The following is a 288,358-nucleotide window of genomic DNA, read 5'->3' on the forward strand; positions in this document are numbered from 1 at the left end:
GTTGTACCTGGGATGCTACAAAGCATCCATGCATGTCTCTCTGTTCTTCCTGGGATGCTTTCTGTCGGGTCATCTAATGAAGGGACACTGCATTTCTGAATTATTTCAACTTGAGTAATTAGATAGCAGCTTCTAAACCTTTTTTTTAAAACACTACAGAGAGATGATAGGAAACATTCAAACACGGAATCACAGAAAAGAAATAGGTAAATAATACATACATCAAATCTTGGCAATGTTGCAGTGACTATAATATATACTTTAGGTAAGTTGACGTACCCCGATTACATCGGAGCATTATAATTTGTCTTGAGCAACAGATCAAAACCATTCTGGTTTATGGGCAACGTATCAATAATCCTCGATGTACACAGTTTTCGTTCACATTCCGCCACTATCCTTTGCCGTCTTCGAGGAGAATGTTTCTCTTCATGTGCCTGCAGAACTCTGAAATAAACATGCAGCCACTGAGATAAAGAAGGTCTGCAAAGGGACTAATCTATCACATCTAGAACCAGTGCGATTAAACCATGACAAAAGCCTAGCAGTGTTAGAACACTGTGCATGTACCCCGACTAGGCAGCCCCTTTCACTTTGCCACAGCATAGGATGGGTGTGGGTGTGGGTGTGGGTTGGAGTCCCGGCACGCCCCCCCCCCCCCCCCCCCCCCCTCTCTCTCTCTCTCTCTCTCTCTCCCTTATAAATTGCTGGATCCACCCTTGCACAGACTAAAGACAGCCGTAGCGCTAAGATCCCTTTGTGGAACTGGACCCTGTGGTAAATGGCGGTATGTTTGTTATAAGAGCCTATAACATATACAGGCGCATCGCCTGGTGAGGGAAGAGACGTTTAATTAATGTTAATATTCATGCGTTCGGTTACCTGTGTAGTCGATCTTGCCGTCCCCGTCAGTGTCCGCCTCCTTCATCAACGCCTCCACCTCCTCCGTTGACATCTTGTCTCCTGTCACAACATGTCCGCATTAAGCCCATAGTTAACCAGGATATGATGAAATCCAAGGGACCAGCACAATTAGAAAGTCAGATCTGAACTCGTTATTCAAATAAATAGACCGTAGATTTAAACTTTTCAAAGATTTGATTTTAATCGACTATTCGCTATATGCGAGTTCGTTAAAGCCATAGTTGACTATGAAATATGATTTCTTATTACCTACCAAAGTATGAAAATACAGGTCACTATATATACAAAGTTTAACTTACCTTTAAAGAAGGGTTAAGGCTCAGACCTGGGCATACCATCTACCATTTATTTATACACCCGCGCATCTTATGTAAGACTCGTCCTATAAAGTTAAACTGTATACAGTTTCTAGCACTCACCTAGATTAACCATGACTTCCTTGAATTCCTCAGCGTCGATGAAGCCGTTGCCGTCTTTGTCAAACACTTGGAAGGCCGCGGACAGGTCGTCATCCATCTCGTCCCGACACACCGTGGTCAGTTGCTCCTCAACCATGAAGCGCTCGAAGTCGGTGTAGTTGACGTACCCATCTCCTACAGCAGTAACAACGATGTCAGTCTACGTACCCATCTCCTACAGCAGTAATAACGATGCCAGCCTACGTACTCATTCACGACAACAGTAACAACGATGTCAGTCTACGTACTCATTCACTACAGCAGTAACAACGATGTCAGTCTACGTACTCATTCACTACAACAGTAACAACGATGTCAGTCTACGTACCCATCTCCTACAACACAGTAACAACTATGTCAGTCTACGTACTCATTCACGACAACAGCAACAACGATGTCAGTCTACGTACTCATTCACTACAGCAGTAACAACGATGTCAGTCTATGTACTCATTCACTACAGCAGTAACAACGATGTCAGTCTACGTACTCATTCACTACAGCAGTAACAACGATGTCAGTCTACGTACTCATTCACTACAGCAGTAACAACGATGTCAGTCTACGTACTCATTCACTACAACAGTAACAACGATGTCAGTCTACGTACTCATTCACTACAGCAGTAACAACGATGTCAGTCTACGTACTCATTCACTACAGCAGTAACAACGATGTCAGTCTACGTACTCATTCACTACAACAGCAACAACGATGTCAGTCTACGTACTCATTCACTACAGCAGTAACAACGATGTCAGTCTACGTACTCATTCACTACAGCAGTAACAACGATGTCAGTCTACGTACTCATTCACTACAGCAGTAACAACGATGTCAGTCTACATACTCATTCACTACAACAGTAACAACGATGTCAGTCTACGTACTCATTCACTACAGCAGTAACAACGATGTCAGTCTACGTACTCATTCACTACAACAGTAACAACGATGTCAGTCTACGTACTCATTCACTACAACAGCAACAACGATGTCAGTCTACGTACCAATCTCCTACAGCAGTAACAACTATGTCAGTCTACGTACTAATTCACTACAACAGCAACAACGATGTCAGTCTACGTACCCATCTCCTACAGCAGTAACAACGATGTCAGTCTACGTACTCATTCACTACAGCAGTAACAACGATGTCAGTCTACGTACTCATTCACTACAACAGCAACAACGATGTCAGTCTAAGTACTCAATCATTACAATAGTAACAACGATGTCAGTCTACGTACCCATCTCCTACAACACAGTAACAACTATGTCAGTCTACGTACTCATTCACGACAACAGCAACAACGATGTCAGTCTACGTACTCATTCACTACAGCAGTAACAACGATGTCAGTCTATGTACTCATTCACTACAGCAGTAACAACGATGTCAGTCTACGTACTCATTCACTACAGCAGTAACAACTATGTCAGTCTACGTACTCATTCACTACAACAGTAACAACGATGTCAGTCTACGTACTCATTCACTACAACAGTAACAACGATGTCAGTCTACGTACTCATTCACTACAACAGCAACAACGATGTCAGTCTACGTACTCATTCATTACAATAGTAACAACGATGTCAGTCTACGTACCCATCTCCTACAACACAGTAACAACTATGTCAGTCTACGTACTCATTCACGACAACAGCAACAACGATGTCAGTCTACGTACTCATTCACTACAGCAGTAACAACGATGTCAGTCTATGTACTCATTCACTACAGCAGTAACAACGATGTCAGTCTACGTACTCATTCACTACAGCAGTAACAACGATGTCAGTCTACGTACTCATTCACTACAACAGTAACAACGATGTCAGTCTACGTACTCATTCACTACAACAGTAACAACGATGTCAGTCTACGTACTCATTCACTACAGCAGTAACAACGATGTCAGTCTACGTACTCATTCACTACAACAGTAACAACGATGTCAGTCTACGTACTCATTCACTACAGCAGTAACAACGATGTCAGTCTACGTACTCATTCACTACAGCAGTAACAACGATGTCGGTCTACGTACTCATTCACTACAACAGCAACAACGATGTCAGTCTACGTACTCATTCACTACAACAGTAACAACGATGTCAGTCTACGTACTCATTCACTACAACAGTAACAACGATGTCAGTCTACGTACTCATTCACTACAGCAGTAACAACGATGTCAGTCTACGTACTCATTCACTACAACAGTAACAACGATGTCAGTCTACGTACTCATTCACTACAACAGTAACAACGATGTCAGTCTACGTACTCATTCACTACAGCAGTAACAACGATGTCAGTCTACGTACTCAATCATTACAATAGTAACAACGATGTCAGTCTACGTACCCATCTCCTACAACACAGTAACAACTATGTCAGTCTACGTACTCATTCACGACAACAGCAACAACGATGTCAGTCTACGTACTCATTCACTACAGCAGTAACAACGATGTCAGTCTATGTACTCATTCACTACAGCAGTAACAACGATGTCAGTCTACGTACTCATTCACTACAGCAGTAACAACTATGTCAGTCTACGTACTCATTCACTACAACAGTAACAACGATGTCAGTCTACGTACTCATTCACTACAACAGTAACAACGATGTCAGTCTACGTACTCATTCACTACAACAGCAACAACGATGTCAGTCTACGTACCAATCTCCTACAGCAGTAACAACGATGTCAGTCTACGTACTAATTCACTACAACAGCAACAACGATGTCAGTCTACGTACCCATCTCCTACAGCAGTAACAACGATGTCAGTCTACGTACTCATTCACTACAGCAGTAACAACGATGTCAGTCTACGTACTCATTCACTACAACAGCAACAACGATGTCAGTCTACGTACTCATTCATTACAATAGTAACAACGATGTCAGTCTACGTACCCATCTCCTACAACACAGTAACAACTATGTCAGTCTACGTACTCATTCACGACAACAGCAACAACGATGTCAGTCTACGTACTCATTCACTACAGCAGTAACAACGATGTCAGTCTATGTACTCATTCACTACAGCAGTAACAACGATGTCAGTCTACGTACTCATTCACTATAACAGCAACAACGATGTCAGTCTACGTACTCATTCACTACAACAGTAACAACGATGTCAGTCTACGTACTCATTCACTACAACAGTAACAACGATGTCAGTCTACGTACTCATTCACTACAGCAGTAACAACGATGTCAGTCTACGTACTCATTCACTACAACAGTAACAACGATGTCAGTCTACGTACTCATTCACTACAGCAGTAACAACGATGTCAGTCTACGTACTCATTCACTACAGCAGTAACAACGATGTCAATCTACGTACTCATTCACTACAACAGCAACAACGATGTCAGTCTACGTACTCATTCACTACAACAGTAACAACGATGTCAGTCTACGTACTCATTCACTACAACAGTAACAACGATGTCAGTCTACGTACTCATTCACTACAGCAGTAACAACGATGTCAGTCTACGTACTCATTCACTACAACAGTAACAACGATGTCAGTCTACGTACCAATCTCCTACAGCAGTAACAACGATGTCAGCCTACGTACTCATTCACTACAACAGCAACAACGATGTCAGTCTACGTACCCATCTCCTACAGCAGTAACAACGATGTCAGTCTACGTACTCATTCACTACAACAGTAACAACGATGTCAGTCTACGTACTCATTCACTACAGCAGTAACAACGATGTCAGTCTACGTACTCATTCACTATAACAGCAACAACGATGTCAGTCTACGTACTCATTCACTACAACAGTAACAACGATGCCAGTCTGCGTACTTATTCTATAAAACGGTAACGACGATTAAAGTCTGAGTACCCATCTCCTACAGCAGTAAGAACGACGTCGGTCTACGTACCCATTCACTCTAAAGGTAACAACGATGTCAGTCACGTACTCATTCTTTACAACGGTAACAACGATTGCAGTCTGCGAACCCTTCTCCTACACCTAGTAAACCTAGACCTACTCGGGCGCATAAGCCCATTTGCTATTCAACCAGACAATGGGTATTCGAAAGAATGCAACCAACACGTATTCTGTTGTTTTTGACGTATGAGAGTTACACAAATTGTTATATTAAATACAAATTGTAACATTAAATTAATCACTTATACAGTACACGTGTGACGCATGCGTAGGCCTGGTGAGTGTCTTCAATCTATTCCTTTTCCATGTGGCTATGGTACGATTATGAATACCGGTTACCATCTTGATCAAGCTTGCCGAGGAAAGCCCGCAGCTGTCCGTCATTGGCTACGATGAAGAATGCCCGGATGATGGTGCCCATCTCCTTGGTGGTCACTCTGCCGTCATGGTCAACGTCAAACAGATCAAACGTCTCCTGGATTTCTGTCAAAACCATCACATCACATAAACGGCAAAGGTCAAAGAATTTTTACAATGCAAAACCTCTATTAAATTAGTGTCAGAAATCTTGTATTTCGTCTGTCATCACATCACTGTATATCGGCAAGACACATCTCTCGCTCATGAGCTTACATCGACACCCAATCAAAATCCATTTCCGACTTCGATACAAATTAGAAGTTTTCGCCGGAAAAAGATGTTTTCCTGATTATTAATACAGAAAGAATCTGGACCAGACAATCTATTGATGGACACCATGAGCATCGATTCACGCAGGTGGGATACGATGACATGCATCAACCAAGTCAGGAGCCTGACCACCTGATCCCGTTAGTCACCTCTTACGACAAGCATAGTCGCCTGTGACGGCAAGCACGGGTTGATGAAGACCCATTCTAACCCGGATGTTCACGGGGGCCATAATCATGTGAGCACCATTGATTCCAAAGCTGTTATCCAGGCAGCCACACCACCAGCAATAGATCGCAGCGGTAATGTGGCATTTGGGCTGATTCGCCTCCACACACCATTAACTGTTCCAAAATGGCTGGACAGATAGCACATTTGGATTGACGAAGAATCGATGTCCTTATTGGTTCGTGGCGATGACATATTATCCTATGTTTTCCTATGTCAGAATGGTGGTTTATAATCTGAACGGCAGAAATAATCTTTGAACAAGTACTTTGTAAATCGATTTCCAATTTGTTAATCTGGAAGTTAAACCAATCGTCTATGTTGGGTGGATATTTGAGCCTAATTGTTTGCGAACATGCACCCGGAAGCGGATGTTTGGGAAAAGCAGCAGCTAAATGTGGTTTTCAAGCTGCCGGCGTGTCATGTCGACACTAGCGGGGTGAGCTTGTATAGCTGGGCGGGGGGAGAGAGAGAGTCCCAGATTGGTATAAGGACTGATACGTGTGTCAGTTAGCCTGTGTTAGTGGAGGTTTAGGTTGCTTGCAGTCGTGTTGTATCGCGACAGGAACACATCCACGAGGTGCATGCAGGTAGTGATAGAAGCTAGCAAAACTGACGGTACGCCTTAACCTTGGCCTACGCTGTATGCAGACAAATCATTGATTGACACTGTGAGTGTACTATGCCGTGTCACAGTTGCGTCACGCAACAGTAAACCAGATAGTCAACCATGAATAGCATCAATACACAGGAGCCAAATATAGACTCGCCGCAAAAAGAAACGCGAACCATAGAAACGTATAGAGAAGTATGCACGTTAAGAAGAGATGTTTCCAATGTGTTCCACTTAATGATAAAAGTGACAATCAGTCAAGTGTTACCACGGTGTCTTTATTCTTATCACGAAATGCTTCATATGACTTCCAAACTTTACACGCCAATCCTGTATGGGACAAATGGTGCATCTCGAGTCATGGATCTATGACGTCACGTGTGATGCGTTCATGAGCGTGGATTCACACAACAAAACAATATGTTCGTTTGTGCATCGAACCTGTCTCATATCTCTCGAATATGAGTAATTCTTCATATATTGACCAACATGCATGGTATTCGCGTTTCTTTTGTCGGTGAGTATATATTGTCGTGCGGCCCGTCTCTGCTAAAGCCACATACACTACATCTACAACCCCGACATATTGTTCACAAAATATCACCCCGACATATTTCAGACACTGTAAAACCCCGTCTCACGTCGGACACATTACAACATGGGAGCCGTGAAGATCCGGGGTAGAATAGCTCTTCGGCAAACCATGCTTGTCGCCACAGGCGATTAGGCTTGTTGTTAGAGGCGACTAACGGGATCGGGTGGTCAGGCTCGCTGAGTTGGTTGATTCATGTTATCGTATCCTAATTGCATGGATCGATGCTCATGATGTCAATCACTGGATTGTCTGGTCCAGACTGGATTAATTAAAGACCGCCTTCATATAGCTGGAATATTGCTGAGTGCGGCGTTTAAACAACAAACAAACAAGACATTACAATATGGGGACCGGTGGGTAGTTGTGAAAGAATGTTTTGCACCACAGGTGAGGTGAGGTGAGGTGAAATTGGGTTTAACGTCGTGTCCAAGATTATTGCACTTATATAGCGACGTACATGTTCGCGTATGGGTTTTTTGTGTTTGTGTGGCTGCTTGTACTAGTCCGGACTGATGCCGATTTATAGTGCTAGCTCACTGAGATACCATGCCGCAGTTTAACATGAATACCCCAGACACAGTATACTGACTCCGAGCCGACCAGTCCTTGTTTTAGCCTCTTAATGCCGAGCGTTAGACAGGGTAACAACAAGTACCATCTTTTAACGTCTTTTAGTATGACGCAGCCGGGGATCGAAACCCGGACCTTCCGCTCTCCGGGCGGACGCTCTACCACTAGACCACGGAGGCGGTTTTTTGCACCACAGGCAGTATGGCCCAGCTATATCACTGCTGCCTCTGTTGTCGACTGGACCGCCTCCGTGGTCTAGTGGTAGAGCGTCCGCCCGGAGAGCGGAAGGTCCGGGGTTCGATCCCCGGTCGCGTCATAGCAAAAGACGTTAAAAGATGGTACTTGTTGTTACCCTGTCTGGCACTCGGCATTAAGGGGCTAGAACAAGGACTGGTCGGCTCGGATTCAGTATACTGTGTCTGAGTGGGTTATTCGTGTTAAACTGCGGCATGGTATCTCAGTGAGCTAGCACTATAAATCGGCATCAGTCCGGACTATTTTTTTTAGTACAAGCAGCCACACACACACACGTGCATGCACGTCGCTATATAAGTGCAATAATCTTGGACACGACGTTAAACCCAATTTCACCTCACCTCACCTATTGTCTACTGGGAAGTCTTGGCCGCACACAGCCCACTTGGGGGTGGCGACACGCACCCTGTACAGGTGGAGGGAGCCTTAATAACACGTACCTTTCTTCTGCTGGTCTGTAACCTGGAAATTAAGAAGAAGCGTTAGAGCACATTGCGAACAAGACATCACCTCATTCATTGCTTATGGGAGGCACGGGTGGTCAAGTCGTCTAAGGCGCCGCGATTCGTTGTGCAGAGTTGAGTCTCTTGGGCACGCCAGAAACCTATGATTGTGGGTTCGAATCCCGGTTCTCCCCGATTATGTTTCTAGGTTTGTCAGCACCATACCCGTGCTCGTGGGTTTCACCGACGTGGTAAACGTCAGAGACCTGAATCACTTCGGGCTTTCCTCCCACATTAAGCTGACACGACGCGATATACTGTTAAAAGCGCCGTTAAACCCAACTCACTCACTCATTCATTGCTTGTAGTTCAGAATAGTCGCCTATTTCGGCCAGAACATTTATATCTTGTTTAGCGAAATTAGATCAAGAAACAAACGAATGGAATTACTTGTTGTGTGTGAGCTGTGCAATAACACCGGTGGGGGAGTGAGTGAGTGAGTCCTAGTAACGGCCGCCATTGTTGCAGTTGTTGCGGTCGCTGATGAATTTGTAGTGAGTGAGTGAAGTGTAGCAGTAACAGCAGCGGTTATTGCAGTTGGCGCAATAGTAACAGACGTAGTAGATGTTGTTGTAGAGCGTAAGTTATAGTAGTAGGAGTCGCCGATGTCGTTGCCGCTGTAGCAGTAGCGGGAGTACTGTAGTTGTAGAGGCGACTAACGAGATGGGTGGTCAGGCTCACTGCCTAGGTTGATGCATGTCATCGTATCCCAACTGCGTGGATCGATGCTCATGATATCAACCACAGGATTTTCAGGTCATGACTCGATTATTAACAGACCGCCGTCATATAGCTGGAATATTGATCAGTGAGGCGTCAAACAACGAACAAACAAACAAATAGTCGCCGTTGTCGTTGCCGTAGTAGCAGTAGCAGTAGTTGATGTAGTTGTAGTGAGTGAGTGAGTTATAGTTGTAACAGCCGACGTTGTCGTTGCCGTAGTAGCAATAACGGTAGAAGATGAAGGTCTTGTATTAAGTGAGTTGTAGTAGTAGCAGACGACGTTGTTGCGGCGAGTGCAGTAGTGACAGCGGTAGTAGATGTAGTTGTAGTGAGTGAGTGAGTTGTAGTAGTAACAGCCGACGTTGTTCCGGCGAGTGCAGTAGTTACAGCGGTAGTGGATGTAGTTGTAGCAACAATGGCGATTGTAGCTGCAATTATCTCCCATGATTCCACTCAGTGCTCTGGTTTATTTACCAATTAAACATTCTTCAACAATTAATCGAGTGAATCCTTGTTTTCCAATATCCACGTCCTCTTGGTGCATGTCACAGTAGCCTTTACGTCACTTCCCCCCAGCGAAGCGATCACATACATCTTCCTAACAAATACGTGCAGATGCTCCAGTTCCTAAACAATGATAGACATTGCATGTTCCTGGAACGTTTTATGCACCTCCGTAGCCCGCTGAGTCAGAATATAAACAACAGAGTTAAAAGCCCCTTTGCCACCGTTATCGATTACATGTCCTAACCGTTGAAATATCTACCCCACACGGATTCCGCGGTTTGATTGATTGGTGAAATGTAAGCGATTGATAACAATAGGTTCCTTGGTAGGTTACTTCAGGGGTAAGTGCATATCTACACTGGCTGGGAAACTATCCAACTCGGTTGTAAATTGCGTGTTGCAGCGACGTTATACTCGGTGTTCTACTGTGTCCTACAGCCAGTGACGTTATACGTGATATACCGTATAGTATAGCCAGTGACGTTATACGTGATATACCGTATAGTATAGCCAGTGACGTTATACTTAGGGATATACTGTGTACTATTACCAGTGACGATATTCTCGGTAATATACTGTATACTATAGCCATTGACGTTATACTCGGTAATATACTGTATACTATTTCAAATGACGTAATTCTCGGTAATATACTTATACTGTAGCCGGTGACGTTATACTCGGTAATATACTGTGTACTATTGCCAGTGACGTTATACTCGGTAATATACTGTATACTATTGCCAGTGACGTTATACTCGGTAATATACTGTATACTATTGCCAGTGACTTTATACTCGGTAATATACTGTATACTTAAGCCAGTGACGTTATACTTAGTGATATACTGTATACTATAGCCAGTGACGTTATATTCGTAGGTATGCTTTATACAGCAGCCAATGGTGTTACATTCGATGATGTGCTGTATATTCTTTGATGCTTCGACAGTGCTTGATCCTACGATAAAGTACTATTTCTGAGTTGCGTCATAACCGGATGACGTCATGACTCTGTTCAAATTACCTTCCCCAGCGATCTATTGTACCCCTAGTAACATTGTTCTATCATTCCTGTCAATCACGATGGCGCATCCACATCAAACATCGTTCTGGGAAAAAGTTTCTTTCACTGAGAAACTTGTCGGATAATTAAATATTATCTCCTGGGAAAAAACAGGGCAAGATGATGTCAAGCCATGCAGCGGAGTTATCCTAAACATACAAAAACACGGTATCCGTGCCAGAGCGGACACATAGCTGTCTGGTTACGGAAACAGATAAAGCAACCAACTCGGTAAGCACTGCATTTCATGGTTTGCAGTTATCTGGTAACATGGGCAGTGGAATCAGAACTTGAACGTTTACGAAATGAAACACCTCTACTTACAATAACTAGCGACACAGGCATCGGCTGTGCTTACATCGCTACTCACCCTGCTCCTCTCTACCCGTTCAGCCACCCACCATCCATCCTGCTACTCCCCACCCGCTCATCCACCCTCCACCCACCCTGTTACTCTCCACCCATCCTGCTACTCTCCAGCCGTTCAGCCACCCCCATCCCCCAACACACACATACACACATGATTTGGAGACACTAAAACCGACGTGCGTCGATGACCTGTTACACATTTACAATACCACAAAAATACATTGTTAACCAACTTCTTATATTAGCACTGGGCTCATGGCTGTCAAAGCGAGCGTGCCAAGTAGCAATAGCAATTTGTATAAAGCTCAAGTTAATCTCCTAGACCAGGTGTGTTTGATACGAGGTCGATATGGTGTCGGCTAAATGAGGCTCGGTAACCTAGGCATGGCAGGGAATAAGATGGGGCAGCCGTCCTGTTTAACATTGTAATGTGGAAACGGAATTAAGCTTTCCTTGTCACGGGAGAGTTACCCCCCTTTAAAGTTACACGTGACCTCCTGGAGAGTACAGACTGCTCCAGGTGCTTTCTGCATCGACGAAGGCCAAGCTGCCCATGCAGGATAGGCAGGGGAAAGACGAGTGCTCGTGAAGAGGGTTTGGGGGTGAAACGGGTTCAACGCTGCTTAAAGAGTATTGCAGTAATAGCACGTCGTGTCAGCTTAATGTGGCAGACAGTTTAAAGTGACGCAGGTCTTTGACGTTTACCACTTCAGTGAAACCAACAAGCACAGGTATCGACAGAACAAGAATCATAATCTGGAATTGGAACTCTAGCTGTTGTTATTGTTTGTTGTTTAAAGCCGCACTCGGCAATATTTCAGCTATATGACGGCGGTCTGTAAATAAGCGAGTCTTGACCAGACAATCCAGTGGTTGACATCATGAGCATCGATCTACGCAATTGGGATGCGATGTTTTGCATCAACCAAGTCAGTGAGCCTGACAATCCGACTCCTTTAGTCGCCTCTTGCGACAAGGATAATCGCCTCTTACGGTAAGCATGGGTTGCTGAAGACCTATTCTATCCCGGACTTAAAGGGTGGGAACTCTTGCTGTAGACTAACGAATCCTGACAGTTACGAGACGCGGCGCTACAGAGAATTGAGGTGCTCTTAGCCAGTTTGATTGTACCTGTGCGGCATTTGTCATGTGACAAGAGTGTTGCAATTGTATAAATATTCTTTTTGGTAGTTGATATTTCTGTTCTGAGTCCCTGTTCACCGAAGTGGTAAACGTCTGAGACCTGCATCACATCGGGATTTCCTCCCACATTAAGCTGACACGCCGTGATATAACTGGAATACTGTTAAAAGCGGCGTTAAACCCAACTCACTCACTCACTCACTGAATCCCTGTTACAGATTGGACTGATCCGACACCCTGGGCAGTGCCTGACCCAAGTAGGAAAATATATAGACAACTTTCGAAAACACAAGCAAAGTTATTCACTGTGTTCCAGATGATATTGTTATACATGTTTATTCTGAGTTGTCTACTTCTGGAGCTCATTGATCTTTGTTTAATATGTACAATAGTTCTTGCAACCTTACATTTATGTTTTGATGTCATATATTAAACCTTCTTATGGGTTAGTACAGAACACGAGTGGATGTGAGTGTGAATAAATGTCAATGTCTTATTTTAAAAAATCAGAGTCCATAATATACTTGTATTAGTATCAACATTCGGCTATATATATAGTCGAACCCAGTACACAGCATGACAGGTGCACGCGCTGTCAGCTGCACTATATGTTTTTCTTCGGGCGCAACTTATTAACTTAAACTTCAATATAAAAACTAAATTTGTTTAATCATCACTTTAATAATCATCACTTTAATAACAGGCACCATGCAACATGCACTTACCTCCATACTGCGGCCGGCGAATACTTTGGCCTTGAGCCCTTAACGTCACAACAGTGTATACTACTGTTTCTGTTTTCGTATATTCCACAAGTCACATTGCAATTTGGGGGACCAGTACTGAGTCTCGGATCCAAATCTCGTGGTGATACTGAATACAGCCCTCAGAAATGACTTTAGGAAATCCCACTACCATATAAACTAAGTGTTAATCCACTACCGCGCCACGCCACACTAATCCCAAGCATTACATTGTGTGCTACTTGTCATAACCCTCTCCCTGTCAGACCGATTCACTACCAGGGAGCTTATCTACTCCGCGAACTATTTTTTTGTATCTACCCTGCCGGCTCATTGATTACGTCGCGCGTATTATTAACGCTGGCCGGTTCAAGCAAACATGTCGGCTAACAACGGTCTCTGACTATTAGTTCCGCGTGGTCGAAACAGCTAGGGAATCACAGGCCTTGTTTAGAGTTTAGACACGGAGTTGGGCGTGGTTGCTTAGTAACCGTGATGATATAATCAGTTTCGATAAGAATTGATTTTAAAAAAGATGGGGAACCAAAATCTTCTCTTGCTTTTCTTTCGTGTTTGATGCGTTCCTTTGGCAAATAAAGTACTATTATCTATGGCTGACGATAATTTTGTCCATCTTATGGTAAATAACATTACATAATTACAAATCAACCCACTCGAAAACATTTGAGCACTTGCAACACTTTTTTTCAGAAGCAAATGATTTTTTTTAAGACAAAGCCACCCCACCCCCAGTAATATTCATACGCTGCACGCACGCATAGGTTTTGTTTGAAACCGGTTATTAAACATAATGCTTGCGTTTCTAAAACTATTAACCTGGTAGCCGTAAAACGAGATAAGAATGAGTGTCGTCCAAATGGCCGCTGAATGCGTCCAGGGGATGGGTGATCAACTGTAAAGATCGACTCTCGTTCACTACCTGGTGATTAAAGTGTGTCGTCCTAGCCGGGTGGCATGAATCGATTATCAGGCGTCAGGGCGGAGAGTGCAGTTTGACTGATGCAACTGGGTCCGACGTAGTTCCACATCACTCACTCACTCACTCACGATGGGTATGCAAATATGATAGAAGTTGTTATTTGTTTGTTTGTTGCTTAACTCCGCACACAGCCATATTCCAGCTACATGGCGGCGATCTGTAATTAATCAAGTGGGGCCAGACAATCTAGTGACTGACATCATGAGCATCGATCCACGCAACTTTGATACAATGACATGCATCAACCAAGTCAGCGAGCCTGACCACCCGAACCCGTTAGTCCTCTCTTACGACAAGGTTTCAAAGTTACAACGTTACCAAAAGTAGTTCCTGGCAAAATTTTGTTTCCCTAGTAAAGCTAAACGGTACAATTATATGTCATCTGTAAATTGAAAGGCCGTATTAGTGTTTTAACAACGCAGTAACACCTAACTATAGCCGAGAAAACGCTAATTTAAATGCAGTTTAAATTGATTGTAATCCCTCATTATTTCCATATAGCGGTCAACGAGTGCATCTGATGAATACGTCAACACTGTCAATGCGTTTTGCCAGGACACATATATACTGTCGGAAATGTTTCACGGACAGTTTATCGGATGTTACAATAAATATGTACGGCTCGTTTATTCGCCATATTTAGCCCAGTTAAAATCATGCTCAAATGTTTGACGGGACTGGGACGGGACGCTGCTAACCCTGCCGTGTTCCTGCTGCATGCCCGACGACGATGCCTGCAACGACCATGTATATCAACAACTATGCGAGGTAGTCTATCGTAAAGGTCTTACATACTGTGTTCAATATTCATTAAGGGCGGTCGGGTAGCCTAGTGGTTAAAGCTTTCGCTCGTCACGCCGTAGACCCGGGTACAATGTGTGAAGCCCATTTCTGGTGTCCCCCGCCCTGATATTGCTGGAATATTGTTAAAAGAGGCGTAAAACCATACTCACTCACTCACAAATGTTCATTAAAGATCATGCACACGAACACGAAACGATTAGTGAACTTGGAGCTCGGCGCTAGGGGCACGATCAAAACAATAATGTAAAAGAGCACGAGCTGTTTTTCGGTGCTCGTCAGAGCATTTGAGGGAATAAATTGTTTTTTTTAACTTTGCAGTTTTGTGATTAGAAATTTGTTTTATGCGGTTGAAGGGAAAGCGTTCTACTGTGAAGCCCCATCCCAAATTGTTCGGTCATACTGAACAATCTGCTGCATATGTGCATATTTAAATGAGATATCGTTCTTTCTGCTCAGGTACTTCAGCATTTCATTATAAAAGTACCAATTAAAATTAGTTTATTTTGTTTCCCTTTTTTTGGTTTCCCTCATGTAAACAAGAACGGTGTTCTGATCGAAATATGAACGAATGAATGTAGCGAAAGTAGTTCGTTCCGTAAAGGCCATGGTTCACAATCAACCAATCAAATGTCAGAATAACTGAAAAGCGACATGTGGACACTATGCAAATATCAGAAATATATGCAGTGGACAACTATATTACTCAAAGTATGATGAGGATTAAGTTTTGATGATATCAAAAAATCATCCTACAAATGTAGATTGAAATATTTTAGTACACAATGTTTGGGGAGTCCCTTTAGGACCCCATTTTCATGATGAAGGAACAGAGTCATGCAGTCATGGCCATGATGTGCAGGAGGTGCTTGAAAATGTGTTTGGATGTATCGTGACAATCGTTGCACATCCTTATCAGAGAGCACAACAACATTTGCAGGATTGCAACAACTGACTGCATTTGTGCATTCAAAGCCAAAGCGTCAAAGACGTTGTTTGACGATCGAGGAATTAGGTAGATGCATAGGCATGCTTGAAACTGGTTCTTTGGCGTCAGTTAAAGAGTGATCAGCAGAGCATGGCATGGATATCATACGTTTGGATCAGTTACCCACGCAGCGAAATACAGGTTGTCGAAGGCGTTCCACCACGCACCGAAAAGACAGGTTTCTCCTGATTGCAGCAAGACATCATCACTTTGTTACTGCCGCCACACTCAGAAATGACCTGCGGAACGACAGTGTCTATTCCGACAGCGCGTTATCGTCTCCATGAGGCTGGTCTCCCGGCACGGGACGGTGCGTTAGGATTAGGCTAAGGATAAGGCTCCAGCGGTTTTCGATGATGAATGGAGATACTGTCACATTGTCGTGCCGGAGTGTGGCGTAGGCAAGAAGAAATATTTCAGGATTTCTAAGAAGCCAAACACGACCGATATGGGTTATGTTGTACACGTCAGACATCTACCTAACATTAATACCACCATACAACGTAATGTTGTACACGCAGGTCGACTGCCCCACCTATCGGGTTATTACATTATATTGTACTCGTCAGACATCTGATATAGTCGTCCCTGGTTGAGTCAGCACAGATCAATGTCGACGTCAAACCCACTATGTAAATTATGGCAGTTATTGACAAGTTTGGTGCACCGTCTTGTTTATTAACGTGTTGTTTGTTTAGAGTGTATTATTGTTCTGTGCAGCGTCAGGGTGCTATTGTTGAGTCAGAAAAAGGTTTGGTCGGGAAGAAAGGGTCGAGTATACATGTCAACACAGGGCTAATGGTTCATGCATTATTTAGTTCCGACATAATGTGTTTGTGAATTCCATTTCACTCAGTGGGGGAGATTTATAACAGAACATAAGAGGCTCTCATGACAGTCCGCTTCGAGAGGGAAGTGGTCTTCATTGATATATGCATTCTTTAGACTAAGTGAGTCATGCTTTGGTAAATGTCAGTAGGAAACTAGCCATTGTATGGTTCACCAAGGATTCGTATGACAGTCGCTTCGTGTTTTGTTTCTCGAATATTTCATTAAGCAAACAGGACTCCGTTCTGAATATCAAGATTTGATTAAATAAAATTCCTACAGAAACAAACCGGTACGAGTAGTAGGGAGGATGACAGGTACATGATTGTTGTTGTTGTTGTTGTTGATATACTGGAGGAAGAATCCAGTTGCAATTTCTTAACTGATGTTTTGAAAATTACGATGATCGGAAATATGATAATGTGCGTAACAGCAATTATTCTCTGAGCGTTTAATCATAACCAGCAACGCGTAATGTCATAGTCAGTAACACCATATGTCAGAGCCAGCAACACGTAACGTCATAGCCAGCAACACCTTATGTTATAACCAGCAACACCTTATGTCATAGTCAGCAACACCTTATGTCATAACCAGCAACACCTTATGTCATAGTCAGCAACACCATATGTCACAGCCAGAAACACGTAACGTCATAGTCAGCAACACCCTATGTCATAACCAGCAACACCTTATGTCATAGTCAGCAACACCATATGTCACAGCCAGAAACACGTAACGTCATAGCCAGCAACACCTTATGTCATAACCAGCAACACCTTATGTCATAATCAGCAACACCTTATGTCATAACCAGCAACACCTTATGTCATAGTCAGCAACACCTTATTTCATAACCAGCAACACCTTATGTCATAGTCAGCAACACGTAACGTCATAGCCAGCAACACCTTATGTCATAACCAGCAACACCTTATGTCATAGTCAGCAACACCATATGCCATAGCCAGCAACACCTTATGTCATAACCAGCAACACCTTATGTCATAGTCAGCAACACCTTATGTCATAACCAGCAACACCTTATGTCATAGTCAGCAACACCTTATTTCATAACCAGCAACACCTTATGTCATAGTCAGCAACACGTAACGTCATAGCCAGCAACACCTTATGTCATAACCAGCAACACCTTATGTCATAGTCAGCAACACCATATGCCATAGCCAGCAACACCTTATGTCATAACCAGCAACACCTTATGTCATAGTCAGCAACACCTTATGTCATAACCAGCAACACCTTATGTCATAGTCAGCAACACCTTATGTCATAACCAGCAACACCTTATGTCATAGTCAGCAACACCTTATGTCATAACCAGCAACACCTTATGTCATAGTCAGCAACACCATATGCCATAGCCAGCAACTTCTTATGTCATAGCCAGCAACACCTTATGTCATAACCAGCAACACCTTATGTCATAACCAGCAACACCTTATGTCATAGTCAGCAACACCTTATGTCATAACCAGCAACACCTTATGTCATAGTCAGCAACACCATATGCCATAGCCAGCAACACCTTATGCCATAGCCAGCAACACCTTATGCCATAGCCAGCAACACCATATGTCATAACCAGCAACACCATATGTCATAGTCAGCAACACCATATGTCACAGCCAGCAACACGTAGCGTCATAGCCAGCAACACCTTATGTCATAACCAGCAACACCTTATGTCATAACCAGCAACACGTTAAGTCATATCCAGGAAAACGTTAAGCCATAGCCGGCAACACCTTACGTCATAGCCATCAACACGTTATGCCATTGCCAGCAACACGTAACGTCATAGCCACCAACATGATATGCCATTGCCAGCAACACGTAACGTCATAGCCACCAACATGATATGTCATAGCCGGCAACACGCTACGTCATAGCCAGCAACACGTAACGTCATCGCCAACAACACGTTATGTCATAGCCAGCAACACGTTATGTCATAGCCAGCAACACGTTATGTCATAGCCGGCAACACGCTACGTCATAGCCAGCAACACGTAACGTCATCGCCAGCAACACGTTATGTCATAGCCAGCAACACGTTATGTCATAACCAGCAACACGTTATGTCATAGCCGGCAACACGCTACGTCATAGCCAGCAACACGTAACGTCATCGCCAACAACACGTAACGTCATAGCCAGCAACACGTAACGTCATAGCCAGCAACACGTCATGTCGTTACGACTGAAGAATAACACACGCACATGTGTCTATATATATGTGTGTCTGTGTATGTGTGTGTGTGTGCGCGTGCGCACGCTCGCGTGTATGATTACAGAAACACGTGCGTCTACATGTGTACAGGCAGGTACGTGCGTGTATCTGAACAAGTGTATGCTTGTGCGTGTTTGCGTTCAGGCGTTTGTGTGTGTGTGTGTGTGTGTGTGTGTGTGTGTGTGTGTGTGTGTGTGTGTGTGTGTGTGTGTGTGTGTGTGTGTGTGTGTGTGTGGTGTATGTATGTGTGTGTGGTGTATGTATGTGTGTGTGTGTGTGTGTATGTGTGTGTGTGGTGTATGTATATGTGTGTGGTGTATGTGTGTGTGTGGTGTATGTATGTATGTGTGTGTGTGTGTGGTGTGTTGTGTGTGTGTGTTGTATGTATGTGTGTGTGTATGTGTGGTGTATGTATGTATGTATGTATGTATGTATGTATGTATGTATGTATGTATGTATGTATGTATGTATGTATTTGTGGTGTGTGTGTGTGTGTGTGTGTGTGTGGTGTATGTATGTGTAAGTACAGGCGCGTGTGAGTGCGTTACGAGTAGAGTGTATGCGTGTGTGTGTTGAGACGCGTGTCGAGTGCCCGTGTACAGTATGCATGTTATGTAACGCTGATGGCTTCATACAGGCTATTCTAGAGTTTCTCTCACAAAGTATAAGTACACACTGTGAGACAAGGGTAGACAGGAAGGAGACTTACCCCCATTCTATAGCTCGGGCGTCCACCCGAAGTCGAGTCTGTATTGCCGGCCCTAGTCAAGTGTAGGTTGAAATGTCAGATCCTCCCTCCAGGGGGCGCGTGTGTACGTGGGACGTCCAAGTGTTAGGGAGAAATGTTTGAAACAGGTTTCCACGCCAGGACACACACATACATGCTGAAATATACTCTGTATACAGCTGACTATTATTATTGTATTTAAGTCGGATGAGATTCCACAACTCGTAGTCAAGGTCAGGAGAAATCTCAATAAATTACAAAAGTCGGTACCGAAGATTGGATGCCAACGTCCTTATTTAGTTCACAGGTAAATGCTCAGGAGCATTTTGCATAGTGCGAAGTTTGGAGTCAAATCTTATCTTTACAATATCAAAAGATCAGAGTTCAATCTTCGTTATTTGCACGGCAAGGCCAGATACGAATACCTCGTACCTATAGCCAAATATCGAGGACAGTTTCTTTCCTATATCCAAAGAACGGAGAAAGTTCCTTTGCTGGTCCAAAGATCAATGACAGATGCTTTTCTATGTCCAAAAGAACGGAGAAAGTTCCTTTGCTGGTCCAAAGATCGATGACAGATGCTTTTCTATGACCAAAGAACGGAGAGCGTTCCTTTGCTGGTCCAAAGATCGAAAACAGTTGCGTTCCTATATCCAAAGATCGAAGACTTTTCTTTTCCTTGTCCATAGACCGAAGACGGTTAATTTCCTATGTCCATGAATAGAAGACAGTTTCATATACTATATTCAAACACCGGCATCATATAGCTGTGACAGAGACATGAACACAGAAGTGTATGAAACAACAGCTCAAGATGGACGTGATTCTGTAAACGCCTTCCACCGTACAAGCTCAGATCGGGTCGCCAGCGTCAGAGGTCCCAGGCTAGTGTTTGTCTCACGTCGGCGTTGTTGCTGTTAAAGTGCGTGTAACGTCAAAGTAGTCACCAATATGGAGCCGCCGTTGGCAACATAAACATCCCATGGAGCGTGCTGTTGCTCCTGTTAGCTGCTCATTATTCTTAAATGATTCTTGTGTGTGCAGAAGCTCATAGACACCATTCACCTGCTGTAACGATCAAGACAAACAGCCATAATGAGATTTCGTCACATCCTCGACCCGGGCCAGTATTCAGAAACACTAATCATGTTAGATGGATAAGCTTCATCTCAAGTCGGTTGGGCGGTAAAGGTGTTATGCGACAATGTAGATCAATTATTGATAAAGTTCATTATTTGCCTGGCGTCCTTCGAGTTGAGCACGTGCAGGAGGGACGGAGCGAGACCTGTGTCCACTCAACTTGGAAACTACCATGTAATATTAACGTGGACAGAGTGGTCAGGAGTGTCGTCACGAACTATACCTGCGATCAACTGATGTCTACAGCAATGTTCTTGTGTTGTTGCACGGGACGATTTGTGGCAAGTTGCTGAATTAATTGCAACGTTAGCGACATTTCCTGTTTTTAAACGTTCAGAAAGAAGTGCAAAGAAATGGTTTCAATAATAAATCTCACTATTATCGTAGGTAATTTGTTTTGAGATGAAACAGAATGTGGATACGGCAAGGCGCTTTGCAGTGACTATTCAGTCTGGTTCTCTCTTCAAATAAGGGTACTCTCACACTGAATGAGTGATATTTGGCATCTTTGGTAAATATATTTAACCTGCTTTGTAAAACGTCAATAAATGAAACACATATTACGTTTCAAAGAATATGAGAGGTATTTATTAAACATAGGCAGTAACAGTAAATAAAAGCGACAAAACCATTCTCATTATTACAGGAATTCTCTCCTCCGTTGTACGATTCCGATAATATGAATCATTAACAATTAGTGATGATACCAGGTGAACGCATCTTGCCCCACCGGTGGCATCCTTCACAAACACATGCAAAGGCAAGTAAATTGTTCAGCTGAAACAAAACACACGGGAATACACGGCACAAGTCAATATAGGGAACCACGTACTTTTTGTCACCAACTCGTCAGACTTGATTTACTTTACTTAGACCTTGAGCCTTGACCTTGAAAATCCGGGTTAGAATAGGTCTTCAGCAACCCATGCTTGTCGTAACAGGCGGCTTATGCTTGCTGTAAGAGACGACTAACGGGATCGGGTGGTCAGGCTCGCTGAGTTGGTTGATGCATGTCGTGTTATCCTAAATGCATGGATTGAGGCTCATGACATCAATCACTGTATTGTCTGGCCTAGACTCGATTATTTACAGACCGCCGCCATACAGCTGTAATATTGTTGAGTGTGGCGTTAAACGAACAAAAAACCAAGTTAAGGCCTTGAATGTTGTAACCCGAATCAAACTACTTTTGTAGACACCAAAAGGCTGGAGCCGCTGGAGATCTAAATACGAAACAGGTGAGGAGGTTTCACTGGTCTAATATTTCTAGTTCAGTTGTGTCATAAGTGGAAGGGAATTGGCTATTGACATTATTAAACGCTATGAGATCATCGGGATTCCCGACGCTTAAAGGGGCATCTGCCGTAGGAACTACCGCACTCCAGTGGGCGGAGCTTATACGAGTGATCTGACAGGTCCATATGACGTCATTATAACACACACATTTCATTGGTTAATGCGTAAACGGGTGACGTCATATAAACACCAACCCACGTGGACCGTTTGACAACAAGGACCATTCGTCACCACTCGCCCCTTTCCGATACCTGAAAGAAGCTATTCGGCTTGTCCCGGAATAACACGAGTTGGTCACGAATGAACAAGGACATAAGTTTTAATGGTAATAAATATCTTACGACTATCAAACGGTTCCAAGACGTTTCAACAAACACGATCGATTCGATTTTTTTATGATAAAATTACAGATATTTATTGACTTTTATCTAGATATGGAACCGTTTGTTTGTATCCATGGTTTGTCATTCAAGTTGATACGAAGTTTGACGGTCAATGGTGATCTTGTTCCCGTATGGTTTTCCAAAAGCTTTTTCCGACACTCGGTTGTGTTGACATTGTCAGTCATTGTTCGAAATTGAAACACCGCTATTTGCGGCTATTTATAGTCAGGGTGGGGCTTTAAGTTAACCTTCTTGGCCAAATTCCCTTGTTTCGATTTCGCCAATTCGAGCAGAAAGTTCGACACGTATGCATAAAGAAACAGATCAGCTAGGACGGGGAGCACAGTTGGTGCCAAAGGGGATGCTTAATTCTTGCCTTAGTGTCCAATCCTAGATTTCACGTACATGATTGCCATTTTCGCATTTCTACCTTTAGTTTCAATCAGTAGCTGAACGTCGGGGCATGTATTGTCACATACATGGAGGACAGTTTGGCCAACCTTTTAATTATTTGACTAAGATACTAGTTTTCCTCAAACGTCAGTGTTGAATGTGCCAACGACACCAGTCGTCACCACTGGCCATTTTCCCTGCAGGAATACATGTACACCTATCGATCAATGTCAAGTGTGAAACACCACAAACCAAGCAGAAAGTGTGTAAGACTGTGGGTACCCCACTCAAAGAATCACTCCTTAATACATTTTGGCACGACCCAGGAATTGATTGACGGCGTTGATGGAGGACAGGTAGACAATTACATTATTGTTGTATTTGTACTCTGAACCTTTCCAACAATCTTTATCATTGAACGCTTCTCTTTGTTGGATCTACCGCTGATGTAGGAAATGGCGTTCTTTTGTTCAGTTCATTAAGCGAACTGAATGAATTGCAATAAGGAAGTGTCACGTGATGGTTTAAATATAGCATAGCCCCATTTGTTTGATTGCCATTAGCACAACATATACACTCTACCGACAAAGCAACAAACCAAGTCACAATGTGGGTTATCAATATTAGGTTTGGGTGGGAAACAATACCATATTTTATCGTGTGACACAAAACGTTTTGCAAATACGTCGCCAGAACAGGAACTACAACAGAACACGTGTAGGTGCTGGCGACAGGTTAGATCGAATAAATCAGCGAGTGTATTCAACAGGCACCAGCTGTCGTGATAGCGTCCTGGGTTCTCGGGTGATGGCAGATACGGCACGATACGTCATTCGATACTCAATAGCCGACCGTGGATAGCACACCCAGATACCATGGAATCATGTTGTTAGGAAGATAGTACTGATGTGCGGGTTGAGCAGACAGTTGCTGTGAAAACAACCTTGGCACGAAGTGACGCATGGTGCGTGTGATGGTCTTAATGTATGGTGCGTGTGATGGTCTTAATGTATAGTGCGTGTGATGGTCTTAATGTATGGTGCGTGTGATGGTCTTATGTATGGTGCGTGTGATGGTCTTAATGTATGGTGCGTGTGATGGTCTTAATGTATGGTGCGTGTGATGGTCTTAATGTATGGTGCGTGTGATGGTCGTAATGTATGGTGCGTGTGATGGTCGTAATGTATGGTGCGTGTGATGGTCTTAATGTATGGTGCGCGTGATGGTCTTAATGTAGGCTGCGTGTGATGGTCTTAATGTATGGTGCGTGTGATGGTCTTAATGTATGATGGCTTTGATGTATAGTGCGTGTGATGGTCTTTATGTGTGGGTACTGTGTTGTTTATTTGGGTCCAGAGTTGCTGGAGAAACTGAAATCAGAATGTGTTCGCTACAAGTTCAGATTCATGTATTGTCATGACGCCAACATTTTACAAGATAGGACATCGAAACTGTGTTTGTGACCGCATTTCATGAAACTGTTTCGTTACCAGCATTGTTCAGGACAGAACAGCGCCAGGACTCAGCACAACCTCAGTACAATATACATGTTGTGGGTCATCAACGTTAGACTACATCATCGTTTCTCAGCGAAGGACAAACCAGCTCTGCACAGGACAACACATCATCAATCCACTCGTTAAACATGCCCTGGATCCTCCTCTGAACGAGACTGCCCAGGGCAACACACCATCACTCCACCCGGTAAACATGGCCCGGACCCACCTCTGATCCATACTGCCCGGGACAACACACCATCACCCCACCCGGTAAACATGGCCCGGACCCACCTCTGATCCACACTGCCCAGGGCAACACACCATCACCCCACCCGGTAAACATGGCCTTGATCCACCTCTGATCCACACTGCCCAGGGCAACACACCATCACCCCACCCGGTAAACATGGCCCGGACCCACCTCTGATCCACACTGCCCAGGACAACACACCATCACCCCACCCGGTAAAAATGGCCCGGACCCACCTTTGATCCACACTGCCCAGGACAACACACCATCACCCCACCCGGTAAACATGGCCTGGACCCACCTCTGAACCAAACTGCCCAGGACAACACACCATCACTCCACCCGGTAAACATGGCCTGGACCCACCTCTGATCCACACTGCCCAGGACAACACACCATCACCCCACCCGGTAAACATGGCCTGGACCCACCTCTGATCCACACTGCCCAGGACAACACACCATCACCCCACCCGGTAAACATGGCCTGGACCCACCTCTGATCCACACTGCCCAGGACAACACACCATCACCCCACCCGGTAAACATGGCCCGGACCCACCTCTGATCCACACTGCCCAGGACAACACACCATCACCCCACCCGGTAAACATGGCCTGGACCCACCTCTGATCCACACTGCCCAGGACAACACACCATCACCCCACCCGGTAAACATGGCCTGGACCCACCTCTGATCCACACTGCCCAGGGCAACACACCATCACTCCACCCGGTAAACATGGCCTTGATCTACCTCTGATCCACACTGCCCAGGACAACACACCATCACTCCACCCGGTAAACATGGCCTTGATCTACCTCTGATCCAGACTGCCCAGGACAACACACCATCACCCCACCCGGTAAACATGGCCTGGACGCACCTCTGATCCACACTGCCCAGGACAACACACCATCACCCCACCCGGTAAACATGGCCTGGACGCACCTCTGATCCACACTGCCCAGGACAACACACCATCACCCCACCCGGTAAACATGGCCTGGACCCACCTCTGATCCACACTGCCCAGGACAACACACCATCACCCCACCTGGTAAACATGGCCTGGACCCACCTCTGATCCACACTGCCTAGGGCAACACACCATCACTCCACCCGGTAAACATGGCCTGGACCCACCTCTGATCCACACTGCCCAGGGCAACACACCATCACCCCACCCGGTAAACATGGCCTGGATTTTAGTTAAGCAGAGACAGTTACATATAAAACAGTTTCGCTCTTTGTTGTCGAACGCCGCACTCAGCAATATTTCAGCTATATGACAGAGATGTGTAAATAATCGAGCCTGAACCAGATTATTCAATGACTGACATCATGAGCATCGATCTACACAATTAGGATACGATGGCATGCATCAACCAAGTCAGCGAGCCTGACCATCCGACCTCGTTTGTCGCCTCTTACGACAAGCATAGTTGCCTCTTACAAGCACAGTTGCCTCTTACGACAAGCATAGTTGCCTCTTACAACACGCATAGTTGCCTCTTACAACAAGCATAGTTGCCTCTTACAACAAGCACAGTTGCCTCTCACGCAAGGGTTGCTGAAGACCTATTTTCTATCCGTATCTCCACGGGTCGCATGATTGTTAAAAGGGGGGAGGAATAGCTAACATAGATTGTTTCCCACCGCAACGTGTGGGCTTAGTATATTGTTGTATAAACTGAGGTTGTTACTTGTAGGACCAGATGGACTGGCGGTGATAGAGTCCAATACACTGAGGCGGTTTCTTCACATTCAGGAAGGAGATGACTTGAGTCGATTGCGAGCTATCATCCTTGTGTATTAAATATTTCTCAAGATTTAAACAAATACAGTATGTTTCTATTTAACTCCCATTATTAAATATTGTGTTTTCACGTTTAAGACCATTTGCGATATTCTTAGATCAGTTTGTTTTATACATGTAACATGTAATTAATGCTCCAGCAAAGACAATAAAAACAGGTATTTTAATATTTTAGATTACGACAAGTTATAAGTAACACGAAAATACTAGTAAATGTAAGATTAACATGTTACTATCGAAAGAAGAGAAGGCTGACTCGTTTTCACGTTATTCACTGTCACATCATCGTTAAACAAGGAGTGTGATATCGTAGATGGGTTTGGCATGTTTACCAATGATAGCTTTTACTTATAGATGGAAAAGCGAGGATTGACCGACACATTCACAGAAATGGGTTGTTGCTTTTGTTATTGGAGGAGTAGAATTATATGTTTTTTATGGTTTACACCGACATAATTGTAACTTAATGCTGAGCTAATCCCAGCCTGCGCCAGTGACTGGATATTATCTGATATTGAATCGAACCCGGTCATGTACACAATGTTCTGTTAGTTTTGCGGAACAATCAATTTCTCTGTGTTTTTGTCGGGGTGCGTTTCGTCATGACTACATGTCAATGTTTGCTTGTGGTTCTATCTGTCTCCGTGTTTCTTCTGGTACAGTTTCTCCTTTGTCTGTCTGTGTGTCCGTGTTTCTTCTGGTACAGTTTCTCCTTTGTCTGTCTGTCTCTCTGTCCGTCCGTGTTTCTGCTGGTACAGTTTTTCTTTGTCTGTCTGTGTGTCCGTGTTTCTTCTGGTACAGTTTCTCCTTTGTCTGTCTGTGTGTCCGTGTTTCTTCTGGTACAGTTTCTCCTTTGTCTGTCTGTCTGTCTGTCCGTCCGTCCGTGTTTCTTCTGGTACAGTTTCTCCTTTGTCTGTCTGTCTCTCTGTCCGTCCGTGTTTCTCCTGGTACAGTTTTTCTTTGTCTGTCTGTGTGTCCGTGTTTCTTCTGGTACAGTTTCTCCTTTGTCTGTCTGTCTCTCTGTCCGTCCGTGTTTCTTCTGGTACAGTTTTTCTTTGTCTGTCTGTCTCTCTGTCCGTCCGTGTTTCTTCTGGTACAGTTTTTCTTTGTCTGTCTGTCTGTCAGCGTTTCTTCTGGTACAGTTTCTCCTTTGTCTGTCTGTCTGTGTATGTGTTAATGTTCCTGTTTGTCTTTGTTAGTCTGTTTGTCTGGCTGGCTGTGTCTCTGCCGGTGTTGATCCCTGTCTGTCTGGAACGCATCCGTGGTCTAGTGGTAGAGTGGTCGCGTCATACCAAAAGACGTTAAAATATGGTACTTGTTTGTTGTTATCCTGCGTGACGCTGGGCTAAGGGGCTAAAGAAGGCTCAGAGTCGGTATACTGTGTCTGAGTGGTGTATTCATACTAAACTGCGGCATGGTATCTCAGTGGGCTAGCACTATAAAATCGGCATTTGTCCAGACTAGTACAAGGAGCCACGCACGCACGCACGCACGCACGCACGCACGCACGCACGCACGTACTGTCCAGGTTGCAATGTCTGTGCTTCTTTTAATTTCCCTGACTGCTTCTGCAGGTAATGTTTTTGTCTGACCCTCTCTAAGCCTGACTGTGTTTCCATCCGTCTGTTTCTGTAGGGACTGTTTTTGTCTGCCTGACTGTGTTTCTCTCCATTCGTCTGTTTCTGCAGGTACTGATTTTGTCTGACTCTGTGTAAAGTTGACTGTGTTTCTCTCCACCCGTCTGTCTGTTTCAGCAGATACTGTTTTTGTCTGACTCCCTGTTAGCTTGACTGTGTTTCTGCCAGTCTGTCTGTTTCTGCAGATACCGTTTTTGCCTGACTCTCCGTAAGCTTGACTGTGTTTCTCTCCATCCGTGTGTCTGTTTCTGCAGGTATTGTTTTTGTCTGACTCTCTGTAAGCTCGACTGTGTTTCTCTCTATCCGTCTGTCTGTTTCTGCAGGTACTGTTTTTGCCTGACTCTCAATAAGCTTGACTGTGTTTCTGCCAGTCTGTCAGTTTCTGCAGGTACTGTTTTTGCCTGACTCTCTGTAAGCTTGACTGTGTTTCTGCCAGTCTGTCAGTTTCTGCAGGTACTGTTTTTGTCTGACCCTCCGTAAGCTTGACTGTGTTTCTGCCAGTCTGTCAGTTTCCGCAGGTACTGTTTTTGTCTGACCCTCCGTAAGCTTGACTGTGTTTCTGCCAGTCTGTCAGTTTCTGCAGGTACTGTTTTGTCTGACCCTCAGTAAGCTTGACTGTGTTTCTGCCAGTCTGTCAGTTTCTGCAGGTACTGTTTTTGTCTGACCCTCAGTAAGCTTGACTGTGTTTCTGCCAGTCTGTCAGTTTCTGCAGGTACTGTTTTTGTCTGACCCTCCGTAAGCTTGACTGTGTTTCTGCCAGTATGTCAGTTTCTGCAGGTACTGTTTTTGCCTGACTCTCTGTAAACTTGACTGTGTTTCTGCCAGTCTGTCTGTCAGGTTGTGTTTCTTTTGGTCCTTGCGTCTGTTGGTCTCTTTCCTCGCCTGTCTGAGTAGTATTCTGTTAGAATGTTTCTGTCGCTAATTTTTCTGTTTCTTTCTGCTTTTGTATTTCTGCTGTTTACGTGTTTGTGTGTTTTTGTCTGTCTGTCTTTGTTCTGTCTAGTGTTCTGTCTAGTGTTCTGTCTAGTATTCTGTCTAGTGTTCTGTCTAGTTGTCTGTCTAGTGTTCTGTTTGGTGTTCTGTCTAGTTCTTGCCCCGATGGCCATTCTTCTTTTCATGACCGCCTGTCTGTAATATATGTTGATCTGTATTTCTGTCTGTCAGTCTACCTATCAATTTGTTCTTTTTTCTAATTTCAGAAAGTGCTCGTGTTATGGTAACTATGCCTGTCAGTTGTTGAAATTCAGGGATATACACCGAAAATGATTTGTTGCTGACAATGCAAGATGAGAAGCATTAAGTTCTATTTTCTTAATTCAGATAGTGCTCGTGTCTTGGTAACTATACCTGTCAGTTGTTGACATTCAGGGATACACACCGAAAATGATTTGTTTCTGACAATGCAAGATCTGAAGCATTATATATTTAACTCTGTCAGCAAGATATAGTTTCACATTCACCTATAACGTTCCAAGTCAGTTTTATGAAGTGATACCGTTATGACTGACTCATCGATGGCTTGAGATAAAGATTTTACGTCAGCTGCCAGATTTTTCCAATGCTAATATATGAGTTATCTCCCTTATACTATGGTTTCTTGTTGAAATTTGATAAGCCATGCTATTTGCATGGTCGACAGTTTTAATACCGAATACTGTTTGTGTGGACATCCCAAGTAGTGAACAAACATTAAACAAACATAGCTTTACAAAAAGGCAAACATTTTCAGTTCTTACATTATTCAAGGCATATTCTCAAGTTAAACTGACTTGATGACTTACAGTAATTATAGGGGGCACGGGTGGCCAGTCGTCTAAGGCACTGCGATTCGCTGTGCAGAGTTGAGTCCCTTGGGCACGCCAGAAACCTATGATTATGGGTTCGAATACCCGATTCGCCCCGATTATGTTTCTAGGTTTGTAAGCACCATACCCGTGCTCGTGGGTTCCACCGAAGTGGTAAACGTCTGAGATCTGCATCACTTCGGGCTTTCCTCCCACATTAAGCTCACACGCCGTGATATAACTGTTATAAGTGGCGTTAAACCCAACTCATTCACTACAGTGATTATATACCACTCAAAAGTAGTTAAAGAACACCCGATTCTTTTAGATTTGCGAGATTAACAACAGTAATATGAAAGAATTTTGATTTCTTTCGTTTAGTATGCAATCGTCAACAGTCAGTAAAACACTGACATTAAATAGTCAAAAGTCAAAGTTGCTTTCACAAAATAGAACATCCTTCGAGTTGTATGCGATCCCGAGCGTGAAGACGAGTTGTATGCGATCTCGAGCGTGAAGACGAGTTGTATGTGATCAAGAACGGGAAGACGAGTTGTATGCGATCTAGAGCGTGAAGACGAGTTGTATGTGATCTTGAGCGTGAAGACTCCCAATGAACCGACCCACTTGGTCATCCTTCTTGCCACGTGGCAGATATCTATCTTATTTACGTCAATATCTCTCTTGAGCTATAAAGTATGAAGCATTACACGCTAGGTTCGTGTATACGGAGAGAGTTATTGAGGCTACAGTCTCACAGTCGCTCACTGACTACATCGCAGTGGTAGGTCAGTCTTGTATGGGTTCAGTGTACATCAAATATACTTCGGAATACGATCAAATATACTTCGGAATACGATCAGATATACTTCGGAATACGATCAAATATACTTCGGAATACGATCAGATATACTTCGGAATACGATCAAATATACTTCGGAATACGATCAGATATACTTCGGAATACGATCAAATATACTTCGGAATACGATCAGATATACTTCGGAATACGATCAAATATACTTCGGAATACGATCAGATATACTTCGGAATACGATCAGATATACTCAGGAACACGATCAGATACACTTCGGAATACGATCAAATATACTTCGGAATACGATCAGATATACTTCGGAATACGATCAGATATACTCCGGAATACGATCACGTACCTATCGGAATACGATCAGATATACATCGGTATACTATCAGATACACATAGTAATACTATTAGATACACATCAGACTTCGATCAGATACACTTCAGACTTCGATCAGATAAACATCAGACTTTGATCAGATACACAGCAGACCTCGATCAGGTACACATCAGACTTCGATCAGATACACATCAGGCTTCGATCAGTCACACATCAGACTTCGATCAGGTACACATCAGACATCGATCAGGTACACATCAGACTTCGATCAGATACACATCGGACTTTGATCAGCTACACATCAGGCTTTGACCACATACATATCGGACCTTGATCAGCTACACATCAGGATTTGATCACTTACACATCAGACTTTGATCACATACACATCGGACTTTGATCAGATACACATCAGACCTCGATCAGACACACATCAGACTTCGATCAGATACACATCAGACTTTGATCACATACACATCGGACTTTGATCACATACACATCAGGCTTTGATCACATACACATCAGGCTTTGATCACATACACATCAGGCTTTGATCACATACACATCAGGCTTTGATCACATACACATCAGACTTCGATCAGATACACATCGGACTTTGATCAGCTACACATCAGGCTTTGACCACATACATATCGGACCTTGATCAGCTACACATCAGGATTTGATCACTTACACATCAGACTTTGATCACATACACAGCAGACCTCGATCAGATACACATCAGGCTTCGATCAGTCACACATCAGACTTCGATCAGGTACACATCAGACTTCGATCAGATACACATCAGACTATGATCACATACACATCAGGCTTTGATCACATACACATCAGGCTTCGATCACATACACATCAGACTTTGATTACATACACATCAGACTTCGATCAGGTACACATCAGACTTCGATCAGATACACATCAGACTATGATCACATACACATCAGGCTTTGATCACATACACATCAGACTTCGATCAGATACACATCAGACTTTGATCAGATACACATCAGACCTCGATCAGACCAACATCAGACTTCGATCAGATACACATCAGACTTTGATCACATACACATCGGACTTTGATCAGTCACACATCAGGCTTTGATCACATACACATCAGGCTTTGATCACATACACATCAGGCTTTGATCACATACACATCAGACTACGATCACATACACCTTGAATTATGTTTAGAAATGCAACAGGTTGCTACCACATGTAGCGCATTTATACCTATAAAGCTCGACATATACCGATGGATGTTGGTTAAGTTAGATCAGATAAACATCAGACTTTGATCAGATACACAGCAGACTTCGATCAGATACACATCAGACCTTGATCAGACACACATCAGACTTCGATCAGATACACATCAGACTTTGATCACATACACATCGGACTTTGATCAGCTACACATCAGGCTTTGATCACATACACATCAGGCTTTGATCACATACACATCAGCCTTTGATCACATACACATCAGGCTTTGATCACATACACATCAGGCTTTGATCACATACACATCAGACTTCGATCAGATACACATCAGGCTTCGATCAGTCACACATCAGATTTCGATCAGGTACACATCAGACATCGATCAGGTACACATCAGACTTCGATCAGATACACATCAGGCTTCGATCAGTCACACATCAGACTTCGATCAGGTACACATCAGACATCGATCAGGTACACATCAGACTTCGATCAGATACACATCGGACTTTGATCAGCTACACATCAGGCTTTGACCACATACATATCGGACCTTGATCAGCTACACATCAGGATTTGATCACTTACACATCAGACTTTGATCACATACACATCGGACTTTGATCAGATACACATCAGACCTCGATCAGACACACATCAGACTTCGATCAGATACACATCAGACTTTGATCACATACACATCGGACTTTGATCACATACACATCAGGCTTTGATCACATACACATCAGGCTTTGATCACATACACATCAGGCTTTGATCACATACACATCAGGCTTTGATCACATACACATCAGACTTCGATCAGATACACATCGGACTTTGATCAGCTACACATCAGGCTTTGACCACATACATATCGGACCTTGATCAGCTACACATCAGGATTTGATCACTTACACATCAGACTTTGATCACATACACATCGGACTTTGATCAGATACACATCAGACCTCGATCAGACACACATCAGACTTCGATCAGATACACATCAGACTTTGATCACATACACATCGGACTTTGATCACATACACATCAGGCTTTGATCACATACACATCAGGCTTTGATCACATACACATCAGGCTTTGATCACATACACATCAGACTACGATCACATACACATCGGACTTTGATCAGCTACACATCAGGCTTTGATCACATACACATCAGACTTTGATCACATACACATCAGGCTTTGATCACATACACATCAGACTACGATCACATACACATCGGACTACGATCACGTACACATCAGACTACGATCACATACACCTTGAATTATGTTTAGAAATGCACCAGGGTGCTACCACATGTAGCGCATCCATACCTATAAAGCTTGACATATACCGATGGATGTTGGTTAAGTTTGTTGGTTATGTTTGTTGGTTATGTATGTTGGTTATATACGTTGGTTATGTCTGTTGGTTATGTATGTTGGTTATGTCTGTTGGTTATGTATGTTGGTTATGTTTGTTGGTTATGTATGTTGGTTAAGTATGTTGGTTATGTCTGTTGGTTATGTATGTTGGTTATGTATGTTGGTTAAGTCTGTTGGTTATGTATGTTGGTTATGTTTGTTGGTTATGTCTGTTGGTTATGTCTGTTGGTTATGTTTGTTGGTTATGTTTGTTGGTTATGTATGTTGGTTATGTTTGTTGGTTATGTTCTTTTGGTTATGTTTGTTGGTTATGTTTGTTGGTTATGTATGATGGTTATGTCTGTTGGTTATGTCTGTTGGTTATGTCTGTTGGTTATGTTTGTTGGTTATGTCTGTTGGTTATGTCTGGTGGTTATGTATGTTGGTTATGTTTGTTGGTTATGTTTGTTGGTTATGTTTGTTGGTTAGGTCTGTAGGTTATGTTTGTTGGTTTTGTTTGTTGGTTAAGTTTGTTGGTTATGTTTGTTGGTTATGTTTGTTGGTTATGTCTGTTGGTTATGTATTTTGGTTATGTATTTTGGTTATGTTTGTTGGTTATGTTTGTTGGTTATGTTTGTTGGTTATGTTTGTTGGTTATGTTTGTTGGTTAGGTCTGTAGGTTATGTATGTTGGTTTTGTTTGTTGGTTATGTATGTTGATAATGTTTGTTGGTTATGTTTGTCGGTTATGTTTGTTGGTTATGTTTGTTGGTTATGTTTGTTGGTTATGTCTGTTGGTTATGTTTGTTGGTTATGTCTGTTGGTTATGTATTTTGGTTATGTTTGTCGGTTATGTTTGTTGGTTATGTTTGTTGGTTATGTTTGTTGGTTATGTTTGTTGGTTATGTTTGTTGGTTATGTCTGTTGGTTATGTATTTTGGTTATGTTTGTTGGTTATGTCTGTTGGTTATGTTTGTTGGTTATGTCTGGTGGTTATGTATGTTGGTTATGTCTGTTGGTTATGTTTGTTGGTTATGTTTGTTGGTTAGGTCTGTAGGTTATGTTTGTTGGTTATGTCTGTTGGTTATGTTTGTTGGTTATGTTTGTTGGTTAGGTCTGTAGGTTATGTTTGTTGGTTTTGTTTGTTGGTTAAGTCTGTTGATAATGTTTGTTGGTTATGTTTGTTGGTTATGTTTGTTGGTTATGTTTGTTGGTTATGTCTGTTGGTTATGTATTTTGGTTATGTTTGTTGGTTATGTTTGTTGGTTATGTTTGTTGGTTATGTTTGTTGGTTATGTTTGTTGGTTATGTTTGTTGGTTAGGTCTGTAGGTTATGTATGTTGGTTTTGTTTGTTGGTTAAGTCTGTTGGTTATGTCTGTTGGTTATGTATTTTGGTTATGTTTGTTGGTTATGTCTGTTGGTTATGTTTGTTGGTTATGTCTGTTGGTTATGTCTGTTGGTTATGTTTGTTGGTTATGTTTGTTGGTTATGTTTGTTGGTTATGTTTGTTGGTTATGTTTGTTGGTTATGTATGTTGGTTATGTTTGTTGGTTATGTCTGTTGGTTATGTATGTTGGTTATGTTTGTTGGTTATGTTTGTTGGTTATGTTTGTTGGTTAGGTCTGTAGGTTATGTATGTTGGTTTTGTTTGTTGGTTAAGTCTGTTGATAATGTTTGTTGGTTTTGTTTGTCGGTTATGTCTGTTGGTTTTGCATGTTGGTCATGTTTGTCGGTTATGTTTGTTGGTTACGTCTGTTGGTTACGTCTGTTGGTTACGTCTGTTGGTTATGTATGTTGGTTGTGTTTGTTGGTGATGTTTGTACGATTCATCCTTATCTACATCGGGGTCCACATCATCCAATAGATTCAGTTATCTTTGAACTGCTTAAGCAGTTTTGTAGCTGTTTACTATCACTGTTCTCACAGGCCTACTGCGTCGATACAGGGGATACGGAAGCGGTATTAAACCCATCTCACTCACCCACTCTGATTCAATACGATCATGACTCCACAGCGAATGTCTCTAAAGTTTGAAGAGGTTGATGGCCCATCGGCTGACGCACATCCGCCCGTTTCGCAGACAATGTCTGAACCATTCTCTTTCGATATGAATATATATTGGTGGAAATGTCTCCCAGACGTAATTAAATCGTTGCAATCTCTTATCCAAACATACAATATAAGACATAACTCCATCCAATCTGTCTTTGACATTCGCGGACGATATGCTGATTGCTACCATTGCCAATATGATAAAACAGCCAAAAACAACATCGCTTCATAACGCCAGCATGTTTATATTGCATGTTAATCACATTTCCAAGAATACAAAAGAGAACCATAGTACTGCGACATGGAGAGAAGGGAGGGTAGATATCAGTCACACGGCCATCATCATCATCATCGGGAGAACACGAAGCGCGCCCATTAGGAGTTATAGAGCCTTGTCTTCCGTTACATACACAACCTAAGTGAATTGTTGTGGGTCACGTCACCTGTTAAATAGAACTGAGTACGTTTTTTGGTGATCTTGGCTGTATGCCAGTTTTCCCCGTGGTTTTGACCTGGACGTTATGTAAAATATACCTCGACACAGTAATTAGGAACCGTTATTGCAACATGGTTGTAAACTGGAACGATTGTGAGTTGCGATAGCCAGTTTACTGCACCATCACAGATTATTAGCTATAAACTTGTGTTCTGTCGGATGTGTTCGTTATGGGTGGCAACATTGTAATATCATTAATCTTATAGATTTATACCAAACAACACAATTTGCCAATTTGAAGATTAATGGCTATCCCAAATATCTCTTTATGCTTTATGCTTAGTTTTATTACAACGCGTAAACAGTATCCATGCATTACGTGAAAACAGATATGTTTGCACTGGCTTGAACTTAGTGCTGTATGGTTTATGTGATGCAGGCTGTCATTGTCAGATGTGTTTGTGTAGGACTGTAGTTGAGGAATCAGTGATGTGGGTGTGAGGTGTGTTTGTGTAGGACTGTAGTGGAGGAATCAGTGATAGACATGTGAGGTATGTTTGTGTAGGATTTTGTGGCGGAATCAGTGATAGGAATGTGAGGTGTGTTAGTGTAGGATTGTAGTGGAAGAATCAGTCATAGGAATGTGAGGTGGGTTTGTGACACGCCACCGTGACAATCCTGCCCTAGTACGGGACCTACACACCACCGTGACAATCCTGCCCTAGTACGGGACCTACACACCACCGTGACAATCCTTCCCTAGTACGGTACCTACACACCACCGTGACAATCCTGCCCTAGTGCAGTACCTACACACCACCGTGACAATCCTGCCCTAGTACCGTATCTACACACCACCGTGACAATCCTGCCCTAGTGCGGTACCTACACACCACCGTGACAATCCTGCCCTAGTACGGTACCTACACACCACCGTGACAATCCTGCCCTAGTACGGTACCCACACACCACCGTGACAATCATGTCCTAGTACGGGACCTACACACCACCGTGACAATCCTGCCCTAGTACGGTACCTACACACCACCGTGACAATCCTGCCCTAGTACGGTACCTACACACCACCGTGACAGTCCTGCCCTAGTACGCTACCTACACACCACCGTGACAATCCTGCCCTAGTACGGGACCTACACACCACCGTGACAATCCTGCCCTAGTACGGTACCTACACACCACCGTGACAATCCTGCCTTAGTACGGACCTACACACCACCGTGACAATCCTGCCCTAGTACGGTACCTACACACCACCGTGACAATCCTGCCCTAGTACGGGACCTACACACCACCGTGACAATCCTGCCCTAGTACGGACCTACACACCACCGTGACAATCCTGCCCTAGTACGGACCTACACACCACCGTGACAATCCTTCCCTAGTACGGTACCTACACACCACCGTGACAATCCTGCCCTAGTACCGTACCTACACACCACCGTGACAATCCTGCCCTAGTACGGGACCTACACACCACCGTGACAATCCTGCCCTAGTACGGTACCTACACACCACCGTGACAATCCTGCCCTAGTACGGGACCTACACACCACCGTGACAATCCTGCCCTAGTACGGGACCTACACACCACCGTGACAATCCTGTCCTAGTACGGTACCTACACACCACCGTGACAATCCTGTCCTAATACGGTAGACACAGAACCATCGTGACCCTACACCTGGTACGGTAGACACAGCATCTTGACAATCCTGTCCATGTACGGTAGACATAGAACCATCGTGACCCTACACCACCGACGTGAAAAAACCCCAGACAGCTACTACGGTGCCGCTTCCTCTAAACGTAACTACGTACTGTGTAAAGTTGTTGGTTCTAAACGATTCGTGTTACAACTATTTTTTATGAGAATCAATCACCGTGTTTACAGTTATGCTATTGTGCGGAAATACCATGCTTGAACACACCCAGTTTACTTTTACTGAAAGTTATTTACTTTTTTTTAGAAATTTACAAGTTCCTTTCTAACGAACCACATTATTGTGAAAGTTTAATGAGCGAGACAAGCCGATTCTGACCTCTAACACAGGAAGATGTATGGTGTAGCGTGCAATCAAGGCAAAAAACAGAAATGATTTATGAACAAGGGGGGTAATTATACCGAACAGTGCCAACACCAAGACGTGTTTTGTGAAGATAAGAACGTTTGGATTGATGTCATTAGCCTCATAGGGTCCTCTTTCTTTCCCACATGAAACAACACTTCTTTCATGGTTTGTCATGGATATCAGCAATCGGCTTCACGTATTGTTACATGATCGTTTTGCTGCCTTCCGAGACAGCTGCTACAAAGTCTCTGTCTTGTTTTATACCAGAGATAACAGGCTTCCATAATCGTACATGTATATGCCAGCTAAATAGGCTGCACATACAATTTATGGCTGCCTTCAATAACAAAGTAGTTTTAACAAAGATTTATACCGTACCATTTCCTTTTTGATAGATGAACGTATGTAGGTTAAGCTTTCAGTGAGCCGGTTTGAGCTTGGCACAATATATTCTTATTACACACACGGTAACACACTGTCCTTCAGGACATAGAGACACCATTACCTTCAGGACATTTAGACACCATTACCTTCAGGACATGGAGACACACTTTATTCAGGAAATATCAACAGCATAAGCTACAGGACATACGCACATCATTTCCTCCAGGACATATAGACACCATTACCTTCAGGACCTATGGAGACCATCGCCATCAGGGCTTTTAGACAACATCACCTTCGGGACATATAGACACCATTACCTTCAGGACCTATGGAGACCATCGCCGTCAGGACATTTAGACAACATCACCTTCAGGAAATAGAGACACCATTACTTTCAGGACATTTAGACTACATTACCTTCAGGACATTTAGACAACATTACCTTCAGGACATAGAGGCACCATCGCCTTCAGGGCATTTAGACAACATCACCTTCAGGACATGGAGACACCATTACTTTCAGGACATGTAGACAACTTTACTTTCAGGACATACGCACACCATTACCTACCGGACATATCGACGCAATTACCTTCAGTGCACATTGTTAATATCAAGTTCATGTCAAATTGACAACAAAACCTTTCTGTCATCATGACACCGTTACCTCCGAGTCACATGGTTAGCCTCACCATCTGGACACAACTAAGCATAGGTTTCTGTAAGTGCTTAGACGCCTTGCATAGCGTTAGAGAGGCAATGCCCTGTCAAAGCAGACTGAGTGATCCGGCCCATTGGTCGTGTCTTCATAAACTTCAGACGCCATCATCAGGTAATTCTTCAGATTCCAACGTCATAAAATTTTTATTCTGGAATTGTGTAAACGAGATGTGGGTTTAAGTGTCTTTGGGGATGGAAAACAGTGTCACATGTCCCGCATCTGTTACATAAAACACATATTAATATGATTTTCCGTTTTAGACAAAAACATTCCACCCAGCATGTGAAATGTTAGAAAACGATTTCTACAGCGAACAAAAAAAAGAGAGAAGAAGACAAATGCTTTGCCCGCTGTGAGCACGACGTTCCTGGTAATTCAATTGTTTGCTATATAACAGCCATGGTAAAGAGAGGGCCAGCGAGATCCGGCTCCGCCAAGTGCAGGGAGGAGAAAACAACGAGATCATTCCTAAAGTTAAACGCCAACTGTTTTCACATTCTCAGACGTTAAAGAGGGGCACTAGGACAGACACCTGCTTCGCGACGTCATCGCATTGTGTGTTGAGTTGCTTCTGTTCTCCGAAAGAGACATGATGGAGTAGCATCTAAAGAAGATGTGAGTTATGTCAAGATTTAATGGACTTTCCGTACGCATGGCGGCAGTCTACGACTCTAGGATGGTTTGCCTTATGAAAGTACGATGTAGGCTTAGAAGGTAAAACATTCACCCAAACACGTTTAACCCTTTCAAAGGGCTAGACATATAAACTCGCAGCGTAAATGAACATAAAACAAGGCGTAAATACATGTGGATGATCTACGATGTTTACTGTGACGTTTATAAGTGAGTGCTTTAGATAACAGTGCCTGCAGTAAGAATTAGATCAACGTCACGTTGAGTATAATACATCTTACATTTAAAAAGAAAGAAAGAATGAATTAAAAAAAAAATTGCAAGTGATCATGACACACTGGATACATAATATATACCCTTAAAGACACAAGCCATATTGAAGTCAATATTTAATTGAATGTTGATTCAGTGGCGCTTCAACTTTTACTGTTGTCACCATACTACAAGGACGAGTGACGCTATGCCACGTGAGGAAGTGAACATGGTATTTGGAAACTTACTAAATACAGTAGTCTGTTTACTTTGAAAGTCTTCCTTGCAAATGCATCAAGCGCTGAGCCTTTCAGAAAAAAATCAGACGACACTTTATCAACGACATCCGGTTGTTTCTTAAAGTCAACACGGACGTAATGATGACGTCATGGTATATAAGAAACAGTTTCTGGCATGTTGTTTTGCATGAATGTTATATCACTTTGACATCACCTGTTTCAGCGACAAGTTTAAGCTCACATGCCCCATAAAAGCACATATCAGATAGAACTTTATTTTGATTGATCCAATTTATATATCAACATCACCTATCTAATGTTTTCATAGAAATTTTAAAAATATCATTTGGCATCATTATAGGAATTATTTGTTCTTCGGAATCCCCTAAGTTTAATGTACCAGCTTAGTTTTCGACTAAATTGGCTGCCAAACATACATCTAATATTAAGTCACTACTATGGGTCCGACCTTGAAGATCCGGGGTAGAATAGGTCTTCAGCAACCCATGATTGCCGTAAAAGGCGACTACGCTTGTCGTAAGGGGTGACTAACGGGATCGGGTGGTCAGGCTCGTTGACTTGGTTGATGCATGTCATCGATCCCGATTACATGGATCGATGCTCATGATATTAATCGCTGGATTGTCTGGTCCAGGCTCGATTATTTACAGACCGCCGTCATATAGCTGGAATATTGCTGAGTGCAGCGTTAAACAACCATCCAACCAAGCAACTATAGGTCAATGGTAGGGAATACTTCCAAAACTAAAACAGTGACATTGAATCATCGATATTTTTAACTTTGAGAGTCGGTAAGAAGTAAAATAAATGAGCGAGATGAGAAACACAGCAATAAAAATAGAAAATTCTTGTCAAGTTCTTCCTTAACAGTTTTACCAAGTGCAGCCTTGTTTTATGTCCCGTGTGCTCTGGAAATAGACACGTAGTATTTGTGATGTAGTTTCCACCTCAGTAGGCCCTGCTCAGGGTACATACGGTGTTTAAAGCACGTCAGTGTTGTTTGTATGTAGGGAACATCGCTTATCTTTTTCTGCATGGGGTGTTCTCAAACCTCCATGTTAATTTATTATGTGTCTGCTGTTAAATAAGTATAACAGCCAAGTTGAACGTTGTTTTATTGTGCGGGGGAACATCTGTTGCGGGAGTGTTTGAATTAATTTACAGGTACGAAAATAAACGTTGCTTGTAAATTTAGAACGTCTAAAATTGATATAGATTCATGGTGTGCTCCTGTAAGTTTAGGTGTCCCAGTGCTTAAATACACTGCGGAGTTGCGTCCCTTAGTCGTGGCGGGATATCTGATCAATAGTTAGAAAAGCAGATTCGCCTCGATTATAATCTTCTTTCAGCACTATTCTCGTGGGTCTCATCAAGGCAGTACGGTTGGGGAGCTTGAGGATTTCATTCAATCTTAAGCCGACAATGCGTACTGTTGTTCAAGTCATTGATCATGTCAGATACAAACAGCATTGCTAGTATTATAAGTAGCATGATCTCCCAGACTAACATATGTATGACAATAGTATAAAAAGAAATTGATGACCATTATTTGTTTAATCCTATGGTTAACGTGATCATTATCAATATCATATTAAGCATATTAAATATGTATTCTTTAACACAATCGCTCAATCAACGGTTATAAGCACTTGGCCATGATTCCCTCTAACTTCTTCCACACATCTTCCCATCCACGACTTCACATCCACTTCCACACATCCTCCCATCCATGACTTCACATCTCCATTCACACATCCTCCCATCCATGACTTCACATCCACTTCCACACATCCTCCCATCCACGACTTCACATCCACTTCCACACATCCTCCCATCCTCGACTTCACATCTACTTCCACACATCTTCCCATCCATGACTTCACATCTACTTCCACACATCCTGCCATCCACGACTTCACATCCACTTCCACACATCTTCCCATCCACGACTTCACATCTACTTTCACACATCCTCCCATCCATGACTTCACATCCACTTCCACAAACCCTCCCATCCACGACTTCACATCTACTTCCACACATCCTCCCATCACCGACTCCACATCCACTTCCACACACCCTGACATCCATGACTTCACATCCACGTCCACACAACCTCCCATCCACGACTTCACATCTACTTCCACACATCCTGCAATCCACGACTTCACATCCACTTCCACACATCTTCCCATCCACGACTTCACATCTACTTCCATACATCCTCCCATCCATGACTTCACATCTACTTCCACACATCATCTCCTGAACGGCTTCACATCCACTTCCACACATCCTGCCATCCACGACTTCACATCTGCTTCCACACATCCTGCCATCCACGACTTCACATCCACTTCCACACATCTTCCCATCCATAACTTCACATCCACTTCCACACATCCTCCAATCCACGACTTCACATCCACGTCCACACATCCTGCCATCCACGACTTCACATCCACTTCCACATATCTTCCCATCCATGACTTCACATCTACTTCCACACATCTTCCCATCCATGACTTCACATCTACTTCCACACATCCTCCCATCCACGACTTCACATCTACTTCCACACATCATCTCCTGAACGACTCCACATCCACTTCCACACATCCTCCCATCAATGACTTCACATCTACTTCCACACATCCTCCCATCCACGACTTCACATCTTCTTCCACACATCATCTTCTGAACGACTTCGCATCTACTTCCACACATCATCTCCTGAACGACTTCACATCTACTTCCACACATCTTCCCATCCACGACTTCATATCTACTTCCACACATCCTCCCATCACCGACTCCACATCTACTTCCACACATAATCCCCTGAATGACTTCACATCTACTTCCACACATCATCTCCTGAACGGCCTCATATCTACTTCCACACACCATCTTCTGAACGACCTCACATCTACTTCCACACATCTTCCCATCCATGACTTCACATCTCCTTCCACACATCATCTCCTGAACGACTTCACATCTACTTCCACACATCATCTACTGAACGACTTCACATCTCCTTCCAAACATCTTCCCATCTACGACTTCACATCTGCTTCCACACGTCCTCCCTTCAACGACTTCACATCTACTTCCACACACCCTCCAATCCACAACTTAACATCTACTTCCACACATCATCTCCTGAACGACTTCACATCTCCTTCCACACATCATCTCCTGAATGACTTCACATCTACTTCCACACATCATCTCCTGAACGACATCACATCTGCTTCCACACGTCCTCCCTTCCACGACTTCACATCTACTTCACCATATCATCTCCTGAACGACTTCACATCATTCCACACATCTTCCCATCCCCCTCGTAGTTATTGCTTTAGACATGACACTCTGACACGTAAATATTGCATTAGACATGACACTCTGACACGTAGTTATAATGGCTTTAGACATGACACTCTGACACGTAGTTATTGCTTTAGACATTACACTCTGACATGTAGTTATTGCTTTAGACATTACACTCTGACATGTAGTTATTGCATTATATATGACACTCTGACACGTAGTTATAATTGCTTTAGACATGACACTCTGACACGTAGTTATTGCATTAGACATGACACTCTGACACGTAGTTATTGCATTAGACATGACTCTCTGACATGTAGTTATTGCTTTAGACATGACACTCTGACACGTAGTTATTGCTTTAGACATTACACTCTGACATGTAGTTATTGCATTATATATGACACTCTGACACGTAGTTATAATTGCTTTAGACATGACACTCTGACACGTAGTTATTGCATTAGACATGACACTCTGACACGTAGTTATTGCATTAGACATGACACTCTGACATGTAGTTATTGCAATAGATATGACACTCTGACACGTAGTTATAATTGCTTTAGACATGACACTCTGATACGTAGTTATAATTGCTTTAGACATGACACTCTGACACGTAGTTATAATTGCTTTAGACATGACACTCTGACACGTAGTTATAATTGCTTTAGACATGACACTCTGACACGTAGTTATAATTGCTTTAGACATGACACTCTGACACGTAGTTATAATTGCTTTAGACATGACACTCTGACACGTAGTTATAATTGCTTTAGACATGACATTCTGACACGTAGTTATAATTGCTTTAGACATGGCACTCTGACACGTAGTTATTGCATTAGACATGACACTTTGACATGTTGTTTAATACATTAGACATGACACTCTGACACGTAGTTATTGCATTAGACAAGACACTTTGACATATATTTATTGCTTTAGACATGACTCTCTGACACGTAGTTATTGCATTAGACATGACTCTCTGACACGTAGTTACTGCATTAGACATGACACTCTGACATGTAGTTATTGCTTTAGACATAACACTCTGACACGTAGTTATTGCTTTAGACATAACACTCTGACATGTAGTTATTGCTTTAGACATGACACTCTGACATGTAGTTATTGCTTTAGACATAACACTCTGACACGTAGTTATTGCTTTAGACATAACACTCTGACATGTAGTTATTGCTTTAGACATAACACTCTGACACGTAGTTATTGCATTAGACATGACACTCTGACATGTAGTTATTGCTTTAGACATGACACTCTGACATGTAGTTATTGCTTTAGACATAACACTCTGACATGTAGTTATTGCATTATATATGACACTCTGACACGTAGTTATAATTGCTTTAGACATGACACTCTGACACGTAGTTATTGCATTAGACATGACTCTCTGACACGTAGTTATTGCATTAGACATGACACTCTGACACGTAGTTATTGCATTAGACATGACACTCTGACACGTAGTTATTGCAATAGATATGACACTCTGACACGTAGTTATAATTGCTTTAGACATAACACTCTGACACGTAGTTATAATTGCTTTAGACATGACACTCTGACACGTAGTTATAATTGCTTTAGACATGACACTCTGACATGTAGTTATAATTGCTTTAGACATGCCAGTCTGACATGTAGTTATTGCATTAGACATGACACTTTGACATGTAGTTATTGCTTTAGATATGACACTCTGATATGTATATATTGCATTAGACATGACACTCTGACATGTAGTTATTGCTTTAGACATAACACTCTGACACGTAGTTATTGCTTTAGACATGCCACTCTGACATGTAGTTATTGATTTAGACATGACACTCTGACACGAAGTCTACATAGACATTATATATCACGTGACTCAACTTTTGCTGGCAATGCCAATATCTACACAGACGTTGTATGTGACGTGACAACTTCGTGATATTGAGTGCTCCATAGACCTACTTTGAGTAGCAAACAGACGGCGGCCATGGAAACGGATCTTTGCGCCTGGAGAGCGGAGGCGGGATGTAATTTCCTGGAAACTCATTTTAGATGCTCACACTTCAGTGCAGAGGAAAAGGGCAATACAGCCATTACATAACAATTGGCAAGTATCCAAGACATACATTTTTCCATACCGCCTCCGTGGTCTAGTGGAAAGTGCATCTGTCCGTGGAGCGGAAGGTCGGTGGTTCGATTCCCAGCCGCGTAATACAAAAAGACGGTAAAAGATGGTACGTGTTGTTACCCTGCCTGGTGCTCAACATTAAGGGACTTAAACATAGAATGTTCCGCTCGGAGTCAGTATACAGTGTCCGAGTGGGGTATGTATATTAAACAGCGGCATGATATCGCAATGGGCTAGCACCATAAAACCGGAATTTCACCATTCCATGAAACATCACCCTTTCTCCATGTGAACTGTGTCCAAGACATATTTCTCCATGGGGGCTGTGTCTATGACATCCATTTTTCCATGCAGGCTGTATCCAAGGCATACATTTCCCGTTGCGGGTTGTATCCAAGGCATACATTTCCCTTTGCGGGTTGTATCCAAGGCATACATTTCCCGTTGCGGGTTGTATCCAAGGCATACATTTCCCCTTGCTGGTTGTTTCCAAGGCATACATTTCCCGTTGCGGGTTGTATCCAAGACATACATTTCTCCATGTGGGCTGTTTCCAAGGCATACATTTCCCGTTGCGGGTTGTATCCAAGGCATACATTTCCCGTTGCGGGTTGTATCCAAGGCATACATTTCCCGTTGCGGGTTGTTTCCAAGGCATACATTTCCCGTTGCGGGTTGTATCCAAGACATACATTTCCCGTTGCGGGTTGTATCCAAGGCATACATTTCCCGTTGCGGGTTGTATCCAAGACATACATTTCCCGTTGCGGGTTGTATCCAAGGCATACATTTCCCGTTGCGGGTTGTATCCAAGGCATACATTTCCCGTTGCGGGTTGTATCCAAGGCATACATTTCCCGTTGCGGGTTGTATCCAAGACATACATTTCTCCATGCTAGCTGTTTCCAAGACATATATTTCTCCATGCTAGTTGTTTCGAAGACATATATTTCTACATGCGGGTTGTATCTAAAACAAATATTTCTCCATGTGGGCTGTATCCAAGACAAATATTTCTTTATGGGGGCCGTATCCAAGACATACATTTCTCCATGCTAGCTGTTTCCAAGACATACATTTCTCCATGCTAGCTGTTGCCAGGACATATATTTCTCCATGCTAGCTTTTTCCAAGACATACATTTCTCCATGCGGGGTGTATCCAAAACAAATATTTTTCCATGCTAGCTTTTTCCAAGACATACATTTCCCGTTGCGGGTTGTATCCAAGGCATACATTTCCCTTTGCGGGTTGTATCCAAGGCATACATTTCCCGTTGCGGGTTGTATCCAAGGCATACATTTCCCCTTGCTGGTTGTTTCCAAGGCATACATTTCCCGTTGCGGGTTGTATCCAAGACATACATTTCTCCATGTGGGCTGTTTCCAAGGCATACATTTCCCGTTGCGGGTTGTATCCAAGGCATACATTTCCCGTTGCGGGTTGTATCCAAGGCATACATTTCCCGTTGCGGGTTGTTTCCAAGGCATACATTTCGCGTTGCGGGTTGTATCCAAGACATACATTTCTCCATGCGGGTTGTATCCAAGACATACATTTCCCGTTGCGGGTTGTATCCAAGACATACATTTCCCGTTGCGGGTTGTATCCAAGGCATACATTTCTCCATGCGGGTTGTATCCAAGACATACATTTCGCGTTGCGGGTTGTATCCAAGGCATACATTTCCCGTTGCGGGTTGTATCCAAGGCATACATTTCCCGTTGCAGGTTGTATCCAAGACATACATTTCGCGTTGCGGGTTGTATCCAAGGCATACATTTCCCGTTGCGGGTTGTATCCAAGACATACATTTCCCGTTGCGGGTTGTATCAAAGGCATACATTTCCCGTTGCGGGTTGTATCCAAGGCATACATTTCCCGTTGCGGGTTGTATCCAAGGCATACATTTCTCCATGCGGGTTGTATCCAAGACATATATTTCTCCATGCTAGTTGTTTCCAAGACATATATTTCTACATGCGGGTTGTATCCAAAACAAATATTTCTCCATGTGGGCTGTATCCAAGACAAATATTTCTTTATGCGGGCCGTATCCAAGACATACATTTCGCGTTGCGGGTTGTATCCAAGGCATACATTTCCCGTTGCGGGTTGTATCTAAGACATACAATTCTCGTTGCGGGCTGTATCCAAGACATACATTTCTCCATGCTAGCTGTTTCCAAGACATATATTTCTCCATGCTAGTTGTTTCCAAGACATATATTACTACATGCGGGTTGTATCCAAAACAAATATTTCTCCATGTGGGCTGTATCCAAGACAAATATTTCTTTATGCGGGCCGTATCCAAGACATACATTTCTCCATGCCAGCTTTTTCCAAGACATACATTTCTCCATGCTAGCTGTTGCCAGGACATATAATTCTTCATGCTAGCTTTTTCCAAGACATACATTTCTCCATGCTAGCTGTTGCCAGGACATATTTTTCTTCATGCTAGCTTTTTCCAAGACATACATTTCTCCATGCGGGTTGTATCCAAAACAAATATTTTTCCATGCTAGCTGTTTCCAAGACATACATTTCCCGTTGCAGGTTGTATCCAAGGCATACATTTCCCGTTGCGGGTTGTATCCAAGACATACTGTAACATTTCCCGTTGCGGGTTGTATCCAAGACATACATTTCCCGTTGCGGGCTGTATCCAAAACAAATATTTTTCCATGCTAGCTGTTTCCAAGACAAACATTTCTCCATGCGGGTTGTAACCAAGACATATATTACTTCATGCGCGCCGTATCCAAGACATACATTTCTCCATGCGGGCTGTAACCAAGATACATATTTCTTCATGGGGGCCGTATCCAAGACATACATTTCTCCATGCTAGTTGTTTCCAAGACATACATTTTTCCATGCTAGCTGTTTCCAAGACATATGTTTCTCCATGTGGGCTGTATCCAAGACATACGTTTCTCGATGCGGGTTATATACAAAACAAATATTTCTCCATGTGGGTTGTTTCCAAGGCATACATTTCTCCATGAGGGTGGTATTCAAGACATATATTGCTCCATGCGGGCTAATATTTCATCAATATTTTTCGTACACTATTTAATAATGAAAACACAAATTTGTCATCGTTGTCATGGCAACACTCAGGAGTACACAAGGAAACGGGTCAAGAATTCGAACGTTTTCGCGAAATCAATGGTTTGAGGACCATATCAACGTTTTTCATTTGCACCGATTCATGTATTTCATTCACAAATATGACAACATTTCATCCTCATCAACTCGTATACATAATCTAGCTATTTTTCAAAAGGGCCCAGTAAACCTCGCACGTTGAGACACGAAACCCAATGTATGCCACCAAGCGATAATGTTTTCACAATTTCATCATCATAATAAATCAGACAAGGGCAGCCAAGCGAACAAACACCCCTTCTTATGAAACACAAATACGCCATGCTGCTTGCCAGTTATATTATTGATGACATTAAACTGAGTACCGTGTTTAAGTCGACGACCGGATTGCCTCCTATTGTTCGTGACTGTATATGATACAGCAGAAATCGATGCCATGGCAACAGACGCCATTCATATTTGTCAAACTGCTTAAAATTGTGACAAGATCGTTCCAGGGAGCCAATATAGAAATCTAATCGTCATGATTACCGACACCGGTCCTCGCATACCGTGATGAGGAGCTATCTTTGTGTAAATATCTTAATCCAACACACAGACTTGCTTCTTTTATAAAATTACTACTTTAACGTTCACCGTGTGTACTTGTCGGCCTAGAGATGTCGTGGGTGTGATATAATGTATTAGACTGGAGTGAGTCACGATGTTTCAGTTAAAAACAATCGCATGAATCCCTTGATGCAAGATACAAGCTACTGTACATATTGACGCGAGTGGCGTGATCCGGTTCCAGGCAGGTTTCCATTTGAATTGTCCATGTCAGCGCTGAAGGCGTAGGAGAGCGACGTGTTTTTCTGTCCGACTCTAAACTGTGTAGACGGGAAGGATGACGTGAAGGTCTGTCTCACCCTACACTGTGTAGACAGGGGCGGGGGAGAGGGATGTGTTGGTCTGTCTCACGCTACACTGTGTAGAGGGGGTGGGGGTGGGGAGGGGAGGGGGGAGGTGTAGGGAGAGGGGGGAGGGGGAGTTTTTTTTGTTAATCTGTCTCATACTACACTGTGTAGGCGGGGGAAAGGGGCGGGGGATGTGTTGGTCTGTCTCACCCTACACTGTGTAGACGGGGGAGGGTGACGTGGTGGTCTGTCTCACTCTTCACTGTGTAGACGGGGGAGGATGACGTGGCGGCCTGTCTCACCCTACACTGTGTAGGCGGGGGAGGATGACGTGGTGGTCTGTCTCACCCTACACTGTGTAGACGGGAAGGTGACGTGGCGGTCTGTCTCACCCTACACTGTGTTGGCGGGGGAGGGTGACGTGGCGGCCTGTCTCACCCTACAGTGTGTAGACGGGGGAGGGTGACGTGGTGGCCTGTCTCACCCTACACTGTGTAGACGGGGGAGGGTGACGTGGCGGCCTGTCTCACCCTACACTGTGTAGACGGGGGAGGTTGACGTGGTGGCCTGTCTCACCCTACACTGTGTAGACGGGGGAGGGTGACGTGGTGGCCTGTCTCACCCTACACTGTGTGGACGGGGGAGGGTGACGTGGCGGCCTGTCTCACTCTACACTGTGTAGACGTGGGAGGTTGACGTGGTGGCCTGTCTCACCCTACACTGTGTAGGCAGATTCCCCACTTCTGTACTATATGTGACAGCCCATTCTCAGTGTATCCTAATATGATATTCGAATTAGTTTTAGTGTGGGTTTCACTAAAGTAGTAGACGTCTTAGACATGAATTAATGGGTTTTCCTCCCACAACAAACTCTCATACCGTGATAAAACTAAAACACTGTTAAACCCACGTTAACCCGACAACATTATGTTTAAATATTAAGTACTTAATATTCATGTTATGTAATAAATCCATGCACTTTATTCATGTTGTATGATATGTCTATGTTCTAGGGAAATCCCAAAGGTGTTCAATTGGATTCAGAACAGGGGCTGTCTTTATTTTCTCGAAATTAATTTTGAATCAGGCGGTGCTCAATCAATGACCATGATCCAACGAACTTGAATTAGTGAGTGTGGTTTAAGCAAATATTCGTACAAAGACACAAGATTTGGGCTTCACACATAACACCCATGTGGGGAGTCGAACCGGGCGTGACCAGCCACCCCTGAACACGAATGGACCATAAATAGTCATGAGCAGTTCTCTTTAGAGATTTACATATCCACAAACCCATACGTTGATATGTGCTGTACAAAACTTGAGTTGACAGTGCAACTCCAGGCACCCCTGTTATCCCCAAGTGAAAAGATCAAAGGGGCGATAACCGGAATTTCAGCGGATACATTATAAGTGATGGAACGTCGAAGTTAACTCCCCAGTTACAATTAAATTGTGAACATGAATATGCAAGCGGCATCGAATTAACGTAAAACCAGGATTTTACTGGTGGGCAATTTCAAATTATGAGGACCACCTCCGTGGTCTAATGGTAGAGCGTCCGCCCGGAGAGCGGAAGGTCCGGGGTTCGATCCCCAGCCGCGTAATACCAAAAGACGTTAAAAGATGGTACTTGTTGTTACCCTGTCTGGCGCTCGGCATTAAGGGGATAAAACAAGGACTGGTCGGCTCGGAGGCAGTATACTGTGTCTGAGTGGGGTATTTATGTTAAACTGCGGCATGGTATCTCAGTGTGCTAGCACTATAAATCGGCATCAGTCGGACTAGTAGAAGCAGCCACACACACACATACACGTGCATGCACGTCACTATATAAGTGCAATGATCTTGGACGCGACGTTAAACCCCGTTTCACCTCACCTCAGATTATGATATTACCAAACTCAGATCCGAATGAAATTGAAAGGTATTGAGTCTACTGGAAACCTCCAATATGAAGGGGGTACTTGTGCCTGCAAGTGGAAACCTCCAATATGAAGGGGGGTACTTATGCCTGCAAGTGGAAAACTGATGATGACATAATGATATGTTCCATCTGAAGTTTGGATGCAGAGTCGACAGTAGGTTACAACTCCATTTTAAAGAAATATCATTCACAGATTTGACAACGGTGAAACCGGCGCCATGATTGGTTTGTTTGTTGTTTAACGCCGCACTCAGCATTATTCCAGCTATATGACGGCGGTCTGTAAATAAGCGAGTCTGGACCAGACAACCCAGTGATTGACATCATGAGCATCGATCCACGCAAATGGGATCGATGACATGCATCAACCAAGTCAGCGAGCCTGACCACCCGATCCCGTTAGTGGCCTTTTACGACAAGCATAGTCACCTTTAACGGCAAGCATGGGTTGCTGACGACCTATTCTACCCCGGATCTTCACTGGTCCAGGCGCCATGAAATAGATGGTCGGGTGGGGTGAGGTAAAATGGGATTCATTGCGGGATTCAAGTTTATTGTATTATGTATATAATGTGCGGCTGCTTGTAACAGTCCGGACGAATGCCGGATATATAATGCGAGCCAACTGATACTATGCTGCAATTTAACATTGACATCCCACTCAGACACAGTACACTGACTCCAAGCCGACCAGTCCGGGGACACAACTACCGACCTTTCGCTTTCCGAGCAGACGCTTGACTCACTTATCCACAGAGGGGGGTCGGTGCCATGAACTGACATCACCTCCGATCTGAATCAGAACCTGTTGGATCTGACCGTTCCGTGACAAACAGGATTCACAATCAGTTATTCAAGATGTTCGAGGCCCGTGAAGATCGGGGTAGAGAATATGTCTTAAGCAACCCATGCTTGCCGTAAGAGGCGACTTTTCTTGTCATAAGAGGTGAGGTGAAATGGGGTTTAACGTCGCGTCCAAGATTATTGCACATATATACCGACGTTGTCATAAGAGGCGACTAACGTGATCGGGTGGTCAGACTCGCTGACTTGGTTGATGCATGTCATCGTATTCCACTTGCGTAGATCGATGCTCATGATGTCAAACACTGGATTGTCTGGTCCAGACTCGATTATTTACCAACCGCCGTTATGTAGCTGGAATATTGCTGAGTATGGCGTTAAACAACAAACAAACAATATGTTCGACGTTTCAGTCGACATCGATTTATTTTGCACAGATTGGTAGTCGACTGTAAGTCGAACAGGAATTGTGAATAGGATTTATATCCAAAGAAAGAGTTAGTGGGTGAGTTAGATTAATGCCACTGTATTTCAGTTAAATTACGGCATGCGATGCAGATCTGAGACGTGTGCCACTTTGGTGAAACACACGAACACGGAAAAGGTGGTGACAGGGCGAACCTGGGATTCGACCCCTAGATTTCTTGCACACCCAAGGGAGGCCACTCTGAACAGCAAATTGGGCGACTCGGGCATCCGTGCCCCCCCTCCCCGTGATGAATAGCCTATAAGGAACGAAAACAAAACTCACTTGTGACAGGTCGGTAGCTCAGGAAATGTAACTTTTATTTGGACAACGACATATGTACATATTTACAGGGTGAGATATCACGAAACATTTCAAATATAAGAAAGAGATCGATAGGTGTAGGATATGACCCAGTCTGTGCACCAACATGTATTCAACCTCTTAATACTGTGTGTCCATATGTCCCCAGGCTAATGGAAAGGTACAAATACCACTGTCAATACTCAATAAGGCGAGTTTAGTTGCCTTCAGTAGTTACCTGACATGGACAAAAAAAATGAAAGCCTACCCTATTTAGGTGATATATAACACGCGTTCTGTCCGAGGTTAATACTGCTAGGAAACAAATACACACATATTTTCCAATACCAGTTAAGTCAGAAGCCAACATTTAACAACGTATTTAAAATACCATATAGTTCATGCATGCTACTCAAAAGAAGTTAAGAACACACGATTCTTTGATATAACTATATTACCATGGTAATATATATGAACCGGGTGCTCTTCATTTCTTTTGAGCAGTTGCCTTACGTATGCAGTGTTTGACATTCTGGATGTAAAGAATATGCTTATCTTTCATAGTAAATGCTTTCAGTATTGTATTCTACATGCGATCGACAGACAGTTTGCCTGAAGCGACTTGCTGATAAGCATTGTCAGTGTTGTTTGATGGGCGCGGTAGGATGTGGTCTTTGGTTTGGATGAGGGGAGGGTATGTGTCCTCTACATGGAGGAAGATAACGCCGGATTAGTGGTGTCCATGGCGAAGTGGTGTACTGACTCCAAGAGGCTACATGATACTAGGCTGATAGCGTCTTCTATGTGGATATACCTGGAGTTCATCAACAAGGAAACTGATGGATATAGAAAAAGTAACACGTGGTTGTAAAAGAATATTTTCTGTATTCTGCACAAACATCAACATGACGTATTGCCAGGTTAACCATTTGCTCCAAATTCTGCCGTTATACATGGAACTTTGTTACGGATTTGAGACATAACTGCACAGACGCAGTAATTCGTACAATATACGTTACCGGTAGATTTGACATTTTTTGCAATCCTTTGGAGACGTGCAAATTATTCAGAGTAATCCATTTAGGGTGAGTGAGTGAGTTGGGTTTAAAGCCGCTTTTAACAGTATTCCAGTTATATCACGGCGTGTCATCTTAACGTGGGAGGAAAACCCGAAGTGATGAATCCCTTTAGAAGAAGGCCCCGAAAGTGTGTCACTTTTGCCTAATTCCTTGGATTTTTCGCAATAAAATCTAATCAGTAATCTCTTTCAAAATTTCCCCCAAAAGAGCGATCGAAATCCAATGGTAAAAAGAGTGAAACTTTTGCTTGAGGTGATAAATAACTGGCAAGCGATTCCGAGCAGTAACCAAGCAATATTTCACCGATTCCGTCGAAATTATTAGTGTGTTAATGATTAAATAATCAGTGCACGTAGATATTATTTTTGACGTATTTATTTATAAGGATGGTCTTCAATATGATTTACGGCGTTATATTTCATGGAGTCATAAAGGTGACTGCCGGTGTCAGCTCTTTGCGTAAATAAGCTACGCGGATTTACACAGTATGAACACCGATGTTTCCGTCCATACCTCAATAAACGCTACAAGTAAATTCTTAAATGGATTCAGTGAACATGGTGAGGCTTTAACAATATTACATAAATACCACGGACACCAATAAAGGGCGGCATGCAGTGAACGCATATCGGGGAAATCTACCCGGGTCTTTTGTGTGGCGAACGCTGTGCCTTCTCGGCCACCCGCACCGCCCTATTTGTAGTTGGTAGAGATGGAGGCCATGTTGCTATTTACTATCCTGAATGCTATAGCCATGATAGGTGATGGACATTGTAGGATCAGTGATGAGTATTGCCAGATGTCATACAGGCTCTGAGCTAGGATGGTGTCGGGCGGCGGAGCGTGCACACACCCCAGTGATAATTACATCATTTCATATAAACGTAAACACGTTGCCATTCATTATGAAGAGGTTGAACATCATGTATATACGAAATCATAAATAATAAATAATATTTACTCTCGGGGAGGAGGGGAAGGAGGGAACGGGGAATTCATCATGATAACAAACAATATGATCACTCTTCTTAAATGTGCAAAAACAACCATCCAAAGTACGAGATTGCTAAAAAAGGTATAGTTTACAAAATTGTGAACACGAGGCGAGAAAGAAAACACATTCTATCACAATGGATAATATATCCGTCCGTCTCTCCAGAGCACTCACGAAGCAGTGGAACAATAGGGGACCCAAACATGTATAAATAATTCCGTCTTTTGCCGTCCTCAACACAAGGCGGTAGAATGTTCCTGCCGTGGCCATCTTCTCCCGCTGGTCTGGTCTAATCCGACATAAACCGTGACATGTCCTCTGATTGACCGTCATTAACTGACGGCCCCATTATACCGGATATGATATATTCACCATTTGCAATAAGGAGTTCTGGGACATCTTGTTATAGCTGCACTGTCGTTGCAGGAAGTTCTAGCTCCGTGAGTCATTGGTAAATACATCCTCTGTCGCTTAAACATAGACAACAATCCCGGAAACAATGTAAATATTCCTTTTTTGGAATTCTCTTCAGTGAAAGTGTTATCCGACTATATATAAAAAGGTGATTTGCTAAATAGTGCATCCTTTGTGCTTGACAGAGAACAACATACGGTAGATGGAATGTGAATTGTGACCTTGTCTGTTGTGCACAAGGGGCCCAATGACCTTGACCTTCTTCTTTAACCTCGACCTTGTCCCAGAAGAGAACCAGTGGTCTCTGTTTATTGCCTAAGAAGGAAGTCTTCAAGGTATCACATCATCTCAAGATTTGGCGGGACAAGGGAAAAGAACCGAAAACACTCAAATGTTTCTTTTAAGGAACGTTTCATTTCTTCTTCTTTTGACTGTCTTGACTTGAGCTATGTGCAGTTGCCTCCCCTGAACCGACATCCTTTGGAAACAATGGGAAACTAAGACCACCCATTAGTTTGTTAAATTCTGAAAAAACAAAAACAAATATGTTAATAAGTGTTTTCATAAGTGAGAGAGTGAGTTGGGTCGAACTCCGCTTTGAACAGTATTAGATGCTGTCTTTGGCGACACGCACGACATACAAGAGACATACTCAAGAAACAGGGAGTCGAACCCAGGGTGTAAGGAACGCAACTCACTCAGCGAGTGACGACTTAAACGACTGGAGCACCTGCTCCCGTCTCCCAGCACAAAAAAAAGAAAGAAAATGTCGCAGAGTATAGTGAGGGTTTGTGGTGTAGCACGGTTGGTAGGAGTTTGATTCCCAAAATGGCAACAGACTGAGACTACCAAAGTCTGAACTTAACTCCCTTCGTCACAACAACAGAGATGCTATGTTCAAGACTTCTAGACACATGCCTTAACCATGTTTGCATTTCATAATTCTACTTCCGTCGTTCTTCGAGCGCGTGAATGAAATTCCAGGAACAATCTTGGTACGGTGGTAAATAGCGTGTTGAATTTACAGTTAAATACAAACAGCCTAATAAACTCTAAAATATCAATTCAAAGAGTAAAATGTCATGTTTAAAACTGCTTCCTGTGTAAAGAAAACGAGCTCGGTGAGCTTATGTTCTCGTATAGCTTGTTGAAGAACTCCTTAATTTACAAGCGTCGCGAGCTTCTTGCCATAATGAAAGCAAGGGAAACTGTTGGAATAGACACAGCGCTGGTTTTATGGACGGCGAAACTATTAACAATGGCAAGGCACAAAATGAGTCTGACTACACACCAGACAGGTGAAAAGTAATTTTGTTTTCATCGTTATTGAGTGACTGAGCGAGTATGGTTTCACGCCGCTTTTAGCAATATTCCAGCAATATCACGGCGGGGGACACCAGAAATGGGCTTCACACAATGTACCCATGTCGGGAATCGAACCCGGTCTTCGGCGTGACGAGCGAACGCTTTAACCACTAGGCTACCCGACCGCCCCTCGTCGTTATTGAACTTACATGGGATAACCATGTTGTTTAAGCGATGGCTCTTCAAGCCGATTGCACGTGTTCCATTCCCTACGTGTACAATTAATGAAGCCATTTTTCGAAGCCAGTCGCCGTGACGTGTTCTTTCTAGGTCTGTTTTACGCAACAGTGGGCAAGTTTGAGTAATATGACCAACGTCCTTCACCTTCGGGATACCATGACACATCGACTGACCGCCTATCAATATTTCTGTCTGCTCTTACCACAACCACGAGATACTGTGGCTATAACATGAACTCACAGGACACACTTTCGCATATTTTTTTATTAGCATATTTGATAAGTATATTTTTTCGGGACTGAACGTATCCCAATTTGTTGCTACTCGTTTTGATGTTGCCATTTGGAAAGATGCATTTCTTTGTTTGACAAAATCTGTTAAATCCACATCCATGCCACCTTGTCACTGCGTATGAACTGTTTCAAACCCATTAAGTGGTAAATTTGCATGATTGGCTCGAGCTTGTGTGTCTTCCAGGGAAATTGGATTTAGAAGGTCAACTTTGATCACTTTATTGATCATTTTGGAACAAGGAGCCGACTCCTTTCAGTAAGTGGGCCCCTGTGGATCCGTGGTAAAACATAATTAGGTCGGGAATGGGCCGTATGGGGACGTTTTTGCCCGCTTATCTCCCTTTACGCAGACAGTAATTTCGCTATTTCGACATCAGTGGTTGGCGAGTGAGTGAATTGGGTTTAACGCCGCTTTTAACATTATTCCAGTTATATCACGGCGTGCCAGCTTAATGTGGGAGAAAAGCCCGAAGTGATGCAGATCTCAGACGTTTAACAAATCTAGAAACATAATCGGGGCGAATCGGGATTCGAACCCACAATCATAGGTTCCTGGCGTGACCAAGGGACGCAACTCTGCACAGGCCTTAGACGACTGGGCCTCCAGTGCCCCCTCATCAGTGATGGTGTCACTGTGTCAGGATCGACATCACACCATTCAGTGACAGACTGTCTGAGTCATTTAAAGCATGAAAATACGCATACATTAATAGTTCGCTTGTTTCCGGGGTCTGGTAGACTTGGTTGAGCAATTAGTAAACATGTTCTACGGGGATTGCGGTTGGGGTAAAAACACAGTTTAGTAGTCTAAACCTCTCTTGAAACAAAACTGATTATAGTGGCTAATGCGGAAATCGTGTCATTAGATAATCACTTGGGGGCAGTGAGATTCTCTTGCTTCTCCCTACTTGGCGGAAGATGGGCGGCAGGGGTCTATAGACAAGAAACCCCTAACAAGCAACATAACAGTCCCATCATGCACCGTCCTGGGCCCGTGTTCGAAATCAATCGTGCTATTTTCTTCGATGCTACAAGCGAAGAAACCTCAAATTAATGGTTGGGTTTCGCTGTTGAGAACAAGCTCCACCAATTTACAATGAGCCGAAGTATAATGTTGAAAGAAGATTCGAAAAAACATAAGTGTCCAATTGGGCGAGTTTTACTGTTTCTGCAAACGGTATTATGGTTTAGGAACTTTTTTAAAACCATAAACCAACATGGTCGAGCATCCATGGAAGGTTATGAAGGAGTATGAAATTAGGAAACGTAATATTGTCATGAAACATAACCAATGCAGGCAACCAATTTCATGTAGCTTTCTTCGGGCTCAGCATGTCTCGCGGGCTGCAGCGTTGCAGTGTAGCACTACGTATTGAAAGAGGTGTGTCCAATCTCGCCTTTCATCTACTGGAATATCAGGGTTATTTCCACAGATGGTCAGATAATTCTTCAGTAGCTACACATCACATGTAACACCCACTGTACACGACAAGCTACTGTTCTGATGCATTGTCAGACAGTTGAGTTTTGTCCCTGAAATGGATATTACATCTTCGACTATCACAGGTCTGTGTTAATATGAGTTTCCTGCTTAACGTCGTCACCAGGATTTAGCGTCGTCGTGTACCACGGCATAACGTCGCCATGTACCAGAGTTTACCATAGTCAGGAACCATGGCTTGTCATCGGCATAACGCGTTCATGTAACAGGGTTAACGTCCTCATGTCCCATGGCTTAAAGCCGTCACGCACATCGGCTTAACGTCATGTACCACGGCTTAACGTCATGTACCACGGCTTAACGTCATGTACCACGGCTTAACGCCATCATGTACCACGGCTTAACGCCATCATGTACCACGGCTTAACGCCATCATGTACCACGGCTAAACGCTATCGTGTACCACGGCCTAACGACATCATGTCCCACGGCTCAACGTCGCATGTAGCACGGCTTAACGCCATCATGTACCACGGCTTAACGCCATCATGTACCACGGCTTAACGCCATCATGTAACACGGCTCAACGTCGCATATACCACGGCTTAACGCCATCATGTACCACGGCTTAACGCCATCGGGTACCACGGCTTAACGTCATCATGTACCACGGCTCAACGTCGCATGTACCACGGCTTAACGTCATCATGTACCACGGCTCAACGTCGCATGTAGCACGGCTTAACGCCATCATGTACCACGGCTTAACGCCATCATGTACCACGGCCTAACGCCATCATGTACCACGGCTAAACTCCGTCATGTGTCACTGCTTTACGCCACCAAGTACAACTATGATTATAGCCGTCGGGTCAGCATGACATACCATCATCAAGGTCACGCACGGAACATGCGAACACCCTACCCACCGAGCTACTTCGTAAACAACAACCATGTAATATTAGACTACTCAATACAAGTTAACTGGAAGGTGTGTGCTGCAATGCCAACCCAATTATAGTCATGTGACAAAAATCACGTGTTCTTTATTTCACTTTCTTTGTGTAATATGATTGGGTTGTATAGCTCAGTTTTAACACATTCTAAATGATACACCTTATCATCGAATGAGTGAGTGAGTGTTGCCTTTAGCCTCATCAGAAAAAGCAGCATACATTGTACCCAAGTTTAAAATCAACCAAGGACCAATCTTGAACAACTGCGCTTCACCACCGCCACCTCCTCATCTATCACGTGATTTAGTCTTGTTTGTCTGTTTGTTTGTTTGCTACTTAACGCCGTACTCAGGAATATTTCAGCTACATGACGGCGGTCTGTAAATTATCGAGTCTGGAACAGGCAATCCAGAGCATCGATCCACGCAATTGGGATACGATGACCTGCATCAACCAAGTCAGCAAGCCTGACCAACCGATCCCGTTAGTCGTGTCTTACGACAAGAATATTCGCCTTTTATTATGTGATTAAAGTATTAGAACTGTAACGTATTTCCTACCGTCGAAATCTATCAAGCCATCGCCATTGAGGTCAGCAAGCTGGAACATAGCCTTCACATCCTCCTCCTCAAGGTTCTCCCCGAGACGTCGCATGACGTACCGCAGTTCGTGCTTGTCGATGTAGCCGTTACCGTCCATGTCGAACACTTTGAACGTCTCCTTCGTCTTCTCCTCCGCCTCTGTCACCTCTGCTTCTGCGCGCGCGGCGTGGTTGGCCGCCCAGCGCTTCATTAAGATAAGGAATTCGTCGTATTCTACAAAACCGTTTTCTGGAAATAGACAAATGTTTATCAATTAATATTAATATATAATAAGCACTTATGTGTCCTCACGTTCTATGTTCCGAATGAGTAAATATTTTATACTTATAACCATTCGTCCTTAACACATAATATATTACTATGTTTTTATGCAAATTAATATTCACATCACCAATGCATCAACGGATACGACATATGGTGTTCTAAACAGTCGTTGTTAATTGTATTGAAGCTGAAAACGTTTTGGCCTACATCTTTGATGACAAGTATTAATATATATTGGCAATGGGTTAACCTTCACTATTATTTTCTCATAAATATGAGAGATACGATACACTAAAACATCTGTTAATCTCATTAGTTTCATGTGTTAACCGAGCGCCACACATCTCTGACGAACATGGTGTTTAATTAACACAACCTGGGGGACTCATCATCCATGTGCTGATGTACCCTCGTGACCGCCCACCACGTGACCTTGTACGTGCTTGCACGTGCGAGACCAATGGAGTTGGGGCTTATCACTCATGAACGCCCGAGCCACGACAAGCCAATTGAGCTTTAAGAGGTACACAGCTTGTACACTTAAGTATGATCCGACAACTTCACTTGTCGTAAGTGTGTGAGGTTGGAAAATATTAACGGAAAAGACATTCTTTATGACCGTTGAAAATTTTAATTAAAAACATCTCGCACAGCCATTTCAACAGCATCCCTCACGACAACGGTACATGATAAGAATTGAGTGAATGAATGAGTGAGTGAATGGAGTTGATATAATGTGAGGGAACGCCCAAATGTACCCAATTCGAAGTCGTTGCGCCTGCCTCCTAGCATGCACTGGCGAAAAGTGCAATAACCTTGGACGCGATGCAATAAACCCAATTTCCCTTCACTTCGTAGACGTTGTAGACTGGCGAAACCCTCGAGCACGGTCATGGTGTTCACAAATTAATGCAAGCATGGTTACTAAAAGAAGTCTAATGAAAAAAATGACAATGATGACTAAAAATAGTCACAAAGTGTCGGAGTGGCTTTCCCAGTGATTAACTCAAAAGAAGTTAGGATCAATCGATATTTTTCATATGACTATGGTTAATCTCTCATGGCTGGTCGGTATTGCAACACACAGACTACAACCTTCCAGGTTTTTAACTTGTTTTGAGTGGTATACAAACATGTAAAAGGATAACGAACTTATTTAAAAAAATAATTTTAAGCTTTTGGCACAGTCCCTTCATTTCACCGTTATATGTCTGTACCAGTGCTAGTACCGTCTGTGTTTATTACATCTCGAAAGATAAGTGTTTTATCAACAGCTTAGACAATGAATACGACTCCTTGCTTTTGGAGCACTTCCCAAACCGTCTCGCCCCGATCAGACACTCAGTCAGCTGACTTAATGTAGACCCGTCCTTTTTTTCGCGCGGCAGGTTTCGTGACTGTGGAAGGTGAGTTTCACACGAGCAGAGATTACTCCGCAAGCCAAAGTAATCCCATCTGGTGATTGTAAATGACTGGAAGCGTTGGTCTGGACAGGCCCATGCTATTCACACAGACGAGAACGAGAACGCTTTTAGAATGGGCTTTAATTATTGATACTGTCTTCCTTGCTGTGGATGGTCGGAGCGTCAAGTAAGACCACACCGTTTCTTCAAACCCAGGAATAGTTCATAATATAACACGAAGATTAGGAATAAATATAGAAGTTTGAAAATAACACAGTCTCCTTTCAACAAACGGATACCGGAGTTAAGGACCGTTTAGAACAGATTCCGCGTATTTTTACATAACGAGGCTGCTTATATAGTTTGAAAGTCTGCTTATCATTAATACTTCATTTTTCCTCTCTGGGAACACTATTATTGAAAAAGAAATAAGATTTTTTCTTCGTGGAGAATATTTCATCAATAGTGGACGAAAATGTAGAATTAGGAAACTGAACGGGTTAATTCCAATGTATGCGAAGAATTACGACCGCCTCCGTGGTCTAGTGGTAGAGCGTCCGCCCAGAGAGCGGAAGGTCCGGGGTTCGATCCCCGACCGCGTCATACCAAAAGACGTTAAAAGATGGTACTTGTTGTTACCCTGTCTGGCGCTCGGCATTAAAGGGCTAAAACAAGGACTGGTCGGCTCGGAGTCAGTATACTGTGTCTGAGTGGGGTATTCATGTTAAACTGCGGCATGGTATCTCAGTGAGCTAGCACTATACATCTGCATCAGTGCATGCACGTCGCTATATAAGTGCAATACACTTGGACGCGACGTTAAACCCCATTTCACATCACACACCAAATGTTGCAACTACTAGTAGTTGAAGCGTTTTTTCGCGAACTTAAGACCAGGTAGACACTTCTGCTTACCATTTTTATCGGCATTTTTTATCATCTCTTCTACTTCCGGTTGCGTATAATCGTGACCGAGTGACCTGAGTACACATCCAAGCTCTTCACAGGATATCTTGCCATCGTTGTTCTTGTCAAACAGGTCAAAAGCTTGTTTGAGTTCTGTAAAAAGAAATGCACGGAGTTTAGACTCAGTAAGTCAAGCAAAGTCATTACAAAGGGTCATAAGACGAGCCCCAAACACATACAGAAAACACAGCCAGGGCTCACACTGTTAGCGGTTCTAATAGCGTGATTACCTGGAGCCTGAATAAGACAATACAAAGCCTGTTTGCATTCCCTCTGTTTACATTCAATTTTAACCTGGATAAGGCAATCAAGAATTTCGATTGATGGGCAAATTCAAAGAGTTGTTCTGTGAGAGTGGAGCCTTATATTTACATCGCTGTGCCGATACAATGTTGCAAATATATAACACCAAGTAACATTCTTGCCAAGCCTTCGCACAAACCGAGAAATCGATGAATTCCCATGACAAAGGACACATTCTACAAGAGCTTTCATCATTTATCAGAAAATGCTTTTGTTGAGGAAAATTTACGAAGGAATATTTTCAAAGCACAGGAAATTCCTTTCAGCTCTAAGAAGTATAACGCTTATCGATTTAGAATATCAAACAAACTTTATCTCTTTCTAATCATTGAAGATTCTCAAGAAACCAGTGCAGGGGCCTCAAATTTCTAAATTTACGTTTCAAAGATGAGCTGCAATCATAGCGGAATTGCCATAATCCGAGAATAACATGACTCCATTGACATAAGACTGGTAGCAATAGTCTTAATGTTGTAATCTTCAATAGCGAATTCCAGTCAGCATCGACGTCACAAAATGGTTGCGTTCACCGTCGTGGCATGCTTCATGTGCAGGGGGTTTCGACCGGTAGTCGGCGTGGTCATTGCGTGTTGTTCTTGCCCATAATGTACCTTCTTAAGAAGATGCATGTGACAGCCACTTAGAGCAGAGTAGAATACCAGCCGTTCATCACCCCATAATCCGGGCCTGATGCAGAGCGCAGAGTCCGCCAATTATATCCCAAAGACTACTGACTTTAAAGAAAGGAACCCTGGTTGGCCAAATGAATGCATTTTCATTATCAAGTTCGATAAACTCCAGTTGAATGAATATCTTTCCGACGAAAGGACTTTAAGTCAACAGTATCAATATTCAAAAAATTAACGAGCATTACTTACAAAGATACACACGTTTTTTAAGCTAAAATTTGTAAAATATCGAAAACATGAACAACAGAGCGCTACGAATTGCAAAGAAAGAAGTGTTCGGACGCAATGCGCCGTTACGTGACGTTTTGCTCATTGTCACATTTTTTGTTTGTTGGTTGTTTAACGCCGCACTAAGGTCTGTAAATAATCGAGTCTGGACCAGACAATCCAGAGATTTAGATCATGGGCATCGATCTACACAATTGGGATACGATGACATGCATGAACCAAGTCAGCGAGCCTGACCACCCGATCCCGTTAGTCGCCTCTTACAACACGCAAAGTCGGCTTATACGGCAATCATGGGTTGCTGGAGACCTATTCCGTATCCGGATCTTCACGGGTCTGTCATCGCGTGATTCTGTGTTCATCATCAGTTGATGATTAGTTGAGCCCAATGTTGCGTTTCTGTTTCCATGACGTTACATAAATTATAAATAATATTTCCATTTCCACCAGCCACGTGTACATACAAGCATAGCGCAGACACGTTGTGAACCCACGTTGACGTTGACGTCATCAGGCTGGATTTTGGCAACAAACGTCAATCGTGAACTTTAAATTCTCTTAGATGCTCGTACCATATATTTATGATTGATACTGGATTATAATCAACGCGTGTACGGCTGGGCTGTAAATACATCCGATTACAAGGCCTGAGAACGCAGAGTACACTCTGTCCAATAACCTATGAAGTAGCTGATCGTGCGGGTGTGTACCGTGCTCGGCGTCTCCTCAATCATACGAATATCTCACAAGATATGGAAGGGCCGAACAAATGAAATCGATTTACCAAAACGGAATTGGCAAAAATAACAACTCAGAGAAATCGTGATCGCCGGAATTATTTGTGGACATTGATCTGCTCTTAAGAACCTCAATGGAGTCACGTGTCACGCGCAAGAGGGGAAGGGGGCGTAATAGCGAGGGAGTACGTGTTATATGGAATAGCCTTCTCGTAATAACGAGGGGCATGTGTTACAGGAAAGGTTGTGGATTAATAAAGAGGTGCGCCGGGTCATGGCTGGTGTTGAGATACAGAATCAATCGCTGGTATTACTGAGGTCTTAGCACGGTCGACAATAGCTGCGAGATATGTCCAGGCCAGATGGTGAGGCCAGATGGTGAGGTGAGGTGAAATGGGGTTTAACGTCGCGTCCAAGATTATTGCACTTATATAGCGACGTGCATGCACGTGTATGTGTGTGTGTGGCTGCTTGTACTAGTCCGGACTGATGCCGATTTATAGTGCTAGCACACTGAGATACCATGCCGCAGTTTAACATGAATACCCCACTCAGACACAGTATACTGACTCCGAGCCGACCAGTCCTTGTTTTAGCCCCTTAATGCCGAACGCCAGACAGGGTAACAACAAGTACCATTTTTTAACGTCTTTTGGTATGACGCGGCTGGGGATCGAACCCCGGACCTTCCGCTCTCCGGGCGGACGCTCTACCTTTAGACCACGGAGGCGGTCCAGGCCAGATGGAGTCGATGTACGTCTATTGAACCCTAGTACTTCAATATTACAATACTAATGCGTACGACGGCGTTTCAGTGGTATAAGTGGTATGAATGGCCGTCCCCGGGCCCGACATCTCAAGGGGGTGGGGGTTGTCTCCAACAACACCACAAGTACATACCGTGACATGGTTGGGGTAGGTATGGCATTAGGCGGAAGAACCGTGGCAAGATGGTTCACTCGACGCTTACAAAGTATGGCGGGCTTGTCACCAAGGACAACCATCAAGACGTCGATCAGTAATGATTTGAGAGATACAACCTTCCTCCACGCCCTGCAACGATTGACAAACCTCTCACCTGATAATGCAATACAACCATCAATATATGATGATGTACTTCAAGACACGTTCTGAATGCTTTGGTAGTGGCCACTCAAGAAAATCCTCTTCAGAACTGCAATCACTAAATTCCGCGAGATACGCGTCCTCACGTGGCTTGACGCCGAGTGCACAAAACAGGAAACTCTCAATAAAGGAGCGTTATTTTAACTCAACATTGGCAACAAAACTGAATGAGGTGAGGTGAGGTGAAATGGGGTTTAACGTCGCGTCCAAGATTATTGCACTTATATAGCGACGTGCATGCACGTGTATGTGTGTGTGTGGCTGCTTGTACTAGTCCGGACTGATGCCGATTTATAGTGCTAGCTCACTGAGATACCATGCCGCAGTTTAACATGAATACCCCACTCAGACACAGTATACTGACTCCGAGCCGACCAGTCCTTGTTTTAGCCCCTTTATGCCGAGCGCCAGACAGGGTAACAACAAGTACAATCTTTTAACGTCTTTTTGTATGACGCGGCCCGGGATCGAACCCTGGACCTTCCGCTCTCCGGGCGGACGCTCTACCACAAGACCACGGAGGCGGTCCAAAACTGAATGAAGGCTACTGTATCTGAAAAGTCAAATTCTAGACACATGTATTACATATACCCAAATATTGAACTGCTCTTCCTAACAATCAAGCAGTATTTACAGAGCAATCATCACTCCGACCTCTGGGATAATTCCATAATACACCGAATAAACCCAATATTCTACCACCAGCTCCACACACGGTAGGTAACACGCCGATAATGGGCTCAACGTCTAATACATAACAGTGGTATTGCCTGGCGTACACACCACCTGTCAACCACATTGTCTTTTATTGGCCGGGTTGTCATATCAACTGAGCCGATAGCATCACCACGTCTCATAACCCACCATACAAGACGACCAGGCTCATCAGATACTTGATGATGAGGCCAGTAATTTGACTCATGTCAGTATGCCGATCGCAACAAGAAAAATAAGAAGTTTTTCTGTCGTCGGCTGGCATTATTTGAACTGCAAAATATCCATTACTTCCAGGTCGTGATCCAGAGTTCAACGTAGTTGCAAAAGTCATCGTTTGGATTCTGTTGCCGCTAGGTTCATTTGTGAGGGGGTTACATGACATCCTACGATTTCCAACAGAGTTTAAAGAAGTTGAACTTTCACTAAAACAGAACCAACTATCCGTCACAAAAAACAGTTTAGGAAATGTCGGCCGTCATAAACCTGCACTGATATCAAAGAGGATTTAAGAAAAACCCAACGCTCCCACTTTGATCCGGTCTTACAAATTCCGATACAGGAATACCAATCCATCGCTTTCATGAACATAAGCTCCTTGAAGATGAACTACCACTCGGCTATACACATTGCTGTTTGACGTCTTGCGACCACAATCGGACAGTTGTGAAACACGTGCTGTGATGTACCTTCTTCGGTGGGTGCCAGATTAGGCTTTTCCAAGACGTTGAATCTGACCCTGTGTGACATCTCGACTGTCTCGCCGGCCACATGGGCTACAACTACTACTCCGGCAACACTGCCCTTATATAGCGACGTCACCCGCCGACGTCACACAAAGATCAATACATGCGGTAGGTAGCTATTATTTGAATATGGGAAGACAGAAAGAAGACGATGAGCTAAACATATAACAGTGGCCAGCGGAAGAACGGATGGCTTATTGATGCGAAAGTAGCTCTAATGTCCAACTCTATATTTAAATCCAATTAGCTGTGTATGGATTCACGTCACTAGCCAGTCGAGGGTTGAATGTTTCTTCCTTCAGGGAGGATGGAAACACAGCCGTTTTATCGTCATACGATCCTGTCTTCATAGACATTGATTAGAGTCATTGTAGTGCCAAGCAACTGGCGACATTGACGGGGATACGAAGAGCTATTGTCGTGCACGGCACCGCTGATGACTACTCTACTCTTACTGCAGCTGTACCATCAACGAAATCGCTGTCATGATTTCTCTGTTATCGTACTTCATCGTACTTAAGATATATCTGCAGCTGTGGAGGTGCACGACATTGCATATATCTATGCTGTTGCCACAGTTGTTGCCGTGCACGACATCGCAAATATCTATGCTGTTGCCACAGTTGTTGCCGTGCACGACATCGCAAATACCTGTGCTGTTGCCACAGTTGTTGCCGTGCACGACATCGCAAATATCCATGCTGTTGCCACAGTTGTTGCCGTGCACGATATCGCAAATATCTATGCTGTTGCCACAGTTGTTGCCGTGCACGACATCGCAAATACCTGTGCTGTTGCCACAGTTGTTGCCGTGCACGATATCGCAAATATCTATACTGTTGCCACAGTTGTTGCCGTGCACGACATCGCAAATATCTATGCTGTTGCCACAGTTGTTGCCGTGTACGACATCGCAAATATCTATGCTGTCAGCGCAGCTCCTGACATACACAACATCGCAAGTAACAAATAGTGAGGGGAGGTGAAATTGGGTTTAACGTCGCGTCCATGTGTGTGTGTATTTGTGTGTGGGGGGCTGCCGACCAGCCCTTGTTTTAGTCCCTTAATGCACAGCGCCAGACAGGGTAACAAGTACCATCTTTTAACGTCTTTTGGTATGACGCGACCGGGGATCAAACCCCGGACCTTTCGCTCTCCGGGTGAACGCTCTTCCCCTAATAGTATGATTTTACCACAGATGATAGTGTGCGATGATGTGACGATAGTGTGCGATGATGTGACGATAGTGTGCGATGATGTGATGATAGTGTGCGATGATGTGACGATAGTGTGCGATGATGTGACGATAGTGTGCGATGATGTTTGTGCAGGTAGTGTAGCTTACGAATGAGTTTTAGTGTATGGAGTAATGATACGTGTAAACAGTAAAAGGTTATTAATCAAATCGGTATTGAGCGTTATACAGTTAGCCATTGCTCCAAACTCAAAGATGGAGATCGAATTGACAATACCTTTAGAAACTACAATATCACTAATACCCCACAGCACGAACATAATATTTGCTGCCGTAAAACTAATGGGACGGACAAAAGGTCAAACGTTCATGAAAAACAAACATTGTCGTTAAATCGAAACCTTCTATTGTCGATGACGAGTCGGAACACAACTACGGACACACAATGCTGCACTTTGATACACAAAGACTAACTGTTCTTTACCCGGTACACAGAGAGCAACAGTGTGATCGATTACCTCTAACAGGTACAAGTGTAAAGGTGAGCGTGTGTGAGAGTGTGTGAGAGTGTACGAACGAGTGCGATGGTGTGAGGAAAACGTGAGACAAATGGTTAGAATAGGTCTCCTATAATATGACCATGTGGGAATCGAACCCGTGCGTTGTAGGTGATGAACGAACACGCTAACATTCAGTCTCGACGAGGCCAATCGAGTGAGAATGTGGACATTGTTTACGAGAGGGAAAGCGTGCATGAAAGAAAATAGTGGACAGGTACACCCGTCACTGTATGCTCTGTACGGTCTGTGTCTTGCTCTTCAGGCACAGGCACGAAACGGGCGTAAACACAGGCGCAACATAGGCATAAACACAGGCGTAACAGAGGCATAAACACAGGCGCAACATAGGCATAAACACAGGCATAACAGAGGCATAAACACAGGCGCAACATAGGCATAAACACAATCGTAACAGAGACATAAACACAGGCGTAACACAGGCATAACAGAGACATAAACACAGGCGCAACACAGGCATAAACACAGGCGTAACAGAGGCATTAACACAGACGTAACAGAGGCATAAACACAGGCGTAACACAGGCATAACAGAATCATAAACACAGGCATAACACAGGCATAAACACAGGTGTAACACAGGCGTAACACAAGCGTAACACAGTCATAACAGAGACATAAACACAGGCGTAACATAGGCATAAACACAGTCGTAGAGAGGCATAATCATTGTCGGAACAGAGGCATAAACACAGTCATAACAGAGGCATAAGCACAGTCGTAACAGCCATTAGCACAGGCATAAACATTAGCAGATCAGATTGAAATGGTTAAACGAGCTGTCACAAGCAATATAAATATTTCAATGGAAAGTTTAGGTAGGGAACTAATAAACATTTTGCTCAGCAGCATCAACAACCAGCGTATCGGCTATCTACATCAGGTTGTACGTCTTATCGATCATCGCGTGACTCACCGCGCGGCGTATACTGTCACCTTGTTGCAGAGGGAGATAAGTATAATAAAACTTACCACCTCCTGACGGCACGGTCGACGCCCAGCTGCGCATCGGCGATACAGAAGTCTTAATAGCATCCCCATCTACATGAAAGCAACTACACACGAAACCACGTACTGAAGCAACACGGTGGAGAGTTACAGATGGAGCTGGGCACATGGCGTATCAGGCCGGTAGATGCAAGAACAGGTATTTGCCAGAAAGGTTCACTGTGTGATGTTTGAAACATCAACTTGATTTTGTGGAATGTAGAGATCATGAAGAGAAAGATTACACTTAATGCAGCGTTAGTTTCAAAGGTGAGGTGAAATGGGGTTTAACGTCGCGTCCAAGATTATTGCACTTATATAGCGACGTGCATCAACGTGTGAGTGTGGCTGCTGGTACTAGTCCGGACTGATGCAGATTTAACGTGCTAGCCCACTGAGATACCATGCCGCTGTTTAACATGAATACCCCACTCAGACACAGTATACTGACTCCGAGCCGACCACTCCTTGTTTTAGCCCCTAATACCGAGCGCCAGACAGGGTAACAACAAGTACAATCTTCTAATGTCATTTTGGTATGACTCAGCCGGGGATCGAAACCCGGACCTTTCGTTCTCCGGGTGGACGCTCTACCACTAGACCATGGAGGCGATCTAGTTTCCAAGGACATTGAGTATATGAGTGAGTAGAATTAAACGCCACTTTGAACAGCATTCCAGTTATATCACAGCGTGTCTGATAATGTGGGAGGAAGGCCCGAAGTGATGCATGTTATCGATTTACCACTTTGATGAACACACTAGCACATGTTGACAAACCCAGAAACAGAATTAAGGAATCGAACCCCAAATAAGAGGTTTCTGGTAGGCCTTACGGGCACCTTTGAGCGAACGCTTTAACCACTAGGCTACTCGACCGCCCGCGAGGTACAATGACGTACAAACTGAGAACTAGAGCGCATAATTCTGTGCCTTCGCATGGTCCCCTGGTCCCCTGGTCCCCATTGTTCCCCTAAGCTGTGGTTCTGGGACTGATCTGCCTCTCCTCGGGGACCACGTGTACGTAGATATTCCGTCGTAGAGTCAGTAATTAACGACATCTATATGGAATGGATTGCATGAATACATTCATGAACATACACGGAATCACTAAAATCCGGATCAAACTGACATCAGAACACCTCGTAAGTGATAATGGTGGAATATATCCCAGTGGAGACTGTCATTTACACACAAACATCGATGTATGAATAATAGATGGCCCCCGTAAAGAAGATCAGCGCTAATTACGGGTGACGCCGAGCCTCGCGTTGTGGTGACGGTTACATTTACCAAGATGTTGTGATACTGACTTTCTTAACCAAGTCGGACTGTTGTCTGTGGGATGAGTGAGTGAGTGAGTGAGTGAGTGAGTGAGTGAGTGAGTGAGTTGTTTTTAACGCCGCTTTTAACAGTATTCCAGTTATATCACGGCGTGTCAGCTTCTGTGACTTTTGACTATTTAATGTCAGTGTTTTACTGACTGTTGACGATTGCATACTAAACGAAAGAAATCAAAAATTTAATTCTTTCATATTACTGTTGTTAATCTCGCAAATCTAAAAGAATCGGGTGTTCTTTAACTACTTTTGAGTGGTATATAATCACTGTAGTAAATGAGTTGTTTTTAACGCCGCTTTTAACAGTATTCACGGTGTGTCAGCTTAATGTGGGAGGAAAGCCCGAAGTGATGCAGGTTTCAGACGTTTACCACTTCGGTGAAACCCACGAGCACGGGTATGGTGCTGACAAACCTAGAAACATAATCGGGGCGAACCGGGATTCGAACCCAAAATCATAGGTTTCTGGCGTGTCCAAAGGACGCAACTCTGCACAGCGAATCGCGGCGCCTTAGACGACTGGGCCACCCGTGCCCCCGTCTGTGGGATGACAAGCCGTCGCCATTACAAAGCCACGTGAGACCTGTTTGCTTGTACACCACAGTCAGCAATATTCCAGCTCTATCACAGAGGCCCATAAATATTTTGGTCCAACAAAAGTGGTTGGTAATGTATTAATCAAAGTCCCACGCAATCATGCGTCCTCAACAAGCATGACAACATTATCCAAATTAATCACCTTCCAGGTGACATAAACGTTAGTTACGACAAGCAATGGGGTCTTTTCTGAGCTGATTCCCCATTGGGAAAGTTGCGTGAGAGATTGACTGCGTAGTGACATTTCGGACCACAGCAACTCTTAACACCAACTCGAACTCTATGAAGTGCCTCACGAACACCAGCTACAAATACCGAGGTGCCTTACGAACACCAGCTACAATTACCGAGGTGCCTTACGAACACCAGCTACAAATACCGAGGTGCCTTACGAACACCAGCTACTAATACCGAGGTGCCTCACGAACACCAACTACAAATACCGAGGTGCCTTACGAACACCAACTACAAATACCGAGGTGCCTCACGAACACCAACTACAAATACCGAGGTGCCTTACGAACACCAGCTACAAATACCGAGGTGCCTTACGAACACCAGCTACAAATACCGAGGTGCCTTACGAACACCAGCTACAAATACCGAGGTGCCTTACGAACACCAACTACAAATACCGAGGTGCCTTACGAACACCAGCTAGAAATACCGAGGTGCCTCACGAACACCAACTACAAATACCGAGGTGCCTTACGAACACCAGCTACAAATACCGAGGTGCCTTACGAACACCAACTACAAATACCGAGGTGCCTTACGAACACCAGCTACAAATACCGAGGTGCCTCACGAACACCAACTACAAATACCGAGGTGCCTTACGAACACCAGCTACAAATACCGAGGTGCCTTACGAACACCAGCTAGAAATGTCTGAGGATGAACAAGGACTCGGTGTACACACGCATATCCAATAATCATGAGTCGGTATTAAGAACACTAAAGGGTTGATGACCTAGAAATAAGACGAGCTGAATCAGCAGATCTCCACAGCCGCCAACAGAGAAGCTTTGTTTAATTTATGTATACTGAAGATAAGAAAGAAGCAAACATTTATTGTGATCTACGTATACTAATGACAGTTACTTATTAAATACCCAAGACGCACCTTACGAATAATGATACTTACAAAGGCGTTTGAGATATGGCTAGACATTTAGTCCCCAAAATAAAGTTACCCTATAAAATATATGTCTACAAAATACAAAGAATAAATTCCAAATGGAGCCCAGAACAATCCTTAATACCTAGAGCTGAGTCTATCTAGACTTGCCAAATCATTCTAGACTTGAGTTGGCATACATTGCAAGATAATGGTAAACCGGATTACATGCCTGGTAAAAAGATCGGAGATGGTCGATGCAAGTGCGTTTATTCCGCATTTTGTTAACACGTCATGGCCATTCCAATGTCCATGAAAGGCAACTCTTTAGGGTTATTTTTAGTTTCAAATAGATTATGTCGTGAGGAAAGTAGCTCCAGGCAAGTGACAGCACGCCTCATCTGTGGGGATCCACCGCTTTGTGACAAGAATGGAAATATACTACTTGTGGGACGTCGACTTGACATAACAGTCACGATTAGCTGCACGCGTGAGATGAAAATGGATTTCTAAACACCCGTCACATTGTGCCCCTGTAGCTATACAATAAATCAAACACAGCAATCGGGACTTCTCACTCAGTGTTTATAACGTTAACTCACGCACTGATTCACGAGTTGAGAAGGTGAAATATTAATGAAATCTCGATCTAATAATTGGCTGGACGTCATCAGCTGACTCGAGTGCCACAGGACAGGTAGATTCCAGGGGTGAGTGAGTGAGTGAGTGAGTGAGTGTGAGTGAGTGAGTGAGTGATTGAGTGAGTGAGTGAGTGAGTGAATAGATCTGAATAGATGCACCACGACGCGTGACTTAGATGGCCACCCCGTCAGCTGCTTCGGTAGGTTCAAGTGTACCAACGGATCTAGATGTAGTCCACGTAACTGAGGGTGATGTTGACTCCATAGATTTAACCAGCGTTAGCGTTACTGTAGGTAGTGTTCAATTTATGGTAGACGAAGGTCCTCGCAGTGTAAGATGTTATGGGAAAGGGTAGCGCAGTGTAGATCTTAAAGGCGGAGCAGATGCATTACATAGTGACTGTACGATGAAGATATTACAAGGTGATGACGTTACAAGCAGGTGATGATGTTACAAACGTGATGACGTTACAAGCAGGTGATGATGTTACAAACGTGATGCGGTACTAGTAGGTGGGGATGTTACAAGCAGGTGATGATGTTACAAACGTCATGACGTTACAAGCAGGTTATGATGTTACAAACGTGATGCGGTTCAAGTAGGTGGGGATGTTACAAGCAGATAATGTTGTTACAAGAAGGGGATGACGCAACGAGCAGGTGATGATGTTACAAACGTGATGCGGTTCAAGTAGGTGGGGATGTTACAAGCAGATGATGTTGTTACAAGAACGGGATGACGTTACTAGCAAGTGGTAGTACAATGTTGATACGAGTCGTTGCTGGGTGAGCCTGGCAAATATAAGACTACAAATATTGACAGTTGCACGGATGTGTTTATCAAGACCCCAGGCCCCTGCCACTGATTCCTTCAACACACAGTCCGACTTGATCAACAATCCATTCTCCAGAATCTAACTCATTTTTAGTGGAGGTAATTCCTCCATAGACTTTAATAAAAGTATATTGATCCTGGCGTATCCCGGTTGAACCGTCTCCACATATCGCAGCTATTCATAACGCCAAACCGCCATTACATTGCATTTGTAGGCTACTCTCGTACATCATGTAATTAATTACGTTTTAATCAGGAACTTGTAATATCTAAAGTCCAGGGACAGAGAGTCACTGTAGATGCGATTTTTGCAAAAGAAATTCCCAGAACGTTATTCCATACCTGATTTTAAATTAATGATAAATGACATATTTTTCAGCGATAAAACACCCATTACCGATAATTAGTTCTTTGGAGATGCTGGGGTTGAAACAGGACAGAGATCTTTGATTGTCGGCTGTCTCCGAGACCTACTCAGACTAGAAACTGACATCACAAGTAACGGTATCAATGACATAGAACAAAACACGACTTAAACAACGTACTATATAAGGTTCCAGTAATTGGACATTCGAAATTATCATTATTTCAGTACAACATATCTATTTCATCCTCCATCACCATCATCCTCCATCATCCTCCATCATCATCATCATCTCCATCATCATCATCTCCATCATCATCATATCCATCATCATCATCTCCATCATCATCATCTCCATCATCATCTCCATCATCATCATCATCATCATCATCATCTCCATCATCATCTGCATCATCATCTCCATCATCATCTCCATCATCATCTCCATCATCATCAATAATCATTATCAATCATCATCAACAATCATAATCATCATCATCATCGAAAATAATTATTTCATCCCAAGTCTTGGTACCTATCACCATTATCCCTGCAATGCATGAAACATGGCTGTCAGCTTTGACATATTATATCAGAATGTGTGTTCGTAGGTGTAATGTCCGCCAAAATGAAGTAATATCCACAACACCCGTGTCTTCAGTTTTGAAAAAGTAATCTGTTTACTGGTTGCTTCGGTGAGTAATTAGCGGGTTTCTGGCCAGCTGAATTCACCTCTGGCCGGACCGAGATTACACACTCTCCCTCTGGACTAAACACCATGATAAATTGGTTTACGATGGTAAGAAACGACAGGCAACATTATGAGACCCACATTTCTTTGGATAAATATCATTGCTATGGTAGGCCATCAGTGGCGAAGAGACGACGCTGTCATGGTATGGCTGCAAACACAGACCGCAGCTTTGTTTACAGGTAAACGCCGCTCTCAGGAGGAACATTCCAGGTATATGATGGCGTGTTCACTAGCTATATCAAAGTCTAGTTTTGTCATTGATTTAGGCCAGTGGACACCCTTGCCTCGAGAAGTGTATGAGGACGGTTTGTAATAATCGCATCTGGACGAGACGATCCAGCGATTGCCAACGATCTACATGGTTATACATGATGGTGAACTATCGTGAAGAACATAACGTGCATATGTGAACGTTCTTACGGAAACAACATTTTGGGGGTTTACGTTCGAAGTTTACTTTTACTTGAGACTCTGGAAGCAAACGATGGACAGGACGGGTCTTACTGACAGGAATGTTACTTGTTCGACAGCCGTTTTCATAATACAGTAGTAACAGTGAGCGAGATTAACTTAACAACGCTTTGACTTGTTTTGTTTGTTTGTTGTTTAACGCCGCACTCAGCAATATTCAAACTATATGACAACGGTCGAGTCTGGACTGGACAATACAGTGATTGGCATCATGAGCATCGATCTGCGCAAGGGGGATACGATGCCATGCATCAACCAAGTCAGCGAGCCTGACCACCCGAGCCGTTAGTCGCCTTTTCGACAAGCACAGTCGCCTTTTACGGCAAGCATGGGTTGCTGAAGACCTGTTCTACCCCTTATCTTCACGGGTCACGCCGCTTTGAACAGTATTGCAGTTATATCACCGCGTGAAAGCTAGATGTGGGAGGAAAGCCGGAAGTCATAGACGCTTACCACTTTGGTGAAACCCACAGGCACAGTATGGTGCTCACAAACCTAGTAAACTAAAACGAACAGGGATTTGAACCACCAATCATCTGCAACTCTGTACAGCGAAACAGGTAAGCCACAAGGCTACACCACCGCGCCAAATAATAAACAAAACATTTCCCGTTCGCCTATAAATGAGTACTCGTAGGAGCAGCGCAAGATCTGATTGTTGTCTCCATGCATAGGTACAACAATCCCATGCGGAATATCTCGGTTAACTCCGACATTGACGTACGCTTCGTCTTCTCAGTCCCGGCTGCATGTCTATTGCTCAGGGCTCAGGCAAACAGTCAGGATTTTTACTGCCGTCCTTGATGGGACCATTCCCGAATAAAATTTGTCAAAAGTCTGATCAAGATCCTGTGATTTGTGGCGGGAAGTTCACAAACAATCAGATATTGTTAAGGAAGTGTCCCGACTCAGCCGTTTCCAGCCGAATTCCTCACGAATCTCCCGTTCTCAATCCGAATCTGATCCGATTTATATCTTCCGCATGGAAAAAAACAGACCGAATCTGTCCCGACGGCGTCCCGATTTTCCCGAATGCGATCCGACAGCGATCCGACAGTGACCGGACAGTGAAACGACAAAGACGGTTCGCATTCGGCACGATCTGGACGCAATCTTGACCAAATCGACAAGAAACGGCAATAAACAATTTATGCCTGTTCATCACGACAGCGTCGCGATCCACAGGACAACGTCCAGACAACACAGGACATTGTTACGATTTTGATCCGATACAGCAGAATCTGTCACGACATAGTCACGATTGTAACCCGACTAGACAAAATCGGCTGAGTTTCCGAATGTTACGGGGCGCACCACACTGTCGGGAGTGCTTGGCCGAACTCTCTGGACCTTTCCAGACCCGTAGGACTCTGATAAGAACGTATACGACTGCGTTCAGACAATGATAGGACATTACAGATCATTGAGGATAGTAATCAGACTTTTTCACTTGTGGAAGCGCTGTCTGAGCTCAAACGGGAGCCATAATCGGCACTGTGTGAACCTGGCCTTACAGGGCCTAATGGTTAACACATTACCCAGACGTCTTGTGGTGTTAGCAATCTGCACAAAGAGTAGTGTTTCCTCCAACAGTCTCGGTCAATATGCGGTTACTCTAATCGGTTCCACTTAGCCGAAACCCAGTATAACCAACAGAATCCTGGAAACAGTCCATGTCCCCTTGCACTGGGGGGAATTTTTATCAAACAATCAGATACATCAATCACCTTCAAGGAAAACAGCATTCTTCCACTGAAACTATTCCGTTTGTTTTGACGGTGTAATGGGATGTGATGTAATATTGGACAAAAAGCTTCCCGCACAATGCCCCGCCGTCTTGTCGCACCAGGCAGTTACCACCATATATTACAGGGTGAAGGAACTTTCAAAATGTACATGGTTAAGTTCGCGACAGGTCATAAACAATCCGTAACGAAATGCATATGTTTTGGTTGTAGCGGCAGCTATACAATACAACTCCAACATCGCCGTGCGCTCTTCAATTATTAGCTGCACAATTCTACAAAAAAGCTGATCCCAAGGGAGACCACTCACCTTTCACAATTACTAACTCTGAATGGCGGCCAAATTTCGAGATAACACTCGCCAGGTTGGTTGGTTGGTTTGTTGTTTAACGCCGCACTCAGCAATATTTCAGCTATATGACGGCGGTCTGTAAATAATCGAGTCTGGACCAGACAATCCAGTGATTAATGTCATGAGCATCGACCCTCGCAATTGGGATCGATGACATGCATCAACCAAGTCAGCGAACCTGACAACCCGATCCCGTTAGTCGCCTTTTACGACAAGCATAGTCGCCTTTTACGGCAAGCATGGGTTGCTGAAGACCTATTCTGACCCGGAATTTTCACGGGTCCACTCGCCAGGGCTGAACTCTGTAACGAACTGCCTTCTGATTAAATAGTTTTGTGAACCTGCCTGTCGTGTGAATAACTGGAGAAATTAGAAGGCGAGAATAAATCTAGAACTGTGTTGACAGTCGTCTTCACAAGACGGAATGTTGATGGAACAATAACAACATACTTTACCGCTGTCTATACCACGTGACATTACTGTTTAAATGAGGTTATGAATATGACAGGATTAATGATACATTCTTCTGAGTGAGTGGTTGAGTGAGTGGTTGAGTGAGTGCGTAGGTGAATGCTTGGGTTGGTGGGTGAGTGACTAGGGTTTTAAGCAGCTTAATCAGAATATATTTCGGGAGTTTTCGCCGTGAGGAAAGGACGGGTTTTAACACTCAGCGATGAAATGAGTGAGTGACCTGGGCATGGCGCCACCATTTACTTTTTTAAAGTCATATCACGGCGTGTCAGACCAAGAAAAAATATTGAAAGCAAATCTACAATAAATAGTTTGATAGGCATTTCTTAGAAGTTGACGGATGACAAAGAAGACACAAATTATGGATAACAACTTCTTTAATACTGCAAAAGGCAACGCTTCAGAAAATATCCTTATACCGTTGTCAAACAACGATTCTTGGTATAAGGATCGCCATTATAGTATAATAAAGAAGTTGTTATTCATAGAGTGTGTCTACCTTGAAATCTATAATTTCTTTGGAAAATTGAAAGATTCTCTGGACTTTGTTTTATATATTTTAGATAAATAATGCTGAAAGGCAATTTCACACTAAACAGTTTTCATTTCAGAGACTAAATGTCTGCTAGTCTCATCTGTGCTCACGTCGTGAGGGCAATACAGGTTACTGGCAATACAGGTTACTGGCAATACAGGTTACTGCCAATACAGGTTACTGCCAATACAGGACGCCTGGTAGTCTGTCTTACAGACCCTGATACAAATATATATTAAAATACAGCCCATGCAAGTCTATAAAGTTTGGCAAGTCCAGATTACTGCAGTATCAGGAAATGAAAATGAAGAGAGTCACTGGGCTCCCTTTTATTATATTTATGAAGATAACTGAACAACTGTTTTCTCTGTACGATATGTTCATTTCAGAGACTAGATGTTAGTCTAGACGCCTGGTACTAAGTGGCGAGATAGAAAACTGAAAACAGGAATGAGGCAGTCATTTCGAGCAAAATTAACGTTAGACACGCAGATGCTGCATGTGTCAGGTATTCATTGTACTTAATGGTGTGTATCCAGCAACTGATTTATATTGTACCAACTATCAGCCCCAATCACGGATAATAATAAAATATTATCACTCAGACAGGTGCGATCACATCACGATACAATTAACACCCGACACAGATAAAATTGAATCACTTCTGTCTTGTCGGAAAACCACAAAGAGTGTGTCGTATTCTGAATCGGGGCCAAATAGCAATACAAGCACGCCCCGACTACGGGATTGTGTTGAGATAATTGTGAATCTGTTTCAGCTGATAAGTGAAGAAAACAGCAGGCGCGACCGCGGTATCATCTATAATTTCACTTGAGTCTGTACCTCTCACAACTCAGAGGAAACACGTCATCGTTGCTGCACGTGCGTGTGCCTGTGTCACGTGAGAGGCGAACAGCTGACGTCTGGATTATTGTCAATTTTGAGGTGCATCCGTTCTTGCGAACGCGATGCGTGGATGTACAGCTCTAGTCGTATTCTTTACGGGGCCCGTTTAATTACACGCCTTAGCCAAGGAGACAAAAACTCATGCAAGGTGTTGTAAATCAAGCTATTATTAATATCAATGTACATGAACGTGATTTACATGAGAACTTCATGGCGTCAATTCACATACATAGTCGTGAAATTTCATTTCCTTAACAAGCTGTCTGATTTACAATACTTTTGAGCACTTTCATGTAAATTATACTCTAATTTGGTATTACATTCCTTGTACGTAAGCACGAACATTATTATAAATTAGATTAAAATGTGAGTGAGAAAGTCAAATTCTACGCATGAATTGCATATCCCAGCCATATAACCTCGGGAAGACCGGGAATGTAACCATGAATGGAATCGAACCAGGTACATCTTAACCACTAGGCTACCACACAATTATTAAGACAAATATATCAGCAGACTGACAAAAAGTTTATGAAATACATATGAAATACAATCAGCTAGACGTGCCTACTTGTATAATCCAGATTGGTTTTGATCAAGCTAAATGCACATATTCTACAGTCACTATGGTTCAAAACGAACACGTCAGCCAGTTGGGATTCATTTATATACTGTCTTCCTGCCAACATCCTATCGTCACTTCTTCCGCCTCTTCGCATCTATAAAACCTTCAACGACTGACAGCGATACAAGGATATATGTAGGAGTGCCCGAACTATACTTTTTTATCTACTTATCGACTCTGAATAATTGAAAGAAGCGCATGTAAATTATCCCTGCTTTATGGAATGTAAACTGATGCTGATAAGATAAGTAGGAGACAGGGAGATGCCCTGCCAGCTTCCTAGTACAAATTAGGAGGTCTGTACCACTTAAGTCTGTGATAGACTCACGCAGTCAATCCCTTGAACCCATGCTCCTAATACTGCGCTTAATGGTGAGGCACATAGAACGAGGTAGACTAACGCTTAGTCTCTGAATACATATCATTTTGATAAGAACAAGCAACTACATTTAAATTGAAAAGGAGCCCCAGTGAGATGAGAAATTCAGATTGTGTGGAAAATGTAGAGCTGTTTCATTTAGAACTTATAAATACAGTAAGTGCTGGGGGGGGGGGGGGGGGGGGGGGGGGGGGTCAGAGATATGGATCAGAGACTTTGACACAAAGTATACATGCTTAACGGTATACACATGCTAAACTGTATATACATGCTTAACGGCATATACATGTTTAACGGTATATACATGCTTAACGGTATACACATGCTAAACTGTATATACATGCTTAACGGCATATACATGTTTAACGGTATATCAGGGTTAACGGTATATCAGGGTTAACGGTATATACATGTTTAAAGGTATTCATGATTCAATTCCCAATCATGTAGCCAGGATGGCATTGCAAGTTAATGTAGGGTAATTTAAGGTAATAAAGGGTAATATAAGGTACATGTAATGTGGTTTACAGCTGTGGCATATCTCGTGGGTCACCTTGATTCGAATAACAGGACACGCCATTAAGGCATGTCAGAGTCCTCTATACATCTCGGAATTCCAAAACAACTTCATAATCAATTATACATGCAACATATATCTGACATCATGACGTATCAACACAAGCTGTGTCTTTTGTTTGTTGTTTAACGCCGTACTCAACAATATCCCATCTGTATGACGGCCTGTAAATAATCGAGTCTGGACCAGACAATCCAGTGATTGACATCATGAGTATTGATTGATCCACACAATTGGGATAAGATGTTCTGCATCAACCAAGTCAGAGAGCCTGGCCACCCGATCCCGTTTTAACGCTTCATTAACATAGTCGCCTTTTAACGGCAAGCATGTGATGCTGAAGTCCTATTCTGACCCGGATCTTCACGGGTCTTGTATTGTGTCATGAAAGCTTTCAAAGACCATGTGTTAGTCTACTAGCTACAGTGCAGGATAGATTATGAACGCCAGGGGATACGCCTTGAGAGGATGGGGATGCTAACTCGGTACGGTATGTTGTTAGGCTGATGGAGAAGCTCACACAGTTGTGTACCTACCTAATGTTCGCAGTTCCCCGTTCCGCCTCAATATACAAATATAAAAACACATCATTATACCGCTCCTATGGCCGAGGAAGGGTTCAGTACATAACTCCACACAGGGCTGTCAGGCCTCGCTGTGACACAGTTGAATGTATCAACGCCGTGTGATGAGCGAAGTGATATCTACGCGAGTGATTCCGACTGGCTTACAATCTCACTCACTCACTCCCTCTCGGTGTTTTAAGTGCCCCTGTAAAGTCTGGAATGTCGCCTGATCTTCACTGAATGTCTACCATGACCAGGTACGTGAAGGCCAAAGGAATAGAATATAGTCCGCTGTACGAAATCTTAAGTCACAATTGTCCTGAAGGAAAAAAAACAATTTCCAGTGTGAGAAAAAAATCATCCAACTTTGATCCTCTAAAAGTCCGACACAAGCCTAACACATTTGAAGGAGCAGGTACACCAGCATCTTTCCACGACCGCTACTTCATGATAAGAGGAGAATGCAACGTAGGCGAGGTAGCAAGCGAATATCCCGGCACTAGCGTAAACCTATTCTCAGCCGAAGCACTGGCAGAAAATACCTAAGATTTCCTCAAGACAGCTTCAAATGTATGAGTCATGGAGCAAGTAGCGGGGGTGCTGGCCGATCAGAGAGCAGTAGCCACGAGGAGGAACGAGAAGCTCCGCAGGGTCTCGCGCGAACCTCGGAATCTCCAGAGATTGAAATGCAACGTATACCAGACTCACAACGGTCGTCAGCTGGGGGTGGAACGTTACATCAACACATGGTGCCGGGTCGGGTTCGATCCTGGCGGATTTCATGGCTTGTACATTTGAGATAGGAGTATTGGTTCTTCCAGACAAACCGGTTCACTGGCATACCGTACGTGTTCTGAAGGTCAGGGTAGGGCTATGACATTTGCCAAGGTTGCTCCAGGCGATTACCATAACATTCCGACCCCGAAACGTTATGATCTCTTTAACGTAATGTGATCACTTTCAAATGGACACAGTCGATGGTCAATAATCCTAAAAGTCCGATAAAACGGCTGATTGCTACAGGGATGTGTGTCCAGACTTGGGATCTGTCAATATCTATAAGTGGGATTTTAGAAGATGTAGTGCTAATGAATATAGAATTGACTTCCGGAGTTTCTACTTCTTTTGCCTTAAATGCGACGTTTCGGTAATATTCTTGTACCTACTTCCATCAGCTTCTTACGTGGGCATCTGTTTGTACACTGACGTGTTAAGGCAGCAATCATGTGGGGAAAGTGGTCTTCACAGTGAAGCCCAGATGGGCAATCCATTGTGTATTGCCTCAGTAACGGATCAGACTCTTCACCTGTTCCCGTCAAGCAGTGCTGTCAGCGGAACAACCACACCTCAACAGGTGACTCCACAAAATGTATCTGGCAGTGGTTTCCTTACAATACTATTAGCTTCAGCCGCGGGATGTAGATGAGGTGAGATGAAATGGGGTTTAACGTCGCGTCCAAGATTATTGCACTTATATAGCGACGTGCATGCACACGTGTGTGTGTGTGTGTGTGTGCCTCTCACACCTGGGGACAGGGGGTCAGCTTACTGCCTCTCAAACCTGGGGTCAGCCTACTGCCTCTCACGCCTGGGGTCAGGGGGTCAGCTTACTGCCTCTCACACCTGGGGTCAGGGGTCGGCCTACTGCCTCTCACACCTGGGGTCAGCTTACTGCCTCTCACACCTGGGGTCAGGGGTCGGCCTACTGCCTCTCACACCTGGGGTCAGGGGTCGGCCTACTGCCTCTCACACCTGGGGTCAGCTTACTGCCTCTCACACCTGGGGTCAGGGATCAGCCTTCAACCTCTCACACCTGGGGGTCAGCCTACTACCTCTCACACCTGGGGTCAGGGGTCAGGGGTCAGGGGTCAGCCTACTACCTCTCACACCTGGGGTCGGGGGGTCAGCTTACGGACTCTCCTACCTGGGGTCAGCCTACTACGTTGAACACCTAGAGATCAGGAAATTACCCAAACTACCAAGCTCCTAAACATCCTAAAAACGGCATAATTAGTCAGTTCTCCGTGAGGTTAATGACCCGTGTAATATGAAGCAGAGCCTGATTGCCGACTCTTTGTGGCCAGAAATAAACATGCCAGATGTCTGAATAAGGGGCAAATATTTCTCAAACAGCTGCACAGTACCCGCTATACTACTGCATGATACCAAGAGGTTAATCGTCAGTCAGGGCTCGTGTGTTTCAAGCACGTCCCATACCAACAGTACTGCAGATAGGGATACGAGCAAAGTGATTATCCTCAAAGAGGGCTGATGAGACGAACAGGACCGCCCATATTGAGGATTATCTAAAACAACAGTACTGGAAGACACGTCACATTGAACTGATATATCAACGATCTTGACGTTTGACTTTGAGGGCAAATACCAGAGTAAGCCGTCTTACCTGCTATTTTAACAACCAACATTTCCTCGCTCTCCTCGTGTTCTGACGCACGTGCAGTGGGTTATCTCTGCTCCCACGTTCCCAGGTTGGCAAGGGCTGTTCTTATATACCACCGTGTCCCGCGAAAAGAGTCTTCCGGTGTTTGGTGAAAGCTTGATCCGTTATCAGATTCCTTTAATCAGATCCGAACACCTTCAAACGGTGTCTGTGAAGCTCCTTACGGGTTCAGAATACGTCATACAAGCCACCTCACTGATATATATTGTCACAGTTCACGTGGGCCGGAGCAGGAGAGAGCACATGTACGATTATCCAATTGCGGAGGTGTCGCTTGGTGCAGATTCTACTAGCCGTAAACTACTGCATACGTCAAAACACCGCGATCTTCCCACATATGAATCCGTGGAAACAGTGTCAGATAGTGCTGTAACACACCGGCAGTTTGCGTGATAATCACTAGATGGCGCTGTTCCGACACTTCCGGATTTCTGGGAATATGGACGTGATCGTTTGGAGCCGTAAGACAATCAATCTACAATCTCAAAAGAGCAGGCTGCTGATTGACGACCTGTTGCAACAGACTCTAAAGGAAATAATTTTGAGCTGCGTGTCGACGGCGAACGAGCGGCTATATATACTTGTGTAGCATCCCCAGAACTTGCCATCTGTGAGAATCACAGGCTATCCAGTTACCCCTCGACTGTGCTAAAATCTACCACCATGCTCTAACCGTCACAGCTATATATACATCTGTAGAAACATCTCTGAAACCTTAGTGAAAGTTTACATTGTAATCTTTGCCCCTCCCTGCTACGGCAATATCAGGGCTCGTTGTAGGTGTCGGGAACAGATGCTGATCACAAGGGACACGTGTGGTACAGGAGGCGGGGGTGGTGTGGGTGATGAAAGGGGGACACAAGGGGACATTGCTAGGTTAATTCGGCGTTGAACTGTTTACACTGAAAGGAGATATGCACGTACTTACCATTGAGATAGGTTATTCTGCCTTAACCTACATTCGTGGCTCCATACACATCATCGTTAGTGTTTGTTTCAGAGTTGTTTAACGCCACACTCAGCACTATTCCCGCTATAGAACGGCGGCTTATAAATAATCTGGGTTGGACCAGACAATCCAGAGATTGACATGGTGAGCAACAATCAGGGTACGATGACGCGCAAGTCAAGGAACCGGCCACAAGATCCATTTGGTCGCATCTTACGACAAGCACAGGTGTCTGGACGTCTATTCTAACCCAGAATCTTCACGGGGTGGGGCCAGCACAGGTGTCTGGACGTCTATTCTAACCCAGAATCCTCACGGGGTGGGGCCAGCACAGGTGTCTGGACGTCTATTCTAACCCAGAATCTTCACGGGGTGGGGCCAGCACAGGTGTCTGGACGTCTATTCTAACCCAGAATCCTCACGGGGTGGGGCCAGCACAGGTGTCTGGACGTCTATTCTAACCCAGAATCCTCACGGGGTGGGGCCAGCACAGGTGTCTGGACGTCTATTCTAACCCAGAATCCTTACGGGGTGAGGCCAGCACAGGTGTCTGGACGTCTTTTCTAACCCAGAATCCTCACGGGGTGGGGCAAGCACAGGTGTCTGGACGTCTATTCTAACCCAGAATCCTCACGGGGATCATCGTTAGTGACGAGTTGACATGTCATATACGCCCGTGGCAACAGTGCATCTAAGTGAGCGAGAGAGTTAGATTTGTCCCCGCTCTGTACGTAATGTCAGTTGTATCGCAGCGTGTGCGTTTGTTGTGGGAGGAAAACCCGAAGTTATCAGGACTTACACGTTAACCGCTTTGGAAAAACAAAAGTGCGGCAATAGTGCTGACAAACCATGAACAATAATCAAGGCGAATCTAGGATTCAAACCCACAATCATTGATTCCTGACGCGCTTAGGGGACGCAACTCTACAGTGGGAGTTGCAGCGCCTTAGACGACTGGACCCTCCTTGCCTCCTGGCTGCCAGTATTAAGATTATTTTAGACATGGGTCAGTATCTAACCATGTGGACAATATATATGTAAATAACAGGACATCTTGTATTAAACATATTCATTGTAGATATAAATGTATATAACGATACACGGTAATGTGACATTCTCATGCGAACGACAGGACTGTATTGGTAGCTGATTGCCAAGCAATGCATAGAACTCACACATTCATTGCTGAAATATCTATGACTGAACAGGGAGGTCATGACATTCATAAATTGTACCTATTTAGAGACTCGAACCCGATTTTCAGCGTGGCAGGGGAACTCATTAACACCTTACCCAGGGAAACGTATCAAAGGTGTGCACAACGTTCCAAATACGTCAGTCATGATCGGAAATGACGAACTTCCATTGTCTGTGAGTTCGCACATTGTATCAGTTATCACGCCTGATCGAGCGAAATTACCACGTGAATGGCAATGTATGACCTATTCATACCACGAAATGTGAATTGGAATGTTATGATGACGTTAGCAGTGACATTCTCAACATTTTATTTATACTTACATTACGATAATATATTTTATGTGACATATTCACGATGGAAACACTATTCGTCAAAAGCAACGCCTTTCTGGATGAACACGGGTTCAATGAGGTGTCCTCACCATGTTGAATGTTCAATAGGGGGTTGACACATTCATAATGAATTGGGGTTGGCAGAGTTCAGTCAGAGACCACATGCTTTACTGACAGGGCGTGCAGTATGGGGGAAACACACCCATCCACCGTCCGTGTTGATAACAAGAGCGGGACCTCGCTGAGGCCGTGCCTGCGTCTGTCATCACAATCTCTGCTTCCTGCTACAAGGCACGCTGCGCGTGGTGGTTCAAGCCACATACACTCAACTTGACTAACATTTTGTCTATGAAATATTATATTACACAATGCCCTTCTTGACTCTAAAAATAAATAAATTTCATTCCTAAGCTTATTTCATGTGGAATAGACTGGCTAGACTTGCTTTTGTATACGTTTCTAGATTATTATTTTTTCATAAAATAAATATATTCCACAGTCATGGCGCAGGACTAACACTCAACACGTGGCATACATTCAACACGTTGTCTGGTTCACCAACTGATCTTCAGCAAAACACATAAACAAAATGAAAGTATTAGAACCCTATCTCGGTCAATGTAAAATAAGAAAATATCGAGTGTACTTTTCTAAACTCAGATTAAGTAACCATAAATTAAATATTGAACTTGGTAGACATACAAAGCCACCAACCCCACTACACCAGAGGCTATGCTCTACATGTTCAACCATTGATGATTAAAAACATTACATACTTCACTGTACAAAACGCACCAAACAAAGAAACATACTCTTTGGAAAATTATCCACACAAAATGTAATATGTCCACAGTCATGAAAATAAAATATTCCACTACATCCTCTCAAATAACGAAGCCATCAATACCACTTGCATTTGTTTCCAAGTCTATCATTTCAAGCAATAAATACCCCTTGATCTTAATCAAGCAATGACATTTTATGCATAACATCATCAAATATGTAATATTGATGTTTTTTGTGTCTTCCGGAATGTGTGTATGTATGTATATATGAATCATAATGTTTAGTCATTTTAAAATAAATTGCATCTGTCCCGTAATGGAATGTTTCTGCAATAAATATTATCGTATCTTGTCTTAACCACCACGCTGACCCCTCTTGTATTCATGCTAATGATTCATTCAATGGTAAAGTGGTCTCTTCTTCTGCTTCATCTTCTTCTGCTTATTATTATTATTCCGAACTTAATATTTTCGTATTATCCGGATTGAAATATTATTCAGTGATTACAAAGCAATAACAAAAGCCCGAGGCCCTAACATAGTGGTACATATGTGTTGTTTTACGCCGCCTTTACAATAATCAAGCCCTATCAGTGCGGGTAATACCACGCACGCACTTCAGATATCATACCCATTCAAGAATAGAACCCGGCTCTTGGACGTGACAAGCGAACACAACCATTAAGCTACCCCACCGACCCAGGTGGAATATAAAACACAATCACCCAGGTCGATGCTCTATCATCTGTCAATTAAATATTACAACCATGAATTCTAGTCTGAAATGGCTGGTGCTGCCTTTCCCATGACGATTAACTATCTTTTTTCGAAAAATAATGCTTTTATTCTTGTAATGGCATTTGCACTGCCTAAAAAAATGAAGCACCAGGAGCAGATTTGCCAAGAGCGGGGCTATTTCCGCTGTTCCCAAAGGCGCCATGAAACACTGGACGGCATAGCATGACCGTCCAACAAACTCCATCTTCACGTCCACATTTGAAAAGGGAGAGTGTCGCAACTGAAAATAACTGGCGTCATGTGACATTTGTTCCATTTGTTGAGAATGCACACTCGGGTTTGTATTTAAAAGACTGCTTCTTTGAATTCACATACGCTTTGCAACCTCGAGACTCTCTGTTACAATAAGTGCCTGTCCACCCTCAGGAAGTGATGGGACAATTCCTTGTTTTTTACACGTTATCCAAGGAAGCGCTACTCAATTTGCCCTTTTATTGAATGTCGGCTTCATTTGTAAACGAAATAGCGAGCTAAACCTTGCCCCGTTTCTATCATCGATCTGAGCAATCTTGAAGTACTGCAAAAAGGATTACTGCGATTTAACGCCCGTAACATGCGCCGTCATCGATTGAGGTTTAATTGGTGGAAAATATTTGACATGTTCTCGAAGTCTTCCCCCGTCCATCTGCTGTCAGATAACCCGAGGCAGTCGACAGGCGGATTGTTTCGCTTCCCATCCACTGACGGAAATCTCAACCAAAATAGAAACATTGGAGGTTTTTTTATGGAACAGTGGCAGTAGGATAGACGCCATCTCATGACCTGTCGCAGCAGTGGCAGTACGATAGACGCCATCTCATAACCTGTCGCCACACTGGCAGTACGATAGACGCCATCTCATGACCTGCCGCCACAGTGTCAGAACGGTAGACGCCATCTCATGACCTGTCGCAGCAGTGGCAGTACGATAGACGCCATCTCATGACCTGTCGCAGCAGTGGCAGTACGGTAGACGCCATCTCATGACCTGTTGCCACAGTGGCAGTACGGTAGACGCCATCTCATGACTATCTGCTTCATGACAATTTCATGCAATGGTAATTTGATAAAGACCATATCATGACAATTTAGAGCAGTGGCGGTTCGATAAACGCCATTTCATGACACGTCCCCGCTCAGTAGCATGATTAAACACACAGCTGTTCCGTCCCGTATCTCAGCCTGGTTCAATCCATGTAGGTGACAGAGTTGAGCTGGCTCTATGGGACAGGTGGCCTAATTCCACGAGCACTTACAGATGGGTTAATAGTGTGAGGCTAAAGGAAAGAAATACCATCTATCATGGTGGGATTTTGTGAAAGGGATAGTTTTGTTGCTAATGGCACCATGTAGTCCCCATGCTTGCCGTAAAAGGTGACTGTGCTTGTCGTAAAAGGCGACTAACGGGATCGGGTGGTCAGGCTCGCTGACTTGGTTGATGCATGTCATCGATCCCAATTGCGTGGATCGATGCTCATGTCAATCACTGAATTGTTTGGTCCAGACTCAATTATTTACAGACCGCCGTCATATAGCTGCAATATTGCTGAGTTCGGCTCTAAACATCAAATAAACATCTCTTGGTATGACGCGGCCGGGGATCGAACCACCGACCTTTCGCTCAAAGGGCTGACGCTCGATCCACTGGACCACATTGGGCGGCCTTGCATACCTTGAAGTGACTCCTTAAACCACTGAACCACTCATGTCCCACAGGGAACATAAAGATGTATTTGATACAACTGTATCGTACAGTGGCACTTTTTGTAAGCAACAGTATATTGACGATGACAAGATGTCTGTCCTGGGACTGTGTGTTAGCCATGTGGGTAAGGTGTTCGTTCGTAAAGCCGAAGGTCCGGGTTCGATTCCCCACATAGACATCGTATGAAACCTGTTTCCGATGTCCCCGCCGTGATATTGCTGGAACATTGCTAAAAGTGGCGTAAACCGGCGTAAAGCTACATTTACTGAAACACTAATTCATAAGCTATTGTGATCAGTTTTATTTATAAGTATACAATCTACCGCTTTGTATTTGACGCTACATTTGTTTGACAGCATAGTATTTTCTTGAGTGAGTGGGTATGGCTTTACGCCGCTTTTAGCAATATTCCAGCAATATCGCGGGGACAGCAAAAATGGGATTTAAAAATTGCCTATGTGGGGAATTCAAGCATTTTGTTGAAAAGTGCAAAGGCGGACAAGATTCGTGAAAGTGACCGGAAACCTACATACTGAAAATTAATTCTCGCTTGTATAAATCTTACATTTGGACAGCAAATTTCGATGAGGGGAAATATTTCACACAAGTGTGCGACCCGCTAGCGGGCTGTGTCTGAGTGATACTAATTAGTAGTTGTGAGGAACGGCTTACCTCCAGCGCCCCCTACTGACACGTGTTAATATTTGATTAGTTGACCCGCGGATACAATTAAGGCAGTTTTCCCCCTCCTTAGCAGATTTTAGACGGAAAGATTGGTATTAAAGCGTTGTCTAACGCTTAATAGAGGTTTGATAAGTGGCAAACTCATAACGACTAATCTGTGGAAGATCCATCCACTTGCCGTGATAGGCATCGATTCGGGGCTATAGTGTGGGAACATTTGATAACTGGGTTATCAAACATTTAGTCGACATAAATATTCTAACCGTTCTAAAACCGTCCATTAAACCAAAGAAAGTGAAATACCGAACAGAAATATTAAAATTATAATGATGCGTGATTTGTACCCCGAAACACTGTTTGTCCCCAACTTGCCGCACGGAAGACAAGGTAATCAAACCTCTACCACGACTAATACCACAAAGACTACGACTACGACAACGACTACTACTGCTACTACTACGGCTACTGGTAGTGCTCAGTACACGCTGAGTTTAGTTATGGTCAGCTGAGGTATCAGCGAGGTCTTACTGTCAATGTGGGATTCCACGTGAACCGAATACTTGGTGTTTTTGCGTTAATCAATAAAATCGCCTGTACTGCTACTGCCTCCGGCCTGTACAATGCCATCCAGTGACTATTACCCAAAGTCTATCGCGCAGGTTCAGTGTTACAAGACACATTGTTTAATAGCACCTAAGCCAGAATAATTTAGAGCTTGTTTGGGTAAATCCGCAGCAAAATAGAAAAGAGGTTTATGGTAAGTTGTCCGTCCATATTACAGCCCACGCTTATCACTGCACACGACACATGGCATTCCTTCGGGTTTTGGATAATATGAGCATTCTTGAACACTATTGCTTCTTAGCTCCAGGCTCAGAAATACAGCTCGGACAAGGAGTCTTCAAGTTCCTCCATTGAACAGATCGCCAGTGTGAATTGAAGACCCCTATGACAGTCCACCAAGAACACAATCGTTCCACAGACCACGTTGTATTTGCCAGCCAATGCATGTCGATACATCATTCTGTTGCACTGGGGATGCTAGCAATTAGTTTGGTCTCAGCGGGGCTGTCAATATTGTTATTGAAGCTAAACGGCTAATCAGCAACGCTAATTACAAGCTTCTGCTTTGGTAAACCTTAAGAAAACATCCCTGACACCAAACAGAGGAAAATCGATATATTTACAGTGTATTCATTGCCAATTACATGTTGGATGGCGGCTTTACCGATGGCTGAATCCTAATCTTTATTTATTCAAGTGGGAATGTTTACCTTACTTCACTGTGTGTAATAATGTTTTCGAGTTATAAAACGTTAAGAGTGGTCCATTTCCTACGGGAATATACCTACAGACACCATTAGTCTTTGAACCAAAGTCTTTGCATCATAAAATGTGTTACCTTGCAGAAAGTATATTTGCACTTGGATAAATACTATTACATGTTGAAAATGAAAGCGAAAATATATTGGCTCGTTACACCAGTAAATTACGATCCTTAAAAACTAAAATGACTTAAAAACACAAAGAAGGTTCTTTTGTAAAAAGGAAAGCGTCACTGTTCAATGTTTTAGAAATGTATGCACTGACTTACAACAAGCGAAAACATAGAAAGGGTTAAGATGTTAACATATATTAGTCAATGACAAACTCAACACCAACTCTACTTGGCGACAAGCGTAAGTAACCATAAGCGATAAGTATCCATAAACGTGGAGGTTAGGAAAGAGGTAATACTTGCGACCTACCAACAGGTAATTTCCTTGCAGCCATTGTCTGAAGCCGGGGACCACTGTCACTTGCTCTTGCCGCCGCCGCCAGCAGCTATGTAGCCATCTACTGCGCAGCAGTGTGACGACAATTGTTTCAGTATGTGTCAATACCCACCAAACCCTGGGTTCCCGGGTCCAATTGGCAGCTCGAGACGTGATGCAGTTTGAGGTAACCCGTTGTGACACGAGAGGATCGCGGGACGATTTACTGACAGTCTTTATAGCGGCACTGGTAGCTTCAACAACGACAAGTGCATTCCTATGATAAGTGATATCGGAGAGAATAAGTATTGTACTATTTACAGCCACGTGTTAATAGACTTGGAACCAGATGGTGTTTGTTTAGCTATACAGTGAGAGTAATAGTAAACATGACTGTCTGTTTATGATATGATTATTTCAACGGCAAGATGCAAAGTAACGAGAGAGAAGGTAATCGATAAGTTGGTCACAAGCGCTTAGATTTTCATTCATTGATGTGTGGCTGGAGTACGTATTTTGCAACAAAAAACGGGCTGATGTCGCCCGTTTTCTTCACAGTATCAGTTGATCCCTCATCCGTCACGCTTAATATTAGTGCCCGACTTACGGCAATAACGTGAAACCAGTTTTACTGATGGTACCTTGTAGACAAACATTCAGATGGCGTTTCGCAGAAACAAGGTTCTTAATTCCTAACATTAAGACCATTATTGAACTCAAGCAATATGGTTTCAGAGCACGGTGAGACATGCCGCAGGTACGGCATCGATCTCTGGCTTGGACGACTTTGGATGTTTATCAAAGTTGAGTGTATTCCTGGAAGGGTTCTTGACATACTGCGAGGCGATCTAATTACCCTCTACCTGACTGACATAATTAGATGCAAGAGTTCCTCTCAAGTACCGCTATACATTACTGCGTTGAGGGGAATATGAGTAAGAGTGTGCAAACACGAACACCGCCCGATGCGGAGCATACGCTCTGTGTTAATACTGAATAACCAGGATATGGGTATTGTATAATCCACTCTCGAAAGAATACCCTCTACAAGAGAATAGTTTAATAGAGTGCATCGGGGTACGTGTTGTACTCGCTGGAGGTAAGTAAAGTAGAAGAACATAGGGGCGAGTATTGGACTGTATAAGCGAGTATAAGGGCGAATAGTTTACACATATTACAGAGGCATCGTATGTCAAGGGAGCAGCATAGAGGCGAGTGGGTTACACACTATATAGAGCTATCTTATATCAAGGGAGCAGCATAGAGGCGAGTGGGTTACACACTATATAGAGTCATCTTATATCAAGGGAGCAGCATAGAGGCGAGTTGGTTACACACTATATAGAGTCATCTTATATCAAGGGAGCAGCATAGAGGCGAGTTGGTTACACACTATATAGAGTCATCTTATGTCAAGGGAGCAGCATAGAGGCGAGTGGGTTACACACTATATAGAGTCATCTTATGTCAAGGGAGCAGCATAGAGGCGAGTGGGTTACACACTATATAGAGTCATCTTATGTCAAGGGAGCAGCATAGAGGCGAGTTGGTTACACACTATATAGAGTCATCTTATGTCAAGGGAGCAGCATAGAGGCGAGTGGGTTACACACTATATAGAGTCATCTTATGTCAAGGGAGCAGCATAGAGGCGAGTTGGTTACACACTATATTGAGCTATCTTATATCAAGGGAGCAGCATAGAGGCGAGTGGGTTACACACTATATAGAGATACGCCGTATGTCAAGGCAGCATCTGAGAAAATATTCTTCTCATTACATCCAGCTAGTAAAGGATACACATATGAAATTATACAACTCTCCACCACGTGCAACATCCAGTTTCTTGTTGCCATCGGTAACGTATTTTGTTAATGGTTGGCATTCTGATGTACGTGCCAAGACATAATCATCTTGTTTGTTGATGAATACATAACGACAACCACATCTGGTGACACGGAGAAAGACTGCCTCAGTAATACCATACGGTAAACACAACCACAGGAACCTGTTTCTTCTGTATCTCTGCGACGTTACTGATTTAACAAGAGCGTTATAACAAGTACACCATGCGTTCCATGGGTTCCGCCCAACATTCTTCAATGACGAAATACCCTTCTCTATCTGAACACCAAGCAATTATTATTCCATAAACGGTATCAACAATATGCTCCAGCCAACATCCCGGGCTGTAGAAGAAATCCGTGTGAGCGAGGGAGTGAGTGAGTGAGTATGGTTTTACGCCGCTTTTAGCAATATTCCAGCAATATCGCGGAACACCAGAAATGGACTTAACTCATTGTACCCATGTCGGTAATCGAACCCGGGTCTTTGGCGTGACGAGCGAACGCTTTAACCACTAGGCTACCCGACCGCCCCTTAAGAAATCCGAGGTTGCACCGCTATTCCATTGATCCGATTCTAGTTACCACACCTTTTATCACAACGTTGACCATTTGTCTGACCAGCATTCGTAATCCCCTACCTACCAGCATGACTACGTTCTGGGCTGCACAAACTGATACATGTTCCCTGCACTGACCCCAGATGTTCTTTGGTGCTGTAAGGTGGAGTCTGTTCAGCTCCTTTTAAGAAAAGTGCAAATTATCTTTAACGGTGTTGAATGGAGTAGTGTGATCGTCTGGAGAGTAATAGGCCTGTCGCTAGCAGTAGATACTGTGATTATGGACCTAAGGATCATTCTAGAGTACTAACATTACACTTATTTGTCTTCCTTAAAAGAGTAAATATCGATTTATCGCAAAGGAGGAATCAGGTAGACTGGTACTATACGTGCTAGTTTGAAAAGGTGGGTAAAACCAGTGCTTGGATGGTATTTACTGCTTGCTTTAAGAACCAGTCTGCTAACGTCATGATACTGAGTATGACACCTATGCGTCCACTATATATGGCAGAGTTCATGGCTCACACATTCCGGCATTTAAATAGCTAGATTATCACTGATTCATCATAAATTTTACAAAAGCATTTTTTTAGGGAATGTGACTTCTTGATTTCACTTTCTTTTCCATTTTCACTCCAAGGAAGAGTGGATATACATGAAGCACCGACTACAAGGGGCAAAAATAACCATGACCTTTCCATGACCTTGAATTTTTCTGGCATCCTCATTAACCGCTCTGTCTTCCCTTTACCTGACACGCGCAGTTCGTACATCGTGCAGCCCCCGGGGATGGCGTGATGGCCGACAAACGCTGCTGCCAACAGCTACTCTGGACAGAACGACATAGCCGACAATGGACATGGACATACTGGTAGTAGTCCCCCACCATGACTGTGGAATATATTTATTTTATGAAAAAGAACCCCACAATGTATACAAAAGCAAGTCTAGCCAGCTCCAGCTAGCTCTATTCCACATGAAATAAAACACCGGGGAAAATTAGTTAGTCTATAGTAGTAGCTGTGAAGCTTCATAGGTAACAGATGAGTGAGGGTTAATCATGACAGAACATAATAAATGGCAATAATATACATTAGTGTGTGTGTGTGTGTGTGTGTGAGTGTGAGTGAGAGAGTGAGAGAGAGAGAGAGAGAGAGAGAGAGAGAGAGAGAGAGAGAGAGAGAGTATGTGTGTGTGTGTGAGTGAGTGAGTGAGTGAACTAGGCTAACGTTTGAAGGTAAGGGCGAAGCAGGGTGAAGGGAGTAAGAACACAGGAACTATACAATCACCACCATCCCATCAATATGTCATTACGTGCTTCATGTGATTGGCTATGTTGAAAGTGGTCATTCAATTGTTCGAGACAGCGCTACCTGAAAGTCTTCTTATCAAGGACTGCAGGAAAACATGTACTTGCGCTGAGTGTAGTGTGACCACTCCCCCCCCCCTCCCCCCAAAAGAACAGGACACACACAAAAATCCCAACACAGATAGGGGGACATTACGAGGCCGTTGTGACCTTCCCAGAACGGACACTAGCCGTCTTCAGATGACCTATCAAGTTACCAAGAATTTCCTTGTCTGCGAAGCTATTTCGGAGAACGTCTTTAAATATCACACAGGGTGACATTGAGAATGCGGCATACCTGTACAGTGACATCGTCCAGTATCAACATGGTATGCTCCCCAGCACAACATAATCAGTTCCTGGTGAAATTTTTGTCATTTGGCACCTGTGCACACATTCCCAGAAGCGGATGGATTGAAGTCTTAACCAAATGAATTTAAGAGAAAACCACATGCTGTCTATTTTATATCACTAGAAGAACTACACCTACAGTGTCTTTCTGTAATTAAACGACACCTGTTTTAGAACTGTTCCACAAGTAAATTTGTTCAAACTTAAACTGTAATATCTCTGGAACACGATGACAAGCATAATTATTTGTGAACTTCAGGACAAAACTCGTCAAAGATCAAGGCTGGCTTGTAAATACCAAAACTATCATTTGAAAAATATTACTTGCGTTTGAAGAACAAGACTAACGTTTGAAGGTAAGGACGAAGCAGGTAGACAAGAAGAAGAACACAGGCTCTATACAATCCCCCTTGTCCCATCAAAGGGTCATTACGCGCCTTCATGTGATTAGCTATGTCCAAAATGGCCATTCAATTATTCGAGACAACGCTACCTGAATGTCCTCTTACAAAGGACGATAGAGAGTCATGTGATCACTCTGGCTGTTGTGTAAGAAAAAAAACAGAAAGAAAATATCTCCAACAAGCACATCCTCAATCACACCACGGCTCCAGCGAAGACATCCTCAATCGGACCACGGCGAAGGTCATCTATTTATAGGCAGTCATTTCATTACAGGTGCAGCATGACCTGCCCAGTACTGACCCCCCGTCTTAAGATGTTATCACGTGACCTACCTAGAATTTCCCTGTCTGAGAAGCCATTTGGGAGAACGTCGTTAAGTTTGCATGCCCCCTGTCCGTCCATCTCTCTCATGGTATGACTCTCCTTCGGTTTTTGTTTCTTCTTTGACTTCGGACTCAATCGTAGCACCTTCTTAGTTTTGGACGACTGAAACCAAGAAGCATACATTGACATATCTGATTCAACAACCCACAGGTCCCCGACTGACAAGAAGGCATAAACTTATCTCAGTTGTCTACGGCGTGGTATTTCTCTACACAGAGTTACTTCTCTTAGGTGTGCCAGAAACCTTTGATCGTGGGTTCGAACCCTGTTTCGCTGTGTCTCTGGGTTCGAAAGCGCCATGCTTCTTCTCGTCTGTTTCACCGAAGTCGTACACGTTTCAACTCTCATCACTTCGGGCTTTCCTCGCTCATGAAGCTAAAACGCCGGGATATAGCTAACATATTATTAGAAGAGGCGTAAGACCAATCTTACAACCTCATGATCAAGGAGTATACATATGTATAATATATAATTATTTAAATCCTAATGTACAGATACACCTCATGCCCACCTGGCGGCCACAATTGGGCCGATGACATGCATCAACCAAGTCAGCGAGCCTGACCACCCGATCCCGTTAGTCGCCTTTTACAACAAGTATTGTCGCCTTTTACGGCAAGCATGGCTTGCTGAAGACCTAATCTACCCCGGATCTTCACGGGTCTTGTACTCATGCGGGGAATTGTCATTAAGGCATACACTCCTGTTAATAAGAAATACAGCCCTGTTTATAAGGCATATGCACACCCAAGTTAACATTCATATGTCATCTTTCCTCAGTACCCCTTTTATAGTTGGTATAAACTAAAAAGTAAGTTTCAAAACATAATATGGCAGAATAAGACTACCACGTGTACTGGCTTATGAGAAACATCAAGGGGTGGAATTGGTTTGTGTGGTTCAAGCTACCTACACCGTCGGGGTTCGATTCCCGACATGTGGAAACTGAGACAAAACGATTGGTGTTTCCCAACCTTGGCTGCCCAATGTCGCAAAGAATCAGTAGACAGTGGCTCCCATTCACAGTGGCACCATGATACACGGCGCGGGGCGGTTTCAACACTGAATATCATCACGGTACATTACTACAACAAGGTCGCCCGGGGTAGCGTTGTCTGATAGTGCGATGTCCTGACACTTCTTGTCCAGGAATAGTCACAACTCATCCACAGTCGATTAGCTCATTCGCTTCAATGTGCGCTGCCGCGAGCTCAAAACAAGGTTATCTCCTCTTGGAGACCCCCGACCGCTAGAGGGCAGCAGAAAGAACCTTTGAGCAGGGGCCCGTTCCACAAAGCTATCTTAGCGCAACCAGAGACCATATGATAGATATGGTCTCTGGCGCAACGGCTTCCGTAAGCCTCCATTAAAGTATGGTGGTTACGATCATTTTTACTAGAGCTACGTTTGCTTTGTGGATAATCGAAGCTGGACCAGACAATCCTTTGATTGACATCATAAGCATTGGTCTACCCAATTGGGACACGATGACATACCTCAAACGTGTTAAGAAAAGCGTGGGTTGCTGACGATCTATTCTAATCCGGATCTTCACGGGTTCCACGTGGTGTTAAGATATGACACTTTAAAAACAAAACTAAGCCTTCAATTTGAAATGAAATGAGCACTAACTTTCAATTGTGAGTTAGAATTGCAATTGTCGGGAAGACACCATGAAAAATATATTAAGGTCTTTCGTATATATCTTCATTAGCATCCTGAAACAGCATTTTAAACTCATGTCTAATTCATGGTATTAATGTGATTATATATACATGGTCCGAAACACGGGCCATATACATACAAAACACATAGCAGGGCTAATCTAAACCGTACTGATGTACGCTTTTAGGCGTTTGCTGACGTAGGTTTTGACATTTGGATTCATGATTATTTAACGATCTTAACTGAAGTTGAACTGCTCGTGACGCAAACGACGGCCTACTTCCCATATTTCACGGTCTCTGTTGAAAGATTGGGTATAACAGATTCCCAGCCAACAATCGAAACAAACTTAGACGTGTATCTCAATGGCTCAGGCAGTTCTAGACAGTGAGCGTTGAAAGCATATCTTCACAACATCAAGCTGCAATCATCTACCCTTTGATATCAGGACCGTTGTCAGCGAGGCACGTGCTTTTCTTCACAGTGCGTACAAGCGTGGCGTTACGTCAAGCTGTATTTGTCAGCTCCCGTCAACGCTGTTATTGGAATTGGGATGATGTATGGAGTTTCAATCAATTAAAGGCGTACTGTCATGTTAAGATTTAGCAACAAGCAGATCACAGGAGATTAAAAAAAACGATTTAGGTCGCGTTCAGGGTATTGCATTTGTGTGTGTGTGTGTGTGTTGCGTGCGTCTGCCTGCAGGTTTTAGAGTCAACGAGATACCATGCCGCAGTTAACATAGATACCCAACTCAGATACTTTATACTGACTCCGAGCCGACTAGTCTTTGTTTTAGCCCCTTACAGACGAGCACCAGACAGGGTAACAACAAGTGACATCATTTAACGTATTTTGGTAAGACGCGGCCGGGGATCGAACCAGAAGCAGAGAATAAAGGTTTTCCTGAAACCATGTGAAATAATCTCAACAAACACGAACACAGTATATGTGATGAGGATGGGTTTGATTCTTCCATGTATGCATTACTTTTTACGATGAGCATCACTGGAGTCAACATTGGAGGTATTTTCATCAAAGGTATAACGCAACCCATATAATCAGGAAATTTTCCAACCAAATTGAGTTCAACATACGGCCTGGAAACAGTTTATCTTCACTCGGGTAACACGGAAACAGCAGACCCGTCATCTCAATCAAGACAAGCAGCGTTACGACGTTAGAACATAGACGCTTGTTTCTCCGTCCCATTGTACAGTAGGTAACTGTCTGACTGGAGACGGCCCACAGCCACACCGCCAGGGGAAGGCGGATAGTTAATTACTCAAACCCCTCTTCCCTTGAACTTACATAACGCCGAAAGATACGTGAGAGTGATCGTCTGATCGTAAACTCAGATTAATACAAATGTGTTTAGAAATATGTGAACGTTATCAAGGTCTGGTGACTGGTTCACGGCAAACTGTAAACTCTGAACTTGTTGTCTGTTTAGGTTTGAAGGTATTATTGTAAACACATGGATAGATCTGGAGGATCTGGTTTTATAACATACACACGTGGATAATACGTTAGAGCTTTGTAGCTTACAGGAACATGCATGGGACCCCTTCAGACAAATATCTAGTCTCTGAAATGAACAGATCTTACAGAAAAAAACAGTTGTTAAATTACCTTAATAAAAATGTAATAAAAAGGAACCCAGAGACACTTCATTTCCTGATACCGCAGTAATCTAGACTTGCCAAACATTATAGACTTGCACGGATATTCACAGGGTGGTTATAGAACCGGGGTCTTCAGAGTGACGAACCGAACGCTTTAATAACTCGCCTGAACCTAGACTTGCCAAACATTATAGACTTGCACGGATATTTACGGGGTGGTTATAGTACCGGGGTCTTCAGAGTGACGAACCGAACGCTTTAATAACTCGCCTGAACCTAGACTTGCCAAACATTATAGACTTGCACGGATATTCACGGGGTGGTTATAGAACCGGGGTCTTCAGAGTGACGAACCGAACGCTTTAACAACTCGACGCGCATGGCATCAAATCAGGTTTTTCTTTCTTTAATCGTGGATTTTTAGCCCTTAAAAGGTCTCATACTTCGTCCGACACATTGTTCACCGAATACAAGACTGTCATGCTAATAGCGTGTTTAACTGCCGGATTTATACACGTGATGTAACGTTAGATAAATTCAGAGAAATATATTCCATGCAATGAAACAAAGGCTTACATGGGTGCCCAATTCCTTACCTTTGAAAAACACGCAGGCTAATATCCCATGACGGAGACGGCACACAGTGCTATATACTCCATACTGCTTCAGCGGGGAAGAAATCACGGACTGTGCACAGAGCGATATCTTTGAAGGTTGGTGGTTAATTTGGAATATTACTGTTCAGTGATGATAAAGTAAATACTAGCTGCATGAGCCTGGAACTGGTTTGCTGGTGTCTGATACCACCTTGTTTCAATTACAAGTCTAATCGAGGTGATACTAGACGGGTATAGGGTTACGAAGCTGGATATCAGTTTGCCTTAAGTGTGTTGAGGAGTAACCTGGATCTCGTTTTACGGCATGGATCAATTTGCCGTAGTTGGTTTATGCGTGTTGATGTCAATTTTAACAGCTCATTATGTACGATTTGACGCAATTTACTCTCACATATTTTATCCCGTGGTATTTTCTAAAGCAAAAAAGTGCGGATTGGGAGTACTGCCTTTAAAATAAAAAAAAAATATCAAGGAGCCAACCCATTTTTCTCATATTGGGAATCGAACCCACATCTTCGACGTGAGGACGTGACGACGCTTCAATCCCTAGGCTACCGTCCCGTTCTCGTGTCATCAATGAATGGCAGTCATCGACGGCGTGGTTTGCCTGGTCCAGGTTCGATTTTGTACAGGCCATCGCGATATAGGTGGTATATTGCTCAATGAGTGAGTGATGTTTTACGCCGCTTTTAGCAATATTCCAGCAATATCACGGCGTGGGACACCAGAAATGGGCTTCACACATTGTACCCATGTCGGGAATCGAACCCGGGTCTTCGGCGTGACGAGCGAACGCTTTAACCACTAAGCTACCCAGCCGCCCCGGAATGTGCGGCGTTAAGAAACAGACATGCTTTCTTGTCAGCTTTGATCGTTATAAACCGTTCAAGTCTAACTGGGGCAGCTTTCAACGGCAGCGATCTGGGATTCGATCTGGAACCCACGATCAGCAGATCCTGGAAGGCAAGGGGCGCAACTCTGAAAAAAGCTGACATAAGGAAGGGATATTCAGGCCGTGGACAAAACGCAGACCACACAATAGCTAACGTAGACACGATGTGTAACAGGTGTGGTATATTATCCCTGAATGTTCACGATGTGAAGGGGGTAGGGGGTGGAACCCCCATTATGTGTGTCAATATCTGCCAAGATAATTAACTCAGCAGTGCGAAGGATAGGAGATATCCACGTTCCGTCATCACATACAGTACGGACTGGCCCTGGTTATGTATAATCTGTGTTTTGTAGGTAAATATGTGTGGTAACTTCCTGGAGCTGGCTGGAATGATACTATGCTCATTACAGGGCAGTATGGGAAAAGTCGTAGCCCTGATCGAGCAGAATGACAGAGACAGCACGCAGCCAACGTTTCGCACATATTATTCTATAATAGCCGGGAATTACCACTGGTTTTTGCTTACGTTTTAATTTAAGCACGCCATGCTCCAATTTGAGAACTCGGCATCCGCGAGTGGTGAACTGGAAACGTCAATCATCGACATTATTGTGACAGCTAGAGCGCAGAGTACGGAATTCGAACATGTGGAGTTTCACGTGGACACTGTAGGAAATTGACAATTCGAGGATGTCAGAAAATCAACACATTCTGGCAGATGAAATATAACATTCATTTACGCTGGACAGATCTGGTTGTACGTCAATAACATCATAATAAAAACACACTGCGCGCATGATTAGAAAGAGTGAGTGGGTGAGTATGGTTTTGCGCCGCTTTTAGGAATATTCCAGCAATATCAAGGCGGGGGACACCAGAAATGGGCTTCACACATTGTACCCATGTCGGGAATCGAACCCGGGTCTTCGGCGTGACGAGCTAACGCTTAAACCACTAGGCTACCCGACCGCCCCTGATTAGAAAGATCGTTGTGAAACAATATCGCTGATCACAATGACGGTAATCTCAAATGATATCGATTTTGCTACTGACATGATTGACATACGATATGATACGGCCAATGCCTAGAGTGAGTGAGTGAGTATGATTTTACATCGCTTTCAGCAATATTCCAGCAATATCATGGCAATATCCGGAAATGGGCTTCACACGTGGAGAATCAAACCCGGGTCTTCGGCGTGACGAGCAAACGCTTTAACCACTAGGCTACCCCACCGCCCCTCCAAGGCCTATAGGCGTCATGGGATGCTGGGCCCAGCAACTGGTGAAACAAAGAAATGTGTCCTTATTTTTATCAGGAATTACCCAATCTAAAGAAGTTATTTTGGTCAATGAATCAACCGACAGAGGGCACCTATTGCAGGCATGTATGAGTGAGGGGGTATAATTAATGCTCCTTATATTCCTGCAATATCAATGAGGGGGCACACGAAATAAGCTTCAAACAGCGTATTCACATAGAGAACCAAACCAGGACCTTGGCGTGACGAACTAACACTCTAACCACTAAGCTACACTATCGCCAACTCTCATGTGTGCATACTGTCACAGAAGTGGCGGTTACGCAGTGAGCGCGATTTTATGCCGTGTTTAGCAATATTCCAGCGAGATGTTTCTTCACGCCAACCAGAGAATCGAACCCGGCGTGCAAGCGAACACTTAACCACGAGGCTACATCGCCGCTCCATACAGAGTTACAGCATATCAACAGCTACCGACCGAGGAGCATCGCCTTGTGAGTTTGTCGAGTGAGAGGTTTTTGTGCTACGCCTCGACGTTCCAGCAACATCCTGGACACGAGGAATGAACTATTCAGATTGTATTTAGAAGGGAATCGAACCCTTTGGTGTGAACTTACGCGCTAACCACGCGGCTACCCGCCGCCCCGCGACAGTCACCTGGAGTGACGGAAGAGCAGCACCAGCTATAGACCCCTGAAGATTCGGGGTAGAAAAGGTCTTCAGCAACCCATGCTTGCCATAAAAAGGCGACTGTGCTTGCAATAAAAGGCGACTTTGCTTGTCGTAAGAGGCAACTAACGGGATCGGGTGGTCAGGCTCGCTGACTTGGTTAGTGCATGTCATCGATCCCAATTGCGTGGATCGATGCTCATGATATCAATCACTCGATTGTCTGGGTCAGACTCAAATACTTACAGACCGCCGTCATTCAGCTGGAATATTACTGAGTGCGGCGTTAAACAACAAACAAACAAACGATAGCGTAGGCGACTGCACGAAGGTCCGTCCGAGGTGATTGATCGAGCTTACTTGACGTATTCCCCGATACATCAGGAGATCGATAGCACAAAAATAAACAGTCGGAGCAACAGTTACACAACACAGAGCATCAGTCTCGACACGAGGCAATAACTGACTTCATCTAAATACAGCTGAAATATGACTTTTCTCTTTCAATTAACAAAGCAGCGCACCAAGGCTTGAAGCAAGCGAAGCGTCAGTTTAGCATCGATTAATGATCGACATCTTTGATTAACAGGCGAGGCAAACGAGAACGGGAAATGAGAAGTGGCCCATTTCACATTATTTGCTCATAAAGTTGAATATATTCGTGATATAGTTTTAAGACATGGGTTGAAGCGAATGTTGATGAATTTGTAGAAGGTTTTATTAAGGAACAACTGTAAAACGAAGTTGTAAGGTCGACGCAGGGACATCTGCGCACGTTATTGGATCTTAGGGAGATAGAACTAAGAAAGTGACATACATGTTTGTTTTTTTTGTTTAACGCCAAAACTGTTGCTGAAAGAAATGTAACCTTTGTCACAAATCTGGTTTAGGCGATGGATATCATTACTTGTTACATGATTACATTGTGTATGTACTTACATATCCACTTTACACAATTTCCCTCTGTCCATAATGTGTATGTGTTTCAATGTAAATGTTCTTAGGAAACTGGCAACATTCTCTGAAATCATTATTTTAGTAATACATAAGTGAGTTTGATTTTATGCTGCTTTTAGCAATATTCCAGCAATATCACGGCGGGGGACACCAGAAATGGGCTTCACACATTGTACCCATGTGGGAATCGAACCCGGGTTTGTCGCGAGAGAATGCGTTAACCCCATCATAAGGCTACCCATCACCCAAAGTATTATATGAAAAGCTCTTACCCACCAACGACTGGATATAATAAGTACAGATCGCCATTGTCCAAATGTATATGCTCTGTTAACTTCAAAATGCTGTGTTATATAGCCTTGAGTGTCAGTGAAGTTAAGTTCAGATAAATGTGTAAATATGAAGTAGTAGTAGTAGTAGTAGTACAGTAAACTACGGTTATAACGAACTCAAAAGGGCTACTATTTTTAGTTCGTTATAACCGTAGTTCGTTATAAGCATATATATAGCATAACTACAGCAAATAGTCGGGACTAAAAAGTTAGTTCGTTATATCCGTCAGTTCGTTATAAGCGTGTTCGTTATAACCGTAGTTTACTGTAGTAGTAATAGTAGGCTGGACAATTAGAATATCCATTTGCGCTCAACTCATAACAACATTTTCATTCACTCTTTAGTTTTGGACACCATTTCCCCATTATAAGTTGAGGAACGATGTTTTAGAGAAATAAAGATGAGAGTTACCTCCCCTGTTCGGTACACGAGTCCTTCTGAACCCAACTCGTGCACGAGTACCCGTCAAAGCCGTCATGATAACCAGCGGTGCTACAGTGTGGTGAAACCAATATTCCGCAGTACGGTTCATTAGCAGTTCATAATCGCAATAATACACGGGCTGATGTGTAGAGGTGTCAGAGTTCATTTCTAGGACAGGAATAAACTGCCCCAGCAACGATGTCTCTGAGTAATGTGAGTTGTATGGACACGTCAGAACCTACGAGATCACGCGAGAGTATGAAATAGAGTGACGATGTCAACTGGAATTACGAACTGTCTCAGTCAGTGCCTCAAGGCTGAGGGTTATGAATTCCCGATGAAATCGGAGCGTGGTGGGTTACGAGGTCACGACAGACTGGACCCTGATGTCAATGATGTCTTGGGAAAGATGGACGATTCTCCTGAATGTACAATCGTATAAAACAGCAGATACCAATACACGTTCAAGACTGATTTCTAATTTAGGCTTGGTACTGTTGATAAAGAGGTACCATGATCTCTCTCTCTCTCTCTCTCTCTGAATTTAAATTTGCATCTAAACTCACAACAAATCGAGCAATACGTAACATTTGTGGAGTAAGTTAAGTATTTTATGGAAATTGATTCTGTGATACCAATATTCCGCAGTACGGTTCATTAGCAGTTCATAATCGCAATAATACACGGGCTGATGTGTAGAGGTGTCAGAGTTCATTTCTAGGACAGGAATAAACTGCCCCAGCAACGATGTCTCTGAGTAATGTGAGTTGTATGGACACGTCAGAACCTACGAGATCACGCGAGAGTATGAAATAGAGTGACGATGTCAACTGGAATTACGAACTGTCTCAGTCAGTGCCTCAAGGCTGAGGGTTATGAATTCCCGATGAAATCGGAGCGTGGTGGGTTACGAGGTCACGACAGACTGGACCCTGATGTCAATGATGTCTTGGGAAAGATGGACGATTCTCCTGAATGTACAATCGTATAAAACAGCAGATACCAATACACGTTCAAGACTGATTTCTAATTTAGGCTTGGTACTGTTGATAAAGAGGTACCATGATCTCTCTCTCTCTCTCTCTCTCTGAATTTAAATTTGCATCTAAACTCACAACAAATCGAGCAATACGTAACATTTGTGGAGTAAGTTAAGTATTTTATGGAAATTGATTCTGTGATCACCATATTCCCGTACATCAACTGCCTGCTGTCTGAACGCTGACTCCCCAAGTCCCTCGTTACCATGCATTACACTGGTGTGGTGTTCGCGCTGCAGGGTCGGCTTCTGCCCATAGTCTGAATGCCGTCTTCGTGAGGCCCTCGTTACCATGCATTACAGGAGAAATACTTAATAACTTACAAAAAACGATTTTTTTGGTGTAAAACGACGCGCATCTTCGAAACCCCGGGGACAAGAGTGAATGCGTGAATTGTATTTAACGCCGAATACCGGAATATTCCAGCAAAATATGCAGTCATATATATCATGTACATATTCTGGACCAAACCAGTGACTGCCAACATGGACAGCGATCTACGCCACCACCCGATCCCACTGACACCGTTTCCGGTGGCCTATGTTGCCCCACAGTTGACGCCGGAACACGTGTTGATGCCGGTGTGGTTAGTAAGGCCAGTTAAGTATAGTTAACAGGGTGGAGAAGACTGCCTGACTCTCAACCCTTTCAACAATGAAAAGGGGTAATTGAAAGGAACCTCTCCAACAATACCTTCCCAAAAGGGACGGGGTGCAGCTAGGCTATGGATAAGATAAGATAATATTTATTGCACAGAACCGTTCGAATACGGGACAGATGCAATTTTAAAAGACAAGACATTATGATTCATATATACATATATACAGACACACATAATTTACATTCCTGTAGACACATACAAAAACAAAACAATCAATATTACATATTTGATGATATTATTATACAAAAAAATGTCAACGGTTGATTATGAAGGGGTATTTATTGTTTGAAATGATAGATAAGGAAATCCCAAGCATGTTAAATAAAACAATCACCCTATCCCATTCTGATGTTCTCGGCTCCGAAACTAAGGAGAGTTTTTTGTAATAATTAATCTTATTTAACCTAATACACAACTTTATCTCAGGGACTACGTTACTTACTTGAATAACCAGCACACGGACATCTTACACTTCATGATCAATTCTGGTTTCTGCCTGGCAACTTCGTATTCACTGACCAATATAGCATCGGCGCTGAACCAACTGACCAAAGACGGTAAATAGTGTTGACATGACGTGGACGACACGATCTGATCAAACCAAACCCCAATCATCCGCCAGTGACACTATCACGACCAGCAACAGATGATCTCAGGCAACACGGTTGTCTAGACGTTCGGTGTCCCTTCAACCACCAGTGCATTCAGATGGACAGAAAACCACTCGATATGATGGATCACGTGTTCTGATAGAAGCAAGAGGTTATAGATCTACTCACGTCCCACCGACCGGAGCTGACACCGTGATACAGATGAAATACTGCTCAAAGTACGGTTAAACTCCACTCCCCCCCCCGACATTCCGAGACAAACAACCGCGTACTTTCATCAGCCGCAGTTCCCACTGATCTAAAGCATCGTAGCTCTTGCAGAACTGTGCCGACTCAAGAGTGAGCGAGTGAGTTGGGTTTAACGCCGCTTTTAACATTATTCCAGTTATATCACGGCGTGTCAGCTTACTGTGGGAGGAAAGCCCGAAGTGATGCAGGTCTCAGACGTTTACCACTTCGGTGAAACCCACGAGCACGAGAATGGTGCTGACAAACCTAGAAACATAATTGGGGCGAACCGGGATTCGAACCTACAATCATAGGTTTCTGGCGTGCCCAAGGGACGCAACTCTGCACACCGAATCGCGGCGCCTTAGACGACTGGGCCACCCGTGCCCCCTGCCGACTCAAGAACCTCGGGTTCGAGTCTCATATTCGCCCTGATTACAATAATACCCCGTCTACCATTAGTCACAAATATATCCAGCCATATGATTGGCCAGGCCTAGTCTTGTAAAACAAAGCATGTCGTCTGACCGGCCTCACTTGACAGCCATGTCACAAGTAATGAGAGCCTGCCGGAAGGCAGAAGCTACATATAAATGTCACACAAAATCATTTCACCCAATAATTGTCTGTGCAACTTCAGACCACGAAATGATAAATTTGTTACATGTGTCACAGAGTGACTAAACAGCACTCTGGACAACGTAATATATTTAAAGAACTATAGCTTCTTAACTACTTCCCTTTTGTACAGCATTGAGTCCATATCGTCAGGAAATCTAGACAATTAAACATTATGTAATCCATGTGTAACAGCGGTCAGTGGTTCAATTGTCTAACAGGCATTTCACATTATGACATTTAGCCTTAAACCATTTCCCCCTGGGCCGTGTGTGTAATCACATCCATTAGTCTCATACCCAGGGTAACGCCATAGTCTCTTCGTCTGTCTATTGTTGTCTAATGGCGTATATATATGTTTACATCTTTACTGTTAGTCAGTCTGGTATTCCGTCAGCACCTGTATGTACAGCCGCGAGTAGGATACGCCTTGCTGGACTTGTAGAAGTGGAGTTAGAATCTCCGCTTGACATTTTTCTATTGTATTTGTTTGTTTTATTGCCGACTAAAGAAGTTTGGACGTTTTCTTCGTCTTCGATCTGAGCTCATTTCCCCGTCAACATACGCGTTGACACATGTGAACGTGGGACTCGGGGTGTACAGGTTTTTTCACCAGCTGAAAGTTCGTGTTTGCACCTTGACCTTCGGTCTCGTTGTGTAGCAGGGCATTCCGCTGCTGACATCCTGTACACACATTCGCTTACACATGCGACACATTGTCGTGCTAGTGTTTAGCCAACGTGGGAGTCATTCACCAGGAGCGTCACTTTGGGTTTTCCTAAAATACTAAGTTGACACGTCATAAAATATATAGAACTGTTAACAGCGACGGTAACCACACTCACCCTACCTAACCACATCCTCCAGGTGAGGTGAGGTGAGGTGAGGTGTGGTGAGGTGAGGTGAAATGATGAAACGACGCGTTCAACAGAATTGCACTTACATAGCGACGTGCACGCGTGCGTGTGTTTTTGCTTGTACAAGACCAGTTTTATAGTGCTAGCCACTGAAATATCATGCCACAGTTTTAACATGGCTACCCCATTCAGACATAGTTTACTGACTCCCAGTATTCTAAAAATGCCTTGCTGCAGGAAGGGAAACAACAAGCACACTTTTTTAACGTTTCTTGGCACGACTCGGCGAGGGATCGAACCACCTTTGCCTCTCCGACCAGGCGCTTTATCCACATAACCATGGTCAATATCCTCCAGGATGAGACGAGAACGCCAAGCGTCAAGCGAGAATGTTTGCCACTTCTCCTGGCGTCGGGGCGAGTGTGGCTATCTATATCTGACTACTTGTCCCTACCCTTGCGTAGCTGATTCCGAGGGACAGTCAGACAATCAAGTTACCTTCACAGCTGGCAGAGGCAGCTAACATAGAAGATATGTACAGGGATCAGCGCCACATAACGTTACCACGACATTCAATATTTTACATTTCCCGTGAGATGGTATTTACATCCCTGTTTGAAAGAGGATTTTACAAATTAGATTCAGAAAGTGAGTGAGTGAGTGAGTATATTTTGCGCTGCTTTTAGCAATATTCCAGTGATATCACGGCGGGGGACACCAGAAATGGGCTTCACACATTGTACCAATGTCGGGAATCGAACCCGGGTCTTCGGCGTGATGAGCGAACGCTTTAACCACCAGGCTACCCGACCGCCCAGATTCAGAAAGCATAAAGTGTTATATTCGAACAACGGGGACGTATTTATCGAATAGGATTGAGTCATATGCATATCAAGATGCAAGAACTAATTACATTGCACGTAGGCCAAGTCGGCATCCTGACAGCTTACACAGTTAGCGTAAACTATCAGGAGAGCATCGCCCATGTATAAACTGTCAACACATTAAATAAGTACGCATGTACCTACTTTAGATTCAACCACAAACTGATGCCCCTCCATTGCATTGGGTTTAACTTTTTAATAGGCACCATTCTGGTTATAGCACAGTGGAGAAACAAAGAATGCGCTTACAACACTGCAACCACGTGGAAATTCGAACCCGTTATATTGGCATGACAAGGGTGAATTGTAACCACTACGTTACACAACTACCCTCAATATAAATAAAAGCGACAAAACCTTTTCCATATTTACAAGAAAGGTCTGCTAAAAGCAGAGTCGATTGTATTCCGACTATATCATGAACATATTTTTTTATGAATAAAATAGTGATAAAACAACATTTCGCGAAAAGGTGAGCGTATCTTGCCCCATCGTCACACACACATGCAAAGGCAAGACAATTGTTGATCTGAAAAAACACAACACGGGAGCAAATGTTATGGTACAAGTCAAAATAGGGAATATTGGACATCGATTTTGTCACTGATGCGTCAAATTTGGAAATGTCCTCCACATGTCAACCATAGACTTTTCGAAAGCTTTACGGAGGCTTTGAATGTTGTAACCCTGATGAAAAAACTTCTGGGCAAGAGTCGCATGGCGCTCTTTGAAACCTTGGAAGACAGAGCATGCTCGACTGTACCTCAAACGTTGTGAGATGCAAACACCAAAGGATTGAGCTGTTGGAACATTGCTCGACATAAAGAGAAAGTTGACTATTGGAAAATCTTGTGGAGAGTGTTTTGTCACTCCGAACCTGTATGAATAGATCTAAGTATGCCAGGCGAGGTCTCGCTGGCTTCTTGTATTTCTAGTTCACGTGGGAAAATCTGTGGAAGGGAATTGGCTGTTTGATGGTTAATGAACGATATCAGATCATTGATACACCTGAAGCTTGCTCAAGTTAAACTCCTTTGCCTTTGCTAAAAAAGGGGGCAAAAAGGGGGGCACAATAAGTGCCTATGGGCATGCCTTGTTCTGCTTAAATGTCTTACCCACAAATTGTACATAGATGCTATGAATGAGGAACTTACGTCTAAACCACACGATACGTAAAATGAAACAGAGAATAATCTGCAAAATGCCAGCTCATGATTTTACAGTTTGGGGAAGTGGTGCTTTGTGCCTCTGGGAGAAGCTTCGTCTTGTATGAAAGACAGCCTAAGTAACAGAAACGTCAAAGATAGAACCGCCAGACAGGCAGAGCTGACCGGAGACGCGCAGCAGAAATACCGTTGGTCATCTTGCTGAGGAAATGAAAGCCAGGGGCAGACACTGGCCACACGCCTACCCTGGACGATCCCCAGAGCGGGGACAAATAAGTCTCATCTTGAAGGGGATGAGGGTCACACAGATTAAACACAGGTGCAGCCGGGCTAGCTGGTGTAAGTCAGTTACATGGCTACAGTGTTTGGTCTGTGTCTGAAGACAGTGGTGACTCAGTAGGCGAGAGATGCTACAGTCTGGTTATAGAGTCTACGTTGTTTGAAATAACCCTGTAACACCGTCAACAGCCAAAGCAAATCATCTTCGTGTACTATTAATGACGCTTGTAGGCTGAGAATGGCGAGTACTGTAGAGCGTCTGAGCTCAGAGAGACACAAGGATATAATATTTACGGATCAAAGGAAATATGTTTTCTTACGCAATATGGGATGCATAATGTTAAAATATTCATATAAATATTCGTTAATTTGTGTGGGTATATTATAGCATTGTTCTGACGGCTGCTACAGGAGAGTCTTACAAATATATGCCCACATTACAGATATATATATTTCGGGGGACACCAGAAATGGGTTTCACACATAGTACCCATGTCGGCAATCGAACCCGGGTCTTCGGCGTGACGAGCGAACCCTTTACCACTAGGCTACCCGACCGCCCCTACAGATATATGTCCACATTACAGATATATATGCCCATATTAGAGATATATGTTCACATTACAGATATATGCCCACATTACAGATATATGCCCACATTACATATATATATATGCCCATATTACAGATATATGTTCACATTACAGATATATGCCCACATTACAGATATATGCCCACATTACATATATATATATGCCCATATTACAGATATATGTTCACATTACAGATATATGCCCAAATTACAGATATATGCCCACATTACATATATATATATGCCCATATTACAGATATATGTTCACATTACAGATATATGCCCACTTTACAGACATATGAACTCGTCAGCTGTAATCACCAGCTCCTGTACCAGATCACGACCCCACCAAAGTCGGTAATCGATCCTTGCACCGACACTTACACTTTCATCGCCATGTGAGAATTTAGCCATTAACACTAGTGATCATCTACCCACTACATTGTGTTTTGGGAAAATCTTTAGCTCATCTTGCGCGTTCCTAATTGGTTTTCCTAAGGATGTGTTCCTTGCGACTATTCTGATGACAAATGAGTCCGTATCAAACACTGCAGTTGTTTCTGCTCAGCGAAGTCAGTCCATTCCTTCAGAAGCAATGGCAACATACGCACATGTCACTTATGTAAATGTGTACAGCAAAACACAGAAAGAGAGGAAAGCACATAGAAGGACATTTCAAGCCATCATGTACATCTGGCTAACGGAATACCCCTGTATATAACAGTAAATATGATCGGGCGAGGGTGGAACTCAGCGGTTGGGGGGTACACACTAGCGGAACAACATCATACCTTCGCTTGCTGCTGTCGCCTCATGTCGCCGGCTTGATTTATCAAACACTGTCATCGCCAGATGAAACCACCGTCTATTTATGCCAAGCTACATTCCTACGCAAGAGCTGTTTATCATCACAACCTTTATCTGCTGCCTATATATGGTAAACGTGATTTACATACAGGTAAAATTTACGCCGAAGAATATTTTCAATTGGAAGACTGTGTCCACGTCACATGCGACAGCAAGACAGTATTTGTTGGTCACTGACTGCGATGTCTCAATATTCCGGGGTGACACATTAATGGCAGATATATAATTGTGATGGTGTCTAACTGTATTAGTAGTTGAGTGGGCGTGATCAGTGACCAGATCAGTTTGTTGTGATCATTTCACAAACCTGATGTACAGATTTCAGCCAATGACTATTCCAGCCCATAACCCCGAGAGACGGATTAAATTACTCAATGAAGAATGGGGACCGAAAGGGGCTTACACGCAGTATAGACTCACCCACAGTAATCATTAAATCAATCTAACGGAATTAAGAAGTTTAAGAAGATTTGATTGTGTTAGGGTGAAAGGGCAAACTGTGACATTTTCATTGATTGAAATACTAGACACTATTCTTGCATCGGTGATCTGAACACCTTATTAATTTGACTGCAATAGACATCGGAGTGACGCTGTATAAGTTTAACCGCTTCAACTGATGTGTTATTGACAGTTAAAGTGTTGGAGCTGTCACATACGGGGAATCACTGAATGTCGCTCGGGTCATTAGAAACACGGAATGTCGGGTAGCCTAGTGGTTAAAGCGTTCGCTCGTCACGCCGAAGACCCGGGTACGATTTCCGACATGGGTACAATGTGTGAAGCCCATTTCTGGTGTCCCCCGCCGTGATATTGCTACAATATTGTTTAAAGCGGCGTAAAACCATACTCACTCACTCCATTAGAAACACTGTCACAACAATAGTTATCCTGGCAATATTTGGTTTTGTCTGGTTAAAGAGTCCGGTTCAAATGATGGTTATTCGGTTTTTAACAGAAGAGTGATATTTCCTTGCCTAACTACGCCGCCATCATTCGTCACCACTCGCCCCTTTCCGTAACCTACAAGAAGACTAATCCCCCAATCGATGACTGTTATATGCGAAAATACGACAAACCAAACAGAATGCATATATGATTTAAAGTTCTTCGTCAATCCCTCAGGAATAATTTTTTAATTTTACATATTTCTTGCATCTAAAAATATACGCAAGACACAGTTCAATCACACTGTAAAAATTCGCATGTCAAGATATGCTTTAAATTGCATCTGAAACATATACGATATATGGGGAAATATATGTGAACCATTACGCAACGAGTTGACAATTGTTTTAGGTATACCCGTTTGCGCTAAGACGGAACCCGGTCGCAAACATGGCCACGAGAGGGGCAGGAGTCGCTATTCGGCTTGTCCCGGAATAACACGAGTTGGTCACGAATGCGCCGCCATGTGCCCATTGGGAAAACATCTTGGTGACCTGGTCATTCGGAAAATAACCAGTTGAAACTTTTTTTCATGGCGTAATAGTTATATTCTAGTGCTTTGATCTTCCTTGACGCCGTTATTGCTTATTTAGCTGGTCGTTGATAATAATGCCTTAATGAACACTGCGTTTAGCCAAGGTTCAAGATAAGGGTAACGTGTGACTAAAGTGAAGGTGGTCCAAATGCTACTTGTGTAGCAACTTCTCATAGTTGGGTGTGTGGAGCAGAGCTTGAGAAGAGCGGCATAGTGGAATCATTATCATTTATCGGACTGAGGCGAAGTGACGTGAAATGTGGCCTTTCAAAGCACTGAAAGAGGAGCCGCTCTACTCAATGGTGCATAGATATTTTCAATCGATCTTTGTGGCACGTAGCCTAATTCTGGACAGGCAACGCTCATGAAGATGCTAAAACGTGGGCAGAGGAATGCGGTAATGGTCACGTTTTTGTATTTTCACAGACATAACTATCACTGGGAGCGAAAGCGTATTTGCACGTTAAACACTCGTGGTTGCTGTCTAGCCTAACCCCACCCATCTCAGATCTATCAGAGCGGAATTCCTTTCTTATTCATATACTCATCACCAGATGATAACAATACATAAGCGATATCCATACTAAACAAAGCGGGCAAGGATTTGCTGAACTGCACAGACTCGTATAAAAGAAATATTGTTGCAACGATTTGGACTTTTTAAAGAATTTACCGACCATTAACCACACACAAAGAAAGTGCTTTAATGGAAACATACAATGTGATGGTTTTAGCTGCTTTTAAACCAGACATGGCTAATTATCTTTCATTGTGTTTTCCTAACTAATGGTTGTTTTGAAACATATTCGGTATATACGTTCAGTCAACCGACCGGAAGCGCCTCCAGTGGTTTTAGCCTGTCAATTACCACGTCACTGTGTGCCCTGGAGCCCTGGAGCCCTGGAGCCCTGGTCGGGGCGTCGAGGCAGGTTGTTATGGCTAGTGAGCAAAAACATCATTGACAGTTACTGGTCAGGGCTGTAGCTGAGTGGGCAAATAGATTCATTGATCGATTTAGCTGATTGAACATGCAGCGACCTTGTGGCCGAGATCTACTATAACTGGATTGGGCCTTCAGGTGTGACCAAGATTGATCAATGTATGGGATTGGTTCTAAATGCTTTGTCGTGGATAATTACTCGAAACGACCGTGGTACCTTGACATTGCTTTTTATCACCAAACAATGTTACCTACAAAACATTGGTAACGTGCATTGTTATGGAGGTCTGGGGTCGACATTTAAAGGCAACCTTTAAATACACCACAGTTTAATCATGAATAAGGTCAACAGACGTCATTATGATGATTTAAAAGCATGCAGTTATTTTACATGCCAGTATACAGGCAATGGCTAGGGTTCCATCACGACCCGAGGGACAGCTAGCTGTCCCTTATATCCTAATTACCGAACACTGAACCAGGCGTGGGGAGACCCTTATGATGGAGATGCGGGGATATATTATCGATCACATTATGTAATGGAACACACATGAAATCACGACCAAACAGCAGCATATAACATCATAGGGTGAAACGCATTTGTCAGGCCAGGGCACATCGTGGTTTATAACAACGCCGAGAAAGCTTAGGCATAAGTGCCATATGTTTCCTTTGCAGATTGATATTCCAATGTGTATGATGAGCTCCGAAATAAATTTTCATACCAAATAAATCAGAAAGACATCATATCCGACGCAATCAAAGCACTGAAACATTAGTTTAACACTATTAACCAGAGGAAGGTCGAAATGCATTATGTGTAACGTTGATGGAAGATTACTCGTAACATTCACAAGTTAGCTGATTGGCCAAACTACATCGTTATCGGATCTGGTGGTTTCTCTGCCACCTTTACCAGACTTGGGGGTTCAGAGGAAGGTAGCGACAGACTAGATATGGGTACATGACCTACCTTGATTAGTTATATGGTCCAGCTAGTCCAAGGGCTTGACCACATGGTGGGAGTCCCGAGAGAGTCGCAAGTACAGTAATCACATAGCTACTGGGGAAAGGTAGCCAGCCCGGAGACTCAGTCCCAACAGTGGATAACAGTAACACCAGTCAGATCTAACTCCGCTACAGGAACCGAGTTGCGGCCTATATTGAAACTGGTTGGCTCATAAACACCACGACTCAATCGATTATTGATCAGATTCCGGGCGTACGAGAGGCAGGAGCAGACAGCTGGACAGAGAGAGGGGCTGGGGCAGAGTCGACAGCCAACCAAATTTAGATCCCGTTAATACAAACACCCATGGGTCTGGGTTGAGATGGAGGAACTATGAGGAGAGATGGAGGAACTATGAGGAGTGATGGGGATCATCGGACACATTGCTGGACATGATTGTCAGATTATGTAGAAACAAGATAGGTACTTTAACCCAAACGTACCCCATCTTGTTGTTTGGAAGAGTGAAGGGAATGTTCAAAGAACTAGAACGTTGGGATAATGGGCCTTGGCGTGGTCGTAGGTATATTAGCCGGCAGATGATTGGTGTTCATCAAGGAGAACCTAGCTTTGTTGAGAATTAAGGGTCAATTTGATCAGAGAAATGTCTCAGCTGATGGAATAGATGGGCTTATGAGGTTGCGTGATCACCATATCGGAGTTAGGTGGGTTTAACATCGCTTGGAACAGTATTTCAGTTAAGTCACGGCGTGTCAGCTTACTGTGGAAGGACTGACTGAAGTGTGGGAGAACTCTTGGTTGGTTCGTTCGTTGGTTTATGTCCATGGTGAAAGAAATGACCACGACAAACCATGAATCATGATCAGGATCTCAAGGTCCTCGGACTTTGGCACGCCGAAGGGATGGAACTCCGCACAGAGAATTACGCCGATCAAGAAGATGTGGAAAACCGTGCTCCCTACCATATTGGAAGTTGTGACAGGAACTTGTCGCCCACGTGTTGACATGAAAGCCTTATGAGCATTGCAGTTGCAGGGTCAACATAACGGAAATGGCTTTTAAGGAAAATTCGACTGAAATAGGCTTTTTACATGTTTCATGTCAATCATTTTCCAGATAACTAGAATCCATAAGGACAATTTTGAAATGTTTGGGAATTCCGATCCAAACGAGCGGATGATGTTTCTCGCCGAAACCATGAACTCGAGACAGTTAAGACAACATACTCCACGACCTGGGATAGGTGTGTGTGTCAGTTGGGTTTAACGCCGTTTTTAACAATATTCCAGTTACATCACGGCGTGTCAGCTTAATGTGGGAGGAAAGCCCGAAGTAATGCAGGTCTCAGACATTTACCACTTCGGGGAAACCCACGAGCACGGGTTTGGTGTGTGTGTCAGTAGGGTTTAACGCCGTTTTTAACAGTATTCCAGTTACATCACGGCGTGTCAGCTTAATGTGGGAGGAAAGCCCGAAGTAATGCAGGTCTCTGACGTTTACCACTTCGGGGAAACCCACGAGCACGGGTTTGGTGCTGACAAATCTAGAAACATAATCGGGGCAAACCGGGATTCGAACCCACAATCATAGGTTTCTGGCGTGCCCAAGGGACGCAACTCTGCACAGTTCACGTGCGTGAGTATCAATACGTTGTCACCCTTCAGTTTGTTTGTTTGTTGTTTGCCACAGTCAGCAATATTCTAGCTATACGACGGCGGTCTGTAGATAATAGAGCCTGGACCAGACAAACCAAGGATTGACATCATGAGCATCGACCCATGCAATTGGGATCGATGACATGCATCAACCAAGTTAGCGAGCCTGACTTCAGACCAAACTGCAATCACCAAGCAACCGGTATTCTAAACTCTGAAAAGAACATCTTGTTTTCCAAAAGAGGAGTACGTAAAATGGACAGACGATTCTTTAAAGAGCTCCCTAATGAAGAGTTCAAGCGCAGACAAATGGCAGTATTGCAAATTAATCAAATTAAACGATTGATTATTAAACGATATATTGCAACTGTAAAACATCTGTTTCCTGTGAGCAACATCAATAACCAATCAGATCTGTTATCATAATTCAATAGATGCCCTCCCCGGGCGGCCGGCATAAAACACCGGCAGATTGCTGCTTTTTGACACTGAGTGGCGATAGTGGCGATTTCACTGATAAGCGGTGTCATAGAGTACAAGTTGCTGTTGTTTAGCAGGAGGCTCGAGACAGCATTCAGAACAAGAATACGCACGGGTGGAAATTAATTTTCCAACGAGATGCATGTCAACATGCACTTCACACAGGTAGACCATCGTATAAAGGGTTTGACTGTGAAGTAAAAGCTGATCGTATTAAACAAAAAGTATCGTGATTGCTATCATTCGTGAGGTGAGGTGAGTTGAGGTGAAATGGAGTTTAACGTTGCGTCCAAGATTATTGCAAGTCCGGACTGATGCCGAGTTATAGTGCTAGCACACTGGGATACCATGTCGCAGTTTAACATGAATACCCCAGACAAACTATACTGACTCCCAGCCGACAAGTCGTTGCTTTCGATCCCGAGCGCCAGACAGGGTAACAACAAGTACCATCTTTTAACGTCTTTTGGTATGACGCGGCCGGGGATCGAACCCCGGACCGCTCTCCGGGCGGACGCTCTACCACTAGACCACGGAGGCGGTCCTGTCATTCTTGAACATGATAAGGTATGTTATTTTTCAGCTGTCAATTTCAGGAGCCTTCCAGTCAATTTAAATGCTAAAAACGTGAAAAATGAATATCATACAAATTAACCGAGAGAGCGAACGCCGTTTTACACTACATTTAGCAACAAGCGCAGTGACACACCTGATGATGTGAGTCATTGATTTGGGTTCAACGTCGCTTCTGTTGTGTGTGATCGTGATCACTTAATGGGTCTTGGAAAAGAAACCATACCCTGGTGTCAACTGATATTATCGACTGTCTACATACACAATGCAGGAAATCAATCACGACAAACCGGAAACACGTGGGTGAATGAGTGAATGGTGTTCAACGCCGCAGCGTGTTATATCATGGCGGCCTGTAAGTAATAAAGTATGGGTCAAACTGACCAATGCTTGGTGTTATAAGTCGAAGGGGTCATTGACTGACGAACACTGACCACTCGATCCAGTTTAGTCGCTCACTCATGTACCACGCCGCAGTTTAACATGAATACCCCACTCAGACACAGTATACTGACTCCGAGCCGACCAGTCCTTGTTTTAGCCACTTAATGCCGAGCGCCAGACAGGGTAACAACAAGTACCATCTTTTAACGTCTTTTGGTATGACGGGGTCGGGGATCGCACCCCGGACCTTCCGCTCTACCACTAGACCACGGAGGCGGTCTTGAGATTTAGATATCAGAATCAACATGTATACATGATGAGGAGAGTGAGTGAGTGAGTATGGTTTTACGCCGCTTTTAGCAATATTCCAGCAATATCACGGCGGGGGACACCAGAAATGGGCTTCACACATTGTACCCATGTCGGGAATCGAACCCGGGTCTTCGGCGTGACGAGCTAACGCTTTAAACACTAGGCTACCCGACCGCCCCCATTATGAGGAGAACTGGATCTGGATACAGCGAGTGTGGTTGAAACAAGGGGCAACGTCTCCACATCGTCTTGGACACATGGTTCACTGAAACCATTGTATCACATTACTCTCACGACCAACGTGGCGTACGAGGACCTAGAATGTCTCGGAATCCACAGGGGGTGGAGAACAAGAGAATCCTATGAATGGCGGCATGATTTACAGCTTCAAATATCAAAATCAGAGAAATGCAATTAGCGCATTTCATGATTCCCACGCTTTCATGGAACTACTTACGCTTGTTCACGTAAGAGTAACGCGAACAGCTTTGATGAACCCTACATCATATGCAACTTCACCGACTACGTGAACGTGGAGACCTGTGCGCCCGTCTGGTTCATTTTGACACCAACCATAGCGGCGTCTGCAAACGTATGTTGCAAGACAAATAGTATGTGTAAATGCCAGCTCCACACAGCGGATAATCAATCATACTCATCAGCAGTGCCGTGCGCAGTACCTTGGCGTCTCCTCTCCAACTCTCTTGTAACAATTGACGTCTCTTCTGCAGAATTCTGCTCTCATTACAGGTCGTCAGATGGCCTTAGTCATCTGCTTCCCTAATCCTATAGGTCAACTCGACGGTCAACTTGGCATTCAAGGATGCTGATGCTGATGCTGATGACATTCAGAGATGAACAACAGAGGATTTCACACATCCACTTAATAAGGTTTGGCGAATAGTTAGTTGTCCATCAGCAAAACAAATGAGGCTTATTAGGGTTGACCGTGTGGTCAGCACCACGTTATTTGGTTCCGAATAGTGATTGTTTATCAATGTAGGACTAATGACCCTGAAACCTGTTTACGTTCCGAGGAAAAGAGACTTTTGTGTTGTGGATTCATTCGTGGATCTTCCATTGGTATTCTAGAACCGCTTTCAGTATTCGGCATCTTCGCAGAATGTATACGAGCGGAACTCAAAATTACTTTTACACGGGAACGGAACTCAAAAATTACTTTTACACGGGAATAGTATTATAAGTTTCATTGCAAACACCTGACCAACTACACCGACGGTTATACACAGACATTATTTGAAAAGCCCCCAGTTCAAACAACAGCACCTCTCTCTCTCTCTCTCTCTCTCTCTCTCTCTCTCTCTCTCTCGATTGTTTGTTGTCTTCGCACTAAGCAATACTCCAGCTATTGAATATAATCGAGTCTAGACCAGACAACCCAGTGATTGACATCATGAACATCGATCCACGCAATTGTGATACGATGACATACATCAACCACGTCAGAGGGCCTGACCACCCGATCTGCAATGGAATCACAAGTATTATACTAGATGGTTCCCTGCAAGCTTTAGTATGCTTGGGTTGTATATCATCGTACGGAAACACACAATCAGGAACGTCAGGATCATCGCATGAATAGAATATTATACATATTTACGCCGAGATGCCTACCTGTCTCGTGCAGATAAACAGAACCTTTACATGTAACACTGAACGCTCTCCTTCCAAAAAATGTTTGACGTAAAACCTTTTCGTGACCTGCGATAATCAGCCATGTTTTTACACAGACTGGTAAAATAAACTACAGTCAGTTATAGACGGCGGTAGTAAAAACAACCTGAAGTGCTCGCACCTGTATGGGACTGTAACTGTCAGGTGGTAGGGTAACCTTACTTCTTGTTGGACGATGGTGAAACGAGAGTTTAGACTTGTTGAATGACAGTCTGATCTGGACGTCGAAAGCTGGTAGTTATAATACCACGAAGTCCCCATTGGGGGCACGGTCAGAGGGACACCCACCCATCCGGTATGACCCGACCCGTTTGCGTCGTGTCGCATAACCGATTTACCCATATTTGCTCTCGTATTGCACATCGCGATGTTGTTCAGTGAACGGCAGGTACCTGGGTGACTTTTATTCCTGTTGGAATGTTACGTCATGGTCACGTTAAAGCATGGTAAATGTTACGTCATGGTCACGTTAAAGTATGGTAAATGTTACGTCATGGTTACGTTAAAGTATGGTAAATGTTACGTCATAGTCACGTCAAGGCATGGTGAATGTTACGTCATAGTCACGGTGAATGTTACGTCATAGTCACGTCAAAGCATGGTAAATGTTACGTCATAGTCACGTCAAAGCGTGGTAAATGTTACCGCACCGTTATCGTCCGGTAAAACGGAAATTGTTACCAGTTAATATAGTTATGAGAATGCATGCTTTACATAATGCAGTTAACAAATTTGTTAAAAAGTAAATCTTCCGAAACTAGGCACACAAAGCACGCTTCTGTTGAAAATAAAGGTAACGTTTGCTCGTTGATATGGAACTCCCGCCGTCCCCAAGGAATTTTACAATTCTCCGACATTGAAGCATGCTTGTTCCCACCAGAACACAACAGTTAAACATGGCCAAGAATATACTTTTAACACCTTGTGTATTATCATGAACCTACAAACAACGCGTGCAGACCGATTACGGACGTTCAGATTTCATAACATAAATCATTCGTAAACGACAACTTGACGCCCGTTACCATCAACTATACGGCCAAGTACGTTGGTGTTTGTAAATATGTTTGGCAGCATATGGGCCATATGACAGACTGTAATCATCCTGCAGATACCATTATGACTCATAACATTTTTCGAACCGATCATATCTGCATATGTGTAGCTGAATATGTAGCGAAAAGGGCAATAGGTTAGCCTGTAATATATAATTCGTTCGCTCGCCACGCTCTAGACTTGGGCTCTATTCCCGTCATCAACAGTATCCAATATGGGATATGCTTAAAAGCGGTGTAAACTTCACTTGTTCTTCGAGTGCTCGTAAATTAACGTAAATACTTAGCCTAGTATATTAGACAACATAGCAAAATACCTTGTTCTCCTTTACCGAAATAAAAGGTAAGAATTCGATGTAATTTTATTATTTCGATTACCAAATTACTTCAACCTAAATTCAGTGAGTGAGTGAGTTGGGTTTAACGCCGCTTTTAACAGTATTCCAGTTATATCGGGGCGTGTCAGCTTAATGTGGGAGGAAAGCCCGAAGTGATGCAGGCCTAAGACGTTTACCACTTCAGTGAAACCCACGAGCACGGGTATGATGCTGACAAACCTAGAAACATAATCGGGGCGAACCGGGAATCTAACCCACAATCATAGGTTTCTGGCGTGCCCAAGGGACGCAACTCTGCACAACGAATCGCGGCGCCTTAGACGACTGGGCCACCCGTGCCCCCCTCCCCCCCCCCCCCCCCTAAATTCAGAATTGTACAACATAAAAACAATGAATCAACTTGGTACATACGATGCTTTAGTGTCCTTTTTTGTTTTAAGGAACGTCAGAAAGGTTACCCAAGTTCGAAATGAAATAGTCTAAAACCGTAACCAAATTTAGCATACAAAAAAAAAGAAAAAAAAGTAAAAACCTTCAAAACCGGGACGGGTTTTATGGTCGATCTGCGATAAGAAAAGTCAAGAATAGACTACTTCAAACAATACACGGAATAGGACTCGTTGATTCTTCTTGATGAGAAAGCGCAATATCACTTGCCCTTCACACCACCATCAGATGACTAAATCGTCATGGACATGTACGGAAAGACCCAATTATGCCTGCAATATATATTTCAAAACATTTGGTACAAACCTACATGCACTGATTACATTGCTCAACACGGCTGAGTTCAACAGGTTTGCACTGTCTAACAAGCAGCCGACTTCGTTGAAATGTTACAGGCCTTTTGTTAGCTGCAAGCAATATAGGACTTTCTGGCGATGCAATTGTTGATGTCAAGGAGCGTTAACCCATGTTTATGTTCCATTTTTTTGGTACCGAAATTAGCCGAGAGGTCCTGAGCGTTCCACATATCCGGGCGCTCAGGTGACACCTCAAGGTGAAGGCCACGTACCAGAATGGCCGCATGGACTTCGTCCAACACGTGCACGAGTTGCCAGAGTCTTCCTCAATCATTTTGCCTGCAGGTCATGCGAGAGGGTTCCGCACAATAGAAGCAAGGGTGTCTTGTGGCACGTTCAGTTGGACATTCCTGATTAGATTGGATGGAAACGTGCAATTTCACCAATATCAAGAGACTTGGTTATCATTGGGTTCCTCATCTCGTTTGCCAGCGAGATCTCGCACGTTGAAAATGATCTCCCACGAACACGATCGTTATTAATTCTATATGCATAGTAATCTTCTGAGGAACCTTTCTTATAGTGTTACACTACAATACCCCAATCACCTCTATTAAAACCTTTGTATGTACAAGATCCCTCATCGACGCTGGGTGGCGGGGCGGGGGATTTATAAGCTTGAAAAACACATCTCCCTGTGACGCTCATGTATCAGTCTGTATCATCATCAAAGAAGGACGAATTCCATCTCAGCTTTAAAATAACTGGCCATCGGAGGAACACGCATAAAAACACTTTCCCCATTTTCGGGTTGAAATAACTGATTGTGAATTTCACAGATGTGGCCCTTTTAAGGAAGCTTCTGTGTTATTGATTTTCCGACCAGATAAAACAGTTATTTAGGCATAATTGGGGGCAAAAATGCTATGCTTTTACTTCATTTCTCAAGCAAAGACAGGATCTATTATTACAGGGCTGACTTCCTTGTGGAACGAGGATAAAAACTTTGCAGTAGGAGGAGGAGTTAGTCAACGGCAATTGGAGCTACACGAACACTGGACAGAACTTGATGAGCCCTGATTGAAGTCATGCCGCAAATGTCAGGGGTATGCTCCATCCTTATCCCAACCTTTGCTATTACACTAGGAGTCCTCATTAGGGAATTGACAACATGTTGACAAAGTGCCTAACAGAGGTTTTCTAAAGGAGCCTAAAAGCTTTTCTTTCAGCCCGCGACCGTGGTGTTCATTGTATTTGAAAAATTGTTTGAAGCTGTTTTCACAATAGACCTTGAATTCCCGTACTTACTTCTCACGAAGCAGCAACGTTAATGAAGTTTATTTACCTTTCTGCGCGAGACTTTGTGAAAGACAAACGTCTTCTGGTGATCGATAAATTCCCTCAATTATATCTAATAAAATCAAACGCTTTATGAGTGAGTGAGTGAGTGAGTGAGTGAGTGAGTGAGTGAGTTTTGTTTAACGACGCTGATTCTAATTCAGTTACATCACGGCGTCTCAGCTTCTGTGGGAGGAAAGCCGAAGTGATGCAGGTACCAGATGTTTACCAGGAGCACGGGTATGGTGCAGACAAACCTAGAAACATATCCGGTGCGAACCGGAACTCGAGTCCAGACGCAACTCTGCACACCGAATTGCAGCATCTTGGAGAACTTGGCGACAAGTGCACTAAGCATTATGTTGACACCGACTTGGCGTTCCGTGCACCAAGCATTATGTTAACAACGACCCGACCGTGCACCAAGCATTATGTTAACAACGACCCGACCGTGCACCAAGCATTATGTTAACAACGACCCGACCGTGCACCAAGCATTATGTTAACAACGACCCGACCGTGCACCAAGCATTATGTTAACAGCGACCTAGCCAGCCGTGTACCAAGCATGATGTTAACACCGACTTGGCCACCCGTGCACCAAGCATTATGTTAAGACCGACTTGGCCGACCGTGTACCAAGCATTATGTTAACACCGACTTGGCCGACCATGCACCAAGCATTATGTTAACACCGACTTGGCCGACCGTGTACCAAGCATTATGTTAACAGCGACTTGACCACCCGTTCACCAAGCATTATGTTAACAGCGACTTGACCACCGTGCATCAAGAATTATGTTAACACCGACTTGGCCGACCGTGCACCAAGCATTATGTTAAGACCGACTTGACCACCCGTGCACCAAGCATTATGTTAACACCGACTTGGCCACCGTGCATCAAGCATTATGTTAACAGCGACTTGACCACCCGTGCACCAAACATTACGTCAACACGATATGCTACTACCAGTACCGATAACATAATAATAATAATATATCCATATCAATTATCGAAATAGGTATACGAGACGGACAAAGCAGGGTAATTGGGCAATCATCCTTTTCCAATCACTATCATCCAAATGCACACATTGGCTGATTCAAGCCAAGGCACCTAACGAACTCCACAAGATGTCTGAGACTGGCTTACCGTGTATTAGGCAGCCAACAATCCGCCTTCTCCAGGTCTTACCGGCTCCAACAACGTAGCCAGCACTCGTCCTGCCCATTCGCGGCCCCAACAGTTGGCAATAAGCTGCAGGTTCTGGCTAGACAATTAGCGACCTGTCCCTCCCTCCTCCTCATCCGTACCCCAAACATAACGTGTTTTAATCAGATTTACACCTCCAGAGAGAAAAAAACACGATTTCGCCAAATTACCTCTTTCTGCTTAAGATATTTGCGAAAGCTTGTATCAGAGTCGGCTGAATCTCACTGGTGTGTGTAGCGATAACCTTTCTATACTGATTAACCTGTGCTTAGTTTGTCGAATTGTATGTTCACCTTTGCATGTTCACCTTTGAAGGTTCGCCGTGCCAGGGGTCGTGATAGGATTAATCTAATCGGAACAGTTGTTTAAAACACTTTTGATCAATAACTTGATATCCTGAATTTTGAAATCTTCAGTCAGGGAGAAGTAAATTAAAAACGACAAAATCCTTTCCATATTCAAAATAAACCTCAATTGTACTGTTCCGACTATATCATTAGCATGTGTTGATGAATCAGTATCAAATAGTGATGATACCAGGTGTTCGAGAAAAGGTGAACGTATCATGCCCCGCCGGTTGCACCGTCACAAACACACGCAACAGCAAGTCAACTGTTCAGCTGCAAACGCACGGGAACATATGGTTCAAGTCAAAATAGGGTATTGAGCATCCCAAAGTTCGGGTAGCCTAGTGGTTAAAGCGTTCGCTCGTCACACCGAAGACACGGGTTCGAATCCAGACATGGGTACAATGTGTGAAGCCCATTTCTGGTGTCCCCGCCGTGATATTGCTGGAATATTACTAAAAGCGGCGTAAAACCCATACTCACTCACTCACTCACCCAAGTCAGCGAGTCTGACCACCCGATCCCGCCAGTCGCCTCTTACGACAAGCATAGTCACCTTTGGGAAAGCTGTGGGGTAGTAGCCACCATCCCAGCCATCTACAACATTGAATGCTACGCTGTGTTCTGGCTTCGCTCTACATTAGTCATTACTTCTATCAGTGGAGAGCTGGTACGGATATTATACCAGAACAAAAGGTTACACTGTAATACCAATTCATGACTTCATACTAGTCTTGGATAGGCTGAAAGCGCATTTATGTAGCGACCAAGAAATTGTTTAACACTATTGCAGCTACATCCCAGTAATGGACGGGTAACGACGCCCCCCCCCCCCCCCCCCACACACACACACACACACACCCATGCACTTCGTCACCATTACATCGTCTTCAGCCTGCTCTGACCACACACGTTTCACATTCGGACGTATTTTGACAAGTTTGAATCAACCAAATAGTTGGACGACATGACCCTGTACGGGCTCCCTAGCCACATTTAACTGACACGCAATGATATAACTGAAGTATTCTTGAAAGTGGCCTTCAACATTTTTTTAAACTCTACATCACTCAGTGCTCCCCACCTCATCAATAACTTTGACTGATAAATGGAATCAACGCGTCAGCTAATTAGGTGTGCACTACTCAGATATGTCCAGTTAGAGTAGCTCTAACGAGCATAGTAGGTTTCCGGAGAACAAAAAAACCCCACGCAATTGGGATACGATGACATGCATCAACCAAGTCAGCGAGTCTGACCACCCGATGCCGTTAGTCGCCTCCAACAAGCATCATAATCATACTGAAAACATAATCCAATTCATGGCATTATTTGGACACGAAAAGATACTTTAACATCTTTCGTTAGAACCGGACGATCACAACCATTGTCCAACTAATGCTAAAACCTGATATATTTTCCCGACATTCGACCAGAAAACATACACAAGAAGAAGTACATTTATCAAAATCTTGCAAACGGATCCGGATTCTTTCTTTTTGTTTCATGTTCAGAATTAGATGGCTTTATCATCGACATATCCTGTTTGTTTACCATGGAAAATGTACATCCGCATGAATTCAACAAGAAACAAACAAGCAGCAGACACCGCCATCGTAAGAAGGGTCTTACAGCTGTCTAATACTGGCACATTGGCCTGGGTGAGTCATGGTTCAATCAGCTGAGTTAAAACCACAAATAGATTCAAAAGAAAAGAAGTTGCACTTTTTGTTGAAACACCTGAGCCTTCAGCACAAAGCTAGAACAGGAAGTTTTCCACAAAATTGCAGTTAAAATCTCAATGACAGTTTTGTTGAACACATGAAATTTGTCATGAGTTTTGATTTTAATATTGAATTAAAAGTAAGCTTCTGGTTAATAATTGATGGTACTCGCACGCATCCACGCAGCACTTCAAATGGATCAGATACAGACACTCAGAGTATTGGGTTGACATTCGGTAATATGTGAAGCATTGTTACGTTGAAGCTATTTCTGTAGGAAACACATAATACATTGCTGCACAACAAAATGAGATCAGTGCAGAGTACTTGTATCTAGCCTCCCCCCCCCCCCCCCCCCCCCAAGAGATCCCACTCAGCGCAATTTCCCATCCTCATCTTCAAACGCTTACTGACCGATGACTAAATAATGCGGCTTACCAGCAATTGAATGGTGACCGAAAGGCCTTTCCGTGACCATGGCTTCCTATTTGTGAATATTTCCATTTTCATCTACATGGCCACTGATGAATTTCAGTACATGTGTGTGGGGAATGTGCTCTCATCCTTGCAACAATCACGGTGGGGGACAGTAATACATTGGTTATATTGGCAATCTATTCAGAGTTCGGATCAACAGAAAACAGTAGAGTGAGTGAGTGAGTGAGTAAGGTTCTACGCCATACATTCCAGCAATACCTCGGCGAAGGATACGAAAAATGAGCTTAACACTTATTTCCCATTTGGAGTATCGAACCCGACAGACGTTTCTGTGATAGGTCTCGATGAAGGCACAATGTATTTCCATTCATGGAACTATTTGCACAAACCACCGTTGTCTCAATGGTAACGCCACAAATGTGACAAAAATGACATCCGATGCAATTCCCTATATTGTACGACATGGTCCCATGTTTTTTTCAGGTGAACATTTGACTTGCCTTTGCATGTATTAGTGACGTGTGCCACCGGTGGGGCATGATACACTCACCTTTTCGCGAACACCTGGTATCATTACTATTTGATAGTGATTCATAAACACGTGCTCCTGATATAGTCGGAATTGTACAATGGACTCTGCTTTATGCAGAGATTTATATTGGATGTGGAAAGTACGAAAATGAACATGCGAACTTCAAGATTCAGACTAATGGAATACAGAAATATTCACACTACTCATATGGTATACTACTCAAAAGAAGTCAAGGACTTGTTACCCAACATGCATCTCTTCAAATTGCTTCCCCTGCCTGTCGTTAGTGCACGCACCCTCAGCACTGATTCACCTAAAAGCACCAACAGTCCAGGACCATCCCATTCTTTCATATTACTATAGTTAATCTGTCATGACAGATTTGAGAGAGTGGGTGAGTTGGGTTTAACGCCGCTTTTAACATTATTCCAGTTATATCACGGCGTGTCAGCTTAATTCGGAAAGCCCGAAGTGATGCAGGTCTCAGACGTTTACCACTTCGGGGAAACCCACGAGCACGGGTATGGTGCTGACAAACCTAGAAACATAATCGGGGCGAATCGGGATTCGAACCCACAATCATAGGTTTCTGTCGTGCCCAAGGGACGCAACTCTGCACAGCGAATCGCGGCGCCTCAGACGACTGGGCCACCCGTGCCCCCTCATGACAGATATGACAGATAACTATGGTAATATGAAAGAATGGGGTGGTCCTTAACTTCTTTTGAGTAGTATATTCCTAACATTAAACAGATACCTCTAACAGCAAATGTCCTCACATAATGGCGAGGCCCATGTTTCCGGTTTCACAAATCTGATCTATCGCAATGTATGCGCCCATACTAAGTGGACTGATTCACAGGTTATTGGTCATGCCAGGACAACCAACCTCAGGTCTGGTGATGTGTCGAAACCACTGCCCGTCCTTCCCTTATCCCAAGGTGTAACGCCAACAAAACGCAACTTTGTGAAACCGCTTGCGTACCCTACACCAGAACATACACTGCTGTAACACGTGTCGCTCTCACGGGCTCCAAGGGTGTCTATGTTCCTGATTCCTGCTGCAAACACTCAAGTAAACGAGGGTATGTCATCACTCGTCAGAGGAATGTCTGTTAGAGTTATCTTCCCTTCCCCCGTCAGTCTTCCCTGGTATTAACGGTGTTGATATGCACTCTGCGTTAAATCAGCCTCAGTAAGCGATGTTGGATGATACGATGGCTGTCAATCTGTCACCCATCTGAAGTTCTAGTCCTGCTTATAGTTTCCACATGGTATTAGCAGTCGTTGTCTGTACAAGGCGTATGCCGATGTGACAAGTGGGGTTCACTCATCATGTCGAAGGCCCGGGTTCAATTCTTCACAGACAGCATGAGCATCGATCTACGCTGAGACCTGCATCACTTGGGGCTTTCTTCCCACATTAATCTGACACGCGGCGATATAACTGGAATACTGTTAAAAGCGGCGTTAAACCCAACTCACTCACTCACGGCATTGGTAGACGGTGTCGCTGGAATATTGCTATACTGGGTTGCCTTACAGAATATATGAAACGCGTTCATTGAATTTATTTCAACTCAAAACGTTCTTCACAGTTGTGTTAAAATGTTTAGGATAACAGTGTTTCTGGTTTAGTTTGCGTGTTTGTTGTTTTACGCCGCATTCAGCAATATTCAAGCTATATGACGGTGGTCTGTAAATAATCGAGTCTGGACGAGACAATCCAGAGATTGATATCATGAGGATCGATCCACACAATTGGGATCGATGACATGCATCAACCAAGTCAGCGAACCTGACCACCCAATTCCGTTAGTCGCCTCTTACGACAAGCATAGTCGCCATTTACGGCAAGCATGGGTATTTGAAGACCTATTCCATCCCGGACCCCACAATAACGAGATGACAAAGGCGGGACACAGTAATGAGAGGAAGCCATCCGTCAGAAACGAGATGACACGAGTGTCAGTAACCGACAACGTGCCACGTACGGATGACATTAAGATGAGTTTGATATAAAGTACCGAAGCGTAAAACTGATCAGCATTAGCTGGAAGCGCTCGTTATATCCTCATTAGTCAGCGTACAATCAATATATGCTGACCGCTCCCCAATCCCGAAGAAAGGTTATTTTCACATTCAGGTCAGGTTGCAACCGGTTAGTGTGAGTTACCCCCGGGAACAGCGCCAAACATTACACTCCCCGTGGCTTCATTTTTCCAGTTCTCATCCGAGATACAGATCAGAGCTGTGTTCCGACTCCAGACTGTTTCTCTGAACATTTGGTTTTATGTAAACACGATGAAGTAAATAAGTAGCCCCAGTAATAGATAAAGTATTAGATAAACACGATGAAGTAAATAAGTAGCCCAGTAATAGATAAAGTATAAGATAAACACGATGAAGTAAATAAGTAGCCCCAGTATTAGATAAAGTATTAGATAAACACGATGAAGTAAATAAGTAGCCCCAGTGTTTGATAAAGTATTAGATAAACACGACAAACACGATGAAGTAAATAAGTAGCCCCAGTATTGGATAAAGTATTAGATAAACACGATGAAGTAAATAAGTAGCTCCAGTCTTAAATTGTTTGATAGACATTTCGTAGAAGTTGACGGATGACAAAGTAGATATGGATAGTATGGATAACAACTGCCTTTTATATAATTACTATAATGGCATCTTCCCGAGTCAAGAGAATTAACTGATTATGAAAGTCCATTTTTTTAAAAGTCAGTTTACTCCCTTGCCTCGGGCAAATGCTGTCATGGCGACGTTTCAGTACAGATCCTTACACCGTTGTTAAGCAAGGCTGAATAATGAACATAGAACAGGATATATATATAGTCGGTGGAGGATTAACAGTAACAACTGAATACATGAGAGAAATTAACATGAGTAGGCCAAATAATAACAGCAGAATAATAATACTGTAACAACATGATGGATAGATAACACATGATGAGGCCAATCAGACAGGAAGCCAATTAAACAGGATTAAGTAATATATAGGTGGAGTGATTATTGCTTAATGAGCCCATAGCAGGCGGGTGGGATGAAACAGCCTTGATCTCTGTTGATTGATGGCTTGTGGTGGCGAATGTGTTAGTGTTCTTTAGTGAGTGAGTGAGTATGGTTTTACGCCGCTTTTAACAATATTCCAGCAATATCACGGCGGGGGACACCAGAAATGGGCTTCACACATTGTACCCATGTCGGGAATCGAACCCGGGTCTTCGGCGTGGCGAGCGAACGCTTTAACAACTAGGCTTCTTTAAGAGAGGTGAGGTGAATTTGGGTTTAACGTCGCGTCCAAGATTATTGCAATTATATAGCGACGTGCATGCACGTGTGTGTGTGGCTGTTTGTAGTAGTCCGGACTTTATAGTGCTAGCTCACTGAGATACCATGCCGCAGGTTAACATGAATACCCTACTCAGACACAGTATACTGACTCCGAGCAGACCAGTCCTTGTTTTAGCCCCTTAATGCCGAGCGCCAGACAGAGTAACAACAATTTCCATCTTTTAACGTCTTTTGGTATGATGCGGCTGGGGATCTTACCCCGGACCTTCCGCTTTCCAGGCGGACGCTCAACCACTAGACAACGGAGGTGGTCTCTATTCAGACAAGAAAAAAAAGCACAATTCTATACATAATAGATGGTAATTCTTCTACTAACGCAATAAATGTTATAAGTTTGAACGAGACTTCAGCATTATTTATAGTCAGTCAGCAGAATGTGTGCCGAAAGAGAGACAGACATTTTGACTAATTTGGTGAAACAACAAGTACCATCTTTTAACGTCTTTTTGTACGACACGGCCGGGGATCGAACCCCGGACCTTTCCACTCTACCATTAGCCCACGGAGGAGGTCTCTTTAAGTGAAGTCATGGAGGGTGTTGGAGAGGATTTGTAGTCTTAAATTGCATCATCAATATGTCCAACTAATACCGGAGATAATAGACACTTGAAAGGTCAGTGGTAAATGTATGCACTGAGACTTCACTCAGATCATAACATATGATCCTGAGTCTGATGGGAGGATAAACGGGGTCATAACGCATCGGAAAACAAAAGGGTAAATATTCAAAAACCTAGTTCAACAAGTTCACTACTTAATTACTTTCCGATCATGATTAATTTTGAAAGAACGTTTCAAAGAGTGAATCTTTTAATCATCAAGAACCCAAAAGATGAAAACACCTCGACAGAAGTTTACATTAAAATGCAGAGAAACAATCAATACTTGCTACCAGGTCGCTGCACATCGGTCACCTAGCATGCATCTCTTCAAATTGCATCCCATTCCTTTCGTTAGTGCACGCACCCTAAGCACTGATACAATGGGTACAAACAAACCGCCTTAACGAGGGAGCGGCAGCAGCATCACCGGCAGCAGCATCAACACCAGCGTGTTGGTGAATCGTGGAACATGGTTGACGGACTCGCAACATCATTAGGCTTCTCGTGATCTTACGACACAAAGTGGCAATCAGTTTTCAATTATGCCGCACAGCATTGCTGAGCGAGAAGGCCAGGAGTCAGACGCCAGATTACCCTGAGATCATCCCGCTCGCCACGCAAAGAGCAGAGGTGATCGCGACTTCATAAGCTCTTCTGCGTACTGGGTTGATAATGACTGAATAACAACCTCTGAATAACGTAGAGGGTGGTTTCCTGCACACGGCACTCTGATAATTAACATACACAATTACGCTCTCCTCATAAATTACAGTTAGCTTCATTGCTCCCCTGAGAAGTGTGATGACGTATGCCGGGGACATTGAACAGGTGAAAGCAGTCACTTATAGTTTTTCGAAATGCCATAAGGTCAACATCATTCCTGTGTAATGGTGAGCCAGGTCTCGTTAGGTCAAAGATAACAGAGTTAGTGAATGGATGTTTATTTTCGACCGTCAGCAATATAATAATATTGCACCTTTGAAGTACTTGGAGGGAGGCTCTACAGTCTCAGAGCACAATGAGTAGTGACATTGGGGGTGACATCACATAATTGAAAAACCTTAAGAACTCCACGGAAGAATTTTAAAGACCTGGGCCTAGGCCAGGGAGGGATGACCCCGTACCCCCGTACCCCCGTACCCCCAGTGTCTATATCTCAATGTCATCTAGGTTCCGGGTGAGGATTGACTGGTCTGGTCTACTGGTCACGGGAACTGTTCTAGCAGCCATCGGAACCGTTGATTCCATTTGTTTGTGCTACTTATGATTTTGTTTGTTTGTTTGTTTGTTGTTTAACGCCGCACTCAGCAATATTCCAGCTATTGACGGCGGTCTGTAAATAATTGAGTCTGGACTAGACAATCCAGTGATTAATACAATGAGCATCGATCCAAAGCAATTGGGACCGATGACATGCATCAACCAAGTCAGCGAGCCTGACCACCTGATCCCGTTAGTCGCCTCTTACGACAAGCATAGTTGCCTCTTACGACAAGCATAGTCGCCTCTTACGACAAGCATAGTCGCCTCTTACGGCAAGCATGGGTTGCTGAAGACATATTCTACCCCGGATCCTTAGAGTTTTCCCAGGTTAAGAAGTATCACACACTAGGAAAACAGCATGATCCTGACTTTGTATGATTTTGTATAATCGTCAATACATTTATTCACAATGAGTGAGTGAGAGAGTTAGGTTCACCCCCGCTTTCAAATCCTCTGAATCTGACAACATCCTGACAGTATGGTTCGAAGAACACAAGAATACTTTAAAGTTTGTTTGGCCATTTCGTTTGGTCTTCATGCAATTGGTTATGACATCGAAAAAAGACGTCTGAAGTTCTGATCCACTCAAAGCAGTTGTGGGGAAAACACGATCCGAAACAGGTGCACTGTCCAAATAAATATCTCATTATCACGTCACAATGATGGCACGATAGTGTCTACCCAACGCCTACTTCAAACCTTTTAACCCGTGCAGCAGAACTCGAGACGAACACAAACAAACCGAACAACCTTTCAGTATGTCTCATTGTGGGGTGTGGGTGGGGGAGGCCACAGGGATTGTTTCATATACGTCAAAATATTTCAACATGTCATGATTAGAAAAGTACCAATCGACCTGTGAGTGGAAATTCAAACTGCCAGAAAGAGTCGATACTGACATCTAAATATATCACAACGGCATTGCATCAGTTTTCGAATTGTGCCGGATTTTTCCGGAGATGCATTAAGCCGGTATTGTAATACAAACGGCGATGGGAACGCAGGATCTTTGCCAACGTTTCGGTATAATTTGGTGGTGTAAGTCCATAAATTACCATCATATACCTTGGGCCGCCTATGATCTGAGACGGCTGAGCGGTATCCGAGGAACATTAATATCGCAAAGAGTAGTGCATCAATGTCTATTGGGACGTTCAGGGGGTTTAACGAGACCGTCTACAAGTGATAAGACTTGAAAGGAGACAAAAAGCATACAGCAGAGTTCATCTCCCACCCCATACAGCCTGCTCGCGTGCAATGATGCATGTGTAATCGTTGGTCCACACTCGCAACAAGTTATCGAAAATTTCTCAAATAAACACATAAATACGCTTCTGGTATTTAGAGTCCGCGGGTTGATAAGAGCAAGGAAAACATCGCCCCTGTGTTACTGCATCTCACAAACACAGCATTCCATCAAAAGTACAACAATAACCTCTCTAAATAGTTTCTATTTTCAGCCTCGACTTGTAACGATTAAAAACATATTTGCCTGTTTGTATGTACATGTCTACCTGGATGCTCCCGCGTTTCACAGTCGAAATACACATGGGAAAAATATGCAAATAGATGACGTCATGATGACGTCATAAAACACATGGGATTCAAGTCGCATCAAGGTGAATACGGCCGGACTGTATTTTGCCTGGCTGGTGGTTGAATGTGCCTGAACCACTCTCCTGATGTATTGATCCCAGGTCGGAACATCATCGCTGATCATCTATTTTTGTAAACGGGGCTGTGTTAGAGAAATAGATGACACTGTGGTAGAATGCTGATCGCACCCACGGAAACATGGACACTAGTCAAGCATTACAATTGAACAACTGAATTCCCATTTTTTTGGCGCATTAGTCAGTCGCATGGGGCCAGCCGGAGACAAACGGCTAGAAACAAAGAGAATTTGTTGGAGAATTATACGGACTCCTCAATCTTGTGACCGGTGAATTCAACCTGTTTCTATTAAAGAGTGACATTAATTCGAGGTGCAGACCAGTAGGCCCTTGCGTGGCAGTTCACGGTGTAAACACGACTGTCACGTTCAATACACCCCAGTCCGTCTTCGTCAGTTGTGGATGTCCGACAAGACATTGGGCGACCCGGGTCTTGCACGCCAAACAAATAAACGTCATAATGTCAGCTGTCTTCTGACCACAGAATCAACACAAACAACGAATGCACACTCGATTGACGTCAATAAACGTCGTTAATCCGAACATGCATAGGTTATATTTAGATTCTCGTATTCCATATTCTGAGTGAAAGCATCGTTGGCCCTTACGGAACGTACGAAACTGTAAAGGCTGCGAGTCAGATTGGCGCATGAAAGTGCAAAGCTGCTGTGTTCTCGAGTGCGGTGAAATTCAACACCAAGCATCACTTCCAAGTGACCCGCTGCTGAAATCTATATTAAGCTACGAGTGGGGATATATTTAGACGATATTTACAACAGATGTGGCGTGAGGCGCATCCCCAGGATCTATAAATAAACAACGCGACGATGGTCGTGTGCACCAGTGTTGTGGGTGAGAGGAAACGCTTGCATGCATGTTTCCAGAGTATCCAATGCGTGTACGCCTCAAGTTCACACAGAATCAAATGCTCGCAGGCAGCAGATGTAAACGCTTTGGACACCTGAGTTGGTGAGTGGGGTTTTATGGCGCTTTTAGCAATATTGAAGCAATATCAATTCGGGGGACACCAGAAATGGGCTCCACTCATTGTACCCATGTAGGGATTCGAACCCAGGTCTTCGAACGCTTTAACCACTAGGCCACCCCACCGCCCCCTTATACACATGAAATTCAGACAGAAAAAGTGTGTGCACACTGCAGTGCATAAGCAATGGAATCTTTTCACTCCTGTAATCAAGAAAGAATCAAATGTTTCCACAATTGAAGTTCATTGGGAATCAAACGGTTGCAGATCTGAAGTTGACCCAGAATCAGTTTTTGCACACGTAAAGTGCTTATTCAATAAGAATTCTAAAGCTTTTGCATGCCCGAAGTTCACCGAGAACTAAATTCTTGCATAACTTATGATATACCTGAAATACACGCGACCCATGAAGATCCGGGGTAGAATAGATCTTCAGCAACCCATGCTTGCCGTAAAAGGTGACTATGCTTGTCGCGAGAGGCGACTAACGGGATCGGGTGGTCAGGCTCGCTGTCTTGGTTGATGCATGTCATCATATCCCAATTGCGTGGGTCGGTGCTCATGATGTCAATCACTGGATTGTCAGGTCCAGAATCGATTATTTAAAGACCGCCGCCATATGGCTGGAATATTGCTGAGTTCGGCTTTAAACAACAAACAAACAATAAATACACGCATACACACTTGCTATTAACTCTGAAACATTGCTTAATATTAAACGTTACATATGAGTTCATTTCTGACAGCGTGAATATGTATTCATATGTGGTGGGGTGAAATGGGGTTTAAGGATTATTGCACTTATATAGCGACATGCATGCACGTGCGTGTGTGTGGCTGCTTGTACTTGTGTGCTAGCCCACTGAGATACCATGCCGCAGTTTAACATGCATACCCCACTCAGACACAGTATACTGACTCCGAGCCGACCGGTCCTTGTTTTAGCCCCTTAATGACGAGCGCTATTCAACAATATACCAGCAATGTTTCGCCAGGGCGCCGTCAGAAATTGCTTCATACATCGCACCCATATGGGGAATTGAACACAGATTTTCGACTGGACGGACAATTAACCACATGGCTACCCCACCTTCCATTAAAAAGACATAATCCATTAGTGTGGCTAAATACAGAAATAATAATAGCAATAACAATACACTCACGCACAAGGTCCCGGCTGTAGTTGGTTGGTTGGTTTGTTGTTTAACGCCGCACTCAGCTATATCACGGCGGTCTGTAAATAATCGAGTCTGGACCAGATAATCCAGTGATTGATATCATGAGCATCGATTCACGCAATTTGGATCGATGACATGTATCAACCAAATCAGCGAGCCTGACCACCCGATCCCGTTAGTCGCCTTTTACGACAAGCATAGTCACCTTTTACGGCAAGCATGGGTTGCTGAAGACCAATTCTACCCCGGATCTTTACGGGGCCCCGGCTGTAGTATTTTATCGCATGCTGCACCACGCGAAACACCCCTACTAGCATCACGTGTTCCACCATTTTTTGTTATCTAAGGGCACCAAACTCAGATTTTAAGCAGATGAATGGCCAACTCATTTACAAATATTTAAGTTCCTTCAAGAACTGAGTCTCGTGAACTCAGCGGTGTTATTGTGGAGCGACGTCTGAGATGTCTATGCTCAGATTTGTCATGATATTTGGAATGACAATACTCCCATAATGCATCTGTGTTTACTAGCTCCACCGGATATTGAGGTCTGGAACGGGCTTTTATCTCACGACAAGACTTATACAAGAGAATCAATCCTCAAATATCACCGATTACCAACTGTGGAATTATCTAGTCAATGGTAAAACGTTCATAAATCCTGGGAAAATATTTTCCTTCATCGACTGACATCTTTGGTTTGTTATATCGGAGGCGTGGAAGGGATTCGCAATCTTATATCAATAAGTAGGGTGTTTATACTGGTTCTGTGATAATGAGGCGACAACTACCTCACTGACCAGCCATAGTGGTGCTCAGGTCCAACATGACACATCATCCTTAAGGTCACATGGTCGCTTAATACCCTATTACAAGAACGTAAAAACGAGTTATGCTTAGATTGGTTGGTTTGTTCTTTAACGCCGCACTCAGCAATATTCCAGCTATATGACGGCCGTCTGTAAATAATCGAGTCTGGGCCTGACACTCCAGTGATTGATATCATGAGCATCGATCCATCTAGTTGGGATCGATGACATGCATCAACCAAGACAGCGAGCCTGAACACCCGATTCCGTTAGTCGCCTCTTACGACAAGCATAGTCGCCTTTTGCAGCAAGCATGGGATGCAGAAGACGTATTCTACTAAGAAGCAATCAGTATTGTGAATATTTCTTGGCAAACTTTTGAGCAAGTCGGCATCTTTATCGGAACCGATCTGCACGATAAATCAGCAGAGATATAGCACTTTTCGGTCAATACGAGATATAAGTGGGTGAGTGAGGTTGTTAACACCGCTTATATTTCATCAATATTTTAAGTGATGCAGATCTCTAACGTCCACTTTGTGAAAGCCAGGAGCGAGCGTGGTGTTGTCAAATTAAGAATCATTAATCAGGGGAATTTAGAATTCGAAAACATAATGCTCTGACACGTCTAAGGGACACAACTCTGCACAGCAAATAGCTAATCCTCAGACGACTCGACCACCCGAAGCTCCTATGATCGACAATGCCGCAGTATTACATTGGGGAACTTGCGCGAGTTACAATGGCCACCCAGTTGTTATTGGCGTCAAACTCGTACGGGAAGTTTTAGAAAAAAATAAATTGTCCCCGAAAATTTTGTCAAAAAATAATTATGCTTCAGACTGTTTAAAAACATAATTACATTGTAAGTGTTTTTCTTAAAATAAATTCAGGTACATATCTTTAAATCCCCTCCCAAAAAAAACCCCCAAAACACAAACAAAAACACACAAAAAACAAACACAAAACATCAAACAAACGACAAAACAAAAACAAAACAAAAAACCAGGGTCCCCGGCCATGATATTGCTGGAATATAAATAAAACTATACTCACTCACTCCCTCACTCTAACATACAAGGACATACCTGAAATGGGTGCTCTTTCACTGATAAATTGTTGAGTGTTCAATTTGCAATGACTTCACTTCCGGAATTCTAAAACTATATTTCAAGCAAAGCCTTCCCTTTAGCAGAAACATGCTTCGCGTGTACAGGTTTCCTCTAGTTTAGTATGCCGAGAGGGGCGAGAGGGGCGAGAGGGGCGGTCGGGTAGCCCAGTGGTTAAAGCGTTCGCTCGTCACTCCGAAGACCCGGGTTCGATTCCCGACATGGGTACAATGTGTGAAGCCCATTTCTGGTGTCCCCCGCCGTGATATTGCTGGAATATTGCTAAAAGCGGCGTAAAACCATACTCACTCTCTCACTCTCACTAGTATGGCGAGAGCCGTTGATATTGGCAATGCAGATGCGTTTGTACCAAAAGGATTGGTTGATTAGAAGCTACACACAACTGGAACATAAACACGATTATTGTCCATCTGGCACATTCCAAATTCTGTTTCGTCTGTATTTGAAACAGACATTATATTGAAGGAGGAAATTGATTTATTCCTATAAGACTGAACATGCGCCAAGGGGCGCTCTTGTTTGAGAAAGGTCCCCGCCTTGACCGAACGTTCCTTGTTGAGCAGACATGTTCCGTTAAAAGGACACGAGACAATAACGATATCCGAGGAGATCACACGACAACGGTTATCGCCAAAAAAGCCAAGAAAACCCATGCCACGCTCAATAGTCGTTATCACAAGAATACCACGTGCTGATTGAGACCAAACGAGATTTGATTGCATAAACTTGAAGTATTTCAGCAGTGGGTAAAATTCTGCCAGCCAAATGGTGATTGATTAGTGGAATTTAGCTCCGTATCTATCGGACTTGATTACCTTGTCCGCCTTCAAATGCGTTAGTCTAATCAAGTAACCACACGGCTTACATGTACTACAATATCAACAATCAGCGCCCGTTGTTATTCAGTAAAAGTAATTAGCAAATAGCTGCTGTGCATATGGTAATCAATCAACTTTCTACGTGACGCGTGCGACATGTGCAAAACCCCCGTCTAACTTGATGCAAACTTGGCAGCACTGCTAAGTGGCGTATGTGCATAGCAACACACAGCCGATAGCAGAGCGTGGTGGCAACACACAACTGATAGCAGAGCTTGGTGGCAACACACAACTGATAGCAGAGCGTGGTGGCAACACACAACTGATAGCAGAGCTTGGTGGCAACATACATCTGATAGCAGAGCTTGGTGGCAACATACATCTGATAGCAGAGCGTGGTGGCAACACACAACTGATAGCAGAGCGTGGTGGCTACATACATCTGAAAGCAGAGCTTGGTGGCAACACACATCTGATAGCAGAGCTTGGTGGCAACACACAACTGATAGCAGAGCTTGGTGGCAACACACAACTGATAGCAGAGCTTGGTGGCAACACACATCTGATAGCAGAGCGTGGTGGCAACACACAACTGATAGCAGAGCTTGGTGGCAACACACAACTGATAGCAGAGCTTGGTGGCAACACACAACTGATAGCAGAGCTTGGTGGCAACACACATCTGATAGCAGAGCTTGGTGGCAACACACATCGGATAGCAGAGCGTGGTGGCAACACACAACTGATAGCAGAGCTTGGTGGCAACACACATCTGATAGAAGAGCCTGGTGGCAACACACAACTGATAGCAGAGCGTGGTGGCAACACACAACTGATAGCAGAGCTTGGTGGCAACACACAACTGATAGCAGAGCTTGGTGGCAACAAACAACTGATAGCAGAGCTTGGTGGCAACACACATCTGATAGCAGAGCTTGGTGGCAACACACATCTGATAGCAGAGCTTGGTGGCAACACACAACTGATAGCAGAGCTTGGTGGCAAGTTTTCATCGTAAGAGGTTCACCAGCGCTGTTACAAGCGACACAAAGAGTGGTGCTTCCACTCGTGCTTAAACATTGGTACACTCATAAACCTCCAATGCATTCAATAATGTACGATATAATTCCAAGTCATAATGTCACGGGGGTTTCTATTCCACCTCCGTGTCTGCATCAGCTCGCGTCTATAAATAGTTCCACGATCACAATGCATGGTTAGGGCTACTGCAAAGTTGTACGGAGCCCTGGTGTCCTCAGTAAAAGATACGGAGACAAGCTGAGACGCTGGCACTTTTCACCGTTTTAGTTACCACCAGCGTTTTGGATCCCTGGTACTTGAACGTGTTGGTTCCAATATGTCAGAATCTTAACGCCGTGCAATGGTGTTTCACAAGAATGTGAATTCGGTTTCACGCCGGTTTTAGCAATATTCAAGTCGCATCACCGTAGGGGTGAGCCAGGAATTTGCTTCACACATCCAACCCATGTAGGAATCGAACCAGGGTCCACTGCGTAAAAAGTGAACGCTTTCACCGCTTGGCTATCATACCGCCCCGACACATCCTTCCCAAGTAGGAATCGAACCAGGGTCCACTGCGTAACAAGTGAACGCTTTCACCGCTTGGCTATCATACCGCCCCGACACATCCTTCCCAAGTAGGAATCGAACCAGGGTCCACTGCGTAACAAGTGAACGCTTTCACCGCTTGGCTATCATACCGCCCCGACATATCCTTCCCAAGTAGGAATCGAACCAGGGTCCACTGCGTAACAAGTGAACGCTTTCACCGCTGGGCTATCACACCACCCCAGACGTGTAAAGATCCGGGGTAGAATAGGGGTAGAATAACCCATGCTTGCCGTAAAAGGCGACTATGCTTGTCGTAAGAGGCGACTAACGAGATCGGGTGGTCAGGCTCGCTGACTTGGTTGATGCATGTCATCGTATCCCAAATGCGTGGATCGATGCTCATGATGTCAATCACTGGATCGTCTGGTCCAGACTCGATTAGTTATAGACCGACCCAATGTCATATAGCTGGAATATAGAGTTCGGCGTTAAACAACAAACCAACCAACAAACAAACAACAAACATAGATGTCAAACTCAGGAGTGAGTCAGTATGTTTTTTAAAGCCATCTCCATGTGGGGAATCGTGACGAGCGAACGCTTTAACATCTAGGCTATCCACCTCTCCTCAAACTGAGGAAACAATACACTAATCACATAAGCCCTCCGAAGGTTGAGTGAGTGCATGCGCTGGGTTTAACGCCGCTTTTAACAGTATTCCAGTTATATCACGGCGTGACAGCTTAAAGTGGGAGGAAAGCCCGAAGTGATCCAGGTCTCAGACGTTTACCATTTCGGAGAAACCCACTAGCACGGGTATGGTGCTGACAAACCGAGAAACATAAACGGGGCGAACCGGGATTCGAACCCACAATAATAGGTTTCTGGCGGCGCCTTAGACGACTGGGCCACCCGTGCACCCTCCGAATGCTGTGGGTAGCTTCAGTTATATCCATCAACTAAACTCCATCACAATCTATACTCAGTGACTGGAGATGGAAGCCAAACCGTGAAAATCAGGCGTAAGTCAGGCCGGGATCGTGGTGAGAGATAAATCATGCATGGACGGTAAAACTCGAGATGCCCTATAATCTGAACGTCAGTTACCGTGACTCGTGCTTCTCCAGGAATAGCCAATACCCCTTGGGCCGGGATCTGTATCTGGTGATACGAATCGATACAATACAGACATGAAAGTAGTATTATATAAACCGGCAATATATCCCTTCAGATGAAGACACCCTGAGATCAGTTATTTATGGCATTGCGGGAGCCGACAGGAAGGTCTAAAGGACTGAAGGGGAGACACCAGACATTGATACTGTTCCAACCTCGCAGCCCGACTGTAGTTATTAGTATTATTAGTAGTATCACTTGTATATATCTAGAACAAATGCTGAGCAATTTGAAAACAAAGTTCATAACGCGAGTCCTCGACAGAAGATGAGAATTCACAACAACGACCAGCCAATAAATCGTAGCACGTTTTAATCCAACTCCAGACGGGTATAACAGTCTGCTGCTCTAAATAATTAAATACGAGGAATGTGACCGGGGTTTTAGTAGGGGGTAGCAGAAGGTGGCCTCAAATTCTCACTAATCTGAGTGAGTATGGTTTTATGGCGCTTTTAGCAATATTCCACCAAAATCACGGTGGGGGACACCAGAAATGGGTTTCACACATTGTACCCATGTCGGGAATCGAACCCGGGTCTTCGGAGTGACGAGCTAACGCTTTAACCACTAGGCTACCCGACTGCCCCCTTACTAATCTGAAGAGGGTAGGGTGACATGTGGTGTAACGTTTCTGCGACCGGTGAACTTGTTTCAGAGCAAACTAATTGTGTGTACCGAGTGAGTGAGTGAGTATGGATTTACGCCGCTTTTAGCAATATTCCAGAAATATCACGGCGGGGACACCAGAAATTGGCTTCACACATTGTACCCATGTGGGGAATGGAACCCGGGTCTCCGGCGTGACTACCGAACGCTTAACCACTGGGCTACCCAAGATCAAGATCATTGCACTTATATAGCGTAATGTGTTCTTTCGTGCGGAAGTGCGGACTAGTACCGGTTTTATAGTAAGAGCCCTCTGAGATACCAAGCTGCAGTTTAACGTGGATACCCCACTCACACACAGTATACTGACTCCCCTTAACGCCGAGCGACAGTCAGGGTAACAAACACCATCTTTTAACGGTTTTTCGTATGATGCAGCCGTTGATTGAACCACTAGCTCCGGGGGCAGACGCTCTCTACACCACACCAAACAGTCGATTAGTAATAGTATACCTATTCTGTGCCTAAAATGCCAAGCACCCTCCAGACAATTACATGGCTGCTCCCTGTGGACAATCATAGCGTCACGGTAACCCTGCACTGGATGTGGAGTTAATGACGTCCAATAGATGAAGAAGACAGCGGCGCATGCAAGCAAATTCTACGATGCATGAAGCAGAAAATGGGCTTCGACATGGTATTGAACTTCGACAAGTTCCGTGCATTAAATCACATGACGTTGCGCTTTTGAGACAAGCGATCTCGACATCCTTTGAATGTTCAATGACGAGTTGTGTGATACGCTCACCGAAGCATGGAACGTTGGTTCTGACTGCATTGAATAACACATCCGGGCCTTCAATACCCGTCTACAACAATGGGTGCGTTAGTTGTTTTTAACGCCGGTTTATGCCTCTACCCCTTGGGCCACTGATTTTTTTTTCGAGTCACCCGTAATGATTGAATGAATATGGTTTTACGCCGCATTAGCAATAGTCTTGCGTTATCAAGTGATTGAGTGAATATTGTTTTACGCCGCTTAACAATATAATATTCCAGCAATAACACGGCGGGCGACGCAGAAATGGGCTTCACTCATTGTACCCATGAGGGGAATCGAACTCTGGTTATCGGCGTAACGAGCGAACGCTTTACCAACCAGGCTACCCCACTGCCCCAGCAATATCAAGGCGAGGGACACGAGAATGTACCCATGGGGGGAATCGAAAACAGGACTTCAGCGTGACGAGTGAACGCTTTCACCACTAGGCTACCCAACATCCATTACCCGCAATAAACATTGAACCAGTGTCAACCATGGCGAATCACATCGAGTGAGTGAGTTAATGAGTGGGTTAGGTTTTCCGTTGGGACGAACAGAATTCACATTCACAGCCAAATGTCTAGGAAAGCCAGATCTTGTACCATATGTCCCGTATTTTTAATGTGAATAATTGACTTGCCTTTGCATGTGGTTGTGCCGGGTGCCACCGTTCGGCAGGATGCGTCACCTTTTCGCGAACACCTGGTATCAAAACTGCTTGATAGTGTTTCATAAACACATGCTAATGAAAATATCGGAATCGTAAATGAACTTGATATTTCTTACGATTATGCCAAGGGTTTTGTCGCTTTTATTTACTTTTCAAACAATAAGCAGTAAACAGATATTTATGTCCTATTTATAACCTAATTTCTTAGCGCCACCAGCGGAGTCTTGTCAGAACGGGTACGCTGATGCGGGCCAGGTATAACAATCGGGCGAACATGCGCGTGTATGATTAACATATAATCGCCGTAACGAAGGTCAGTCGTCAGGACATGTCCGCCAGCCGCAGCTAAAATAAAGCCTCGGTTTGTCAAAGCTGTAGACATAATGTCAGCCCCAGTCACATGACATCTTTTAATCGCCCAATATGTCAGAGGGAGTTGACAGCCATTAGCCTAACCCGGCGTTATCGCGCCGCGTGACTGACTCAAGCCGGCAGCAAGGTCGCACTCAATTGTTGGATAATTGGCATAATGGAGGGTTCATGGTAGTCTACGGTGGTTACGACAATTGCCTTTACGTCATCGCTCACCGGGGGGCGCTGTTATTACTGGTGTCACAAATCAGACATATCTTTTAAAGTTTGTAGTCATTTATATATGTACGGGACTTTGTTAATATGGATTGAATGAGATACCTACTGACATGACGTCACACAGTTACAAGATTGCACGTTTAGCCGGGTGTGGTATGCATGATTGCACATGTCAGCAAAACTAAAACACATAACCAGATGATATGAGTGACTTAACTTGAATACTGTTGAAAGCGGCGCTAAACCCAACTCACTCACTCACTCATTGATGTGAGTGAGTGAGTTGGGTTTAGAGCCGCTTTTAACAGTATTCCAGTTATATCAAGGCGTGTCAGCTTAATGTGGGAGGAAAGCCCGAAGTGATGCAGGTCTAAGACGTTTACCACTTCGGTGAAACCCACTAGCACGGGTATGGTGCTGACAAACCTAGAAACATAATCGGGGCGAACCGGGATTCGAACCCACAATCATAGGTTTCTGGCGTGCCCAAGGGACGCAACTCTGCAGAGCGAATCGCGGCGCCTTAGACGACTGGGCCACCCGTGCCCCCCATTGATGTGAGAAACAAGTCCAAGGGGTAGGTGCACTGCGGCTTGCCCCGACAATCCAGCGGTACATAGCTTGAGCAACTTACCATGACACATTGCCAGATTAATAATCAGAGCATGCCATCTTCACGCAGGCCGTGCTCAGATATATTTTTGATTACTTATCAATATCATTTGTTTATTGTTTTCCGCCGCGCTCAGCAATATTCCAGCTATATGACGTCGGTCTGTAAATAATCGAGTCTGGACCAGACAATCCAGTGATTGAAATCATGAACATCGATCTACGCAATTGGGATACGATGACATGCATCAACAAAGTCAGCGAGCCTGACCACCCGATCCCGTCAGTCGTCTCTTACGACAAGCATGGTCGCCCTTTATGGCAAGCATGGGTTGCTGAAGATCTATTCTACCCTGGATCTTCACGGGTCACTCATCAATACGAGGACGATGGTCCACAAGTCAGTAGCGTCCCTGAGCAACCATGATCATGGGTTCGAATCTCAGGTACGTCCCGATTAAGACCCTTGGTCTGAGTCCCCAACTTGTCATTTTGGATTTTCCACTAAAGTTAAGCTGACACGCAGTGATATATCTGAATACTGTTCAAAGCTGACCCACTACTTATTAAATCACATTATTTTCACTGGTCTAATATTTCATGTGTATTTATATAAATATATATATTTCTTCTTATTATTATTGTTGAGTGGGTGAATATGGTTTTACGTCGCTCTGAGCAATATAACAGCTGTATAAGTGCAAAGGACGTCATAAATTGTCTTCACATATTGTACCCATGTCGGGACTCGAACCCGCTACTTCGGTTAAATTTGACGGGCGAACCCTTTAACCACAAGACTTCCCCATCGCCCATGTCGATACAACACAATCTCCTTGCCACCACGTACATGTACCCAACCACACTTCATGTTGAGCTAGGCCGCCTCCGTGGTCTAGTGGTAGAGCGTCCGCCCGGAGAGCGGAAGATCCGGGGTACGATCCCCAGCCGCGTCATACCAAAAGACGTTAAAAATTGGTACTTGTTGTTACCCTGTCTGGCGCTCGGCATTAAGGGGCTAAAACAAGGACTGGTCGGCTCGGAGTCATTATACTGTGTTGGAGTGGGGTATTCATGTTAAACTGCGGCATGGTATCTCAGTGTGCCAGCACTATAAATCGGCATCAGTCCGGACTAGTACAAGCAGCCACACACACACGTGCGTGCACTTCGCTATATAACTGCAATAATCTTGGACGTTGAACCCAACTTTATCTCACCTAATGTTCAGCTAACATCCAGAATAAACATCTGTTTCCACAAATTCATAAAAAAAATTCAACTAAAAGGTTATTCAAACAGGCTATTACAATATTCAACCATAATACGTTTTACAAGAACCAATATACCTACATCAAAATAGATCTTAATGTAATGACATGCTATTTAAGTGTTAATACAATCTATTTCAACACACAAGGCACATATGATGCAAAGCTGCGCTTCGAAATGCAATCACTGTCTGAATCAGCGGACATAACGGTACCTCGAGATAGGAAGTACCTGGATCAGTTTCCCAGGTAGGGACGCGGTAATTGCAAATATTCCCCCAGGTAACTAGAACACGTTAGACAATAGTGATATACGGGATATATATAGCCCATCCAGAGCAGGCGCGGCTGTTTGCGTATATATCACTCGCTAGCGTATCGGTATTACTGTTTAGCTGATGTGATACTCGAGTCGTTTATCCTTCATTTATTCCATGGCTTGCTATATATAGTATTCATTAGACTTTGACGACATTCAACCGTGGAATAAACGCAGTAATATTTCACAACTGCTCTTTGAAGACCGGCTCCGCGATGTGACGTGACAGGGAACGGGGAGATTTTATCTGTTCAAAGAAGGATATATATATATACCATGCCATGCACCAGTGTACTGATGTTTGCTTTTCTCTAAATCAAACGACTGTTGTGTAAATAATCAGCATCGAGATAAAGGAGCAATACGTATTAATAAATCAGCGACAGTGCTTGTCTGTCATGGGTTCCTTTGTGGTGAAAACACCAGTATCGACCTTAATGTTCAGGTGGTTTCCTTGCGGGGACTCGAACCCGGATTAACCTAGGTTTAACAAGCACTCTGTCCACTGCGTCGTATCGTCCGCCTATTCTAAGTGTGAGTGAACCAGTTGGGTTTAACGCCGTTTTTCACAGTATTCCAGTTATATCATGGCATGTAATTAATGTGGGAGGAAAGCCCGATGCTTATATATACAGTGTGCGTGCGTGCGTGCGTGCGTGCGTGCGTGCGTGCGTGCGCTTGTACTAGTCCGGACCGATTTATGGTGCTAGACCACTGAGATACCATGCCGCAGTTTCACATGAATACCCCACTCGGACACCCTATACTGACTCCCAGCCGACCAGTCCTTGTTTTCGACCCCCAATGCCAAGCGCCAGACAGGGTAACAACAAGTACCAACTTTTAACGTCTTTTGGAATGACCTGGCCGATTATCGAACCGCGGACCTTGCACTATCCGGGTGGACGATCTACCACTAGACCACGGAGGCCGCCCATTATCCTAATGTAGCAAGCACGGGTATTAATACCTTTCTCAATCAAGCACAGGCATTTATACCTTTATCAAGCTGGCGCTTGCTTGATAAAGGTACTAGCACCTGTACCAAAACGTCACGTTAAAAGAATATAGAAGTTGAAATCCATCTCTGTCAGCCCTGTCTTCCTACAAGCGCAATAGAACAAACAGTGGGTGAATCAGTCTGGCACAGCATCATCAGCTGGTCGACTCCTGCCTGGCTGTTGACCCCCCCACCCCCCAGGCCCCCTTCCCTCAACATGGAAACATCCACTCCAGGCCCCGGAGAGACCTACATTGCGAGACCTACATTCGGCGATAACATCCTCTTATTATGTAATATTGCTTCGTACTTCACAACACTTGCATAAACGTGCGTTCAGAAAGACGTCATTGATTGGTCGGAGTTCTTATCGTAAATGTTCGAAATGTTCTAAATATATGGTATTTCCTATTATTGGGATGCTATTGAATCTAACTGAGACGTCTACGTCCATCCCCAGGCCTACATGCGAGTTCCTCGATTGATTACATTCCTTAGAGTTAATCCCGACAGAATCAGAATAATTAGGCTTAATTCCTTCTAACGTGTTCACAAAGAGTTTAATAACATGCTACGGCCTTTGTCAACCTGTTATAGGACTTTCTTAATCTTAAGCCGCATTTGCATGCATATAGACCTGTGTTTTTTTAGCACACACGAATGCAAATTTGCTGTTCGTTATGTTAATTCACCCCTGTATCAAACGCGCCTACCTTTGAGACGCTAAGGTAATATTCAAGTACACACACGCGGTTAACCATTTACCTTAATTAGCATCACAGGTAAATATACAAGCAATTCCTAAATTAAACCTCTGTGCGTTAGGGCGAATTACACGCATTATTTCCAGCACCTAGGGTATTTCCTCCATCTGCATTGACGTTCACAACAATGCGGGTAGTCTCTACTGCGGATCACGTCAACGACGGCGTAATCTCGTGTGATTTACTCCATTCACAATTAAAGCCTGTGATCGCCTTACGGAACATTTGGTCCCGCTGATCGACTTGGAGTGATTAGTAGGTGTGATAAGGGTGATCATATGTGATACTTGGCATCACAACGTCAGTGATCAGACGTTACAGTTCGTATCCCACATTACCGTGTTCAATTTCACGACTGTGATTTGAATGAAGACATACGACCCTCGGACATAGTAGAGTGAATATTTATATGGTCTGTTCACAACTACATGGGGAGCGCTGACAGTTTTAGCCTGGGATTGCCCGCATGTCTGTAGCTGTAACTGGGATGTGGCCTGGTATCGACCTCTTGCTATGACTGTCAACCTGTGACCCCTATTTATCAATACCACACTTCAGAATACAGAAAATATATCAATGTGCCTTAAAGTGCCTGAATCGTTTCGATTGTGACGAATCATTCCGAATGTGCCCGAGCAATGAGCCAAAGGATCACTTTGACCTGTTTGCGAACAGCTGATGCTCAAGTTTTTTTTGCATTAACGAACTGGGCGAGCTATAAACATCCAACATCATAATTGAAATCAGTTCAAGCATAATTCTGTTGTGGAATTCTGAAGATATGCCCCATGTTATGTAGAATTTTTCAAATGGAGAATCAACAACCACATACTAGGAAAGTGTAGTATGGGTGAGCTTCTAAATCCTCTTGAAATCATATAGTGTGTGTGGCATACTATTAGACTAACATATAGTCTCTGAAATGAACATATCGTACAGAAAAAACAGTTGCTCATGATCAGTTATCTTAATAAAAATATAATAAAAAGGGAGCCCAGTGATACTGCAGTAATCTAGACTTGCCAAACATTATAGACTTGCATGGGCTGTAGTTGATATATTTGTAGCAGGGTCTGTAAGACACACTAACATACTATCGTCATGTTTCATCCATAATGTCCCACCATAGCGTATTGCAAACAGGTATATCACTCTCAAATATTTCAGTTCATATTAGAAATGTTTACATATTTGAAAGACGTTTGACAGTTTCAAACAATAGTCCTTCAACAACACACATAACTTCAGAGTTTGGGTGACACAACAAATACAAATATACACTCAGCAGTATCTAACTCACTCTATTGTTCTCCTTTCCCCGTTTCCCATCAACGCCAGCAGAGAGCATATCATCCACTTCGCCTTTCACCATTGTGTTCCTGCACTTTTCACCTTCTCCAACTCGCTGTGTAAGACAGGATACGGGGCTCTCGGGTTTATAGTATACATGACCTAGAAAACTACCTACATCCACAATTAACTCTGATCATGTGACCAGCTGGTTACAAAGGGAGGTAACTGCTGTGTCGCGTGGAAAGTTATATTCAGATTTTCGAAGTCTCGTGACCATGACGAGGTTTGCACATTAATCAGCGCACGTGGCTTTGCTGTACGTCAGTGCATTGTATCGACATGCAGATAGAATCCCGGTGGAGCAGAGGGATTGCACGTTTAATCAGTTTACTTGACTCGGATATTCAAATAGACCCATGTTTCTTTCACAGCTAATACAAGTTCATACCGTTTGATTTCAAATTTCAAAGGTGAACTGCTTTTATCAAAGTCGTGGTCATATCGTTCGGTCATTATTCGCACATTCGTTGCCAGACTAGTAAAGGTTTCCTGTCCGACTGAGCGGTTAATCTCAATAACAGAAGCAAATCAAACTCGGATCCTGGGAAACCGATGAGGAAGTCGCCTCGGCCCCGTGTTAAAGACGCACGTGGAACACTTCAGATGTAGAAGAGATTCAGAAACCATTCCCTCAATATGTACAGACCCGTCACAGGCACCTCGAAAAAAAGTTATTATGCAAAAAATATCCTCATAGTTTCAGACTTCATGATGTAAATAGAACAGTTTCATTGTACTGCCTGTTTTAACATACGTGAGTGGGTGAGTGGATGAGAGGGTGAGAGGGTGAGTGGATGAGTGAGTGGGTGATTTGGTTGGGTTCAAATGTTTCAGCATGATTTGTTTGTTTATTTGTTGTTTAACGCCACATTCAGCAATATTCAAGCTATATGACGGCTGTCTGTGAATAGTCGAATCTGGACCGGACAGTCCAGTGATTGATATCTTGAGCACTGATCTATACAATGACATGCATCAACCAAGTCAGCAAGCCTGACCACCTGATCCCGTTAGTCGCCACTTACGACAAGCATAGTCGCCTTTTACGGCAAGCATGGGTTGCTGAAGACCTATCCTACCCCGGATCTTCACGGGTTTTCAGCCTGAGCTTGACACCAGGTATTATGGGGTATGGTGGACAGGGTTCTCAGCATATCGTGCAGGTAATTTACTAGACTAACATTTAGTATAAAAAATCTTATACTACACAATATCCTTCTTGACTCTAAAAATAAAAATAAATTCCCTGTGCTGATTTCTCTATTGTGGAATCGAGCTAGCTTAAGCTGGCTAGACTTGCTTTTGTATGCATTTCTAGATTATTTTTTTTCCATAAAAAAAATGTATTCCACGGTCATGATCTGAAAACACTGCAGGTGATCCTGATATACCGATATATCAACTGAAGGCGACCCGTCACATACTCGAATACATCAACTGAAGGCTATCCGTCACATACTCGAATACATCAACTGAAGGCGATCCTTCACATACCCGAATACATCAACTGAAGGCGATCCGTCACATATCCTAAATATCAACTGAAGGTGATCCGTCACATACTCGAATACATCAACTGAAGGCTATCCGTCACATACCCGAATACATCAACTGAAGGCGATCCTTCACATACCCGAATACATCAACTGAAGGCGATCCGTCACATACCCGAATACATCAACTGAAGGCGATCCGTCACATACCCGAATACATCAACTGAAGGCGGTCCGTCACATACCCGAATTCATCAACTGAAGGCGATCCGTCACATACCCGAATACATCAACTGAAGGCGATCCGTCACATACTCGAATACATCAACTGAAGGCGATCCGTCACATACCCGAATACATCAACTGAAGGCGATCCGTCACATACCCGAATACATCAACTGAAGGCGATCCGTCACATACCCGAATACATCAACTGAAGGCGATCCTTCACATACCCGAATACATCAACTGAAGGCGATCCGTCACATACCCGAATACATCAACTGAAGGCGATCCGTCACATACTCGAATACATCAACTGAAGGCGATCCGTCACATACCCGAATACATCAACTGAAGGCGATCCGTCACATATCCTAAATATCAACTGAAGGTGATCCGTCACATACTCGAATACATCAACTGAAGGCTATCCGTCACATACCCGAATACATCAACTGAAGGCGATCCTTCACATACCCGAATACATCAACTGAAGGCGATCCGTCACATACCCGAATACATCAACTGAAGGCGATCCGTCACATACCCGAATACATCAACTGAAGGCGGTCCGTCACATACCCGAATTCATCAACTGAAGGCGATCCGTCACATACCCGAATACATCAACTGAAGGCGATCCGTCACATACTCGAATACATCAACTGAAGGCGATCCGTCACATACCCGAATACATCAACTGAAGGCGATCCGTCACATACCCGAATACATCAACTGAAGGCGATCCGTCACATACCCGAATACATCAACTGAAGGCGATCCGTCACATACCCGAATACATCAACTGAAGGCGATCCGTCACATACCCGAATACATCAACTGAAGGCGATCCGTCACATACCCGAATACATCAACTGAAGGCGATCCGTCACATACCCGAATACATCAACTGAAGGCGATCCGTCACATACCCGAATACATCAACTGAAGGCGGTCCGTCACATACCCGAATACATCAACTGAAGGCGATCCTTCATATACCCGAATACATCAACTGAAGGCGATCCGTCACATACCCGAATACATCAACTGAAGGCGATCCGTCACATACCCGAATACATCAACTGAAGGCGGTCCGTCACATACCCGAATACATCAACTGAAGGCGGTCCGTCACATACCCGAAATAAACTCCGTTAATCAGTATACTGTGTCTGAGTGGGGTATTCATGTTCAACCATGGCATGGTATCTCAGAGGACTGACACTATGAAATCGGTATTAGTCACTCTCTCTCTCTCTCTCTCTCTCTCTCTCTCCCTCTCTCTCTCTCTCTCTCTCCCTCTCTCTCTCTCTCTCACACACACACATACACACACACACATGCGCGTATGCACGCACGCACACATACTGCCATACATTACCCCTCAAAGCAGCCAAATAAAACATTGACACGGGTTGTCAGAACGGGGTGGTGTTGACAAACCAAATGATCAGGATCAGGGTTAATGTGGGACTCGAACTGGGAAATGTACACAGTGAGTTGCGGCACCTCATACAACTGGGCCACCAGTGCATCCTTGGTTTGCTGTCATGTGTTGTATTGGTTTTTTTAACGCCGCACTCGGCAATATTCCATATATATGACGTAGGTCTGTAAAAAATCGAGACCAGACAATCCAGTGATTGATATAATGAGCATCGATTCACGCAATTGGGATACGGTGACATGCATCAACCAATTCAGCAAGCTGAATCAATCCTGTCAATCGCCTCTCACAACAAGCATATTTGCATCTTACTGCAAGCGTGCTGAAGACCTATAATTCTGGTCCGGCCCTACACGGGTCTATGAGTATTTGGTATTGTGTATTGATACAAGGGGCATCAGTCAAAATTAACAGGTGAGGTGAGGTTAGGTGAAATGGGGCTTAAGGTCGCGTACAAGATTATTGCACTTATTATAGCGACGTGCATGCACTTGTGAGTGAGTGAGTGAGTCTGGTTTAACGCCGCTTTTAACAGTATTCCAGTCATATCACGGCGTGTCAGCTTAATGTGTGAGGAAAGCCCGAAGTGATGCAGGTCTCAGATGTTTACCACTTCGGTGAAACCCACGAGCACGGGCATGGTGCTGACAAACCTAGAAACATAATCGGGGCGAACCGGGATTCGAACCCACAATCATAGGTTTCTGGCGTGCCTAAGGGACGCAACTCTGCAGAGCGGATCGCGGCGCCTTAGACGACTGGGCCACCCGTGCCCCCCGCATGCACGTGTGTGTGTGGCTGCTTGTTTTAGTCCGGATTGATGCCGGTTTTACAGCGTTAACCCACTGAGATACGTACCATGCCACAGTTTAACATGAATACCCCACTCAGACACAGTATGCGGACTCCGAGCCGACTAGTCCGTTTATCCCTTCAATGCTAAACGCCAGGCAGGGTATATACAAGTACATCTTAAAACGTATTTTTGTATGACGCGTCCGGGGATCGAACCATCGACCTTTCGCCCACTCTCTCCACTGCAGCGCCGAGGCTGTGCAAGGTTAATCGGCTGACACCAGGGATGGCCATCAGCCATTTACCATGTTTACATGTAATCAATTTCACATTTGGCAGCAAAGAACACGGACTGAATTGTAACGGAGGAATTTCCAGCACGATTTGTAAGTACCCGGGTTATCACTTATATCATTTTACTAGGCACTTAATTTTATCCAGTGTTATCAGATGGCGAATTTACGTCACAAGCGTGTGACTCATCATCTAATAATCAACACTCCACTGCAACAGGTGCCACCGTTACAATGGCTACACGCGCTGGCACGCCCGATATAGGTACATCGTGTTCGATCAACACAGTCATATGAAATTGCCCTTAGAAAGCGAATCGAATACATGGAACAGATTGTTCTGGTTGGATGGGGGATACGTGAATGGCACAGTTCTGAGTGGGTTACTGAATGACACAGCTCCGGCTGGCAGAGTGAGTGAGTAAGTCAAGTAATAGTGCAACAGAGAGGGTGAGTGAACAGAAGAGACAGAATAGCTCCCAGTACGTGCCTACGCACTGCATGTGCCTACGATCTGTATGTGCCTACGATCTGTATGCTTTTATTCTGGATCTGACTCTGCCTATTTATTATGTATATGGTTCGGTCAATGTGTAAAATGTGATTCACTTTGGCAATATACAAAACGAATAAATATTTCTGTCATTTTACAAATTGTCCGAAAAATCGGTCTTTATTTAACAGATTGACTGAACATTATTAAGAAGCTTAACGGCTTATGCACATCAAATCACAATGATAATGCGAGGAGTAGAAGCTAAAACAACTTCTAATAGTATCGATTAACTTTCGTTTTCTTTTAATCCTATCATGTTCAGTAAATGGGTGATGAAATTCATCATCAAAATGTTTGGAATTCGTCATCATTATAAGAATAATATTAAGAAATGAAAATAATACGCGCCTACCTTCTGAACATGCATAAACTGTTACCAGCCTACCCTGAACATTTCTCCAATGTGTACACGCCTACGCTCTGTACAGGCCAACGTAGTTCTTCCTACACCGGTTCCTGCAGAAGATGTTCTGTGTTCTCTATCTATCTACACCAGGAATATAATACAACAGAAGCAGGGCGTCTGCATTCCCCTAGAAGATAATGGCATAGCCGGTTTACCAGTTGTAGGTCTTAAAACGTAAAAACTAGAGTGACGTCAAAGTTTAGTTGCATATCATTTGAGTCCCGAGTTACAAAAACTGTTTCTTTCTTACATCAAGAGCTTTAACAGATTGCAAGTGATATATACAGATTTCATTATCTCAAACGTGATTCGTCTGAATTTGCTGAGCCGGGGTATGCGATCGGCTGTCGGTGTCTGTATCGGGTAATGATATGTACAACGAGGCTGGCAACTCTATGTGGCGGTGGCTTTTGTGTCAGATAGCACATTAATCGCCGTCGTTCTGTACGGGCGTGAGATGCAGACGTCCCAGTAGCCGGGGCTAGTGTGAGAAAGCTCCGTGTTGGGTCGGTTGACATGGTATCAGAAAAGACAACACGGCGGTACAGGTGTCCGTAGTGTGGAGAGGGAGTCAGTTATACGCCGCAATGTCTCATGCGAGAGTCATTTGATATCAAATATAGACACGAGTCTATATAAGTCGACTTTCTCTACAATTTAAGTTTGTAAACAGTAGTAAGCAGTGTCTTGGGTGTAGAATGTATTGTTCACCAGCTGCTGTGTCAAAGAGATTAGTGATTGATTGTGACGTCGATGTAGTGAGTGAGTATGGTTTTATGCCGCTTTTAGCAATATTCCAGCAATATCACGGCGGGGGACACCAGCAATGGGCTTCACATGTTGTACCCATGTTGGAAATCGAACCCGGGTCTTCGGCGTGACTAGCAAACACTTTAACCACTAGGCTACCTCGCGTCGGTGTAAAACATTGTGATGTCAATGTAGCTGTACTTCCAAACAGATATTGCTTGAGCTCACCCAAGCCATATCTCACAAGGAAGCCAGTTTGGTAGACTAACATCTAGTCTCTGAAATGAATATATCTTACAGATTTGTTTTGCATTACTTGCATGGGCTGTATTGGATATATTTGTATCAGGGTCAGTAAGACAGATTACCAGTTTTTGGCGAAACCCTTGAAGTTGGGAATGAGGCTGAGTCCGGACTTTGAATCTGAATGGAATCTCGGATTCTCGGATTCTCGGATTCCAACCGATGACCAATGGATCATGGGATGGCAAATGGACGCCCACTGGGCCCCACTGTCCCTTTGGGTGTCCGCTGAAGGGCCCGATGCCGTTCAGGTTCAGATTTAGAGTCAGCGGTTTGGGGGATGACGCGGGGACAGGGGTGGGGTTTCGATGAATGAGGTAGGGGCTAGAGTTGGGGTGAGGTGAGGGTGTATGTAGGGGACTTGGGGCGACGAGTGGATGTGGTCAACAGTAGGAGGCAACCTGCAAGACCGACACCAAGTTAATCATGTGTCTGCAAAAACACCTGTTTATGACAATAGGTCCATGACGATCACACTGAAGCTTAGAGGCATACTTGATGCAAAAAAACCCGTGCACCCCTGTCTATAACATCCACTATCCACTCTCCTCGCTTCAGAACCACCGCTGTTCAAAAAGACAAATGATCAAAGTGATGATATCATGGAACGCATAACTGGTCACCCCATCTAGACTAATCTTCAAGGACGTCGCCATATTTAAATGACAACATGTCCACTCTCTTTCCGATCATTGAGATTCCTTTGCACAAACATTTTGCTGCGTTATCTATCATCAAAGTGATGTCGATATTCTTACCTGGTCTATTCTGTTGCTGTATCATAGATGCATGCACCTCCACACAACGCTCCTGTGCATTACTAAACCGCGCTGGGTTTCAAGGATAAATGTATCTGACCTGCGTTAATTTGGGCTTCCCTTACTCATAAGCTGACCGCTGTTACATAATTGACTTTCAATGGGAAGGAGCCCGTTCAGGCGCGATGGCCATGTATAACATGGTGAGCATTGACTGTGCTCTAACTATGCATACACTTCGCACTACGTTGCCAATGTAGATTGAAAAATCAGGGTTAATAAATATCCACTGTTTATCATATCACACACACGGAATCCACATGCTTGTTTACAGTTTGGCATTGTTTACAAACACAAGATGTGCATTTACATTCGTCTTACCTGGCTCACCAACGCGCTCATGTTGCAGGTGTGATATCCGATACTCAAGTGCTGCCGTTCAGGTGTCTCTTCTAACGATGAAAAATTGTGTCCTACATTAAAAGTTACTGACTGACGAGCGAATGAATCTGGTGGAAGACTGCTGCCGTTTCTTATCATACAGGAAACCCGCGCGCGTTACTGAAGAAAACAAGCCAAGCGTGTCAAAATGCGAGTTGCCCCCCTTTCTTCTCGTCACCTGAACCTCTCAACAATACCAGCGAGGTTCAAAGCAAATGTCCATGACGCTATTACACCCTGTATTTGTTCAACCATGTCAGTTTGCGGCAGCTGTTTGGGGCAAGTCAAGGTCGAAATTAAAAGAGGTGTCGGGTGGGTGAATGTCGGGTGGGTGAATGTCGGGTGGTAAAATATCGGGTGGGTGTCTCAGCAATCTTCTAGCCATATGACGGCGGTCTGTAAATAATCGAGTCTGGCCCAGACAATCCAGTGATTGACATGATGAGCATCGATCCACGCAACCACGTTACGATACCATGCATCAATCAAGTCAACGATCCTGACCTACCGATCCCGATAGTCGCCTCTTACGACAAGCATTGTCGCGTTTAACGGCAAGCATGGGTTGCTGAAGACCTATTCTAACCTGGATCTTCACGGGTAGCATGTCCCTGTTGTGTCAATGTAGCGAAATGAAAATAAGCCTATGATTATTATTATTATTATCATTAGTAGTAGTAGTAGTAGTAGTATTGTATAGAACAGATGCCCGTCTATCAGTTCACATGACACCATAGATGCCCATTTATCAGTTAACATGTCACTATAGATGCCTGTCTATCAGTTCACATGGCACTATAGATGCCCGTTTATCAGTCCACATGACACCATAGATGCCCGTTTATCAGTTCACATGGCACTATAGATGCGCGTTTATCAGTTCATATGACACTATAGATAACCGTTTATCAGTTTACATGTCACTATAGATGCGCGTTTATTAGTTCACATGGCACTATAGATGCCCGTTTATCAGTTCACATGACACCATAGATGCCCATTTATCAGTTAACATGTCACTATAGATGCCTGTCTATCAGTTCACATGGCACTATAGATGCCCGTTTATCAGTCCACATGACACCATAGATGCCCGTTTATCAGTTCACATGGCACTATAGATGCGCGTTTATCAGTTCATATGACACTATAGATAACCGTTTATCAGTTTACATGTCACTATAGATGCGCGTTTATTAGTTCACATGGCACTATAGATGCCCGTTTATCAGTTCACATGGCACTATAGATGCGCGTTTATTAGTTCACATGGCACTATAGATGCGCGTTTATCAGTTCATATGACACTATAGATGCCCGTTTATCAGTTCACATGGCACTATAGATGCGCGTTTATCAGTTCATATGACACCATAGATGCCCATCTATCAGTTCACATGACACTATATCGTCACGATATGGCTGAAATATTGCTGATGTGACGTTAAACTCACTCCCTCACTCACATGACACTATAGATGGCCGTTTATCATTTCACATGACACTATAGATGCCCGTTTATTAGTTCCCATGGCACTATAGATGCCCCTTTATCAGTTCATATGACACCTTATATGCGCGTCTATCAGTTCATTTGTCACTATAGATGCCCGTTTATTAGTGCGCTATAATACTTTAACTGCCTGTGTATCAGTTCGCTACAGCTGTCCGTGTATCAGTTCGCTACAGCTGTCCATGTATCAGTTCGCTACAGCTGTCCGTGTATCAGTTCGCTACAGCTGTCCGTGTATCAGTTCGCAATAGATGCCCGCCTAACAGTTCGCTGAAGCCTTCAAAACACAACCGCCAGGCAATCATGTTTATACCATGATCCAGACTGACGATCGCAAAATTATTCTATTTGTACAACCGAATAATTCAACACACTAATGGTTAGATCTCTTACAACATTAATGTAGGGAGACTCCGAGAGAGGGCTATGCTAGCTATTGTTCGTCCCTGTATTAGTAGGCTCAGAGATAGAACTATGTTTTCCCTTTTCAATAAACATACTGAGCGAAAGCGTAATCCAAGCGATAGACTAAAGTGTCAGTAAAATGGGCACCCAGATTGCATTGTACAGAATGCCCCCGATCTGGATTGACGTCATAAGGCACATTCGAAGTTAACTCTTGACCAGAGAGCAATGAAAAACGTGTAATGTGAATGGCCCTGGCGTCGAGGCCACCCCACGGGTAGAACCGGGTGATTGACTAACGCTGAGTCAGCTGTCACAACATCAAGGTGAACTAGGCTATAAACTCAACAGCCGGGTGGGATGGGAGATGATTGATGGGGTAGTCAATATATAATTTTCTTTCGTGAAGTCGCTAGTGAAGACGCTAGTTTGAAGTATGTATGACATACATATTTGAACCAATGTAGCTGTCAAGGTTTTACGACCAAGGGCTATACATGCATTGCATGTTCATTCGTACATAACTTTAACATAAAAGCGAATAGGCATTAACGTTGTAATTAAACATGTTCACCATACCAGTGAATGTACATAACCAAATGCCTGTGTTTACCATACTACTGAATAGACATACATGTACATAGTTTCCTTTGTTTACCATACCAATGAATGGGCCATAATAGTTTCCTTTGTTTACCATACTAATGAATAGACATAACCAAATGCCTGTGTTTACCATACTACTGAATAGACATACATAGTTTCCTTTGTTTACCATACCAGTGAATAGACATACATAGTTTCCTTTGTTTACCATACCAATGAAAGGGCCTTAATTGTTTCCTTTGTTTACCATACCAATGAATGGGCCTTAACAGTTTCCTATGTTTACCATACCAATGAATGGACATAAATAGTTTCCTATGTTTACCATACCAGCGAATGGACCATGTGTTCACCCCATGTGTTTACCCTATGTCCATGTGTTCACACTATGTCCATGTGTTCACACTATGTCCATATGTTTACCCTATGTCCATGTGTTTACCCATATCCATGTGTTCACCCCATGTCCATGTGTTCACACTATGTCCATGCGTTTACCCTATGTCCATGTGTTCACACTATGTCCATGTATTTACCCATGGCCATGTGTTCACCCCATGTCCATGTGTTCACACAATGTCCATGTGTTTACCCATATCCATGTGTTCACCCCATATCCATGTGTTCACACTATGTCCAAGTGTTCACCCCATGTCCATGTGTTTACCCATATCCATGTGTTTACCCAATGTCAATGTGTTCACACTATGTCCATGTGTTTACCCATATCCATGTGTTCACCCCATGTCCATGTGTTCACCCCATGTCCATGTGTTCACACTATGTCCATGTGTTTACCCTATGTCCATGTGTTTACCCATATCAATGTGTCCACCCCATGTCCATGTGTTCACACTATGTCCATGTGTTCACACTATGTCCATGTGTTGACCCCATACCCATGTGTTTACCCATATCCATGTGTTTACCCCATGCCCATGTGTTTACCCCATGCCCATGTGTTTACCCATATCCATGTGTTTACCCCATGCCCATGTGTTTACCCATATCCATGTGTTTACCCCATGCCCATGTGTTTACCCATATCCATGTGTTTACCCCATGCCCATGTGTTTACCCATATCAATGTGTCCACCCCATGTCCATGTGTTCACACTATGTCCATGTGTTCACACTATGTCCATGTGTTGACCCCATACCCATGTGTTTACCCATATCCATGTGTTTACCCATATCCATGTGTTTACCCCATGCCCATGTGTTTACCCATATCCATGTGTTTACCCCATGCCCATGTGTTTACCCATATCCATGTGTTTACCCCATGCCCATGTGTTTACCCATATCAATGTGTCCACCCCATGTCCATGTGTTCACACTATGTCCATGTGTTTACCCATATCCATCCTATGCCCATGTGTTGACCCCATGCCCATGTGTTTACCCTATGCCCATCCCATGTCCTTGTATTTATCCCATGTCAATGTGTTCACCCATGTGTTTACCCCTTGTCCATGTGTTTACCCTATGTCTATGTGTTCACACTATGTCCATGTGTTTACCCATATCCATGTGTTCATCCTATGCCCATGTGTTGACCCCATGCCCATGTGTATACCCTATGCCCATCCCTTGTCCATGTGTTTACCCCTTGTCCATGTGTTTACACCATGTCCATGTGTTTACTTTATTTGGAACAGCTATCACTATTGGAAGAAATAAAATACTCGTCTTCTTAGGAAACGCTAAGTGGAAAAACCACGTTACATGCACACGTTGAAGTGACGTCATGGACCCAATTTCAAAGTGTTCCTCGGACAGGTCATTGAATATAAGCTAACGTTTATAGCGTAAATAACACCTGTGTCGACACATGAGTGAATGAATGCATATTGCAAGCAATCGCACCAGCAATACTGCATCTACTTTCAACTAGACAAACGCACAAGTGTTGTATCCCACTTACATATTGTCAAATACGATGCATTTCTCTGATCGAAGCAAGTGCCATGTACTTCACGCGTTGTGTCGATGACACCAACGATTTCCATTAGATGCGCCAAGAATGAACACGCGCAGTATTTATTTCCACAAGGAAAGGTTTCAAACGGATCGAATCTGAATGGACTCCAAGCTGACAGCGCATTGGAAAATGTCTCTTATTACTGGTAAACATACTATATATTCCGCTACCGTGAAATTACCTGGTATACTGTTCTACTGCAGATGCAATAATTTCGTTTTCTTTAACATTTGTGAAAACAGTTCACACTTGTGCATAAAGTAAAACATGACAGCAGATCTAAAACAGATGCAGTCTGCCTATGTCTCTATTGCCGAAACATATTGCAAATTACCCAATGTTCCCGACGTAAATCAATCCGAATCAAATCACAGCACAGTAGAAAATACCATCGTACGAAAAATGGCAGATGCGAAATAACAGGAAGAAAAAAAAGAAATTGCTATATTCTACACCAAAATAAGTTAATTAATGCAATGGAAATCTCTGGCGTTACATAATGCATCGCTGCAGGCTGTCGAGGCTGCAACTACCGAGCTATAGGAATGCACTCACCAGCGATCAGTCTGCTCTCCTCGTACAGTCTGCAAGACCACGGACTATAAGCTCATTGCCGTGCTCTATTTGTCCAGTTTACGCCTCAGATACTGTGTCGATTCCAATCCTCTGTCGTGTGTGTGTGACGTCATCAGCGTGTGGAATAACACGCGGGACGGCAGAGTGTAACAGTTGCTGGCTAAGTTTAGTCCGCGCGGTGTCACATGGCACGACTACGATATACTCAAGCTGCTCCCCTGTGTGTCGCGAGGTGTACAACGCTGGCCGGGAATCGCGCGGCTACTCGTACCTCTCAAGAGAACCGACCGAGTCAACCCAGGTGAAAATAAGCATTAGCATTTCAAGAGTAAAGCTGTTTGTTGAGCAAACTGATAACACGAATGCGATTCCGTACATTTTCATGTGGGACGGATTTTTTTTAGTATCAATGTTGGTAAATCTCCGAATACTGTTGAAAACTTTGCACAGATAACTGCAGTAAAAGCATGCCCGACAAATACATGTAACGGTCATATTATGGCAGTGGGATAATGAGACAAATCTTCCTGACAATCAGTCCTCGTTTACCTTCCGGTAGTTCATCTCTCGGGGTAGCCTAGTTATATCTACCCGTTAGACTGAACATTCAATCAGGGTTCATAGCAGCTTTTAGGTATATCTTCCTATTACGCCAAACATTCAGGGTACGGGGTAGCCATGGTATAGCTATCTACCCGTGAGGCTGAACATTCAGGGCACGGGGTAGCCATGGTATAGCTGTCTACCCGTGAGGCCGAACATTCAGGGCACGGGGTAGCCATGGCATAGCTATCTACCGGTAAGGCTGAACATTCAGGGCTCTGGGTAGCCATGGCATAGCTATCTACCCGTAAGGCTGAACATTCAGGGTACGGGGTAGCCATGGCATAGCTATCTACCCGTAAGGCTGAACATTCAGGGTACGGGGTAGCCATGTTATAGCTATCTACCCGTAAGGCTGAACATTCAGGGCACGGGGTAGCCATGGCATAGCTATCTACCCGTAAGGCTGAACATTCAGGGCACGGGGTAGCCATGTTATAGCTATCTACCCGTAAGGCTGAACATTCAGGGTACGGGGTAGCCATGGCTTAGCTATCTACCCGTAAGGCTGAACATTCAGGGTACGGGGTAGCCATGGCATAACTATCTACCCGCAAGGCTGAACATTCAGGGTACGGGGTAGCCATGTTATAGCTATCTACCCGTAAGGCTGAACATTCAGGGTATGGGGTAGCCATGGTATAGCTATCTACCCGTAAGACTGAATATTCAGGGTATGGGGTAGCCATGGCATAGCTATCTACCCGTAAGGCCGAACATTCAGGGTGCGGGGAAATAAGAAATAACGAATACTCCCCCAATTGGATTGGACTAAAACGACTACATAGGTACCTTGAGATATACGGTATGAGAGTTCATGTACTGTTAAGACATGTTTGAAAGGAAATCATCCACATACCTGGCGTGTTGTGCACGATGCCGTTGGAGCAGGTGTATAAACGAGAGCTTTCCTTGCTTCGTCGATCAAATATGACGACTGCCCCAGTGGAACTCACATATACAGTTCACTTTACCAAACAGAGCATTGACACACATTCACCATGTCTACATATTAGAACTCCTGCCCAATTAATACCTCGTAAAACACGAATTCCGTGACATTAAGCCTCAGTTAATATTATACACATCTGTTGATGTCGCGCAATGAAAACGGGTCACTCTCAAAGACGCCAAAACCACATACGTCAGAACAGCTTGACGGTATCACCTGCCGACCAGCCATGTCAATGTTCTGTACAGTGACAGAGCAGATATGCAACATTTGTACATGAATGAAAAATCGATTTTAATTGTCTCTGTGATATGGAGCATGTGTAATCTGCTTTTATCATGTCATTGTATGGTAATAGTTGTTGCACATGTGCAAGTTATATCCAAATGATTACTTTCCCATGCACTTCTGGTCGATGTATTGACGAATTTATACGTCGCTTCAAAGGATTGGGCGCAATGTGAGATCTACCGTGATGTGACAATAGTTAGAGTGACCTCCCTTGTCTTGATGAGCTGCACTCTTGGGCGGAGGAAGACCTAAGTTGCCCAATTATTTAATCAATGTATAATTATACTTCTTCCACATATGATATGTCACAACTCGGGTTATCACAGCTATATCGCGTCGTCTGCATTTAGTCCAGTATTCCAGTAACCATCTGATCTCTGAAGACTGGGTCTGAAGACAAACATATGGACTGGACACTATGTGTCGATAGAGCCGTAATACCTTCAAAATCCTGGTTTAAATCGATCGTTTCTATGGGTTGATGGGTGTATGTATGTACAAACTAGCTGTATCAAGTCAGCTGTGAATAAATCGTGCAGTTTTTCACTGAAACAAATTCGGATTATTCGCTCTCCAAAAAAATGTGCATATGAATAAAAAATATGATTTCATAAGATATATAAATCTCACGGACGCGTGAAGCTTTACCAACCTAATCATCAATTTGAGCTATTCAAGCAGCTTTCCTAACGACTATAGGAGGAACGGTCGATATGCAAACAAATTAGACGCCAGTAATACAGCAGCCGATACGTAATTATCATCAGCTTGCAAGATCTGGGCGATGACAGACGGAGCCTGCCTCAGCCCTTACATTAGCAATGGCATTAAGCGACATACCAGGCCAGCAGTAACATTAGGTGACATGGGGAATGTAGCAGTAACATTAGACGACATGGGGGATGTAGCAGTAACATTAGACGACATGGGGATGTAGCAGTAACATTAGACGACATAGGGGATGTAGCAGTAACATTAGACGACATGGGGATGTAGCAGTAACATTAGGTGACATGGGGGATGTAGCAGTAACATTAGACGACATGGGGGATGTAGCAGTAACATTAGACGACATAGGGGATGTAGCAGTAACATTAGACGACATAGGGGATGTAGCAGTAACATTAGACGACATGGGGGATGTCGCAGTAACATTAGGTGACATAGGGGATGTAGCAGTAACATTAGACGACATGGGGGATGTAGCAGTAACATTAGACGACATAGGGGATGTAGCAGTAACATTAGACGACATAGGGGATGTAGCAGTAACATAAGACGACATGGGGGATGTAGCAGTAACATTAGACGACATGGGGATGTAGCAGTAACATTAGACGACATGGGGGATGTAGCAGTAACATTAGGTGCATGCACGTGTGTGTGCGTGTGCGGGCGTGCGTGCGTGCGTGCGTGCGTGCGTGCGTGCGTGCGTGCGTGTGTGTGTGTGTGGCTGCTTGTCCGGACTAATGCTGACTTATAGTGCCAGCCAACTGACTCCGAGCCGACCAGTCCTTGCTTTAACCCCTTAAAGCCGAGCGCCAGACAGGGTAACAACAAGTACCGTCTTTTAACGTCTTTTGGTATGACGCGGCCAGGGATCGAACCCTGAACCTTCCGCTCTCCGGGCAGTCGCCTGATTTGTGACCTGTGTGCAGTACTACCCACAGAACCACATGCCACCCAGCGTTTCAGTGTCTGTACAACTTTCACTGACACGTACTGCAATGTACTTACCAATACGACCATACTTAGCCATGTTAACGTATGACGTAATTTGCATCAATCTTAGCATAATCACGTACGCTTGCATGGCTGGCGATAATCTAATGTTATGTTTTCGGTAGTTGCGCTTCCATGAACGCTTTCGCAAGCAATTATCATATTATTTGATGAGCAGCGTTGGGGAAGACGGATGCATTTCAGACTCTCTTTTATATAAATAAAAGCGACAAAACCATTTCCATATTCATTAGAAACATCTGCGAAAAGCAGAGTCCATTGTACGATTCCTACCATATTTAGAGCACGATTTTATGAATCACTATGACATAGCGATGATACCAGGTGTTCGCCAAAACGTTAACATGTCCCGCCCCACCGGTGACACCCGTCACAAACACATGCAAAGGCAAATCAAATATCAGGTTTAGCCCCGGATACCGGGCGGACATTTCGGTATCTTTACCGATTCCTACAGCTGTCGGCCTTCAGTGCTAATGGCAACATGGTGCCAAGTTGTTCCGGAACCTGGTGTGGTCTATTTTAATGTCCCTTGTGTTGGAATTGATATTTCGCTTTTGTATGATAAGAATATATGATAAATGACAATACCGAGGTGATAAACTGATTTAAGGAGATACGTGATGGAGAGATGGATGCTTTGTGAGAACAGATTCCAGGAACAGACTCGTTTTAAGTACCAACACACTGCCAGGCGAGGCTAATCTCATTACAGCAGTCATGAGAGGCACTTTATATCAGTTCTACCTGTGTAATAATTGCGAACTGGCCATGATTGTATTTACACTGACCAATACAAGCAAAGGTTAAAGTTGGGGACCGAGCGGGTGAGCACCCAACGCCGACATGAGGACGAGTGCAATGGAAACTGGGCACACATCAACGAACTAATTTCAATTACCAGTAATTTGACTGTATTCAGGTTTGGAGATCGATCGGGCAGAGGGAGGTAATAATGCACTGTGTTTAGTGTCGGTATTTCGGTCGACCTGAATCAAAGCAGGTGTGAATTAGGCTAACTGGTGCTTGTGCTCATAGGTCAGCGTGTCATGAGATCGGTCCACGTACACTGGGTGTGAAGTGCGAAAAGGGAGTTTCAGACATAACGCATCAGGAGAGATAGGGACAAAATCAATGCAGTGAGGCTGCCACCTTTTCTAACCAAATGATCCGTATGGAAATCAAGAGATATGAGGTACCTGTCATGGCTAACTCGATGAGTATGTATAGGAGGTGAGCTGAAATGGGGTTTAATGTCGCGTTCAAGATTATTGCATGCCCATTTTATAGTGCCAGTGCGGCCGTGGATCGAACCCCCGATCTTCCGCTCTCGGGGCAGACACTCCACCACGAGACCACGGAGGCGGTCTGAATATGTGGAGGAGTTGCGAAGAGAAAATTTCGGAGAACTGATTTCAGTGATGGTGTCACTATGTGAAGAGAAGAATCGTGTTTTGAGGTTGTTTAGAATAGTATTTCATTTACATCATCCCCGGTTAGGATTTCCTAGTTAGAATAATGTCCAGCGGTTACCCGCGGCCACCCGTTCCAATTTATTGGATTGCATGGTCAGGAGGGGTGGATGTCGTGTCACCTTGACGGCATGGGACGTTCATAATATCAATCACTGGTTTGTCTTTGCAAACTACAAGTAACTCTGCAAACACGGGCATGGTGCTACTGAAAGAGGATTCAGTGAATATGTCAGAACGTTCATAGAAATGACTGCATAGTTCCTTTTTGTGAATGTGATTTCAACATATATTGTCAACAAAAATACCCAAAGGATTAGGTACAGTTTTACAACCCACTAGAACTACTGTTCACCCATATTTTTTATAGACATAATGTATTAATTTTATAAAAACATGCAAAAAAAGGAACCGATACCGCCATAGCTTTAGGTATTGTCTGCCATGGCGGTCAGATTGAGTGAGTGTGACTTTGATTTAACAGTATTTCAGTTACTTCATAGCGGAAGGAGAGCTCGAATTGATGAAGTGTTCAGACGTTTACAACTTTAGTGAAACCCACCAGCACGGGTATGGTGCTGACAAACCTGGAAACATCATCAGAGAGAATCTGGGAATCGAAGCCACGATCACAAGTTTCTCGCATGCCAAAGGGACGCAACTCCGTACAGTGACTGAGTGAGTGAGTATGGTTTTACGCCGCTTTTAGCAATGTTCCAGCAATATCACGGCGGAGGGCACCAGAAATGGGCTTCACACATTGTATCCATGTCGTGGGTCTTCGGCGTGACGAGCGAACGCTTTAACCACTAGGCTACCCGCTCGCCCTAACTCCGTACAACACGGCTCCTGAGACAAGCGCCCGGTTTGAAACAAGGTGCACAAGAACCAACAAGACGGTAAACGCTGAGAGCCCCAGTCTGTCTTACAGACCCTGATACAAATATATATTAAATACAGCCCATGCAAGTCTATAATGTGTGGCAAGTCTAGATCACTGCCGTATCAAAATGAAGAGAGTCACTGGGCTCCTTTTTATTATATTTTTATTAAGATAACTTAACAACTGTTTTTTTTCTGTACGATATGTTCATTTCAGAGACTAGATGTCTATGAGAGCCCAAGCAGTTGCATTCACATAAGAATCGAAGACTTCAAGCGGAGTCCAACAGACTTTGTCAATCTTTGAACAAATAACTGAAGGATCATGTTACCTGAAAGCCATGATGAACCCATGATATGAAGTTGCGCCTCGCGGCTAACTACCATGGCCTGATCCACCATGACGTGATGTGCTTGGACTGCCGTGGCTGAATGTTGTGTGTGTAAATACACGAGGTTGACGTGATGGAGATATCATCATACACACACAAACGCATTCCCGCCGCACATCCGCTCAAGTCTAGGGTATCAGACAGAGAAGCTCGGCGTCAGTCATACTGCCATGCCGTACTTTGATATAGGGGACTACTTAAGAAACCCGGCTGATCCGGTGTGTTTTGTCCGGATTAACGGGTGTGGAAAACAACAGTATATATAAGGTTCGGCTAGGGCAGGGTCATGGAGGTACTACATGGTGTTGTAAGAACTGAATTCAGACCAGATAGAGTACATAATACGGGATTTGACAGTCTGAACTGGGGATGTTATAACATAGTGACTAGATTCGGATTGGGAGGTTATTTATGATGACTTGATCCTGACGAGAGATGTTATGATCGACGGCATTTAACTAAGTTTGGACAAGAGGCGATGCATTATGTAATATATATGCCTTAGCTTCAGCCACCCTTGCTTGTCGAAAGAGGCAGCTAACTGTATCGGGTGGTCGGGCTCGCTGACCTGGTTGATGCATGCCATCGTATCCTAATTGCTCATGATGTCAATCACTGGATTTTCTGGTCCAAACTACATTATTTACAGACCGCCGTCATAAAGCTTAAATATGGCTGAGTGCGGCGTTAAACAAACAAACAAACAAACAAACAAACAAACAAACAAACAAACAAACATAGGCCTTAAGGAGCTTATTATGTATTATGCACGTACCTTGTGCCGGACTAGCCAGGTTAAACTCTCAACACTATATAGAAATTGTTACACATAAGATGCTTTTCGCGGGCAAAAAGCAAAATCTCTATTTACCTGCTTACAAACATATTTGAATCTTGTTAGGATAAACAACTGATTAGGTTTGATCTTCGTGTTGTCGACCGTCCGCCTGGCAGACTTGCTGCAATAAACACCGTATATACCACCGAGTCTTAATTACACATGTCATACGTGGACATACAGTGATGATATACCGCACCAAAGTGGGTGATATACTACACCTCAGAGCGTGATACGTCACACACCAGCCAGCGACCCAGGTCTGGAGCCATTAACATCTTCGTCTTCAATGCCACACGACAAGCAGACATTTACACAATATATACAGATTATATACAATTTGGTACAGCAGTTTGTGGACATTTGAAACGAACTCCCTAAATTTCAGTTTTTAATGTCAGATTTCAAGACTATTTATCAACTCTGAGTGAGTGAACGATTTGGGATTAACGCAGCTTTGAACAGAATTTCAGTCACATAACGGCGTGTCAGCTTTGTGTTGAAGGAAAGCACGAAAGGATGTTTTCCTCTGTTGAAACTCACGGATATGGTTGTGACAGACAAAGGATTTAAAATAAGAGTGAATGTTGGATTCAAAACTACAATCTTCGGGTAAAAGCAGCGAATGGTGGCGCCTTAGACGATTGCATTGAAGGGGGACATCCATGTGCATTTGCATGCTGAAATGCATGCTATCCCAAGATATGATGATGTGACAAATACAGGCAACTTGCAAATTCACAACACGATAAAGAAATACCTGTCATTTTGTTTGAAGCGTTTAGTATTATGTCAAGGTTATTCACGTAAGCTTAACAGGGATGTTTGTTCTTGGATACATTTAACCAAGTGAATGGGATGGCTTTGACCGCGCTTGGAACTTATCTCAGCTAACACGCGAGTCTGCTTAATGTGGACAAATATATATACAAACAAAGACTTCAGACGTAAACCAGAGTTGTTTAGCCCTTGAGGATGGGTACTGTGGCGACGACAAAGGTCACACAATCTGGGGAATCTTGGACCCACGTCAATGATCATGGAGCAGATGATGGCACGGTCATCACTGCTAGGTGCGCCTCCATTGACCTTGAGAAACATGACGACCCCCATCCCCTGCCACACACGCACGCACGCAACACACATAAACACGGGGGACCCCATACATTGGTCTTGACTTGAGGGACTATGTATCTATCGAGTGAACTCGGCTAAGATATGTTTTATGCATTCTGTCCATAAGAGAAATTAATAGCCAAAGGATCTTTTTTTCATACAAATGTGTATGACGGAGTACCTGTGTATGACTGAGTACCCGTGTATGCCAGTACCCGTGTATGCCAGTACCCGTGTATGCCAGTACCTGTAGGTAATCACCAGCCCACTGTTGACAACATAGTGCACTTTATCACAAGTTATGCACAAGTTCTACTTGAGTTACACACACGTTATACACAAGTTCTACTTGAGTTACACACAAGTTATGCACAAGTTCTACTTGAGTTACACACAAGTTATGCACAAGTTCTACTTGAGTTACACACACTTTATACACCGTTGACGACAAACATGGGGCTGCATCCCTCGCATATGGAATCGGATACTTCGATCAAAAGTTTCATTTAATCTAAAGCGAAAATTACTGTGATAATAAATTATGAATAAATGAAAAGTGGTGATACTGACCTTGTGGACTATATGTCTGTACAGATTCACTGATCGTCTTTGTGTACACAAGAAGCCATTTGTCAAGACAAATCACACAAAAGTAATATAGAAAGTCACACATACGATCGTCTTTCCCACTCTCTGGCTCTCAACCTACCTCGGTGTTGCACCATTGCGTAAAGAACACAGCATTAATATTGTTTGGAAGATTTTGTATTTTTAATGTTTAACTAAGCCTGCGGGGGTCCGACATCAGCTCAGATTATACAAACCCACTTTTAATCTTCAAAGAACACGGGATGAAGCTGTTTTTATGAGCTAATAAAAAAGTTTACAACATGAAAATAACATCATGAACGAGTATAACTTTGGTCTTTGAGAACAATTACAACGTGCCTGAAGGATGTGATGAACTACTGTTTTGAAGGACATGACTCACGCACAAGAGAGGAAGATGTTACAGGCGCGGTGAAATATCGCCTTCAGGATTATTGCACTAAGGAGGGGTGAGTGATAAGTTCTGATCCCCACATAGATGAGGTGAGGTGAGGTGAGGTGAGGTGAGGTGAGGTGAGGTGAAATGGGGTTTAACGTCGCGGCCAAGATTATTGCACTTATATAGCAACGTGCATGCACGTGTGTGTGTGCTTGTACTAGTCCGGACTGATGCCGATTTATCGTGCTAGCCCACTGAGAGACCATGCCGCAGTTTAACATGAATACCCCACTCAGACACAGTATTCTGGATCTGGATCCAGTCCTTGTTTTGGCCCCTTGATTAAGAATTGACCTTCACTCTGTGTGAGTTCATTGGAGTATGAACCTGCAGAGAGTGAGGGCCAAACTGTATGAACGTCGGAGCTTGTGAACTCACACAAAGTGAAGGTCAATTCTTATAATTTTTTATCACAATTTCTTTCCTCAAAGGACGTAGGCCAAGATCTAAACACAATTTTATTTAGTACGTGTGACTTTATGTTTACACTGACAGCCAAACTACAACCAGCTATATCGCGGAATAAAATAGATCCCCAAAAAGAGAGGTGACATGAGCGTATGGATGCAGAACTTGCTCTTCAGAAACATCTCACGCAACACATGTGTTCATATAATATCCCCATTAGATGAGAAAGGTCTGTAATGAACTACCTCAGTAAGTCAGTCACAATGACAGCGCGTCGTAATACATAAATTACATCAAGTACAAGACGTCAAAATGGCCGACACGATAAACGTGATGGGAGGATTTCCGAAGTTGTTAATGAACCTGTGGCGGTTACATGTGTTAGTCATAATTGATCAACTGACCGATTATTGAAAGGTGGTTAAAGATGCGTCAAACAGACACCAAGGTAAATTCGTAGATTGCTGGAGACGGTCACTGTCAGCCTAGACACAGATCGAGTCGATACTGACGATACTTTGGATGTGCATATTTTCGTTTGTTCATTAGGATGGGCTGTAGCGAAGAAATTCGTGAACAATCATGGAGTCAAGCTCTCTTACGTTTCTCAATGTATACTGAAATGCTGAGACCAAGATAAAAGGTTCTAAATGATCAGAAATAATGCTTATGTATGTTTTGCTAGGGAATTCCCAGGGGTTTCCCCAGGAATGTGGAAGTAGTCCGTCAGTGTTTACGTCATTTCAAGAACACGGTCTCGTGAAAAACGTATGAACGTCAAATTGTGTCGTTCATACACTTATGAACGTCAACTTCGCGGTCATGTGACCGACCTCTCGTCCAATGGAAAAGCCGTATATCGTGTAAACGTCAAATTAAAAAATTATTGCCAAGTAACAGAGAGGGAGGGCAACACTAAGTACCATCTTGTAACGTCTTTCGGGAAGATGCGGACGGGGATCGAACGCCGGCCCTTCCACCCTCCGGGCGGACGCTCTACCACCAGACCTGAGGCGGTCTGAGCCTAAAATAGAAAGACTTGACCTAAACATATTAAAAAGATACATTTTTAAACATAATCCGCTTCCACGTTGATACACTTCTCCCAACGAGTTTCGTTGAAGTCCTTCTTCTGGCTTTCCACAGTTCTTTACAGCTGCTCTGACGCCATCGTTCGAATTGCAATTGATTCCGGATATAGCTTTCATCATGTTTTGGAACAGAAGAATAAGGTGGTTGCTGAAGACGTTCGTGGAAACACTCGTGGATTGTTGCCATGGCGATGGCTATTTATGCACTGGAGCACTGTCCATGAGGAAGAGCACAACACTTCTCAGCTTCCCACGTCTGATAGTCTTACTTTCGTCCCGTAATTGCCTCAAAAGTGCAGTATACTATGCTCAGTTTGTTATTTGGCCCTTTGAAAGACAATCCACCATGATGACACCCTCGGCTCCCCAGAACACGGAGTCCATAACAGGATTTGCCTTCTTTGGTGATGGTGATGTCAAATGCTTCCACTATTTTGATTGATGTTTGGACTCAGGCTGGAAGTGGTGAACCCAGGTATCAACCATTGTCACAAATTGCTGCAAGAACCTTTCTGGAGCAGCTTCAAACAGAGCTAGATTGTCACGAGAAATGTTGAGCCGGGTGCTTTGTTTGTTAGAGTCTTCGGAAACCAGCGAGCTTCATTGCCAACGTTTCTGTGTTTATTGAGTGCACACTCTCCTGGGAAATGCCTACTGAACTAGCAATATGACGCCCAGTCATTCGCCGGCCAGTCATAACCATATAGTGTACGTGACGGGCATTCCAGGACGGAGGTCGCCTTTAAGGCTCTCCCTGCCACGCTCGGCGTCTGCTGCCCACATCTTTACGGTGACATAGGGGCATCCTTCCCAAGTGTTGTGGTCGTATCTTCATGGATGGTTTTGATGTAAAGCCCCTTTTCTGCAAGTACTTGATCAAGTACGTTCCTGAAGATTGTCAGTTTTCCAAAAGTCACAGATCCCTGCTTATTTGACTGACTTGACAGTGAAACAATTTGATCAAGTGAATTAAGGTTTTGCGAATAGACCTTTATACCATGAAATCTCCACGACAAAAGGTTACACTAATAATACGCAATTTCTTCTAAATTTATGCGAGGCTTAGAACTTATCAATCAACCGTCGTTTAAGCGACGTGCGTGCGCGCGCGCGTGTGTGTTATGTCTCCATACCATGCTGCAGTTTAACATGGATGCCCCAATCAGACACGGTATACTGACTCCAAGCCGACCAGTTCTTGTCTTAGCCCCTTAATGCCAAGCGGCAGGCAGGGTAACAACGAGTACCATCTTTTAACATGTTTGTTGTGACGCAGCTGGGATCGAACCACCGAGCACTTATCAGACAGACGCTCTATCCACTACACCACGAAGGCCCTAGACGTTAGAGCACAGTAGCGACAAGATATCACTAACTTTAGGAACAGAAATAGATCACTACACATCGCCATACCATGTATATATATGTATATGTACCATACTGACGGTGTTAAATAAAATACTATAAAATCTTAAAACGCGTTGAACGAAAGTTTCACTCGCGTTCCGCTCTGATTCCTGCTTCTACACAAATGTTAAAATCTTAAAAAAGACTTACCCTTATACATAACATGGTAGGGATGCTCTCACGTCAACTTCATCAACGGTACTGAGCACACGGTTTAGACCAGCAGTAAAGCAAGCCTACTTAGAGCCGTGTCTGTAACAAGAACACTCTCTGGGATAGAGCAGCCATCGGGTAGACATATATACACATGCACACTGTCACCAAACAGTGACGAAATATCACGGAAGAGTAGGTCCCGAGGTTCAGTGTGGCTCTATACATTAGCAGGATATAAACTGTATATCTACAGACTCAGTTGTCAATGTGCCATATTCTGTCTGTGGAATCTTGCCAATGTTAGGGATGATATAGGGACTCCCGAGTTATATGGTTATAACACGTGGAGATACCGCCATCGATTGTTATACATAATCCGAACACCTTACACATCTTTGTGATGCATGGATATGCTCGCTTTCCTGAAAGACTATCGGTTACTTGTAGACAAAAACCTGAACCACAGACTATGGAGACGCAGTTATGGGCCGGGTTGTCGCGTCTTAATATCACTGTCACTGACCAATTTTTTTAAAACCAAAGACTTACGAGGTACCTGTTATATCGACCACGTATGTCGCAAAAGAAACGAAAAATATATAACAGTGAGCAACAAAGCAACTTTGGTTATTACGGGAGCAGTTTGTAAGTTCGACGTCGGATGAAAGTTTTAATTAATTAAGGAATTAACGGTTACCCCACATTGAACTTTTGACCTACTCTGTAACTGCATCCACCGAGTACATTTAATGACAATTAAATATTAATTGTAGTTTTGCAGATACAGAGTCAATGGCTTGCAAGAAATCTAATCATTCAGCTGTGCACTCACTCGTTACGACAGTTCTTGCTTCTGTGAAGTTACTGTCAATGTTAAATTGTATTGGGGTAGAAAGAGTTTTATCACTGCAAAATATATTTTCCCTTCCTGCATTGTAATTAGCAAATCTGATTTGACAAAATTAAAAAATAACCATGACGTGTGCCCATAACGTCGCCAGATATCATGTTAATAGTAAAGTTTGAATTTCATAATGTGTATCTCGTGATATTTTAAAACCTCACGAGGCCCATCTTCAAGCCAGATAAACACCAACATTGTTAACATCTTCAAGAACATGAGGAGGTGTGAGTAAAACAATGAATGTTGTATAACGCCGCAGTCAGCAATTGTTCTGGCCACATAACGATGACATGTATATAATCATAATCATGAACAACGGTGGCGCTATCGGGTTCGAAGATCAGCCAGCCTGACCCCAAGTTCCCATTTTAATTGGCTCTTTCGAAAACCGACCCGTGAAGATGCGGGTTAGAATTGGTCTCCAGGAACCAATGCTTGTCGTAAGAGGCGACTTATGGGATCGGGTGGTCAGGCTCACTGACTTGGTTGATGCATGTTATCGTATCCCAATTGGGTGGATCGATGCTCATGATGTCAATTACTAGATTGTCTGGTGTAGACACGATCTTTAACAGACCGCCGTCATATAGCTGGACAATTGCTTAGTGCGGAGTTAGACACAAAAACAACAACAAACAATCACATAGCTGGAATATTGTGACAAAACAAACAAAACTTTCGAAAATCATAAGGTAATAGATAATTATTCTAACCCGGCACAGGGAAAACTCAGTATGATAAGCATATTAAAATATGAATAGTTCATTTATTTCTTCAGTTTAGTGATATTAACATAAAGACGGCGACTGTGATGTGTGTATTGATAAGATTGTCCGAAATGGAAATCTTTGAATTTAACACATTGCCCCGTCTAGTAGGTGAAATTACACTGCCGTCTGGGAGATCTGCCGCGCCTCTTTTGTTTAATGTGGGATATCGAACCAAGCTGGACCGGTTCCTTCACGAGCAACAACTGCCCAGGTTGTAAAATAAATTACAACAGCGAAAAAGCTCATCAACTCAGCAGGGTACGACATGTGGGCGGAACAGCGTAATGCAAGTGTCCAATTACCATTTGCCTCCGACCATTATGATGATATTAACACCTAACTAGCGTTGCGTCGCCCGGTGAAACATTAACGTTTCCCATTACCTGTTTTCATGAGGCCAATAAGGGAGGAGACTTCCAGTCCCAATCGAGAAACGACAAGATATCCATTCTCACTGTTACGTAACGGTCTTCAAGTCACCAACAGAGGCAACACCCATTCTCACTGTTACGTAATGGTCTTCAAGTCACCAACAGAGGCAACCGCCATTCTCACTGTTACGTAATGGTCTTCAAGTCACCAACAGAGGCAACACCCATTCTCACTGTTACGTAATGGTCTTCAAGTCACCAACAGAGGCAACCGCCATTCTCACTGTTACGTAATGGTCTTCAAGTCACCAACAGAGGCAACACCCATTCTCATTGTTACGTAATGGTCTTCAAGTCACCAACAGAGGCAACCGCCATTCTCACTGTTACGTAATGGGCTTCAAGTCACCAACAGAGGCAACACCCATTCTCACTGTTACGTAATGGTCTTCAAGTCACCAACAGAGGCAACCGCCATTCTCACTGTTACGTAATGGTCTACAAGTCACCAACAGAGGCAACCGCCATTCTCACTGTTACGTAATGGTCTTCAAGTCACCAACAGAGGCAACCGCCATTCTCACTGTTACGTAATGGTCTTCAAGTCACCAACAGAAGCAACCTCTGCTCGTCCACATTGGACGCTGTGACTTGTGTTCGTTTCTTTGGATGTCTGAGTTCATATCATATTTGTTTGTTGTGTAACGCCGCGCTCAGTAATATTCCAGTTGTATGACGGCGGTCTGTAAATAATCGAATCTGGACAGACAATCCAGTGGATGACTTCATAAGCATCGATCTACGCAATTGGGATACGATGACATGCATCACACCGCCGTGAACAGTATTTCAGTTATATCACGCCCAGCGGCAAAATCGGGTTAGAAAACGTCCTCAGCAACCTACGCTCGTCAAACATGGCGACTTAATTGATCCGTGGTCAAGGTCGGTGATTCCGTATGACGGCGTGAGACGGCATGTGACGTTGCTCATACTGTCGATCACCGGTTTGTGATTATCTGCTTTGTCCAGACTCGATTATTTACACGCCGTTGTGATACCGCTGAAATATTGAGTTAAAAAGGGGAAAAGAAGTTTTACCATGCAAAACTGGTTTTTCGAAACGGTATTAGGGATAAGTTATCGTTAAGCTATCGTTAGAAAATTATACACTGTCGTAGCTTTTTTTCGAAACAAGTAAGATAATTTTCATTTTCATCCAAAATGGTGGCATACTTTGCTTTAGATGTATTGAATGATCATGATGGATTGATAGGAAAACCACGCCTATTCCAAGACTTAACACACGTATTTTTGATATTATGCAGCAGGGATCGAACCACTGACCCTCCGCTTTGCGGGCAGACGTTCTATCCACTACACCAACTTTAGTTTGAAATCGTGGAATCAAATACAGTTACGTCCCCTTAATCTCCACTAAATGGCTAAAGATATATCTACGTCTTGTCTCAGTTGGAGGATCTGGAGATAGTTACGTCTCCACAGTCTGCAGGTGCAAGAGATGGATCCAGACATCATACAGAACATCTGCTCGATTCACCTGAATTTCAAATGCAAGATGTTTCTAATTACCTTGGGTGTTACATTGACGTATCAGTTCCAAACACTTCATGTTTTCGCATAGGGAACTGATCATCAGGGCGGCATAGAAATATATACTATATATAGATTAATTACCTTAGAAAACAGAAAGGTACAAATGAAGCACATGTTTTACACGTGCTGTTGTTTACATCTGTCAAGCAGCTATCTGATTGGCAGGTAACTAGCAAGGGAGGTAATCGCTCCCAGGCGCGGGAAACTCGGGCATGTGGCGCAATCTCTTTTAGTGATTAGGTTCCAGCGTAGTTACCATAGCTACGGTAAAACACTTCTGATGGCACCTGTTTCTGAGAGCTGGGATCTGTATTGCTTCACTAAAATAACTCAATTTTACGGTTGAAGGGTATGGGTTGTGAAGCCCGTTATGAAGTGCGTTGATGAATACGATTCTTCCCGCACTGCCAACATCGCGATATATAGGCGCTTAACCTCAACCATCTCCTGGCAGATGAGAGGTTGCCCCGTAAACTTGGGATTACAGGCTCCATGAATACACACTATATCATCTCCTATCAATATGAACCTTATCCAATCTGCGACACGGGTCGGAATAAATTCAGTACACTCGTTAATACTGTCGTTGCTCTCTGACAGACTGTTCTCGTGTTGGACATATGATGTCTATTCATGCTACTAGATCTTCTGATGTGTGTCAACGAGGAAGCGAGTGGTTTTACAGCACTAATAGCAGTAATACCATGGCAAGAACACCTAAAATAGGATTCACACTTGGTATCAATTTTAGGAATCGAACCTGGATTTTCAGCGCTAGGTAACGTTACCGACCGTGATGTTCTGTGTGACAATTTGCAGCATCTTTGAGGTGCAAGTAGAAGCACCGTCATCAGTATCGAACCATGCCGGTATATAATCTGTACGTCGTAGCCCAGTTCACACGTAATTTCCAACCACAACGCATTTGGGGCTGGTGTTTGGTTCTGGAAACCATAGATGTGTGGAAAGACCTTGGACATGTGCATTCGACAAAATCATGAAATAAACCAAAACCACCTAAATAATAGTTTATAGCCATTTGAAGTTATGAAAGAAATCTTAATTTAATATAAATCTAAAATTTATTTTAAAATGTCTATCAGTAACCATTTAAATTTCTAGACCAATGTAGAAAACCCCTAACAGTATGGTATCTGCGGAAAGAGACCCTTGGTCAGTACAGACAAGGAAATGTAGGGGGAAATGTGTCTAAAGAATATCCCCCTCCCCCCCAAAAAAAAGAGAGAAAAGGAGAAAAAAAGTCAACGCGCATACATTTAACCGGGCCGAAGAGTGCTCGGAAAACTTCCCCAAGTTCCCAAATTACATTTTGGAGATCCGTAAGGGTTCTGCCTCTGTGCCTGCTTACTAGAAACGAGTGTTGTGAACTATTTCAAGAGATTTATCTGGGTACTTCCTATACGACCCTAATTCCCAAAACATAGTTGTTGTAATATGAGGCTGTCCTAAGGATATGATACGCACATGTCATAATTTTTTAAACTGAGACCTACAAGAATAATTCTACAACAAAGAATATATTAATTATGTTGGTGACATGCCCCGAAGGTCTAGCGCCGGACTTTGTATTTAATAGTATCCCGACTGAGTGAGTGAGTGAGTGAGTGAGTGAGTGAGTTTGGTTTTACGCCGCTTTTAGCAATATTCCAGCAATATCACGGCGGGGGACACCAGAAATGGGCTTCACACATTGTACCCATGTCGGGATTCGAAGCCGGGTCTTCGGCGTGACGAGCGAACGCTTTAACCACTAGGCTACACGACCGCCCCCTGTATGAGTGAGTGAGTTTTGAACAGTATTCCAGTTATATCATTGATGTAGGTCTCAGACGTGTACCACTTTGGTGAAATCCACAAGCACAGGTATGGTGCTGACAAACCAATAAACATAATTGGGGCAACCGGGATTCGAACTCAAAACCATGGGTTTCTGGAGTACCCTAGGGACGCAAATCTGCACGGCGAATTGCGGCACCTTAGATGACTGGGTCAACAATGTCCCGTATGATTGTTTGTTTGTTTGGCCACCCGATCCCGTTAGTCGCCTCGTACGACAAGCACAGTCGCCTTTTACAGCAAGCATGGGCTACTGAAGACCCATTCTACCCCGGATCTTCACGGGTTTGTCCTGTTTGACACAATTCGAATAACACAATATGATATGCGTTTTAAAGAATTGATTCAGTCTCTTTCCGGTAGAACTAAAAGTTATGCCAAGTTTGAATCACGTACCATTCAGAGTGCGAAATCGGTACCACCGGAAGCGCTCCTACAATCTCAAATAGAGACAGGCTCACAGATAATATTCTACACATCAACATCCCTATCGCCCATACCATATAAATCAATAACACACACACGTATGTTACGTAGACCTAGTTTAGCTCGCACACGGTGACATAATAACATAATTAACATATTTTCATAAGCATTTGTTTATAATAAGGCAAAAAATGGGCGGTGAGGTGAAATGGGGTTTAACATAGCGTTCATGATTACAGAGACGTGCATGTACGTGTGTTTCTGCACGTATTAGTCCGCACTTTATGCCGGTTTAACAGAGACAGCATGTGTCAGTAACATGACTACCCAACTGACACACAGTATATACTCCGAGCCGATCAGTCAGATCAGTCATCCCCGGTGTGCCGCTAGCCAGGCAGGGCAACAACAAAAACGTGTTTGATATAATGTGGCCAGAGGTTCGACCCCCGACCTTTCGGGACGTTTTATCAACTACACCAAGGAGAGACCCATGAAGGTCCGGGGTAGAATAGGTCTTCAGCAATCCATGCTTGCCAAAAAAGGTGACTAACGGGATCGGGTGGTCAGGTTCGCTGACTTGGTTGATGCATGTCATCGATCACAATATCGTGGATCGATGCTCATGACATTAATCACTGGGTTGTCTGGTCCAGACTCGAATATTTACAGACCGCCGTCATATAGCTGGAATAATGGTGAGGGTGGCGTTAAGCAACAAAAAAACATTAACAAGCTGTGTACACAGTTCGATTGTTATTCAATCTGTAACCATATAATCCATAATATAATCATATCTATTCTTAATTTCCATCTATCGATAAATGCATATTTTTTTAAAGATAGCGGTTACTTCTGCGTTCGAGTATAAACTGCACTATCTGCCACAGATTCGCGTGTTGCCCTGGGAGTCTTGTTGATGCTGATACTGTAAGGTGCATGTTGCTGTATCGTGATGAACAAAGTTGCACCTATCTTCAACTCTGCCCCGCTATAACGAAAGTGATGTCTAAACCCAGATAAACAGGCTTGGCTAACAGCAAGAATCTATACACAGCATTGGTCACTGTACAAATACCCGCGTGTGTAGCTAAAGATAAACACGTGCACACACTGTGTTGTGAAAGAGGGATGGATGATCAGCAGTGTGTTCCCGGGAAAAGGGCACAGAATCCCCATAGCTACACATGAAATAACGGAGCCATCCATCACAGATCATATAGAGACATCCAAGAACAATTGTACACCCAACTGGCCGTCATGTCTGGATAGAGTTCTGAATTGAGTTCTGAAAATATTGATGCTGCCAAACTTGTTTATATATATATATATTATTAGAGAGAGAGAGAGAGAGAGAGAGAGAGAGAGAAGGACAGAGAGAGAGAGAGAGAGAGAGAGAGAGAGAGAGAGAGAGAGAGAGAGAGAAACACAGCGAACGCGACTGCGGGTCAATGTTTCATTTCTGCTCTTCTATGAGGAGAGGAGGGTAAATAAGACGAATCACGTCAACTGCTCTCCCCTTTATCAACTCGGGAGTTATGGAAAGAAACAGTTCACGAGTACTGGGCTAATTAGATCATTCCCGTGGTACAAAGCTGCAAATAGAGTTACCCCCACTACAACTGACACTTCTATCGGAAATCTCAAGAGATTCCAACGAAAAGTTGATGCCGTGAAACAGTTTGCTGACACCGTGACTGATGGAGGCGGGGTCTGACTTGCTACAGATGGCAGATCACCAAGACTGCCGTAACACCCTTTGTCACGGCCTAGTAGCCCCGGTAGTAGCCGCAGTAGTAGCCTCACCTCACACATCACACTGACAAAACCCCACAGTGGACATGATTCTTGAAATAACATGACTAGGCATATGTGTAATAATTGTAATTGCATCATGCATGGACCAAGCTCTCAAGGTAATCAAAAACACAGCTACAATTAAGCTTATATTCATGTCTTCAGTTCAAACTTGCTGGACCAGCCTTGCAAAAAGGCCGACCATTTCATATAATCCTCAGCGGCGTAAAGATTTTGATTTTTTTAATATAATAATATTATATGGTCTCTGGTTCCAGAAGATATTAGATTTTATCCCCTCCTCCATATAAATGTTCGCTGGACAGGATGGAAAGCCTGATAAAAATGTAAAAAAAATAAGTTCCGCTCTTGAAACAGAGACTGTAAGCAATATGCTGCTCTTCATTATCAAAAGTTAATTAATCAGCTAATTAGTTCCGTACCCCCGTAGTACTTGGCCGCTTGTGTGATCGCCTGGCCCTGAATACGCCCTCTTGTACTGCCATTAAGATAAATGTTATGTCTGTTTGTATGAGGCCCTCCTTCACGACACCGAGGGCTCCGATTTATTAACAAAGGACCTAAACCAGTTACACAGCTCCGATTGAGATGCACCAGGAAAGACATCCAAATTACAACCAAATCTGAGAAATAGATAAATTCGTAATCTTTTGGGAAACGAGTAATTCCGTGAATGAATGAATACATAGATGAATGAAAAGAACTTGCTAATCCAACTCTGAAACAATGGGAAACCCATCATCATGGTGAAATAGAGTGGTGTCCCTTGGGAAAAACAATGGCGGACGTAAGCGGTAGTTGACAAATGGTGGACAGATGAAATTAGATGTAGTCTCGTGTTAGGCAAAGGCAAATCCCGCGAGAATTCGCTGCAGACATTTTCGATCACAACACAAGAGATCAACATTACGGATAAAGCAGTAGCCACACACTTCTACTTCTACTTCTTGAGAAATTCTTAAAATGGTACTTTTTTTCAGGCGACGAGCATGGCTATTATTTTGTACTTTCTTTCCCAACGAGCAACCAAGCAGAAGCGATGTATGCTCATTGATAGGGTGTTTTCTTTTCCCCATTTGCACACGGACGCATACATGCACGACTGTACAATGCTATAGTATTTCAATGAAGGGTTATCTGAATCTCGCAGCCACAGATAATGTTGACCTATCATTCGTAACATCCATAGCGTGGCTTCGAATCCCCAATTTCAACCCTATTGTGGGCACTTGTCTGTCAGTACGCGCTCGTGAGCTTCACATACAGTGAGTGAGTGAGTTGTGTTTAACGCCGCGTTTAACAGTATTCCAGTTATATCGAGGCGTGTAACATAATCTAGAAACCTATGATTGTGGGCTCGAATCCCGATTCGCTCCGATTATGTTTCTAGATTTCTAGGATATATTGTGCGACAGAAATTGACATACTCACTCATTCATTCCGTCACTATGCCAACCTGCTGGAACTGAAATACTGCCCAAACCGGCGACAAACCCAAGCCACTCACTCACTCCATACGTCAATATGAAATCAATTCTATGATCGGTTATTTCATTAAAGCAAAACCCTCCCAATGGCAGCCTGGACTAAACACGTCCATTGCACCGCTACGGACATTCTTAGGTGGTAAGCAGGTCGGTATGAGTGACCAGTCAAGAAACATCATGAATGCCCTTTACAAAAACGAGTCTGATTTCCCAATGGACCACGGATCAGACTAAATCCAACCTTCCGAGCAGGCCTTCAAAGAAACGTAAAATGCAATTGTGTTCAAACATAAGATGACATTATAAATATTTCTGAAGGAAGACACTTGATTGAAAACTTGTTTGATGTTATAAGAAAGAATAAAGAAAAAGTGCATGTTCAAAGTACATTTAGTCATATTTGAGGAATCCTGGGCGAGAAAAAAGTCTTGAAGTTGTGTCCAATTAAGGTATAAAAGCAATGCTAAAAAAATACATTCAGCTAACAATAAAGACTGACAACAGAATTCCTTCAACAAAACGAGATATCTAAACATTTGTCTCCCGAAGTAATTGAATTCCTCTTTTAGGGGCTCAAATTCCAGGATAATGATTATTCAGGAGCACAACATAATCTGGCCAGTAAAGACCGATCACTGCCTTTATATCACCACGAACACCTTCAATTTGAAGTTATTGTAGCGATAGTCACAAATTATATTTGTAAAAACACTCGGCAAATGAGATACACATCTGTAGGTGCTCGATGAGGGCGTTTTCAGCTATTCTGTACCAACATTGTAGGAATCCATCAGTGAGCCTCAAGTAGCGTTCCCCATCAAGCTGGACAATTGCTTTTGAAGACCAAATCTTCATTAGGGCGGCTGGAGATATTGATCAGCGCGGACGATAGATCTATATGGTTAGTTTGAGGGACTTTACTTTGTTCCTGCAAATGAGAACCTGCGATCCAAAAACCACGAATGCACGTTATTATGATACCCGACATATGGCGCTTGCCTCCCTTTGAATGCAGTCCATCCCACATTTGGTTCTCAGTGAAGGGCACGTCTACAGGTCACATATCCCGCGAGAACAACAACATATTTCCTTGTGTTGCCAGATAAATCAAATTGCGTTTTTTTTGTTCTTACACCCTTTGATCTTTATGTTGACCTGACAGAACAGGTCTATAACGTATGCCCAACCTAACTCGCTCTCACATTTCCAGCATAGTGTCATAACAACATTGAGAAACGTTCTTTGAGGTTGCCAGGGCGCTGGGGGGATTCCTGGAGCATTAAAGACATGGTGCTGTCAAGTAGGGGGAGGTGTATTTTGGGACAAGGATGATCAACCCTAGAGACCGGACTCCTGTAAGGATATATTCACGTTCATGTCACGTGCTCCTCACTGCGCATGTCAAGTCGACCCTTGCCACCATATACACAATGCAGTTATACAGGCAGGCAGGTACACACACAGACAGGGAGGGAGGCATACACACATGTTAAGAAAGTAATTCAATCATGTCAATATTTTCTATATATAATTATGTCATTACCTCACAAGAAAGTTAATCCTACGGAAGTCTTGTCTTGATTGCCTTGTTTCCGAATGGTTGGTTTAACGTCGCGTCCAAGATTATTGCACTTACAGAGCGACGTGCATGCACGTGTGTGTGTGTGTGTGTGTGTGTGTGTGTGTGTGTGTCGCTGCTTGAACTAGTCCGGACTGATGCCGATTTATAGTGCAAGCTCACAGAGATACCATGCTGCAGTTTAACATGAATACCCCACTCAGACACAGTATACTGACTCCGAGCCGACCAATCCTTGTTTTAGCTCTTTAATGCCAAATACCAGACAGGGTAACAACAAGTACCATCTTTTAACGTCTTTTGGTATGACGCGGCCGGGGATCGAACACCGGACCTTCCGCTCTCCTGACAGACGTTCTACCATAAGACCACTGAGACGGTCTGTTTCTGTATGGAGTCATTGTAGGAGTAAGTTTAGCTGTGTTTAATTAGGTAAAAGTTCAGCACTACTGGACTGACCTAGTGTTGGCCTTGTGATCGTCATACTGACCGCCAACTGGCCTTCACCCGGCCGAGACTACCATCTCACATCTGCTTGGTTACAACACGCCAATATTGTGACTGTCTAGTATCTCACCCCAATGGCTACCATCTCATATATGTCTGGTTACAACACGCCAATATTGTGGCAGTCTAGTAACACACTTCAATCTGGCTGCTACAAGCCAGTGCTGTCAATAGCTATGCTAACTGATGGCAAATGGCAGGCAGATTTACCGTAACCTGGTTACCTTGCTAAGCAAACATTCCGACAGACCAAAAGGGCACTGTAATAATTCTTCAAAGTACTTTAGTATTCCGTTATGTCAAAAGCACAACGTTATATTTAGAGGACAACATGCATATTTTTTCCCAAACCGCTGTAACATTTCTAGATATAAGTGAGCGCTACATGTAAGAACATGTTACCTTGATTCCCGTGGAAGACCGTTATAACCCCTACAGCTGTTGTGGGAAGCACACTACAAAGTTTCTTCTTGAGACGAGATCCAGCTGTCAACTAGAGAATGAACACCAAACACCCCTGAACATGTTACCGGCCTAGATTAATACTATGGATGAATTTCTTCACACCTCGAGGTTCACTATTCCACTCTCAGAGAAGCGATATCGACAAAGATCACGAAAAACAAATACTTCATCGGAAGAAGAGTCCTTGTTCCATCGACCAACAAATAGATGAGCTTCTAAGTTTTCACCCTCCCGCGGCTTAGGGCAAACAATGTTAGCAAATGAGTATCAGCTTCATGTGGAACGAGAACAGGACGGTAGGTGTAGGGGTACTCTTGTTGGAAATGGCAGCGGAAGTTGATATGGAACATGGGGAACTTGATCGGTTCTCTGGCGAATGTGGGAGAGTGTGTGGGAGAGCGTGGGCGAGTTTGGGCGAGTGTGGGCGTGTGTGGGCGAGCGGGTGATGGATGAGAAAAGTATAACGACGGAATGAACAAAGTTTTGAAAACCTTAATAATTCGAGTTGGGATAACGGTTCTCTAAACATTCTGTTGGATCTATTTTTAGCTATATCTATGTGGGAATGTGTCCCAACAGGCGGAATATTTGGGGTAAAAATTCAATTATATTCTTTTCGGACTTGGTTACAAGGAACTTTAAAACAAGCATAAGTTTTGCTGGACGTGTGTGTATAATATGCATCCCTTGTAACAGAGAGGATAAAGAAACTCAGGACTTACGAACAAGTGGAAGATAGGGATATAAGCAATGATTTAAGAACTGATCCAGGGCGTGGTGGAACATAGGGATATAAGCAATGGTAGAAGAACTGTTCCACGACGTGGTGGAAGATAGGGATATCAGCAATGGTAGAAGAACTGATCCAGGGCGTGGTGGAAGATAGGGGTATAGGCAGTGGTAGAAGAACTGTTCCAGGGCGTGGTGGAACATAGGGATATCAGCAATGGTAGAAGAACTGTTCCAGGACGTGGTGGAACATAGGGATATAAGCAATGGTAGAAGAACTGATCCAGGGCGTGGTGGAACATAGGGATATAAGCAATGGTAGAAGAACTGATCCAGGGCGTGGTGGAACATAGGGATATAAGCAATGGTAGAAGAACTGATCCAGGGCGTGGTGGAACATAGGGATATCAGCAATGGTAGAAGAACTGTTCCAGGGCGTGGTGGAAGATAGGCCTATAAGCAATGATTTAAGAACTGATCCAGGGCGTGGTGGAAGATAGGGGTATAGGCAGTGGTAGAAGAACTGTTCCACGACGTGGTGGAACATAGGGATATAAGCAATGGTAGAAGAACTGATCCAGGGCGTGGTGGAAGATAGGGATATCAGCAATGATTTAAGAACTGATCCAGGGCGTGGTGGAAGATAGGGATATCAGCAATGGTACAACAACTGTTCCAGGACGTGGTGGAACATAGGGATATCAGCAATGATAGAAGAACTGTTCCAGGGCGTGGTGGAAGATAGGCCTATCAGCAATGATTTAAGAACTGATCCAGGGCGTGGTGGAAGATAGGGATATCAGCAATGGTAGAAGAACTGTTCCAGGGCGTGGTGGAAGATAGGCCTATAAGCAATGATTTAAGAACTGATCCAGGGCGTGGTGGAAGATAGGGGTATAGGCAGTGGTAGAAGAACTGTTCCACGACGTGGTGGAAGATAGGGATATAAGCAATGGTAGAAGAACTGTTCCACGACGTGGTGGAACATAGGGATATCAGCAATGGTAGAAGAACTGTTCCAGGGCGTGGTGGAACATAGGGATATAAGCAATGGTAGAAGAACTGTTCCACGACGTGGTGGAAGATAGGGATATAAGCAATGGTAGAAGAACTGTTCCAGGGCGTGGTGGAAGATAGGGATATAAGCAATGGTAGAAGAACTGTTCCAGGGCGTGGTGGAACATAGGGATATAAGCAATGGTAGAAGAACTGTTCCACGACGTGGTGGAAGATAGGGATATCAGCAATGGTAGAAGAACTGTTCCAGGGCGTGGTGGAAGATAGGGATATAAGCAATGGTAGAAGAACTGTTCCAGGGCGTGGTGGAAGATAGGGATATAAGCAATGGTAGAAGAACTGTTCCAGGGCGTGGTGGAAGATAGGCCTATAAGCAATGATTTAAGAACTGATCCAGGGCGTGGTGGAAGATAGGGATATCAGCAATGGTAGAAGAACTGATCCAGGGCGTGGTGGAAGATAGGGATATAAGCAATGGTAGAAGAACTGTTCCAGGGCGTGGTGGAACATAGGGATATAAGCAATGGTAGAAGAACTGATCCAGGGCGTGGTGGAAGATAGGGATATAAGCAATGGTAGAAGAACTGATCCAGGGCGTGGTGGAAGATAGGGATATAAGCAATGGTAGAAGAACTGATCCAGGGCGTGGTGGAACATAGGGATATCAGCAATGGTAGAAGAACTGTTCCAGGGCGTGGTGGAAGATAGGCCTATAAGCAATGATTTAAGAACTGATCCAGGGCGTGGTGGAAGATAGGGGTATAGGCAGTGGTAGAAGAACTGTTCCACGACGTGGTGGAACATAGGGATATCAGCAATGGTAGAAGAACTGATCCAGGGCGTGGTGGAACATAGGGATATCAGCAATGGTAGAAGAACTGTTCCAGGGCGTGGTGGAAGATAGGCCTATAAGCAATGGTAGAAGAACTGATCCAGGGCGTGGTGGAACATAGGGATATAAGCAATGGTAGAAGAACTGTTCCACGACGTGGTGGAAGATAGGGATATCAGCAATGGTAGAAGAACTTATCAAGGGCGTGGCAGAAGATAGGAATATCAGCAATGGTAGAAGAACTGATCCAGGGCGTGGTGGAACATAGGGATATAAGCAATGGTAGAAGAACTGTTCCACGACGTGGTGGAACATAGGGATATCAGCAATGGTAGAAGAACTTATCAAGGGCGTGGCGGAAGATAGGAATATCAGCAATGGTAGAAGAAATGATCCAGGGCGTGGTGGAACATAGGGATATAAGCAATGGTAGAAGAACTGTTCCACGACGTGGTGGAACATAGGGATATCAGCAATGGTAGAAGAACTGATCCAGGGCGTGGTGGAACATAGGGATATAAGCAATGGTAGAAGAACTGTTCCACGACGTGGTGGAAGATAGGGATATCAGCAATGGTAGAAGAACTTATCAAGGGCGTGGCGGAAGATAGGAATATCAGCAATGGTAGAAGAACTGATCCAGGGCGTGGTGGAACATAGGGATATAAGCAATGGTAGAAGAACTGTTCCACGACGTGGTGGAACATAGGGATATCAGCAATGGTAGAAGAACTTATCAAGGGCGTGGCGGAAGATAGGAATATCAGCAATGGTAGAAGAACTGATCCAGGGCGTGGTGGAACATAGGGATATAAGCAATGGTAGAAGAACTGTTCCACGACGTGGTGGAACATAGGGATATCAGCAATGGTAGAAGAACTTATCAAGGGCGTGGTGGAAGATAGGGATATCAGCAATGGTAGAAGAACTGATCCAGGACGTGGTGGAACATAGGGATATCAGCAATGGTAGAAGAACTGATCCAGGACGTGGTGGAAGATAGGGATATCAGCAATGGTAGAAGAACTGATCCAGGGCGTGGTGGAAGATAGGGATATCAGCAATGGTAGAAGAACTGATCCAGGGCGTGGTGGATGATAGGGTTATAGCACTGATTGAAGAACCTATCCAGGGCGTGGTGGAAGATAGGCCTATAAGTAATGGTATAACAACTGTTCCAGAACGTGGTGGAAGATAGGGATATCTGCAATGATAGAAGAACTGATCCAGGGCGTGGTGGAAGATAGGGTTATAAGCAATGATTGAAGAACTGATCCAGGGCGTGGTGGAACATAGGGATATCAGCAATAGTAGAATAACTGATCCAGGGCGTGGTGGAACATAGGGATAGCAGCAATGGTAGAAAAAACTGATCCAGGGCGCGGTGGAACATAGGGATATCAGCAATGATAGAAGAACTGATCCAGGGCGTGGTGGAAGATAGGGATATCAGCAATGATAGAAGAATTGATCCAGGGCGTGGTGGAAGATAGGGATATCAGCAATGGCAGAAGAACTGATCCAGGGCGTGGTGGAAGATAGGGATATCAGCACTGATTGAAGAACTGATCCAGGGCGCGGTGGAAGATAGGGATATCAGCACTGATTGAAGAACTGATCCAGGGCGCGGTGGAAGATAGGGATATCAGCACTGATTGAAGAACTGATCCAGGGCGCGGTGGAAGATAAGGATATCAGCAATGATAGAAGAACTGATCCAGGGCGTGGTGGAAGATAGGGATATCAGCAATGGCAGAAGAACTGATCCAGGGCGTGGTGGAAGATAGAGATATCAGCACTGATTGAAGAACTGATCCAGGGCGTGGTGGAAGATAGGGATATCAGCAATGGCAGAAGAACTGATCCAGGGCGTGGTGGAAGATAGGGATATCAGCACTGATTGAAGAACTGATCCAGGGCGCGGTGGAAGATAGGGATATCAGCAATGGTAGAAGAACTGATCCAGGGCGTGGTGGAAGATAGGGATATCAGCACTGATTGAAGAACTGATCCAGGGCGTGGTGGAAGATAGGGATATCAGCAATGGCAGAAGAACTGTACCAGGGCGTGGTGGAACAAATGATTGACGGCATTGACCGACACGCTTCTCTACCGGTAACCGTGTTTACATCCAAATAGAATTTTTAAACAACTATAAATTTGCCGAAAGTGGTTATAGTTATATGTAAAATAGCTATGCGATAAATAGCAAAGAGCAATGAAGAACGAAGCATGGTTTATTTCACAATAGAACATTTCTCTATCATGACTTCATTTTTGGGGATTCGAATATGTGCTTGCAACATGATGACGTCAGATACTGGATTGGACGACGTTATTTTGAGAGGGAAATGTTCAGTGAGTTGTTCCCCATTGATGTAGGTCGGGTAGGCTGATAATCGCAGTGGCCAAACGATCACATCCAAAAGTGGCGGAGATGTGAAAGCCGATATTTGGAGAAAAGGTATACATAATTGACATGAGGATTGTGAGAATATACCGGTAAAACCAAACTTAACCTACTTTTTCATAAAATGGACTTGTCCGACATTGCAGAGGTCAGATTCTATCAAGGGGGTCATCATAATTAAAATTAAGGTAACGATTTTTAAAGCTTGTACATTTTAATCAACATCCCCAAAGAGGCTGTACATAATGATGATATCTCATATAAGAAATAAACGACTCGTGGTCGTTGTGTATCGTTTATTCTACCATGAATTTGGAATTGACTCGATTGTGATGTAAAGCGAAATCCTTGCAATGCTTGCTTTGTTTTCTTTCGGGATGCCCACCTCATGTTAGCTTACCATGTTGCCGTGCTGATATGCTTTCAATTCCTGTCATATTTTCGAGTGAAGTATTACGGTGTAAACAAACTGCTTGAGTATATACAGCGACATATTGTGTTCGGTGATTCCGTAATTCAGATCGATAACCCACTCAAAACACTGGACTCAAGCCATCCCGATCCACTCAGTATATTTGCTAACACCAAAGAGTTCGCGTTTTATTTAGTCATGGTAGAATGGAGATAAACGTTCGGTTCGGTTCCAAATTCAATTTAGCGCGGTTAAATCTACAGGTAACCTAGCTCTACATTGAAAACACAGTATGTTTATCTCCTAAATAAAACACTGCAGGAAGAATAAACCACTCGGGGCTACGCCCGTCATGGTCTGATCTCTCCCGCAGTGTTTTATTATACGATAAACAACTCCCACGTGTTATTTATTTCTCAAATACGTATACATAACAGACCTAGTTAAGATACACATGCGTCAGCAGAAGCCTTATATTGTCCTGTATTGTCTTTTACACATCACAGGAATTATGGGTTACGTGGGTCACATCGGAAGCTTGTTCAATCATCGCTGACAAATCCCGGTTTCGAGTACCAATATGATCAAGATGGATTCATGAACTCGTTTACTCACACTTCCCGTATTGACTTTAAAACGCAACAGCGGCGTCTGTATTCACACACGTCATACATCACTGTGTGGAGTTTACATTTTAGTACGAGAAAAACCTTAAGACTCAACTCTGTCAAACTCATTTAGGCTCAGTAAGTCTTCACCAAAGAAAGCAGTTGATGTCCAGAGTCTTAAAACGCCGAACTATACAAACAAGTGCGGTATTTAAAAGTCTTCTTAACATAACCTAACGACTTGATTAGTTATTGATGACAGGCTTCAGTAATACCTTCCTACTGAAACCTGTGAAAGTACTTAGCATTGCTCCCATTCAGTACACAATCAATCCACGGTACTCTAAGTAGGCGCAACGATCTTTAGTTCAATTCCCCAAGGGAGCCATGCATGGAGAAAACAGACATGTTTAATACAATATCAATACTATATTAACACAATATTAAATCATGAAACCTGATGCAAGCATAAGGTCATTATTTCCTTCACGTTGAGAAAGATGTGTTAGAAACAGAACAGACAGACATGTGGAACAGCCCATGCCGTTCCCGCGAGGCCAACTCCCTTGGAAATGCATGAAGAGCAATGGAAAGGAGTCTTATGTCTGTTTCTAGTATCACTAACACACACTCTGGCTGGTGTTCAGATCCGGGTCAGGATTCACCCATAATCTCACCTTCACAGGATCATTACCTCCTGTCGTAAGTAGTTGTACTGGAGGAGTATTGAGGAAAGATTTCACAATAGTTCAATACTATCTATTTCCAAAACAAATAACTGTCTCAATTGCTGCATCTGGAAAGGTTTCCCAGAGCTCATCAGACCGTACACACAAGCTGATGATATTTCCTTAATGGACAGCTGGCCATGAAACCAAGTGTTCCAAGAACAGCATACCGTTCAGGTAAATAGGCATAATGAAAGGTTGTGTGAGAAAATTCACTTGAACTTCAGCCTTTTATCACACCTTGATGGAACATTGATTCACAGTGCTATAGATGTCGAAGACTGAATGTCTACAAACGCATGATTATCATTTTAAATGGCTTAAATAATTGCGATAGATAATCAATATTGACTTTCATAGACAAAGGTAATATATTGAATTTCACATACCAAGAATAATTATAGCAAATGGTTGACTAAAGTTAATTGCAGAAGGGGATTGACTTTGATAGATTCATGGCAATCACGGAAAAGGATTGACTCTGATAGATTCATGGCAATCACGGAAAAAGATTGACTTTGATAGATTCATGGCAATCACGGAAAAAGTTTGACTTTGATAGATTCACGGCAATCACGGAAAAGGATTGACTTTGATAGATTCATGGCAATCACGGAAAAAGATTGACGTTCATAACTAAAGGTAATCCTGGTAATCACGGTCGGGGTCCATCATGACATCGACGAGCTGTAGCCGTTGGATGAATGGATGTTATTTTACGCCGCAGCCAACAATATCTCATCAATATCCGTAATCAAGTGTGGCACAGCTGCACAAAGTCCATGCGAGCCGACACACTAACAGGTCACACATTGTGATCACACGATGACACACCAAGAAGCGGGTCTCACACGGGGATAACATGAACCTAATTTTAGTCTTACCGACCCGCCACCTCCCCGGAGATTTGTTCTGCACACTTTAAAAATAAGAACAAACTAACATTTCATAAACATGCATGCAATACCGCCTGTCAAAACTTTCTCTGTTATCTTGTAGAGGAGTCTGGAGTTCGTCGTATGCTCATCACACCATTTCCAACCCTGACACATACGTTAGTTCTAGACTTGGAGGATGGGTATAACAATTACCAACCCAAACATTCAGGCGCGTTGGAGATATAAGCAAACGCATCATTATCTAGCACAAACTATAACTCATCTCCAGCAAGCTGACAAATCCCAACATTCGTTAATGGCTGTTAAGAAGTTATTAACCCAGAAGGGCACACACTATCAGTTAGTGTTGTCGAAGTATCGGGAGTAGCAACACAGGGGATAGCTCAAGGCTGGGGTAGTGTTTCGACACAACACACACTGAACCATAAGCCTGGATTTCCTTGGGAATCAACACTTGCATGCTGTACTGATAAGGTTATTTAGTCAGCGTTATGTCACTTCCGGGTTCTGAAGTCTGCAGCCACTGGAGTCATTGGGTGCATTACCACCTGTGGATGAACCATTTTTAATATCCAGTTGTGTTTATGTAATGTGTTTGATGTGAGCGTTCTGATCATGATGTTCCACCTTGTGCTTGGCTTCATTATAACTTGTGTGCTTGGGTAGTAGCTTGTTGACGTTAACACACACACACACGTATACCACACACACACACACACACACACACACACACACACACACACACACACACACACACACACACACACACACACACACACACACACACACAGCGAAACACACACACAGCTAAACACACACACAGCTAAACACTTACAAAACATGTTTCATCAAAGGATGAAATAGAATATCGCAAAACGTTTACCTGAGTTAAAGAAGTAATTATATCTAAGTACGGCATGTCAAATACCATCAAACAACCATCATTATGCCTTTACAGCTACCGTTCTTACAGTGTGATTGCGTCTCTGGTACATACTGTGCGTGTAAGCGATGTTTGGTAAACGCCGCTGGGGGGAAAGCACGACTTCGCAGACAGGGATTGATTACCACGTCAGTGTAACCCAGAAACACGAGTATGGTGACGACCGTCACGGCTCAGAAACATTAAATCACGCCACATTAACTCCTCCACACAACCCTCATATTACTCCTCTACACATCCCTTGTCTTACTCCTCTACACAGCCCTTGTCTTACTCCTCTACACAACCCTTATCTTATTCCTCTACACATCCCTCATCTTACTCCTCTACACAACCCTAATCTTATACCTCCACACATCCCTCATCTTACTCCTCTACACAACCCTTATCTTACTCCTCTACACAACCCTTATCTTATTCCTCCACACAACCCTTATCTTATTCCTCCACACAACCCTCATCTTACTCCTCCACACAACCCTTATCTTACTCCTCTACACAACCCTCATCTTACTCATCTACACAGCCCTTATCTTACTCCTCTACACAACCCTCATCTTACTCCTCTACACAGCCCTTGTCTTACTCTTCCACACACCCCTTATCTTATTCCTCCACACAACCCTCATCTTATTCCTCCACACATCCCTCATCTTACTCCTCTACACAATCCTTATCTTACTCCTCTACACAACCCTTATCTTATTCCTCCACACATCCCTCATCTTACTCCTCTACACAGCCCTTATCTTACTCCTCTACAAAACTCTCATCTTACTCCTCTACACAGCCCTTGTCTTACTCTTCCACACAACCCTTATCTTATTCCTCGACACAACCCTCATCTTACTCCTCTACACAGCCCTCATATTGCTCATCCACACAACCCTCATATTACTCCTCTACACAACCCCCATATTACTCACCCACACCCCCCCCCATATTACTCACTCACACAACCCTTATATTACTCATCCACACAACCCCCATACTACTCACCCACACAACCCCCATATTACTCATCCCTGCAACCCTCATATTACTCAGCGACACAACCCTCATATTACTCATCCACACAACCCTCATATTACTCAGCGACACAACCCTCATATTACTCATCCACGCAACTCTCATCTTACTCACCCACACAACCCTCATATTACTCATCCACACAACCCTCATATTACTCACCCACGCAACCCTCATCTTACTCCTCTACACAGCCCTCATATTGCTCATCCACACAACCCTCATATTACTCCTCTACACAACCCCCATATTACTCACCCCCCCCCCATATTACTCACTCACACAACCCTTATATTACTCATCCACACAACCCCCATACTACTCACCCACACAACCCCCATATTACTCATCCCTGCAACCCTCATATTACTCAGCGACACAACCCTCATATTACTCATCCACACAACCCCCATATTACTCAGCGACACAACCCTCATATTACTCACCCACACAACCCTCATATTACTCAGCGACACAACCCTCATATTACTCATCCACGCAACTCTCATCTTACTCACCACACAACACTCATATTACTCATCCACACAACCCTCATATTACTCACCCACGCAACCCTCATATTACTCACCCGTGCAACCCTCATATTACTCACCCATGCAACCCTCATATTATTCATCCACACTACCCCCATATTACTCACCCACACAACCCTCATCTTACTCACCCACACAACCCTCATCTTACTCACCCACACAACCCTCATATTACTCACCCACACAACCCTCATATTACTCATCCAGACAACTCTCATCTTCTCCTCTACACAACCCTCATATTATTCATCCACACAACCCTCATATTACTCATCCACGCAACTCTCATCTTACTCACCCACGCAACCCTCATCTTACTCACCCACGCAACCCTCATATTATTCATCCACACAACCCTCATATTACTCATCCACACAACTCTCATATTACTCATCCACGCAACCCTCATCTTACTCACCCACGCAACCCTCATCTTACTCACCCACGCAACCCTCATATTACTCACCCACACAACCCTCACATTACTCATCCACACAACCCTCATATTACTCACCCACACAACCCTCACATTACTCATCCACACAACCCTCATATTACTCACCCACGCAACCCTCATATTACTCACCCACACAACCCTCACATTACTCATCCACACAACCCTCATATTACTCACCCACACAACCCTCACATTACTCATCCACACAACCCTCATATTACTCACCCACGCAACCCTCATATTACTCATCCTTACAACCCTCATATTACTCATCCACACAACCCTCATATTACTCATCCACACAACCCTCATATTACTCATCCACACAACCCTCATATTACTCATCCACACAACTCTCATCCAGTTTGCAGCAGCTGAAGCTGTGTTGAGATGAAGCTCCACTCCCACCTGGCTACATGCCACACACCGGAGAAAAAGCTGTGCTTTTATATTCTGCGTCAACAGTAGTTTGTTATATCATGTTAGATGCTAGTATTACAGGGACATCGGCGAGGAGGGAATTGATGGTGAAACACCAAGGACTATAATCAAGACGAATTATCAGTGGACCCTGGCACGGGTAAGTGGCGCGACTCTGAACACAGAACATCGGAACCTGAGACGACTTGACCACCATTGTGCCCTCTGCCTTACACGCTGATCACATCAATGCAAACCATATTAAAATAATTTGAAGTGGTACAAACATTTTAAATAGCTCTAGCACAATAAATACTCTTTAAGAAAAACATTTGAATATGAAGATCTACATTTGACGAAGGGGCAAACAGTACACCTTCATCGATATACTCAGTTGTACAAATGGCATCCAACAGGTTACACTAAACTCACGACAAAATATATATTATATATAGCATTTGAAGCACATATGGTGGGGTCGGGTGGGGTTGGAGGTCCGTATGGGGGTCGGGGTGGGGGTGCAGGGAGGCGCTGCTAGGGAGGGGTGAACGCTTTGAGGGGTTGGGCATGCTCAAACTATGACATAAATCAGTGAAGCAACAGGTCTGTATTTCTAATTTGCACTGAACCCACAATTGAGGAGTTAACAAAAATTGACTGGAATATGATAATGAGGTCCGAAAATGAAGCAATTGAAAGTATATTCAGCTATAAAGACGTGCTGCTCCACCATCTAGGTAATAGTAGCGTATACCTCCTCACTGGTGGGCCAACACGGGCATCTGTACCCACGGCTCCGAGTTGAGTCACCCTACAATGAAATGGTGACAAATATGATTATTTCAGTTTATGAAGGACGGTGTCTCCAACAACATGGTGTGTAGCTCACGGCACAATCTACCCCTCACGACAACACGGCAACGGCAATGCCGTGTGATCGTGTTATTGTAATATGTGGTACTGATGCTAACATCATCAATATTTCGCTTTCGGCAGTGGATTACGTGTTTTTCGAGGTTATTCGGAAACATTGCTTATCTGGAGATGCCTGGACTGAACCTCAGTTACTTACTATCTCTGTGCGGGACATCCTTCCTTGTTTCTTGGGTGGTGGGCTAGCCTGGTGGTTAAAGCGTTCGCTCGTCATGCTGAAGGCCGGGTTCGATTCCCCACATGGGTACAATGTGTGAGCCCTACTCACACATCTGTTAGTATCTCCTTAGTCACGACACTGGAGATCTGCCCATTGCACAGCGACAGATTGAAGAACAAATGGTAACGCTATTAACAACATGTGCTGAAATGATCTCTTACACCCAAATCTGTTGTTAAACTTTACGCCTCTGAGCGCAGTTTTTCAGTCACCCTTGTGTTGGAGAAAAGCCCAGAATGACAGGCAAAACGCGTATCCTTTGGTAACAATTGGGATGAAGATAACTGTCGAAAATATGGCCATGTATCTCTGAAATAAAAGTGACAAAACCCTTTCCATATTCATAAGAAGTCTCTGCTAAAAAGCAGAGTTTATTATACGATTCCGACTCTGTCATGAGCATATGTGTACGTACGGACTGTGGCGTTTTTCAGTAACCAAAGACACTAATACACATCTTAAGACATATATAACGGCAGAGACACTTTCTCCTTCTACATTTGACCCATGAAGATCCGGGGTAGAATAGGTCTTCAGCAACCCATGCTTGCCGTAAAAGGCGACTATGCTTGTCGTAAGAGGCGACTAACGGGATCGGGTGGTCAGGCCCGCTGACTTGGATGAAGCATATCATCGATCCCAATTGCGTGGATCGATGCTCATGACATCAATCACTGGATTATCTGGTCCAGACTCGATTATTTACAGACCGCCGTCCTATAGCTGGAAAACAAAAAACCAACCAATCCTTCTACATGTTTTCTGCTATATATTTCTCTCTCTTGACTACAAATTTCAACTTCTGCGACTCCGTGGTCTAGTGGTAGAGCGTCCACCGGAAGAGCGGAAGGTCCGGGGTTTGATCCCCGGCCGCGTCATACCAAAAGACGTTAAAAGATGCTATTTGTTGTTACCCTGTCTGGCGCTCGGCATTAAGGCAGTAACAGAAGGACTGGTCGCCTCGTAGTCAGTATACTGTGTCTGAGTGGGGTATTCATGTTAGACTGCGGTATGGTATCTCAGTGAGCTAGCACTATAAAGTCCGGACTACTATTATGCAAACACCAACACCAACACGTGCATGCACGTCGCTATATGAGTGCAGATATCCTGGACGCGACGTTAAACCCAATTTCACCTCACCTCTGCGACTACAGTGACTCAGGTGCCTTTCGTTCATATTACGCAACACAAAGCGAGTGAGAATATAATGCCCTTGATTCACGTATCAATTAGCCAGACGTAGCTAAGCTCCAAGTGCCAAATTACCGACTTATATGCTGCGAAAAGATTTACAAAGCGGTGAGGCCGCGGTGCCCCAACTCCGAACCTTGCAGGAGGACGCCAATCTGGTCACCTCATCACCAGCAGAAAAGACACCTCCACGTGATACTGCCAGAACAGCCCCTGAGTGACAAATGGTAGTGTTAGATTGAATAACCAGTTGTTGCGACAACATGAGCAGCAGTTACATTGAAGCAGTCGTTGTTCTGACGTAAGCAAGGTGTAAAACATTCACATAATTATTAAGTGGAGGATGAGGTGCTTGGTTCAGCGACATGCTTTGCTGTAAGTTTTTTGTGACTGGAAAAATGTAGGCTAATGATACCGTATTGCTCCATAGATACCGTCACGTGTGATAGGTGGTCTCATGTGTACTGCATAGTGAATGAGGGGATGTTGTTGTACTTCGCGGTCAGTAACGTTCAAGCGAAATCACGGCGGCCTGAAAATAATCGGTAAATCGGACTGACAGTACTGTCACCAGTTGTGGATTAAACGACGTCCCATGCCCACTGGCACGACCCGATCTACATTGTGTCTTTGTACAACAACATTGCTGCCATTTTTGTATTGCTTACACTGACTTTGATGAAGGTGAAACAAAACGTTCAGTGTACGTCCACGACGTTGATCGTTGCCGCCAATAGTTAATACAGGGCAAAATTATAGATCGCCGTGAAATAATAGTAGTATTGCTGTATGTAGCGTGGATTAACACTCACTCACTCACTCACTCACTCACTCACTCACACACACACACACACACACACAAAAAGAATGCTTGATTCCAATGCTCTGGTACAAAATGCCATTTTACATTCCGGTCAGATGAAACTGCTCTTTAAAACCATGACGTCAAATCAAGAACATTTCAGGCAAGTAACCCGAGAATACCCAAAGAATCAAATTCTAATGATTCTTGTAACCATGTAATTACACCAGACTGCGCCCACAGATGCTGTGACCAAGTCTCCTGGTGCCTCTGACAGTAGAACACTGTACAGTATGGGGTCATAGTACTACCACACTGACGGGCACATTCGTGACCAACTCGTGTTAATCCGGGACAAGCCGAACAGCGACTCCTGCCCCTCCCATGGCCATTTTTGCGACCGGATTCCGTCTTAGCGCAAACGGGCATACCTAAAATAATTGTCAACTCGACGCGTTATGGTTCACATATATTTCCCCATATATTATATATATTTCAGATGCAATTTAAAGCACATCTGGACATGCGGAATTATACAGCATGATTGAACACATTTAACTGTGCCTTGGGTATATTTTTAGATGCAAGACATATGTAAAAACAAAAATTATTTCTGAGGGATTCTTTGACGAAGAATTTGAAATCATACGCGCATTCTGATTGGTTTGTCGTATTTTCGCACATAACATTCATCGATAGGGGGACGAGTCTTCTTGCAGGTTACGGAAAGAGGCGAGTGGTGACGAATCCGAAGGGCAATCTAAGGTTGTTTGGGACCTACGTAGACTGGAACCAAAGGGACGCAACTCTGCCCCGCGAATTGCGACGCCGAAACCACCGAGCCACCGATGTAAATATCTTGGTTCTTTATGCAAATAAACTGCGAAACCCCATGGTGTGTCTACATCATATTTATGAATATCGTTACCGTTCTTCAAAGTAAATTTGTTTGTCGAATATGCCTTAATAATCAACTGTGAGAGTGAGGTTTTACACCGTTTTCAGCAATATCCCAGCCACAAAGCGACCAAGAATGGGATAAAGTAAAGAGCCGTGAGAATTCGTTCTCTTTTATCACAAGGCTATTTTCGAGGAATAGAAGATAACATAACGACGACACATTATTGAATTCGGGTTACTTGCTGTCTGGTAAAGGTAAAAACATTGGACGATCTAAATTGTATATGTCGAGAATGAAATGTTCATAGTTTCAATGTTTTTGCATAGCTGCCCACATTTCACTCTTCTTCAACACCTTGGGCCTTCAATCTGAAGTATTGTATGAAGGCTGCTTGAAACTGCTCTTGAAGTAAATCGTGATAATATTATTTTAATCAATGTTCACCGAATAGAATAATTTAACCCCTGCTTTTCCCCGGGCAATTGAGGACGCCTGTGTTGTGACAGGTAGTTTTGTGACAAGCAGTTGTGTGACAAGTAGTACTGCACGATGGTCTCAAAGAATTCTGCAGAGGATCAGTGTTTAACAGGAAGGCGTGGGGGTAGAGACACGTTCCGCGGGGGTGTTATAATATGTACACAAATGATAGTTTTACTGAAGGTCTGTTGAAGGACAATGGTATGAAATGAAGCACCATTGAATCGTTATCCGTGTGTAGGTGGGGAAGGAGGTGCTACTTACCCGGCCTACATTGTGTCTTTTTTATGTTGTGAAAAAATAGCCATTGCTTAGATGGATCGGGTTTTGATAAATCGTCTATTAATTAATGTAGAAAGATCATTGAGTGATGTGTTGAAGTATTTATCCCGGTTAAAGGTGAGGTGAAATGGGGTTTAACGTCGCGTCCAAGATTATTGAACTTATATAGCGACGTGCATGCTCTGGCTGCTTGTACTAGTCCGGACTGATGCCGATTTTATAGTGCCGGCCCACTCAGATACCATGCCGAGATTAACATCAATACCCTACTCAGACACACTTAGACTCAGAACCGACTAGCCCTTGTTTTATCCCCTAAATGCCTTGCGCCAGGCAGGGTAACAACAAGTACCATATTTTGTTTTGACGCGGCCGGGGATCAAACTCCGGCCCTTCCGCTCTCCGGGCGGACGCTCTACTACTAGACCACAGAGGCGGTCTATCCTGATAAAAGGCCGATGTAATATTAACCTAACGTGATGTGTCAGCGTCCAGGAAGGTGTTATCTAATTTCTCTGGGTTAACGTCACGTTAATTTAGCACGGATGTCATTACATGAGAGTGAACTAGCGAATACTGTTATGTGTATTTTGGAGACACCCACGGGCAGACTAGAAGGTTAAGGATGTGAATGAGTTGGTGTCGAAGCCGCTGTGAACAGTATTTAACACATGACATGCGGGATTGGTGTAGTTGGGTAATGCACCACCACCAACAGAAGTAATCTAACCGGCATACGCACACAACCAACATAAGACATCTGACCAAATAAGACATATAACCAAATAATACATATAACCAAATAAGACATATAACCAAATAAGACATCTGACCAAATAAGACATATAACCAAATAAGACATCTGATCAACAAAGACTTCTAACCAAAATAAGACTCTAACCAACATAAGACATGATCTTATTTTAACTAACATAAGAAACTAACCAACGTAAGACAAATAATCAACATAAAACTTCTAACCAACATAAGACATCTGACCAAATAGGACATCTAACCAAATAAGACATATAACCAAATAAGACATATAACCAAATAAGACATATAACCAAATAAGACATCTGACCAAATAGGACATATAACCAAATAAGAAATCTGACCAAATAAGACATATAACCAAATAAGAAATCTGACCAAATAAGACATATAACCAAATAAGACATATAACCAAATAAGACATCTGATCAACATAGACTTCTAACCAAAATAAGACTCTAACCAACATAAGACATGATCTTATTTTAACTAACATAAGAAACTAACCAACGTAAGACAAATAATCAACACTTTTAAGAGTTCTAAGTTAAACTAACATAAAACTCTAACCAACATAAGACATCGAAGTTAAACTAACATAAAACTCTAACCAACATAAGACATCGAAGTTAAACTAACATAAAACTCTAACTAACATAAAAGCGAGTGAGTGAGTATGGTTGTACGCCGATTTTAGCAATATTCCAGCAATATCACGGCGGTCATAAGAAAAAACACTCTGACCAACATAAGACATTTAACCAAATAAGACATCTGACCAAATAAGACATTTAACCAAATAAGACATCTGACCAACATAAGACATCTTACAAGATGAGACTCTAACCAACATAAGACATCGAAGTTAAACTAACATAAAACTCTAACCAACATAAAAGCGAGTGCGAGTGAGTGAGTATGGTTGTACGCCGATTTTAGCAATATTCCAGCAATATCACGGTGGTCATAAGAAAAAACACTCTGATCAACATAAGACATCTAACCAAATAAGACTCTAACCAACGTAAGACATCGAAGTTAAACTAACATAAAATTCTAACCAACATAAGACATCGAAGTTTAACTAACATAAAACTCTAACCAACATAAGACATCGAAGTTAAACTGACATAAAACTCTAACTAACATAAGACATCGAAGTTAAACTAACATAAAACTCTAACCAACATAAGACATCGAAGTTAAACTGACATAAAACTCTAACTAACATAAGACATCGAAGTTAAACTAACATAAAACTCTAACTAACATAAGAGCGAGTGAGTGAGTATGGTTGTACGCCGATTTTAGCAATATTCCAGCAATATCACGGCGGTCATAAGAAAAAACACTCTGACCAACATAAAACATTTAACCAAATAAGACATCTGACCAACATAAGACACCTGAACAACTTAAGACACCCATCCAACATAAGATATCTGACCAACATGAGACATCTTACCGACATGAGACATCTTACCAACATAAGACATCTTACCAACATAAGACATCTGATCAATATAAGAAATCCACCCAACATAAGACATCCTTCCAACATAAGAAATCTGATCAACATAAGACAGCCACCCAACATAAGACATCTGACCAACATAAGACATCTGACCAACATAAGACACCCATGCAACATAAGACATCTGACCGACAAAAGACATCCAGCCAACATGAGACATCTAAACTACATAATCAGTCACCAACGTGAACTCTCTCACCGACATAAATACCTCATGAATTTCTGGAACTTCGACAAGGACACTTGCCAATATATACACAACCTCTGTTTAAGATCGGGCGACTCTCATTGCATCAGTACGTACAGGAATTAATGTTGTATACATATGCACTTTCACAGCATATACATGTATGTCCCCTCCCGAGTTAACACATATTTGGTGCAGCGACTGTTATCGATGTGTTTTTATGTGCCCGTGATTAGCAGAGTGCCCTTTACCTGGTCTGCAAGCAGATGACATATGGTTGGTGTTTATTTGTGTAACAACGAGGCGTGTTCAATAACTCTCATCACGGAACGTGCTGTGAGAGTGCCTTAATTAACTAAAACACAGATAGCAAGGATAGATAAAACACATTTGCCTATTGCATGCTCAGTTTGTCAGATCTATCCTTAAGGAGATGGCAATTACACCACGCAGAATAACACCATGGTTCTAAACAGCAAGATAACGGTATCTGGCACTTACTAGACGACAGATGGTTTTGCGTAAAGCGAGATCTTAAACAATATGGTATGTGATTCTATACCCTTTAGACGAGGAGTGAATGATATAAGACCCTTGACCGTGTTATAACGGAGCACAATATGAAATATTGAATATATATTTGCAACCGGTCCCAGAGCAGCTAACACATCGCCCTGTAGTCTTTGACCTATACAATGAATTTGATATTGAAGAATTTGGCTGAAAATCGAATTCTCACAAAAAAGTTTGTTCAGATTCCTTTCCGTCATGTGACCTTTAACATACATAACAGTGACTGATGTGGGTGATCTTTCACGAGAGATTATCTACAGACCAAATTTGAAAATGGATAGGTATGCCCAGAAACCGAAACCTTTGCAGAAACTATTTGTCTAGGATCCGTCAGTGACTTGACTTACCAAGGCTACCATCTGGTATCTGGCAGCCTTGATCACTCCCCTTACAATAGTGTTAGAGCGCAGTTGTTTTGTCGTTCAGTACATCACAACGCGTTAGCTTAATGTGAAGCAAAAGCACTTCAGTGAGGCACGTCATCGATGTTTTACTTCTTTGTCGAAACGCAAGAGGGAGGGTATGGTAATATCAGGATGAGACCTGGATTCGAACCAGCGACCATAGGATCCTGGCATGCCTTGTCTTCACAGCGAATTAAAGACGACTGGGCCACCCATGCCGCCCCCCTCCCCCACCCCCTCCTCATGTATATTTGGAAGCTATAGTTCTTGGAATACACTTGAAACATGCTACGCTCATGCAGCATGTTCCAAACACAGACGAGAATTAACACAACTGTCCTGAAATGACGGCAGAATAAGAGGCTAAGACTCTTAAACATTGCGATTTCAAGGAGTATCAGCTGTTGTACAAGCTGCTTGCGGTGTGTCTATAGTCCCCTAATTATAAGGGATTCGTTAGTGGGCAGAGGGCCAGGGAAATTGAGTGACGATCGCCATCCTTGTGAATAATGCATCAGTGAAGTGATTTCTAACATGTTACGACTTCATGTGTTATTATGGCATTTACTCTGCTTTGGACAGTCAGGGGCAGACAAATCTGTTGTACACGGCCACAACGGCCAACAACATGTACTGGTTAACTTCATCTGAATGTGTGAGTGAGTGAGTTTGGTTTAACGCCATATTTAGCAATATTCCAGCAATATCATGGCGGGGGACACCTTGTGTAAGCATGTACAAGGAGATCGGCAGCTGATGGTGTTACCATGTACAATGAGATCGGCAGCTGATGGTGTAAACATGTACAAGGAGATCGGCAGCTGATGGTGTAAACATGTACAAGGAGATCGGCAGCTGATGGTGTAAGCATGTACAAGGAGATCGGCAGCTGATGGTGTGACAATGTACAAGGATATCGGCAGCTGATGGTGTGAGTATGTTCTAATAGATCGGCATCTGGTGGGTTAAGCAAGTACTATGAAATCGACAGCTGGTGGTGTAAGCATGTACTTTGAGATCGGCAGCTGGCGGTGTAAACATGTCCTATGAGATCGGCAGCTGATGGTGTAAGCATGTACAATGAGATCGGCAGCTGGCGGTGTAAACATGTCCTATCAGATCGGCAGCTGATGGTGTAAGCATGTACAAGGAAATCGGCATGTACTATGACATCGGCAGTTAATGATGTAAGCATGTACTATGAGATCGGCAGCTGGTGATGTAAGCATGTACTATGAGATCGGCAGCTGATGGTGTAAGCATGTACGATGAGATCGGCAGCTGGCGGTGTAAGCATATACTATGAGATTGGCAGCTGACAGTGTGAAAATGCAGAAACCATGAATGTGAGCCAAGACGACAGCAGGTAAATACAAACATGAAGTGGTCTGGACTTATATCATGGCCAGCGAGTGTAAACTATAATCTGCCGAACTGTGGTACAAAGTGAAAATCACGTCAGAGGGAGCGATCGAGTGAGTTAGTGAATTAGTAAGTGAGTGAATTAGTGAGTGAGTGAGTGGGGTTTCATTTCTCCCTCGACATTATTCACTGTTCCCATTTTAGTAATCGACTCTGGGTATTCAGTGTGAGGTACGCGCGCCACCCCACCATCTCAAAACCAGAGTCTGATAATCAGTCTCAAAGACGTATCCTCAGATAATAGGGACAAGGTGTCATGCGTAGTACGCTTGGACAGGAGGACAATGTCAAAAGAGAATAGTTTTCCGATCAGAACTGTGTAACCAATTCTGCCGTCATGTGGCATACCCGTGTGTGTACCCTCCGTGGCCAGTTGCAGGTCCACAATCATGAACGTTTGAACCTCAGCAAAAACAGTTGGATCACAAAAAAAGAACAATTGGACCTAAGGAAACAGTTGTTTCCAGTAAGAACAACTAAATATTCACCAAAACAGCTGGGTCTCACCAAGAGTGAGTGAGTGAGTTTGGTTTTACGCCGCTTTTAGCAATATTCCAGCAATATCACGACGGGGGACACCAGAAATGGGCTTCACACATTGTACCCATGTCGGGAATCGAACCCGGGTCTTCGGCGTGACGAGCGAACGCTTTAACACTAGGCTACCCGACCGCCCCTTGTCTCACCAAGTACTGTTAGAACAAGAACAATTGGCTATTAGCAAAAACAGTTGGATCTAAGTAAAAACAGTTGGATCTAAGTAAAAACAGTTGGATCTAAGTAAAAATAGTTGGGCATCGCCAAGAACCGTGGGTTGTGGCGGTGTTGCAACAAACGGCGTATTGCCTGAGACGAGCACTAGTGTTCTTCACTATGTTTATTTATAGAGAAATCTTCATAAATAATGGACTAATTGCACCATCGGCTAGGAAAATTGAAATTGCAGGCATTGATTTTCAGTTCAGATTTAAGCTAGAAAATGCACAGAGAAGATTTGAGGCGTGAAGATTTGGGGCGTGAACACCATTAAGGGAAATATACACTTCACAGCGAAAAGAGAACTTTCAAAGATTAGTCTGCGATAAGTGATTTAACAAAGACATTCCCTGTTTTCCCGCCCTTCACATAAATTTAAAATGTCTATTACAACTACTGTGTTATTTTATAAATATATCATGTACCATTGTATACCAAAAATGCAAATTCATCATATGTATATATGTAGATGTATGTGTGAGTGTATGTTGGTATATGTGTTTGTGTGTATTACTGTATATATATGAATATGTGTGTGTTATTATATTTTCTCATTACTTGTAATTCCTATGCGCTGTATATTATACTGCACCACAGAATTAACATACCACAATGTAATAAAATGTATATAGGAGAAGGCCTCGTAAGTGTGTCACTTGTGCCTAATCCATTTGGTTTTCCGCAAAAAAATTGTTTAAATCAAAAGCCCTATTTCCTTACTCGTGTTTACTACAATGTAGCTTGAAGTTTAGGGATATAGGCGACATCAGTCAAGGAACTGTTATACCTAGCTTCACAGAGGACTCAAGTAGGGTTAGGATGCTTTACGAAGTCTTTAGGATAATGCCGCACGAGGAGGCAGGCAAATACATCTATGTTGCCAAGGAGCGTGTCTTCTGAAAGTATTCCCACTATCCATTAAGGTTAAAACCCATCGCAAAAAACGTGCTGCATACGAATTGGTAATATGCAACTAGCTTAATCTTTACGCGTGTATTCTAGGTTGAAATCAAGTGTTGCGAGTGATAATAGATGTGTTGGTGTTTGAACTGACTACGTTCTATAGGCTTATGTTCTGACACTGACAACATAACATTTGAAAGACCAACGTTGTTGATTTCTGTAATCTTCATCTTTACATCCAATAACCGTTTTGATGAACATCAATGCAGAGGAGACAAGTACAGTTAGCAATTGAAAGTTGCTTGTTGAACTGCAAATATACTAACCTGGTTCATGATGTATACCCGGTCGTAGTCGGAGATGTTGGGATTATTCCATGGTGGGGAGGAGAACGGCACTGCCAGGCACCTAGGAGCGGCGGTAAATGTTTGTCAAATTGCTGCCAATTGCTGTATTCGAGGAGTGTTCACCGTCTATCTGTCATCTCGGGGCTATATATAACTGACCTAGAAGTGGACCGCCGGGAGATATTGATGGATGGATATTCCAGTACATCACCCATACTTTATTGTATTAGTACAACTTGTTATTAGAAACATATCTAGCTTTACCAAGACGCGCACGATGTGGTGAGTTTTATATACGATGGCATTGGGGAATTGTGACGATTATTGGCAGCGATTAAGCGTATTTATGTATCAGTGGTTCAATTTCTAGCAAAGGACTGGATTATAGCAGCGCAACGGCTAGTATATTAGATCGGTATTATTTTAAGGGATGTGTTTGTAGTTAATGCTACAATAATGTCCAAATACATAGGCTAATGTGGTTCAAACTCTTTATGAATTTCATTAGCCTGAGCAGGTAGACATCCTAACTTTTCGGTTTAAGAACATGGGCTTCCAGACAGCAGTGGAAGTGATACGATTTATTTTGTATTCCACTTTATGCCTTCAAATTGCAATACCCTATGCAATCAAGAAGCTTATGTTGAATGTCTCAGAGAGGTCAAATGTAAAGACTAGGTTTCACCTGGTATCAATACCATTTGATGTTTGAGAGGATTCATAATATAGTACAATGGACTGTTTTGAGCAGAGATTACTTTTGTTTTGTCACTTTTATTCATCTTTTTTTATCAAGATGTACATTGATAGCATTTAAAAAGTTACCAATAGTACCAGGGCACCGTCGCTCACGTGTTATACGAAGAATATGCTTGAATTGTTGGATAGGCATTACTTGGAAGTTTGCGTGCGGATGAGGTGAGGTGAAATGGGGTTTAACGTCGCGTCCAAGATTATTGCACTTATATATATATGTGTGTGTGTGTGTGTGTGTGCTAGTCCGGACTGCCGATTTATAGTGCTAGCTCACTGAGATACCATGCCGCAGTTCACCATAAATACCCCACTCAGACACAGTATACTGACTACGAGCCGACCAGTTCATGTTTTAGCCCCTTAATGCCGAGCGCCAGACAGGGTAACAACAAGTACCATCTTTTAACGTCTTTCGGTATGACGCGGTCGGGGATCGAACCCCGGACCTTCCGCTCTCCGGGCGGACGCTCTACCATTAGACCACAGAGGCGGTCCAGTTGGCGGATGACAATGAAGAGACAATTTATGGATAACAACTTCTTTATTTACTGTGAAGGCGACGTTTCAGATGCTTATACCGTTGTCAGGAAAAGTTGACAAAAATCAAGAATATGTTTGCAGGGAAAGATGAATACTGTACATTGTTACAACACTGAGCCAGCAATATTTGGCTTTAACGAAGATTTCAACTCTAAAAGACGGCATATTTTGCAATTGACTGTTAACTTTAAATCAGCTATCAGGGTAAACAGTAATGTAAACATATTACATGTAAACAACAATTAACTTCTCACACCATAGTAGTAGTGAGTTAATATTTAACGTCACATCGGCAATATTTCAGCCATACCATAGTAGTAACCACCATGAAATAATATAACAGGTTAAAAGGCTATGACGATGTGAATTAACCCAGTTATAACAATCGAAATACTTTCATGTTTAACTGCACGTGACAAAACCCTTTCTATAAATTATATGGTAACATCTGCTAAAAGCAGAGTCGATTGTACGATTCCGACCAGATCATGAACATTTGTTTATGAATCACTATCAAATAGTGATGAAACCAACCCGTTCGCGAAAAGGTGAGCGTATCCTGCCCCACCGGTGGCACCTGTCACACACACATGCAGAGGCAAATCAATTGTTCATCTGAACAAACACGGAAACGTGTAGTGCAAGTCAAAATAGAGAATTGCATCGGACATCATCTTTGTCACTGATGTGTACAATTTGGAACTGTCCTCCACGTGTCTAACATAAAACTTTTTGAAAGCTTTACTGATGCCTTGAATGTTGTAACCTTGATCAAACAACAAACACAACCACGTCCTATTGATGACATCATCAGATACACATTGACACTAACAGATCTTCCGTGAAGGGATCATGGACGAATTGCACAACCCGGAAAAGGGGAACATGTGTTTATATTGGTGTTACATCAAGTTCGACTTCAGAGTACATCCTACCAAGGCTCATAGTACAGATGATCTCATAAATAAAAGCAACACAACTCTTTCCTTTATCGTATCATTTAACTCTACTTTGATATAATTGGGTTATTGGGTGTTTGGCATAATTGGGGTTGGCGACCGTTGTGACGAACATGAAATCGGTCACTATGAGTTTGCAACTATATACACGTGTACTGTCAAACATTAACGACAACTCCTCGTCCTGGGCATCGTGATACCATCATCCAGCATACATGGTTACTGACAGGTGAGGTCACTGGTGGGCCGGGATCGGCTGAGATCATGTTACTGGTTACTTCAGCACCATATATGCCCATGATTGCGGGTTTCCAAAAAGTGGTAAACGACTTGACCTGCATCACGTCCATCTTTCCCTTCACATGTAGAAGACAAGCCGTGGTTTAACTGAAGTACTGTTCCAACTAAACACACTATAGCTGCCTCACTGTAGCACTAACGTGACTAAGACATTTATTTATTCGGCAGCGTGTTATCTATTTCCACCACCACTCTCAAGTTTTGATTATTCTGAGGCATTTCACACGCAAAGAGATCGCGTCTCGGCAAAAATCTGCCATCATATAGTCACTTGACTTGTTTAGTATCCTCCGCCGCTTATTCTGAAGTACTATCATCAGGACGGTGGAGATCACTGTTGCCACAAAAAATGTGGAACATCCAAAGTGGTAAGACACAACTTAACTCGTCACTGATTGAGTACGTGAATGTTGTTTTACTAAAAAAGGATAGCAATGTTCCAGCTACCTCGCGGCGGTTTATTAATATGGCCCATCATTAACCAGTGATTAATAACATAAGCAACGATCATAACCGTCGAGGCACGACAATATATAAGCCATGTCACATTTTTACCAATTTATTTCCAGTTCTCATTTTAGTGGGCTCTTACAAGCATACGATGTTTGGAACCTATTGAGGCTGGGTTCAACATAGAGTTGCTTGCCCCTGACGCCAGAGAATAGTCAGTCTCGAGTATCTGCTGAAATAGGCGTAAACGTCATAACAATGGTGAAAATTATACGACGGGATCACTGAAAATCAGTGATGACACCAGCTGATCGCGAAAAGGGCAAGCATGACCTGCTCCATCGGTAGCACCCGCCACTCTAATTATCACAAAGAAAATGCTGATTACAGAAGGACTTTTGATATTATGTTTGTTTGTTTTTTGTAACACTCAGCAATAATCCAGCAATAATCCAGATCTGTGACGGCGGTCTGTAAATAATCATGTCAGGACCAGTGATTGACATCATGAGCATCGATCCACGTAATTGGGTTACGATAACATGTATGAACCAAGTCAGCGAGCCTGACCACCCGATCCCGTTAGTCGCCTCTTAAGACAAGCGGGTCGCCTTTTCCAGCAAGCAGGGGTTGCTGAGGACCTATTCTACGCCGGATCTTCACGGGCCCTAATGCATTTTAGTGGCACCAGGATGTGTGCATAGTGCGTAGGCATCAACATAGGTGAAGGTGAATAACGCCGGTGGCAATCGTAGTGGATGGGTGACCGCGCGGAAAACGTCATCGCGCCTGAGCTTCAGAGTATGGTCCAGCATATTGAAACATCGGCTAAGTTACATGTCTTATCTCTTTCGACAACGGATTTACTTCGAACTTTGGCTGTTCACCAGGTAGGAAATGGGTACCCAATAGGATAAAATGGGCTTGTTAATGACGAATCTTCTATCGCCAGGCAACCTAGGTTGTATACTCCTATGGAGTAGAGAAAGCAATTTGGTTCTAAACTGATCTGTTGACCGAGGTAAAAATTGCGCTGCTGTGGGTTGTGTGAGATTATCGATACACACGTCTTCACATTATTTTCACTAAATTCTATTCCCACTGTAAATACATTTCTGAAATACAGTTTTCAGAGGGAATAACACAATTGTTTTAGTGTTTCTAAATTAGTTAAACATATCAACAAAAAAACAATATTACGACCTCATTCAAACTTCATACTGGTAACGTGCACAGTTGGGCAATCAATCGTTCACCCGTTCGCGTAAAGCACTTACTAGTCGTGTAGCCATCTAAATCCTATATTGTTTCTTTTCGTAACAGAAAAATTCAATTCAGCGATGCTGGGACTACGGCAAACAGGCGATTGATGCGGATCAAGATGGCCATCATTCCATGATCAAACGGATAGAAAAAACATAGATGTTGCAGCGAGAGCACATCGATAAATGTGCGCTTCTTGGATATTAATGTTAGAATCATCGCTCATTAGGAGGCCACGTGACTTTTTGTCTGTAGAGAATAACTGGGGAAGTGGTGTTTTGTCAAAGTGGAGCCTGCGTGCGTGCGTGCGTGCGTGCGTGCGTGCGTGCGTCTGTGTTCATGTGTACGTGTGTATGCGCCACACCACTGTCACCGATGAAAACACTAAATTATCCTTCAAAAGATAAAATACCAGAGGGCTAGCGTGCACGCATGCGCGCTGGTGTATGCGCGCTTTCAAAATAAAGACACGAGTTCATTTTCACCTATAAAAAAAGTGAATTACATTCCGAAAGAAATAAGGACAGACACGAATTATCTGTTAAAACTGGGCTGTGATGTGCCATAACTATTATTCATTTTCTTCAAATCCATAGAATTACTTAGTTTCATGGCAGTATTCTTGGCAACAATACCATTTCTCCTACATGCGGTATCGATCGTGGAACTGCAAGCCCAAACTGATAATTCTCTTTGGACACTAAAAGCCATCATTGAAATCACTGACACTGCATTTTTTTCAAAAATCGATAAAACTTTACGACGAGGCAAGAGTCGGAATACCAGTCCATTCATAACTCCCACTGATTGCTGTATTACCATGAATGACACGAAACGCTGACTGTCTTCTTCATTCATTCATGGCAAACAACGTGACTGTCTACAACAATCAATAGGACGAGCGTCTTCATTCAAGCCACTGACAAATAGCAAGTAGGTTCAGGACAGCATGGACGTGAATATTGGAATCCCCCACGGAATAGAAACCTTAATTTGATAACGCTGCTCATTGCTTGCTTAACAACACTGGTGACAGGATTAACCTCGCCTCGGAAGCGACATGGCTTCTACATCATCACGGCGGTGACGATGGTGTCATACTTGCTCCAGTATTGGCGACCAGTTTCTGTCACTATTAAACAGACCCGTGAAGATCCGGGATACAATGGGTCTTCAGCAACCCATGCTTGCCGTAAAAGGTGACTATGTTTGCCGTAAAAGATGACTATGCTTGTCGTAAAAGGCGACTAACGGGATCGGGTGGTCAGGCTCGCTGACATGGTTGATGCATGTCATCGATCCAAAATACGTGGATCGATGCTCATGATATTTATCACTGGATTGTCTGGTCCCGACTCGATTATTTACAGACCGCCGTCATATAGCTGGAATATTGCTGAGTGCGGCGTTAAAAAACAAACAAACCAACCAACCACTATTGAACAGGACAAGCATGTCACCGAGGGACACTTTCCTCGTGTCAGGAACCCAGCATCGAAGCAGGGTTTTAGCAGGCGCATTGTTAGAGTCACATGGTTAAAGGGTTCGCTCGTCACGTCGAAGACCCGGGTTCGATTCCCGACATGGGTACAACGTGTGAAGCCCATTTCTGGTGTTCCCCGTCGTGATATTGCTTGAATATTGCTAAAAGCAGCGTAAAACCTCACTCACTCACTCGCAAACACATACAAATTAAAGATGGACGCAACTATTTTACTTTGTGATGGCAGTTTGAATAATTAATTCATCAACATTGTAGACTGCACGTTACTTTCAAAGAAAATTCAAAGAAAATAGTTTGGCATGCTTGAGTTTCTGGAATGTAACATTGAAAACTCAATCAATAATGGGCACAAGGCCATCAACTGACTTATGTAAATTGTTGGAAATCGAGTGAAGCTTGCTACTTGTCGCCAGCCCAAGAACCCCATATTCATATCGTGGCCATGTACTTCTGAGAGTCCCCAAGCTTAAACACAGGTGGACATAGGTGGACACAGGTGGACACAGGTGGACACAGGTTAGTCCCTTCATCATTGTCATCCATCTTTATCATGTGTAAGGATGTGACATTTTGTATCAAGAAATCAAGAGATTAATCGAATGTAACGAACATTGTTAAAGAGCGCACGCACGTATGCACACACGCACGCACGTATGCACGCACGCACGCACTTACACTCACTCGCACGCACACATATGGACCAGGTATTAAACATTTCGAGAACGGTCTTTAATACATTAAATATGGACGGAACTCGTCTCCGTTAATTAAGAATTAATCAAAATTATATCGGGGTAACGAGAGAAAGATTCATTTAGCCCATGTGAACTCCTTCGAGATCATACTGCTTTTAAAAATGAAGTAATATTTAACCTTTAAGGTAACCAGATTCCATGTCGGCTTTCTTGCGGAATAAATAATCCATATTTAAAACGATATATCACTCTGATCATTCACTCGCAGCCATCAGTCAAACATGAAATTCTGACAGGTCACGTGCTTTCTATCATTCATACACAGAAAATATCAATGATTGCAAAATATGAATAATTCATAGCGGAATCATTACTGGGCAAGTATGTTGAAATTGACATCCCTCGTGCTCCTCGGTCAAATAGACCATTATCAGTATTGGCACAGAGGTGATGCGACACGATTGATGGTACGGACACTTGGCCGACCAATATTAAACCATCATTTCCTCAACGTCAGATAATGAGCGAAAATGGCGACAGGATAATCTCAAACTCATACCCTCAGCATTCTCAGAAGTTCAGTGAACATACATCGGTGACATAAATGGCGAGTGACGCAATGCCCTATTTACCCGTGTTTTTTCAAAGGGGTGTCCTCAGGTTTGCACGCAGTGAGGTATCGTATCGGAGTCAAAGACCTGAATAAGTGAGTGAGTTGGGTTAACACCGCTTTTAACAGTATTCCAGTTATATCACGGCGTGTCAGCTTAATGTGGGAGGAAAGCCTGAAGTGATGCAGGTCTCAGACGTTTACCACTTCGGTGAAACCCACGAGCATGGGTATTGTGCTGACAAACCTAGATATATAATCGGGGCGACCCGGGATTTGAACCCACAATCATAGGTTTCTGGCGTGCCCAAGCTACGCAACTCTGCAAAGCGAATCGTGCACCCCCCCACCCCCCCCTCCCCTAGTGGGAGAAGACACAAACATATATAAACGATCCAACACGCCAAACTAATATTGAAGGATGACTGAGCGAGTATGATAATCTGCCGCCTAACCTGTCCGATAGCGTCAGGAAGCACCAAGAACGATAGTCCTGCACCATGACTGTGGAATATATTCATTTTATCAAGAGAAAACCAAATCTAGATATGTATACAAAAGCAAGTCTAGCCAGCGCTATCTAGCTATATTCAACATATGAAATCAGCATCGGGAAAATCATTTGTTTTTTTAGAGTCGTGAAGGGTATTGTGTATAAGATTTCATAGACTAAATGTTAGTCTACAAGAATGAGTTTCATGTACAACAACCACGCGGAGAAAAGAACCCGCTAGGACGGACGAACACTTTAACCACAAGGCCACACCACCGCTTATCGTTGCAGAATTATTTTGCTTTTTCCGCGGTTTAGACAGGATAAACTACATGTTAAATATATTTCATTACAATACTTGTATTCAATCAACTTACATGTAGTCTATGTTTATAAAGATTCAGATAATTCATACCCTGTCGGCTTGGATAAATTGAATTTACTAATCATTTAGGTCAAGGTGACATTTAATTCCTGGTACGTAAGTTGATGGGTTTTATGAAGTCTGGGCGGTGTGTTCTGTCCGGTCACTGTCGCTCCCAGCTCCAGTAAATGCCATCTGTGGGACTGGGCTGCCATTAACTCCACATCGCTTCATTAAACGGGCATCTGCTAATCAGCTAAAATGGAAGCGAGGAGGTCTGGTCGTCATTAAGGAATAGAGATCGTCTATTATATGGAACAATCCCGAAAATCAATGATCCCCGCTCGTTGCGTATAGGTATGTAGGAATTACTGTTAGTCCTGCTGTAGGGAGCTCATCATTTGGGCCAACAACGTGTTTTTATAAGCTACCCACATCCGCCAGACCAAATAGTTCCCGCTGCAAAGTGTTATGGTGTGGAATTAGCAGCGGGATTGGAATCAGGTCATGCGGTCCTGTCACGCGCATTGCACGTGCTGCACGCGATCGTGACCACACAGATGTCAATATGGAACTTGTAATTCTCCAGAGGGACGATCGCAATCACTTAATGGTTGTTCGTACACACAAATTGTCAGACGATATGATGCAGGTAGGTTTTGCAATCAACTAGCGCATGGGGAGAGGGTATTATTATACATTCAGCGCTCTTAAATGAGCAATAGAAATGATTAAAAAAGTTTTCGAAACTCATCCCAAATGCAACTTATTTGACATTTAGCAGACATGATCTGGTGATTGTGTGTTCCATGTAGAAACGTTTAGAAAGTGCAGCTGGACGATGCAATATGATAGGCACACGATGAAATAAAAAAGCCCATTTAAACAAATCGGACATAATGAATTTCCATAATAGTTTCCGTGACGAACGATCGCTATGATCACTAGGCTACCCCATCGTCAGTTTCAGTTTGTTTCCATTACGTGGCAAGCTGATGCTGGAGAAACGTCTGACGTTTCCCACGGTTATGGCGGAGACAATGTCAAGAATGGAGCGAATCAGGAATCCAAGGTAGCGATCATCGGATTCTTGCGAGCCAAAGAGACGCAACTCTGTACAGCGAATTTACGCGCCAAAGATACACGTGTGTCATTTATAGCCACATATGCGTGACAAAATTCTTAACACAATACCGGGTACGCAGACATATGCGCCGTCGAGTTTTATTTATCATATGAAGTGAGTGAGTGAGTGAGTGAGTGATACGGAAAAAAAATGTATTCAGCACTCTATCGAACCCGGACTTTCAGTGTGAAATCAATCGTTTTATAGCGTTTATGGGAGACCCAAACGCCACATACAAGGCAGTAATGCTTTAATGCAACCTCATAAACTCCATGACAGAGAACGTCTGAAGCACGGGAAGCTGACATATCTGACTATCGCGACATCATTAACGCATAAATGGGATCCGTCAGAGCAAGGGAGATAACTGCAGCAGCCAACGATTCTCAGTCAACTCGGGCGGTTTTGCACGTGCATAATTCAGGAAGAATAATACGGGAAACACGTGCTCAACGTGATCCTCTGTAAACTAAATGTGAAACAATGTCTTTGAATTGCTTCTCCCTCCTCCCAATGTGAGAGACAGTCGCATACCTCACTCAACAGGTGGGCGGTCGCGTAGGCTGACGTTGGCTAACGTGACCGGGAGGTAATGTTAGTTGACATTTCAGTACATTCCAGAACATCATGGTGCCGTGGATAGCATTCGGGTCTATGAGATGATATGTGGGAAATGTTTATTGCAGGTGGATCCTGTTTGTGGAACCATCATTCATAAACATACCTCCCTCCAAAGACCCCCAGCTGGTGACGAACATCACAACGTACCAGTGTGTTTCAAATATATCAGGGGCGGTGGGTAGCCTAGTGGTTAGCGTCACCCCTAAGATCCAGGTTCGAATCCCGACATGGGTGCAATATATGAAGCCTATTTCTGGTGTCTCCCGCCGTGATATTGTTGGAATATTGCTAAAATCAAACTCACTCACTCAAATATATCCCGTGGGTGATTATACATATTCGACTTCAAACTTCAGGCCAGGGCAGTATTTGTAGGTTTGAAGAGTGGTTTAGACTTGGATTTAAAATCGGAAAATTTCATGCCAAAAACGAAAGAGAATATATCTTAAGGTTTTAACTAAAAAATATATCGTCCACTGGACATGCTGGATGTCATTAAATAGTATTGTGGATGAAAAAATGCTCGTCTCCCCACTTTTAATTAAAAAAAAACGTTGTTTGTCTTGAAGCGAGGCGTAAAAAATATATTCTCAAGTGAAATCCCATCTAATCTGAATCTTGTGATTGGAACAAGATGGTGATTACTTTAATCACTGGAATTAGTGACGCGTTCTTAAGCACTCATTTGATTCTATGTGTTCCATTGTAAAGGCTCGGACTTGATGAAATCACACATACAGAATCTTGACAAGACGGGTACGTTCTTCAGTGTAAGTAGACATGATGTCGGAGTATTCCAGAACCAGCAAACATCGGTAGCAATGCGACTTCGAGACTAACAGTAAATGATACGTGAAACTACTGAAGGACTGCAAGAATGTTGTTTAACGCCCGTACGACGTGCGGTCCTGGGGGACTGTTCTCGCCCAGATCACGGTGCTACCGAGGTGTGTGTGTGTGTGTGTGTGTGTGTGTGTGTGTGTGAGAGAGAGAGAGAGAGAGAGAGAGAGAGAGAGTGTGTGTGTGTGTGTGAGAGAGAGAGTTTGTGTGTGAGTGTGTGTGTGTGAGTGAGAGTGTGTGTGAGTATGTGTGAGTGAGTGAGTGAAAGTGTGAGTGTGAGTGAGAGTGTGTGTGTGTGTGAGTGAGTGAGTGTGTGTGTGCGTGAGTGAGTGTGTGTGAGTGAGTGTGTGTGTGAGTGTGAGAGTGTGTGTGTGAGTGAGTGAGTTGGTGTGAGTGAAAGTGTGTGTGTGTGAGTGAGTGAGAGTGAGTGAGTGAGAGTGTGTGTGAGAGTGTGTGTGAGTGAGTGTGTGTGAGTGAGTGTGTGTGAGAGATCGTCCGGACTGATGCCGATATACTACTACTCAAAAGAAGCTGAAGAACACAAAATTCTTTCATATTACTAATATTATTGTTAATCTGTCACGGCTTCTCATGGCTTGACAGATTAATTATAATAATATGAAAGAATCCGGTGTCCTTTAACTTCTTTCGACTGGAATACAAACTAAGTCTTGTTTCGCAACACATGAAAAGAAATGTGTTCGATGGATAGTTTTCTTCTTAATTCAATTTCATTTTGATCACAACTGAACTTCTATTTTTTTATTCTTCCGAATCGAAACTCCGATTAGATATGAACATGCAAATGTATAAACAATTACACGATGGGAAACAAGATGACGGTCTCGCATATCGATATTATTAAATGTCAGAGGGCAACTGGCATTCTCGGATATATAGCAGCCACTAGTAGCCACTGGTAGCCACAGGACAACAGATTCAGTGGGTTGTTTATATCAGACACGATACACCGCTTCCTTGTAGCAACAAATGATCTGCTGAAACAGCAAAATTTGGCGAAGACAAATCTGCAGCCCACAAACAGAGATTAATCATCTCCGTGGTCTGACTGCATCAGTCCTATAACGGGAGCAGGTGGGTGATCCCACCTTGAGAGGAGCTGGAACATACATAACAGAAAAAATATCCAGCATCTCCTCGTTTAGAGAAACATGATTCCTTTTGTGAAACGTGTTTATAGTAACTGTCTACGTGGGCAGGGTCAACAGGTAGGTGTTGTGCAAGCTGTATTCAACAGGTGATTGTTGTTTAACATACCTGTGCACAACACTGAACATACGGATCTTGTTCGTCAGATTGTTTGGTGATGAGTGATTAGCTGTAATATGTGATGAGTACAAACTCCTGAGAGAATTATGTTAACAACGTAGATGAACAGGTCTTATTATTATATACTGAACCGCAAAAGAAACGTCACGATGGACAGATATATGAGAGTGAGTGAGTTGGGTTTAACGCCGCTTTTAACAGTATTCAAGTTATATCGCGACGTGTCAACTTAATGTGGGAGGAAAGCCTGAGGTGATGCAGGTCTCAGACGTTTACCACTTCGGTGAAACCCACGAGCACGGGTATGGTGCTGACAAACCCAGAAACATAATCGGGGCGAACCGGGATTCGAACCCACAATCATAGGTTTCTGGCGTGTCCAAGGGACGCAACTCTGCATAGCGAATCGCGGCGCCTTAGACGACTGGGCCACCCGTGCCCCCAGATATATGAGAAATCTTACTTGTCCAAACACTGTAAACATACTTTGAGACATGTTAAAAAAGATGAAACTTGGCAAAACTGATCACCAAGGTTGAAATTAAAGTGTCAAATGTTCTTAAAGTGAAACACAACGCTAGTATCTGAGAAAATGGCATCACAAGTCAGTATCTCGTGTGTCCGCCATGTGCATTGAAGACAGAAGTGCAACGTCGATACATGGAATGGATGAGGCGGTTGATGAAGGCCATAGGCACTTGAGCCCACAGTCTGAGGAACGCCTGACGCAGTTCAGCTGCAGTTGTCGGCCTTGGTCGGACGTCATTCAGCCGTCTTTGAATCTCGTCCCACAGGTGCTCAATGGGATTTAAATCGGGACTGAGGGCAGATTATTATTATACTTGTCATTGTCATGTCCACTGCTCTCACATGTTATACTGTCACTGAATATTGTACTACCATTCTATTGTTCACTACCATTGTAATTGCTGTGTAGTAATTTGTATTGATTTGTAAACCTAGTTCATTTTGGGATATAATTGTTGATTGTATACCATATGTTGGTTGTTTGTGGGTTTAACAATTAATTCTTTTACGTACAGATTTCTGAGTTAACATATTGTTTCAATTAGGGAATCGACACATACTTTTGCATACAAGCATTGAACCGACGCCCTTAGTTACCGGAGCGTGTGTTCAGTAAAGATGTTATCCAACGTGAGGTGAAACAGGTGCGCGGAGTGGAGAAGAGGTCATATTTACTTTTCCATTTAGTTGATATTGGTGTGGACGCTTATGTTGTGGTGCCTGTGTTATGTATGGCCTGTATGGCATCATTAGAGTATGTTGGTATAAAACCTTTGAAAAACATAAATGCAGCATGGCAAGATGTTCAGACCTGAAGAAAGTATGACAAGAGGTTGTTCAGATATTATTGTTGTTTGTGACGTTCTTCCAGCAGAGGAGTTGTATGGCACTATGTTGTTCAGACATCAGTGCTATATGACAGTATGTTGAGATATTAGTGTTGTATATCGTTCAGACATCAGTGCTATATGACAGTATGTTGAGATATTAGTGTTGTATGTTGTTCAGACATCAGTGCTATATGACAATATGTTGAGATATTAGTGTTGTATATCGTTCAGACATCAGTGCTATATGACAGTATGTTGAGATATTAGTGTTGTATGTTGTTCAGACATCAGTGCTATATGACAATATGTTGAGATATTAGTGTTGTATATCGTTCAGACATCAGTGCTATATGACAGTATGTTGAGATATTAGTGTTGTATATCGTTCAGACAGCAGTGCTATATGACAGTATGTTGAGATATTAGTGTTGTATGTTGTTCAGACATCAGTGCTATATGACAATATGTTGAGATATTAGTGTTGTATGTTGTTCAGACATCAGTGCTATATGACAATATGTTGAGATATTAGTGTTGTATATCGTTCAGACATCAGTGCTATATGACAGTATTTTGAGATATCAGTGTTGTATGTTGTTCAGACATCAGTGCTATATGACAGTATGTTGAGATATTAGTGTTGTATATCGTTCAGACATCAGTGCTATATGACAGTATGTTGAGATATTAGTGTTGTATGTTGTTCAGACATCAGTGCTATATGACAATATGTTGAGATATTAGTGTTGTATGTTGTTCAGACATCAGTGCTATATGACAATATGTTGAGATATTAGTGTTGTATATCGTTCAGACATCAGTGCTATATGACATTATGTTGAGATATAAGTGTTGTATGTTGTTCAGACATCAGTGCTATATGACAATATGTTGAGATATTAGTGTTGTATATCGTTCAGACATCAGTGCTATATGACAGTATGTTGAGATATTAGTGTTGTATGTTGTTCAGACATCAGTGCTATATGACAATATGTTGAGATATTAGTGTTGTATGTTGTTCAGACATCAGTGCTATATGACAATATGTTGAGATATTAGTGTTGTATGTTGTTCAGACATCAGTGCTATATGACAGTATGTTGAGATATTAGTGTTGTATATCGTTCAGACATCAGTGCTATATGACAGTATGTTGAGATATTAGTGTTGTATATCGTTCAGACATCAGTGCTATATGACAGTATGTTGAGATATTAGTGTTGTATGTTGTTCAGACATCAGTGCTATATGACAATATGTTGAGATATTAGTGTTGTATGTCGTTCAGACATCAGTGCTATGTGACAATATGTTGAGATATTAGTGTTGTATACTGTTCAGACATTGGGGTAGTATGGCAAAATGTTCAGACAATAGGGCTGTAAGACAAGAGGTCCGGATATAAGTGCTGTATGGCAAGAGGTGGGTCAGGAGTCAGTGCTGTATGGCAAGAGGTGGGTCAGGAGTCAGTGCTGTATGGCAAGAGGTTGGTCAGGAATCAGTGCTGTATGGCAAGAGGTGGGTCAGGAGTCAGTGCTGTATGGCAAGAGGTGGGTCAAGAATAAGTGTTGTATGGCAAGAGGTGGGTCAGGAGTCAGTGCTGTATGGCAAGAGGTTGGTCAGGAGTCAGTGCTGTATGGCAAGAGGTTGGTCAGGAATCAGTGCTGTATGGCAAGAGCTTGGTCAGGAGTCACACCATGGCTCGCTGAGTAGGGACTGACGAAGGAATCTCTGACGTCAGCTGCATATATTGTGTTGTGTGAGATCACAAAGAAACGACAGATGTCTTTTCAATAGGAGGTATTTCGACAACGTCCGTTGGTTTTATGTGTTTGAACCAAGCTATAGAACCCGCGCCACAGAAGGAAAGGGGTCGACGACATGGTATTCGAGGCTATGTAAGCTGTGACTGTCACCATGGTTCTACTATTCATCAAGCTACGAGTATATAATTAAAATCTTTCTCTGAACACAAGTGCAACACTGTTTATATTGACTCAGATGAAAAAGTGATATAAAAACATTCACAGTTGGGTCAATAATATTAAACTCATTCGCATATCCCCGCGTCTTATTCCCGGTGTCTGTTATGTAACAGGCGACTTTGTAATATAACTCAGATATTTAGTGCTTTAATAAGATCCTGGCACATTCAAGGGACGCAACTCTACACAGCGAATGTTGACCTTTCAGACGACCTGTATCAATTTGAAACCTGAGTGAGTTCGCGGACAGTGACTACGCAGATAGGTGTAACGTGAGAAGAGCCTGAGTTCTTACACGAGCAGAACCAACATCTTATTGATGCGTTATGAAAGATGAAGGAATAATATTGCTTTTAAGAGTCATCAACTTAAAATGGCTGCTTTGAGGATCTAGTTTATGATGCTCGGCGCAACTGCAGCATCTACCGTGCCCTTCAACATCAAACAGATACGGAAATAGATAACACAAGAAATGTCATGAACCAATGACGTTTTTTGAATGATATAGAATCATGTATGCTATCAAAGATAAGATAATGATAAGACTGCTAGTCGTTTTATGGATGACAGAGTGCCGATGTGATGGCCAATTTTAACTCATTCATTCACAGATTTTCTCATTTGAAACGTACTAAGGTAAATAATATTCAAAGCCATGTTTGACTTAAAATAGATAAATAAAAACAGTCCCCGAAAGGTCATCCGCGTTACCAAATGCTCCGTACAGCATCCCCAACCTCGTCCAACTTCAATCGCTGTTCTCTCAAATGGATCCAGCTTCCTGCAGGAACATCAGTGCGTATTTTGGTGAGGTGAGGTGAGCTGAGGTGAGGTGAAATGGGGTTTAACGTCGCGTCCAAGATTATTGCACTTATATAGCGACGTGCATGTACGTGTGTGTTTATGTGGCTGCTTGTACTAGCTCGGACTGATGCCGATTTATAGTGCTAGCTCACTGAGATACCATGCCGCAGTTTAACATGAATGCCCCACTCAGACACAGTATACTGACTCCGAGCCGACCAGTCCTTGTTTTAGCCCCTTAATGCCGAGCGCCAGACAGGGTAACAACAAGTACCATCTTTTCACGTCTTTTGGTATGACCCGGTCGGGGATCGAACCCCGGACCTTCCGCTCTACCACTAGACCACGGAGGCGGTTCTAGTGCGTATTTTGAAAGCGAGGAGGCTCAGCTTCAAGCCTTATTCTAACAATTTCACGAACGCGGTTTTTGGAAATCATACATTTTTAGTTTTAAAGCTAATTTGATTTAAATAACGTTATTCGAAATAGTTTTGATAGGCTGAATTTTATGTTCATAGACGGTGAAACCTCTTCAAACTTGAACTTTGAACAGACCTGGTGACGTGTTTGTTTTGTTTGTTTGTTGTTTAACGCCTCCCTCAGCAATATTCCAGCTATATGACGGCGGTCTGTAAATAATCGAGTCTGGACCAGACAATCCAGTGATTGACAACATGAGCATCGATCCACGCAATTGGGATGCAGTGACATGCATCAACCAAGTCAGCGAATCTGACCACCCGAGCCCGTTAGTCGCCTCTTACGACAAGCATAGTCGCTTTTTACAGCAAGAATGGATTGCTGAAGACCTATTCTATCCCGGCTCCTTACGGGGTCCCTGCGTAACGTCAGAACGGTCACATAACGTCACATAGCTTATCAATACCAATCTCAACTACCTGACTGCCATTTTTAGGTGCCCAGAGCTCAACAAATATCGATCAACGTTGACCAGGTTGACAATTCCGACAGTGATTAAACCACTTAATATCTAGTTCCACATATCAAACGAAATGAAGTTAGTGAAAATGATTAAATCAGTTTCTTCCAACCGTAAAACACATTCGATGATATTCTAGCGCCCATGGCCGGGGGGTATTGCCCTGTCGGTCGCCTTGTTGCTGCACCGCCACAGCCGTTTCCGCTTTCACCTCACTCACGGAGGTTCCCTCAAGTCAGACTATATATAACTAACAGAGGCTATAATAAGAACTCCATCAACACTGGGATGAGGAGGAATATGATAAGACCAAGGTCGAGGTCACAAACACCACAGTGCTGTTTGCTACAACTGTCATGACTATCGCCATACTGAACGTAAACGTAATTAGTCTATATGTGCAATGGCGGTGATTGTCGTTATCATGTACGGTTTTAATGTATATGTCGTTCAGATATCTGCGATTGTGTAGCGGATCTTGCATGGGAACTCACAGCGCAGTGTTAACATTCGACGTTTTCAAACTGTTTCACAGTGTCATGGATTGGGTCAAAGAAATAACTAGCTTTCAGTGGCCAGGTGGACTCGTTTTACTTGTGAAGACTAACTAACTGAGTATGGTTTTACGCCGCTTTTAGAAATATTCCAGAAATATCACGGCGGGGGACACCAGAAATGGGCTTCAACCATTGTACACATGCCGAGAATCGAACCCGGGTCTTCGGCATTACGAGCGAACGCTTTAACCACCAGGCTACCCGACCGCCCCTTACTTGTGAAGAGAAATATTTAACCCGTGTGAGTAGATAAAAAGCAAAGTTGGTAAAATGTGTTATTTTTTACCTTTTACCGGTTAACAGAATCACAACTGTTGACGTGGTTGCAGTTCTTGTAATATGTTATTCCTGACATGTCACGGGTGTTTGGCAATGACACCATCACCTACCACTACGACTGCGTTGCCTTTAGGCACCCTGGGTGTTTCCGGGTGAAAAATGTCCCCCAAAACCCATACTTGCCGAACAAAGGAACGAACTGAATCGGGGGGCGGTCGGGTAGCCTAGTGGTTAAAGCGTTCGCTCGTCACGCCGAAGACCCGGGTTCGATTCCCGACATGGGTACAATGTGTGAAGCCCATTTCTGGTGTCCCCCGCCGTGATATTGCTGGTAAATCGCTAAAAGCGGCGTAAAACCATACTCACTCACTCACTAACTGAATCGGTGCACAGACTCGGTGACTTGGTTGATTGTGGGTCATCGTAGCCCGAGGGCACGTGACGTTGATCATGATATCAATCACTGGTTTGTGTGGTCCTCGTATGATTATTTACAGGCCGCCGTGATATAGCTGAAATATTGCCGAGTGCGGCGTTAAAGAAAGAAACAAAGAATCAAACCTTAAGTGAGTGAGTGAGTTTGGTTTTACGCCGCTTTAAATAATATTCCAGCAATATCACGGCGGGGGACACCAGAAATGGGCTTCACACATTGTACCCATGTCGGGAATCGAACCCGGGTCTTCGGCGTGACGAGCGAACGCTTTAACCACTAGGCTACCCGACCGCCCCACAAACCTTAAGGAAGAAGGATATAGGATGTATCAGCTATAACGATGCATTTGCTTACCACTTTTTACAAGGCTGTCTCATCGTTTGATGAGAAATGGAAATGTTCAATTCACTGCAACACTCGTTCTAATCAGTCCGCCCCTCGTGGGAGGATCGACCACAGGCAATCAGCGTGGTAAGATGTCCGTAACCACTGAACTAAAACATACCCTTGATCGAAAACTACCTATAGGGACCACGTATGTTGCCACATACAGACTCTGCACTGGTATTCCAACGAACATAATCGAGTGAGTGAGTTGGGTTTAACGCCGCTTTTAACAGTATTCCAGTTATATCGCGACGTGTCAGCTTAATGTGGGAGGAAAGCCCGAAGTGATGCAGGTCTCAGACGTTTACCACTTCAGTGAAACCCACGAGCACGGGTATGGTGCTGACAAACATAGAAACATAATCGGGGCGAACCTGGATTCGAACCCACAATCATAGGTTTCTGGCGTGCCCAAGGGACTCAACTCTGCACAGCGAATCGCGGCGCCTTAGACGACTGGGCCCCCCGAACGAATTCGAAACCGCAATATTGGTATCAACAAGTCTTTAATTTCAAACACTACGTAAACACTACATAAACACTATATAAACACTACATAAACACTACGTAAACACTACATAAACGAAAAGAAGACCAGCACGCGCACATTATAAAAACAGTTGAGTGAGTGAGTGAGTATGGTTTGACGCCGCTTTTAGCAAAATTCCAGCAATATCACGGTGGGGAAGAACAGTTGAGTCACATGGAGAATTATGTAAATAAATCGAGATATATGTACTGTATCTTAGTTAGGCGTCGGAGCACATGCTGATACAGTGTTCGAGACTATGTTGTTAACGTTGTTGTTCGTTTGTTGTTTAACGCCGCACTCAGCAATATTCCAGCTATATGACGGTGGTCTGTAAATAATCAAGTCTGGTCCAGACAATTCAGTGATTGACATCATGAGCATCGATCCACTCAATTGGGATACGATGCATCAACCAAGTCAGCTAGCATGACCACCCGATCCCGTTAGTCGCCTCTTACGACATAGTCGATACCGATAGTCCTCAGTGAGTTCCTTAGTCATAATACCGGCTCTATCATTGTAGGGGATGAGCTACTTAAACGATGTGGACTGAAATTTCAACACTATGTAACTGTACCTGGTAACTATGTAAGCAAGGATCTCTTGGAGAGCATGGGAGACAAACTATGCCCAACAACCCAAGCCATAAAGTTTGACTTCACAAAAACATTTAAGACGCAGGAAATTAGTTAATTGGTTTCATATGAAAAATGGGGTTGATCATCTTCATATGATAGACTAACTTATATGTTGTGAATTACATGATGTTTTAACGTCAAATGAGATCAAAGTGAAATCTGTCGAATATTAATCATGTTATGGTGTGAAAAAATCTCAAACACGAATATAAATTGAATTCAACTGAATGTTTTCAAGAGCTTTGCCAACCGTTTAACGACGGCAAGAAGAATTTCACTAACTAAATGAAGTAAAAGAAAACATATCGTTTTATGATCTTGTACAACAACATGCGTTGGAGGTTGGAGTACAAGAGTCGATGGTACCCTCCACCAGCCAGGCTTATCCCTGCTGGTACTATGATTCCTTCCAACAACACAGCCGTGTGGGTCTACCTTCATAACACGGAAGTACTGACGCACCAACTGTTTTTTCAGGTCACGAGGAACTAGAACCGACATACGAGGTACGACCTCAGCTTACAATGTTACCTCAGTACAAAACCATGAAAGTTTTTCTACCATTTAGAATATATCCACTTTGCATTTACAATCTGTCAAAGGAACATGCCTACTTTTCATATTCTTGACAGCTAAACAATCGGGTTCTTCTCAGGGCATCATTTCCAAAATGAGAATTTCATTTTGTAAACAAACGGTGTTGTCCCCCTGTCAAGGTGATTTGACGCTTGGGTGCAAAAAGATAGAATTTTACTTACCATTATTGTACATATCCTAGATACGTCCACAAGTTAGTAAATGCTTCAGAACCCGGTACAATCGGTAGTAAACAAGTGTTTAGGTGCCCTCTTCCCAACATCCAATCGCCACCTTATTTTTAGAGACGAGCAACCATTTGATCCTCTAGAAGTTCAGGCGCTCTGACGTAAATTGACGGAACAGTCTATTTACCGGCTAGGGGCGACGCATCACGCTCGGCTTCTAACATTAATGTAGGCTTGTGTTTTGAAAAAGAAAAGATGACGTAGGTTCTCTAGATTGTTAAGCCCAATGTGTGATGTCATTCATCTGCAACAGAGCCAGTGAAGAAACTACACACTTGTTATCAGATACAGAACCGAGTCCCCTACAATATTTATCGACTAGCGCATCTTTCCAGCAAACGATCAACTCAAAATTTCTCTTGGCTATTTATTACGAGCAGCGCGCCTAGCAACATGTATTGGTATACCTCGAGGAAAACCTGTATCCAGTCTAACAGTTGATCCCCGCAGTCGGTAGAGACTTCTCACGGAGTCATGCCTTCAAACGAAATACACTTTGATACGGCTCGACCAAATTGGGATTCCAGCGCTCCATGACCAGGGCTGATGACTTGGATTCCTGCGCCCTGACCAGGGACGTGTCTTATGCTGGCTTCTTTGTGTGGATGTTAATTGAATCTGGCTAAACAAATTTGTATTGATCTTCCCCAGTGCTGTTATCGTCAGGTTTTGCTCAAGTTGTGGACGGCAAGGTTTGAAAATAACAGCCTAGTGTGAAATTAGGAACATTTAAACGGATCAGTGTTGGTTGAATTTACATTAAGTACTGCACTTTAATTCGCTCTAATAGGTATTTTTCAATTACTGAAAGAGAGGCTTATCTTCAGCAGATTGCGTATACAGTCCCCTTGCTATAAAGCTGAATATGTGAATGAGTGGTAACGCCCTCGTCTGTAATGGTTATATTTCAGCGCATCAAGTTCCCGATAACCTTCTTAATGATCAAATGACGGATTTGATTATTTTGTCTTCGATTCGACATGCATTAGTCAGACGCATGCGTAATGAAGAGTTTTTGTTGAGTGAATGTACTTTGACGCCCCCACCAGCAGCAATAATACAATCATACTTATAAGTTATAAGGGCAGCCCGATGTTTTCACGTTAATAAGGACAATCTGTACTGGCAACTGATACAAGTGACCTATGTACATCCTTGTCAACCGAGGCTTGCTGTACAAGGCGACTGACTATGCTTGTCGTAAGAGGCGACTAACGGGATCTGGTGGTCAGGCTCGCCGACTTGTTTGATGCATGTCATCGTTTCCCAATTGCATTGATCGATGCTCATGATGTCAATCACTGGATTGTCTGGCCCGGACTCTATTATTTACAGACCACCGTTATATAAGTGGAATATTGCTGAGTGCGGCATTAAGCAACAAACAAAACAACCCTATCATATATGCATGTATGTCACAGTCGACGAGGTGACCAGCCTGTGTCACTATATACAGGTAACCAGGTGACCCATTGCCGTACTTAAGTGTCTGGTACGGGTGTCAAACAAGTTGTTTTACCCGGCATCTGATCTTGCTGCTCACTGACGAGATATTGTCGTGCTGGAATATCCACTGGCCCGCGATGACTGTACTGGGTATAGTTGACACTTCTCCATTACATGGTAAATCAGGATAATGTACCTCCGATGTATTCTGCGAGTGAAGATAGTTTTCCAAAACAATTATGAATCCGTTAAATCCATCACCTCGCTCATCGTCTCACTATCTGAAGCCTCCCGCTACACCAATAACATTTATGCAGTGCAAAGAAGTGTAACTATCATCACTGAAGATGGCAGACTTAAAACAGCTAACAGACCATGGAGTGACGACCTACATCTACATTGTAGGTAATATTATCACTTGTATCATTTCAAAGCTTAGTTAAGCCAAAGTTACATGCAATCGCCTTGTCATTCTGTAATGAAACGCTAAGCAAAGCGTGTCTGACCCATTAGTCTGTCTTAAAGACCCTGATACAAATATATCAAATACAGCCCATGCAAGTCTATAATGTTTGGCAAGTCTAGATTACTTCAGTAATGAAGAGAGTCTCTGGGCTTCTTTTTATCATATTTTTATTCAGATAAATTAACAACTGTTTTTTTTGTACGATATGTTCATTTCAGAGACTAGATGTTAATCTACCGATCCATGTATAACAGGTGAGGTGAGGTGAGGTGAGGTGAGGTGAAATTTGGTTTAACGTCGCGTCCAAGATTATTGCACTTATATAGCGACGTGCATGCACGTGTATGTATGTGTGTATTGTACGAGTCGGGACTGATGCCGATTTATAATGCTAGCTCACTGAGATACCATGCCGCAGTTTAACAAGAATACCCCACTCAGACCCGGTATACTGACTCCGAGTCGACCAGTCCTTGTTTTAGCCCCTTAATGCCGAGCGCCAGACAGGGTAACAACAAGTACCATCTTTTAACGTCTTTTTGTATGACGCGGCCCGGGATCGAACCCCGGACCTTCCGCTCTCCGGGCGGACGCTCTACCACAAGACCACGGAGGCGGTCCCTATGTATAACAATGACAGTGTATAATGTAGTGACGATACAAAAACTGGGATTCCCACACCAGGCAAAGTTAGTCACCTCCCACCAATGAATGACAGGGGTCGTGCCACAGTGTCGTGCCACGGGTGTCGGTTATTCCGTGGGGCTAGGGTGTCGTACTTGAGTTGTGCTAGGGATGTCATACCAATAACAACAATCTTCATCCATTCGGTGTAATAATATATGTGGTAACACGGAGAATGCATCAGCGTTATCATTATCGATGATCCTGTGAAATCTGTGCTATTGCTATTCATTCTATTATGATAAATACCCCGGAGTCATTCGCCGTCAAAATTTCGACTCGAAAGGGATGTCACCATCTCCCTTATCAACACTTCAGCACAATATTTTTGGTAACACGGTACTTCATACCCTCTGAACCCGTGAAGATCCGGGTTAGAATGGGTCTTCAGGAACCCGTGTTTGTCATAAGAGACGGCTAACGTGATAGGGTGGTCAGGCTCACTGACTTGGTTAATACATGTCATCGTATCCCAATTGCGTGGATTCTTATATCAGCCACAGGATTGTCTGGTCCAGACTCTATTATGTTCAAGTTCAAGTTCAAGTTCATTTATTCTCAAAAACCACGTTTGGTGGTACAAGAGCATATACAGTATGCAAAGACAAATGAAAATACACAATCATGATGAAATACAGAATAAATAAATACAAGATATTATACAAGATGGCTGGAGTTAAAATTCTACTGTTCTTGTAAGAGATAATACCTTCGAGAGATATTTTGACAGATTGATAATTTCTTTAGCGCCTTTGGTTGTAATAATTTAACAAAGTTTGGTATACTTTGATATTTTGTTATGAGAGATGGTAAGTACATTTTTCTTGCTTCACAGAGAGTTTTACAGTAAAATATGTAATGAAATTTATCAGCAATAGAAAAAGATTTACAAATCTTTCAGGCGACGGTCATATAGCTGGGATATTGCTTAAAACAACAAAGAAACAAACAAAACAATGACCGTGGTGAAACAGGACTTTTAGTTCCGCACCTTGCCCATGCGCACATCATCTATTTCAGTGACCTTGAGTAGACACGACGTTCTTACTCCTCCCCGGCAGCTGATGATTTAACAAGGAGCTGCACTTGTTGCCTCCCCACGCATTAATCACAACACGTAGCCAACTAATTATCCAATGCCAAGGATACCAGACTGAACCCACCTTCAGTGACGGCAGTAGATCCCTCGTAGACTACAACAACAGCACCCATCCTTCTTGATACTATCACTTTGCGACCAGACACGCCGTATTTGTTTCAGTCTGTTCGTAATGCCAGAAATAGTTTATCCTCTCATCCACATAAGTCTAAAATTCTTATTGGTTTCCCCAATATCTTAGTTAAGATTGTCAGATATTCAGGTAAAAAATACCTGTTGTTTTTCACTGATCACATCTAACTCATAAATAAAACTCTATACCATTGACACATGGCAGTTTTGTTTCAAAAAGCGTTGCTTGATTTTATTGTCGTTTTAGAAATAGCGCATCACATGACGTCGCTGTGTAAAAATTCAATTATTAAGTGAGGTTTTTTTTGGATTTAACGCTGGTCAGACCAATATCTTTGTGTTCATATAGACGTCATTGTTCAAGTTTTGTGTAGTTGCATCAACTTCGATAAAACACAGTCAATAACCTATCTGAGGTTTGAATGAGAGTGATTTTCAATAAGCCGCACTCGGTAAAAATGGGGGAAATAGCACCAAAGATGACATAGGGGTTTGAAGACATTTTCATTTTGGCGACACCCGTGAGTATCCAGCTAAGAATAGGTCTTTAGCAACCCATGCTTGCCGTAAAAGGCGACTATGATTGTCGCAAGAGGCGACTAACGGGATCGGGTGATCAGGCTCGCTGACTTGGTTGATGCATGTCATCGTATCCTAATTGCGTGCATCGATGTTTATGATGTCAATCACTGGATTGTCTGGTCCAGACTCGATTATTTACAGACCGCCGTCATATAGCTGGATTATTGCTGATATTTCAACAACACACAAACACATACATAGGCGAAGTCCATTAAACTTGTTAACGGTACGGACAAACACATTTCAGGATCATATCCCACAAACAATATGATGGATTTGTGAGTACGCAAGACAATCCTCGACCAATCCCCATTCCAAGACAAATGTTCGTAAAGGAGAAAAATATTGTCTTGTTTTGAAACATCAACGTCTCTTGAAATCTGTTGTCAGAGTAGGGTAAGCCCACGTGTGGAGAAATTCCAGCAGCGCCCATGTTTGGTCAAGCCGACACAAAGCCCACATTGCAGATCAATCTCTGTCTACGGCATGTTCCCGCCCATCACCCTGTGACCAGAAACACTGATTTAGGAGTGAAATGCCCGTACCACTATCGATTTTGTCAGCAGAAAAGGAAATTAAACAATTAAATTAAATTGGTGTGACACTGAGTGAGGATTACATGTCAATTACAGTACAATACAACGTTTTCCTAAAGCCATAGGTTAAAGTGCCTGCGTTATCCATATATCACCGATACTATTAAGTAATAGTTAAAAGTCCTCTTCAATGTGACGAAATAGTTGCTGTTATAGGAATAGGAAGCCTGGAATTAAGCAACATGGAGAAAAACACTTTGGACTTTCCTTTGCATGTGTTTGTGATTCATAAACATACTTATGATATAAACGGAATCGTACAATGGGCTCTGCTTTTAGAAGAGATATCTTATGATTAAAGAAATGTTTTGTCGCCTGTATTTGACCTCAACAAACGAAGGGCGTTGTCTCACTTGATTTGGTTTCTGAAATTCTAATGCCAATTTGAAGCAGTGTTATTGATGAATAAATCCATTTTTCTTAAAAAAGGGTAGATCTGTTTTTTCGAAATATGTTGAATTAAGAGAACCCACCACAGCTGGACTCATTGCTAAAGGTGCATCAGTGTTGGTGAAGACTAACGGGCGGCCTTGCTACACATCACATACTGGCATGAAATAATGAGTTTTTTGACAAGGTAGATTTAGAATATATGTATTTTGATTTTTTGAGTTGTGTTATTATTTAAGTGATTCCTCTGAAACGTAGGTTTGACACGTTACACAAGGACCTCGTTTAACAAAGCGAGTGCAGCGCTGCGATAATCGTAAAACGATGCGAGCTGGAGTCATCTTCATGGTTAGATCACGTTGTGGATTGGACCCATGAAGATCCGGGGTAAAATAGGTCTTTAGCAACCCACGCTTGCCGTAAAAAGCGACTATGCTTATTGTAAGATGCGACTAACGGGATTGGGTCGCCAGGCTCGCTGACTTGGTTGATGTATGTCATCGTATCCCAATTGCATGAATCGATGCTCACTTAATTGTCTGGTCCAAACTCGATTATTTGCAGACCGCCACCATATAGCTGGAATATTGCTGAGTGCGGCGTTAAACAACAAACAAACGGTACTCGGAAAACGATGCGAGATACAGTCGTCTTATTGGTTAGACCACGTTGTGGATTGGGGCTCGGGTTCTGTTACAAAAGACCAGTTTATCTCTACGGCTGCAGTAACACCTGTACAACAACAGTCGTAACGCTTGTTTTGTGAAACTGGGCCACGGTATTATATCTACACATGGGTATGTTCTTGGATTTCATCCCCTAATAATCATACCAGATCCGGGATAGAAAAGGTTTTCAGCCACCCACGCTTGCCGTCAAAGGTGATTGCTTGACGACTAACGGGATCGGGTGATATGGCTCGCTGACTTGGTTGATGTACATCTTCGTGTCCCAATTGCATGGATTGATGCTCATGATGTCAGCCACTGGATTGTCTACTCCAGACTCGATTATTTACATACCACCGTCATATAACTGGAATATTGCTGAGTGCGGCGTTAAACAACAAACAAACAAACTAATCATACAAGCCCTCTCCTTTACTCGGACCTAGAGCCAATTTATAGAACGACCGTCGTTACGATGGTCTTAGGTCTACTATCGCTTTGTTAAACGGGGGCCTGGACCACAAAGTGACAGTCGTAAATCAAATAGTTTAACATCGTGACGGTGGTAAATAGACTGAAATGTTCACTAAGCGTAACTGGGTTCAAGGCCTCGAGCTGGGGATGATTCAACACAATCAAGTGTAATGGAAGGAGGCTAAGAACCACAGTGTATCGTGTCAGGCACATTGACAAAGTCAGCATTGTCATTTCACACGGAACACACAGCAGTATACATAACATGCACTGATGGGTTCATTGACTGACTCGATATCCCCTGCCCCCATCACTTATATAGTCTCCGTTTCTTCGTCACCCCCCCCCCCCCCCAACTGTTTTAGTAGGACGCTCCATGTAATGTATATATTGACCTACCCCAACATACAGGTTCGTCTTGCTGTAGTCTGTCATCAAACACACACTGAAGAATGTCTAGGTATTTATGTGAATTTAATATTAATAAAAAGGCACATACCCTAACAACTGACGTGATGGTCCATTTCTATTTACCAAACACCGAGGACCGACACGATGGTCCATCATCATTTACCACCCAGCAAGGACAGACATAATTAGCCATCTCTAATACCATCCACCGAGGACTAGCATGATTAGCCTTCTCTATTTATTATCCACCGAGGACCGACAGGATGGTCCATCTCTATTTACCATCCATCGAGGACCGACATTATGATCAATCTCCTTTTACCATCCACCGAGGACCGACATGATTAGCCTTCTCTATTTACCATCCATCGAGGACAGACATGATGAACAATCTCTTTTTACCATCCACCGAGGACTAACATGATTAGCCTTCTCTATTTATTATCCACCGAGGACGGACAGGATGGTCCATCTCTATTTACCATTCACCGAGGACCGACATTATGATCAATCTCTTTTTATCATCCACCGAGGACCGACATGATTAGCCTTCTCTATTTACCATCCATCGAGGACAGACATGATGAACAATCTCTTTTTACCATCCACCGAGGACCGACTTGATTAGCCTTCTCTATTTATTATCCACCGAGGACCGACAGGGTGGTCTATCTCTATTTACCATTCACCGAGGACCGACATTATGATCAATCTCTTTTTACCATCCACCGAGGACCGACATGATTAGCCTTCTCTATTTACCATCCATCGAGGACAGACATGATGATCAATCTCTTTTTACCATCCACCGAGGACCGACATGATTAGCCTTCTCTATTTATTATCCACCGAGGACTGACAGGATGGTCCATCTCTATTTACAATTCACCGAGGACCGACATGATGATCAATCTCTTTTTACCATCCACCGAGGACCGACATGATTAGCCTTCTCTATTTACCATCCATCGAGGACCGACAGGACGGTCTATCTCTATTTACCATTCACCGAGGACCGACATTATGATCAATCTCTTTTTACCATCCACCGAGGACCGACATGATTAGCCTTCTCTATTTACCATCCATCGAGGACAGACATGATGATCAATCTCTTTTTACCATCCACCGAGGACCGACATGATTAGCCTTCTCTATTTATTATCCACCGAGGACCGACAGGATGGTCCATCTCTATTTACCATTCACCGAGGACCGACATTATGATCAATCTCTTTTTACCATCCACCGAGGACCGACATGATTAGCCTTCTCTATTTACCATCCATCGAGGACAGACATGATGATCAATCTCTTTTTACCATCCACCGAGGACCGACATGATTAGCCTTCTCTATTTATTATTCACCGAGGACCGACAGGGTGGTCCATCTCTATTTACCATTCACCGAGGACTGACATTATGATCAATCTCTTTTTACCATCCACCGAGGACTAACATGATTAGCCTTCTCTATTTATTATCCACCGAGGACCGACAGGATGGTCCATCTCTATTTACAATTCACCGAGGACCGACATTATGATCAATCTCTTTTTACCATCCACCGAGGACCGACATGATTAGCCTTCTCTATTTACCATCCATCGAGGACAGACATTATGATCAATCTCTTTTTACCATCCACCGAGGACCGACATGATTAGCCTTCTCTATTTATTATCCACCGTGGACCGACAGGATAGTCCATCTCTATTTACCATTCACCGAGGACCGACATTATGATCAATCTCTATTTACTATCCACTGAGGACCGACATGATTAGCCTTCTCTATTTACCATCCACTGAGGACCGACATGATGATCAATATCTATTTACCATCCACCGAGGACCGACATGATGGTCCTAGACCATTTATCCTTCGCTTAGGACTGACATGATAGTCCATCTCTATTTACCATCCACTCAAGACAGTTGATCCACAATATTCTTAAATGTAGTACCACAAGCTCATGGCTGAGTATAGGATTGAGGCCCTACTCCATGCACTGGTTTCCAGAAGGTGTTGAGCATGTTCCACTGGATGGAATCCCGAGTAGCAAGCTGTCCAAACCATTTTGTTGATGATAACCCTTTAAATTCAGTCACGGTGTGATCTGGCACAGAGTAGTCGGGCATTGTTGTCAATTTGGACCCCTTCACCATCAAACACCGGAATAGAGCATATAACGTTGGACCCAAGAGAAAGCTAACTACCTGTTCCTAATGACCCAAAGGTCTGTGGAACCATCATTACGTTTGTTCACGCACAATATATCGGCAACCAAACCCATCATGTTTTAAAAACAATCTCGTTTATCATGCACCTTCCCGAAAGCATGTGGTCTCCTAGCATGTTCATGAAGGCAGTTCGAGTGTTTTTGCTATTCATGCAAGACATCAGTAATTCCAAACGATATCTCCCAGGAATATGTGACATTTTAACCGGGCAATATTTCCCAACATCTCCTACGCATCTTCTCCTTGGCGACATCCTAATACATTTAAAGTCACATTTCAAGCCACACAGTTTTGAATAAAATATTGTCGTCAGTGTTAAAAAGGTTGCACATGAATAACATTACCATAACGTCTTAAATGTCATCTCAGCTTCAGTGGTTGCATAATTGAATACGCTGATATGACAGGGATGCCCTTTCTCTTCTGAGAGACAAAATATCAATAGTTTTTTTTATTTCCCTACTGGCACAAAATGATTGCATCTAAGCACACACTTACGAAAGCTATATGGTCATTGCTCGGGTTTCTTATAAAATTATTCATCATATTTCCCCCAAAATTATTATCCTTTGTGTCTTAGTTTGTGCTTAGAGTTCTCCCGAAGTGATAAGGTCTTCGACCTGCTTTAGGCTTTCAAGTTAATGTTGGTTTGAATACATGGTGAGTGTTGCAGGGGGAGTGTGTACAGGCAAAGGGGTAGTGTACAGGTAAAGGGGTATAGTGGTAGTGTACAGGTAAAGGGGTAGTGTACAGGTAAAGGGGTATAGTGGTTGTGTACAGGTAAAGGGGTAGTGTACAGGTAAAGGGGTATAGTGGTAGTGTACAGGTAAAGGGGTATAGGGGTTGTGTACAGGTAAAGGGGTATAGTGGTAGTGTACAGGTAAAGGGGTATAGTGATTGTGTACAGGTAAAGGGGTATAGTGATTGTGTACAGGTAAAGGGGTATAGTGATTGTGTACAGGTAAAGGGGTATAGTGGTAGGGTACAAGTAAAGGGGTATAGGGGTAGTGTACAGGTAAAGGGGTATAGGGGTTGTGTACAGGCAAAGGGGTAGTGTACAGGTAAAGGGGTATATGGGTTGTGTACAGGCAAAGGGGTAGTGTACAGGTAAAGGGGTATAGGGGTTGTGTACAGGTAAAGGGGTATAGTGATTGTGTACAGGTAAAGAGGTATAGTGGTGGTGTACATGTAAAGGGGTATAGGGGTAGTGTACAGGTAAAGGGGTATAGGGGTTGTGTACAGGTAAAGGGGTATAGTGGTAGTGTACAGGTAAAGGGGTATAGTGGTAGTGTACAGGTAAAGGGGTATAGGGGTAGTGTACAGGTAAAGGGGTATAGGGGTAGTGTACAGGTAAAGGGGTATAGGGGTAGTGTACAGGTAAAGGGATATAGGGGTTGTTTACAGGTAAAGGGGTATACAGGTAGTGTACAGGTAAAGGGGTATAGTGGTAGTGTAGAGGTAAAGGGGTATAGTGGTTGTGTACAGGTAAAGGGGTATAGTGGTTGTGTACAGGTAAAGGGGTATAGTTGTTGTGTACAGGTAAAGGGGTGCAGTGGTTGTGTACAGGTAAAGGGGTATACAGGTAGTGTACAGGTAAAGGGGTATAGTGGTTGTGTACAGGTAAAGGGGTGTAGTGGTTGTGTACAGGTAAAGGGATGTAGTGGTTGTGTACAGGTAAAGGGATGTAGTGGTTGTGTACAGGTAAAGGGGTATAGTGGTTGTGTACAGGTAAAGGGGTGTTGTGGTTGTGTACAGGTAAAGGGGTGTAGTGGTTGTGTACAGGTAAAGGGGTATAGTGGTTGTGTACAGGTAAAGGGGTGTAGTGGTTGTGTACAGGTAAAGGGGTATAGTGGTTGTGTACAGGTAAAGGGGTGTTGTGGTTGTGTACAGGTAAAGGGGTGTAGTGGTTGTGTACAGGTAAAGGGGTATAGTGGTTGTGTACAGGTAAAGGGGTGTAGTGGTTGTGTACAGGTAAAGGGGTATAGTGGTTGTGTACAGGTAAAGGGGTGTTGTGGTTGTGTACAGGTAAAGGGGTATAGTGGTAGTGTACAGGTAAAGGGGTATAGTGGTTGTGTACAGGTAAAGGGGTATAGTGGTTGTGTACAGGTAAAGGGGTATAGTGGTTGTGTACAGGTAAAGGGGTATAGTGGTTGTGTACAGGTAAAGAGGTATAGTGGTAGTGTACAGGTAAAGGGGTATAGTGGTTGTGTACAGGTAAAGGGGTATAGTGGTTGTGTACAGGTAAAGGGGTGTTGTGGTTGTGTACAGGTAAAGGGGTATAGTGGTTGCGTACAGGTAAAGGGGTATAGTGGTTGTGTACAGGTAAAGGGGTATAGGGGTTGTGTACAGGTAAAGGGGTATAGTGGTTGTGTACAGGTAAAGGGGTATAGGGGTTGTGTACAGGTAAAGAGGTATAGTGGTTGTGTACAGGTAAAGGGGTGTTGTGGTTGTGAACAGGTAAAGGGGTATAGTGGTAGTGTACAGGTAAAGGGGTATAGTGGTTGCGTACAGGTAAAGGGGTATAGTGGTTGTGTACAGGTAAAGGGGTGTTGTGGTTGTGTACAGGTAAAGGGGTATAGTGGTAGTGTCTTCGTTGTCATCAATATTTCTAGCAGTACCAGGTATTGGATTAGTGACACATGTAATAACAGATGAAATGTAAATTTCGTAGAATAACAACAAAACCTACGTCGGAATATCAGGAAGAACGTGTTACACATATTAAAACAATACAAAATTCTTCTGCACTTTCTGGTGAGGGGACTCACAGACTAACATTTACGTCTGTTTATGAGAAATAATTTCAAGATATTGTGAAGAGCAGAATTCAACTGGACGTCTGTGGTTTCACGAAGATAGTGTGTCATCAAGGGCTACACTGAGGATTGAGAATGGTGTTGAAATGTGGCATTTTCAAAAAGTCCACATGATCCCAAGGGTTCAACGTGTTTAAAACTTTTAATCGAAATAATAGCATATATTGCAATGATTTTAAATTGATTGAGTCAGGTACACATTCCTCCAGTTTTACACAGAAGCTTCCGTAAGTATCAGATTAGCCAGTCAGTTAGACTGCGTTTACTGGGGGTAGAATAATGTTTTGTTTTAAAGGTTATTTTGTTCAACACAAAATTTTCAATTACTAAGATTGTGGATGATGGAAATAAATGGCATATCTTTTGATGTAAACTAACGAATAAACGTCACCAAACTGAAATTTGGAGGCGCTGGGTCCAAATCTCGAATAGTGTTACAAAACGGTTGAGAATCAATCGCCCAAACACAACCAAGAAATGTGCTGAGTTATGAACGTTCTGCAGTACCCAGATCAAGGGAACTTGTGTTTGAAGGGAAAGTTCGGCTGCACTAACAGCATGCCAACCTACAAAGTTATGAGTATAAAAGGAAAGATTTACTGTTCATTCACATTCAAACCGTTGGACAGTAGCATGCTAAGATTAACCCAACAACAGAAAGAACAGGGTGTCGGTATGATAAATCAAGGAGCAATGCCTGATCACGTTGCAAGGAGTTTTGGCTGTACACACATGGTAGTCACCAGGCGCATGGCCTGATCCAGACAGACTGGGCGGAAGGGAGACAGGCCTAGTAGTGGCAGCCATATTGGTGGTCACCATCACCAGGAAACTTTTCATGCGTATCCTCCATCTGAGGAACGACATTATCACTGTAACGTCATCAGCTGCGACAGTCATCATGTCAGTCGCTGGACAGAGTCCAGAGGACTGCGTCGGTACAATATCAGAGCTTGCAGTCCACTCCGAGACGGAACGCTGAGTCTGCAGCGCTGGAAGAACAGAAACTGGCAAAGAGTCTTGTTCACAGTATAGTCTTGACCTTTCAAGTTATGATAGGTATGGTGGTTTTGGAAAATACCATCACTAGACAGCACTACACTGTTGTACCACGTACCTTTCTTGCAACAGAACAGGACGGACCCTGTTTCATAACACAATGCATCATACAACATCTTGACTTGGCCAGCACAATCATCTATTGACCTCTTGTGGCATCACCTTGGCCGTCAAATTAGTGCACGACCAATTCGCCCTTATAAGAAAGACCAGTTAGCACGCCCTCTGAGAAGAGTGGTGTTGTGTGAAATGCTCGAGTCGAGGCATGCTTTGATTTCCGTGATGGGCATTCACGATACTGACTGACAATTGTGACATTTTGAAGGATTAAAAGGAGTTTCAAGTGCTGATTTCAGTCTTGATAGTTGATCGACTACTGAACAACTGACCCCATCCTCCAAACTGTGGACACAGTACCTTCCTATTTGTTCTTATTCATGGCACAACTTTCAGTGATGTTGATATATAATTCATGTCTTTTGACAATACATTTATGTTTATGGTGTATTTTTTTCCAAGTAAAGGTAAATGATGCATCTTTTGAGGATGAGATTTTTTTCAAGAAAAGGAGTTTATATTTACCAAAAAAACCAACATATGAGCAGGGTTTTTAAAGTCCGTTTTTAGAAATATTTCAGCCATATCATGGCGGGGTAACAAAGGAAATGGGCTTCATACATTATACCCATGATGGGATTCGAACCCGGGGTTGTTCGTGACTAACCACTTGGATACGCACCGCTCCAGCAAACTATCAACTTGAAACGTCAATGCCAGAGAATAATCTCGTTTTGACGTCGAAACTGAGACTCAATAACTAATTTATGTATCTTAAAAATTCATCTCCAATACGAGATCTTTTCAATATATACGGAGAGAATACTACACTCGCTCTCGGTAGACGCCCTTTTGACGAAACGAGCGGACTTTTATTTTTATTCAATTCAATAGATGATGTAGGAACATGTAATATTTAGTACTTTCAGAAGTGTAGATTACATGCTTGTAACCAGATAGCTAATTATAGGAAGCAGGTCAGGGTACACCCCTCCATCAGCCCCTCACCCCCACCCCCACCAGCACCCCCACCTCCACCCCCGCTCCGTTGGAGATGAAATCCTAGTGATCAGTTTGTCAATTGACTCAGGGACATGTGCGGCTCGTCACAGAAATAGAAAATAGAAAAATATGTGACGTTCGGTCTACAGTGACATTAAAAACAGCACCTTTTAGAAAAAGATATAGGGTTTGAAATAATCTGGAGCATTCATGAGTTTTTCAAGTTCGGAAAAGAGAAAACAGGAGGTCTTTCACTTGCATCATAATGTTTATTTTCGTCAAACCTTCGACATGTTGAATCACAGTGAATCTATTCACAGATGCAGTTGCACGTACGAACCAGTAGACAGATAGAGAGATGTGTGTTTTATGACTTGTGTGCCTTGTACAATGTTCTTTTCGGACACATTAAAAAAATATATAATCGCAAATTTGTAAGTATTATTTTACCAGTATCTTAGTTCAGAGATTCTCTGTTAGCTGTAGTTAACACTCCCTCGGAGTCTTCCCCTGCCAGAGAAACTCACACGTGTACCACCTCGCTATCACCTTGAACAGGTGAATTAACTCTTTGAATTAACACGTAGTATGCACACCTGTACCAATACACATAAGCAGAGATTAACTCACCAACACTCAGTGGCCACACAAGTACTCCACGGCAGGGTCCATTGACAGGGTGCTACGATCGGGTACAGTGGTGGGGTACAGTGGTGGGGTACAGTGGTGGGGTACAGTGGTGTGGTACAGTGACGTGGTACAGTGGTGAGGTGCACTGGTGGGGTACAGTGACGTGGTACAAAGGAGGTGTTCAGTGGTTGGGTACAGAGGCGGAGTACAGTGGTGGGATACAGTGGAAGGGTACTGTAACGGGATACAATGGTTGGATACAGTGGTGGGGTACAGTAACGGGGTACAGTGGTTGGATACAGTGGTGGGGTACAGTAACGGGATACAGTGGTTGGATACAGTGGTGGGGTACAGTAACGGGATACAATGGTTGGATACAGTGGTGGGGTACAGTAACGGGATACAGTGGAGGGGTACAGTAACGGGGTACAGTGGTTGGATACTGTGGTGGGGTACAGTAACGGGATACAATGGTTGGATACAGTGATGGGGTACAGTAACGGGGTACAGTGGTTGGATACAGTGGTGGGGTACAGTCACGGGGTACAGTGGTTGGATACAGTGGTGGGGTACAGTCACGGGGTACAGTGGTTGGATACAGTGGTGGGGTACAGTAACGGGGTACAGTGGTTGGATACAGTGGTGGGGTACAGTCACGGGGTACAGTGGTTGGATACAGTGGTGGGGTACAGTAACGGGGTACAGTGGTTGGATACAGTGGTGGGGTACAGTAACGGGGTACACTTGTTGGATACTGTGGTGGGGTACAGTGCAGGGTACAGTGGTTGGATACAGTGGTGGGGTACAGTAACGGGATACAGTGGTTGGATACAGTGGAAGGGTACTGTAACGGGATACAATGGTTGGATACAGTGGTGGGGTACAGTAACGGGGTACAATTGTTGGATACTGTGGTGGGGTACAGTGCAGGGTACAGTGGTTGGATACAGTGGTGGGGTACAGTAACGGGATACAGTGGTTGGATACAGTGGAAGGGTACTGTAACGGGATACAATGGTTGGATACAGTGGTGGGGTACAGTAACGGGGTACAGTGGTTGGATACAGTGGAAGGGTACTGTAACGGGGTACAGTGGTGGGATACAGCGGTGGGGTACAGTAACGGGATACAGTGGTTGGATACAGTGGAAGGGTACTGTAACGGGATACAATGGTTGGATACAGTGGTGGGGTACAGTAACGGGGTACAATTGTTGGATACAGTGGTGGGGTACAGTGCAGGGTACAGTGGTTGGTTACAGTGGTGGGGTACAGTCACGGGGTACAGTGGTTGGATACAGTGGTGGGGTACAGTGCAGGGTACAGTGGTTGGATACAGTGGAAGGGTACTGTAACGGGATACAGTGGTTGGATACAGTGGTGGGGTACAGTAACGGGGTACAGTGGTTGGATACAGTGGTGGGGTACAGTAACGGGGTACAATTGTTGGATACAGTGGTGGGGTACAGTGCAGGGTACAGTGGTTGGATACAGTGGTGGGGTACAGTAACGGGGTACAGTGGTTGGATACAGTGGTGGGGTACAGTCACGGGGTACAGTGGTTGGATACAGTGGTGGGGTACAGTAACGGGATACAGTGGTTGGATACAGTGGAAGGGTACTGTAACGGGATACAATGGTTGGATACAGTGGTGGGGTACAGTAACGGGGTACAATTGTTGGATACAGTGGTGGGGTACAGTGCAGGGTACAGTGGTTGGATACAGTGGTGGGGTACAGTCACGGGGTACAGTGGTTGGATACAGTGGTGGGGTACAGTCACGGGGTACAGTGGTTGGATACAGTGGTGGGGTACAGTGGTGGGGTACAGTTGTTGGATACAGTGGTGGGGTATAGTAACGGGGTACAGTGGTGAGGTACACTGGTGGGGTACAGTGACGTGGTACAAAGGAGGGGTTCAGTGGTTGGGTACAGAGACGGAGTACAGTGGTGGGATACTGTGGTGGGGTACAGTGGTTGGATACAGTGGTGGGGTACAGTAACGGGGTACAGTGGTTGGATACAGTGGTGGGGTACAGTCACGGGGTACAGTGGTTGGATACAGTGGTGGGGTACAGTCACGGGGTACAGTGGTTGGATACAGTGGTGGGGTACAGTAACGGGGTACAGTGGTTGGATACAGTGACGTGGTACAGTGGTGGGATACAGCGATGGGGTACGGTGGTGGGGTCACGTTGTTGGATACATTGGTCACTATACCGGTCAAACACAATTACACACACGAAACAACGAAAATAAGTTATCATTAGCGTTTGCTCAACCATTTCTCGTGAACGGAACGACACGAATGCCAACCTCCTCACTTGTTCCTTTGTATTATGGTCAGAAGTAGACGAGGGACCATCTTCAGGAATTACAGACACTTTTGCTGTCGAAAAGAAAATGTGTTTATGTACACGTGCATTTCGTAATTAACACACACTGCAGCGGATGCGATGCGTGAGGCACAGTTTTCCTTTAACAGCTGAAGCCTGCACTGACTGACATCATCACTTTCAGAACCGAAGACACATGGCAAAAACACCTCCTAAACATCTCATAAATAAATTTGATACAGTACTTCTCAACACATAAAAATATTGGTTGATTCGTAACGGACTATGTTCTACTAGTTCTTAAATATAAACTAGTTTGGGCCTGCTTGCAAGAAAATACAAAATTACATTAATTTGAAATACATGTTTAGAATTCAAAAGAAATATTGAAATTTTAAAAGAGGAACATGGTTCAGCGAGTGCGGCGTATTTCGCTTACAAGGAACATCAGGTACAAGTAACACAGTCCTCGGCAGTAACAGACATAAATAGAAAGTTTTGTCAAAATCAATTTGCTTTTTCTAACAAAATGGGAAAATTAGTTACGAGTTAATTTAGTTCATTTCTGAGAGTTCAAAGGGGGGCAAAACTGTACTTATTGTTTGTGACGTGAAGAGGCTGACTCAGTATTGCAACGTCTAAGTGAGTGAGTGAGTATGGTTTCACGCTGCTTTTAGCAATATTCCAGCAATATCACGGCGAGGGACACCAGAAATGGGCTTCACACATTGTACCCATGTCGGGAATCGAACCCGGGTCTTCGGCGTGACGAGCGAACGCTTTAACCACTAGGCTACCCCGACCGATGAAATCTCATCATAAAGCAGAGTCGATTGTACGATTCCGACTATATCATGAGTATGTGTTTATGATTCACTCTCAAAAAGTGATGATACCAGGTGATCGCTAAAAGCTGAGCGTATTCTGCCCCACCGGGGGCACCCGTCAGAAACACATGCAAGTACATTGTTCACCCGGTGAAATATAGGAACATATGGTACAAGTCAAATTAGGGAATTGAATCTGACATCATCTTTGTCACTGATGCGTCAAATTTGGAAATGTGTACCACATGTCTACCATAAAACTTTTTGAAAGATTTACTGAGGCCTTGAATGTTGTAACCTTGATCAAACAACTGCTGAGCCAGAGTCGTATGACGCGTAGATTCACGGGTGCAATGTCTGAAGCATCGTCTATGTGTCACTGATGTGTGGGGAATATATCGCTGTTCACCACTCAATACTAGGTGCCGGTTGCAGTGATAGATATGAACATGGTCGCTTTCCGCTATTCCTTCATGCCGCCGTAAAATGCGTGAAAGATTGGGTAAAAATACTTCTCTTGCCTACGGACGATGAAGGTCCGTCAAAATGACACCACGAACTGGACGTCTAGCGCGAATACAATCAGCGCGTACATTGTTCCTCGCTGCCTTGGCTGATGTCCTACACAATCCTGTTGTTGTCGTAGTTGTAGAGGTGGCCGTGGTGGAACTTTCGCGTAATTGACGTAGCAGTAGTTGTGATACTGGGCCAACGGATCTGGGAAGGTCCCGTGTGTCTGATAACAGTGCCACAGTCTTGTAATGGTGCTTGGTGCTACGTGGAATAGCCAAGCTACAGCTAAGGATATTTCTCATGCTTGCTGTTGGCCGATGGCGTTGTTGCGTTGGGCTTCCGTCAGTGGTGGCATGTTTTCGCTGTTCGCTTGCAGTAAGATTTGCGATGGCATGCAAATTAACACCCAACGTGTTTATAGCCCTCAAGTGATGTTGCACGTGCATGTAATGTTGCTATGTTTCGGCGCCAGGCTCTCATGTGGTTCTGTTTCTGAGATTTTCCCATCTTTTCAGCAAATTTCTGCAGTACCTCATTCTTTCCACCCAAATCAATTCCAATCTATGCAGAAATTATCAATTCGTTTTTGGTATCAATTATGTATGGATGTAGGCGTCATGTAAATAACCGAGTCTGGGACACACAATCCAGTGATTTTGTAAACAGCTGTCCACGCGTGCGGGGTGCGAGCCAAGTCGAGACAGCAGCAATATACTTAAATGACGGTCATCTTAATAAATATCATTGTCCCCAATGTCCCCAAATTGTCCCGAAATTGTCCCCACGTTCAAATCTTTGAACCAAAAATCCGGAAATGTTTATCAAATGTAATATTTTAAGAGTGATTCATTCAATACAGTCATGTTTTTGATGCAACAATTTCCGATTCCTTCCACTTGGGTAAATTTAAACACACGAGACTCAGGTTCACAGCACCGTTAAGAAGTTGCTGAAAACATAATCAACAGATATGCAGTATGCAGTTGTCATTTGAACGTTCCCCAGCATTGCGACCAGCAACACAAACATCAAAGTGTGCAGAAAGATTCGGAGTTGTTCACAGAACAACACGGGAGAATAATGACAGAGACAGGTGTGGGTTGTACAAATACAAGGACAGATCGGTAGACAGAAACTGGCTTGGTTTGTACAGATACAAAGACAGTTAGGTAGACAGAGGCTGGTGTGAGCTGTACAGATACAAGGACAGATTGGAAGACAGTGACTAGTGAGTTGTATCGATAAAAGGACAGTTAGGTAGACAGAGGCTGGTGTGAGTTGTAGAGTTACAAGGACAGATTGGTAGACAGAGGCTGGTGTTAATTGTACAAATACAATGATAGTTATGTAGTGAGAGACTGGTATGGATTGTAGGATACAAGGACAGATTGGAAGACAGTGACTAGTGAGTTGTATCGATAAAAGGACAGTTAGGTAGACAGAGGCTGGTGTGAGTTGTAGAGTTACAAGGACAGATTGGTAGACAGAGGTTGGTGTTAATTGTACAAATACAATGATAGTTATGTAGTGAGAGACTGGTATGGATTGTAGGATACAAGGACAGATTGGAAGACAGTGACTAGTGAGTTGTATCGATAAAAGGACAGTTAGGTAGACAGAGGCTGGTGTGAGTTGTAGAGTTACAAGGACAGATTGGTAGACAGAGGCTGGTGTTAACTGTACAAATACAATGATAGTTATGTAGTGAGAGACTGGTATGGATTGTAGGATACAAGGACAGATTGGAAGACAGTGACTAGTGAGTTGTATCGATAAAAGGACAGTTAGGTAGACAGAGGCGGGTGTGAGTTGTAGAGTTACAAGGACAGATTGGTAGACAGAGGCTGGTATTAATTGTACAAATACAATGATAGTTATGTAGTGAGAGACTGGTATGGATTGTAGGATACAAGGAGAGAGTGACTAGTGAGTTGTATCGTGGTGTATAGTGGTGTGGGTTGTATAGATAAAAGGACAGTTAGGTAGACAGAGACTGGTGTGAGTTGTACAGTTGCAAGGACAGTAAGGTAGACAGAGACTGGTGTAAGTTGTAGATATACAAGGACAGACTGGTAGATAGAGGCTGGTGTTAAATGTACAGATACAAGGACAGATTGGTATATAGAGGCTGGTGTAAATTGTACAGATACAAGGACAGTTAGTTGGACAGAGACTGATGTGAGTTGTACAGATACAAGGTTAGTTAGGTAGACAGAGACTGGTGTGAGTTGTACAGATACATTGACAAATTGGTAGATAGAGGCTGGTGTTAATTGTACAGATACAAGGCCAGATTGGTAGATAGAGGCTGGTGTTAATTGTACAGATACAAGGACAGTTAGATAGACAGAGATTTGTGTGAGTTGTACAGATACAACTACAGTTGGGTAGACAGAGACTGGCGTGAGTTTTACAGGTATACAGACATAAATGTAGACAGAGACTGGTGTCAGTTGTACAGATCTTGAAACAGAATCTTGAAACAAACTGACAAACGCCGGCCGAACACGTCTGTGTAAAAGAATCAATTCATAATCGTAGCATCTGCTTCCATCGTAATTGTCCACGACACATTACAAGCAATACAAATAATTATTATCCAAAATTATCCGGTGTACTTGTGTTTTATAATTTTGCATGCTGCATCCAAGAGACCTGCATACTTAATACCTTGATGAAGCAGATAGACAGCGAGCTGATGTCAAATTGCTGGTTTCGGTATTGTTTGAATTAATGACTGTCAAAACATCGGCATGGAAACAAAGCGTTGGAATTCAGAGGAAACCATGATGTTCAAAAAGATTCAGCAATTGCATAGTTGACGATATGGGAAATATATGTTTGTTTGTTTGTTCTTTAACGCCGTACTCTTCAATATATTCCAGCTATGTGACAGTGGTCAGTAAATAATCGTATCTGGATTAGACAATCCTATGATTGGCATCATGAACATCGGTCTACGCAATTGGGAAACGATGACGTGCAATCATCCAATTGCAAGTCAGCGCGCCTGACCACCCGATCCATTTAGTCGCCTCTTACGACAAGCTGGGGCGTATCTTGTTACCCGGAATCCCCGCGTATGGAGAGTACAACTGACAATCTGATTTATGAAGGCATAGCACGCCCACCAAAATACTGAACTTCGCAAGGTAGCATTAAAATTTGCAAGACACATAAAAATCTCGGAAGATCGGCTCACATGTCGCTTGTTATATACGTACATGTAAATATCGCCGGATCTGTTTAAACGTTTCAAGAATTACATGTTGACTGAAAGCGTCCATCACTAATTTCTGGAACCTGCGTTCAGAACCAAACTACATCTTGAGCTCTGGCATTAACAGTGAAGTGGTTGCGCTCTTTATTTCAATCATTCCATTCCTGTCACTATTATGTACATGTAGTACCTTTTGATTTTGTATAATTTGTTTTATATCATCGTTTTTCATTAGGAAATATGACATCACTGATGTTAACTAATATATACTACTCAGAAAATGTTAAGAACACTTTTGTTTTCATATGGCTATAGTTGATCTGTCATGGCCATGGGAGACTATAGTCATAGAAAACATCGGGCGTTCTTTCACTGCTTGTGAGCAGTATAGTTGGCTGAAGGTGGACTCTTGTGTGTATGAACCTGTTGTTATGAACCAAGTACACAACTACACGAGTAGTGAAATCAATCAATCTTCATAACAAAAGAACTCTACCTATAGTACATATCTTTGGATAGTGGGTGGACATATTGATTTCTACTTACTTATCTTTTCTAAAAAAATCATTGCATGGTAAATATACGTAGTCAAAGGCTCCGGTACATTAATATTTATCGAAGGGATCAATTAATTAAACTTTAATATATTTGGAAATTGATACATTGATGGGTGTAGGTATGCAATTCGTAAATTCTGATAAAATGGACGAATGAGAACAAAATGGTACTCTTCCTCTTTTAGCTGTAGATTACACAAATCTAGTTTCCTTTGGGATTTTGGAATTTCTTCCCGTTTCAATATTTTATTCATGTGATAGGCATCTGAATCTAGAAAATGCAATTTTATATTTGTTCAAGAGTGGTTTCAAAAGGTATTTCGCAGTTATAAAATGTGTTCTAAACAAACTAAAGTACTGACATTTTGACGATAAAGCTAACAAACAAGACCACTTTTGTATGTATGCATCTTTGAGACTTTGTGTACACAATTCAACAAAATGTTCAGGGCAATCTCCTAAAATAACGTACAGGGGCATCACAATAGTTTGTAAATGTGTAGACATTCCACTATCTGTCAACACAAAACTCTATTAAATAAGCTAGGAGTTGGCTGTGGTAAAAGGCAAAGGCAACTCATGGTGTGTTTATGTTGTCAAGAGGCGGCCTGGAAAGGATTTTAAATCAATTATAAACTTATGTAACGGCCTGATCACTATCTGTGTGGGCGTACTGTAATCCCAGTCATATCCGGGAACACCGAAGTGTTAAAACACTAATTGAATTTACTTTGAGAAAACACGTGAAATAATAAAATGACGGTTGAAACTAACTGTTAATGTCACTGTTTTGGACAAGAAACAGGAAACACTAATTAAATCTGAATTATCGGTTTACCAAACTGTGGGGTAATGTTATTTACATACATTCAAAACATCTGAGTGAAAATACCTCTCATCGAAGTCTCAGGGTTAAAATTAATGTCAGCTATTTAGAGTACTGCTGCATCACTCTTTAAGCGGTGTTCTGTTGCATGTACCCACACTTAGAACGCCCCGCCGAACACCTGTAGCCACACATCTTGTGTAACGCTACATATTTTACTAACGGGGAAACACCCGTTTCTCTCCGCCCTTGAGACAATTATACCACATCCAGACTGCTCGTGTAATGGTTCGGGAAGAGTTGTCTCCCCTGTTTGATAGTGGTATTTTACTTCCGCTTGTTTTTCTCACCACTACGACGTTGGGTTGTTTGACGGTGTCAAGTGGAATAACCCGAAGCGGTTTTAGCGTTTGGTTGTTTTGGTATGAAGGTACGAAAGGGCGAAATGGTACTATCATAAAACATGATAATGTACGAGCGTAGACGTTAACCACTTTGGTGAACCACCCGCGCTGGTATGATGATGGACGAATCAGAACGAATCTGGAGTTCAAACACACAATCAGCGGATCCTTGCGTTACAAAAAGGATGTAACTCTTCACAACGAATTGGACAATTTACTTCTGTTTTGACGATTGAATTACTCATTGTTGTTAATATACCCCGCTTACAATCACCAGACCCGTGTAGATCCGTTAGAATAGGTCTTCAGCAACCCTGGCGACTATGCTTGTCGTAAGAGGCGACTGACGGGATCGGGTGGTCAGGCTCGCTGACATGGTTCATGCATGTCATCGTATCCCAATTGCGTGGATCGATGCTCATGATATCCATTATTGAATTGTCTGGTCCAGATTTGATTACTTACAGACCTCCATCATATAGCTGGAATATTGCTGTGCGGCGTTAAACAACAAACCCCGCGTAGAACCGCCCTTCTTGGTTCCACTTCTGTCGTCACTTCCTGTAAGTCATGAAGTCAAAGCAACACTCCACGCGTGTGTTTTGGAAACCACTCCTCCCTGAGAAGTTTGTGTAGTGTTTTTTTCAGTGATGACCCAAGATGTATAGGATGTTTCATTGCAATGAACGGAGTAATGGAATATTATGTTTTCGTTTATCAGTAGATGTATTTGTAACATACATGTGTTTATCATGTGTTTATCATGATTGTAGTATTTACATGTGTTTCACACATTAACGTTAATTTCTGTTTACATCTACCTCAACCATGAACATATGAATTCCATTTACGTTTGTTGCAAGCAAAACGTTTACTTCTCTTTACATCTGCCTCAACCAAGAACATATGAATTGAATTTACATTTGTTGCAAACAAAACGTTTACTTGTCTTTACATCTGACTCAACCATGAACATATGAATTGCATTTACATCTGTTTCAGACAGATACGTCTACTTCTGTTTATATCTTCCTCAAACTCGAGCATGTAAATTGTATTGGCACTGTTTAAAGCATGAACATGTTTTTGCATTTATTTCAAGCATGATAATTTACTTTTTCCCCCGTGTTTCAAGCAAGAACAGTATGTTATACCTGCAAATTAGGCTTTAATTTACACCAGTGTGGGTTGCGTTTCATGAAAGCACTTGTCATCACAGTAACCAGCACCAATATTGCAGCTGCACTCGTACGTTACCCTGTCTGGCGCTCGGCATTTAGTGGATAAAACAAGGACTGGTCCGCTTGGAGTCAATATACACTGTGTCTGAGTAGGGTATTCAGGTTAAACTCAAGCGGCATGGTATCTCAGTGGGTTAGCACTATACATGTACTAGTACAGTTACAAGCAGACACAAACACACGTCGTTATATAAGTTAAATAATCTTGGACGCGACGTTAAACCCATTTCACCTCACCTCACCCCATATGAATATGTCAAGGACATAAGCCTGTTGTTGGCAGAGTGGGTTAGCACTATACATGTACTAGTACAGGTACAAGCAGACACAAACACACGTCGCTATATAAGTTAAATGATCTTGGACGCGACGTTAAACCCCTTTTCACCTCACCTCACCCCATATGAATATGTCAAGGACATAAGCCTGTTGTTGGCAGAGGACGTACGTTTATATGACGAATGTTCGCTCGATGTTGGTTGAATACGTACGAATATCTATTGTTGACCTTAAAGGTTAACCCAGAACAGAACAGTTTGCATTTCACAACTTTTGAGGTACAATCGAGCATGTTCTTTCTAATAAGATTTCAAAAAGCGTCATACGATTCAAAAGTGTTGCTTGATCAAGGTTACAACATTCAAGGCCTCAGTAAAGCTTAAAAAAACAAACAAATCATGGTAGCCATGAGGAGGACATTTCCAAATTTGACGCATGTGTGACAAATATGATGTCCGCTGCAATTCATTATTTTGACTTGTACCACTGTTCATTCATAAACAGTCGACATCGTACAACTGAATCTGATTGAAGCAGATATTTCTTATGGTTGTGGAAACGGTTCTGTCGCTTTCATTGTGAGGTGTATTCATTAAGTAATATTGGCGAGGAAAGTTTTAAACTATCAAAATTAAATTAATTGAAATTCTTTCCATAAGTACAAAGAAATGAATTTGAGAGTGATATACAGGTAGGTGAGATATGAAGAAAATATGAAGGAAACGAAATCCAGGTATTGATTGTTTTTGGCAGCACATACAAGTTCTTGTTAGTCATAGAGTTCGTTGACTTTTTGTGAACGAATTTCGTAGCCATGATAAACTGAGACGTTGCTGATGCGGCGTTACACAACATTCACTCATCCACTAAAAATAACTTCGAACGCAGCGCTTGGATAAAATTCTTTATTTCAGTACATATCAACGTAAGAAAATATGATTAAAGATGAATGTACGTGCGACAGGGAACTGACAAGTAATGCAAGGTGGATGTCTTTGTGTGTAGAAACACATCCTGACGTCACACCTTTCCTCCTTTGACGGCTGGGTTGTCTGGACCGCCCGTTACACAGTATATGATTACACGCTTTGGGGAAATAAGCCCTGAAAAATAGTATTGAAACAAGCTTGAAATACCTCCATAGTTGCCTCGCTGTGTCTTACCATTATGTCACGTGTCACTAGTTATCCAGAGTACCAAAAGGTCAGGATTAGAAAATATCTGCTAATTGATTTTTCGCTTTTCGTTACTTTTACATATTGCGAAATCGCGTAGTTCCTAAATGTAAAACTCAGATGTCACACTTGTAGCAATATTTAAAGCCGTATATTTAAAGCCATGGAATTACAATGTAATAAATGCACAAAGTTACTCTGAAGTCACTGCCATTGATAATACACACCGATCTGTAAATATTGTCAATGGTAATACACACAGTAGCTTTGTAAACATTGTCAATAGTAATACACACAGTAGCTTTGTAAATATTGTCAATGGTAATACACACAGTAGCTTTGTAAATATTGTCAATGGTAATACACACGGAAGTTCTGTAAACATTGTCAATGGTAATACACACAGTAGCTCTGTAAATATTGTCAGTGGTAATACACACAGTAGCTTTGTAAATATTGTCAATGGTAATACACACAGTAGCTCTGTCAATATTGTCAGTGGTAATACACACAGTAGCTTTGTAAATATTGTCAATGGTAATACATTGTACCTCTGTAATCATTGTCAATGGTAAAACACACAGTAGCTCTGTCAATATTGTCAATGGTAATACACTGTAGCTCTGTAATCATTGTCAATGGTAATACACACAGTAGCTCTGTCAATATTGTCAATGGTAATACACTGTAGCTCTGTAATCATTGTCAATGGTAATACACACAGTAGCTCTGTCAATATTGTCAATGGTAACACACTGTGGCTCTGTAATCATTGTCAATGGTAATACACTGTAGCTCTGTAATCATTGTCAATGGTAATACACTGTAGCTCTGTAATCATTGTCAATGGTAATACACACAGTAGCTCTGTCAATATTGTCAATGGTAATACACTGTAGCTCTGTAATCATTGTCAATGGTAATACACACAGTAGCTCTGTCAATATTGTCAATGGTAACACACTGTGGCTCTGTAATCATTGTCAATGGTAATACACTGTAGCTCTGTAATCATTGTCAATGGTAATACACTGTAGCTCTGTAATCATTGTCAATGGTAATACACACAGTAGCTCTGTCAATATTGCAATGCAAATGTACAGACCTGCTCCGTTGTTATTTCCATTGACATCTCACAGACACATTGGCTTATGAGATGACGGCGAGTGGTGGTTTTGTCATAAGGTATCCAGGTAGATATCCTGGTAAATCCATTGCTAAAAAGGGACACACAGACAGGTTGGCTTCTTTGGGGCAATAAACTGTGTACGCAATGCTGTGTATCTCCTCGACACACGGCCCACCAACAGGGTGGGAGTGGAAATAGATTTCCGATGGATATGAGTGAATAAGAGAGTGAGTGATAGAGTATTGTTTTACGCCGCATTTGGCAATATTCCAGCAATAGCACGGCGGGGTACCAGAAATGGGCTTCACACACTGTACCCATGTGGGGAATCGAACCCGGATGTGACGTGCTAACGCTTTAACCACTAGGCTAGACACCGCGATGTTCGATATATGTCGTACATATGGTCGAGATAGCACTAATCCACTGTATTTGACATAGATAAATTCCTAATATCGAATTAAGAAAGATAGTATCGAGATACCATAATTTTGTTCGAGTTAAGGACACCGTAGACATAATGTTGTTCTTGTCGAGAAAACATCGATAATGTTGAGATAATATAAATATTTTCTTGATAACATTCATATGACATTGATATTGCTGGGATAACAATACTGTTGTCGAAAAAACATTCATAAACTGTCGAATTAACAAAGCTATTGTCGAGATAACATTAATATGGAGGAGAAGGCAGTTAGTCGTGAGGTACCTTTGAACAACACGTCAATAATATTACATTGCAAAAATAGTTATGAAAATGCAGAAAATACACATGGTGGTATATTTCACAACAAGGATAATCATATAAATGTATAGGTCATCGTATGTACATTTGATAAATTTTTATAAAAGTACAGTGAAATATTAATTGCAACACACCAATAATTTGATTTGAGCAACAGAATCACACACACTCAGATGCAGGTAGTCCCACTGCCGGGACCTGTTTGTGGGGATGAATGACCTCGACCTTCACGTATGGGAGATTTAGATTGTTATGGAGATATTGTCCAACCTTGTCTCTTTTTCGATTCCAGCTCGAGACTACTAATGGCTGATCCTACAGAAAGACATAATCTCGTAATACCCAAGTGGATTTTCACATCTTTCAGTAATAAAAGTTGCGACCGACGGGTATTAATATTTCTACTGCCTATAGCGCTGCCCAAGCTGACAAATATATCTGACCGCTTTATTATCGGGTAACGTGGTATACTATGGATAATTTCTACCAAGTTAAACGCTTGTCGCCAATTGTCGACGGTCAAACAATATGGTACTCATCTTGGGTTGTAGGCGCGCATGCGCATCATCGTTAATTTCGAATGTCAAAAAGTAATGTCTGCACCTCAAGGGGTTGTTTTGCGCGATAAACGATAAAACAAACCGCTCTGCTGGCGTTAATTACGACGAAAGTAATTATAACAAACTTCACCACGCCTGCTATTTGGTTTACGAGAAATTGGACACCGCCTGTCTCCTCGAAGTCATCAGTCCAGTCAGTTCTCTTCTAGCGCTATCTGAACGTACTTATCCCATGTAATACTGAAGGTACACAGTGACTCGAACCGCCACGGATTCTCACGACGTACTACCTACAGTTCGGAAGTTCGACCTTCTGTCATAAGTATAATATTAGCAGGTACAACAGCAGGGGACGCCATTAATGACACGTTTCTGATTGGCTGTTTGTGTGGGTGAGATAGATCCCGTGATTACCTCAAAAGGCCTGTACACTAAAGGATTATGTAGAAATGGAGAACGATTTGAAGCAATAATTCAATGAGAATGAATAAATGAAGTGAAAATTTAAATAATGTTTTACATGGCACGTGTTATATATTTGAAAATATGTAAATAATTAAAACATCAATGGCATAATCATATAGACAGAAGCACAGCCCAATTTGCCATAGTCCGTAGTATTCAGTCATAGCAAACATTCCAACAGAATATTATCTTCATGCAAAACAAACAATAACAATTAGTAATATATTTCACGGGACAGTTCAAATTCTATAACACCCTGTTACTCTGTATCTTAAGTAAATATAATACTGAATACGGACAAACTAATGTAAATATTTCCATTGCAAATAAAAGATTAGTTTTAAATACAAAATGTTTTGGTATCATACTTATCTATATATTACATCTCTTAAGTTATTAAAGATTCACTTGAGACCATAAGATGATCTTTAATAGGTTATGGAATTAGAGTTATCGAGTGTTAGTTGTACAATAACATAATCCATTTGCATGAATTTGTAGGTTGGTAAAGATAGGGTGTTTAGAAGTCGATAATATCAAATCGATAATATAGAAATTGTTTATGAAGCTATATAAATTTGCATCAAATCAACCAACGTATATACACCAAAATATTGAAAATGTATTAGGAAAATTCCCATTACTTCAAAAACAATCAGAAGCATGCAAACATATAATCCAGTTGATGTCTTCAATTCAAGACTGCAGAGAGGGTAAGCTTAACTGTTGGCATAATTTGCATATACCGATCAAGGTTGCATACTGGCACATTTCAAGCCTCGGTGGAAAGATTGCAGCTGTAGTTCCGCGAGAGCAACGAGAGTTGCCTCCCTTGTGCTATTAACCCGAGGACACATTCGTCACCATTCGTATCTTTCTGTGACCTTCAAAAAGGCTCTCGGTGCCACCATAAGTCGATACCACGCAAGCCAATCGAACGCGCGGCAGGATAGGAATAGTTTTGATCAATATAATCCCGATTATTTCATTCTTATTTTTTGGGGGGCAATATGAGTTTTTTTTTAAAGGTGTACATTGTCAGTTTCACACTGGCTCACATGACTGCCCCATTGAATTTGCCTACTGACTTTAATATCCATTTTTATAATATACCAAGAGTTTAAAAAGACATTGATTAAATTGAACTAATCATATACCTGTTAAACCCTAATCATATACTGTGTTCCGGACAACTATATGGTTGTGAATGTTTTCTGAGGAATGACCTCACATGTGTGATTTTATTCCGCCTTCTCTTTAATGAGTATTGTTTTACGCCGCTTTTAACAATATTCCAGCAAAATACGGCGGCGGACACCAGAAATGGGCTTCACACATTACCCATGTGGGGAATCAAACTCGGGTCTTCGGCGTGACGAGCGAACGCTTTGACCACTGGGCTACCCCACCGCCCCTTCTATGTAAGGATGGTCTGTGGCAAAGATCCGACTACACACAGTTGTGTATATGACGGGGTAATTTAGAGAACCAGAAAACCCACCCAAAACATAATACTCACTATTAGCAGTATAATCCGTTATAGTGAATGAGTGAGTGAGTATAGTTTTACGCCGCTTTTAGCAATATTCCTGCAATATCACGGCGGGGGACACCAGAAATGGGCTTCACACATGGTACCCATGTCGGGAATCGAACCCGGGTCTTCGGCGTGACGAGCGAACGCTTTAACCACCAGGCTACCCGACCGCCCCTGTTAAAGATTTATTACACTTATCAATGTTCTAATTGTGATATTATAACCCACCCACAAAAACATTAACCATTAAACTTTGGTTATGAAAAAGTGAATTATCTCTGTATTTCAGTGTTGTTGTGACTGATAATATACATCTTATTTGTACCCCGGCCTGATAGTTCTATCTATAGACAGTTAAACAACAGTTGGGCCAAGTGTCTGATCTCAGCTGAGCTGACAAACCTCTTGTGCAATTTTCTTAAAACATGTTTTTAAATATATCCTCAATAAACATTAACAACTAAACTGAGAAGCAAACGCACGAATCATAAACATATATTACAATAAAAGGAAGCTATCGTATGAAAGTGAGTATTAAATACTTACAAGGGTTAATGGAAACTTAATGCTATAAATGATTTGTAGTAATCACCAAGGTACGCATTTTTTATGTTTTTTTATGTCTTTAAAACCCGTAAGTGACTATGTTATTTCCACACAGTTTATTCAATTATATACGAAATCTACCCAAACTGCAGTAGCTTACATCCATCACATGTACACAGCTACATGTCTTACACTGGTAAATGAGATTATTTTTGTTCCTTTTTCATTACATCTCAAATTATTGTTTTCTTTCAACGAGCGTCGATTATACGTTTCTTGTTTAACGCCGCACTCAGCAATATTCCAGTTATATGACGGCGGTCTGTAGACAATCGAAACTTGACCAGACCAGTTATTGATATTGTGAGGAATGATCCCCGCTATCAATCAAGTCACCGAGCCTGACCACCCGATCTATAACCATGGCATTTACAATGATATTACGACATTGTTGGGATATAAATGCCGTTCAATATGGTTTAACATGATGATACTTCAATAATGTTTGTTAACTATTTGTTAAGAGTGTCCAAAAAAAGACAGACTAATATAGTCATGAAACAGTTGACAGTTGTAAGTTGTGAAATGCCGCTTCAAACAAAGAGAAAACAAAATCAAAATTGCGATTCGAAGCTATGTTAAACAAATTCATAATGTGAATTATTTTAAATAGAAAATAATCATAGTATTATCAGTTTTCTCCCCACATAATTTAACAATCGTATTTAGAAAAGTAATAATTTGTAAACAATAGATGAGAATAAATGAGTTACATGATATACAATTTAACAGAAAGATATTTTTTTTATATATCAGAGAGGTTTTAACACAGGACCAGGCCTACAAAAGTTAAATAAGAGTTATCGTTCTTGTTTGAAGTGGTTCTGGTGTACTTTCGCCGATATGTCTCTTCGCGTTCGGCTTGTCACGGAATGGCACGAGATGGTAACGAATGCTAACGACACAAAGATCAACGAATTTGAGGAGATATGACCGGTTTTCTTCTGACGAATTACACGAAGGTAACATGAACTTTATACTTTTCATTGTAACATTAGACGTCGGTGTCATTAAAACGCTACGGTCAAATTAATATGTTAGAAATTTTGTTTCGGCCAACATTCCGTTGCTTTCAAAGTGAAAATTCCCCGCTGCGGTGGTAGTACAAGGGAGGTAACTCAGGAGGAACAATGTCAACACAACTCCTCTCGTGGCGAGAGCGACAATGTCAGTTGTGAAGGTGAAGGTCAACAAAGTGAGAGTCCCTCAACATAGTAGGAAGAAGAACACAAGGCACTGCAGGGTACAGCGACAAGCTGCGCACGCACACAGATCACGTGGTCAACTCTCTTGCAAGGAAGACTATTTCGAAGACGTTGCTGCCGCCGTCCAAGTGTTGATGAAATCTGAAAGGAAGACCATAAGCTGCATTAATATGTGATGTTGTAACTGCCATGATTATCACCAGGTGGTCGTTAAGTGTTTAGTTTGCATCGTTATATTTGTTGTTGAGTTATTGTATTGTTGGAGTAGGGTTTTAACCACTTTAGACAATGTGAGCATAAAGAGAAGAAATGTTTATTATTCGTCCGTTATAAGAGAAGACATATGTTTGAATAATTTTGATTATACGACAATGTGAATGAGTAAGTGAGTTTAGTTTAACGCCACTTTGAACAGTAGTTCAATTTGATCACAGCGTGTCAGTTTTAGTGATGTTGGTCGAAGATCAAGAAATCCAGAATCATGAGTATGGTGCTGACGAACCTGGAAACATTTCATGTGATACTGTATTTAACAATGTATTCCTACGCCTACGTAAAACGTGTTTTTGAGCCTTTCGCACGTGCACATGAAAGAAAATGTTTTTTCTCATAATGTGAGTATTTTAAAGGAAGTTGCTGTGCACCTGGTCCGTCTAAAGGCTGAATCACTCATAACGCCGCTAATCTAGCAACTCGACTCACCTTCATAGTTCATCCTACCGTCGCTATTCCGGCACCTCGACTCACCTGCATAGTTCACCCTACCGTCGCTATTCCGGCACCTCGACTCACCTTCATAGTTCACCCCACTGTGGCTATTCCTGCACCTCGACTCACCTTCATAGTTCACCCTACCGTCGCTATTCCGGCACCTCGACTCACCTTCATAGTTCACCCTACCGTCGCTATTCCAGCACCTCGACTCACCTTCATAGTTCACCCCACCGTCGCTATTCCGGCACCTCGACTCACCTTCATAGTTCACCCTACCGTCGCTATTCCGGCACCTCGACTCACCTTCATAGTTCACCCTACCGTCGCTATTCCAGCACCTCGACTCACCTTCATAGTTCACCCTACCGTCGCTCTTCAAGCACCTCGACTCACCTTCATAGTTTACAGAACCGTCGCTCTTCAAGCACCTGACTCACCCTCATAGTTCACCCCACCGTCGCTCTTCAAGCACCTCGACTCATCTTCATAGTTCACCCTTCCGTCGCTATTCCGGCACCTCGACTCACCTTCATAGTTCACCCCACTGTGGCTATTCCTGCACCTCGACTCACCTTCATAGTTCACCCCACCGTGGCTATTCCTGCACCTCGACTCTCCTTCATAGTTTACCCTACCGTCGCTATTCCTGCACCTCGACTCACCTTCATAGTACACCCCACCGTGGCTATTCAAGCACCTCGACTCACCTACATAGTTCACCCCACCGTGGATATTCAGGCACCTCGACACACTTTCATAATTGACCCTTCCGCTCATATCCTGACCTTCATAGTTGACCCTCACCTTCATAGTTGACCCTCCCGTCGTCATCTACGGCTGCCTCCTTCATCATATCGCTGACCTCTTTCTCTGACAAAGGTTCTCCCATGTTCTGCATGACTGCTCGCAGTTCAGAGGCATCGATGAAGCCATCTTCATTTTTGTCGAACACCTTGAATGCCATCCTGACGGCGTTGTCTTGCTTCTGAGGGTCTTCTGCCTTCTTTAATTGCTCTACCATAAAGTTGTAGAACTCCTTGTACTCTATTTTACCGCTACCTGTAACATTCAGAAACAAAACTTGTGTATGACACGCACCAGATAAATCAGGTATGCACACAAGCACGTGGTACAAACACACACAGTTACATGTATACAACAGTATCTGTCCTATTCTAACCCAGTACAGAACGAGACCCCTGTATTCCCTTGCAGCGCCGGGGACACAAACACCCTAACAGACCAGCCACATCTGACCCATTCCTACACAGACAAGCCACAACCGGTCAACCTATACCCACACAAACCAGCCACATCTGACCCATTCCTACACAGACAAGCCACAACCGGTCAACCTATACCCACACAAACCAGCCACATCTGACCCATTCCTACACAGACCAGCAACATCTGGTCAACCTATACACTCACAGACCAGCCACATCTCGCCCATCCCCACACAGACCAGCAACATCTGGTCAACCTATACCCACACAAACCAGCCACATCTGACCCATTCCTACACAGACCAGCAACATCCGGTCAACCTATGCCCACACAAACCAGCCACATCTGACCCATTCCTACACAGACCAGCAACATCCGGTCAACCTATGCCCACACAAAAAACCCACATCTGACCCATTCCTACACAGACCAGCAACATCTGGTCAACCTATACCCACACAAACCAGCCACACCTGACCCATTCCTACACAGACCAGCAACATCTGGTCAACCTATACACTCACAGACCAGCCACATCTCGCCCATCCCCACACAGACCAGCAACATCTGGTCAACCTATACCCACACAAACCACCCCCATCTGACCCATTCCTACACAGACCAGCAACATCCGGTCAACCTATGCCCACACAAACCAGCCACATCTGACCCATTTCTACACAGACCAGCAACATCCGGTCAACCTATGCCCACACAAACCAGCCACATCTGACACATTCCTACACAGACCAGCAACATCTGGTCAACCTATACCCACACAAACCAGCCTCATCTGACCCATGCCTACACAGACCAGCAGCATCTGGTCAACCTATACCCACACAAACCAGCCACATCTGACCCATCCCTACACAGACCAGCAACATCTGGTCAACCTAAACCCACACAAACCAGCCACATCTGACCCATTCCTACACAGACCAGCAACATCCGGTCAACCTATACCCTCACAGACCAGCCACATCTGACCCATTCCTACACAGACCAGCAACATCCGGTCAACCTATACCCTCACAGACCAGCAAAAACTGACGCATTCCTACACAGACAAGCAGCATCCGGTCAACCTATACCCACACAAATCAGCCACATCTGACGCATTCCTTAACAGGCAAGCAACATCCGGTCAACCTTACCCACCTAAACCAGCCACATCTGACCCATTCCTACACAGACCAGCAACATCTGGTCAACCTATATCCACACAAACCAGCCACATCTGACCCATTCCTACACAGACCAGCAACATCGCGTCAACCTATATCCACACAAACCAGCCACATCTGACCCATTCATACACAGACCAGCAACATCTGGTCAACCTATACCCACACAAACCAGCCACATCTGACCCATTCCTACACAGACCAGCAGCATCTGGTCAACCTATACCCACACAAACCAGCCACATCTGACCCATCCCTACACAGACCAGCAACATCTGGTCAACCTAAACCCACACAGACCAGCCACATCTGACCCATTCCTACACAGACCAGCAACATCCGGTCAACCTATACCCTCACAGACCAGCCACATCTGACCCATTCCTACACAGACCAGCAACATCCGGTCAACCTATACCCTCACAGACCAGCAAAAACTGACGCATTCCTACACAGACAAGCAGCATCCGGTCAACCTATACCCACAAAAATCAGCCACATCTGACGCATTCCTTAACAGGCAAGCAACATCCGGTCAACCTTTACCCACACAAACCAGCCACATCTGACCCATTCCTACACAGACCAGCAACATCTGGTCAACCTATACCCACACAAACCAGCCACATCTGACCCATTCCTACACAGACCAGCAACATCTGGTCAACCTATATCCACACAAACCAGCCACACCTGACCCATTCCTACACAGACCAGCAACATCTGGTCAACCTATACCCACACAAACCAGACACACCTGACCCATTCCTACACAGACCAGCAACATCTGGTCAACCTTTACCCACACAAACCAGCCACATCTGACCCATTCCTACACAGACCGCAACATCTGGTCAACCTATACCCACACAAACAAGCCACATCTGATCCATTCCTACACAGACCAGCAGCATCCGGTCAACCTATACACACACAAACCAGCCACATCTGACCCATTCCTACGCAGACCAGCAGCATCTGGCCAATCTGTACCCACACAAACCAGCCGCATACAGGCCTGTAACATCGTACCTCACATCCACATACAGACCTGTAACATCCTACCTCCATCCACATACAGACCTGTAACATCCTACCTCCCATCCGCATGTAGACCTGTAACAACCTATCTCACATCAACATACAGACCTGTAACATCCTACTTCACATCCACATACAGACCTGTTATAACTTACCTCACATCAACATACAGACCTGTAACATCCTATCTCACATCCACTTACAGACCTGTAACATCCTTCCTCACATCCACATACAGACCTGTAACATCCTTCCTCCCATCTACATACAGACCTGTAACATCCTACCTAAATCCACATACAGACCTGTAACATCCTATCTCACATCCACATACTGACCTGTAACATCCTTCCTCCCATCTACATACAGACCTGTAACATCCTTCCTCCCATCTACATACAGACCTGTAACATCCTACCTGAATCCACATACAGACCTGTAACATCCTACCTCACATCAACATACAGACCTGTAACATCTTGCCTCCCATCCACATACAGACCTATAACAACCTACCCTCCATCCACATACAGACCTGTAACATCCTACCTCCCATCCACATACAGACCTGTAACATCCTACCTCCCATCCACATTTAGATCTGTAACAACCTATCTCCCATCCACATACAGACCTCTAACAGCCTACCTCCCATCCACATACAGACCTTTAACATCCTACCTCCCATCCACATACAGATCTGTAACATCCAACCTCCTATCCACATAGACCTGTAACATCCCACCTCCCATCCACAAACAGACCTGTAACATCCAACCTCCTATCCACATAGACCTGTAACATCCCACCTCCCATCCACATACAGACCTGTAACATCCTACCTCCCATGCATATGAAGCTGTAACAGCCTACCTCAAATCCACATGTAGACCTGTAACATCCTTCCTCCCATCCACATACAGACTTGTAACAACCTACCTCCCATGAAAATATAGGCTAGTAACATCCTATCTCACATCAAGATACATACCTGTAACATCGAACCTCACATCAACATGTAGAACTGTAACATCCTTCCTCCATCCTCATACAGACCTGTAAAAACCTACCTCCCCTCCACATACAGACCTATAATAACCTACCTCCTATCCACATACAGATCTGTAACATCCTATCTCACATCCACATACAGACCTCTAACAGCCTACCTCCCCTCCACATACAGACCTATAACAACCTACCTCCCATCCACATACAGATCTGTAACATCCTACCTCCCATCCACATACAGACCTATAACAACCTACCTCACATCAACATACAGACCTATAACAACCTACCTCACATTAGCATGTAGACCTGTAACATCCTACCTCCATCCACATACAGATCTGTAACATCCTGCCTCCCATCTACATACAGACCTATAACAACCTACCCCCCATCCTCATACAGACCTGTAACATCCTACCTCCCATCCACATACAGACCTGTAACATCCTACCTCCCATCAACATACAGACCTGTAACATCCTACCTCCCATCCACATGTAGATCTGTAACATCCTACCTCACATCAACATACAGACCTGTACCATGCTACCTCCCATCCACATACAGACCTGTAACATCCTACATCCCATCCAGATGCAGACCTGTAACATCCTACCTCCCATCCACATGCAGACCTGTAACATCCTACCTCCATCCACACACAGACCAGCAACATCCTACCCGCAGACCAAAAACATCCTGCCCACAGACCAACAACATCCTGCCCACAGACCAGCAACATCCTACTCACACATACCAGCAACATCCTACCCACAGACCAGCAACATTCTACTCACACAGACCAACACCATCCGCCCACAGACCAACACGATCCTGCCCACAGATCAGCAACATCCTACCCACAGACCAGCAACATCCTAGTCACACAGACCAGCAACATCCTACCCACAGACCAGCAACATCCTACTCACACAGATTAGCAACATCCTACTCACACAGACGAGCAACATCCTACTCACACAGACCAGCACCATCCTACTCACACTGACAAGCACCATCCTACCCACAGACCACTAACATTTTAGTTACACAGACCAGCAACATCCTACTCAAACAGACCAACAACATCCTACTTACACAGACCAGCAACATCCTACACATACAGACCAGCAACATCCTACTCACACAGACCAACAACATCCTACTTATACAGACCAGCAACATCCTACTCATACAGACCAGCAACATCCTACTCATACAGACCAGCAACATCCTACTCACACAGGCCAGCACCATCCTACCCACAGACCAGCAACATCCTACTTACACAGACCAGCAACATCCTACTCACACAGACCAACACGATCCTGCCCACAGATCAGCAACATCCTACTGACGCAGACCAGCAACATCCTACTCACACAGACCAGCAACACCCTACTCACACAGACCAACAACATCCTTCACACAGAACAGCAACATCCTACTCACACAGACCAGCAACATCCTACTCACACAGACCAGCAACATCCTACTCACACAGACCAACACCATCCTGCCCACAGACCAGCAACATCCTACTCACACAGACCAACACCATCCTACTCACAGACCAGCAACATCCTACTCACACAGACCAACACCATCCTACCCACAGACCAGCAACATCCTACTTACACAGACCAACACCATCCTGCCCACAGACCAGAAACATCCTACTCACACAGACCAGCATCATCCTACCCACAGACCAGCAACATCCTACTCACACAGACCAGCAACATCCTACTCACACAGGCCAGCACCATCCTACCCACAGACCAGCAACATCCTACTTACACAGACCAGCAACATCCTACTCACACAGACCAACAACATCCTACTCACACAGACCAACAACATCCTTCACACAGAACAGCAACATCCTACTCACACAGACCAGCAACATCCTACTTACACAGACCAGCAACATCCTACTCACACAGACCAACAACATCCTTCACACAGAACAGCAACATCCTACTCACACAGACCAGCAACATCCTACTCACACAGACCAGCAACATCCTACTCACACAGACCAACACCATCCTGCCCACAGACCAGCAACATCCTACTCACACAGACCAACACCATCCTACTCACAGACCAGCAACATCCTACTCACACAGACCAACACCATCCTGCCCACAGACCAGAAACATCCTACTCACACAGACCAGCAACATCCTACCCACAGACCAGCAACATCCTACTCACACAGACCAGCACCATCCTACCAACAGACAAGCAACATCCTACTCACATAGACCAGCAACATCCTACCCACACAAACCAGCAACATCCTTAACACAGAACAGCAACATCCCACCCACAGACCAGCAACATCCTACCCACCACTTGGGTCCAGCTCATCGGCCACCTGTTGGACCTCCTCCTCGGACAACGGTAGTCCAAACACCTTGAACGCCTTGCCAAGCTCCTTGCATGAAATAGTGTTGTCTCGGTTCTTGTCAAATATTCTGAATAATTCACGGATCTCTGCAAACAGAAATATGCAAGGACATGCAATGAGAGACACGTAGAGAGGGGTTCTGTTTGCCTAACGATATTTCTGGTCTTGTTAATACTGCTGCAGGTTTATCGCTCCAGCGCGGCGATGTGGGCCGTCCTTGCCACAGATGTTTGATGTTTCTAATTAAATGGTGTGTCCTTTGATGCGATATTATCGGGGCAATTTTGAACTCTTGATCTGAAATGAAGGTGATTATTCCTGTTATTTTCACTTAACGTACACGTGCCTAAAAGTGCACGATTACATTTCATTACTAGTATTTTGATGCCCATCAATCATAGCACCTAGTGGAAGGATCGGGCGTATTTATGGAAAATAGTTGCATTGAGTTGGGGCGATATCTGCGCGAAAAGGTTTTCCCTTGGAGGTTTCACAAGGTATTGGCATGGCAATATGGATCTTTGCTTCGTTGTGCGTTTTGAAACACCTGGTTACTTCATATATAATTCATCAACTCAAACACAAATATTCAAAATGTCGAGGAGGGTAACAATAAAGAAACAGCTGTCTTCCTGCTGTACAACGTAATTATCTGAGTCTCAATTTCGTTGGGTCTCTGGCTGCCAGGATATTTTAGGGCGTTAATGAAAATTTCAACTGTAACTTTTTTAGGCCCTAAAGGGTTAAAACATGTTTGTGATCATAATTTGTCCCATGAAACATAATATTGACGATTTGGGTAACACGTCCGGTTTAAATAATAATATGAATTTTCCGGATTTTAAGGGAAGAGTTATATTCCCAAGTTTGAATGATTTTCCTGCCAACTGAAAATAAAATATATAAAAAGCCTGGAGCTTTCGTAATTTAGAAAATAAGCATCTGGTGAGAAACTTTATTTCGAACCGTGGACGAACGCAGAGAAATTTAATCTTATTTCGGGTCCATTATCGCACCTACACTCAGTAACACATCACCCTCATTGGTTGTGCCCCCTTCGGCTCGAAGTATGAGAGCAGGGTCCCGGAAGCCATGGTGATCACGGCTAAATACCAGCATAAATACATTTATCGCCACGAGAAGACGCGTGACTTTATCTCAGAGAAAACACCAAACAACCTCTTTCCGGGTCAGAATAGGTCCCTTGTTGTCCATGCTTGACAGCGAGCGGATGAGAGTGGGTTCCGGTGGTCACAATGTTGTGACACGGATCGTTGCTAATGCTAATTCGACTGGTCATTTATTTGTAGAACTCTATACAGCTATGCTAATGCTAACTGTGGGGACGAATTGTGTAATAAAAAAAAAAATAAAAAAATAAAAAAAATAAAAACAACAACAACAACAACAACAACAACAACATAGTCTGGCGCTATTGTGTCCCCCAAGTCCCATGCTCGTCTGCACGTGAGACAAGAGAGACAAATTTAACGTACTGAGGCCGGTACCCCAACCTGATTCTTTGTATCGATGATCTTTTCATTAACTGCAGGGCAAAAAAAATACACACTGGAGAAAAGGTTTTGACCAAGTAATTACAAATGTTATCGAAACGTTACTAGTAAGAAAACAGTCGCGGAAACACTGCAAACGTGAGGTCCAAAACATAACTATGATACCCGTATCAAATACATCAACATCGATAAACAATTTTCTTGTTTGTTTCATTTTCAGCCGCCATCAAACATTGGTGTATACTTTCTTTAGCCCGGCAGTTAAGTTTGATTCTCACAATCTGAATTTGATTTTATATCTTGGTTTGATTATAAGATTAAAAAGACAAAAAATAATCACTCACCAGCATCCATTTCTCGGTCCTTTCGCTTATGCTGCAGACAAAAAAAATATGTTCCAGTTACTTTTCAAATACAATTCATATATCGATCTGGCAACAGAAAAGCAAACGGATACGCCACATGTATGCAAGTATGATAAACTCGCAAAACCAGATATAAATTGTTGCTTTGTTAATTAAATACAATTCCTTGAATATAAACAGTACGACATTACTTATCTGTTATTTCCAAAGAAAATAGGAGAGAAAGGGGTTTGTCACAGTCATAAATATGTTATATGCATCGCCGAGCCACACTGCTTTCTGTAACATACGATAACAGAAACCATACACCGTCCAATTTTACATCTGAGTTACCATGACAACCATTTCAGGTAGCTACTCAAAGTGAAATATAACCATTCGCTTGATTTTCTTTCCCAAATTCTCAAATTTCAACTTTGTCCAAACAATCCTACCAGCGGTCATTGCTGGCAGATTTGCCTATATATGTCCATGTTCCCGGGCTGGATAGCAGAACATAGGGCTCGAAACGAGCAGTGAAAATGCATATTGGATAGTCTACAGTTTCGAGAAGTCATATGCTTCAACTTACCGGTTGTATAAAATCAGAGATTATATTCAACATGACGTTCTGAAACTACTTTTTCTGTTAAATGAAGAAAAACACAACAGTAAAATCTAGTTAGTACGGACCTCGTCATTACGGAAACCCCATATTCCGGGCGAGTATTATTGTGAATTTCTTTACATGAGGATCATTACCCATAAATATAAAACCTCAACGCAACAAGTACACAAAGTGTTCAAAATGCTTAAATGAATTAATTCGGAAGAATTGTCTGTGAATTGTTCCGTCCGGATTAAAGAGGTTTCATGTATATGTTGCATGTACTATTTCCCAATGGACTGCTTGTATAGCTGTCTCTCTCGCTCTCCCGTTTCATTCATTTCATTACAGCAATATTCGATCTGGCTCCTTGGTTCGATAAGGTTCATTAATTCAACATTTACATAGGGTAGCTGAGAAACAACACGAGATCTCAGTACAGAGTAGGCTGCAAAGTCATGATGAGATGTATACGACAGATGTTGTGTCATGAGATGTACGGAGTTTACAACTAGCTGATGCCGAACATAAACGCTCGACGTGCATATTTCCAAATTCGACCCCTTTCTAGCAATCAATTTGTAATAATGATAGTATTGTTGCACTTTGTCTAGCCGGGCAACGATGAAACCAGGCCCAAGGAATATTGACCTCCTTGTTACCAGTGCGTCTGTCCAGACTCGAGTCACAGCGTATTGATGATCAATATACATTATTCAATAGTTACGCTAACAGTGTGCAGAATAGTATTGTACAGCTAAACAAACATACAGCTGAATGGCACATTCCGTTGACCAGCATCCTGCCTTTAATAAGCTTTGTCAGTTGCAAATTTCTTTTATTATTTAACTTGTGTGTCATCAATGGTATATGCGACGTGGCAACCACGGCCAACAAATAGATCATGCATTAGCGACCTTCACCTACACCGTGTTCAGTCACATGCTGGTAAAATAAAAGAATACATAATGCTTTGAAATTTATATTATATCCATTTACGATTAAATCGTAATTTTCATTTGCAGGTGGAAAGGCTTCGGATTTTGTTTAGTATTGTGATTTTAACCTTATGCGGTTGCCAGTTATCTGGATGTTTGCTGGAACAATTAAGTGAATATCACAGACTTACACGGAATATCGCTTGGCCAACCTGGCGCGAGATTTTCCGTGGGGATGCGAGATTTATGCTTTCATTGCAACCGTTGTTGAAAGCCGAGCGGGAACGTGTCGCAGATCCACCGCCACGCATTCTGCATACAATGGAAGCTCGGCAAGGCTGCAGCTAGACCGAAGGCTTCAGGCCTGCATGACGCCATTATACAGTAAGAAAGGAGTTATGTGCGTGATGAAGCCAGCTTGTGACCTGGGGTACTGATGTGCCCGACACCTTCCAGGAGGAGAGGAAGAGAGAGCCAAGTCAGGCCGGAGACAATATTGGGGCTTAGCGTTCAGCTGTAAGCGGAGTATTAGATAGGTTCGCTGAGAGAGCTGTGGACGTAATGGGCGCAGCCAATCTGGTCACAGGCACCGAGCTCCTAAACAACAATGCTCGATTTCTCTGTGGCATTCTCGCACTGCCAAATGAGTGTCGTAGAAAACACGACATGCAGTAATGGTTTATAACACACTTTCAGCTTTAACGCTTCACTCAGCAATATTCCAGCTATATGGCGACAATCTGCAACTAATCGTGTTTGGACCAGACAATCTAGTGACTGACATCATGAGCATCGATCCATGCAGTTGGGATACGATCACATGCATGAACATAGCCAGCAAGCCTGAACACCCACCCGATCCCGTTAGTAGCCCCTTTCGATAAGCATGGTCGCCTTTAACAGCAAGCATTGGTTGCTGAAAACCTATTCTTCCACGGATCGCCACGGGTCTTATCAACTGAAAAAGACCATATGATGCGTATGGCAGAACCAATGATCTTACAAGTTGAAACCCCAAACGTTTTACACGTGCAATAGCAAACAGTTTTTTTTGTAGTGATAACTCATAAACAGATATTGCCAATTAATAGTGCATACATTCGTGTGATTGTACCATAGCAGAAACACTAAAGTGAGTGAGTGAGTTACGTTTATCGCCATCTTTGAACAGTATTCCCGTTACATCTCGGCGTGTCGGCTTCATTTGGCAAGAAAGCCCAAGTGATGCAGGTCTGCTGCCTTGGTGAAACCCACGGGCACGGGTATGTTGTTGACAAACCTAGAAACATGATCGGAACAAACCGGGATTCGGGCACGAGATCATATGTTTCTGACGTGCCCAAGGGACGCAACTCTGCAAAGCGAATTGCGGCGCCTTTGACGACTGGGCAACCCGTAACCCTGTTCGCTGTAAAATCAAATTGCGGTGTAAATTAAGCCTATTAACTTAATTGTTCAATTCTGAAACAATATCGCTGATATCACTTGCATTGCAATGTATTAAGACTAAGCTTCCAAGGAGCTTTAAGAAGACTATTTCTACGGAACTGAACGCGCCACTATCTGTACTGTCATGTGTTGTTCAACATTTGACCACTGACGAAGGAATACTAAATATACACACAGAATCAAGATACCAGTGTACAACAAGCAATCAATTTATACAGCTGACACCTCCACCTGGTTAATATACACAGTTTGTCAGTGCATCAATTATGTACGATGCAGTTCCCTATTTAGATTTGTACCATAAGTTAAACGTGTTTTTTTCAGATGAACACTTGCCTTGCCTTTACATGTGTTTCTGACGGGTGCCACCGGTGGGACAGGGTACGCCCACCTTTTCGCGAACACCTCTCTTATCATCGCTATTGGATGGTGATTCATAGACACATGCTCATGATATTGTCGGAACCGCACGATCGACTGTTTTTGACTGAGATTTCTTATGAATATGGAAAGGATTTTGTCGCTTTTGTTATTAAAAGAAAGGATGCCCGTAGTTGTGATGTATAACAGTCTCTGGATCAGAAGAAAGCTCTCTAGTCGTGACAGAACAGTCCGTTGATCAGATGGAAACCCTTTACCCGTGTCGTGCACCAGTCCATATCCGTCACATACCAGAATGGTTTTACCTGTGTCACATACCAGTTTGTTTATTAGAAGGAAACCCTTCACCTGTGTCACATACCAGTTTGTTTATTAGAAGGAAACCCTTCACCTGTGTCACATACCAGTTTGTTTATGAAAAGAAAGCCCTTCACTTGTGTCACAAACCAGTCTGTTTATCAGAAGGATGGCTTTACCAGTGTCATATACCAGTTTGTTTATGAAAAGAAAGCCCTTCACTTGTGTCACAAACCAGTCTGTTTGTCAGAAGGATGGCTTTACCTGTGTCATATACCAGTTTGTTTATGAAAAGAAAGCCCTTCACTTGTGTCACAAACCAGTCTGTTTGTCAGAAGGATGGCTTTACCAGTGTCATATACCAGTTTGTATATGAAAAGAAAGCCCCTCACTTGTGTGTCACAAACCAGTCTGTTTGTCAGAAGGATGGCTTTACCAGTGTCATATACCAGTTTGTTTATGAAAAGAAAGCCCTTCACTTGTGTCACAAACCAGTCTGTTTGTCAGAAGGATGGCTTTACCTGTGTCATATACCAGTTTGTTTATGAAAAGAAAGCCCTTCACTTGTGTCACAAACCAGTCTGTTTGTCAGAAGGATGGCTTTACCAGTGTCATATACCAGTTTGTATATGAAAAGAAAGCCCTTCACTTGTGTCACAAACCAGTCTGTTTATCAGAAGGATGGCTTTACCTGTGTCATATACCAGTTTGTTTATGAAAAGAAAGCCCTTCACTTGTGTCACAAACCAGTCTGTTTGTCAGAAGGATGGCTTTACCAGTGTCATATACCAGTTTGTTTATTAGAAGGAAACCCTTCACCTGTGTCATATACCAGTTTGTTTATAAAAAGAAAGCCCTTGACTTGTGTCACAAACCAGTCTGTTTATCAGAAGGATGGCGTTACCTGTGTCATATACCAGTATGTATATGAAAAGAAAGCCCTTCACTTGTGTCACATACCAGTATCTTTATCAGAAGGATGTCTTTACCTGTGTCATATACCAGTCTGTATATTAGAAGGATGGCTTTACCTGTGTCATATACCAGTCTGTATATTAGAAGGATGCCTTAACCTGTGTCATCTACCAGTATGTATATCCGAAGGAAACCTTTACCTGCGCCAAAAGGACTCTGCTTTGGCAGAATATCTTATGATTATTTTGTTGTACGTATTTATGATTATATTTAGCTTTCCTGTTCGCAGCCACAGAAGTAGAAGAGTTTACATCGGTAGATGAAGGAGTCCGCTATAACAGTTCTGACAAATCGTACTATGTTTTAGTGGGCTTCGTAACGTTGGAGACATCAACAGCAGACATAATCTCATGTCGGTGTAATCTAGCTGTGACAGCTTCGCTAATGGCGGGTGGGATCAGATCTAGCAGTCGGCTGGGTTGATATGAATTGGTTAACCCGCCACTCTGCAATAACGACATGACTTCACGTCACAATTGGGCTATTAACTTCAGTAGAAGTAGTCGGTGGCTGCATGTCGGAAGGTGGGCATGCATAAAACCAAGTGATGCCACAATCAGCACGAACTGCATGAACGCAAATCTGTGTTTGTATTTTGAAGCAGGGATAAGGGGTTGATTATTGTCATCGTCATCTACACACCTCACAAGTCGGCAGATTTGCCTTACATTATCTTGCTCAAAATGCTGGTTTTAGATTTCAGCTGCGTGAATACGATTGTGTTCATATGAGTATTACTACCCTGCCGAGATAATAATAAAAACCAATCTGTATTAATTTGGACGGTTATACTCACACGTTGTAGAAATGCAACATGAACTATTTGACTTTATTTCAGTGCGTGTGATCGATAGGCATTCTTGACGATAATCGACAGCACTAACGATCGTTCACGTGCGACTGAGAGTTTATTTTCCATTTAAAATTTTTAATATTCTCAGAGGTTGTAGCTACTGTTCAACCCGGAAGTTCTTACTTGTCAGACTGGAAAACAAACGGGATGGAGCTATACAGAACACACAGAATATGTTCCATCTTATAACATGTATCATGTTGAAAATAAGTTCATATGGGATAGTAAAATGTTTTAATGTTGCGGAGATGTCTTGTGTTTGCCCGTTTGTTGTTTAACTCCGCGCAACGTAAGTAGGTTAACCAGTTTTTATGTAACAACCTACTTGGACTGGCACCCACTCAGACAAAGACCGAGGTGTTGCAGTACATAGGTACTTAGAAATACCAAAGATTCCACGTGCGAGTCCCTCGAATGTCGTCAAAGCTCATATCCTTTCTACTTTCTGATAATGCATTAACAATACATGAGAAAATAACTGGTTATTACATCACATTGTATTCGACCATACCGTTCTATATGCTTTGTTAATATAGGCGTCACTAAGTTCACCTGGAGTCTTTAAGATCGATATTTATTGTAATCCTAGCAATAACGGTGCTGCACTTAAGACCGCCTTTAGCTTGTGATTATCGTGGAGGTTGATTGGTACTGTACACCTCTATCTAGCACAGCACTGTACAGCCGTGTAATGTGTACACGGAAGCGTAGAATAGTCAAGGGGCTAGCTCTATGCTGTTCAAGGGAGATGACTAGTCAAGGGGCTAGCTCTATGTTGTTCAAGGGAAATAGATAGTCAAGGGGCTAGCTCTATGTTGTTCAAGGGAAATAAATAGTCAAGGGGCTAGGTCTATGTTGTTCAGGGGAAATAAATAGTCAAGGGGCTAGCTCTATGTTGTTCAAGGGAAATAAATAGGCAAAGGGGCTAGCTCTATGTCGTTCAAGGGAAATAAATAGTCAAGGGGCTAGCTCTATGTCGTTCAAGGGAGATTAATAGGCTCATCGCTACGCACGTGGAAAATATTGAACGGGACGTTACACCCTATTTCAACAGCACTTTACCTCGGGTACTAGCAGAGCACTGTACGCTTGTGTAATCTGTGCACGGTAGTGTAGTATAGTCTATTTCTATGTTGTTGAAGCAAGATTTGGCTCGGATCAACTAGCGGTGCTGCAAAATTGACAAGTATTTAAACCCACTTCTTTGTCTGTAAACTGATTCATATCAATCGAAGAGATAATCATGACGCTGATTAAACAGAGACAGTATCGAATTTGTCGTGAGTGAGTGAGTGAGTAAGTGAGTGAGTGAGTGAGTGAGTGAATGAGTGTTACTCCCGGTCACCACGTGGATTGTCGGGGGAGCATTGTGCTCCCGATATCACCGCTAATTAAACTGGACATGTGTCTGTCAAGGTAGGTGCTGAGAAGGTATAGTGACGGGAGAAAACCAGGCGTACCAACTGTCACCCTTATACCAAGGTCCACGAATGGTTGCTTGTAATATTGAATTGTTTAACACACGTTACGAAATATATATATGTCTACCCGACAACCCTTAACTTTCCAAGTCATCGACCTCAAGTGAGATTTGTAAACAAAAATTAAAGCAGTGATCAATATGTCTGATGTTTGTTCGCCAAATACTTGGAAACGTATGTGACATGGCAGAACATTTTCTTTACCTCAGACGTTCCACGTAGCCCCATTTAATCTGGAAATCCGACTACAGTTTGGAACATCTACATACATATACTGAACAACTGAGACATATCCGTGGTAAGTCAGATATTCGTTCGTTAATCCGGAATATTTAAGTGAAAATGGTGCATCTCGAGTTGGCGGTGTTTAAATGGATGTATGTCACACTTTGTAGTGATTCACGGGGAAGTACATGTAAGGAGGTTAGTACGACACTGATGATTCATAATTGGACAGGGTATAACATGGAGACTGAAGTATAGTCAAATTACTGTTCATGGATGGTAGTTCAACCGCGAGTAAGTCACTGTTGTCGAATTTCAAAATTAGAGATGGCATCGAGGGCAACATGCCACCACCTAAAGCGGACGCCTGGAGTCGAGTAAAGGAAAGTTAAAGTGAAACACTTTCATGATAAATAGAATTGACAAAACCCTTTCAATAATCATTAGTAAGAGAGTGAATATGGTTTTAGGCCGCTTCAGCAATATTCCAGCAATATCACGGCGGTAACACCAGAAATGGGCTTCACATATTATACCCATGTGGGGAATAGAACCCGGGTCTTCGGCGTGACGAGCGAACGCTTTAACCACTGGGCTACACCGCCGCCCCCTTAATCATTAGAATCACTGTTGAAATATCCATTACAAGATTCCAACTACATCATGAGCATGTGTTCATGAGTCACTACCAAAAAGTGATGATACCAGGTGTTCGCGAACAAGTGCCACCTGTCACAAACACATGCAAAGGCAAGTTAATATTTCAACTGAAGAAAACATGGTACAAGTCATAGTAGGACAAGGGTCAATTGTCAAACCATTTCAACTCGAAAAACGTAAGGAAAAACATCATTCCGTGATCCATGGGGAATTTGTCACTCCCTGTTGTGACCATATACATTGTTAAATATCTTTCCTTGAAGGTTCAGCATAATTTGTGAAAACATGTACAATATAACATATTTGTGGGCATTTAGGCTAGAGGTAGGCACCCCTATAGGCACCAATTGTAAACCCCCCCCCCCCCCCCCCCCCCCGCCCCCTCTGCTCGATTTGGCAAAATCAAACCAAAGCAATTTGTCCAGGAAATTTAACTTAAGTTCACATATATCGATGATCTAAGATCGTTCAATAATGGTCAAATAGTCAATTCCTCCCAGTGATTTACCCAACTCAACTAAAAACCGTCTCATCTGTTTAATATTTAGATCCATGCATAACGATTGAAAGTGACCAAATCAAGAGTGATGACTTCAAGTTTGTAATAGTCAACTTTACCTTTATGTCGAGCAATATCCGCCCATCTACAAAAATGTAACTGATGCAATTCCCTGTTTTGACTTTTACCAGATGGAGTATCTAGGTGGACAATTGATTCGACTATGCACGTGTTTGTGACGGGTGTCACCGGTGACCTTTTTGTGAGCACCTGGTATCATCACTATTTGATAGTGATTCATAAATACCTGGTATCATCACTATTTGATAGTGATTCATAAGCACCTGGTATCATCACTATTTGATAGTGATTCATAAACACCTGGTATCATCACTATTTGATAGTGATTCATAAATACCTGGTATCATCACTATTTGATAGTGATTCATAAGTACCTGGTATCATCACTATTTGATAGTGATTCATAAACACCTGGTATCATCACTATTTGATAGTGATTCATAAACACCTGGTATCATCACTATTTGATAGTGATTCATAAACACCTGGTATCATCACTATTTGATAGTGATTCATAAACACCTGGTATCATCACTATTTGATAGTGATTCATAAACACCTGGTGTCGTCACTATTTGATAGTGATTCATAAACACCTGGTGTCGTCACTATTTGATAGTGATTCATAAACACCTGGTGTCGTCACTATTTGATAGTGATTCAGAAACACCTGGTATCATCACTATTTGATAGTGATTCATAAACAGAAGCTTAACATATATTTTGAACATTGCAAGCTACCCTGCTGTCAGCAAAGAATATGAATATGGAAAAGACTTTGTCGCTTTTATTGTAACATTTTAGTTTGAAAAGGAAATTGATTCTGACCTTTAAACGAATGTGTTCATTGACTACTTCAAACTCCTACGACTAAGAACGATTTAAAACTATAGATTTTTACCATGAATGTTGGTTAACAAGACAAGTATATTAATGCAGAACACTTAAACTTTATACAAGCTCAAATCCAAACAACAACGTCAACTGATATTTGATCGTCTCGGTCATCTGTCCATTAAGGATCTTTGTGGCAGTTTCCAATGCTCAATTTAGGTTTAGTCTGAGGCTGAAGAACTATAAGTTACCTACCGCTGTTTACCCACACCTGTGCGCATGTCAAAGTCGCTCTCAACTCACGTGCAGCGACAACAACAGACGTTTTATTGATCTAAATATAGAAACAGTCTACTCAAGCAGATGTGCTTTACGGTAAAAGCTTTTCAAGAGGCGAGCTGTTTGAGGGAAGCACTTGTATGCAGGGCTTGAGTCACGCGTGGAGAGTGTATCCAAGCCCAGTAGCATGCCCTACTGTTAGATTGTTTAGGGTAAGACGCGGGCGTGTTCGCTTTATCTGGATGCCCGTCGTATGTTGTAGAATATGATAAAACAATTTGTTCAGATGTAAGAGTATGGATATGAACGATTGTGTAATTACGATTGATGCGAGACAAGTTAATTTAGTGTGATGGAAAGGGGTGAGGTCAAATGGGTGAGGTTTAACGTGTGATAGACATTTTTTTTAACCTGAATAGATATGGTAAATAATTTTATGACATCATAAAACGGCAATGAAAACTACATCATTCCGAAACGACAAGATTGAAATTTCAGAACATCACCTGGATATCTAATTTAAAACCCCACTCCTATATTTCTACAAGAGGTTCACTATTCGTTTAAACAGCAGAACGGGTGACCTAGCTTATACGATATCATCTCTAATATTACCTCAGGCGCGGCCTTGTAATTAAACTTCTTGTTTGAAACAATAGAAGCGATGTCCTTGGTTACAAAAGTTTATTCAGAAAGAACTATTTGAAAAGTCGGGCAGTGGTGTGTTTTCGAGGCATGAAGAAACCATTTCCTGAATATCTACAGATAAATACCTCGTGCAGTCACACATTGAAGCTATATTCCTTAGAACAGCAATATTTAGCTAGGTTTTACAAATGCATATGTATAACAACAGTTGGGTTCACCTCGGTTAAATAATTCCATTTTGAACAAGAGCAAGGGCAACCCTGGCAGAAAGAACATGTAATTACTGTGCAGTGATGAATAAACTCCACACACGAATTACCATACGACATACGTGTCTAAGTCCCATTAACACGTCATTCATAATAGTATCTTGGAGTTGTAGGATTGAAACAATCTATCAAAATATTTAAACAGATTTATCGAGATGGAGAGGGGTGACCTATGGCCAACTAAATCCTTCACGGATGGGTTCCATGCATATATAACTGTGGTGGGAGGAGAATATAGGAGGCAGAACAGGCCTATCTATAGATATGATTAATATGCTGGTTTGTCTGATGTAGAGCCATGCCTTACCACATTTCATTGACAGCAGACCTCTTCAAAGGTATTCAATGATAAACACAGGCACTAAGAAGTTTACCAGGTTGTTGGAGTATCATCTATGATCAGTGTTATTCTTTACCGACATCATAGTGGTAAATACCTGCAACAGCCATCTGGATGGTAAATACTGTCAACCAACATTATGGTGGTAAATAACTACAACAAAAATCACGGTGGTAAATACCTACAACGAATCTCACAATGATAAATACCTGTAAATAAACGTTGATTTGGTAAATACCTACAACGGCCATCTCGATGGTAAATCTCTTCAACGAAACCTCACGATGGTGAATACTTTAAACTGATTCATTATGCTGGATACTTTCAACTGAATCACTACAATGAATATTTTCAACTGAATCACTATGGCGAATACTTTTAACTGAATCACGATGGTGAATACTTTCAACTGATATCACGATGGTGAATACTTTCAACTGAATCACGATGGTGAACACTTTCAACTGAATCACTATGGTGAATATTTTCAACTGACATCAGGATGGTGCATATATACTTTCAACTGAATCACGAAGGTGAATACTTTCAACTGAATCACGATGGTGAATACTTTCAACTGAATCACTATGGTGAATACTTTCAACTGAATCACAATATTGAATACTGTAAACTGAATCAGGACGTGAATACTTTCAACTGAATCACGATGGTGAATACTTTCAACTGAATCGCGATGCTCAATATGTTCAACTGAATCAGGACGTGAATACTTTCAACTGAATCACGATGGTGAATACTTTCAACTGAATCACGATGGTGAATACTTTCAACTGATATCAAGATGGTGAATACGTTCAACTGATATCACGATGGTGAATACGTTCAACTGATATCACGATGGTGAATACGTTCAAAGCATCACGATGCTCAATACGTTCAACTGAATCACGATGGTGAGTACGTTCAACTGACATCACGATGTTGAATACGTTCAACTGACATCAGGATGGTGAATACTTACAAGTGACATCAGGATGGTGAATACGTTCACCTGACATCACGATGGTGAATCATTTCAACTGACATCAGGATGGTGAATACTTACAACTGACGTTATGTTGCTGAATACGTCCAATCGTCATCACGATGCACAATACTTTCAACTGAATCACGATGGAGAATACGTTCAACTGATACCACGATTGGGAAAAAACCCAACTGACGGTTCATATAAAACAGCAATGGCGCTGTTTCCAGAGACACTCCCAACGGTATATACATATTGATAACGTTGGCAATTTGAAAGATGAAATAAGAAACTAAGACAAGTTTCTTTGATTAATTCTCTATTCAAAAGGTTATTTAGAGCGCGCGTGTATTCCCATCTATTCTATAGATTATGTAAATATGTACGTTATGCTGGAACAGTAACAAGGTCGGTAAATAACAATATCGAATAGTATCTCATTTGACTGCATGAGATGAACCTTAATGGTTTCTTCAGTACTGAGATAAATAATTCCATTTGAGGTTATTGCGCAACAAACCAATATGTTTGCTTAAAGTTTTAACATATGTCTTTGGCTAGATATTGACGATCCGTTGTACCGTACCGTGTCTGTGCAAGGATCAATCGCCAATATTTCGAACTGATAAGAGTTTAATTGATAACGCATCCAATAACCGTCCCCACACAATGCTGATATGTGTGGGAACAAACTCCTGGTTATTTTTTTCATGAGAAACGCCCTAAGTAACACACATTTTCCGATCAATGCAGCGAT

General features: G+C 43.2%; 3 protein-coding genes across 16 annotated transcripts in view; all 3 read right to left on the bottom strand.

Moving 5' to 3' along the window:
* LOC139461438 (calmodulin-like) overlaps positions 1–20,063 on the bottom strand; it is a 20,145-nt gene extending 82 nt beyond the window's left edge. The window contains exons 1-6 of one of the 2 annotated variants that reach the window (XM_071242996.1): positions 19,916–20,063; positions 8,723–8,744; positions 5,671–5,814; positions 1,344–1,517; positions 883–963; positions 1–447 (exon numbers count right to left, since the gene is read on the bottom strand). The exon at positions 1–447 is cut by the window's left edge and continues 82 nt beyond it. In XM_071242996.1, the coding sequence (XP_071099097.1) occupies positions 395–447; positions 883–963; positions 1,344–1,517; positions 5,671–5,814; positions 8,723–8,744; positions 19,916–19,921 (480 nt within the window). In that variant the 5' untranslated portion in view covers positions 19,922–20,063 and the 3' untranslated portion in view covers positions 1–394. Of the gene's footprint in view, positions 448–882; positions 964–1,343; positions 1,518–5,670; positions 5,815–8,722; positions 8,745–13,317; positions 13,449–19,915 lie in introns of those variants that run through there. The other variant, XM_071242997.1, reaches the window with a different exon arrangement.
* A 33,674-nt stretch (positions 20,064–53,737) lies between these two features.
* Positions 53,738–234,021, bottom strand: LOC139474226 (calmodulin-like). 11 transcript variants are annotated; one of them, XM_071257157.1, is made up of 6 exons: positions 213,383–213,463; positions 202,449–202,505; positions 98,796–98,949; positions 63,678–63,821; positions 61,054–61,323; positions 53,738–56,783 (listed from the first exon to the last, which is right to left on the bottom strand). In XM_071257157.1, the coding sequence occupies exons 1-6, from the start codon at positions 213,389–213,391 to the stop codon at positions 56,671–56,673; spliced, it is 747 nt and encodes a 248-aa protein (XP_071113258.1). In that variant the 5' UTR covers positions 213,392–213,463; the 3' UTR covers positions 53,738–56,670. The 11 variants fall into 11 exon arrangements, with proteins under 11 accessions (XP_071113258.1, XP_071113240.1, XP_071113281.1 ...); XM_071257139.1 differs by lacking the exon at positions 213,383–213,463 and adding an exon at positions 202,767–202,786; XM_071257165.1 differs by lacking the exon at positions 213,383–213,463 and adding an exon at positions 233,892–234,021 and having other exon boundaries at positions 53,739–56,783.
* A 31,912-nt stretch (positions 234,022–265,933) lies between these two features.
* LOC139461465 (calmodulin-like) overlaps positions 265,934–288,358 on the bottom strand; it is a 77,940-nt gene continuing 55,515 nt past the window's right edge. For all 3 annotated transcript variants that reach the window (XM_071242999.1, XM_071243000.1, XM_071242998.1), the window contains 4 exons: positions 275,798–275,828; positions 273,882–274,025; positions 267,859–268,113; positions 265,934–266,481 (listed from right to left, as the gene is read on the bottom strand). In XM_071242999.1, the coding sequence (XP_071099100.1) occupies positions 266,438–266,481; positions 267,859–268,113; positions 273,882–274,025; positions 275,798–275,828 (474 nt within the window). In that variant the 3' untranslated portion in view covers positions 265,934–266,437. The remainder of the gene's footprint in view (positions 266,482–267,858; positions 268,114–273,881; positions 274,026–275,797; positions 275,829–288,358) is intronic.

This window comes from Haliotis cracherodii, unplaced genomic scaffold (assembly GCF_022045235.1).
Source record: "Haliotis cracherodii isolate W230 unplaced genomic scaffold, xgHalCrac1.p SCAF_1, whole genome shotgun sequence".
Classification (NCBI taxonomy): domain Eukaryota; kingdom Metazoa; phylum Mollusca; class Gastropoda; order Lepetellida; family Haliotidae; genus Haliotis; species Haliotis cracherodii.

What these genes read in the sequence shown, in the direction of transcription:
- LOC139474226 (XM_071257139.1), bottom strand. An exon ending in AAAAAATGCCGATAAAAATG is followed by an intron (nt 61,324 to 63,677) that starts GTAAGCAGAAGT and finishes GTCTATTTCCAG; the next exon opens with AAAACGGTTTTGTAGAATAC. An exon ending in TGGCTTGATAGATTTCGACG is followed by an intron (nt 56,784 to 61,053) that starts GTAGGAAATACG and finishes TTGTTTTTTCAG; the next exon opens with AATTTAACAAACTAATGGGT.